This window comes from Polypterus senegalus, chromosome 3 (genome assembly GCF_016835505.1).
Source record: "Polypterus senegalus isolate Bchr_013 chromosome 3, ASM1683550v1, whole genome shotgun sequence".
NCBI lineage: Eukaryota > Metazoa > Chordata > Cladistia > Polypteriformes > Polypteridae > Polypterus > Polypterus senegalus.
Window position 1 is genome coordinate 89122116 of NC_053156.1, and position 288358 is coordinate 89410473.

The following is a 288358-nucleotide window of genomic DNA, read 5'->3' on the forward strand; positions in this document are numbered from 1 at the left end:
GTTGATTGTATTGAAAACAGATCTAAAGTCCACAAACAAGATTATCACATACTGTATGCCCCATGGCTTATCAATGTGTTGGTAAATAGATAGATAAAGCTCAGACCTAAATTCACTGCATCATCCACAGACTGGTTGGCTCTGTATGTAAACTGAAATGGGTCCAAGAAGTCTTTTGTAGAATGTAGCATTCCTGAGGTAATTCAGTAGTACTAGGGTGTTGTACCGTGTTAGCTATTATGAATGTAGAGAAAAGCCAAGCAAAATGACACCTTTTATTGGCTAACTAAAAAGATTAAAATATGCAAGCTTTCGAGGCAACTCATTACATCTTGCCTGAAGAAGGGGCCTGAGTTGCCACGAAAGCTTGCATATTGCAATCTTTTTAGTTAGCCAATAAAAGGTGTCATTTTGCTTGGCTTTTCTCTTGAAGTAATTCAGAATAAGGTGTTCAAAGGTCTTCATTATCAGAGAGGTTAAAGCTGCTGATTTGTAGTCATTTCAGCCAGTGGCCTTTGATTGTTTTGTTACTGGAATAATGGTGGAGGGCTGGGTTGAAAATGTCTGCAAATACAGTGGACAGCTGGTCAGCACAGTGCCTGACTTTGGAAGGGGAAATAACGTCACGGCCTACAGGTTTTTGAATATTTTCAAGCTACAGATGTCTGTCTGTAGTGAGACCATCAGGTAAGAACATCAGGTTCTGGAAAACCAAACAGGCATTCACTTCTTAATGAATGCCAGAAGATCTGCTAGAATAACACGACTGAGCAAACAGTCATGGATATTGTTGAGTAAAACGATTCTCGTGAAACTAAATTTGCACTGAAACTTGGGGTTTTGAAATAAATGGTATTTTGTAACCAGTGAAATTTATGCCACTACCAAATGTGTTTTCATCTCATCTGAAACCTTTTGCTTATGGTGCAATAGCAAGGCACATTTTATTCTGGTGCAAAGTGTGGAACAGGGGGTGCAGATAAAGAGCACATACCTGCAATAAGAGACACTTCTACAGTCTCTGGAAGTAGCTGGACTTTGATCGGATAACAGAGTTGGGAAAAGGGAGCACAAATGATGTTAATTAACTCTGACCTGAGTGGGGCAAGACAGAAGCAATAGTGTGAATGTGCCGACAGGCAGTGCATGAGGCCGATGCGAGCATGTGGAGCCACGTGGAAGACTAACGAGGTGGCAGCAGCATTACCTTGCATATGGAGAAGAGGACAGCAGATTCAGCCATAGAGTGCCCCTTAGGCAGCACTATTTTTTGCATTTCACCCCCAAACAACTTTAAAACATGACTTAGTGCTTTTCGAATTTTGCAATTGCAATACAGCTTGTAAAGCGAATTTTACAGGCAAATTTGCAAATCATATGCGAAACAAAACTCTGCTGTTTTGCTTATCACTAGTCATGGGACCTCATTACACTCTCTGTGAAGATGTGTTTCCTTGGTTTCTGTTTTAGTCATAGTTCCACCATATGCATTCACATTCTTAAGTAATTTTGCCAAATTAAACTTCTACAAATTAATCCTTTCATCCATTTTTCCAGGTCTACAAATATCATTACAGGATTGCAGAGGTGGAACACTCTTGTGTTAAAGGCAGTAGCCAACTTCAGATGAGACATTACAAGACACATACATGCAGAGCCATTTTAGTCACATTCTGGCCACTAACCACGGTGCTGCTTAATATACATTAACAGTAATAATTTTTTAAGTTGTAAAAAATGGACGGAGGATCTGTACAGATATTTTTTCAAAACATGGCAGGATCTAATCAGTAATATTTTAAAATAAGCTCTTAAAGCACAGAGGAAGCAATTATTTCTGTATTTCTTTTTCTTCTCCATTCATCTCTATTGGCTTATCAAACTTATTAATTTAGGTATGTTTACAAGCCTTAAATTTTACTCCGTTGGCCTTGCTCTCTCTCTCTCAGGGGTGGGGGTCGACTTGTTCTCAGTTCTACTTTTTGTAAAAATTGATTAATTTGTATGGAATGATTGCAATAAAATCAATAAAATTAAAAAAAAAAAAGTTGTAAAAAATAAGTATAGTATATTTCACTGGCATTTGAAATAAGGAAGAGTTTATTGTTGTTTTCATGTTTATTTTAATTGCAACCATTAATTATATAAGTATAATGGCATGAAGGTTAATTACATAAAAATTATTCCACTTTAATAATTCTGCAACACTGAATAGACTGTCTTCATTAATTTCACATTTGAATTTCATATAAATTGCAAGTGATTTTAAGAGTCATTATAATATGACCTTTTATTGATATTCAAATATTTTGGTTTTGAAATGCATAACTTACTGCTACTATAAAAGGAGTTATGAAATTATATTCAAAGTATTAAAGATTTCCTTTTTTGCTTGGTACATTATAAAAAGAAAAAAAAAAACAAAATAAATGCTGAACACCGAAAAAGCAAAACTGATGTGCATCAGGAGATTTCAAATAATAAATTATGTCACATTAGTTAACAAAATTCTTCATTTTAAGACATCTACATCGAAAATATTAAAATCTGCAATTCTACATAAAATTAGCACAATATTCATTAAGTTAAAAATGACAGTATATCCTTGAGAATGCTGGAAATTGTAAATTAATTTACTTAAGTGCTGCATTGTTATCCACTTATCCACTGTAGGTAGGCAATAAGAATATGTATATACAGTATATTATTGATTTAAACTTCCAGAAATGTAATCTCTAGTGATTGTCTGAAATGATACAATTGAGAAAAATCCTCAAAACTACAAGCCTTTGTAACAGCTGGGCTGTTGCAAAGAACCTGAAATTGCAGGCCATTATGACAGTTGGTGTATTGCTGCTACAGTTCTTCAGGTCAAACAAGTCACTGTCCCCAGAAAACTGGTGACTTATGGTCCCCCTTTCAAGGCACACAGAAGTATGTGTAAAACTAAGGTTATTGGACTAGTATTTGATGTTCATCTTTTGCAACGCAACCTTTATCAGATGATTTGCCATCAATTAAATTTAGTGTTGAAAAATGCACCAAACGTTTGCCACAGGCATCAGCTGTCAGTGGATATGAACTCTTTAGACATGAAAGGTAAAACTGTTTGAATTTCAGACATTAAAAGAATAAAAACTGAGCTCAGCTTGGAAACTTTTGTAGATTGTATGTCTCTCTATTATAAAAAGAAATCCTGGAGAGAAACAGTAGGTCAACGAGACGTGATCTTCACGTTAAGATCACGGAAGACACCTAAAAGACCCGCGAGACTAGACAGATTGGCCACAGAGCATCTCACGGAGACCTTAAACATGAGACTTTGTGCCAAGAGATTGACCCAGGACCGTCTTGCGATGACGTAGAACATGAGATTCTTGCAAGACGCCCTACTTACAAATCAATAAGAGCAAGGGCAGCCAGCAAACACACTCAGTCGTGTTTTGGCTCTCAGCGCATATAAAGCGTACTGTATAAGGACAATATGTTATAAATGAAACTAAGACGACTAAGCGAAGAAGAAAGAAGCGTGGAGAAAAGAGACTCAAAAGCGTTGGAGAGACAAAAAAGAATAATCTAGGCGCAAATTCAGAAAATAAAGAAAGTAATTATCAGCCCGGAACAAGTGGAATTGAAAAAAAAGCACGTTCAATCCGGACATTGGCGCTATGCACATGCAGAGCAGGTTAGAGATTATGAAAGCAGTGGAATTCGAAAGGCTCAAAAAAAAATTATAAGAATATGAAAGTAGGAAAATTAGAAAGAATAAAAAAAAGAAAGTAAAGATCGCAAACAAATGGAAATTATTCCTCAAAAAAGGAAAATAATCAACATGGACCAGGTGTCATAAAAAAAGCAGGATAAAGTGAGGTCAGAAATAAAAGACAGAGTAGAAAACAACATAAAACATCATAAAAAGGTTAAAAAACAAGGGAGCCAAACACATGCAGAGCAGGTTAGAGATAATGAAAACTGGAATTCAAAAGGCTCAAAAAAAACGTAGGCGCGAAACACATGTAGAACAAGATACAGAATATGAAAGCAGAAAAAGACGAAAGTGTCAAAACAAAGACAGTAAACATTGCATTAGCGCAAAGAAAGAGAAATTATTACTCAGAGAAATAACGAAAAGGAGAGTAGAGATCGAATATATGGAAATAGGTAATATGTCAGAAGTATGTAAATATTGTAAGGCTTTGAAGTTTTAAGTCAAGAGAATATCAAAAAAAGGAGTTTACCTCACATGCATTTATTGGTTACTTTGCAAAAAAATATTAGCTGCTGATGATGTAGACCTTTTTGTCTGTGCTGAAATTCCAAACAGAGAAAGCTATACTGAATTATGGTACAAAGTCATTAAACACATCTCACGGAGCTCATTTAAAAGATGCAGAACGTTGGGGCTCGATAGATTTCAAATATTGTTTTTACAGAAGTTCTGAAACAAAAGTGAAATGAAATAGCAATAATTCAAAGAAAAAAAAGTCTTAAAAGTGTGTATCCGGAAAAACAAAAATGGGGGTTGGCGAGCAAAGCTAGCAGGTGGCGAAGCTAGTTAGTTGAAACACCAAGGCGGCCCTGTTGCATTGCAATCAAAATATTTTTCATAATTTTAATTCAGTCTGTGACCAAAGTAGACTGAACTAGTCACAGTGCCAAAGATAATGTTTATTAAGATTTATTATGTAATATGTTTCTAATAAAATTTCAATTCCTCAAACTGCATGAATATAACAATGCACTGAAGGAGACAGATATCCAACAACTCAAAAAATTACTTTCAGGTGAATTAATTTTTTACTGCTTAATTTGATTAGTTTTTCTTATTTCTTATATTAGACAGTCTTTAGCATTATCAGATTTTTCTTATTGCTGATACAGTGTAATATAAACATTTCATCCACATGCATTACATCTTCTAAAATCACAGCAAGGTTCAAACCTACAGGAAAACAAAGTTAACTTTATTTAGTTCTTTATTCTCGATTGATGTGTTCTTCTCCTGAATTTACTACCTGTAAATTTTAACATCCACCTCCAGTTTTATAAAATAATTAATTTATAAAGCATCTGCTTTATTGGCAGAAGATCAATCAACATAAACTGGCAATGAAAATGAAACAAGGTCAAAAAGCCTGTCTAACAGAAAACACAACAAACGGTAATACGAAAATTATTAGTCAAAAACAAAAGCAAAAGGTTGCAACCGTAACTAGAATTCCTTTTTGTGAATGATGCATAGCATTTGTTTTAGATGCAAGAGTATTTATTGTCATTTCATCCATATATAGTAGTACAGTATACAGTGAAACGAAACAATGTTCCTCCAGGACCATGGTGCTACATTGAACACGGAACAATGAAGAATCCATGACACCTAACATTAAGACACATAATATATAACAAGGTGCCTGTGAGTCAAATGTGCAAACATTTGTGACTAGAGCTGCTGATTAACTGTACAGACTGCATCTCTGTTATTAGTCATTAACACTAAAACATAATTAACATGATAGTTATAATTTGTTACTAACCCTCACTTATTCTGTTTCTCTTCTCGATACTCATTTGTGGCATTCGGTGCCACGGCCCACCTGCCAAGTTATTTTGCCTGCCTAAGGTAAAGTCGTCCCTGATGGAGGATCGCAGGAATCATGGGGTAGAGGGGTCCATTCATCAGATTGACTGGCCTCTAAACCCTCTAAACAAATCCAAATCATATTATGTGATATCATCTACTGTTAAATTCTGGTCCATACTTGTAAAATTTTTATTTTTATACTGTATTGAAGATTTGTTCTGATCTGTGTATTGTATTATATTGACCCTCTTCTTTTTGACACCCACTGCACGCCCAACCTACCTGGAAAGGGGTTTCTTTTTGAACTAACTTTCCCAAAGTTTCTTCCATTTTTTCCTTACATTTTTTTGGGAGTTTTTCCTTGTCTTCTTAGTCAAGGCTGGGGGGCTGTCCCATTGCCCATTGCGGCACTTCTTGTTTGATTTTTGGCTATACAAAAATAAATTGTATTGTATTGTATGTGCAACCATGTGTAACATTGCAGAGCAGAACACATATATCAGATACAGTATATGATACGTTATGATATTATGCACAGCACTGACATCAAATAACAAACTGGCAACAGATGTCATAGTCAGCAAAAATGTGGCTCTGGGCATGACAAAAGAATGATAATAAAATGTTAAACAAAGTGCAAAAATGTACTATAATTAAAATAAAAGTAAAAAAATGATAAAAATTAGATCTATTATTAAGGTAACAAACAATACAAAGAAAAATCTGTAACAATAAGTTCCCAACAGTGCTAGGCTCCAGCTAAATGCATTACTAAACTGAATTACCTTGGTCCAAAATATTTATATGGTGCATCTCTTATAGTAGCAGGCAGACGATTCCACGGTTTAGGGGCCCTGTAACTAAAAGCTCGACCTCCCACTGTTATTTTATTAATCCTTGGAATCATAAGCAGACCGGCATCTTGAGATCTTAATGTGCGCTCTGGTTTGTAAGTCATGATAAGTTCAGACAAGTAATCCCGACCTTGGCCATTTAATGCTTTATATATTATATTATTCCATCCTTGCAAAATTGATATCTTTTTACGAATTCACTGTTGTCTAGAGTTTCCAAGAGCAATACTAGAACGTGCCTTACGGGTGTGGATTCAGCTAAAACTCACTCACTTCCGTTTGCCTTAGAGTAAACAAGGACTTATGCAAGTGACACTGACATCACTTCCACCGGATAGAACGTTCATCCCGCCTCCTCCCCCTCCATAAAAATCACCTGACCACCCAAGTCCTTGTCAGTCATGACCAGGAGCTCGGCAAAGATGGAAGTCTACAGAATTCAAGCAACCTGAAACTCATCACATGTGACATGAAACTTTCTGCATTCTTTTTCTCTTTTCAGTTATTGTAATAACCTGGATATTAATTGGGCAACACCATGTGGTACCCCAACTCTTCTATTGGTCTTGGCATTGCCTAATGTACACTAGAAGCAGAAAAGAACAAAAAAGCAAATGATCCTTGTTTTACTTCAAACACATGAGTAAATCAACATCAGTGATATAAACCAAAGAAACTTCACATTATACCATGGCCAAGTTGTGACCTACCGAAACATGTTGAACTCATAGACAATACCAAACATTAAACCTTAAATAGCACTGCAGAGTGGTGCCTTTTTAGAGATTATTGGAGAATGCCTGGAGTAACCTCAGATAAAGGTTCTGTTCAAATGGGCTCTCACAAGCACACTGCCCTCATCCTGCTCTCATCCCCAATATCATGCAGCGTTGAAGAGAAAGAGCAGACTGTTTCTGGACCTGCCTAGGTTGGGATGGATGCATGGCTTATTTGATAACCCACTTTAACTTCTCTCAGTAAATAAAGTAAAGGTTTTTAAACACCTTTACTCTTCACATGACTTTACAATGTTTTTCTTAACCTTCATTTTTCTTCCTTCAGTCATGTGAACAGATAGACATGGCAGAATAAAACATACTGTACAGCAAAGCAGCATTGAAAACAGTTTGATATATATTAATAAAAAAAGATTCAAAACACATTTTCCACAATTACTCCCTTCTTTTTTTGAAATCATGTCAATGAATGACACTCATTTATGGCATAATGTTCTAAACAAGAACATTCAATGTGGATCACTATCTGTAATATAAGGAATATAAGTTAAGAAAACTACTTACAAAAAATGATTAATCAAATAAATTACCTCTCAAAACTTCAAAAACCTTTTATATTTATCCTAGTTAGAACAAAGCTATAAAACTCCATAAAACTTTTACCAGGGCCACCCAGTTTATGAAAACACAAATCCACCCTAATAGAATGACAAGTGTTTGTGTCTAAATGGGGGTATGTTGCTGTTATATGCCATTTAGCCTGAGATACATAAAAGCAGTATTTGTGATGAGCCATCTGTTGGAATGAAAAATGCAATGCATTTTACTGCTGCAAATGTTTGTGGTGCACCATCTGGCAGAATGAAAAATTAAGTGCATTTTATAACTACATGCACTGTAAAATACCTTCCAGTAAACAAAGAATTGCAAATGTTAATGATGAAATTGCTGAGGTCTGCATTGATTAGTTAGATTTCAACCCATCTTTGACAGGTAGCACAGCTAGTAAATTATTATAATTACATTTCAGCCATCACGTTTGTTTGATGCTGAATGTAAAAATTATAACTATTTGAAGCCAAAAAAATTAAGAAATAATATTTTCCTGTATAATAATATGATTTAATATCAAAGTCTTACAGCTGTTGACATTTTCCTTTTTGCTTATTTTCATTTGCATAAATTTCATTTGTTATGGCATGTTAACTTAAGGAAAAACTGCCAAATTATAGGTCTCTAAAACTGATATTTCTTAATTTAAAGGAAGCTGTAAGAAAATAAGTGAGAAAAATGGAGTAACAAAGTGCTGTTTCATAAAAGTAACAGTCCAGTGTAAAAGCCCCTTGTTACATTGGCTGCAGTTGCTGAAGCAGGTTCAAACTGCTGGATTATCTGCCCCTAGTGACTATTACCTGTTCCTGTACTTAAAAAATCACTTGCCTGCAACAAAGTTTTTGAGCAATGATGAAGTGTCATTTAGTGTAGAAAAATAATTAGACAGCCAAGTGATTTCTTGGAAGAAATCAAAATGCTGCATTATCATATAAGCAAGTATGTTTTTCTTGAGGGCAACTATATTGAACATTTTTAAAAATGGTTTTAGATTATTTGTTTCTGCTTCAAGATTAGGGCTTAATGACTGACCTTTGTACTATACATGCTTCCTAAAAATAGAATATAAACAATATAGCAGTTCTGGATAATCAGGAGCTATATGCTATCCAGGCAGCATCAGACACAAGGTAGAAAAATGCTCTTTCGAAGTGCCCACTCACACACACCCACACTGACAGACAGGGTAAGTTTAAATTGTCAAATCAACCTAACCTTATCAACTTTGCGAATGTAAGAAAATTTGAGTACCAAGATACAAATCCTTAGGGAAAATATGCAGGCATCACACATACAACCAGCGGGTGAGGGATTAGATCCCCGAGGACACTAAATTAGTACTAATGACAGACAACTCCAGAATCATGAACTTACTGTAAATCTTGGCCAGGGAAGTCTGCATATTCCACTTGTGTCCTCATGCGTTTTCCATGGTTCTCTGATTTTTATAAAATTTAAAATACTGGATGAGGAATCTTTATTTCATTACAAAAATCTGAAGACAAATATAGAGAGATCTGTGCAAATTATGATAATTTAACTTCAGAGTGAGAAGTCAAGTAAAAAGACACCTTTTATTAGCTAACTAAAGAGTACAATATTCAAGCTTTCGAGGCAACTGAGGCAAAGATGTAATACAGAAACGGAAGTTCCCTATGTTTATATACACACTAGGGCAGATACAACATTGGAAAACCTTTAAGTGAGACATCTTAAATGTAAAAAATTAATAGTCCTCTTCAGGCTAAGATTCATTAAGCAAGAAAGGAGAACAATGTATAGTCAAGATCTTTGGATAAGATAACTGTCTAACAAAGTCTTTTGAAGTTTCTGATGAGTTTTTCAATACAATGTGGGTCTGTAGACAGGTTCTCTGTGTCAGTCCGAGATGCAAACAGTCCTCATATCTGCCCATAAAACTCTTGTCATATTCAAACCATGTTGTAATGTGTTAAATTTTAGCATTCTTGTCTCTCTTGCTGTGCTCTGAAGTTGCCCATAAGAACTCTGACTTTAAAGCCCCTCTCACAGTGTCCATGGCTGTTGTAGTGGGCTGCTACAGGAACATCTGTGCGGCCATGCTTGATGTGGAACCTGTGTAAATTCATTCTTTGGCAGAGTGTTTGTCCAGTTTGTCCCACATAGAGTGCAGTGTCAGGACATTACATACAGAGAATGAGGTAGACAAAATTAAATTATTTGCAGGAAAATGATCCCTTTATGCGATGTTCTAGTTGGCAGTGTGGTATAATTACACGGTCTGTATTATATATGTGAGTACACGTTTTACATCTTTTCTGTGGGCAGATAGTTGTGCCATATAGGCAGAGTGGTGGCTCTGAGGCTAGCGATCTGCACTGGCAATCTGAAGGTTGTCGGTTTGAATCCCATAAATGGCAAAAGGGACTGTTGGGCCCTTGAGCAAGGCCCTTAACCTACAATTGCTGAGCGCTTTTAAGTAGTGAGAAAAAGCGCTATATAAATGCAAAGAATTATTATTATTATTTTCTGTTGGTTCACTTAGGAAGCTTCGGACAATTAGTTGCTGCAGGTTTGGTAGTTGTCTGTATACCAGGAGGGAAGGTTCTGGAATGACATATTTCAATGTTTCATCATTGTTTAGCATTGGCTGAAGTTCTTTTATAATTTTTCGAAGTGCTTCAAGATGTGGGTTATAAGTGACAACAAGGGGAATGCGGTTCTTGTTGTTTTTGTTTTTATATTCCAGAAGGTTGTCTCTGGGTATGGCAGTAGCTCTTTTTTTTGAAATGTCTGTTGTTTTGTGGGTATAACCTTGTCTGATGAAATCTTGTCTAAGCTAAATATGATAAAGTCTACATTAAATAAAGTTTACTTTCTCTGTTGTGGTTTGGATGTGGTGACATATTTTTTAACAATTCAAACATGCTTGCTGCAATAAACCAGAAAGTACAATTTATTCATAACAAAGTTAATGGAAGAGGGATATATGCAAATATATATAGATTTATACAGTCATGCTCATAAGTTTAAATTCCCTGGCAGAATTTATGGATTATTGGTCATTGTTAGAAATACATAAGTAATCATGCAGAAAGCTTTCCTTTTAATTATGGAGTGTGTGCAGGCAAGGCAATGCCACAAAACATCCCAATTACAATATGCCAAACAGCATCTAGACAAGCCTCAAAACATCAGGAACAAAGTCCTTTGGAGGGATGAGACCAAAATTGAACTTTATGGTCACAACCATAAATGCTATGTTTGGAGGGGATGCAACAAGGTCCATGACAAAAAGTACACCATCCCCACTGTGAAGCAAAGAGGTGGATCTAGGATTTTGTGATAGTTGTGTGAGCTACATCGGCACAGGTAACTTAGTGAAAATTGATGGCAAGATGAATGCAGTATGTTACCAGAAAATATTGGAGGACAACTTGTATTCATCAGTCTTTAAGCTGCGCATGGGACGCATTTGGCACTTCCAACATGACAGTGATCCTAAACACAAGGCCATGTTGACCGGTGTCTACAGCAGAAAAAAGTGAAGATGCTGGAATGGTCATCACAGTCTCAATTTCATTTAGCCACTTTGGGGAGATCTCAAAACCTGCAGTTCATGCAGGATAACCCAAGAATTTACGGGACAGGACTACCATCTGAGAAAATCAAGGGCCTAATCCACAACAATCACAAAAGACTGCATGCCGTCATTGATGCTAAATGGGCAAAAAACACTGTTAACCCTTAAACTGCCGAAACCGGCTTTAGCTGGTTCCCAATGCAATTTGCCAGCATGCCAGAGCCGAGGATTATTCGGCAACGTACATTCATTGAACGCCGCAACGGACTATAGTCGCTTCCCAGTGCAATTTGCCAACACATCAGAGCAGATCAGTCAGTGCTGTACATTCATTGAGAAGCCAGCTCATTTCCGCTGCCGCACCCTGCAGTACTGCAGCCTCACTGTCCCTGGGATTTAGCCGCTATACTAGACTAGCCTGCAAGCATCAGCGCTTACCTCTGTGTGCTTGCTAGCAGCCAGTTCAAGTGCAGTTAGCTTGATGATTTACTGAATTTCACCAATGGCGTCAGTTGCACCTTGTACATATTGTTCCAGTAGTTTTTTTTAATAGTTTTTACAGCAGTGTGTAAAATGATCACTGTTGCAGTAATTGTGATGCTCTTTGCATGAAAAAAATGTGTTCCATTAAAGTTTCACTTTTTCTTTGTGAATTGTGACGTTTACTTAAAAAGTGCAGCAAAAAAGTATTTGGCGTCCAGGGTGCATTAACCCCCAAGTATGTGGCAGTTTAAGGGTTTAAGGGTATGCAAAATTTTGAACAGGGATCATCTCATTATTTTCCTTATTGCAATGTTTTGTTTAATGCTTGTGCTGTTCTGTGATGCCTTATTGTTTAACTTGGATTCCATTAAAAGTAAATGATGATCAGTCATCTTTTCTTTAAAATATGTTATACATCTTTCAAATTCTGCCAAGGTGTGTACACTTATGAGCAACACTGTATGTATATCGATATATAGACGAGGGACAATAACAAAGTATAGATTTTGCTAGCTAAGTTGAAGTTCTTCTCTCCTATAAAACAAAGCCATATAACTTATGAATTCTAACATTTTAATTCATGTGGTCAAGATGGGTACGTTATTTAGCTAGTTATTAAGTTTCTAGTGTGTACAATGTGGCATTCATTTGCTCACAATTTGTCTACACTGGTTTATCTCCTATATATAGCTTGTTCTATGTATGTGTGTGTATTATGAGAACCTGCTCTAAACTCTCCTACTGGATTTAGTTAAAAACATATCCTTCACAAAAGTTATTACTTTTCAGTTGCCAATACCAATACGACATCACATTAGCTGACTTTATCCTAACTATTAAGTTACAATTAATGGTTCTCAGAATCAAAGTAAGTGTACTTATGCATTGTTTCTTCTGGATTGGCTTTGTGCGGCACACATGAGTGAAGGTTAAGCATGCTATTCTTTCTTTGTTCTGAACCTCTTCTTCTTCTTTGCCTTGGTCACACCTTCTTGTTGCAGACGGTACTGCGGCTTTCTTGTTGATGTTTTACACATAGTGTCCTTTCCTGGTAGTATAAAGTTTACATTTGCAGGGCAGTCGGTGATAAGTCAACTCATTTCCTTGGCAATATGAACATGTGGCTTTTACAAGCAGTTGCCCTCATGCTCATGCACTTTGGTTTACTTCAGCAAGGTCTGAACCTGTGGCACCTTTATCTAACTTAAATACATGCCAGTTTTCTGCACTTCCACTCCAGTACAGAGTTATCTTTTGGAGTAAAAGGGATTGCTGCAGCCTTTCTTATAGCCACACTCTGGCAATGGGGTCCCTACTATGAAGCAGAAGTTATTGAGTATGTAAAAAGAGCATAGATATAGAGCTTGCAATGGTTTTTCAAGGAAGGAATTGACATTTTACCATTAGGGTCTTTTGGTTGACAATTGGTGCAGAGTTTTGTTCATCAGTATTATCCATCGTTGAGTTATGGCTCTTTGTTCACTGATAAGTGTATAGATTGTGCATTGAGGAGACATCACTGGGATGTCACTTTGTGATCATTGTATTAGATAAGACCCATAGGCTGCATTCCAAAGAGGCCCTATAAGAAGAACTGACATTTGAGTTGCAATTAAGAGGGTCTGGCAGTTTGCTTTGTAGTAAACTCTTGTGAGCCAAAGCATAGCAAAACGGGTAATACCAGTCTCTAATGCAACATACACTACAACACAGTGACAATATTTACTTCACATTACCATATTAACCTTTTTTTATATCCTGGTATCCTCATCTAGTTGTTGTCCATGTCTGTGAGATTCTTTTCCAGGTACTTCGAATTTGCACCCATATGACAAAGAGCTTACGTTAATTAAAAAAATCATTAATTAACCTTAATAAATTAATGAACTAATAATAATAATAATTAATTAATAATAAATTAATCTTACATTAAAAAAAATCCCATGTGAGCTTGATCATTTGCAATAGTGTCCCCTGTGAAGGAAAATCCTGAAATGGATTAAGCTGATCTGAGAATATTATACTTATTGATGAATAATCTCTGCAGTCTGATTTCTGTGTTAATATTACACAAAACCAAGCCAAGACAGATTTCTTTGCTTGTTTTGACTTTGACATACCAAGTAAAAAAAAAAAAGTTACTGCTCTGAAATCCTGCTGTTGCATCTCACTAGATACTAGGTTTTCTTATTTTATATTTGAGTAATTAAAGTCAACCCATGACTGTGATAGCCCACTGGCTCAGTTTTCCTATGAAGCCTTCGTTAAATTTAAAGCCTATCTTTTATCTGTCATCCCTTCATTTCTTCATTCTCCTCTGCCTTTTCTAAATAAAGATCACCCTTTGGTGTTACACAGGAGACTCATTTCTTGGGATCTGTTATATTTCTATAATTTTCATAATGTCTTACTTGGGTGTCACCGTATAAAACTGTGGTTCTGGTATTTATTAAAGAATTTTAACATTAAAACGCACAATTATTTGGAAATTGTGTCACTTTGGACTTTTCCCCTTTTGACTAGTTACTTCAAGATTATTGTATTATTTTATCTTTGTCATTAGGTCTCTCTTTTCTCCATATTTAATAATTTAACAACCATGATAATTATATCAAATGTTATACCTGTTTATTAATTCATTCATTTATCAACTTGTTAATGTCTAATTTAATATTTTTCTTCTTATTTGCACATTTTCTGTATCATCTTGTAAAACACTTTAAGGTACATTTTTTGTATGAAAATGTGCTATAGAAATAACTGTTGTTGTCTTTGTTGTTGCACCTCACATCTCCTAAACCCTTTTCCCCACAAGTCCCTAGTTTAAAATTTAGTAAACTATCCTGAGTATATGCCTTCCCATCAGTTCTCCTCTTGTGCAAATGCAGGATCATGTGTTCAAAAATCCCATAAACCAGTGAAATAATGATGCCGATTTCTCCTACCCTACTTTTTAAAAAATAACTGAAGACATTTTTCAGCTTTTCTCTTATACTGTTCTGGCAGATCAGAATTAATGAGAATTAACGAGATAAAACAGCAAATGAGTACATAAAAAGCAAACAAAAATTAGTTAAAAGCTAGAGGAAAGTAAAAAAAAGTGAATCCCCATCATCCCTATGCTGCGAGTTCTGGTTTTATTACCTATTTATGGCAACAAGACCAACTTTTGGGTTTAATGCCGATGTAGTCTGCCTCTGTGTTGAGCTCCAGCAGTAAATGAACACTAAGTGCAGTTGCATTGTGTTTCTTGATGACCGAGAAGAGAAACAAAGTTGTTTACCACCTCATGAGCAGTTTTAACAGACTTAGTATGGTGGTAATGTTACAGAATGAATTGTGCACATATCAGACAAATTGTTGTGGACATGAAAAAGCACAAATATGCCATAAAATATGGATACCACATTTATATTTGGAACGAATTATAGCATGATACCACCTCGAATATATTAAAAGTGTCACAGGAGAAGACAAGCAATGCTTAGAAATATAAAAGAAACAGAAAAACATCAACATCCATTTAAAGATGCTAAGATTTGCATAAGGTGTGACGAGGATGGACAGGATTAGAAATGAGTACATTAGAGGGTCAGCTCAAGTTGGACGGTTGGGCGACAAAGTCAGAGAGGCGAGATTGCGTTGGATTGGACATGTGCAGAGGAGAGATGCTGGGAATATTGAGAAAAGGATGTGAAGGATAGAGCTGCCAAGCAAGAGGAAGGCTTAAGAGAAGATTTATGGATGTGGTGAGAGAGGGCATGCAGGTGATGGGTGTAACAGAACAAGATGCAGAAGACAGTAGGAGATGTAGACAGGAGCAGCCAAAACAAGAAGAAGATATCAACATACATTTAACCATTAGTCTTCAGTAAAGAGACACAATACATTTTATATTGAATCTGTGCTCTAAGTTTGTGCAGTGATGAGACATTCTTTATTAATATTGACCCATCTCTTACTAGGTGTTTTATATGCTTTGGTGACTGTTGGATTAATCTGGTTATTAGGAAAAGCTGGGTGCATATTGAATAACAAGTATCAGCTCTTTTGTATTATCTACATAATTGACAAATGAGTTACAACAAGACTATATTAAGACCCCCACAGGCCTCAGGGTTCACATATTTACAATTCATGAACATCACATGTAAAAATAAATTGAGCCAGTGGGATGGTATCTCTCAGATATTTAAGCAAGCAGTCCCATCATGCACTAGATCAAGAGGTGGTGATATAATGTACAAGTGGAACAAGATCAATACCAAATTTGACTAATCCACAGCTAGTCTTTTTTTTGTTTTGTGTTTCTCCATGGTTTGCTCAGCTGGACTTCTGATTGTCCATTAATGGCAGTGCTCCGGCAATTAACATCTATGATTAATGTACAAGTCACTGCTCACTTAAATGTCCAAGGGAAATCATAGGCTCGTTATTTTTTATATGTGATGTTCTTAGAGTCTAAATATATGAGTGTGACACCCTGGGTCCTGTGGGGGTCTTAATCTGGTCTTACTACAACTCATTTCCCAGTATCATAGTGTCACACAAGTGCAAATTACGATGTACTTCTGGGCTCACCTAAGGTATGTGGCACCACCCCAGGATGAGAGGGAGCTCTGTGACTACCCATCGTGTCTCCCTTTTCCCTCACAGCTTTGAGAAACTGTCCCTTGAGGGAAATGGAGCCAAAGAAGCCTCGCCTTTTCCAGTCTGACTGGTATAAAGGAAAGTTGCTTCTAGGAGGCAGCATCTCAAACTGGGCCTGATACGCCACAAGGAAAGACTTACAGACTCCTGGAACTTCACACACAATAGCAACTTGCCGATCTTTCCATCACCACCGAGTGCATATTTTGTGAAAGATTTACCATATATTTTGTAGCAGCAAATTAAATGTAATTTTGCCCAATTGGCACCCCAAATATTTTTGCTCTCACCTTGTGTCATTCCTCTCATTACTACAGTAGATAATACAAAAGAGTTGATACTTGTCATTCATTATGCACCTAGTTTTTCCTATTAACCAAATCAATCCAAAAGTCACAAAAGCATATAAAATACTTGGCAGAGGTTGGTCAATATTTGTAAAGAATGTCTCGCAGCACAAGTTCTAAATAATACATACTCCCATAAAGGTATCTCTACAACACTCTGAAGGAATTCAGCATATTAGAAGAACCTGGCAGCAACTGGCGGCAAAGCGATTTCTTAATTATGGACACCAACTCTGTGTCTTTTTACTGAAGACTAATCATTAAATGTATTTTGATGTTTTTTTTTATTTCTTATATTGTGTAGTATATACAGTACATTTCCATGCATTGTTTGTCTTCTCCTGCGGAATTCGCTTAAATATATTTGATTCAGTATCAGCTATACCTTCATCCAAATATAAATAATAAATAGAGTTTTCATATTTTTGTCATATTTGTGCTTTTCCTGGCCATAACAGTCTGCATTCTACATGCAGAATTAATTTTGTAACATTACCATTGTGTGATGTCAATCAAACCTGCTCATGAGGTGATCAAAGTTAGTACACAACTTTGTTCCTCTTCTGTGACATCAAGTAGTACACTGCAACTGCACTTAGTCTTAGTCTTGTTCTGCTGCAAGTCCACAGATCCTGGGCACACTGCAATGGCACTATCAACTGAAGCCCTGTGTATCAGAGGCAAAACACTGTTCTCTGTGCAACCTTGAACACTTCAGTACAGAGAAGTGTTTCTGATCTTATTGTTGATATTGTCAAAATCAGAAATAAACATGTTGCTCTAACTCTTGTTAATGTTTATTCAGGTCTATACTCAAGTGGAGTAGCATGATGCTGAGATATGTACCCAAACTGTCCATAAGGAGCTTAATGACCAAGATGATGGAGTAAGAGAGACAACATCAGATTATTGGAATTCTGTATAATTTTGAAAGTAGAAATATGCTCAGCTTTCTGGAGAAATAATTGCCTGTTTGGTTTCCAACTAACTCAACTTAATGCATGGAATTATGCAGGTTCACAGATTATATACAGGGGATAGTGACAGCACACGTTTGCATCCAGTTATCATCAAGCTGCTTTGCTATTTTGACCTAGTTACTATCCTAAAAGAGGCATGCAGAAATCCAAATGTAACTTATGATTTTTTGTTGATTTCTCATTCCATGCTACATAAGCACATAAGGCCATGTCTCTGGTGATCAGAAAGGCTGGACAAATTTGTCTTATCTCTTTTACTGATTTATCCAGCCAAGATTCAGATTTCCTTCCCAGGAGAGCAGCAGCTGTTTAGTGACCCTCAACAAGTGCACAACACCCTTAAATGCTTTTTGTCTACCAGTACTTGGCTGCATTGTTGCCAACTATTTTCAATGGATTGTTGCTAACGCTTGCTCAAAAACCGCCACGAGTCGCTAAAAAATATCATTACCTCACTTGGATATCCATTCTAAATAACATAAGAAATGAAAAAGCATACATAAAACACATAACCTACGATTCTGTGTAGCCTTGTGTTATAATACCATCATGTGCCTGTTTATTTATTTTTGCTCTTTGTTGCTGCCAGCGTTAAACAGGGTAGCCTGGTTGGTACTACAACTTATTTTAGGACTCATTTCAATATTGTCACTCAGACCACAGTGCACAGATACACACACACGCACACGTGTTAGCATATACACACACATAAATAAAAAGTAGCGTTTACAAATTAATGTTTAGTAATATGATTAAGCAGTACTGGAGTTGCATGCATAAAACAGTCATAGTGGACAAGCAGTGTTGCCAACTCGACGACTTTGTCACTATATCTAGCAACTTTTCAGACCCCTTTGGTGACTATTATTTTTAAAGAGAGCCTAGTGACATTTTTAGTTAACATAAGTCGCATACAACAGTTCATGTAACAACTAATTGCTACACCGTTCGAAACCAAGCTGGGACATATTATATTCATGATTAAGTCATGTGTGTTTTATTCATTTATTTTTTGCTCTATTTTCTTTTGTGTAGCTCTGTGGCATTGTGTTCTGGGTGCCACAGTGGAGCATCTTCTTCCATATCTTTCTGTCCTCTGTATCTTGTTCTGTTACACCCATCACCTGCAAGTCCTCTCTCACCACATCCATAAACCTTTGCTTAGGCCTTCCTCTTTTCCTCTTCCCTGACAGCTCTATCCTTAGCATCCTTCTCCCAATATACCCAGCATCTCTCCTCTGCACATGTCCAAACCAACACAATCTCGCCTCTCTCTTTGTCTCCCAACTGTTCAACTTGAGCCGACCCTCTAATGTACTCATTTCTAATCCTGTCCATCCTCGTCACACCTTTTGCATATCTAAGCATCTTTAAATGTATGTTGATGTTTTTCTGTTTTTTCTTTATATTTCTAAGCATTGCTTGCCATTTCTAATCCTATCCTATTTAAAATAAAATTTTAAAAAATGATTTAAAAAAATTATTGGTACTGACGTTTGTTGGTGGCTGTTAGATGACATTATGAATTAAGAAAAACTTTTTCATGGAATGAAGAATGCTTCTCTAGGCCCTATGAGGATTGTTACTAACATAGCACTTCAATGTTAATAAAGTCGAAGCGCAGTCAGTTTTTCTAAGGATTATGTATCATTATTGAAATTATAGTTGTTACTAAATTGTCAAAACATCAGCACTCAGTTTCTCTTTATGCACTTGATTGCTAAATACAAGAGGTGAACGAATGACTGGTATCAATGTTGATATCAATGTCAAATTACTGTCAAATCATGTTCATTAAAACAAGGACTATATCAGCCCCTCAATAGCATTCAAAATTTATGAAAACCACAAGCATTAATTAGACATAATATACTTTATAAAAAGTCACACATACCACAGGACTGTCAGTGATATAATAATAATAAATTTTATTTATATTGCGCTTTATATTTAACAATCTCAAAGTGCTACAAAATAAGAATAAATTAACAAACAAGATAATCTATAGAAATAATTTAACAAAATGCCTTTCTAAAAAGATAAGTTTTTAGGTTTCATTTAAAAGCATCAGTCGACTGTGGGGCTCTCGGGTAATCAGGGAGAGAATTCCACAGCCTCGGCGCCACCGAAGAAAAGGCCCTATCACCCATATTGCTAAGCTTACTTCTGGGAACTTGAAGAGTGTTAATATGTACAGAGCGGAGGGTGTGTGAGGAAGTATGAGGGATAAGGAGTTCCTGTAAATACAGGGGAGCAGATCCATAGATGCACTGATGGGTAAGGAGGGAAACCTTTTACTCCATTCTAAGTGGTACAGGGAGCCAGTGAAGGGTTTTCAAGATAGGAGTGATATCATATTACTGACGTATGTGTGGTTGATAGTGTTTCTTAAGATGTAAAGTCTGAATAGGCATAAGCTGACCTAATTTGGGGTATTCATAAGAAACAGGAAACCCCCATGTGATAGAAGTACATAATAAACAAGAATAGTTGAGTCAAATATTTTTAAATATTAAAATATGTGCTTCAATGTAAACATCTCAACAAGTCTAAATCTTCTCAATTGCCTCTAAATGTATTATCTATCCATCCATCCATTTTCCAACTCACTGAATCCGAACACAGGGTCACGGGAGCCAATCCCAGGGCACAAGGCAGGAACCAATCCTGGGCAGGGTGCCAACCCACCGCAGGACACACACAAACAGGCCAATTTAGAATCGCCAATCCACCTAACCTGCATGTCTTTGGACAGTGGGAGGAAACCCACGCAGACACAGGGAGAACATGCAAACTCCACACAGGGAGGACCCGGGAAGCGAACCCAAGTCTCCTAACTGCGAGGCAGCAGCGCTACCCACTGCGCCACCATGCCACCCTGTATTATCAATGTATAAAGTATTCTATGTGAAGTCATGTCATCAATTCATATTATCTGTTTGAAAAAAGTTAAAAAAAAATAAACAGAGCAATTTTGTTTGTAATAAGAAAGCTGTAAATATTTGAAAAATCATGTGTAGGATATATTTTGGTAATGCTTTACAATTATGTCAGAGACTAAAGCCAAATGGTAGAGGCACTGGAGTTAAAGCTCCAATCGTACTGTACATGTTGAAATCTAATTATGAATTTTTTCTTTTAATTGAGCCAGTCATTTAACTTTCCTGGGCTCTTATTATTAAACAATTTACTCCTGTGACCCTATGGCAGAAACAGCAGGAAAGCACACTGTGAGTCCAACCATTACATGATTACTATGAAATTTTAATGTAATGTCAAGTCAAATACTTGGCAAAAATTATTATTCCTGAGTAAGAAATTTAATGAGTCATGTTTGCTACAATTAAATAACCACAGTATAGAAAAAGAGAATTTACATTAAAATAAAACAAACTGGTCACTTATGTTTATACACACTGTTCTTGGAATCAGTTTAAGCTGTTGTTTAGCTACCCTTATTCTAAGTCTAAGTGCTGAAGATACATATAATGTCATACTGCAATGCTGTCTTTCAGCTTTGGATTATTTTCCCCCATTTCTAACATTGGGGAACAATGTCCTTCCAATACAAAAATGATACACTGGTAAAATGAAGTTGGAGAGTCCATACTGGCTGCATTTGTGTCTCTACATTGTAACATTGTAACTTATAAAGGCAGAGCTGTACCTGACCTGTCACCCTAACCAGTAGCTTCTTGTGATGATGATAGCAAAATCATAATCATATCAAGACACCCCCAGAAAGAATAATCATATACAGAATACTGAAACATACATTGAAATGTAAAGAATGAATCAAACATTGAATAACAGTCTGCCCCTACAACATTTATGTATTTATTTAACAATGAAAATTATAACTCTATACTTTGCAAAGCCTAACAGCTCTATCTGCACTTTTCCACTGTTACAGGAAATGGGAAAAGCCTCATAAAACAGCAACTAGGTACTGTGCACTAGACGCAGCTACTCTTACACTTTTCCCCATCATGTAACAGAGTTAGTATTTCCAATCATCTTCCCACTGATGCACACTCTCTCTGTTGGTTATCTGTGTGCTTTAGAATTGACTACTAATAATACTAATGGTATCTATAATGCTATAAATAAATTTGCTTTCTCTTGAAGAGTGCCTGTTCCCTATTTTCAAAGTTAGATCTTCTAATGGTCTGCGGTGGGTTGGCACCCTGATTGGTTCCTTGCACCTGGGATTGGTTCCTGCCTTGTGCCCTGTGTTGGCTGGGATTGGCTCCAGCAGACCCTGTGACCCTGTTTTCGGATTCAGCAGGTTGGAAAATGGATGGATGGATCTTCTAATGGTGGTCTTCTTATTTTTCCAACAGATAAGTAGTGGTGAGACAGCCTTCTCCTGTTATACACCAAAAATCTGGAATACCGTGCCAATAAGGATACGTCAGTCTAACACAATGGATCATTAAAATAAGGTATTTTCTGCCCCTGTTGAACGGAATTTGTCTATGATTTTTAATAAATGTTTCTGAAATAAACTGGCTAACCCAATATACCCACAAAATTCAATGCAGTTGTAATATAATAACTACCATGACGCTTGCACAGAACACAATATCACCATTAGCATAATGCACAATGTTACAGAGTTTGTCGACCGAAGCCAGGAGCAAACATCGGATTTCATGAGCAACAGAGGATGAGGTTTGCAAGCTTTAATGTAAGCCCATTTAGGAGACTTTTATATTTTTATTTTGAATTTTAGCATGAACTTTGAGTCTTTAGCAATGCATTAATAATGCATTTAAATCCTAGTACAGTATTACCATCATGCTGCCATGTTGATCATTTAGTTTTATTTGGCCATGTCTGTGTCTCTTATGCTACTCCATTTGTAGGATTGTTATATTTTGTTTTTGTTATTGCTGTTGTTGCTGTTTTTGTTTTATGAAAAATGCAGCACTACAAATAAAAGTTTTAAACAAATATTACACATTGATATTCCATAATTCTAATTTCATATAAATCCATCCATCACGCTATATCCTAACTACAGGGTCATGGGAGTCTGCTGGAGCCAATCCCGGGGCGAAAAGCAGGAAACAAACCCTGGGCAGGGTGCCAGCCCACCAACACCAGGGAGAATTTAGAATTGCCAATGCACCCAACCTGCATGTCGTTGGACTGTGGAAGGAAACCGGAGCACTTGCAGGAAACCCATGCAGACACAGGGAGAACATGCAAACTCCACACAGGGAAGACAACCTGGGTCACCTAACTGTGAGACAGTAGCGTTACCCACTGCGCCACCATGCTGCCCATTTCATATAAATCAAAAATGAAAACAAAAACTTTAAAGCAGGTGCCTTTTAATGTTGTATATCATTTTTTGCCCTCCCAATGTGTATGACAAGTTAGAAAATATGCAGGATATTATCACCTCTTAAATAGCAGAAACTCAATTTAAAGTACAAAGATTAAGCAAGATAATTTATGTTTATGTTTTGTTATTGTGGTTATGTTTAAGTTTATGAAGTTTTTTTTCTAGGAAAGCATCTTTATATAGCTGTTCCATACACTTTGCATTTCCAAAACCACAGATCAAGCCAAGGTATTTGTCAAAAAATGCATAGAACATTTGGTAATATAAGGTCATTAGCAATTTTAAGCCATTCAGTTCACTTAAGAAAAAAGTTTTTGATTACTTATGTGTTACCAATCCTAGCCCATGGCTTTCCACCTAACCGTTATACATGATGTGATCATAGTAAGAGAATATTTTACCACCTACAGAGCCAATTTAAGAATGAAGGGGTGTATTAGGTGAACAGGTTAAGGAGGATCAGCATCATAGTGGTTCAGCCATTCATAATCTGAACTACTGGATGAACACATTCCAGTCCTTAACAGATTTACTTGATGTTATTTTGACATGTAATGCAGAGAGTTCCAAGAATAACAAGTTATAAAAGGAGGTTTGCCAATTATCCCCTGTAACAAGCTCTGAGGTCAAGCCAGCATGTACTGTATCTAGGATGAATTTCGCTGTAAGAGAGCCAAGACATTGAGGCCTATGTTTGTGTAAGTTAAATAATAATGCAGATGGATCTAAAAGAAAAATAGTCTGGGCTGACAGTGGAATATCTACAGAAATAAAGAGTCATGGATTAACAAACATAAGTTCAGAAGTAAATGACAGGAGGACAGAACCTGAACATATGGAGAAAAATCGGGAGTGGTCTCCCCTAGACTTTCTCGTATACTCAAATATGGGGATCGATATTTGAGGAGTAAACCGCAGGACAATTATATTTTTATATTATGTACATTAAAGAACCATCAACAACAAATCAAATTAATAAAATATTGAACAATTATTTTAAAAGTAAAGTTGAATAAATCGGACTCTGCAGCTGCATAAGTCAAAGGTAAAGTACAAGTTCCAGTTAAAGAAAATAGCCCAAAAGTTGATAGAAATCCACGTTTTGTACCTAATACTCGTATGCAAAATTTGGTTAACCTAACTGAAAGCGTACACATGTTATCATGTTTAATTACACACACACACACAAAGACATAATTCCAAAAAATGTATTTTCAGACTCAGGCAGGTCTAAAACATTGAGATTCATCAAAAGCTCAAAATGGAATTTTTGGTGGATTCCAATACTTTCCCTATACTTTGAATATGAGAAAGTCAGGGAGGTCAAAAACGTTGAGATTCATCAAAATCTCGACATTGAATCTTTGGATGATTACAATACTTTCCCCATGTATACGAGAAAGTAAAAATGCTGGATATCAATTTGTGAAGTTAGAATCAGAAAATGGATCAAAGGGATTTGACAGAGACAAAGTCAAATAACAGGAAAGGATCAGAGGCTCAAAAAGAAAGCAAGAATCACATGAAAAAAAATCAGAAACAGTAACCAGAAACCGTTGAATGCAAAGCAGGTGGTCCTAACACTAAAATCTTCTTGGAAGCATCCTTTAAATTCCACTAACTCTAATAGAAAAAGGTGAAGGTTTAAACACATTTGCATATCTGTGCCAATATCTTATGTAGGAATTACATGATGACATCGCATGTCATTGCTTTGAACTTGCCAGACAATTGTGCACAGTTACCATGAAGAACTTGGCTATGGCGAAAACTAAATGCAATTTAGATAGCATCCCAGGCAATCCAAATTATTTAAGCTGGGAGGTCTCTAAATCTTACATAGAAGAAATTATAAGGTAGAGATATAGTTTTAGATAATGAGGAAAAACAGGGAATGGAGTCAAGAGGATGGATAGGTCAGGCAGAAGAAAGAAAAAGTTTACATGTGTTCTATTTCCCGCCACAACAAATCTTGAAAATGGATGTGGGCCTCAAAAACAAATTCAGAAAGCACGGCATACCCTTTATACAGGTTGGGGCTCATTGAAAAGACCACTCCCTAGGTAGCCTACTCCTAAACTCAAATGGAAGGCCTCCAGCCTACATGTGCCCAAAAAATGGGGTTAAGGCATTTTAAAGGATTCCTTCCCTAGCTGGGAGTTCAAAGTCTTGTGTTATGTTCTCTTTGTTTTTTATTGACTCATTTATTTATGTTAATGTCACTTTTGTTAATAATTTGCTGTATCTTCTCCACCCATGTTATATTTCATGTATTTTGTGAGTGGTCCCCAAAGAGTTGGAGCCACCTGACAATCACCACTAGGGTCTTCCACAGTTCCTGGTGTTTCATTGTTAATATGCTCTGGAGTTATGAGTTTTTGTCCCTTTTGCTGTACTGTTTTGTGAATTTTCTGGTTTTTGACCATTTTGGTCCATTTGTTTACTTTGCCTCTAAATATCTGTATTGAGATTATTTTAGATTGCCTTTGTGTTACATGCAATTGCATTTTGCCTTTAGTGCTGAACAGAGCTTTCTTTTATGCCTCCAGGCAGTTTGTGGAAAGAATTACTTTTATTATTATATTACAAGGCTTGTTTTGCAGTCTAGGTAGGGTTTTTGATGAGATTTCTCCTTCTGGTATATATTTAGAAGTGCTTTTATGATAAGAATGGCGCTTGGCTAATTAAAGTAGGGGATGAATAAATAACATGCTGAAGCCAATAAATGGGTAAATGAGAGCAGATAAAGTCAGTTTTACTGATTAATTTATGTCTGTCTTTCTCTAACTGATGGGCAAGGACCATTGTCGTCATTTTAGCACAGGAACTATGACATATAGTAGAGTACTTTACTTGATTTAAGAGCACCATAGTGACCCCCATATTTAATTCCTAGAATTACTGTGTTAAGACTCTGCAAATACTATTGGATTATATCCACCATAACTGCAGCATTTACATTTTAGCTGATTAGGATAACAATAATACGAATCATTATATTCCCCAAACCTGTTAAGAAATAACAGAAGCAATTACAAGTGTGTCATCTTTAGAATTATACCTGTATGCAGAGTGCACTGAGCCAAGGTTTAGCCTCAGCATGAGAGAATGGATCATGAAGTCTATTGTCTTTTGCTTGCTTCACTTCTGGGCCCACTGCTGTTAAAGTTGTCTTTTGCGAAAAAAAGCTAAAGTAAAGGAAGTTTCAAATTAACAGATCCTTGTGAGTGCTGAGCTTCTTTCAAAATATGTTGTGTAATCATCAAAAGGAATGCGAGAAATCCACATGTAACAATGCCAACCAGGCCTCCCCATTTAATAAAAGAATAAAAGGAGATGAACCGCATACAGGCACAACAGAAAACAGGTCAGTTCCAACTCCAACACAAATTCAAACAGTTTGTGTCAGGCAGGAGATCTGTCCTCTACCTGGCTTAAATCTAAATTGAGATGCCTCTTTTCGGGCACATCCATGTTCTGGAGCCTTCCCTAGGGCACCATAAGAAGGGTCAAATGCCCTTGCTGGGTGTTTCCTTCAAGCCGCAGTAGAAAGAGAAAGGACAGTTAGTGACAGCGCCTCCTTTCAGTCCAGGGTGGTGTTGCTTAGCTCTGTCAAGCCCGGAAGTGATCCCCAAGTGAACATGCGTGACAGTTGATAGTCCATAAACATTCAAAATTTAAAGATGAGTGGACAAAATCCAGTGTAATTGATGAAATCAGTGAACATTATATATGTCCACATACTTTCTGAGGCAGATTTTGCCATTTCTATATCCAAGTAGCTTAACAAGAAATTAGTATGGTTCACCACCTTTTGCATCTTCTTTGAGTACAAAATTTCTCAGGTTGTTCTCACTTGGACAACAAGCTTTGCCTTAAGAGTGGCAAAATCACAGCAGAGATCCTGTGAATAGAAGTTACGCTGGGGAGCTGAGAGCAAATTGCTTTGCCATTTTTACTTGTTCATTTTTTTATACCTGTAAGATTAGCTCTTAAATCAGAAAACATATTTTGCATAGCTGCGTTCAGAGTGTTAGCATCTTCTGTCTAAATGTTCTGCTGGGTGTTCCAGTATGAGTCAAAGACAGCCAAGAGATATCTATATACAAAACATAACAGAGCTATTTCAGAAATTTAGACAGAATATTGTAAAGAAAACAGTTAAAGTATGTGAAGGGTCTAATTATCAAAAAGATTACTATTTTTGTTGTGGAATGACAGAGCACAAAGTTCTGAGCGGCCATAATAGTGAAGTTTCCACTCTACAATTCTTTGCTGATATTTCTATCGAGATTCCAGAATGGTTGTAGAATGTAGTTTGCTCCTGTATTTCTCTATATTTTCTTCAAACAGGTCTACTGTCTTTTTCTTTTTAAATCTATGACAGTTTTTGTTTTCTTTGTGTTAAGTTGTCACACACTATTTCCACTATGCCGCATACTTTTTAATAAGATATCATGTCTCATTTTCAAGATAATACTGGAGTGGTCTACATCATCATTGAATAAAAAAAAACATAAAAAATGTACCCCATTTATTTAATGGATACATTTGTACTCTTACTTAGTAAGCCATCCTCTTTGACATTTGTAGGGGAATGTGAATTAATTACTGTAAAATATGTTATATTTGTGTTAAGAAGGATTATAGGTGATGTGTTTATGGTAAAAATGCTTAAACTTTTTTGTGAACCTTTTCTTTAGTTGACCTTTTGATCTCTGTTAAAGCATCAAATCTCAAACACAGGACTAAGATGTGTTAGTAGAGACAAAAGACATTCTCCCAGAGAGGACATTTTTCTGCAGTTAGAAGAGCAGACAGACACCATTTGAAGACAAGTAGGATTTAGAGAGCGGTCAAATATTTAAACAACAAAATAATGTTTTAAGAAAGCCCAAGTTCTAATAGTCATTTTTCTGGACTTTCCACTTGTGTAAAAGGGAAACCCTTAAACCATTTGTGCACACACACCTCACGAACGTGTGTTAACATGGTCTTTCAAAATTACACTGGACAGAGAATGGCTAAGTTAAAGAATGTTAAACAGCTGTGTTAAGAATGTTAAAGACTATTATGTCTGAAAATGGGTTATTGCTTGTTCCCCTTGTATGCCTTGTTGCTCTATTTTGCATCAGGGTAAAGCCGATCCATAGTGCCACTGGCAAGAGTATTGCGTCTTTGGACTGTGTCTTGTTCTAGGCCATGTGAGTGCAAGGATATGAGAACAAGAGTTGGTTTGGAGGACATATATCTTGGTCTACCTAACAAAGAATCTGGGCAAGGGAGTACAAAAATGTATGTTTTAGTACAGGGTCGCCGTAGAACCCTTCCATAATCAAAAAAAAAAATCCATCTTAATCCCCATGAGGGGGTCAAACTCTCAGAGACCTGCGCTTGCATTCCTACAGTCTTTTCTACAACTGTCATCAGTGGGAAATTTCTCCCAATAGAGCACTATCACATATTTTTCAAATCTACATACCATTAGTGTTACCATGTTGTTCTTATGTTCATCATTAGTTCTTTTATAAAACAATACTAATTTCACTATTCCTGTCTGGTCCATCTTAATTTTTAGCACATGGAAGTCATTTCAATGTCTGTTCAAATTTCAGAAAAAACTGATAATAAAACATGCTCTATGTGTGTGGAAAAAGCTCATTTTTATTTTCAAGAGTGATGATTTTTCAGCCTAAAAAAGTGGAAGAAAGAACTCAAAACCTCTATCAGTAAACTGATCATGTTCATTTGGGACTTTTATTTATTTATTTTTTTACTCTGCTTGGAATTTAAACTACTCATGTATATTTGTGTGAATACAAAAAACTAAGACAATAATACACTGAATACAAAGATACTATAGATTCTTGTTTTTTCAACCACAGATTGTCTGATTTTTATTACAAATAAGTGGAAGCTATGAAGGTTAGCACTGGACTAGGGGCAGGAAACAACCATGTAAGGAACCTCAGTAAATCATATGGAGTACTGTAGTTATATTTCTTCTGCCATTTACAGTCGTGGCCAAAAGTTTTAAAAATGATACAAATATTAATTTTCACAAAGTTTGCTGCCTCAGTTTTTATGATTGCAATTTTAATTTACTCCAGAATTGTTATGAAGAGTGATAAGATGAATTGCAGTTAATTGCAAACTCCCTCTTAGCCATGAAAATGAACTTAATCACACAAACCCATTTCCAATGCTCTTGTGAAGAAGGCTTCAGGATGCCCAAGAAAGTCCGGCAAGCGCCAATCGAAAAGTTGATTCAGCAGTGGGATCAGGGCACCACCAGTGCAGAACTTGCTCAGGAATGGCAGCAGGCAGGTGTGAGTGCATCTGCACGCACGCAAAAATTTTTGGAGGATGGCCTGGTGTCAAGAAGAGCAGCAAAGAAGCCACTTCCCTCCAAGAAAAACATCAGGGACAGACTGATATTCTGCAAAAGGTACAGGAGATTGCACTGCTGAGGACAGGGGTAAAGTCATTTTCTCTGATGAATCCACTTTCTGATTGTTTGGGGCATCCGGAAAAAAGATTGTCCTTAGAAGAAAAGATGAGCGGGACCATCAGTTCTGTGCCATGCCAACAGTAAAGCATCCTGAGATCATTCATGTGTGGAGTTGCCTCTCAGCCAAGGGAGTGGGCTCATTCACAATTGTGCCTAAGAATAATAAAGAATGATACCAAAACATCCTATTAAAGTAACTTCTCCCAACCATCCAAGATCAGTTTAGTGACAAACAATGCCTTTTCCAGCATGATGGAGCACCATGCCATAAGGCAAAAGTGATAACTAAGTGGCTCAGGGAACAAAATATCGAAATTTTGGGACCATGGCCATGAAACTCCCCAGACCTTAATTCCAATTAGAACTTGTGCTCAATCCTCAAGAGGCAGGTGTACAAACAAAAACCCACAAATTCTGACAAAATCCAAGCATCCAAGATTTGGCCCAGAAGTTGATTGACAGCATGATTGACAGATTGACAGTGTCCACCAATTCCTGCTGGCCCCCATTTTGCCACACTAGTATGCAGAATTCTGTTATAATCACTATTCTTTGTGTATTTTCTTACTCTGCCTATTTTTCTTGCTAGAAAATATGGAAGAATAATTTTAGGATAACATATCATTCACCTAATAGAAATAACATAAAGGGTTAATGAATATCAGAAACCTTTTCAGGCATATCAGGAAACCAGATAAAGGTCAAGTGAACAACAAAATATACTAAAAGATAACTAAGAGATGACTAAGAAGTCAGTAGATATCCTATAAACAACCAGATGGGACAGTCGTTATATGCACAGATATTGTGGTGGTGGCTCAACCCAAAGGTATAAGAAGAGGCAGAATATAATGTCACAGACTTTAATTTTATAGAAGTCATTTGGGTGTAAACCAACGAACCAGAGATTGACACTCAATCAATAGTGTATAAAATGAGCCTCTATTCTTTGTTTCTTTGACCATTCTGACCAAGCTGTAACAGACTGCTTTTGAAGAATGCTCCCTTTAAGACATTTTGCTGAGGAGTAATTAAAAGATACAGAACATCTTTTCTCCTGTCTGATTACTGATTTGCCCTGTTACATGATAAGTTGCTTACTTTAATTAAGATGTTGATTTATACCACAAAAATTGTTGGGAGAGAATATACCTTAATGCAGTAGATGATGTATACTGTGTACAAGAAGTAGCTTCCACCATGGAAGATAACTCATTTGTTAACATCTGGAGAAAAAACCTTAATAGTAAACTCCAAAATTCAACTTCTTCAGTGAACTGCAACAGACACATCCAGCGTAAGCATACTGGGGTCTTAAAAGTTAAATAGGACAGGTAGCTCAAAAGAAATACTGCCTCTCCAGTTATTCAAAATCAGTTCATTTCTTGAGTAACTCTTGACCATGTAAGTAACAATAGAGGAGAATATAAATTATGGACCCTAACCAGAAATAGAATAAATTAATGAGATCAGTGAAGAAAAGAAGATTTCAGATCTTAGCAGAAGCTGATGTGACGTAAAGAGAAACAGTTCAGATGGACAGAGGCTCATGACAAAGCAAGTGAACTAAAAGTTAGAAATTGGCAGCAATGGGCAGGATTTGATGTTTGTTGCAATTGCTTGTGTTTCTTTTTTTCCCTTTATAGGTTTTTCACTGTCAGTGCATATGTAAGCTGCCCACTCTCACTGTTTTAAATCTAATAATATATCATAAGAGTTATTCTGGGTTCTGAAGAATACAGTGCAGTGCTCCTGTCAAAATATAGTTTTCATTTTCAAAAAATGATGACAACTGGTGCAATGGAAAGTCACAAAGCAGTCATTTATTTCAGTTAAGTAAAACACATGCCCTTGTTTAATGCACCATTCACACATTTACACTGTACAGATTGGTACTTGACATACTTTCATAAGAAGTGCAAGATGAAATATGTATATTCTTAATATTCTGTTGCTCCAAAGGTCATTTATATACTGTACATCTCTAAAGAATGCAAGTTATTTTCAGCAACCTGAAGTACGGATGGTCATTAGGATCTGCTGGTGTTTCAAACAGATAAATTGGCACCATGCAGGGCAATGCATCTCCTTCATATTGTAAGTGGTTCATTTGGTATCTGCTAGCAACATCTTAACTTACAGAGACATGTGAAAAAAAATAATCTGAAAGGAGTTGCATTTGCTATTAGGGTTCTGCTGCAGGTGGTACATTTTTTTACTTTCAAACAAAAATAAAGCTTTCACATGAGCTCAGACTCTTGTTTACTAAATTAAACCACATTGGCTGATGATTTTGTATTGATTTTGTTTCCATCCATACTCTAAACTGCTTTTACAGTCTAGTGTGGAGACTCAGTGCCTATCTTGTCAGCAATGGTCTGAAGAGTGCAATCAGTACTAATCGACACACCAGTCTATTAGAAAGAACAAGCCCGCACATACAAAGGCTCACATATATTTCTGTAAAAGTCCACAATTAATGTAAATTTCATCTCTGTGGAATATGAAACAAAAACCCACATAGAACCTATGAAATACATGCAAGCTGTTTTCAGGCAGTGCCAAGTCCAGGATACAACCCAACGAGCTCAGACAAGACATTGTTAACCACTGTGCCTTTGTACTATTACTGTATATCCTTTTCCATTTACTGTATATCTTTTTTTCCAACCTGGCCTATTCTAATATAAGGTTGTAGGGGAAGGAATATACTGTAACCCCAGTAATGATGTAAGCAGGACAGCAGTGCAAAGTGGCAATATATATTTACATTTTATGCCAGCAATTGTTAAATGGAATTGTGTGTGTCAGCTACCTATTTTACATATGCCATGTTTTGTTTGTTACAATTTGCTAGGTTAGCTATCAGAATGACAAAAAAGTATACCAGAACATCATACCATTAAAACTGTTTTAGACTAATATGTTGGGGATAATTATTACCTGCTGATATATTCAGTGTTTCCTGCTTTACGCAGTTCATTTTGTTATTTGCTGATGTTCATACACAGTCTAGTTATTTTACTAAATGAACAGAAATATAATCATTATGTTCAGAGCAATGTTCAAAACAAAACCAATTTTATTTGTTACATGCAATTATATACACAGTACAATATGTAGTGAAATGCATAACTGCTAAACTTTGAGACTGTGCATTAAGTAGAATATAAACAAACATAACAATAAATGTTAATTCATAACTTTATAAATATCAATAAAATGAATTATGTTAAATGGCAACAATAATATTCATTATATTAAAATCATTAAAATTTGTAATAATTAAGTAAATAATAAATAAATATTTTAGGTTTAAATAACTTAACAGAATTAACATCATGCAGTTCAAGACCCTGTCCTGATGTATAATATGGATGGAAAGAAGCTCATCCTCAGTCCGTCTGAACTGGTCTTTAAGCAGCAGTAGTGTTTCCCTAATCACAGCACAGAGACGAGGGCGCTGTCGGGATGGCTGGTATCTTTGATTATTTTCTTTTTCTTGGTTCAACATCGCTTTGTATAGATGTCCTGGAAGTTGGACAGTGGACACCCAGTGATGTGTTCAGCTGACCACACCACTATCTGCAGAGCCTTATGGTCCTGCTGCATACTGTGTCCAAAGCAGGTAGCAATATTTCTTGTCAGGATACTTTCTGGATATGTAGAAATTCTTTAGTAATTACAAGGGCAGCCTAAAATCCCTGAGATATCTAGGGGCGTAAAGGCATTGCTGTGCCTTCTACACTAAGGTGTCGATGTGTTTAGACCAGATCAAATGTGATGTGGACACTGAGGTATCTAAAACTGCCCACTTTCTCCTGCTGAATGCTGTAATTCTGAGGGAGCTGCTGTATTTCCATTTGCTGAAAGTTGTTCTGTCTGTTCAAGTTAATATTGGAGTAAAATCCATCCATCCATCCATTTTCCAACCCGCTGAATCCGAATACAGGGTCACGGGGGTCTGCTGGAGCCAATCCCAGCCAACACAGGGCACAAGGCAGGAACCAATCCTGGGCAGGGCGCCAACCCACCGCAGGACACACACAAACACACCCACACACCAGGGCCAATTTAGAATCGCCAATCCACCTAACCTGCATGTCTTTGGATTGTGGGAGGAAACCGGAGTGCCCGAAGGAAACCCACAATGACACGGGGAGAACATGCAAACTCCACGCAGGGAGGACCCGGGAAGCGAACCCGGGTCTCCTAACTGCGAGGCAGCAGCGCTATCACTGCGCCACCGTGCCGCCCTTGGAGTAAAATGATTCCCTTATTTTCTCTCTACATAGACCGCACACACATTCGCACACATATGTAGCCACCTAAACCTCATAAGCCATATACCTACAAATTTTATACATCCTTCTACCTACAGTACATACCAGTAGGAACTGTTATGTATAAATTAGATAGATAGATACTTTATTAATCCCAAGGGGAAATTCACATAATCCAGCAGCAGTTTACTGATACCAAAAATAACAATATTAAATTAAATAGTAATAATAATGAAAAAAATAAAAAAAGCAGACAATAACTTTAAATAATGTTAGCATTTACTCCCCCGGGTGGAATTGAAGAGTTGCATAGTGTGGGGGAGGAACGATCTCCTCAGTCTGTCAGTGGAGCAGGACAGTGACAAAAGTCTGTCACTGAAGCTACTCCTCTGCCTGGAGATGACACTGTTAAGTAGATGCAGTGGAATCTTCATGATTGACAGGAGTTTGCTTAGTGCCCGTTGCTCTGCCACAGATGTTAAACTGTCTAACTTTATTCCTACAATAGAGCCTGCCTTCTTAACAAGTTTGTCCAGTCGTGAGGCATCTTTCATCTTTATGCAACCTCCCCAGCACACCACCGCGTAGAAGAGGGCACTCGCCACAACCGTCTGGTAGAACATCTGCAGCATCTTATTGCAGATGTTGAAGGATGCCAACCTTCTCAAATTAACAAAGTATACCAAAAATATATTCTTCCTTGATCACCTTAATTAAGATTGAGAAGAATAAAGTGCTGGTCTCCTTTGTATAAACCAAGCTGTAACTATCTTTGACTGAGGGGTCCTGTCCTATGCATCCTAGCCAGTGTTCTAACTGACAATGTCAAAGCAGAATCAACCCAACTTAGTGTTGATAAGTCAGTAGATTTCCCCCCTCTATAATGTGGTACATGGCAGGCATCAACCTTGTACTTAGGCACCCAAAATCAAGTTACACTGTATTTAGAGTCACCAATTAATATAAACTGTATAGCCTTGTGAGACAGAAGAAAATCAAGGAAAAAGGAAGTGAACACAAGGGAAATGTGTATTCACATAGACAGTGGTCAAGATGGATTAGCTTGCATGACTAGGTGACAATGAACTGTTAAAGTAAACGTGTAACTAATATCATTGTCAAGAATGATATCATTCTTTGGGGTTGTGGGGTGCAATTGAAGTGAACATGGAAAAAGGGCATTGACAGGAGTGGAAGTGACATATCTGTCTGTGTTCCTTTTTGTCAGTAGACAAAGAACTCGGAAGAGGGCTACTTGTTATCACAACCAAAGCAGGTATAAAAGGTGTTCATCAGGGATAGAAGCTATATATACAGTAGCTGGTATTCTCAGCCTGTAGTTTGCTCTTCTACCGACATCTAGTGACTCTCACTGCTTTTCAGAGCTCATTTCTGAAATTCTGTTTTGCAAATCATTGCTGCATGCGTTTAGTAAATTACCGATGTCACCAATGATTAACTATTGTATAATATGTACAAATGACAATAAGCTTACATTTGAAGGGGAACTAGAACTTTAAGCTGTCTCCCTCTTTCAAACAAATTGTAAACTGTGATAGCTACTAGTAATTAGCTCAAGAAAGAAAAGTAGGTACTATATGTTATAAATAATACAAATAGCTCAGTCTCTCTGTGTTTTTTAAAGTCTTTATTAATCAAGAGCAGCATTTCATGGTGGCAAGTGGGGCTACCGCCCCAGGCCCTGTGCCCTGCTTTTGAGGTCCACATTGTCCCGTTCAAGCAGATTTGTCAAGTTATATTCTACAGTATATATATATATATATTTATATATTTGAGATGCTTCTAAGAGGAATCCTTCTAAAATCCCTCTTCAAGGTCAAATTCCGTACATGTACGTCTTTGAAAACATTCCATAGTCCGAATATTAATGCACAAAAACATGTATAAAGATAACCGGCTGACATGACATCAACGTGAGTTATGACTATGTGACATCCTGCATATTGAGAACCAGAGTATACTTGCAATTTGGGTACTTTTTAGAAGAGGCCCTGCTAGCTTCCACATGACACCGCATTGCATTTCACACTGTCGTGGTATTGTCATGAATTATGAACTACACTTTTTTAATATTGTTATATTTTGATAAAGTCTGTGTGTTATCTTGCAAAAATTTTGCTGAATACTTCAATGAGAAAATCCTGTGTATGTTAACATTTTTGTTAAATATGCACGCAAGTTTATACAATCCGCACATACTGGTAACAGCATTTGACGTAACCAGCCCTAGGCCTAGGCCCCACACACTCCTAAGGCAACCACTGGTATTAATCCGTAGAAAATTGTCAGACTATATTTAGGAGGTAATAGGAATAGATACATCAACATACAGTACATACATACCAATGCACATACCATAGGAGATGCTGGGCAAATCAGCCTTCATTAAAGAAATAAATACTGTATGTGTCAGCAGTAGTTTAACTTGTTATTTTTCAAATTGACATCTGAAATTTAAGTTGTAAGCTTTCAAATAAAGGAACTCAAAATATCAATCTCATTTAAACTGTATGAAACACAGGTGTTTAATTTGTAAATCCAAAGCAAATTCCTCTGTTATAGCTGATTGTAAGACGCCACCCTAGAAAGGACTGGACCGTGAATTTTATGTTACAATTGACTGTTTTAACCGACAGAAGTGCCAGGTTCCTGGATGCTTATCTGATGTTATATTTATGTTCAGCTATCTGATAGTGGATACTACAGATGGTTTGTCCAATATAAAGCGAAGGGCAGAAATATATTAGTAAATAAGTGATGCCTTTTGTGCTGCAAATAGTAGATCTATATTTTAGGGTAAGAATTCTAAATGAAGTGTTGCTATAGTATTTGTTAAGAACATTATTTGCAGCAGGAACAATTGTTGGCAAAGATAGTGGCCAGATTTTAAATTAAAAGGCTGTTTCACAGAATACACTGTAGTATGTAAATTACTCATTGTAAAATCCTTAATATTTCTGCCATTTGAAAATGTAAACAGAGTTGTTAGCTTAAAAGGAAGTAAATTAAGAAGATCAAGTACATCAGCATAAATGATTTTCAGAATGTGAATATGTAAAAGTGCAAACAATACTCTAATTAGGGGTTGTTTGTCCTGATTACTGTATGTGGTGTGAATAATGTTTCTCTATTGGTGTAAACAACATGTTTAAAGCCGTGCAAACAACTAACCCAAGTCGTGAAAAGGTGATAAATTAATAAATATATTCATTTGGAAAAAAATGTACCTTAAATAGGAAAATTGTAAGGAAGCTTGAGATATATAGTGTTTCTATCTGTAGGTTTTCTGAACAACATAAGATAGAACATAGCTTGTTCAATACATCCAGTAATATCAAAAAAGAAACTATAATGAAGTGTGAATCTCAAATTACACTATCAGGTGATCGCAATGTTGTGACACAAACATCTTCTATGAATCTATACCATTTCAAGATGTACTAAATAAATACATACTGTATGCCTAAGTTAGATACATATACAGTGGTGTGAAAAACTATTTGCCCCCTTCCTGATTTCTTATTCTTTTGCATGTTTGTCACACAAAATGCTTCTGATCATCAAACACATTTAACCATTAGTCAAATATAACACAAGTAAACACAAAATGCAGTTTTAAATGATGGTTTTAATTAATTAGGGAGAAAAAAAATCCAAACCTACATGGCCCTGTGTGAAAAAGTAATTGCCCCCTTGTTAAAAAATAACCTAACTGTGGTGTATCACACCTGAGTTCAATTTCGTAGCCACCCCCAGGCCTGATTACTGCCACACCTGTTTCAATCAAGAAATCACTTAAATAGGAGCTGCCTGACACAGAGAAGTAGACCAAAAGCACCTCAAAAGCTAGACATCATGCTAAGATCCAAAGAAATTCAGGAACAAATGAGAACAGAAGTAATTGAGATCTATCAGTCTGGTAAAGGTTATAAAGCCATTTCTAAAGCTTTGGGACTCCAGCGAACCACAGTGAGAGCCATTATCCACAAATGGCAAAAACATGGAACAGTGGTGAACCTTCCCAGGAGTGGCCGGCCGACCAAAATTACCCCAAGAGCGCAGAGACGACTCATCCGAGAGGTCACAAAAGACCCCAGGACAACGTCTAAAGAACTGCAGGCCTCACTTGCCTCAATTAAGGTCAGTGTTCACGACTCCACCATAAGAAAGAGACTGGGCAAAAACAGCCTGCATGGCAGATTTCCAAGACGCAAAACCACTGTTAAGCAAAAGAACATTAGGGCTCGTCTCAATTTTGCTAAGAAACATCTCAATGATTGCCAAGACTTTTGGGAAAATACCTTGTGGACTGATGAGACAAAAGTTGAACTTTTTGGAAGGCAAATGTCCCGTTACATCTGGCGTAAAAGGAACACAGCATTTCAGAAAAAGAAAATCATACCAACAGTAAAATATGGTGGTGGTAGTGTGATGGTCTGGGGTTGTTTTGCTGCTTCAGGACCTGGAAGGCTTGCTGTGATAGATGGAACCATGAATTCTACTGTCTACCAAAAAATCCTGAAGGAGAATGTCCGGCCCTCTGTTCGTCAACTCAAGCTGAAGCGATCTTGGGTGCTGCAACAGGACAATGACCCAAAACACACCAGCAAATCCACCTCTGAATGGCTGAAGAAAACCAAAATGAAGACTTTGGAGTGGCCTAGTCAAAGTCCTGACCTGAATCCAATTGAGATGATATGGCATGACCTTAAAAAGGCGGGTCATGCTAGAAAACCCTCAAATAAAGCTGAATTACAACAATTCTGCAAAGATGAGTGGGCCAAAATTCCTCCAGAGCGCTGTAAAAGACTCATTGCAAGTTATCACAAACGCTTGATTGCAGTTATTGCTGCTAAGGGTGGCCCAACCAGTTATTAGGTTCAGGGGGCAATTACATTTTCACACAGGGCCATGTAGGTTTGGATTTTTTCTCCCTAAATAATAAAAACCATCATTTAAAAACTGCATTTTGTGTTTACTTGTGTTATATTTGACTAATGGTTAAATGTGTTTGATGATCAGAAACATTTTGTGTGACAAACATGCAAAAGAATAAGAAATCAGGAAGGGGGCAAATAGTTTTTCACACCACTGTAAGTTGGTTATACTGGTACTGAATGCAGCCTCCATCACTACTGGTTTGTATTGTCAGTGGAAACAGTTATTAAAAGCAAAATAACTCCATTGAAGAGCAATACTAGAAAAATGAGTTAAAAAACACAATAAAATCTAATTGATAAGCACAAGGTTGCAATAAAGTATTGAGAACAGTGGTGACTGCTTCATTCTGTTGATTCTTAGTATTGTACCTGTATATAAAGATTCAATATCAAACATTACTAAAAGAAAGGAGGGTTATATATCAGAAATTGTATATCACAGATGAAATCCCCCAAATTTCTAATATAACATTAGGAAAGACCAGCACAACTCAAAATGTAATAATCAATGAAGTGAGTGACTGATTTTAATCAGGAACCATTGACAGAAACCATAGGTCTTCCTAAAGGGTTTTGAAGATTTATGTGTATTCTAGGAAAGAGAAAAAAAATTGATGTATGCAAAAATGTTTTGATTATAAAAACAGTGTATTATTGATAATGCTTTTCTAATATGTGTCATGTACAACCATTTTAATTACATTAGTAATATGTGGGGTAGACTCTTTTATTAGAAGGTTATAACAATGAGTTGTCTTAAATCTTAATCTTTGTTTTACAAGTATACATTACAACATTGCCACCCACTTTAACAACTGGTCTAATAGTAATAGATTCATTGCTTCATAATATACGTGTATGTAATGCTTTATATTTAATAGTGGTAATATTGTAAAATTGTTTTCTCTGCTAATTGTGTTCAGTAATCTCAATTTCACTTCTTATCAAATGGCAAAATATATCATTTGCTGAATCAAAGACACACTGATTTGTTTGTAATTCAATGCACTCATTTACCGTGCTGCACACATTTTTCCAGGGTGCATTTGTCACTACATTTTTTATCAATGCTGTAATGAATGTCTTGAAAAAGGTCACACCTAAATAAAGGTATTTTTACATGCATTCATAAATGTACTACTATTGATTTCTCCTTCTGTTAGAGTGACTGAATATTTTGGACTTGCCCATAGTGAATTGGTGTGAGTATTTACATGACTATATAATACAGTACAAATGGACTGGAACACCATTCACAGCTGTTTATTGCTTCTGGCTTTTTTTGACTGCAACCAGGAAAATGTGGGAACAGAAAATTCAAAGGGATGGACTGGTGGGTAGGTGGATGAAATATCTCACAAGGGTGATAGTGTTGAATATCACAATACTGTGGAATGCTGATAAACAGACAGAGGTTTATGAATGCACACGATTTAAAACTGTGATCTCTAACTTTATTCTCACGGCAATGTCTGACATAACTGCTGTTGCTCTAGGGAGTGCTCTGTACACAGCCTTTATTGATCTCAACCAAGAATCAGCTTGAGAGTATGCAGTAGGCTGTACTTTGCAATTGCCTCTGGTTGAGAGGTGTAATTAATTTTATTTTGAATTTGAAATATCCAGATATCAATCAGGAAAGAAGATTTATTATGGGAAAATGTACATTGCTTTCACATTTTTATATGTGTCAGAATTAAATGATAATATTCAGCATTTTGGAATCAAGCCAATATTTTAAAGGAATGGCTAAGTAAATAAATGCAAGTTGTAATGCATGTGGCAAACAGCTGAAAGCAGGGCTATTCAATTACAAATTCAGTTGGGCCAGGTTTTCAAACCAAGAAATTTAGCTGGGCCAGATATTTTCAGCGGCTGGTAAACAGCAGGTAATGACAAACTGCATGAGTAAATGTTTAAGAGCAAGGCACCATCTATGGCGCGAAAGTGGATTGGTACATTTATTTTAATGATTTGCCTTGCGTGTCAAGTAATGAATTTTTGAATTATAATTATTACTATTATTATTTTTTTTACTAAATCTTATTTTACATGTTTCTTTGTTGATGAGCTCTCATTGAAGAATTTATTGGTAACAGAAAATATTGTGCATATGACAAAACAACTAAAGTAACAACTAACAAAGTGTCATTTTTGATACCATTTTAACAAAGTTTACTGTCAGCTGTCAATCACAGAGCACCCAGAAAAAAATGACTGTAATACACCTTCAACCTTAAAACCCAGACTTAACACATAACTGTGAGTGACAAAACAGCGGGCAGGGACTGCTCGTACAAGTTTACTGACGGACAGTCCGGAATTTTGCACGAGAAACGGTATGTAAAGAAGTGCTAACACAAGGAAAACTCTGACAATCATACCTTACCATGCCACGCCAAATCAAAAGGGACAACTGAATTCCACAGGGCATGGGGATGATGGACAGATGAATTTCAAATGTTTTGCATGCCTACCTTTTGTTTTGATAACTGGTTGCATCATATTTAACCCTTCGTTCATTATTCTGGCACATTAGTAACCATTTAAACATTGAAATTCATCATGTGGAATAAACAGGCGTCCCAACTGCAGCGCGTGCGGAATATAAACTAGCCTTTATGCAGCTCAGGGATATGCAATAGGAAGCCCGTACCAACACATATGTTAACGGCACATCTGCTTAACAATAAAAAAAATGGCCTTTTATATCTGTTACAAGGTGAGGTCATAGTAATTCTCTGCAGAAACAGGAGATGACACTGTACTGTATGCTAGTGGCATCTCTTCTTCAGACAGCAACATTGACACCTTTCCAACCCTTATGTCATTTCCAGGGTCTGTCCATCTGGACCCACCTCTTCCTCCCAGAATGCCTGAAATCTTGGACAGTCTACCTGAGATGGAGTTCAGGATGACTCGCTTTTTTGCTTTATACATGCATTTTCCTTCAATTAAAATCATTCCATTTATACAGGGTTTGCTACAAGGTGCCCCAAATCTTTGACAGATATGATGAATCAGCCCCAAGATGTGACAGCGATTATCCAGGTAATGGCTTCAGAGATTCAGGCATTGCAGGTCCAGGTGGGGGAGCAATGGATGCAGCTTGCTGAAGCGGAGGTACATAGCCAATCTCATGTAGATGGAACCATCCCAGGTATTATTGCTACTACATATTTCCATTACAATTGCTGCCACATGTCATCACTCGGAACATGTGGAATAGGCGCATATACTTCTGCTGTTCTTAAATGAATCAGCACAGCTGGCCTATTACAGCCTTGATGAGCAGGCAGCCAGTGATTATGATTAACTGAAGAGAGAGGTGCTGCTGCAGTATGGAATTAAACCGGACCAGCAGCTCTCAACCCAGAGTGGCTGACCAGTTCTCAATCATATGACTTATGCTTCAAGCACCCCAGAACCTCTTTTAAAGCCGAGCATGCAGAACGTTATGCTGATCGCATAAGACCTATCCTGGACGTGTTACCAATCCAAGCCCACCCAACATGATATGGAACCAGTGGTACACCCAAAAGAGAAGCACACAACTCCTCTGCTATTACAAGTGCGGGTATGGGTCATAACATCCCCAAATGCTCCGCTTTGGCAATCTCATGAACTGTGTTTGGGTGTAGGAGAGAGGTACTGTTTGTTCACTAATCCCCTGTCTCTTCCTCACAATAAGAAATCAACAGGCATAAGCTTTCTGCACTCATTGATTCCGGCAGCAACTCTTGTTGCACGCCAGTATGTCCTTCCATGACAAAGAGAAACCGGAACAACCAGTCTAACCTGTATTCATGGGGAAACTCAATGGTATAATACAATGCAATACAATACAATTTATTTTTGTATAGCCCAAAATCACACAAGGAGTGCCGCAATGGGTTTTAACTGGCCCTGCCCCTTGACATCCCTTCAGCCTTGACTCTCTAAGAAGACAAGGAAAACTCCCAAAAAAAAAAACCCAGTAGGGAAAAAATGGAAGAAACCTTGGGAAAGGCAGTTCAAAGAAAGAGGAATCCTTCTAACAAAGTTTACTGTCAGCTGTCAATCAAAAAGCACCCAGAAAAAAATGACTGTAATACACCTTCAACCTTAAAACCCAGACTTAACACATAACTGTGAGTGACGAAACAGCGGGCAGGGACTGCTTGTACAAGTTTACTGACGGACAGGCCGGGATTTTGCACGAGAAACGGTATGTAAAGAAGTGCTAACACAAGGAAAACTGTGACAATCACACCTTACCATGCCACGCCAAAATCAAAAGGGACAACTGAATTCCACAGGGCACGGGGATGATGGACAGATGAATTTCAAATGTTTTGCATGCCAACTTTTGTTTTGATAACTGGTTGCATCATATTTAACCCTTCGTTCATTATTCTGGCACATTCGTAACCATTTAGACATTGAAATTCATCATGGGGAATAAACGGGCGTCCCAACTGCAGCGCGTGCGGAATATAAACCAGCCTTTATGCAGCTCAGGGATATGCAATAGGAAGCCCGTACCAACACATATGTTAATGGCACATCCGCTTAACAATAAAAAAAATGGCCTTTTATATCTGTTACAAGGTGAGGTCATAGTAATTCTCTGCACGCCAGTATGTCCTTCCATGACAAAGGGAAACCGGAACAACCAGTCTAACCTGTATTCATGGGGAAACTCAATGGTATAATACAATGCAATACAATACAATTTATTTTTGTATAGCCCAAAATCACACAAGGAGTGCCGCAATGGGCTTTAACAGGCCCTGCCCCTTGACATCCCCCCAGCCTTGACTCTCTAAGAAGACAAGGAAAACTCCCAAAAAAAAAACCCAGTAGGGAAAAAATGGAAGAAACCTCGGGAAAGGCAGTTCAAAGAAAGAGGAATCCTTCTAACAAAGTTTACTGTCAGCTCTAGTCAGGATACACTAAACTGAAGCAGTGAGTCTTCAGCCGGGATTTAAAAGCTGAGACCAAAGGGGCATCTCTTATTGTAGCAGGCAGACTATTCCACAGTTTAGGAGCCCTGTAACTAAAAGCTCGACCTCCCACTGTTATTTTATTAGTCCTTGGAATCATAAGCAGACCGGCATCTTGAGATCTTAATGTGCGATCTGGTTGATAAGTCATGATAAGTTCAGACAAGTAAGCTGGACCTTGGCCATTTAATGCTTTATATGTTAAAAGGAGGATTTTGAAATCTGCCCTAAACTTAACTGGGAGCCAGTGTAAAGATATAAGAACTGGAGTTATATGTTCATACTTTCTTGTTCTTGTGATAATTCTTGCAGTAGCATTTTGGATTAACTGGAGGCTGTATAGAGAACAGTTTGAACATCCAGTGAACACCGCATTGCACTAGTCAATCCTACTAGAGATAAATGCATGAATTAATTTCTCAGAATCCTGTTTATTTAGAAAGCACCTTAATTTCCTAACATTTTTAAGATGAAAGAAACATGATATGGACAACTTTGTAATATGTGCTTTAAATGACATGCTAGAGTCAAGGAGAACTCCAAGATTTCGGGCTGATTCAGTAAAATTAATGGTGATTCCAACTGAGTTAAATGATGACAGAATATTATTGTGATCAACGTCATTTCCTCCAACAATTAACATCTCTGTTTTATCTGTGCTTAAAGACAAGTAGTTCTCATCTATCCAGTCCTTTAATTCACTATCACAACTAATTAAAGACAACATTGGAGAAACTTCATTTGATCTAAATGAAAGGTATAACTGGGTGTCATCTGCATACAAGTGAAAATTAACATTATGTTTCCTAATGATAGATCCCAGTGGAAGCATGTAAAGTGAAAACAGTAAAGGCCTGCGGGACACCATATTGAACTTCTGTGTATAATGATGGGAGTCCAGTCAGCACATTTCTGTACATATTGGAATCGATTTGATGAATAAGAACTAAACCAAGCACGGTGCCTTTCAAATTTGAAATAGGCCTATAATTTTCAAGTATGTGTGGGTCTAGGTCTGACTTTTTAAGTAGTGGTTTAATGACTGACACTTTTAGTGTTTCAAGTACTGTGCCATGCAATAATGAACTATTGATAATGTTTAAAATAGGCGCTGCAAGAACATCCATGGCACTTTTTACTAGTTTTGTTGGCACTGGATCTAGGGAACAAGTAGTGGGCTTCATTTTAGAAATTAAAGTTAAAACCTCCTGCTCAGTTATAGGATTAAAATGACTAAAGTGCTGAATGCAATGTGCGGCAGGGTCTGCAAGCTAGTATTTGGTTTGTACTGTGGTGCTGAGATCTGGGATCTTATATTTTTAATTTTCTTATTGAAGAAGTTCATAAAGTCTGTACTGCTAATGTCTGCTGGTATTTTGCACTGCAGATCTGAATTGCCATTTGTTAATTTAGCCACTGTTCTAAACAGTACCCAAGGATTTTTATTATTGCTATCTATTATTGTAGAATAGTATTCTGAGCGAGCTTTAAATAATTGTGTTATAATAACACTCTCTGTCCATGCAATTTGACAGACATGTAGTTTTGTTGTTCTCCATCTGCGTTCCAGTTTGACACTCTAATTTAAGAGCGCAAGTGTTTTCATTAAACCAGGGAGAGTTTCTATGTGCTTTGATCACTTTGTTTTAAGGGGAGCCACTGTGTCCAGAACATCTCTCAAGGTCACATTATAATGTGATGTTAGCTGATCTAAATTGTTTTCCACGCTTACATTTGATGTTAACTGATCTAAATGGTTTTCCACAATTACACTTGACTTACTCAAAGTATCTACAAATTTTGAAGCAGAATTACAGTCTAGATGTCCCACTGTGTTTGTTTTAATCTGTGAGTGCGTTGGTAAGGTCAGAACAAAAATCAAATGTAATTAAGTAGTGATCGGAAATAACTTAATTTCATGGAGAAATATTTAAATTTTGAATTTCAACTTTATAAGTTACTAGCAGAATACCCGCGCTTCGCAGCGGAGAAGTAGTGTGTTAAAGAAGGTACGAAAAAGAAAAGGAAAAATTTTAAAAATAGCGTAACATGATTGTTAATGTAATTGTTTTGTCATTGATATGAGTGTTGTTCTCATATCTATCTATCTATCTATCTATATATATATATATATCTATCTATCTCTATATATATATATGTTGTTCTCATATCTATCTATATATATATATCTCTATCTATCTATATATATATCTATACTAATAAAAGGCAAAGCCCTCACTCACTCACTCACTCACTGACTCACTCACTGACTCATCACTAATTCTCCAACTTCCCGTGTAGGTAGAAGGCTGAAATTTGGCAGGCTTATTCCTTACAGCTTACTTACAAAAGTTGGGCAGGTTTCATTTCGAAATTCTACGCATAAGGGTCATAACTGGAAGCTATTTTTTCCCATATAATGTAATGGAGTCTTGAGTTGGAGATGGCCGCGGGGGGCGGAGTTTCGTGTGACATCATCACGCCTCCTACGTAAGTACGTACAGAACAAGGAAGAACTCCAGCGATGAGCACAAAACGCCATTTCACAATTGAGAAGGCAGAAAAACATTATGAAGCAAATGATGCATATGCGGAAACAAAGCACGGCGTGAACCGTAAGTTTATATTAAATTAAGTTCATAGACAGGCTGCCACTAGCGTTTGTAATTTAGTGCCTGCCCATATAAGGCCGTCCATCAGCGGCAATCCAATACAAACACTGCCGCTAAATATTCACGTGTGAAGGACTGTGCTTATGCAGAGGAAGATGAGATGGTCAGGGTGGTGTTTGGCACAAACTCATTGAAACTGCGAGAGAAAGTTTTAAGTGCCGGGTCTTAGCTGACATTACACGAGATGGCACCAGTACAGCTGGGAACCTTCGATGCAAGAACACCAAGCGGCTCACGTGAACTGATGCAGTGCACAGACAAAAAGCAACAGTTCCAAAGAGTGCTGAACAAAAACCGAATTACACAATTGAGAAGGCAGCAAAAAATATGAAGCGCCTTATACATAGAATCATATTCATAAGTGCAGCTACTGCGGAAACAAAGCACACGGTGGAAAAAGTGAATGTCCTGCTAAAGGAAGACAGTGTAAAAAAAAACCCGTGCATGCAGTTTGTCACATCACAGATAAAAAGGAAGACGAGCTGTTTATTGATGCAGTAAGGAACTAATCGATGAATGAAACCTCTTATCTTTACAACGATTGACAAACACGGAATGTAACTTGAACACATCCTACAAATACGAGCCTGATTGAAAGAAATAATGATAATCAAATCCTTGATGACAGCAACATTCAATAACACTCACAAAACAATTACTGTATATTGACAATCATGTTACGCTATTTTTAAAATGTTCCCTTTTCTTTTCATAACTTCTACTTCTCCACTGCGATACACGGGTATATATATATAAATGTATATATATACCCGATCTACAATACATACTTTAGCATAGACAAGCCACACGCTATGGCAATTGTAGAGTCTTAAGCCTCTAACGCCGACATTCGAGGTTCGATTCGAGAGGGATGTACTGACTATGTATGCAGCTACCGATTCATTTTACCTTCGATCTCCTTGGTTTGGGACGTATGAAAAATATTAGGTTAACGAGAATCATGTTACGCTATTTTTAAAATTTTCCCTTTCTTAGCACAAGCACAGCTGAGAAGCTTCGATGCATGTACTCCATAACGCGTTAAAAATAACGCATTTAATCACACTTTCAATTCCAAGCAAGCGGGAACTTTTGTCAATGCATGATTTCCTGGTACATCCATTACACTGATGCACACATCACAGCTACAAAAATGTTAGAGTCGGAATAAAGCGCGCTCCTACGACTGATCATTTCGACTACCCAGAAGCCTTGATAAAAGCATGGTTTTGTGCACACTGAAAAGCAAGCAAAATTAGATGCATTACAGAAAGTGGACTTTGTGGCTCTTACTGGGGATCATTGGACTTCCGTGACCGTTAGTAATTCTAAATACATCTAATTACAAAATGTTCAATGATCACACTGTTTTAGCCTAATGTACAAAATAATTTTGGCTAATGTTACTCAGAGTTTAAAGAGTAAGCTGGTCAAATTACCTTTTATGTTTCTGACTTATTTTTTAAGAAGAAAAACTGCACTTTATGGTGAAATTTTGGTTATTATTATTTAAAGACAATACTATTCTGAAAATGTACTTAAAGTACTTAAACTACCACTTTATTTTTAAGTCTGCCCAATTTTAACCAGGGATGATATTTTTGTTTCTGTTTTGAATTCAAATGCAGTTTAAAAGCTTTTTTTCAGAAATTAAAACAGCTTCAGTTTACAATATTCATGTCCATGTCTATTATTTGATTCTGTAAGCCCACTAAAACCGTTTTAAATAAAAAAAAAACATTTGCGATTTGGGGCAAATTTACGTAGCGATTACATACGATTAATCAAGATTAATTCTTACACAGCCTCTAATTAATTGGATTAATTTTTTAATCGAGTCCCACCTAATATATATATATATATGTAGATATATATGTAGATTTGTATATATATGTGTATATACAGTATATATGTAGATATGTATATGTTGTATATACAGTATGTATATATGTGTATAGATGTGTATATATATATATATATGTTTATATGTATATATATGTTTATATATGTGTCTGTGTGTGTGTATATATATATATATATATATATATATATATATATGCCAGCAACACTCATGACAATTACAAAACAATTACATTGTTAATCATGTTACGTTATTATTAAAATGTTTCCTTTTCTTTTTACTTCTCCGCTGCCAATCGCAGGTATTTTGCTCTCTCTCTCTCTCTCTCTCTATATATATATATATATATATATATATAAATAGATAGATATGACAACAACACTCATATCAATGACAAAACAATTACATTAACAATCATCTTACGTTATATTTAAAATGTTTGCTTTTCTTTTTCATAACTTCTTTAACACACTACTTCTCCGCTGCGAAGCGCGGGTATTTTGCTATATATATATATATATATGACAGCAACACTCATCACTCACAACAGTGACAAAACAATTACATTGACAATCATGTTACGTTATTTTCAAAATGTTTCCTTTTCTTTTTCATTGCTTCTTCAACACACTACTTCTCCGCTGAAGCTGGTATTTTGCTAGTATATATATATACCCGCGCTTGGCAGCGGAGAAGTAGTGTGTTAAAGAAGTTATGAAAAAGAAAAGGAAACATTTTAAAATAATGTAACATGATTGTCAAAGTAATTGTTTTGTGTATTTGGCGCAGCGTCACAAAGTTTTTTCGTCTAGCTGCATCAGAAAATGTACCACAACGTCTGACACGCCTCCTTTTTACTGTTTTCTCACAGCTTGGATTGCTGCTGTCATATATATATACACACACACACACACACACACACACACACACACATACATACATACATACATACATACATACATATATATATACTGTATATATATATACACATACATATCTACATATCTATATACATATCTACATATACACATATATATATATACTAGCAGAATACCCGCGCTTCGCAGCGGAGAAGTGTGTTAAAGAAGGTACGAAAAAGAAAAGGAAAAATTTTAAAAATAATGTAACATGATTGTTAATGTAATTGTTTTGTCATTGATATGAGTGTTGTTCTCATATCTATCTATATATATATATATATATATCTACAGTATCTATATATATATATGTTGTTCTCATATCTATCTATATATATATATATCTCTATCTATCTATATATATATATATACTCGCGCTTGGCAGCGGAGAAGTAGTGTGTTAAAGAAGGAAAGAGAAAGAAAAGGAAACATTTTGAAAATAACGTAACATGATTGTCAATGTAATTGTTTTGTCACTGTTATGAGTGTCGCTGTGATATATATATATATAGCAAAATACCCGCGCTTCGCAGTGATGTCATGTGTTTGAGAAGTTATGAAAAAGAAAAGGAAACATTTTAAAAATAATGTAACATGATTGTCAAAGCAATTGTTTTGTGTATTTGGCGGCAGCGCCACAAAGTTGTTTTCGGTAGCTGCATCAGAAAATGTACCACGACGCCTGACACGCCTCCTTTTACTGTTTTCTCAAAGATTGGATTGCTGCTGTCATATATATATACACACACACACACACACACACACACATACATACATATATATATATATACACATATATATACACATACATATCTTCATATCTACATATCTATATATACATATCTACATATACACATATATATATACATACCTATCTACATCATATATACACACATACATACATACACACACACAAATTATATATATGTGTGTATGTATGTATGTATGTATGTATGTATGTGTGTGTGTGTGTGTATATATATATATATATATATATATATACATATACATATATATAATGTAGATAGGGGTGTGTGTGTGTATATATATATATATACACATACATACATATATATACACATATATATACTTGTGTGTATGTTTGTATGTGTCTATTTGTGTGTGTATAGCTTTGGTCACTGAGTGCAAGGGAGAAATAATAAAATATAGTCTATAAGTTATTAAACAGTAAAACATTAACGTTTTAAGAAGTACAGGTACATTGAGCACTACTGGAGTGGTTATGGTAAACTACATTTTAAAGACTGTGTAACACAACAGGTAAGTAACTAACAGCAGCTAAAATGTATATGGATCATCTCTCGGTAGTAGATCCCTTTTGAAAGGCACTACACGACGGCTGTGGTATAGAAATTACATTTTCTATGTGAACGCTCAAATTTGTGCCTCTGGTAATGTGCCTTACCGCATTTAAAGAAAATTAGTTTTGTGTCCTCTGCAGTGTTAAGCGAGAAAGGCTTTGGTTTGGGATAAAAGGAAAAAAGGTGTAAAGAAAGGAAAGTTGCCTTTTTCTTTTATATAGTATAGAGAGATGTGTTCGCTGACGCTATGATCGCCTTTTGGGGACAGTCACGGTGGGTCTTGTGTAGACTGGTGAGACGCCCCGCCATTAATCGGCTGTGATGGCACTGTCAGTCCTCCACTGTGCGTGTCTTCATAATCCGAGCTGAGGACCTCATAATCGTATCGTGCAAAAGAAAGTGTGAATCGCCTTTATATTATTTTGCCGTGGTGTAGAAAAGGGGTCCCGTGTTTGCACTTGTCTGGGCTATAGCGCAGGGGGAGGATGAAAAAAATTAAAAGTGCTCACTTTGACTTAAGGCAGAAGCGCAGTCAGCGCCTCAAAGGCCGGCACAGCTATGCACACGTGCTGGCTGCTCGACTTTGCAGGGCAGGAGACCACAGTTTTGCAGACACGCTCATGATATCAAAAGTCTCAGCTCTTTGGAGGTCATTCATATATTATATATATATATATATATATATCAAAATACCCGCTACCGCAGCGAGAAGTAGTGTGTTAAAGAAGTAATGAAAAGAAAAGGAAACATTTTAATAATAACGTAACATGATTGACATTGTCATGAGTGTTGCTGTCATATATATGCCTGCCTAAATAAGTCACCCTCGCTTCGCTCTTACTTTTTTACCGTTCATTTAATCATGGCTAAGCGGAAAAATTATAAAATGGAAGGAGGATGGCTTTACCAAAACAATTATTGATGGCTTAATCGATTATTCATAAAGCTTGAATTGGTGATCTGTTTTTCTGTGTTAACCTCATATTTTTCATACTTCTTCTCAAACTAAGGTGGTGCGAGGGTAAAATGAATCGGGATGCGCTTGATCAATGTAATCGTGTACCAGGAAATCATGCATTGACAAAAGCTCCCTTTGCTTGTAATGCAAAGTGTGATTAAATGCATTATTTTTAACGCGTTATGGAGCACATGCATCGAAGCTTCTCAGCTGTGCTTGTGCTAAGAAAAGGAAAGATTTTAAAAATAACGTAACATGATTGTCAATGTAACCTTTTGTAAGTAGTGCCTGGAGGATTCAGTGTGGAGAAACTCTATAGAGACAGCGTGTGTATTAACTTGTGGATTTTTCTGTGAGTATTTGGTGGCAGTCTGACGGTTGCTTCGAAGACGGCGTAGCGCTGAGCTCAGCTCAGAGTGAAATGAGATGAATGGGAGGGAGATGATGACGTGACTCCCCACCCGCCTTTAACTGTCAATCCCCACAAACACAGTCTCGGAATTTGCATAAGCACACCCCTTCACCTACAATTTTAACTTAGTTACAAAGTGATCAAAACTCTTGTTTATATCCTGCGCCCTCTCATTAAACTTGTATCCCGCATTACCTGTGGGCATGTGAAACGCCAGCGTAGCCTGTCTATGAACTTAATTTAAAGTTTAGGTTTACACCTTGCTTTCTTTCCGAGGTAGCAGCACTCATGAATATGGTAGTATATGTCACTCGCTCGCTTCTTATTGTTTCGCTGCCTTCTCAATTATATAATGCATGTTTTCTTAAGCGCTTTTTGGAGGTCTTCCTGGTTTTCTACGCACTGCGTTGACAGTCACTTCACGTGATTACGTGGGAGGCGTGATGATGTCACACGAAACTCCGCCCCCCCACGTCATTCCAGCTCAACTCCATTACAGTTAATGGAGAAAAATACCTTCCAGTTATGACCATTAGGCGTAGAATTTCGAAATGAAACCTGCCCAACTTTTGTAAGTAAGCTGTAAGGAATGAGCCTGCCAAATTTCAGCCTTCTACCTACACGGGAAGTTGGAGAATTAGTGATGAGTCAGTGAGTGAGTGAGTGAGTGAGTGAGGGCTTTGCCTTTTATTAGTATAGATAATTAAATCTAATGTGTGGTTATGATTATGAGCTGGACCTTTGACAATCTGACAAAATCCTACAGAATTTAACAAATAACATTTGCTAAAAGTGTCAGTTTCCACATCAATGTGTATATTAAAACCCCCCATTAGTACTACATGATCATAATTTATAGCCAAATCAGATAGAAAGTTGCTGGTGGTCTGTAGACTAACAGTATAATTGTGTTGAAATCTGTTTTAACATTTAAAATGAATGTCTCAAAGGATGTAAAGTTGCCTAGATTTGTAGACCTGATTTGCATTTTGTTACAATGAATTATTCCAAGGCCTCCTCCTCGACCAGAATCTCTAGACTTATGAAGGAACGGGTATCCATCTGGTGATGCCTCAGCTAGGGGGACAGTGTCACATTTACTAAGCCAGGTTTCAGTAAGAAGACACAGATCAGATTTTGTACTTAATATAATATAATTTACCAAAACAGCTTTATTGCAAAGACAGCGAATGTTCAATAAGCAGCATTTAAAAATGCATGATTCTGAACGGGTGATATATTTTTTGTTTTAATTTCAAGTAAATTTCTATTACAGATGCCCCGGGTGGAGGGTCTGGTTTTATCCCTTGGTCTAATTATACACCTTATTTTTTGGTTATCAATTAATTTAAGGTTTGTATCAGGACTAAATTTGCTGGATGCCCCACAACAGGGATTTTGGGTAACAGCTTTGGTATAGTAACAGATGGGATAAACAACAGCCTGTGATTTAAGATCACATGACTGTGGTCTGGATGGTGCTCTGATCAGTCAACCAGGCAGTTTTGCTGCCATATTTTGGGATAATACATAAGATCCCCTCCAGGTAGGATGAAGACCATCTCTTTTGAAAAATCCAGGGCTTTCCCAAAACTTATCCCAATTGTTCACAAACGCTATGTTTTTATTTGCACACCAGCAGTGAAGGGAATGCAATCTGCTATAAATCACATCCCCTCTATATAATCTTGGTAAGGGACCAGATACAAAAAAAAACAAAATTTTCTTTTAGCTTTGGTGCATAGAGAGATGAAGTTCCTCTTCAATATCTTAGATTGCTGTAAATAAATATCATTAATGCCGACATGCAGCAATAAGGTACAGGTTTGCCCATCTGTATCATTACTTTTAAGGTAGACACAAAAAAGATAAAGGTGACTGTTATGTGCAGCACCCTCTTTTTACTGATTCTTGGGCAGGACTGGTTGAAAAAAAAACTGAAATTACATCTGCCATCTCTTTTAAAACACTGGGCCTGGTAATTGATGTTGAGAACTTATCACAAGCTGTTTCCATTCCACATTGCAACTCACTAGGTTGAAAGTAACATTCCAGCATTATGCTCTGACGTATCTATGAAAATGGAAGGAGAGGTGTCATGGAGCGCTACTCCACCCCCTGAGATAACTACTGATCCCATCTCCGCAATACAATTCCAATTTAGGCAAACTCCGGCTCCATTTAAAAGTGAGCAATAGAATGACAACTCCCTGAAATCTACTATTAATAGTAGTTCTGATTGATGGACACCACTTTTTGTTGAAAAATGATTCACTTTATCAAGTGGCAAAGCATGAAAGTGTGGTGAAGTCATTGTTGTTACTTCTGCAAACTTTCCACGCACCCATTTCTTATGTGCCCACTTACGTGCCAAGAAAACTTTGGACAGAATTAAACTCTGATTCTATTGGCCAGGGATTAATGAGGAGGTCCTTTTGTGTTTTGTGTCCCAAATGCCAATTGAGACAGATTCTTCAAAAGGACTGTTCTCCTCTCATTCCTGTCCCACTCATAGACATTCCTTTTGAGTGATTGGAGGTTAATATTGTAGGACCCCTTGAACCCTCTTCTAGAATTCTTAAATATATTTTAGTCATAGTGGATTATGCTACCTATTATCCTAAAGTCATCCCATTGCAAGTGGCTAACTCCAAAAGCATTGCAAAAGAATTAGTAGAGAAACTCTGCACATGTCAGCATTCCGAAAGAAGTCCTAATAGATCAAGGGACGCTATTTACCTCAGAGACATTCATGGAGATTGCCAAATTACTCCAAATAAGTATTTAAAAACATCAATATATTACGCTTAAACAATGGTTTAGTGGAGCGATTTAACCAGACACTCAAATAAATGCTACACAAGGAGGCCAACGAAGATGAGAAAAACCAGGCTTCTCAATGTTTCAACGATTATATGGAAGACATCCCCGAGGCATATTGGATATTTTAAAAGAAGGTTGAGAAGAAGAGGCAGTTCTTTCCACTAATATTCTGGAATATGTTGTGGCACGACGCTCCGCAAGTTCTGCTCCAGGGACTGTGTCATGGTAATCATTCCCACTTCTTATTCCAAACTACTGCACCATTGGCAAGACCCATATGAAATTAAGGAAAGGAAGGGTTTGGTCACATATTAGTGGGTATACCACATAAACTTGTTGAAGCCCTGGAAAGAAAGATATCCAGATCCCCACTTGGCACAGCCTTACTTCTTCTTCTTTCAAAGTAACCTTAATTTCGGAACAAATGAGACATCCAAACAGTGACGAGAGCTAGAGGCAGCCAGTCCTGGATGTGGTAAATGAACAACTCAGAATAACTACACTGATTGCACACAACATTCTTGTGGAAGTGGGGGCTGTGGTCGGAAATCACCAAAATCACAATAAGCTGGATCTTGATATGATTGAAAAACATTTTAGTCCCTGGTCCATTCCCATTCTTTTGCACTTTTGCAATGCTAACATGCTAGTGACCTCTCTTCTTTCCCTTCTGTAGAAAGGAGGATTCACACCGTTCCATCCCTGATGTCACTTCCTTGGTCCATCCATCTAGACCCCCCATTTCTCCCAAAATTCCTGAAATCCAGAGGAGCTGCCATCTTGGGCAGTCTACCTGAGATGGAAATTGGGACGACTTGCTTTTTTGTGTTAAACATGCGTTTTCGTTAAAAAAAAATAGTACGGTAGACTTCTTCTGGATATTATTTGGAAACTTTAAGTATATTTTTGAAGCTTAACCCCTTTTTAGAACTGTGTTGGCTAAAGCAGGCTAATAGAGCTGTGGTTTGGCCCATTGTGGCCCATTCCAAGTATTCATGGAGACCTGACCTGGCTTGTGCAGCTTTTTGTAGGTGTCACACACTGTTTCATAATACAGTTGTCTACAGTTTATTAAAGACCTGCAATTCAATTCAATTCAGTTCAGCTCAGTTTATTCTTGCTAGGAGGGCAAGTCAAAATAACATCCAGAGATATATCAAAATGTAATTTAAAATATCTTAAAATTAGTTTTAGATATCTGAAAATATGCCTGTTTCAAGATATCTTAAATGCATTTTCAAATATCACAAATGTGCTTCGAAGTATCTTAAAATGACAATCTGGCTACTCTCAGATATCTGAAATGTACTTTAAGATATCTGATATACATTTTTATATTTATTAAAATAAGTGCCCATGCCATTGACATACCAAGATATTTCAAACTACTGTAACATGGTGTGCATTTTCAGATGTCTGAAATACAATTAAAATGATCTTTCGTTGACTTTGTGTGAAAATTCCTATATTTTCAATGGGACTTCCTGTTATTTTAAGAAGTCTTAAAATTTATTTTAAATATCTTGAATTGCTACTGGAAGTAATTGTAAGATAACTTGAAATCCAAATGAATTATCTCAGAATGCATAGGATGCTGCTTAAGATATCTGGAAATGCATTTCAGACGTGGTCTGGATTTTATTTTAATGTATCTTGAAATATGAATAAGATATCTTAAAACACATTTCAGATTTATTCATCCATCCATCCATTATCCAACCCACTATATCCTAACTACAGGGTCATGGGGGTCTGCTGGAGCAAATCCCAGCCAACACAGGGTGCAAGGCAGGAAACAAACCCTGGGCAGGGTGCCAGCCCACCGCAGTCATATTTATTCAGATTATCTGAAATTCATTTCTTGATGTACTGTAGAAAATTAGGGCATTTAAAAGAAGGAAATTTCATCAGAAATAAACTGCTGTTTTACTCCAGTAAAAAAAACAACTGATGAAATGAACAGTGTTATGTCTTCATAGACAAATACACAATTTTATGATAAATCTTTAGGGGTTAATTTCAGAAAGATATTCTTCTGTTATATCTGGTTTCCAAAAATTGTGCTGCTTCTGCTTTCTCATGGGATTCAGGCAATGAGTGTGACTCATTGACACATATGCATGCAAATAATTCCACAGTTCAAGTGTCTTCATTTTAAAAGTTTTAGTGAAAATTCAAAGAAAAACAGAGAAAAACTGATACTTCAAAATAAAAGTTCTTATATAAAATGTTTCTGTTAAAGGCTTATATATCTTATGTTTCTTTTAGTTTCTCTTATAAGTTCTCTATACAATACACAGTCAAACATGCAGACATGAAACACGAAAGGTCAGAAAACTGTATGCCGTTGTTTGACCTCTTTGAAAACAAGGCAAATCAAACAATTACATTTCTAGCTAACTAAACATTGACTAAACTTCTATTACTGAAGTTCAAATGAAGCTGAGCAATAAACAAGTTCCAATACAAGTTAGCTTGATGGTTAAACAGGATCATTCATGATTAGTGTAGCTATGAGAAAGTCACATTCTAAACAAAGAAACACTTTTGTGCATTTTAACATTAACATTAAACACTCTTGGATTGGCTCTTACAATCAGTATAAATATGCAAAGTAATAAAGCACACCCCAGTTATGCGCTGTCAGGGGTATGTAGTAAGTCATGCTATAGCGATGGTTTCTTCCTCAAGTGTGCATGTGATTGTGTAACTATTTAAAAATTTTCTTTTGGGTTTAAAGAGTTTAGGCAAGGATGTTTACGTTGAGCGTTGGAAGGTGGTATCATGAGAACTTCGGTAGAGAGAAATGGCAAAGCAGCTGCACGGGTGAGCACGGCAATGTGCTGCTCCCCTAGGATTTGAGAAGGCAAAGAGAGAAAAGTTCTTAAGAGAGACAGAAATTGATTACTTACCAGAGAGTAATTGACAGTTGGAGTGACTATGGTGGAGCAGACCCACACAAGTGTAGGATGCAAATTTGAAGGCTTTCTGCTAGGTTATTACACTTAAAACAGACTACAAAGGGGCACACTTTGTAATTAGAGGAAGTTAGGTGAAGTGTGTTTCACCACATTTATCCTCTAGAGCATAGTGAAGCCGAGATAAATGTGGTGAGCTGGTCTTTTGTTTATTAATTAGAGTTTTGCTTATTAATACAGCAGTGACCAACAGCCCAATGGCGGCAACATCACAAATGATACTTAAAGAAACCCAGTGCTGGTGGCTGGACTTGTAGTTTTATTTGTGTTTTGTTTATTTTGTTGGAAGTCCTTTTTTCTCCTTTATCAGCTTAAGAGGACGAGGAAAAGAGAAAATGGCTTGGGTTTTTGTTGAGTCTTGGTGGTCCTTTTGAACAATCTGAACAAAGAGGAAGGAAACAGGACTAGAGTGATATGTTTTTATGTTTTTGACTTGAAAGATTCTTGGTGTGCCCTTCCAGTGGTCTGGATAAAGGAGGATGGAACAGGACTAGAGTAATAGAGATTTTGTTTGTTTCTTGAATGTTTTTCTTTTTTTCTATCAATATACTCACATACGTAAATGCCATTATTTGATAGACTTACCAGTGTGTTTTTTCACTTCAACTTTTAATAGAAACTGATGTGTTTATCACCTTGCATTAATAAAAAAAACTTAATTTTTTTGTGTCTTCTTGTCTGTTCCTCTCTTACTCACCCTTTTTTGAATTCAACTGCTTAATGTCCATTAGTTGAACCATTGACGTATATTTGTGGGACATTACCAGGTAAAGCTGTGGATTGTATAACAGGCAAATTGTAAGTCTGTTTTTCTTTCTTTTTGTATTTCTCAGCAGCAAATTGAGCGGGTGCTACCACCTTTGAATAATTTGTGGCAAGTTTGGATACCTGACTTATTTTGGGTTGGCATTTTGTATAAAAAGGCAAGATTCAATGTTTCCAGAATGCACGTCTATGTATTTCTAACATTCTTTATTTTATAATTGTATTCTGTTCTGTTACTGTATCTAATTTTGAGTTTGCTGTTAGTAGAATTTCAAGTATTATACTGATAATATTTCAGCTGTCATTGTAATTAATGCTTTTCCGCAGACACACACTGGAACTCAGCCTTGAGGTTCACAGTCTAAATATTTATATTTGGTGAGTATTCCTTAATTGTTTGGTTTGAAATTACTTATAACACTTGTTAGGCTGTCTAGCTTCTAAGACACACTTAGAAATGTGACATAGAGTCTAAGGTTGCATATAAAATATTATTTATGATATGATAAGATGATGATAAGAAAACTATTTAGCCACTGAGGTTTTATTACAAAGCATATACTAGTTAAATAGTGCTTAACCTTTGAGGTTACACATAAAAAAATTACTATTAGCCATAGGCATATTGCTTCCTAGGGGTACATACAGTAAACTAAAGCTTTGCAAATGATAGTAAGACAAGCTAGCTCAAATATTAATTCATCTCATAAAAACAAAATTGGTCTTTTAAACTAAAAGTAATCATTTGAAGTCAGACTAATAGTCCAGACTCCTATTCCTTTGTTGGTTAGGAGATGTAAGGCTATAGTGAAGCTGGAGGAGTTGAAACGTAACCTCTGTCTAAACTCATAACTGGGTAAAATGTCTAAACTGATATCTTGAAATAGTGTTCTGTCCCATTTGGATATTTGAAACTGTAGCTTTCAAAAGACCACAAGTTGTTGGTTCAAAACATGAATATTATTTCAAATATCTTAAATGTGTTTCCATATATCTCAAAATAGCTTCTTTTCAGAGATATTGTAGCAGTCGAAAACACTATCATTCACCAAGTTTTCAACAATGTGTTAGATATGGATTGCATGTCAAACCCCAAACTGCCTTTGGACCCCTTCCTGTGGCGCAGACAGATTATATCCATGGTAAAATTAATTTATACAAAAAAATGAGCCAGAGAAACGGAGTAGAGAATCAAAATATAATAGAACATTAGAACACTCTAGACAAGAACAGGCCATTCAGCCCAACAAAGCTCGCCAGTCCTATCCACTTATTTCTTCCAAAAAAACATCAAGTCGAGTTTTGAAAGTCCCTAACATCTTACTGTCTCCCACACTTCTTGGTAGCTTATTCCAAGTGTCTATCGTTCTTTGTGTAAAGAAAAACTTCCTAATGTTTGTGCAAAATTTACCTTAAACAAGTTTCCAACTGTGTCCCTGTGTTCTTGATGAACTCATTTTAAAATAACAGTCTCGATCCACTGTACTAATTCCCTTCATAATTTTAAACACTTCAATCATGTCACCTCTTAATCTTCTTTTGTTTAAACTGTATAGGCTCAGCTCTTTTAATCTTTCCTCATAATTCATCCCTTATGCCCTGGAATCAGCCTAGTCGCTCTTCTCTGGACCTTTTCTAGCGCTGCTATGTCCTTTTTGTAGCCTAGAGACCAACACTGCACACTTGTATTCCACACATCGTGTTATATAACCTAACATTCTGTTACCCTTCTTAATGGCTTCTGAACACTGTTGGGAAGTTGAGAGCTTAGAGTCCACTATGACTCCTTGTTATAATCAGTTTGTTATAATATTAAGTGTAATGCCACTGTCTCTATGCACACTGTTATGGATTCATTCATACAGGCAGACCAAGTATGGTACACAGGGACTAGGCTGCATTTAGAAACCATTAGCCTAGCAGTTTGGAGAATGGGACAAACTGCAGTGTTAGCATTGTACTATTCCTGAGATGAAACTGAATCCTTTACTTTCATTGTTTGGAGACCAGAGAGGGGCCCTGCACGTGGAGAAGACAGTATAAGTACATGGAACAAGCAGTCAAACCCTTTGAAGCTGTCGGGTGGAAGATTATGTCATCCGTCCAGAAAATCCTTTCAGCGTGGTGACGAAAGATGGCAGACTGCATAGATCAAGACTCCCACACCTTGATAGAGTCTGTCATAAGCTTCCCATCTGTAACCGCGTAAAACTGTGAGTAAAGTAAGCTAAAGTATATCTTTTTCTCTCATTTGATATTTGTACCAGCATAATCACAATGGAAGGGATATCGCCTTTTCTGTCATATTTCTATATTTTTCAGTTACTTAACATGCCACAATTTCAAAAGAACACATTTACAGAGAGCTAATGCCTCATAAGGAAACACTCCTAAATCCTTCTCATAAGGTGTACTCTCAATTTTCAGACGGCCCATTGTGTATTCAAACCTAATATTATTTCTTCCTATGTGTAATACTTTACATTTACTGACATTAAATTTCATCTGCCACAAATCTGCCCAAGCCTGTGTGCTATCCAAGTCCTTCTGTAATGATATAACAGATTCCAAATTATCTGCTAATCCACCTATCTTGGTATCATCTGCAAACTTAACCAGCTTGTTACTTATATTCCTATCTAAATCATTTACATATATTAAAAATAGCAGCAGCCCTAGCCCTGTACCCCTGTGGAACACCACTCTTAACATCGGCCAGTTCTGATGAGGTTCCTCGCACCATCACCCTGTGCTTCCTATGTCTGAGCCAATTCTGCACCCATCTAAAAACATCAACCTAAACTCCCACTTCTTTTAATTTGATGCCCAACCTCTCATGTATCACCTTATCAGATGCTTTCTGAAAGTCACAATAAATAATATCATATGCTCCACTTTGATCATATCCTTTTGTTGCCTCCTCATAGAATTCCAGCATGCTAGTAAAACACGACCTCCCTCTTCTGAACCCATGCTGACTGTTCAGAATAACTCCTGTCCTTGCCATGTGTTGCTCAATCTCATCCTTAACTAGCAAAATACCCGCGCTTCGCAGCGGAGAAGTAGTGTGTTAAAGAAGTAATGAAAAATGAAAAAGAAAAGGGAACATTTTAAAAATAACATAACATGATTGTGAATGTAATTGTTTTGTCACTGTTATGAGTGTTGCTGTCATCAAGGATTTGATTATCATTATTTCTTTCAATCAGGTTCGTATTTGGAGGATGTGTTGTGTTCAAGTTACATTCCATGTTTGTCAGCCTTTGTAAAGATGACAGGTTTCATTCATCGATTCGTTTCTTACTGCATCAATAAACAGCTCGTCTTTTTCTTTATCTGAGACCCGACACACTGCATGCACGGGTTTTTTTTACACTGTCTTCCTTTAGCGGGACATTGACTTTTTCCACCGTGTGCTTTGTTTCCACAGTAGCTGCACTTATGAATATGCTTGTATGTATCACACGCTTCATATTTTTTTGCTGCCTTTTCAATTGTGTAATTCGTTTTTTGTTCAGCGCTCTTTGGAACTGTTGCTTTTTGTCTGTGCACTGCGTCAGTTCACGTGAGCCGCTCGGTGTACATGCATCGAAGTTTCCCAGCTGTGGTGGTGCCATGTCGTGCTATGTCCATGGCTGTATCTAATGTTACCGAAGTCCCGGCACTTAAAACTTTCTCTCGCAGTTTCGCTGAGTTTGTGTCAAACACCACACTGACCATCTCATCTTCCTCTGCATAAGCACAGTCCTTCACCCGTGAATATTTACCCGTGACAGTTTGCTATTGGATTGCCGCTGACGGACGGCCTTATATGGGTAGGCACTAAATTACAAACGCCAGCGGCAGCCTGTCTATGAACTTAATTTAAAGTTTAGGTTTACATCGTGCTTTGTTTCCGAAGTAGCAGAACTCATGAATATGGTTGTATATGTCACTCGCTCGCTTCTTATTGTTTCGCTGCCTTCTCAATTATATAATGCATGTTTTCTTCAGCGCTTTTTGGGCCTCTTCCTGGTTTTCTATGTACTGTGTGATTACGTGGAAGATGTGATGATGTCACACGAAACTCCGCCCCCACGGGTTTCAAGCTCATCTCCATTACAGTAAATGGAGAAAAACAGCTTCCAGTTATGACCATTACGCGTAGAATTTCGATATGACTTTTGTAAGGAAGCTGTAAGGAATAACCCTACCAAATTTCAGCCTTCTACCTACACGGGAAGTTGGAGAATTAGTGATGAGTCAGTCAGTGAGTGAGTGAGTGAGTGAGTGAGTGAGTGAGTGAGTGAGTCAGTGAGGGCTTTGCCGTTTATTAGTATAGATTCCTTCCATTAATTTCCCTGTGATGCATGGTTAAGTTTAACTGGCCTATAGTGGATCTGCCCTGTCACCCTTTTTATATAATGGGATGATATTGCCATTTTCCAGTCCTTTGGAATCTCTCCAGTGCACAGTGACTTCCTAAAAATATGTGTCAAGGGTTTATATATGTACTCACTAGCCTCCTTAAGAACACGAGGATAAATATTATCTGGTCCTGGTGATTTGTTTGATTTCATGTTATTTAATCTGAACAGCACTTCTCCCTCTACAATTTCCAAATCCCTCAGTACCTCCTTAGTAGTCGCGTTTACCTCTGAGAGGTTGTCAACTTGCTCAAACACCTCAGAAAAATGTAAGTTTAGGGCATCCGCTATTTCATTGTCTGTATCTTTTAATTCCCCTTAACTATTTCTGATGCATTTCACCTCCTCCTTGACTTTTACTACTAAAATACTAAAAGAATATCTTAGGGTCTTCTTTCGCCTTATCTGCTATATTCCTCTCCAACTGTCTTTTAGCCTCCGTGATATCCTTCTTAATGGTTGCCCTCATGTTCTCATACGCTCTACAATTCACTTTGCAGTCATTAGTCTTATATGCCTTATAAAGCAGTTTTTTCTTTGCAACTTCTTTTTTAAATTTTTATTACTCCACCGTAGAGTTTTTTTTAAATTTCCTATTAATTCCAAATTTAGGTATGTATCTGTCCTGCATTACATGTAAAACATTTTTAAACCTGTTCCACTGCTCCTCGACTGTCACCACACTTAAAAGCTTATCCCAGTGTATCCTACTTAGACATTGTCGCATCTGCTCAAAATTAGCCCTACCAAAGTTCAACTTAACAATTTTAGTCTTTGCATCTGCACTTACAAAATACTGAGAATTGTATTACATTACGGTTACTTGACCCTAGTGGTTCAATCACTTCTACACCAACAATTCTATTTTGATTATTACAAAATACTAAATCTAGACAGGCTTCACCCTGTGTTGGTGCTTTAACATGCTGTGTTAAAAAATAGTCACTGATTACTTCTAAAAACTCTTGCGCTCCTCCACCTGCAGTGTTATCCCAGTTAACATTTGGATAATTAAAGTCCCTCATGACTATAATATCTCCCTGTAAACTTGCCTTTTTGATATTACTAAAAAGATTTGTGTTGAAATTACTGTCTGAATTGGGTGGTCTATAACACATTCCTAAAATAAGACCTCCTTCCCTAATAAAAATGCAGGTATAACAGACAATAACTTTGTATAATGTTAACATTTACCCCCCCGGGTGGAATTGAAGAGTCGCATAGTGTGGGGGAGGAATGATCTCCTCAGTCTGTCAGTGGAGCAGGACAGTGACAGCAGTCTGTCGCTGAAGCAGCTCCTCTGTCTGGAGAAGATACTGTTTAGTGGATGCAGTGAATTCTCCATGATTGACAGGAGCCTGCTCAGTATGCTGCTGCTGAAGTATGTGAATTTTCCCTTGGGATTAATGAAGTATCTATCTATCTATCTATCTATCTATCTATCTATCTATCTATCTATCTATCTATCTATCTATCTATCTATCTATCTATTTTCAAGGCAAAGCCACATGTCCTCAATAAGATGGGGCTTATCATCCAACTGAAGAGGACTTACATTTAAATTCTGTTTGGCATAAACAGCAACCTCACCTCTTTTTCTGTTCTGTCTATCCTTCCTAAAAAATGTGCTATCCCTCCATGTTACACTCATCCCCTTCTTTGTTATTTAGCCAGGTTTTCATTATTGCTATATAAATCAACTATATACCAATCACACAAACTCAGCAACAATATTCTGATTCCAAAATCACACACCCCTTTGGCAACATATACAGTATACAAATAACATGAACAAACATAAACCCAAAATATCTCACAATGTTCACCCAGTTTTGTCTCTTCTTAAAATAAAAAATCCCACAATGTTTCCAATTCTTCAGACGTGCTACCCCAGAATAAAAGTTTATTAATTGCTTAGTCGGTTTTGATCCTCTTAAACGTCCAGTCCATTTCTTTCAGTATACCGGGAGCTCTTCAAGATGGCCACCTCCAGACTGTGTAGGGTTTTGGCACTCCGTTTGGCAATCTATTTTTGGCTTTGAATAGCTCACATTTATAACCTATATCAGTGTTTCTCAACCTTTAGTATTTGCGACCCAAGTTTTCATAACAGTTTTAATCGCGCCCCTCTAAGGTTTTTTTGAAAGGAGCCCACTAATACTAATTTGTTCTTTTTTAATTAATGATACAGTATATCATAGATGCATATTTTATTATACCTATTATACCTGAGGCCCGTCCCACAGTTTGAGAACCACTGACCTACATGATAAAGCTTGGGTTCTGTTTTCCTCTTCCTTTCCTAACTTTTCATGCTCTTTTTACTTTGCGATCTACCCCACCATAACCTATTGTCTATTGGGGAGGAGTGAAAGCTTTAGACTCATCAAAAATTTTTATCTCCGTTTTTTGACTGATCTCGACATTTTAGGGTCCTTTAATACTAAAAACTTCAATATATTGATGACTAGCATAATACCCGCGTTTCGCAGCAGATAAGTAGTGTGTTAAAGAAGTTATAAAAAAGGAAAGGAAACATTTTAAAAATAATGTAACATGATTGTCAATGTAATTGATTTGTGACTGTTATGAGTGTTGCTGTCATCAAGGATTTGATTATCATTATTTCTTTCAATCAGGTTCGTATTTGGAGGATGTGCTGTGTTCAAGTTACATTCCGTGTTTGTCAACCATTGTAAAGATAACAGGTTTCATTCATCGAAGTGTTCACTACCCAAATCGGTACTCGTGAATCTAAGATGTTTAACAGGCATTCCCAGTATTAAGTTGTGGATTTGCCTGCGAATATTTAGCGGCAGTGTGTATATGAACTTAAGTTAAACTTAAGCTTTACACCTTGCTTTCCTATTGCTATGTCTACAAAGGCTTGTTCAGCTTCAGAGGGCTGTTCCTTTTTACTGCATCAATAAACAGCTCGTCTTCCTCTTTATCTGAGACATCACACACTGTATGCATGGGTTTACCTTTCCAAGTTCTGCAAACTTTAGTGAAGTGGTTCAATTTACCACATTTTTTACACTGTCTTCCTTTAGCTGGACATTGAGTTTTTCCACCGTGTGCTTTGTCTCCACAGTAGCGGCACTTATGAATATGCTTGTATGCGTCACTCGCTTCATATTCTTTTGCTGCCTTCTCAATTGTGTAATGCGTTTTTTGTTCAGCGCTCTTTGGAGCTCTTGCTTTTTGTCTGCGTACTGCGTTCACAGTCAGTTCACCTGAGCCGCTCGAAGTACATGCATTGAAGGTTCTCAGCTGTGCCTGTGCTATCTTGTACGATCTTGCGATGTCCACGGCTTTATTTAATGTTAGCTCAGACCCGGCACTTAAAAGTTTCTCTCGCACTTTTGTTGAGTTTGTGCCAAACACTATTCTATCCCTGACCATCTCATCTTCATTTGCATAAGCACAGTCCTTCACCAGTAATTTTAACTCCGTTTCAAAGTGATCGAAAGTCTTGTTTATACCTTGCGTCTTCTCACTAAACTTGTATCTTGCGAATATCGTATTTGTCTTAGGCATGACAAACGACTCGTAGCGGCAGTGTGTCTATTGGATTGCTGCTGATGGATGGCCTTATATGGGCAGGCACTCAATTACGTGGGAGGCGTGGGTATGGGGGACGCAATATAGGCAGGCAGCCAACTACGTGGGTGGCATGGTGATTGGGAACGCAACTCCGCCTCACACAGCGACCGAGCTGCAGGCTATGGCAGTATATATGTACGTAAATAAGATTCAGTTATGACCGTTACGCATAGAATTTTTAAGTGAAACCTGATTAACTTTTGTAAGTAAGCTATAAGGAATGAGCCTGCCAAATTTCAGCCTTCTACCTACATGGGAAGTTGGAGAATTAGTGATGAGTCAGTCAGTCAGTCAGTGAGGGCTTTGCCTTTTATTTGTATAGATGGGTGTGTGTCTGTGTGTCACTGTATCTTGAGGACAGCCTACAGCTAAAATGGCTGGATAGAAAAATACCACACATGAAACTTAAGCCTATTATGAGATGACGATGTGCTGTTTAATTTTTGAGACAAATTGTGCAAGAGAAAGAGGCACTCTAGAAAAAAACTCAAATACTATAATTCTGCATTTACTTATGAATTCCTCTCATCAATTGCTATCGTAATGAACTATTTTATAATCAGAAAGATCAGCATCAGAGTGGTAAATGATTACTGAAATGTTATAGAATAGTTTGGGTAACTTGGTTCCTAGGGCACAAAGCCTACTGATGCTTACGTCCGAATTTTTTTTTAACAGCACATCTGCCTCCATTTCCATGGCATCCTCACGGAAATTGCTGTAACAGACTCATACCTCACAAAGGTCCTTCCTATTGATGTACTGGTGTACCCAATATGCCCATCTTAGTCCTTACACTGTTTTCTATATGAGCTCAGCCAGAGACAGAGTTCTCATTGGTAATAACACAAAAGAAAAAAAAAAAAAAATTCTCTGGCAGTGCTTCAATACTAAATACATTTTAAGACATTTCAAAATTCTTTCCTGTACATTTTGAGATATCTCAAATGCATTTAGAAAGTAGTAGTCCCATTGAATAAAGGAAATTAAAAGAATTTGAAATATCTTTGAAAAGAATTTCAGATATCTTACAGTGCATACAAGTTTTTTAAGATGTCCAGAAATGCACATGAGATGTGCCAAAATATATTTTGTTTTAAAGTTTAAAGGACCTTATTTTGAAAAGAGGTTCATATATCTGAAAAGGTGAGCTGCATTTTAAGATATTTGAAATTGATTTTATGGTATCTCTAAATGTAAACTTAGCCTGCACAGTGTGCTATACAAAAATGGCATTCTGTACACATGCAAAATAATTTATACCATGAAATTTAGAATCATCAATTAACCTAACACAAATCATGATACTAAACATGTTGAGTGCATTGTGACAGAAGCTGCATGAGTTTACTTACAGTGTCTATGGAATGTCAGGTTCTAAACACATTTACAACACTGTGCTATGGTTCTGATTTTGTAAGTAACCAAAGATTTGCTCTGCTGTGGTAAAATATGTTACAGAATCAGGTCAACATAAATGTCAAAAACTGCAAAATCAAGTATCATACTAGGATTGACTTTCTAATAGATAAGAACACTATGACCCTGCATGGTTATTCCAACCTACTGAACATATACAAAGACCACTTCCCTTCATAAGCCACAGTTTTGAAACAGACTGCAGAATTACATTATGTCATAGAAGAGCATCTCTCCAGAAATCACCTAAATTTGGGCAGGCTTTCAACAACAGGCTTTTTGACAACAGTAAAATATTTTGCCACTATGGATGCAATCACAATGGAGAACTTAAGAGTGACTGTGATGGAAGAAACTGCAAGAATTGGGCATGGATCCGTTGAATTAATTTTAAATTAACAATTAAACATTTGTTGCAAGTCTGCCAGACACTGGATCAAGGTTGAAGCACTCTGGGTTTCAAGATATGTTGAACTCTGAAATGGTGCATAATGCATCCAATGTGGAAAGAAGAATCTTGAGCTGATGAACTTGGACTGGAAGAAATTTACAGAGGGAGTCAAACATAGCAAATGTGGATACATCATAATGAACTAGAATCCAAATAACAATCAAGACAAGAGATGCATGGGATTTCTCCAACATCAAAGAAATTCAAGATTGAAGTCTTTGTCAAAAAGATTACACAGTATGTGCAATTGCTTATGATGTCAAAGATGCAGTCCATATTGATTACAAGCTTTAAAATCTGCAAAAAAAAAAAAAAAAGTCTGTATAATTTTCTGCCATTTGTAGCAGATGGTCAGTAAGACAGAAAGGAAAACTGTCAATGATCACCTACTGCTTCTTAAAAATGCTCATGCTTATGCTACATGGGTTGCAAAGCTGCTATGGGAAATTGCAGAATCAAATAGATTCCATTCCCACATCCACCGTATTCTGTGTCTGAGTACTCCCTGTTATCTCTGTACTCTAACTCTAAAGGGAGATTTCCATGAGATACGCAGTATATATACAGTATATATATATATATATATACTGTATATATATATATATATGTATATATATATATATATATATATATATATATGTATATGTATATACTTACTTACTCTCTCTATATATATGTATAAAATATATATACACACATATACTATATATGAGAGATACTTGACAACTTAAAATAGAAAGAGCAGAATCTACACAAGTTTATTTATTTATCTTTTTAAGAAAAAAAGAGCTGGACTGGTTCATTTTGGGTTGCCTTTTTTAGAATTTGGAAAATCCTCTCTATTTGAAACCGAGGTTAAAAGATTTGTAATGCAGCAGCTACATGTCACCATGATACCCTTCACTCATGACAGATTGCTTAACATGAAATTGTAAAATCTTAATATGGAAAATTATAATCCAAACAAAAAAGTTTTTGTCCTTTATTCAACACCTGTATTAACAGATATAATAAATTTACTGATTTACAGTGATATAATTCACAACGCACAATATGATTAAGGCTAAAAATACTTAAAAAGCAAGAAAAATCAAGTATATTTACTTATACAAAACAATAGGATCAATTAGGTCAATTAATCCAATGACAAATACAAACAATGTTTTTAAGTCTTTTATAATGAATAGCAGGGTGTTTGCTAATATCATTCTGATCCCAATTTGTAATATAAAATGTCTCAAAGATAACCAATCACTCCAGTCGTTTTGAGCAAATACAAAAGAATACAGTCTAAATCTCTGTTAAAGAGAATGGCATTGATGCACCGACCTTGGCAAGTCATCGCTTGCACCAGATACTAGCATGTTAGCTTATTTTAACGGTGGCAGCTCTGAATCGGTTACCATCTCAGGCGGTAAAACGCCGACAGTCTTTTTTTCAGTCTCCGCTCTATTATTTATTGACAACTATTTGGGTCACAAAGGACTGAGAGCAAGCGACAAGACGCAGCAGCGGGCAAATGTAAAACCCGATGTCAGACGGTCCGGGTGATTCACTCGGGTCAGTCTCGAGCTTGCGGGCGGCTTCTCGCTGCGAGGCAGCGCTACAGCAGAAACGGCAGGCGAGTGGCATCCGTCGGACGAATACTTCCCTCACTTTCGGTAGAGTTACGGCTATAGTGTGACGGGCTGCAGGACAGTACGGAGAAAATAAAACTGCGGATCTAAACAGTCTTCGATTTCTTCATCGGTAAGTTTGTTTATGATCTGTTGTCTTTAAAGAGAACTGCGTTAATTCGGGTATAAACGTTGACCACGACAATGTAAGCAATATTCCAGAAACGGTAATAGGGATGTATGTGAATTGGATATATATATCACATACATATATCATATACATATATATATGTGTGTGTGTGTGTGTGTGTGTGTGTGTGTGTGTGTACAGTTCATCTCTAATTATATCTGGAGGAGAACTAAAACGAAGAGCGAAAGATCACGCTCCAGACAGGTGATTAATGATATTGTCAGGATTAGAGAGAATAGGGCAGAAAAATGTATATACATAGATAGCTCGAAAAAGGCAACACAAAACATAAATTAGATATATAGATTGAAAAAGACAATACAGAAAATAGATAGATAGATAGATAGATAGATAGATAGATAGATAGATAGATAGATAGATAGATAGATAGATAGAATGCAAGTCTTATTCATAACAGCATTCTGATTTCACTTAATCCTTAAAATTACTCAGTGCAAAGGACAGAATGCAAAACAAGCTGACTGACAGAAGAAACTCAGGGCTGTGATTACTTATTACTTTTCTTCCATGCCTGTTGAATGAAAAATAAGTACAATTTGAACTTAGCTTGAATCATCAGTATATCTCCTATGGAAATGGAATGGGAAGCTTTACTGCTTATGCCAATGGTGCTGTGTATATTTCAAAGCCTTTCTGTTGTTAAGGAAACAAGTCTTGGTTTCATATGTGCTTCTTTTGAACCTTTGTCTGGTTTGTATAATCAGAACCCAATTTTAAATTTATTCTTTTCCAAAAATTGGTTAACTGGAATCACAGCAGCTATACTAATGTGACTACAGAGAAGATAGTTCTATAAATTAATTTCAGATAAGTGTTTTAGTAAAAGACATCACACAAACAGAAGCACCAACTAGTACTTTATTATTTTACAGTCACTTTCAAGAGATTAAAAGAAGAAAAGGGACTTCTTTAAAATGAATGGCATTCAGTCTCTACATTGGAACATTACACAAGAGTCTTTTAATATCTCCTGGAATTCAGATGATGATTTTTATGAACTTGACATTATGGTTGAGACTGTGATCCTTCCTTCTCTTATTGGAGTCATCTGCTCAACTGGATTTGTTGGAAATATCTTCATTTTGCTGACTGTCTTAAGGTATGGTCAAAATATTTGTAAATATTTTTACAGATTTCTACATTTCTTACAAGATGCACTAGGAATACCTTAATTATAAAAATATATTATCCAGCCTAAGCAGTGTAATATAAGGAATACAACATTTTTATTACACTGTAATTTTAATACTCCTACTGTTCAGATCTGGCTGTAAAGGTGTTACATGTGGCATCATAATGAGGATTGTAGCTAATCATGCATAATGAAAATGGAAATGAAACACTGTTGCCTTTGAACAACTAATGATGGCTGGATTTAAAATGTAGCTTGCATTTTCTTTTGTGAATTTGATTCTACTATTGAAAAAAACTGGTACGGATAAACTGATATTGTAAGATAAGAATACTGTATATGGAATTGAACAGCAATTCATTTCTTTACATTAATAATAAATATTAATAGTTAAGCATTGCATAGGTAATGTTCAGTTTTGTACTTTTCCCCAAAAGAGGAAGTGTTTAAAACTGTCAATGTATTTAAGTGTTACAGTATATGCAATTAAATAAATGCTATCTATACCGTGAATTACATAAAATAGTATAGTTATACTTTCAATTGATCATTTTAAAGTTTATCATTGAAAAGCAAAATTTCAAGCCCTCAGATCAGTTAGTGTCAGGCATTGGTCAGGACTGGATACTCCTGCCACTTTTGTCTAAACCATTTTGGCATTTTTAGGCTTACCATAATTAAATTCTTTGATCATGCTGCATTTAATCATCTGTGTTATTCTGAGGTAATAAATATTTCATTAAGCTCAGGCTCTTGAAATATCAACATATACTATGTTTTATACTACATTTTAAGTAGAGGCTACTAGCAATAATTGACTTGAAAGTATTGTATTTAGTGAGCATTATGCACAGTGGTTACCTCAGCTACCTCATAATTTGAGAGTTCTGGGCTAACATCCTAACCCGTCCACTGCCTGTGTTCAAGTGTGTGTTGTTCCCATGTCTGCATTATTTGTTTTCTGGTTGTCCTCCCTTATCTCAAAGATTTGCATATCAGGTGGATTTCCCAAATTGGTTGCATAACAGTAAGTGTGGGTCTGAGTCCTGAGTCAGTGTAGGTGTGTATCCAGTGCTACCAATATAAACACTGGCTCCCTATACCCTGAATTGGATGAGTGAGCTACAAAAGAGCTATCTATAGGAATGGTGTGTTAGATAAAGAAAATTAAATGTTAAATATTGATAAAAAAAAAAGAAAAAGAAAAAAGTGTAAATAGGGTCCAGATACTTGATGAACAATTAATGGAAAAGCATCTTGCTTTTCATTGTAAACAGAGTAAATTGAGGTTTGCTAATAAATATTGAACTTGAACTAAAGAAAGAATAAACAAAGATCATCTAAACACATTCGACAAATGAGAATCTCAATAAAATAGTCGTTCTATTCTTTAAAATTTGTTTTTGGATTTCATACCTGTGATCAATCCAAAGAGTGCTGCTGGTATACAAGATACAAGCCATTGCAGATCTTTACCAACCTATAACACAAAAAGTAAAATGTCTACTTCATTTTTCAAAAGTGCAGTGAGAGTGATAGGCTTGGCCAACATATAAGAGACACTGTTATCTCCATCAAGGGTTCAATGTTCATATTCTTGCCCACTTTGTAGTCTGGATCTAGGTACAATTTTGACTTAATAACTCAGTCTGTATATAAAACAATACATTTAGATGAGATCTTTTAACCAGAAAGGATGGATAGTGTTATATTTACTGCACTCTTTAATGATCATTCTTTGAAAAGTTTAAAATGTGCTTGTTGCATTAGCCTGTTTGTTAACTGTTTGTCCTGTAACTGTAGATATAATCAACTAATAATCAGGAGTGTAGATATTGTTTGAATGTGATGCATCACAATAGCTTAATTCAAATTTGATTTAATATAACTGAAAAGTATCAGGATTGGGCATTCTTTAGCTGCTAAAATCTTGCCTGTTCGTCGTCTGTAATGAAAAATAAATATCTTAAAAATGAAGTATTTCAGATGAATACCCAAAGCAAAACTCACACAGTCATGGTGAAAGCCATAATGGAAAGTGAACCCCATTCCCTGAGAAAGTAGCACTTACTATACCACTACATCATTTTTATTTTTTTTAATTTATCATAAATTATCTTAGTTTTAAGACCAGTAACATTAAAGTTTTCTTGTTTTTTTTTCTTTTATGTATACTGGCAAAAACGGTGAGATTCTCTACCACAACAGTTCTTATTATAATGTGTTATGGTAATTTTTCTTTATACTAACATTGCTTTTTTGTGACTTATGAAAATTTAGTGGCAGTTAAGAGCACAAAGTTAGATAGACTACAAGAGGTTTAGTCTGGTGACAGCCTTGCAAATGTATACGGTACCCTGAAGTTGGATTGCGTTAGAGAAAGATGTAGGACAGACTAACATTATCCATTTTGCTATTGGTGGAACATAAGTTCTTGGCTTAAAAAGCCCCTTCAGACACTTTTATTGTCAGCTTAAGAGCCTCAATTCTCCTAATAGGGTCTCTCCTCGGACTGCCACTACTATGCCTTATCTTATAAAAATGTCAATTAACAGTCAAGTGACATCCCAGAGATGGCTCTTTAAGGTCCCATCTAAATACCAAAACTCAAAAAAAGAGCCATAACTCAACGACTGACAGCCTTGATGGTCAAAACTTTGCTCTAACAGTCAACCAATAGAATGGACCTATGTGTACCCAAGATACCAATGGCAAGGCATCTATTCCTTCCTTTAAAACCCTTTGCACACCCCAAATCTATGTTTATGTGACAGTATGGGTTGGCTCCAGCATCCTTATCACACTTGAACCTGGCACCGTTGATAGTCATGACCGGAACGAGCCAATGCAATGAGGACACTTAAAAAGCAAGACTTTGTGGTTTTTTTTTACATCGATTCACAGTTCAAACAGTGAAGTGCTTCTTCAAATATAAATATATAAATAATGCACAATAAAAACAAAGGGAGTAAAATCAACAACAAATAGATTCTTTAAAACCAAATATAACCGACCATGCAGACATTGCATTCTCTTAACTTCCATCAACCCAGTGTGTCTTTCTCCTTCCATCTTTCCTAGCTCACCCTATCGGGCCTTGCAGCCAGCTGGAGATGCTGATAGCGGCGGTCCCACTATCTGCCTCCCATTCCAACTTACTCCTTCTGCATTTTCTGGCATGCCCAAGGCCCTACTCCCTCATTCCTGCTGCCTCTGTTGGCATCTTAAAACATAAGTAACATGATAGTTAGAATTGAATACTAACCCTCACCTATTCTGTTTCTGTTCTCGGCACCCAAATGTGGCAATTGGTGCCACGGCCCACCTGCCAAGTTGTTTGCCTGCCTATGGTAAAGTCATCCCTGATGGAGGATCACAGGAATCATGGGAAAGAGGGGTCCTTTCATCGGAGCAATGTTTCAGCCGTGGAATGGCCAAATGGGGAGGCAGCTTGATGGATGAGGTCTCCAGAACTCTAAAAATATCCAAATCTTATTATGTGATATCATCTACTGTTAAATTCTGCTCCGTACTTCTAAAATTTTTATTATTATGCTGTATTAAGGATTTGTTCTGTTCTGTGTATTGTGTTGTATTGACCCCCTTCTTTTGACACCCACTGCACGCCCAACCTACCTGGAAAGGGGTCTCTCTTTGAACTGCCTTTCCCAAGGTTTCTCCCATTTTTCCCTACAAGGTTTTTTTGGGAGTTTTTCCTTGTCTTCTCAGAGAGTCAAGGCTGGGGGGCTGTCAAGAAGCAGGGCCTGTTAAAGCCCATTGCGGCACTTCCTGTGTGATTTTGGGCTATACAAAAATAAACTGTATTGTATTGTATTGTATTGTATTGTATTGTATTGTATTGTATTGTATTGTATTGTATTGTATCTTCCTCTCACACTCCTCCTTGGTGTATCTGGGATCCCTAGGAGGCTAATCAATCATCCTCAATCCTCACGGCTATTCAGAGGGTAAACAATCCACCCAAGACCACCATTCCATTCACTCTCTCATGGACCACTGACCTTTTTGCCTCCACACCATTTTGCCAGCTCACTCCCTATTCAGTCATTCTTTTCCTTTGTAATCTGACTGCTCTGCCCACTACTCCACTGGATCATCCTAGTCATGTTATCATCAGTTCCAGGTTGAAGGACATTGTAGTAGCTGGAGCAAACATCAGACCATCATGGTTTCCTTCAGCAGTTCATTGCCTTCAACCTGGCCATAACTTTTTTCTCTATGGCAGAGACCCCAGTGCCTATAAGGTGTGACTGTAACAAAGGCTAAAGCAATCCCTTTTACTCCAAAGAATCAGCAGTGGACTGGGAAAATGGAAAACACTCCATACGAGAAGTTGGATGAGGGGTTCCATTAGTTCAAAACTAGCTAAGATAGCAAGAGCACAAACAGAGGCAGACTGTACATAGAGCCACACATTTGTCTTACTGAAAATGGTAGACATGATTCTGCTTGCCACAGGTGGACCAACATGGTGAGTTTAAATCTCAGAGAAAAAGGGTGCAGTACCACTCACAACTAGAAGGTGTGGCTAAAGCAAAGGAGACAGACTTCCTAAAACAAGGAAAGAAAAGCACAATGAAAATCCTTCCAAGTGTCTGGAGAAAGCTGACCAGGAAAGGAACAAAGCATTGTTTACACCGAAACATCAGAACACCTACTTTGATTCTGAGAACTAATTATAACTTAGTAGTTAGGACAGATTCAGCTAATGTATTATAGTACTGTATTTCAGTAACCTGTTGTCCTGCTGGAGGAACTACCAGAATTAGTAATCCCTAATTTATGGGGCTTCCATTTGATCCGAAGTGCTTTCGATGGGCTATGGCATATCACTGGAAGTACTTCCTGGTCCTGAATAAAATAGCTGCTTGTCTTTATCCAGGCGAGTTGGAGTTGGTTTGGGGGGATAGAGGGAGAAGAAGAAAAGAAAGTGAGAGAGAGAGAAAGATAGAAAGGAAAGAATATCTGTGTTTATGCCACTTTTGGAGCCTTTTTGTAAGTTATTAGTGCAAATAAACCTTTTTTTATACTGGGACCTAGTCTGGGGTGTTGTAATGCCCCCTAGTGGTCACAATATATATAAATTTATTAGTCAAAAATCTATAAACGGGCTCAGAAGTGAGTTTTTCTTGCAAACAAGAACAATGGCAAGGAGCGATAAAAAAAGCAACCCATCACAAAAGAGAACTTATGGAGGAGCTGGCAAAAAAATAAAGAAGTGTTGTTTTCCAAGGTTCATGGAAGCCCCAACACTGGAGTTAGCAAGTATTCGCAAAGCGGGCATTCACTGTCACCTAGCAAGAAATCACCAGCAAACACACCACCCCCTGCCATCTGACACACTTCACAGCTGGGACAGCTGTAAGCATCATGTGCACTCTCAGGCTGCTTGGCAACAAGATCTGCAAAACATCCCTGATTGTGGGTTGCATATCGCTTGGACATTTAACGCTGGGATTCAAGGGGATGGGAAAGTGAATTTGAGATGAGCACTCCTTCCACTGCACCTGTAATGTCAGGTATGGCTGCAACTGCATGAAAACCAATCTTAGTGTCATGTAAGACATTGTAGTATTGTTATTATTAACTATTTATTTATTTTTTTAAATTACTAATTTGGCTGACACCTATATACAAGGTGACTTGGCAACATTTTGGATACATTTGGTTAAGTTTATTTCCTTTTTTCAGTTGGAGCATAGGTAGGTGAGGTGAGTTACATATGTTAATACATTGTCAGTAGCAGGATTTGAGTCCACAACCTCAGAGTTTGTTACGTGCATGGCAAAATAGTAATCTGTTCATTACATGCACAGATTTGGACATAGCAACCTTGCACAGTCAGGAGAAATTTACCAGTGGCACAGCAACAGAGAACCATCAGCAGTGGGAACTCAGACAAATTCTGGTGTGTTCCTCTTTCAGATTTATCCTGCACCAGACCAAGGAGGTTTATTATTTCACCCTTGTATTTGCTGTGTTTCTCTATCAATTGTTAATTACGAAAATGATTCAAGGGGTTCATGTCCACATGTAGATCTACGATTTAGATTCTTGGGCGGTGCTGTTTCAAATGGCATATCCAGGTGAGTTGTCCACTTCTCTGGACACATGCCATTGTCATTGCTGGTACTAAGGGGCGATTCAATTTCCCACTAAAAAGGATGTGACTGATTACATAACAAGTTTGATTAGTTAAATTATCAAAGCTATAAAGAGCTCATTTTGCACTAATTTATAACCTACATTATCATTTTATATTTATATTGCAACATTAATTTAATAATAATAATAATATTACATTGTACAAGAGTGTCAGTGTGTTTTTTGTGATCTACTTAGGGCAACCTCCCTCTCTGTGGAAGAATCACAGGCAAAAGCCAAATAAAGAATTATGTAAAAAATAACAAGTGGCTTGGTCACTCGTTTATTTATAAGTGAGATTAAGTACTACTTTAGTTTTGAAGGGTTTCAGGAAACACCCAATAATTACTGAACAATCTTAACTACGGGATAATGAAGTACTTAGTGTTATGAATCTTTTAGGTAGTGCACCCCAGATTTCTTCATTTTTTGATGTCCCAGCTGGAAAGTAAAACAGAGATCCCTTCTTTTTGTACATTAAATTGATTTACCTGGTTGAACATCTTGTTGATTGTTTTAATTTGTTACCAGTATTAGCAAAAGCTAAAGTGATAATTCATTGAGTGGCCATACAGTAGTTAATTACAAAACTGTAAACACATAAAGAAGAGCAGGTAGAAAGCTTAAACAACCTCAGGGTGCTTTGTGAAGCTGTGTGTCTTCATGAGAACAGTGATAATGATGATTTTGAAATTAATTCTCAATAAGACCATAATTCACCACTTTATAAAATGTAAATGGTACATTAAATAGTGTACTTGTCACTGCAAGGTGGATATAAAGGTGTTTTGAAACTTATTTTTTCCTATGTACAGTATACTAATGAAATAAAGGAAGTGTAATCTGTTTCCCAGTTAACTTTCCTTGTACATAATAAAATTAATACAAACATTTGTTATACTGTGCAAATATTCATCCGTCCATTTTAAACCTACCGCTTTCCTCTATAAAGTTATAGGAGCCATATTCAGTATCAGTTACCTCTACATTCATCATAAATGTAGAAGACTACTTTAATATGAGAATGCTGAAATAAATAAGAAATGGTTATAAACATTGTACTCTATAAATACATCAATTTTTTAATGCATCAAATTGTTGAAATGTATAATTCACAAAAATAATTTATTATAAATCCAAAACTTTAAACCACTTTCAGAGATCACCCTAAATCAATTTTTGCATTACTCATTAGCCTGTAAAAAATGCATTTTAATGGAGGCTATGCACACTACAGTATGTTAAATTGGCTGGCAACTAGGACATCATGATCCTATACATATGCTTATTTAATTGTTGATACTTTGTTTTCTTCTGTGTCTCTGGGATGAATTTTAATATTTAATAAAAGTTTGGGACTGTAAGTTTATTATAGTAAGTATGATATTTTTAATAAACACCATTACACCATTTCTGTTCATCGTGGGAGCTGATTCAAAGTCTTTGTATTCTGTAGTGTCAGATTCAATGTCGACAGAATCTTATGGTAATTCAGCTTGGTAAGAAAATTCATTTTCAAATCTGGAATACTTTTCATAAATGCAACATGACTGGAAAATAATGGACTTGTTTTGTATAATATAAATTGTCTAAGTTTAATTTGAAGGGCAAGTATGGCAGCCAGCTGTGGTTATTATTTTACATGTTTAGTCATTTTTTTATTTTTCTGTGCATGTTGTGAATAATGTTATAACATTAATAATTATTAACTTTTAGTGACTTTTAATTGCCATATTGGAACGTAATACTAAACTGTTTTAAAGTATAACATAACAAAAGCTCAATATGTTGACTGGGTGGTGACTTTGGCTAAAGGATCTGGGCTGGTAACTTAAAGGTTGCAGTTTCGAATCCTGAGAGTGACAGAAAGAACGCTACTCTGTTGGGCCTTTGAGCAAGGCCCTTTACCTGCAATTGCTTTAGGAGCTTTTTACAAATAGCTGACTCTGCTTCTGACACCTAAAACTCTGAGTGCATCTATGGAGAAAAAGTTGAGGTAAGCAAAAAATGACAAAATCCTAATACAAGAAATTGTAAATGGTGAATAAAGGATTAAAACCCACTAAAAATAAATGAATAAAAATGATTTGTTAGTCTCTAAATTCTGCTCCATTGTAATTTAGGCAGAGGTCGCAATCTTGTTAGAACTGCTGCTCAGGTTGCTCATAATACTTTCTTCTAAAGTAACATAACATTATCAAGTCTAGTTCAGGATCATATGCATCTGGGTTCCATCCCAGCATTATAGCATGTATGTATAACATGTGCTGGTTAAAGTATACTATGATATAATGATGGATCTTTAGCCTTGATTTAAAAGATAAGACCAATGGGGCTTCTTTAATATTAGAGTTAGAATCAACCCAAAAGACAACTGGAAACAAATGCAGTGATTTAAGAACTGGACCTACTGTATGTGGTTCTATGTCTTTTTTCTTCTTGCCAATTTGTTAACTGTACACAAATTAGTGAACAATTGGAATAAAATATTAGAATTTCTTTGGAGAGTGTGAGAATTGCAGGAAGTCAATTAAGGATAGTTTTGTAGTTCAGGGTTTGTTTCACATTTACCGTTTTCACAAATGATATTTGATAAAATGTTTGCCATCCCCTGCCTGTTTTTGCTGATTCTGCCAAGTGTGTTAAATGTAGCTTCTTCTACTCACTGTAAGTAATAAATATCATGTTAGCTTGCTTTTATATAATGGATAGATCTGATATTACACCAACTAATAGTGAAATTAGTGAAACGAGTGATGAAGTCTGAATTCACTTGCCAACATTAGATGTCACATAACTGGACATATGTGGCAAACAGTTTCATAAGGACCAATTTAATTTGGTACAAAATTCTTAGTCAGCACCTGCATAAATTCTCTTTGAATAACCAGACTCATTGGCCTACTCCGTATTTGGATTGCCTGCAACAATTCTAATCTGTGAATGTCTTATTCTGGAAGTCTTTTTTAACATCTTTTAATTATCAACATACTGTAACTTACATTTCTGTCTCATTTGGTGAACAGTACAACTTACTTCTTGTATCACGACAGGCATTGTGGTTAAAGATAAAATGGTAGGTAGAAGAAATACTGATAAAACTTCATTCAGTCATGATTCTTATATATTCTGTCCAGAGCAAATTATGTTCACGTAAAACCAGGTACATAGAAAATGACATATTGCTTTTTTATTGGTTATTCTTCTGAATCTGACTGACAGATTAGCATTTGTGTGCCTTATGAAATAGTGTTATTGGTGCAAAAGCTGACTACAAATAAATTAGCAGTAAGCATTACTCAACATTACTCTTTCTTCAAATGATTATTATAGGCAGGAGATAGGAGAATCTCTCATCTCTTTCACCCCTGCCAGATTAATAATCAGCTCCTTGCTGATATTATGGTAGCACTGGGATTTAAGCCTGTCATGGGCACACCTATCCAAATCCAAAACTACTGTGTTTTCGGGAATTCCCTTAAAAATACTTTGCTAAGCAATTAATTATTCAAAATTTGACTGGTTTATTTAACACTAAAAGAACATTTAAAGCTAACTATCAAGATAGAGACAATACCTAAGCAACAAAAATTACCCAAGCAGTGCAAGATAAAATTTACTGTAAAAAAATAAGACCAAAACCAAATCAAGAATGTACATCTGGCTCAAGAAGAAAAGGGTAACAGAAAACCTCCAAGAAGTAGTCAAAACTACAAGGAAGTGAACATTAAAAAACAAGCAAACTGAAATGTTGTGTAGCAAAACCTAATTTTTAATTCAAATCCATAAATCAAACTTGAAAGGCAATAAACACACTACTACCAGGAAATTCCATACTTAACAATATTCCGAAGCTATAGGACTTGCCTTGAAGAAGGCCATCACATTGAATAGGAGTCTCACAGGAAAGATGAATTAGCATAATGCCCCAGTAAAAAGGCACAACAAGACCTTTAAGTGCAGAATCTCAGCAGCACACCTAAGTAATTGATGATTAATAGAGCTAAAGTGATGGTTGGGGGTGGGGGGGCGTGATTAACATATGAAACAAATATTAACGGAAGGAAATGAGAACAAATAGAGACAGACAAAAAGAACATGACAGCTAAGAGACACAAGGTATATTGTAACAAACATATATCACATATTAAAGGTGCATTTTATAATGTGTGGAAGATACTGTATTTAAATATCATTTGTGTTGAATAAAAATAAAGTTTAAGCACAATTCAAAAAATCTGTTGAAAATAAATTAATTAAAAAAGCACACGCATGAGGCATATTATAGACCTTTTCTGGATCCCCAAAGTGGCCTTTGACTTATTAAATACTACCTACCATGCCCTCCCTTTCAAAGATCCAAGACGACAATGGGAAAAGGATCTCTCACTCAATATCTCAGAAAAGGAGTGGAAGGTAGCAATGCAGAGAATCTACTCGAGCTCCATATGTGCAAAGCATACAATTATTCAACTTAAAATGATATAGCGACAACATCTGTTTCGCTTAAAATTGTCCATAATGTTTCTAGGGCAAGATCCAACCTGCGAATGTTGCAATCAAGTTCCAGCCTCACTAGGCCACATGTTCTGGACCTGCTCCAAATGAGCATCATTCTGTACCAAAATCTTTTAATGCCTATCAGACTGCCTTGGTGTCACAATCCCTCCTAACCCACTAACAGCTGTATTTAGTGTACTCCCAGATGGGCTTAAAGTGGAGAAGGACAGACAAACTGTGATTACCTTTAGTGGAGGCATAAGGAGAGAGAGAGAGAGAAGACAAAGAGAGAAGAGCCAAAGTGCTGTTTTATTGATTGTGGTTGTATTTTATATTGTGCTGTGTAGGTGGGAGACTTGGGAAATGTTTCATATATTTAAAGTAAATGTGTGTTGTGCTGAACTTGTGCCTTGTGTTTGTTGTGTTGGGTGCTTGGGGAGCTGGTGCACCCCCGGTGGCCACAGGTCGTAACCTGCAAAAGTAGTGCTGATATTACTTGGTATATGTAATATTACCTGAATTCCCAGTAATATAAAAATCACGACCCAAAGACAAAACATTTTTTAAAATCTTATAGAACAAATAATACTTCTTAAAAAGTATGAGGATGAGTAGTATAGGAAGAAATGAAAATGAAATCAATTAATTTTGTAAACTTTTGTAAGCTCCTGTAATTCTGGGAAATTGGTAAATGAGGGTGATGTGTATCATCAGCGTAGCTATGAAAAGAGATGTTATAATTATAAGTGATATCTCCCAATGGGAGCATACAGATAGAAAAAAGCTTAGGTCCTAGAATAGAGCCATGAGGCATTCCATAGCAGATAACAGCAGAAGAGGTGGGAAATTTGACAATATAAATTGGAAAAGTTCAATGCTTAAAATATGAAGAGAACCAACTTGAAATCAACATTTCATACAATCAAGTTGAACTTATACAACAAATGACTAAATAAAGCTGGGAAAACGAAAATGAAAAGATATATACAAGTATATCAAAAAGATTATGTGCTTTGAAGTGCTCTAACACTAAACTAAAATTTTTTAAGTATGTAATTTTTGCCAATTAAAGTCAATAGTTGATAAAAAATTACCCTTTCTAGGATTTAAGACAGAAAGTACCAGTTATAAATGGAGCAATAATTATCTAAATAATTAATATTAATGCCTTGCTTTTTAAGCAAAGACTAAACAACAACATAAAACATGCTTGGACAGTACCAGAAAGTAAGCAAAAGTTTATAATAGACTGAAAACTAAGATCAATAATATCAAATGTATGTTTTAAAGGGTAAGTAAGAATAACATAAAAAGGAGATGATGTAAGCTTCATGCTAATTACAAGTTGTATTAATATAAGACAGAACAGGATCAAAAAGAGAGGGTGACCTGTGACATCTAATATTATCCACCTTTTATATAAATAAATTCAATTTACAATTTTGTTAGGTTTTTAAAGTGTAACAGAGTCCAGAACAGCTGACCAGGAGAAACAAGAAAGGCTAATGAGCTCTTGGGTACTCAACTAAGGAGATCCACTCTCAAGAAAATAAATCAGCATAAGCCTTTGCAAAATGCCTGGCAGTAAAAGAATTCATAGACCTTTAAAGAAAAGACCTGGTGCACTAGAAGTAGGGCATTTAAAGGGCAAAGTTATATTAAAACCAATTGGCTTATAATCAGAAGAAGAGGCATCTTCAATGCCAGCATGTGTCCCAAATGATATACATTAACTTCTCTTGGCTGTCGCGGCAACAGAATTTAGTTAAGATTCCCTCGGAGGCTTCTGGGCACTGTAGTATTTGAAGAAGTCTCTGTGGAAATAGCAGTGACCCTGAAGTGCTTACAGGAAGGCTGGGGTGGTGTCAGGAGTAATTGCAGTTCTGGATTATGTCAGAAAGCTTAAAGTCAGGAGAGAAGTTGGGACAAGGGCTTGTCTGGCAAGGAGGAAAACAACAGCAGGTTATTGTTGAAGAGAAAAAGTGCGAGGTAGGAAATAAATATGTATTTTGCATCAGAGAGACGTGAAAAGTATAGTATGGGCCTTCTGTTCTCAAAAAAAAATTCTGCTGTGCAAAATCATTAATGTTTTTAGTATTTATGCTGTCCCTTGAAAAATGGAGAAACTGGCCTGAAGGTTCAGAGTATTACTATATTTCTGATAGAAATAAAGATGGACAAATGTAGCTAAGGCTAAAGCAAAAGAATGGTTGTTAAGTATGCTGCGGGTCTTATAAGAGACACACAAAATACTATTCACCAAATCCAAAACATAATCAATTGTTCTCAAGAAGTAAGGTCTTTTCCTAGTCTAAATTAACATGCTGTCCTTTTTTTGAATTTTAATACTTTTTTTTTAGATTTTTTGATCTAAACCATAGATGCTTCAGAAAGTATTTCACCATTTTAAACAGCTACTATGCAGTAGTGTCACATACAGCTCCACTGACAGCCACATGGTAGCAGTTGGGATTTGTGTCAATGTCAATGATAACATGGCTGCAGCAATGAGACAAGATGTTTAAATCAGATGAAATAATCACATTCCAAGGGACAAGGATTTTTATTGTAGGTCAGGAAATTAAGGTACAGAAAGGGGCTAAACAATGAATAGTCAGGAAAACAGGTCAACATGCCCTGTGCCAGGGTGGCAGTTTCCTTGCCCTATCAACCTTGTGTTAGCCAGGAAAACAAGGCACACTTCCACACATTTATTTTAACACAAGTTTAAAAATCCTGTTTGAAATGACCTATCCTCTCAGCAATGCAGTGAAATATATAATGAAGTAACAGTTTCTGTTCCATCTATTACTATAAATTGCTGTGCTAACACTTAAATGTTAATTGTAATTAACCCTAAGACACTTTTAATTCTTTCAGCTACTGTAGATTTAGCTGCAAAGCTGACAATAAGCATACCCTGAAGGCTGTCAGTCTGTTTATACTTTAACTAGCAAAATACCCGCACTTCGCAGCGGAGAAGTAGTGTGTTAAAGAAGCAATGAAAAAGAAAAGGAAACATTTTGAAAATAACGTAACATGATTGTCAATGTAATTGTTTTGTCACTGTTGTGAGTGATGAGTGTTGTTGTCATATATATATATATATATATATACATATATATATACATATAAATATATATATATATATTTACACACACACATAAACATATATATATATATAACACACATACATACATACACACACATATATACACACAAATACATATATATATATATATATACATACACACACATATATAAACATATATATACATATACATACATATCTACATTTATACACACACAGCTATTTCGTATCAGTGCAATACGCTGCTTGTTAAAACGGATAACTCCCGCTCTTACGTGCAAGTCTGCATGGATATTATGAACTATCGTATTTGTTCAAGTTCTATTTAAATTTTAAATAGATGGAATTTTTATTTAGTCGACAGAAATATCTTTGGTAGGAATGGTAAAAACAGACAGGAATATTATTCGTGAATAAATCAACTCAAACCTTAAACAATTTATAATATTTTGCTCTCCATAAAAATATATTCTGTCTAAATTATACAAGTTAGAAATAAAGTAAACGTTAAAAGAACAAACATTCAAATTTCTTTACTCTTATGTAATTTTATATAGAAAATAAACTTAGATTTTAAATATCCCAAAAGATTTTGCTTTCCATAAAAATATATCCTGTCAAAATTATACAAATTCAAATATGAACATGCTGCATAACAAAACCTGGAAATATAACTAAAATGTGTTCCTTTCAGCAATAACAAATCAAATCATTCAGTTGTCTTTGCTCATATGTCATTTTAGAGCTGGACGCCTGGCATCTTTTTTTGGCAACAAGTTCGTTTATGTTTGGTGTGAGGTTCTGTGTTGTGAAGATTCTCAGGATGGATTGCAGGTGCTCATCAGTGAGGCGACTCCTGTGTGCTGTTTTGTTATTCTTTATCACTAAGAAGAGCTTCTCACACAGATATGTGCTACCAAACATGCACAAGGTTCGAGCCGCATGTAGACGGACTTTTTTTGTTCTTCAAAGTCACCAAAGCGCCGTGCAAACTCAGTGCACAGTGCGCTCAGTTTATCAGCAAAGTGCGTATTTGGGAACACCGTAGTGACGACTTGGTTTAACATTACTTGGCAACAGGGAAAGTGGGGCAAGGTGCACTGATGCATTTGTGTCTCCCATAAAAGCAGCTTCACTTGAAATCACTTTGTGATTGTGCACGGGTAAAAACGTCCGCTGAAGTGTCAGATTCTTATTTAATTATTCTGCTTTCTGTATCTTCTGCATTGCATTCAGGTTACCCTGATGTTTTGTCTCATAGTGCCGTCTTAGATTAAATTCTGTAATTACAGCCACATTAGCTCCACAAATGAGACACACGGGTTCAGTAAACATATACTCAGCCTCCCATCGGTTTTTAAAGGCTCTATTTTCAGAATCAACTTTTCTCTTCAGCATCGTGTGGGCTAGCTTCGCAATAACTTGCAGCATCATAAGCTAGACTTGATTAACGCGGTAAGTGTTCGGCAAGGCAGCTGAAGCGTTGAATTGCATTATGGGATCTGTAGTTTATTGTGTTACCAGCACTTCATATACCCGGGCCATTAATAACAATAATACAGTATATAAAATGATCTCGCGGGCCAGATATAATTACACGCTGGGCGGATGTGGCCATGCCCTTGAGTTTGACACATATGGACTAAATAGAACTTGAAAAGATATATTTTTCAAATGTGATCGCGCAATTCAGATAGAGTTGCGCACTACAGCCTGCATGCCTCAATAAGTCATCCTCCTCGCTCTTACTTTTTTACCGTTCATCTAATGAATACACTGAGTATGGCTTTACCAAAACAATCATTGATGGCGAATAAAGTATGCATTATTCGAGTATGTAGATCGGGATATATATATACACTAGCAAAATACCCGCGCTTCGCAGCGGAGAAGTAGTGTGTTAAAGAAGCAATGAAAAGAAAAGGAAACATTTTGAAAATAACGTAACCTGATTGTCAATGTAATTGTTTTGTCACTGTTGTGAGTGATGAGTGTTGTTGTCATATATATATATATATATATATATATATATATATATATTTACACACACACACAAACATATATATATACATATCTATACATATACACATATATACATACATATATATCTACATATATACACACACATATATACACACATATACATACATACACACACATATATACACACACAAATACATATATATATATATATACATACATACACACACACATATAAACATATACATACATATCTACATATATACACACACAGCTATTTCGTATCAGTGCAATACGCTGTTTGTTAAAACGGTTGACTCCCGCTCTTACGTGCAATATAAAATCAAATCATTCAGTTGTCTTTGCTCATATGTCATTTTAGAGCTGGACGCCTGGCATCTTTTTTTGGCCACAAGTTCGTTTCTGTTTGCTGTGAGGTTCTGTGTTTTGGAGATTCTCAGGATGGATTGCAGGTGCTCATCAGTGAGGCGACTCCTGTGTGCTGTTTTGTTAGTCTTTATCACTGAGAAGAGCTTCTCACACAGATATGTGCTACCAAACATGCACAAGGTTCGAGCCGCATGTAGACGGACTTTTTTTGTTCTTCAAAGTCACCAAAGCGCCGTGCAAACTCAGTGCGCAATAACTCTAGTAAGCGGTAAGTGTTCGGCAAGGCAGCTGAAGCGCTGCATTATGGGATCTGTAGTTTATTGTGTTACCAGCACTTCATATACCCGGGCCATTAATAACAATAATACAGTATATAAAATGATCTCGGGCGGATATAATTACGCCGGGCGGATGTGGCCCGCCCTTGAGTTTGACACATATGGACTAAATAGAACTTGAAAAGATATATTTTTCAAATGTGATCACGCAATTCAGATAGAGTTGACGCGCACTACAGCCTGCATGCCTCAATGAGTCATCCTTCCCTCGCTCTTACTTTTTTACCGTTCATCTAATGAATACACTGAGTATGGCTTTACCAAAACAATCATTGATGGCGAATAAAGTATCCATTATTCGAGTATGTAGATCGGTATATATATATATACATATATATATACCCGCGTATCATGGAGAAGTAGTGTGTTAAAAAGGTAGAAAAGAAAAGGGAACATTTTAAAAATAACGTAACATGACTGTCAATATACAGTATTTGTTTTGTGAGTGTTACTGAGTGTTGCTGTCATCAAGGATTTCATTATCATTATTTCTTTCAATCAGGTTCGTATTTGTAGGATGTGTTGTGTTCAAGTTACATTCCGTGTTTGTCAATCGTTGTAAAGATGACAGGTTTCTTTCATCGATTCGTTTCTTACTGCATCAATAAACAGCTCGTCTTCTTCTTTATCTGAGACCTGACACACTGCATGCACGGGTTTTTACACTGTCTTCCTTTAGCGGGACATTGACTTTTCCACCGTGTGCTTTGTTTCCACAGTAGCTGCATTTATGAATATGCTTATCAGGCGCTTCATATTTTTGCTGCCTTTTCAATTGTGTAATTCGGTTTTTGTTCAGTGCTCTTTGGAACTGTTGCTTTTATCTGTGCACTGCGTCAGTTCACGTGAGCCGCTCGGTGTACATGCATCGAAGCTGTGCTGGTGCCATCTCCTGCTATGTCCATGGCTGTATTTAATGTTACCTTAGTCCTGGCACTTAAAACTTTCTCTCGCAGTTTCGCTGAGTTTGTGTCAAACACCACCCTGACCATCTCATCTTCCTCTCCATAAGCGCAGTCCTTCACCCGTGAATATTTACCAGTGGAAGTTTGCTATTGGATTGCCGCTGACGGACGGCCTTATATGTGCAGGCACTAAATTACAAACGCCAGCGGCAGCCGGTCTATGAACTTAATTTAAAGTGTAGGTTTACATCGTGCTTTGTTTCCGAAGTAGCAGAACTCATGAATATGGTTGTATATGTCACTCGCTCGCTTCTTATTGTTTCGCTGCCTTCTCAATTATATAATGCATGTTTTCTTGAGCGCTTTTTGAGGTCTTCCTGGTTTTCTATGTACTGCGTGATTACGTAGGAGGCGTGATGATGTCACACGAAACTCCGCCCCACGGCGTTGAAGCTCATCTCCATTACAGTAAATGGAGAAAAACTGCTTCCAGTTATGACCATTACGCGTAGAATTTCGATATAAAACCTGCCCAACTTTTGTACGGAAGCTGTAAGGAATAACCCTACCAAATTTCAGCCTTCTACCTACACGGGAAGTTGGAGAATTAGTGATGAGTCAGTGAATGAGTGAGTGAGTGAGTGAGTGAGTGAGTGAGTGAGTGAGTCAGTGAGGGCTTTGCCGTTTATTAGTATAGATTCCTTCCATTAATTTCCCTGTGATGCATGGTTAAGTTTAACTGGCCTTTGTAAGGAATGAACCTGCCAAATTTCAGCCTTCCACCCACACGGGAAGTTGGAGAATTAGTGATGAGTCAGTGAGTGAGTGAGTGAGTGAGTGAGTGAGGGCTTTGCCTTTTATTAGTATAGATTAAATGAGGAAACAGTGGATCTACTTTTTATTTCAAAAATATTACATGGTTTACTGTTTTGTCTTGTAATTCCAAACTCCATTCCAATCACTGTCTTTATATAGTTTACATCACAAAGCTGCACATTTCTCTGCTGAAAGGCAATTCTTAAAGTATCCTGCATAAGATAATATGGGTGTGTGTATGAATTTACTGAAGTGTTTGCAGGAAACAGGCTGTATTTGCCAGTGACCTTGTTCCTTGTTCACCCAAATATTTTCCTGGAAATTCACCTTCTGAGTGCCCTCAGTGCACTCTGAAGCTTTGCCAAGCCAGCATAATATGACAGAACTTTGCCAAGCTGCTTTGGCCTTGCACGATGTTCCAACTTGATCAATATTCCAGCCATTTACCCAGTATGCATTAACTTCCTGTGTTTGATCGACATGGGCATGCTGACAAAGTATATGTGCAATACTACTTTAGTATGCGAATGACTTTAGCTGCAGATGGAAGCTTCTGTCACACTTTACCCAAATGTTGTTACGCTTCTGCCTTTGCCAAGAAACGGCTCCATAAGCTTTATGACCTTAGTCTTGGAAAGTCTTTCTCCTGTGGGATGACTGGGATATTTTCTTGAATAAGGAGTGGCATTGCATATCACAAAACATAATCACATGATACCTTGGGGAGCTCTCTAAGCCCAGCTGTTTCGTTGAAGGACATGCGTGTGGCAGATTCACTGGCAGGACGACACCCAACCTCCTGCTATATACAAACAGTGCCATCTTTCATCTTTACGCCTGGTGCAGCTGTGCTGCTCTTATGTGTGAGTGGACATTTCTTGTGGGGAGGTCTTCTCTTTCTCCGATGTAGAACCCTCATCCTCATTTGAATTAACGTCTGTTATAGCATGTCTTTATTTGAAAACTAACAGTGTCAGATTGTGGGAGCATTAGCTGACCATGAATAAAATATTATGGATAATGCCACCGGATATATAACATTGATCCCTCTGCAGTGGCAGAGTAGTGCTGCATAGCTAATTTGCATGCATAATTGACCATGTGCCGCAGCTACAATCTAGCCTTAAATGAGCTCTCCCTGAGAAAGTAAACATATGTGACCTTGTGAAATAATAATAATTACAAAAAATGTATTAATGTTTACAAGGCATTTCTATCTTCTAAATAGATGAAAAAAGTGCAAAGCATCTTCACAGTGATCAGAAGCAAAACAAATATTCCAACTGCACCTGGTGCCACTGCTTCAGACAATGCAACCGGCTAGTCTCATGCTGTAGACCACAACAATGTACATTTTTTTACTTATAGTTTGCTTGTAGCCAGTTGTTGTATTCTGTTTGTTTTTATCCTTCTGTCTTCATCTTTTGTTGTTTGAGCCTCCTTGGCACAGTGGTTAGCACTGCTACCTCATAGCTTAGATCACATCTTTGGCCACAATAATCAGTTGTCGGCAGAGGTTAACCTGGCTCGTAGGGAAATTAAAACACCATCACACTTTTTTAAGACACTCAGAACTAGTTCAGCTCCTCAGTCTTATTGAGTTCATTACATTTTATGAAATTCTGCAAAGTTCCTGAAAATTTCCATGAATTTGCCGAACTTACGGTGAAGCTAATTCCTTAGGGTTCATTCATGACTAGTCGTGTCTCCATACTGGATGAAGCTGGATGGGAAAAGAGATAATCAAATCATTAACATTTCTGCACTGTGAAGAATTAAGGTGCTTTTTTTCCAGCGAAGTGTCTCAATATGTAGGTCTGGAAGCATTCTAACATTTTGTTATACCTTCAGTGCCAACCATTCCAAAACACTTCACAATGACGAAACAATTTTAAAGAAATGCATATTTAAAATTTTTAGCACAGCTTGGAAAAGTGATAATATAAGTTACACTGCAGTGACTGTTTGATTAAGCTTCTAGCTATGACGCTCTAGATAATAAATAAAAAGTAAATTACCTTTATCTGCACACAGACAAACCTCTACTTATAACTATATGCAAATATTACCTAATGCTGGATGTGTTAATTTCATTTATTTGTCTTGAGATTTCAATTTGGAGAAAAATATTAATTGATTTGTATCTGGTAATATTGCAGGTCTGCAAAGAAGACCATCCCAGATGTATATATTTGTAACTTGGCGGTTGCTGACCTAGTTCATGTTATTGGAATGCCATTCTTGATTCACCAATGGGCACGAAGAGGAGAGTGGGTTTTTGGAAGCCCCCTTTGTACCATCATTACATCACTAGACACATGCAACCAGTTTGCATGTAGTGCAATCATGACCGCCATGAGCTTGGACAGGTGAGTTATATAGCAACAAAATAGGTCATAAAATAATCTTAAAATGTTAATAAGGATAAATGGAAGAATGTTAAATATATGCTTTTTCTAGTGTCTTGCTGATCATTTAATTAAACTAATAAATGAAGCCACCACATGGTGTTATACCTGAGAAGGTATTAAAACTGTGAAGTAATGCTAAAATAAATGCTGATATATAAGGACAAAAGGAAGTAAGATCACCAGCAAGATTCAGAGCATCAGCATGATTAGATATCCCAAATATGGTGATCGTATAAAAATACAGGCACAATGGAAGTCCACTTGAAATTTTGTAGCTGTATTCTGTTTATAATAATGCCAAAAAATCTTAAGACTTTACACATTTAGAGGATGCAACAGGACATGTATTAAATAAATAAATAAATAATAGAAGTGGTGCCCAGTTATTTTTCACAACAAAACTTACTGAATTATTGAATTGAGACCAAATTCTATCCACGCATCAGAAATAGTGTTTTCCTTTTTCCTTATTCTCTGTTTATCCACTAGACTTTATTATGCTTCTGTCTATACTATATTATATAAAATGCTAATGATATACTATACTATATGTGTGTGTGTGCTTTGAAGAGGCAAAGGAGTGGCTCATGAAAGGGGATTGTCCTTGCAAGATCTGTACTTCAAAGGAAGAACCCAAACTGGTGAATGAAAATTGCCTTTTCGAGTAAATAGGGATAGGTATGGCATGCCCTAATTGCTCTAATGATGCATTATAAGTAGTCATACTGAGGGCACCCATGTAAATAGGGGGAAATAGGGGAACTGGCAGATCAAGAAGAAAACTCCCTGACACCGCTAGGTGTAAATTTCTGACCATGGAAGTAGCTCCAGGAATAGCTCTGAAAGTAGTATAGATATTTGGATGATACACTCTTCAAAATAATGGTTCTGTATTGGCACTTTCCTGTGTTGTGTGGTTCCTCTTAGAACTATAGCTTGAGAAAGAACCACTTAACTCTGGGAAGGATTCTTTGCATATGAAATTGGTCGTTTGGGTTTTGAAATAGGTCCTAATATGTAGCTGATACATATTTGGCTATCTGGCAGGATGCTATCAGATCAAGATCATGTGTGGTTAAATGCAGCAAACGTTCTTATAAAATCATGAACATATTGGTATTTCTTAAATCTATCATTGTCTATTCATGGCTATTAATGAAAGCTGTAATGTATCTAAAAAAATTCTTTCTGAAATCTTCCCAAGGATGGTTCTTTTAGGAACCAAAATTTGATCCCCTAATGCATCGCTCTGAATAAAACCACTTTGAAAAATGTATTTTCATGAGTAGTAAGCTAGTAAGTCATCCACTTAATATTTCTTGAGGATTGTGTTCAGTTATCTTTTATTCGATATTGTGTTGTCTCTCTTTCGTCAAATCTATTTTGAGAGCTTTGCTAAAATAAATACATAATTTTTATTTAAATAAATAATATTTTTGCACTTTAGTTTTATGACACTACTTTTCTCACATTTAGGAAGAGGTTACCTTTTTTCCAAGATAGAGAAAAGCTCTCAAATTCTCTTTTGATGCCAGTGACTGTGACATTAATCTCCGTTGATGATAGTCTTATTTTCTTAGAAACTGTTTAGAGAAGGGTCTGTTTTTAAGTTTAATTTGGCTGAAAATTTCATTTCAAAGTCTTCACTATGACATTGAGCACATAAATGCTTCAAATAACTGCAAATCATTTTTTAAAAATGTATCGTCTCGGTTTACATTGTAATATAATAATAGTTTTATATAATGAACTATATTCTTTTACAATCACATAGCCATAACGTTGAATGAAATCTCACAGTTTGGCCAAACATACTTTGAACCTGCAAAAATCATCCTTTGACATTAAATACATAACATGACTTGACTCGGGGAAGTTATATTATTTATAATTGGGATGGAATTTACTCCTTTTGTTTTTGTGTGTTCTACTTCTAAGAGTGCACTTTATGAAAATAAATATGAAACTATAATTAGCTACATTTAAAGAGATAAATGGATTAATTAACATCTTAAGCAGTCATTGACTTGTTGGAAAGATTCCTCTAAAACATTTAGATTCATAGCATTTATAGTAGTCTTTTCTGAAGTGTCAAGGGAACTGTGGAATTGTTTTATTTAATTTTTTTTTTATTAAACTTGCTTATGACAGACAACAGATAAGATTAGATGTGAACAATCAAAACATAAAAATGTATAAAAATGTGAACGTATAAAAACGTGTCACAGCACTTAAATTTTCTTCATTAATACCAAGCATACATTTACAGTAAATTAATCATCATTCAATATAAATGGTATACTGCATGTAAAGTAAGAAAGTGACGTCACTCCAAAATGCCCCACTATGTTAAAAACACTTATACTGGTTTTATACTCAGAGATCATTATGTAACATACTTTTAGATTTTATTTCTTAAAAGGTTATTGGCCACTTTTCTTATAAGTTGATCACATGAGTCCAGCTGGCCATGACTGGTTTTGGGAGTAAGTCATCTAAGCATCGGAATCTTCAGTTCATTCAGATTAATTAATTGATTAATTAGATTAATTTGAGCCTCTATAAAGTTAATAATGTAAATGTGTCCAGTTAATATTAATGTAACTGAAATAATGCAAGTGTCTTCTGCATTTTGATCAACATCTGGCCAGGAAAATATTTGGGTGAACAAATATCTAGCTAGATGCTCCTATCTCATTTTCAAACCTCCTAGTCTCAAAAATGATTTCCCATTATGATGTCCTAATCTGGCATTACAGTTGTATAAATCATTAACAATTTTGAGCATTGAAAAGGTGTTTCTTTGTCTTCCGTAGCTATTTCCATTTTTATATATGGTCATTTTTATTTCTTTTCCAATATCAATTTTGGCATCATTTTAATTGCCGGGTGCCTATCCTGACTCCAACCCTCACCATTTAACGGGGCTTGGGACCAACTCCAGAGTGAATGCTCGTCTAGAAAAGGTGCTATATAAATAAAAATTATTATTAATTACTATTTTGATTATGTACATTTGAACAGTACATTTTGCATATCACTTTCTGTTCTCCCAACAGTGTTGCATGTTGTTTTTCCATACACTGAATATCTCTATAAAGTATTAATTATTTAAAGAATTTTCTCAAAAAAATGCTCTAATTAGCTGTACAAAAGGTAGAAACTGCTGGAGAGCCTGCTACATGCTGCTTATGAATGTCTGTCTTTTTTATTAAAGTTCCTATAAAATGTGTGTGATGTTATTAGCCATAGAAATCTAGGGCCGATAGGTTATTAAATTTAAGTGGATCTAAATATGCTTTTTACAGCTCAGGGTATGTACCATTAGAACTGGTGCCTTCATCTTTAGAACATTCCTGTTGGTATTAAAATAAAGTCTGTCAATCAGTCTTCAGTTATATCTTTGTCTACAAAAAAAAAACTGCTGCTTTAATTAATTATACCTGGAAATAACTTTGAAATACTCACCACATTAGGCAGTACTAAACTTTTCAGTTGTATCTTTTTTGCTGAAATGCAAAACCACAGGAGTCAAATTTTGCAATTTTTTTATAGTAAACATAGTTATATGTTATTTCTGACATTCATGATAATAGCCTAAATGATTTTAAATACATAGTAAAATACAAAAAAAATCTGTCATTTCGATTTCTCAATGGACATTTCTCAAAGACAAGACAACAGATTAAGTTCATTACTATAGGACCTCTAGAGTGCATGTGTATATATTGGACTACGTGTACCCGTTGATTCCAAAAAGTGCAACTGTCTTGTTTTGCTTTTTGACATACCTTGGTATAAACCTTGATTTCAACAGATTACTTTAAACAAGAATTTTAAGTCAACAAAAACAACAACATGTGTTTATATAGCACATTTTCATAGAAATGATGTAGCTCAAAATACTTTACAAGATGAAGAAAGAAAACTTTTATAAAAAATAGAAATATAAAAGTAAGATTAGGCAATACTAAATAACAAAGAATAAAGTAAGGACAAAAAAAAAAAAAAAGATGGCTGGAGAAAAAAAAACAAAATCTGCAGGGGTTCTGAGGCCACGAGAACATCCAGCCCTCACTGGGCATTCTACCTAACATAAATGATCAAAATCAGTCCTCATGGTTTTCAGGCGTCACATGCAAGAATTATACGGTGATGGTCATGTGGACATCTGGCCTTCAATTCGTCAATGTAGGGACTACATGGTGCTTTAAACAGGTTGTGCCAAAAAACAGATAAAGAACAGCAGATAAAGTAGGGGTTAGTACAGATTGCAGCGCCTTGATAAAAATGATAATTCAATGTGTTTTATCTTGGTAGAGTAATATATTTTGCTCTACTTTCCCCTATTGTATTATTAATATGTAGCCTTAGAATGCCTAATCTCACAGACTTACCACTGTTTATAAGGTACTAGCAAAATACCCGAGCTTTGCAGCGGAGAATTAGTGTGTTAAAGAAGTAATGAAAAAGAAAAGGAAACATTTTGAAAATAACGTAACATGATTGTCAATGTAATTGTTTTGTCACTGTTGTGAGTGATGAGTGTTGCTGTCATATATATATATATATATATATATATATATATACACACACACACACATATAAACATATATATATATACATATCCATACGTATATACATATACACATATATATATATATACACACACACACACATATATACATTGTCGTGGATGCCAGGGGCGATGACCCGGCCGGGATGCCTTGGAAGACCGGAAGTGGGCGTGCGCCCTTCTGGGACCACGTGGGGGCTGCCTTCCTGGTTGCTTTGGGGGCCACGGGTACAGGGCATGGAAGCTCCACGCTGTAGGGGCCCGTGGTCACCGCCCAGGAGACGCCCCAATGCCTTGGGGACCTGTTGCCCCAGCACTTCCGCCACACCAGCAAGTGCTAGGGGGAAGACTTTGGGAGACACCCAGGAAGCTGCCGGGAGGACAGCCGGCACTTCCGCCACGCTGGAGCGTGGCCAAGGGAGGATTGCCGGGAACACCTGGTGCTCATCCGGGAACCATATAAAAGGGGCCGTCTCCATTCATTCAGGGCTGGAGTCAAGAGGAGGCAGGACGAAGCACAGAGGAGGTGTGGAGGCGGCCCGAAGAGAGGCATTGTGGCCAGGACTGAGTATTTTGGGGGGGTTTTGTGCACTACTGGGTCTTAGTGACCATTATTTGGGTCTGTGTGACCATTGAACTTATTTGTAAATATTGTAAATAAATGTGTGGTGGTTGAGTAACAACATGTCCGCCTGTCTGTGTCCGGGTTGGCTCCACATCTGGCGTAGTCGGCAGGATGCTCCGCCTGTTACAAGGCGGGGACCTGTACAACAAAATTCTGTTGTGGACGGCCCGGTGCAGCAGGGGACCCCACCCACGTGCCGCGGGTGCTGCATGCACACAGCCCCGCGGGGTAAAGGAACCCCACGGACCGCCAGGGGTCCTCAGGAGAGCCGTCTTCCCCTGTCGCGGGCTGGCGGCATGCATGGCATGAGTGCAGCGGTTTCCAACGAGCGGGGGCCGGGTGTGTTTTTTCTTTTATAGGTAGGGACTTCCCGGATCCGCGTCAGTGCCCTCCGACAATAGCTACGGCGCAACGAGCTGTGCACGCGGCGAGGGGGGAGTCCGTGAGGACGCTGCCTGGACACGGGCTGCTGAGTGCCCCGGGTCCTAGCGCTTTCCGCCCCGAGTCGGCCGCGGTCTCGCGTCGCACTATAGGGAGACAGACGGGAAAGAGGCTCTTTCTAATTTATAAGGAATCTCAAACCGTCATGGCGTCCCAGTGTGGAAGGGGGAATGAGAGGCTGTGTGCCGATTCCTCCGACAGGAAGGGACGTGGTGCTGGGTGCACCCGTCAGAAGGCCTTCAAGTCAGCGGGGATCAACGGACTGGAGGCGGTCCCGTCGTTGGATTCTCCAGGAGGGACACGGAACCCACGGAGAGGGTGCCAAACAGGCAAGTGCCGGGATGTCGGATGGAGGGGAGAACGCTGCCAGTGCGTGGCACGTGGTGACGCTGGGAGAGGGTGTCTATGCAGCGGTTCTACCCTTTGTTTCCTATATTTTGTAGGACCAGACCCCGGACTGGCAGTAGGGCTCACTTTGTCGGGAACCTGCCCTCAGGAGACGGGCCGCCTGCAGGAAAGACTCTCCGCTGGCGAGGGGGTGCCGCCATGGTTCTTGGAGGCCACGGAGGTGCGAGTGGCTCCTACTAAAGGGGTGCAGAATCCTCGGAGGGGGTGCCGAACGAGTGGGCGCTGGGGTGCCAGTAAGAGAGGGGAGCGCAACCTGTGCGAGGCACAGGGGGACACCAATTGGTGGTGTGCAGGTGGCGTCTCCGTCCCTACCCCTGTTGGGAGAACAGGGCCGGACCTTGGTGACCTTATCTATCTCCAGTTGTCCTTGACAAGAAATTTCCTTTTTGGGGATTAGATCTATCCCAGCTGTGGCATAAAGATAGGAGCCAAACCCTTTAGAGTTCCCACTCATGTACTCACCCACGTGGACCATGTAACTTAGGATGCACATCTTTGGAATATGGGAGTAAAATAAGAGTACTTGGAGAAAAATACATGTACACAAAGGCATTTCACACAAACAGCATCCAGGTATGGGATTCAAATACATAATTTTGGATCCATGGAGTGCCTCAGTCCTACCTAAATGTAAGACAGCTTTGCCTTATTTTTGAGAAAACAATAAAAAATAAAACATCCCAAAAAACCCACAGTGGCACCCTGGGCAAGTCAGTGACAAAGGCATAATGGAAATAATTAGTTGAGCAAAGGCACTTTTTTAATTATCATCTTACAAATGCAACAAATTTAAATGGCCTTTTCAGTTTTGTATATTATATGCTACCAGCTAAGACTGCATTCTGTCCTTTACAGCAGGTAAGCCACTTTCTTATGCTACAAATGTTAACTATGTTTTTTAACAAAATCAGTTACTATATTCTCTCTATATTACTACTTATTCTCCTAATATAATAATGGAATAAAGTAATACATCCCTCCCAAACCTGCACTATATTTTTCATTTTTATGAGTTAGAAGTGAAGTAAAAACCCAAACATTATTGCTCTGCACAAAATCTTTAGATGCCGGTACATAAGAGACTTTACTACACTAATCAATGTTTCATATAAAAGTTTTAACTAAAAACTGTATAAACAAAGCAGTTGTCATACTGGAGACGATAATAATAATATATTTGATGTACATTGAAAGTGACAAGATTGCAAGGTATGCAAGTGCAGAATGCAGAAAACAACAACAATTTGTTCCATACTAATTAAATTTGACTCCAAAAACACAGATTATTATTTCTACCAAATAGTACTACTAAATGTGTAAAGTTTATTTTGACAAAGTACTAATTTTTCACATAAAAAGAGAATAATGATGTCTGTATAAAAATGGTCAATTACATAATTTACAAGATAAACTTATTGAGAGCATTAATATGGAAATACACTGCTCAAAACATCAAGGGAACACTTAATTATCGCAGTCTAACACCAAAAGTCAATTAAGCTTCAGGGATTTCAATTTGTCCAAATCTCTCAATTTGTTAGGAAGCATAAGCAATTGTGAATCAGCGTCACCTATTTTGGTGCAAAGGAAAGTGGCAACAGGTGCACTGGAGAGGCAACTGCAAGACAACTCCCAAAAAGAGAATGGTCTTGCAGGTGGTGACCACACACAATTGCTCTCTCCTTATCCTTCCTGATTGATTCTTTTTCATTTTGCTAGTGTCTTTGTCACTATTGGTAGCATGAGGCTGTACCAGCAGCCGATTCAGTTTGCACAGGTAGTCTAACCCCTCCACGATGGCACATTCATATGTGCCATTGCAAGAAGGTTTGCTATGTCTCCATGAGGTGGGCTATTACACAGGTAGAGCTAGACTGTAGAATTTCATCAACCCAGCAGGGAAGGACTGGTATCTGTTCCTTTGTGTGAGGAGGAACAGGAGTAGCACTGCCCCATCCCTGCAAAATGACCTCCAGCTGGCTACTACTGTGCATGTTTCTGACCAAACTTTTAGAAAACAGACTCTATGAGGGTGGCATGAGGGTCCGGCATTCTCTAGTTGGACCTGTGGTCACAGCTCATCATTATGCAGCTCGATTAGCATTTGCCAGAGAATACTACAACTGACAGCCCTGCCATTGGTGCCCTGCTCTCTTCAAAGATGACAGCAGGTTCACACTGAGCACATCTGACAGACATGAAAGAATTCAGAGAAACTGTGGTGAAGGTTATGCAGCCTGCAATATCATCCAGATTGACCAGTATGGCGGTGGGTCAGTGATTGTCTAGGGAGGTATATCCTTGCAGTGTCCACATGGTAGGCAACAGTACCCTGACTACTGTTAGGTACTGGGATGAAGTCCTCAGAGCCATTGTAGTTAGAGAATGCCTGGCCTCATGTTGTCAGAGTGTGTATTCAGTTCCTGGATGATGAAAGCATTGATGCCACTAACTGGCCTGCAGGTTCCCCAGACCTGAATCCAATTGAGAACCTCGGGGATGTTATGTATTGGTGCCAAGTAGCACCACAGACCTTCCAGGACCTCACTGATGCCCTGATCCACGTTTGGGAGGAGATACCCCAGGACACCATCTGCCCTCTCACCAGGAACATGCCCAGACGTTTTCGGGAGTGCATACAAACACATACAAACAGCCATACACGCCAAAGAGTCCACATTATGAGTGTTTTTTCAACATTTGACTTTAATTTTCAGTGTGATGTTGATTCCAGCCATCAATGAGCGATTTTGGTTTCCTTTGACCATTGTTACAGCATTTTGTTCTCAATTACACAGTATTACCCAGAAAAGATTTTCATTCATCAAGATGCAATATGTAATTTAAATATTCCTCAAAAATATTTTTTTGAGCAGTGTATATTTTCTGGTAATAAACCGATAAGAAATGCCAATCCATTTCACTATATACTGTAAGTTATGACAGACATTGAGTTTCTTTTGATTTTATTTGAAGATCTTGACTCAAAGATCAATGTACAGTAATGAAAATTTCATGACAATGCATTAAAAGGCTTAGGTGAATAAGGCGTTGTGGCAAAATATTAAAGACAAAGAAGTTGAGATGTACAGTAGATGAGCTATAGATGTCTGCAAATGCCTTTTCAGCTTATATACACGAGATCACTTTAATTATGGTTTATTAACAATAAATATTATAATATTAAAGGTCATAGCCTCACAACATCTTCAAATGCTGATTCAGTGCTGTGCCTTTTGGGTGCTTTTTGACCCAATTTTTATACCCCTTTTTATGAGCTTTGAGTGTTTAAAATATGTGCAAAAAAGGAGATATTTTTTTTTTTTTTTTTGTAAAATCAGGATGATTTACTAAAAGCCTTCACAATTCTGAAATGACACTGAGGATGTTTTTATGGGCTGTGAACAAAAAAAAATTATGGGATGTTTGTTTTTTTTTTACTGTTCATTAATTTGGGGAAAGTGATAAGGTTTCATTGTGAACAGATGACATTTATGGGGCTTTTACTAATTTCAAACACAAAATGGGCCACATCTGACCCCAGTGACTTTGTAAAGGTTAAAGCATAAACCAAGGCCGGAATGGGATTAAATTCAAGCTGGGAATCTCATACAAACTCAGGCCACACTATAGACACCTGCCATATAAAAGATGGTTTTATCCTAGCCTATAAAATTAGTTCACTGTATGTCTGCAACCTTGTCAATTATATTGTCAAAGTAAAGTCCAACAAGAATCTCTCTCTCTACTGACATTAGTCCTAAGGTGCTCCTTTGTAACAGAGGCCCCCAGCTTGTTCTTCAGAACTTTCACTTTGGTGAAGCTTTGTTCACAGGCTACTTGTGACACAGACAAGGCCAGTAAGAACTTGTAACTGAAGCCAATGACATGGTAGGCATCAGTCAACAGAATGTAACGAGACAGGAAGACATGGAAGCATTTTTGCAAGCTGAACAACTTTTGCCCTTTCAATTCCAGGGTAATTTCATCAGAATCCCAAAGATTATCATCTGATCCTGAGAGCTTCTTCACTCTCCTTACACAATACAAGTATTTCTAAGCTTAAAAATGGGTAGTCTTTTTAGAACCCATTTGGTCAGACCAATAGCCCTATTTGAGCTATAATGATAATAATAATAATAATTTTATTTATATAGTACATTTCAATGCGATCAGTGCTTTCCTGATTACTACTGATCGCAAGATAATAATATCAGACATCCATATAATCCCACACAAGTCACCCAATTATGTGCCATGAATGAAAAAACTGAGCATGAATTTTAAAGGAATATACCTACAATTAATTATACAAAGTGCAGATATATAGCAAGAATGTACTATAAGCATTTTTGTAAGTCACAGCACACATGAACTTTCTTTTAATAACTTTTTAAACAAATGATCTGGAGATCAGTTTGATTATGGTTAAGTGATAATACCCAGGGAATAATACACAACTCTGGCAAACCTATCTGCTATGCCCACAGGAGGTAGCTTAAATTACTTTGAAACATTTTTAATAACTTATTTATTGCATGCTCCAGGCATCAGTTATGTTTATGGCAGGTTCTGGTTTGCCAAAGGGTACATACATTTAGAGATTTCAACTGTGCTATAAGATTGACAGCTAACATATATAGATCGCTAGTACATTTTAATGCTCAAAGCGTGATTGCTAAGTCTGATTAACATATACAGTATTAGCAGGGATTAAAGTTATTAACCAAATGGTTACAGATGATAAAAAATAGAAATTTGCAGGTAACCTTGAATAGATATGACAGAATATTCAGTTTATTATTCCCCTTGTAGAAGTGACAAGATTAAAATTCAAGAAAAAAAACAAGATGAGTTATTATAAATTTATTTTCATACTTATAATACCTCTTAATTAGTTGTGAAGGAACCCCAGGTGTCAGCAAGCCCAAACCCCGATAGGAACACACAAGCACAGTCCCGGGTTCAAATAAATGTTGATTTATTAACCAACTCCTGTCACAATAATCACAAAAACACAGGTTTTTCTCTTCATTATAATTTTCTCATCTCTGCACTGCCCTCCTCCAATCAAGTGTTGCCTCTCTACCTCCCTGCTCCGACTCACCTGGATAAGGGAGTGCGGTTCTTTTTATTACAGACCCGGGAGTATTTCCGGTGCCAGGGGGATTGCCTGATCTAAGTACTTCTGAGTCACACAGAAGTCCATCACAGTAGGAAGCTTATCTCCCTGCAGTGCCCTCTTTTGGTACCATGTGACCCCAGCAGGGCTGCCCTGCCGGACTACATTTCCCTGCATGCCCTGCTGACTTTGCACTGGGCATCGATAACCAGGGCTGCTGTCCATCTAGCATGCTGGGAGGATAAAAGAAAACCCCAGCGATATTTTTTCTCTTTAATGGGCTATCTGTTCACCCTTTCAGGTCTGCTCCCTCTCCTGGCCAGGATGCCCATCCAGCCCACGTGGCATTTATATAGTATAATTTTTGCCATTCTGCATCAAATTTGATACACTGGACATGCTGAGTTATTTCTAATTTGTTTGAAATACACCACATGATGTCAAATGTACATTATGTATTAAATCTGAGAAACAAAGTGTCCCTAGAGCAGTTTTGATGATTTATATGAAATATAAGGGTGTCAAGGGATGCTACTCCATTCTTAATTATTAAAGCAGAGCCACTAGCTAACTGTGTTACCATATAATTTTGAATGGTTTTAGGGACTGCGGAAGGCTGGCACCCTGCCCGGGGTTTGTTTCCTGCCTTGCGCCCTGTGTTGGCTGGGATAGGCTCCAGCAGACCACCATGACCCTGTAATTAGGATATAGCGGATTGGATAATGGAAGGATGGATGGAATGTTTTTAGGGAATAGACTTGTATAGGTTCCTGGCACATATTTGTTCCATTCAGCATTTTTAACAATATACTTAGTTTAGTTTGAATATTAAGATTTTTTATGGTTTGGTCTGATTTATTGCTATGCATGTATATAAACTTTCCAGACTCATCAATGCACTAACCCACAATTGTGTAGACAGGAAGAAAATATTCCACCCTCCTGTCACATAGTTGCATTGTAATAGATGTCAAAAGCAACAGCTTTAAAAGAGCTGGACCTTGAAACATTTTTGCATGTAAGGGGAGGCTTAGGGCAGACCCTATCCCCAAATGTGACCAAATAGAGGGAAGGGAGCAAAATGCTAAGCCTGATGCAGATGCCTTTGCTCAATGTTTAGGTAGCAGTTTCAGCTTAGATTGCTGATACTTTATTTGTGAAGCCAAGAGACATTGACTCTCCCCCAAAAAATAAAAAAATAAAAAAGTTGTTGGGTGCAAAACAAAACAAAGCCCTCTTTTCTTTTGTTTTCTTGTTTATTGGTTAAATGACCTGCAGAATATGGTCTGAGTAGGAGCTACAATAAAGTAGCATTATTTTTTGTTTTTTGTTTGTTCTATCCTGTCATGGAGAAGTCCATATGAGTCCCACTGAGTCACAAGTGCCTTTTTTTGTTAAGCTAGCCATGCCCTGATGTTTTTTATTATTGAGCTGAGTGTCAGCTGTATTTTCCTGAGATGTCAGACATGCTTCACTAAGTGGTGGCTGCTCTTTCAGTATTAAACCTGCCATCTAGCAAAGCTGCCTGTGCTGTTCCTGTTTGGTCTGTAAACCAGCAAGACAATTAATCTTCCTTTGTTATTTTTGTCCTGCCAGACAACCAACAGTTGTACAGTTGGCCCACCATCACACTTACTGCTGTTTGCCTTGCATGATTTTCATCTGTACCACAAGCTATCCACATACTTGATCACTGAATTCTCTTTTCTGCCTTTTTCAGCTAACTGTCTAACAGTCTCACAGTGCTGGGGAATTTTCTTTTTAATAATGGCTAAGATCATTCTAGCAATGGTTCCAAGGAACATCCTTTATTCAACAGATCCGAGAGAACATAGTCATATGAACAGCCTGGGTTCATTATGGCAAATGCTAAAAAATATGGGTTGATGAAGACTGGGATAACTTTTATAACATAGCTTTATAATCACATTACATAATCTTACACCAATTAAAGTAAGAATAATATAGTCCATCTCAAAACCTATACCTTGAATGGATAGAAATTATATTGTGTGGATAATACCGTAAATGAAAGAGTTAACAAGTAATCATTTAATCTCTTTGTCGTCACCTAGGATGTGGTGGACAAGAAATTCTTTGTTGCATAGAAAAGTATGTAATAAAAATAAATGGGCAAACAGAAAACACAGAAAATTTCTCTAACAGCGGGTAGCCCCAATCAAATTCTTGTCTAAGCAATCATATGCATCTGCATCATCAGCAAGATGGCAGTATTTGTTTGACTGTAGCATGTCCTCTGAATAAAACTCTAGTTACTCTCCTTGTTTAAAGAAGTTCTGAGAATTAGTGGAAATTGGTAACTTTTGACTTTGAGATACAAGCCCTGATTTCTTGGTTTGCTTTACACACAGTTTCCTCTGTAATCTAGATACTTAACCTCTGCCACTAAAAGTAACAATTAATCTAACAGAAAAAGAAGATTAATTAATAGGTTTATTTTAGATTGTTTATGTTGTTGGATTGTGGCAGTCAAATATAGTATATACATTTAATCTGCATTAATTGTTTTGAGGTTTCAGTAACTATTACCCTCCCCGCATTTTATTAATGTTATACTGCTTTAATTAACCTATAAAAGTCTTTCAGATAAAATTTTATTTTGTTATTAGAGTAACAGAGAGTCTGAATCAGAAATATTAAACAAATTCATAATCAAAATACAACTTGGAGTCATTACTAAAATAATTTTGTTAACTGTCTCAAACACCATCACCAGAAATGCACGATCTGCAATAGTTCATGCTGATGCAAACTATAAAGCAGTATGTAAGTGGAGGGGTCGCCAGCCACATTTAAAAACCCACATTCAGTTTTATACTTCCAATTTAGTGGCACTAGATCACTGCACTTGCATATCTTTGGCATATGGCAAGAAAACTAGACTTTCTCATAGTAGCTATACAAAATTAAGTTATATGAAAGAATGGAGAAGATAATTGTTGTGCCCATTGTTGTATCCATCACTAGTGTCATGCCACATACACTGCACAAAACCTATTAGATATAAACCAATACACATTGTCACAAATGTTTGATTAGGAGGGAGCTGAGTGGACCAAATGTAGGTAATTACTCGCAAAGTCAGCGGGTGGCAGGGTGCGCTAAACCTACTTCTGTTATCTCTGCAGGCCAGATACGGGAAAACCGACCTGATTTTTCATCAACAACATCACTTCCAGTTCCAGCACCAAAAATGACTTCACCTCCGTTTCTGGTACAAAAGAATGATGTCACCACGAAAGACATCACTTCTGTTTTTTTCTTTTAAAGCCGCCATCATATCACAAAATCATCAGTTCAGTTTGGAACTCAGTGAGAGCACATCTCAGCTTACTTCGATACCCTTTTGTAGCCAGGGACAATATATGGGTGGCTGCCCCAAACCTTTTTTTGTGTGTTGAGACTGATTTTTTCACAACATAAACAAAATTACAGATAGCATCCAAATTAAATACATATCACAGAGAGAGAATATTCCTTAATGCAAAAACAATCCCTTAAAACTTTGTGGAGGCTGGCCTTTACACAGACAGTCAGACACATTCATGTCACCCACAACACGTTTATTTTGGTGCTCCATATTTACAAATAGTGCTCACAAACCCCACAAGTCCCTAAAATCCTGGCCATAAAACCAATGCCTTGCTTCTTCAGGCTGCCTCCTTCCTCCACCAAGACCTCGTCTTTCTACTCCCGACTCCAGCCAGCATATTAAGGGAGGCAGCCCCTTTTATACGCACCTGGATGTGCTCCAGGTGTCCTCCAGTGATCTTCTGCCGACACTCCCCTGTGTGGCGGAAGCACCGGCTGTGTACCCGGAAGCACTCTGTGTGTCCCCGATCCTCTTCCCCCCAGCACTTCCGGGTGTGGCAGAAGTGCTGAGGTACAGGGCTCTCTAGGCACAGGGGTGCCCCCTGGCGGTGACCACGGGCCTCTACAGGGTACCAGGGCGGTCGCCCCCACATGGTCTGGGGAAGGCGCAAGCCCTCCTCCAGTCCTCCTGGGTGTCCCGGCCAGGTCACCACCCCAGCCATCTCTGACAACATATACAGGCATGCACACCACATAAAACTGCCCTGTGTCTTGGCCTAGACCCAATGTAAGCGGTAGCAATGGGACTATCCCAGAAAATAATTTATTAATAATAATAATAATAACTAATAATAATAATATGGAAAAATAGGAAATGCGGAGATTATACACATTCAGTTTTGTGTTGTTTTTTATCATGCACAAGGTCATGTAGAGATTTGTTTAAGTGATTAATTTAGACTACTGAATAATGAAAAGGAAAAGATAAAAATCACAAATAGAGGTTCACTTTTAGGAAAAAAATAACTTTGAAAACTGAAACTAACTGTAACCACTTTATATTTCAGCTAATAAACATTTTAAAGATCATTTACTTGATTATAAGAACATGTGATATTAGACATGGTTGTTAATGCAGTTGCCTACCTGACAGTTTGAATGCTGCTCCTGCTTCTTGTCCGTCTGGAGTTTGCATATTTTCTCTGTGACTGTGTTGGTTTTCCTCCAGGTTCCCTGGTTCCCCCCAAATATCTGAAGACATGCATCCTAGGTTAACCGACAACTCTAAATATGTGAATGTGTGTGCACGTGGGTGTCTGTGATGTTAGATGGCCCTGTGATGGCCCGATGCCTAATCAAGGTTGTGTCCTCCCTTGTTCCCAATGCTGCTGGGTTAGACATTGGTCTCTGGAACCCTAAATCAAATTAAGTGTCTTTAAATGTGTTATGTTATGTTATATTATATTAAGTGACTGCTGTGTGATATAAAAAAAATAGAAATGTTCCTGAAAACATTACTTACAAGTTCCAGCTATTCAAAACAGAATTACAGAAACATTTATGTGATGTGTTTATCTTTTTGCCTACATAGCAAGTCAGAAGCATACTCTTGCCCTTTGTTCTTATTTCTTGTATTTGTTAACTGAAAATGTAAAACCACTTTCAAAATTATAAGCATCTGAACCAAAATCTAATTTTATCAGATTGTCCATAAACTAATAATTGTGTGGCTTTTCAAGGCCTACATATGGTTTAAACCAAACAAAAAGCATATTTGCATAATAATATTTCAACCTTCATATGCTATAAATATTAGACTTCTCTTCCAGCAGATGCTTGTAAAATACAGATAAATTTAAAAGAATATTTAAAGTTCAATGTTATTTGCTCATTTGAATAAGACTCAAGCTAACAATGGCCCACATGCAGGCTGTAACTACCTCCAAAGAAAAGAGCTGCAATAACATTTTTTCTTTCTTTCAGCTTCTGGTTTTAGTGCTTCTTATTCCAACTGATTAAATTTAATAAGAGACCTGCACTATTAGGTTTTTTGTTTCTGTAATTCTTATTTCTTAATAAAATAAATATTAGTTTTCATTGTCAGGTTTAGGCTTTAAGTTTCTCCTCAGAATATTATATTTTGTTCTGTTGATATTTAGCTTCTGGAAATTTTCCATGTTGAATCTTGTAGTTAATGTTGAAAATAAAGTAATTAGGTGAGTAGAAAAAAATTAACATAAGAATAGCTCTCCCTATTGGCTGCACCCACCCCATTCTCAACCTTTTCGGCATTCTATACTCTCCTAAAGAGATAAAATCTCAGCAATGCAGTGCACCTCTTTTTAGATATGTCCAACACTTACCTGCCAGAAGCAGCACAAAACTCTTCCACAATATAAACATGAAGTATTCCATAAAATACAAGTGGAGTAGTACTTTAGATGTTTTGCTTGCTTTTAAAGTTCTAGGTCAAAGTCCAGATTACTTTTTACATTACAGTCTTTAAATATGACACTTGATTTATTGACCTCTATGTAAAACCAGAACTTTTGGCAATTCAGTCTGGTACATTCAAGCTGAACATGGTAACAACATGTTTAGGGAAACATCTTCAGTAATAACAGTAATACCTGCTCTTCGGCCTATGAGTCTATGGGAGATCATTCACAGTGCAAGAACATAAATCTGAAAAATGAGAGAACAGCACTGAGTCCATCAAGCTCATTTGTATAGTTAATAACTAAGCTGTCCCAACATCTCATTCAGATACTTCTTAAAGGTTGTCAAGGTTTCTACTTCAACTACATGTCTCAGTAGTTTGTTCCAATTTTTCCACAACTCTCTGCATGAAGAAGGGCTTCTGGCTTCACACCTAAGTGGAACAAGTCCTTCATTCTGCTTTATGCAGGAGTATTAACAAATGGAGAACATTCAAGATAATTGCTAGTCTTTATTGAACTTTGCACCCCAGAAAAATCACCCAAAAATCAGATCAAATTAAAAATTGCACAACATCTACATTAAGGGAATACCTGGAGCAAGTCACTTAAACTACCTGCACTCCAAACTTAATAATATACATGTAGAATAGTAAAAATCTTTAAAATGGTGTGTTCCCTATTGAAATGCACCTTCAGGACATTTTAGTTGTGATTCCGGGCTACCCATTTCAGCTTTTCTAAACTTTAAGGAGACTACAGTATTGTGTTACATGTTCTTTTCCACTGTCTGGCTTTGGAAATTACTATACTACCGGCTGAGTCTTCTGTACCCCTATTTATTTTAGTATTTAAGTCATGTCCAGGCATTTAGACCTCACTCAGGTTCACATGTTTAGGACATCCCAGGCTCTTGCTTTTACCTGCTAAGCTCCTAGACAAATTCTTCTTAACCCATATAAGTGCAGCTCAACAGGTATGGAATCATCTTTGCTTGTGTTATTTTATTTATAGTAACATTTAATATTGTATCAATGTGAATGTGATCTGGTTACATTATGTGGATTGAGAATAACAGCATAACAGGTGTATTATCTTTAAAGACCTGCTATCTGTATGACTGAAACTTTTGTTGTACTTTTTTATTCTATCTTCTATTATGTCTTTTTGAAAAAGAATAACTAACTATAGACTAAAACTGCATATTTTTCATGAATCAGGATTGAAGGTACTGTATATTATTTCCTACCACAGGCTGCTAAAAATCATTTAAACATTTCATGAAGGTGACTTCTCTGCTAACTAAATGTTCCATATTTATTAAACAACCTTTGAAAGTAATGTTACAGAATATTTTCATTTTTGAAGTTTAAAGCAAAAAGAAGAATGACTAACATGACAGACTGCAACAATAGACCCATAGACAGATTGACTTTTGTATAGTTGCAGAATATTTGAGGTCACTGGAAAAATTAAGTAGATTCCAGCAATGAATGAATAAAATGTTACAAAGCTTGTGTACGAGTTATTCTATTTATTAATATATACTTGATGGCAGCTGGCAAACAGACAACTTTTTTTTAATAATTTCTGTTTGATTGTTGCTCTATTTTAAATTGACAAAACGATACAACGTTGCCACTTGCTGACAAGAATCTGATGTCACTGATTAGCAAAGGAGATCAGGTGTAAGTAACTGTTTTTCAGAATCTCAATAAAAATAGACATTGTTCGAAATGAAAACAATACCAAAGCCACATGGCTACAGATGTTTTTCAGTATTCAGCTGTGTTATTAAAGCAGTATTTTATTCTATAAATACTGTACAGAAATCTCTCTAAATCCAATCCTGGTTACGTGTAGCTAGGTTCTGTCCTGCAGCATTGGGCACAAACTCTGGACAGGGTTCCATTTCATCACAGGCCCCTCTGTCACAGGGCTGACTGAGAATCACCAATTAGCCTAGCATGCACATCTTTAGAGATGTCTTCATCGCAAAGCCAAACCACCACTTACTCATTCCAGGTTGAGTCTGAAATTACCTCAGATGCATGTGCTTCTGTGGCAAGCCCGAGGACACAGTGGGACATTCCAGACAGACAGAGAATGAGTAGGGTGCTGAGTCTAGGTACAAAAAGTTATGTGGCAGCATTATTAATTGTAATACCACAGATGTAGCCACTACTAGTTAATGCACCTGTATTTGTGTGGTTTCCAAATCTTCCTGAGCTTCTGCTTTCTAATGGGGTTCAGGGAATCATTATGACTCATTTACAAGTATGCAAATAATTCCACAGTTCAAGTGTCTGCATTTTAAAAGATTTATTAAAAATTAAGCAGATCGGTTTACACAAAAATAAAGAGAAATACAGTATTGATAATACAAAAGGAAAGTTCTTGTATAAGGTGTTTCTGTTCAAGGCTTGTACATCTTGTCCTTTGAGTTTCTCTTATAAGTTCTTTACATAATGTACAGCCTTCTGTTCATACCTTAAACCTGCAGATGTGATACGTGATACATGAACGTTCAGAAAACTGTATATCGTCGTTATGAAGCCAAGTCAAACTGTTACGTTTCTAGCTAAATAAAGACTGACTAAAACTCTATTACTAGAGTTCAGATAAACTTTAGCACTAAGGAAGTTGGCTTTAGGGGCTTAACAGAATCGTCCATTACCTATGTACAGTCAGGTCCATAAGTATTTGGACAGTGACACAATTTTCCTAATATTGCCTCTGTATGCCACAACAACAGATTTGAAATAAAGCAATCATTATATGATTGACATCTAGACTTTTCGCTAAACTTTAGGGTTTTTACCAACAATATTGTGTGAGCCGTTTAGGAATGACAGCAATTTTTTTGTATAGGCCCCCCATCATTTCCAGGAGCTCAAAAGTACCGTATATGGACATTTGACTGACAAGTTCTTCCATAGCCAGGTGGGAAAAGGTCCCTCATTATTTCATTATTAAGCAGGTAAAAGGTCTGTAATTGATTCCAAGTGTGGAATTTGCATTTGGAAGGTGTCACTGTGAACTTTCAATACGAGGTCCAAAGAGCAGTCAATGCAAGTAAAAACAAGCTATCATTATGAAGAGAAAATTAAACAAACTCTCATAAAGAGATAGCAGAAATGCAAGGAGTCGTCAAATCAACCATTTGGTATATTCTTAAAAAGAAGGAACACACTGGTGAACTCAGCAACACCAGAAGGTCTGGAAAACCACAGATGACAGCTGTTCTAGATGATTGCAGAAATCTGTCCTTGGTAAAGAAGAACCCCTTCACAACATTTAGGCAACCCAATAACACTCTCCAGGAGGCAGACCTATCATTATTAAAGTCTACAATCAAGAGAAGATTTCATAAAAGCAAAGACAGATGGTTTACCACAAGGTGCAAATCACAGGTAAAACTCAAGCATAGTAATGACAGATTATACTTTACCAGAAAACATTTTTTAAAATCCTGTCCAGTTCTAGAACCATTTTCTTTGAGCAAAGGAAACAAAGATCAATATGTACCAGAATGTTGGAAAGAGAAGAGTATGCTCCAATGAATACCACATCATCTATGAAACCTGGTGGAGGCAGTTTTATGGCTGTGAATGGAAGCCAGTCATAGTGTTTGTTGATGATATGACTACTGGCAGAAGTATAAGGATGAATTCTGCAGCGCACAAGGCAATACTATCTGCTCAGATTCAGCCAAATGCTGCAAAACTGATCAGACGATGTTTCACAGTGCAGATGAGCCTAAACATACTGCAAAAGCAAACCAAGTGTTTTTCAACGCAAAGTTTTGTAATATTCTTCAATGACCAAGTCAATCAGATGATCTCAACCCAATTGGACATGCATTTCACTTGCTGAAGACAAAACTGATGCCAGAAAGGCCAACGATCAAGCAGCAATTGAAGACAGCTACAGTAAAGGCCTAGCAAAGTATCACTAGAAACCCAGCACTTGGAGTTAGCCTTGAGTTACAGACTTCAGGTAGTCATTCACAGTAAAGAATTTTCAACCAAATTTTGAAATGATCATTATATTTAATGATTATGTTTCTTTGTCCAAATACTTTTGAGCCCCTGAAAAGAGGGGGACCATGTATAAAAATGTCTGTCTTTTCTAAACAGTTAATACAATATTTTTGGTAAACCCCTTGAATTAAAGCTGAAAGTCTATACTTTAATCAGATCTTGAAAGCTTTGTTTCAAATCCATTGTGGTGGTGTACAGAGCCAAAATTATCAAAATTGTGTCACTCTCCAAATTTGTATGGACATAATAAACAGAAGGTGTTTTAGAAAGGAACAGAATTAGGGGCCAGGTACTGTGTAACATTAGGGCTACCAATAATTCCACTCAATAAATGTATAAAACGATACCCTAGCTGTACAGGGGAATAGACTTACTGCAGGAAAATGTGTTATTAATGTGTGCTAGTTATTGATACAGATTGTAAAGTAGTACTTTTACTAGAGGTTGTGCTGGTCTAATCAGTCGTCTGTTTTCGTAAATCCAATCCATTTTGTGAGTAGTTTTATTATTAAATATCATATAGCTTTAGAAGCCTATCCAGACTTTTAGCTTTTCACTTTTCTAACCTGAAAGATTTACACTAAAAACAAGACATTTGTTTTCTGTTTGTTTCCATTAAATGAATTTAGCTGTGAGACAATGTTACAAAGCATTATTTTTGGGGTTTTCAGGAGTCTGTTCTTTGAGCCACTAACATCTATGTGATGACAGAAAAATGTAATTTGTGGCTATTGATTGGCTATTGATTGTTACCCTGGAGCAAATATTTTCAATAGGCTTTGTGTAACGTTTAAAATGTTTTTATTAAATTATAGTACATGGTGTACATTAAGATAACTTCTTAAATGAAGCTGCCATGATCTGCCAACTTTTTAATATACTGTATGTACATATCTCTAATTAAATCTGGGGTGAATGAAGCTTGGCTTGGGTATTTGAAACTGTCAGCAGAGCTTTGCACCCAGCTTCCTCCCACAGACCCAAAAATATTATTTGTAAGCAAGTTTAGACTATTGTGGTATTTGTCCAAAAAAAATAAGGCTTTTGTTTTCATGTTAGACCCCAGTATCCTTTACCACCATTTTAAAGCATAAGAGCAGGGTAGAAATCTTTTAAAATGCATTATAATTCCTTCACTTTATAGGACACAGTTTCATGTGGCAAATTAATACATACCATAATTATGAAGAAAAAAATTGACCTGAAAAATACCAAACTTATCCTTTAAAATTAAATAAGTTATAAGAAGCTTCAAAGGAATTCTTGAGAGGCTACCACAGTTTAACAAGTTGAGTTGAAACTGTTATGTTGAATGTTAATAAGCAAAGATGTTATTTACTGTTGCACAATCATGAATAATCTCACTCTATATCATTTTATATGATTAATATCACTCTTATTTTCTAGTGTTTTTTACCTCTTATTGTAGCAAAAGAGTGCTCCTGCTTCATAGGATTTAAACATTCTTAATTTATGCTTATTTAATAGCACTTTTTATACATAAACAACAATCAACTTTCATTTAAATTTGATATGAGTGAATCTGACATAAGTAGATAAGGACATTTATGACTAAGAATCTGCAAAAAGGCACCTCAAGCCTTTCATTTGAGAAAACTTAAAAGTTTTATGGAGAGGAAGCTACTATTGAAGACAAAGTGGAGCAGCAATGCTTAATGAAGAGTCCACTTCACCCGTCTAACTCTATGTAGTGCCTGCAGAAGTATACTACAAGGAGCAGGTCTGTCTCCTTTTTTCTCCACTCTGTACACCTTTAGACTATAAATATAACACCGGATCATGTCACAATATGGCTCTGCACCAATGAGGTGTATCAATAAGGGAGATAAGACAGAGTAGAGGAGTCAGGTGGAGAACTTTGTTTTTTGCTGCAGAAAGAAATGTCTATAATTTAACATCAATTATATGATTATTGTCTTTCTCTGCACCAAACAGCCTCTATGTCTGGTCACTATTCAAGGAGTGGATGTAGAGGTACATTGCTGCAAGTAATTGGGGATTCATATAAATGACAGGCTGAAGTGGTCTTATAACACAGTGGAACTACTGTATATAGGAAAGGGCAAAGCAGACTCTTTTTTTTCTTAGGAAAATGCGTTCAAATAATGTGAGTACTGACGTCCTTCACATCTTCTACAACTCTGTGCTCTTTGATGGCCAGTTTGATTTTCTATGCAGTGGTGTGCTGGGCTGGTAGCATCACTTGAAGAGAGGCCCAACAATTCAACAGACTAATTAAAAGGGCAGGCTTAGTTATTGGATACAATTTGAACCCCCTGAAGGTAGAAATGAAGGAGATAATGGAGACAAAACAAGGTGCAATTATGAACAATTCTGCACATCCTCTCTCTGACACACTAATTAATCATTTATAGTAAACGTTCATATTGATATATTTCATTTAAATAAAATTATTTGAATGCTCGCAATTATATACTTGTTGGCATCTTTGAAGTAAATAACTTAATAACTAAATAAATATTATTAACTTATCTATAATCTTCCATGAGTCTGAAGTTATTTTGTTATTTATTAAGTTACTGAAAATTGTCATTTCCAGATGATGAGGGGGCATACTGAATCATCTGAACTCATTTTAATGTCACAATTAAGACTCTAAAGTGTCATTACACATGACTCATACTTTTACTATCTGTTTTCTCTTCGATGTCCAGTGTATAAAGTCACCAGTTGGTTAAAATAAAAACTAATCTTTATTTATTCACCTCAGCAGATGGACCTGATTTCAAAATTAGATTTTGAAAGATGACTATCCAAAACAGCATGGAATATAATTAAACATGCAATATATTCAAAGATGAATGACGCATTGGAGCAATAGTTAGCAACCTGGACACTGGTTCAGGACACTGGGTTCAAGTCCAGGCCAAGTCAATGCCTCTGTAAAATTTGCATATTCTCCTCAAAGCTTTCTGAGATTTTCCGGGATACTTAATTTCCTTTTTTTATGATTTTTTTTTAATTGCAAGTTTTAAAATGGCCAGGTACAAGTGAGTGTTGGTTTGTGTGTGAGTATGCCCTGCAATATACTGTATCAAAGCCATACCTCTGAAGATGGTTCCTACCTTTACCCAGTGGTGTTAAAATAGGTTCTAGCCTTTTTGATATTGACTTGAAAAAATGGCTGGAATGATGCTTTAAAACAGGGGTCTCCAACATGTCACTCGTGTGTAACCGAGCACGTCTAAAGGTTCTGTAAAGTGGTAAAAGAACATCTGAAAACAGTTCACTCAACACCCCTTTTTTAATCCAATCAATTTCAGAAAGGTCCTTCCCACTTCTCAGTATATAATGACTACTGGGAAATCATCTGTCAATGACTGTCATGTGTAGGTACACTAACGTATCCTGATAAAACAAGAGGAAGAAGTCTCAAATTAAACCAACAGTGTCATAATGGAAGAAAACAAACAGAAAGAAATGAAAGAAAATATATTATTGTTATGAGGAGTGGGAAAACGATTTTTTTTTCACAAATGTGAACAATAAGTGTATGTGCCTCATCTGCAGTGTGACCATTTCAGAGAGCAGAAAATGCCGCATTGAGCACCACTTCACGAAAGTCCACAGCAAATTTGCTCAAGACTTTGCATCAGGTAGCAGACAATGAACTGAGAAAGTCAAACAGCTGAAAATGATGTCAGTGAACTCTATTCATGAAAGCATGATAAAGTAGCAACAAAGGCTTCACTGAAAGTAGCCCACATTCTTACAGAGCGCAAGAAGCCGTTCACCGATGGCGGAATAGTAAAAGAGGCAATGATTGCAGTGTCAGACAGTGACCATAAAAATATAAGAGAGAAATTATGTCTGCCATTGATGATGTTCAACTTGGTGCTAACACAGTCACAAGGAGAGTATTTGCACTTTCTGCAGATGCAATGGGACAGTTACAATGGGACATGGCTAGGTGCAAATGGCTTGCAATTCAGTGGGACGAGTCAGTGGACTCCACCAATACCACCCATTTGGCTGTGCTCATTCAGATGGTGTTTGAGGACTTTTCTACCAAAGAAGAGTTTTTGATATTGCTTCTGCTAAAAATTACAACAAAAGGAGCTGATATCTATCTGCCTGATATCTGTAAAGAAATAGTTTTGAATAGGATTTGGACCCATAACGGCACCTGCGGTTAAGATCATTAATTCCATCTGAGCAAAAGCCAAACAACACACATGCTTCAAAGTTTTTCTTGAGGAATGTTCAACTGAGTATGGTGATCTTCTCCTCCACACAGACGTCAGGTGGCTGAGCAGGGGCAAAATATTGCAGAACCTTTTTTCATTACTAAAGGAAATCAAGGCTTTCATAGAATCAAGGGGAAGGGACACTACTCTCTTGTCTGATGTTGAGTCGCTGCTTGACTTTGCATTCCTGACAGATGTAAGAGACAAACTAAATGACCTGAACAGTTGCAAGGTAAGGTCAAAAATGTATGTGATATGATCAGTGTTGTGAAGCATTTGAAGCAAAATTGCTATTTTTCATTCAGTAACTAAAAAAGAAAAGACTGCAATACTTCCCCTCTGTTGGAGGTGTATCGGACAACTATGCAGTTGCACCTAATGCTTTTGATGTGCAGAAATATTGTCAGATTCTGTCAATGTTGGGGCAGAAGTTTGTGCACCGGTTCAGTAACTTTGAGAAACTTGAGCCCTGTTTGTCAACTCTTCAATGGAGGCAGAAACAGTTGACATTTCAGAGCAAATGGCTGAACTGTGTAATGTCAGTTTTGTGGAGATGGAGATAGACATCCATCTAAAAGCAAAACTAGCATTCACCACATTTTTGGAGCTTGGTAGAGCAAGAAAAGTATAAGAATCTTCACTAAGCAGCCCTGAAACCTTCTGCTTTATTTAACCCTACATACATCTGTGAAGCTTCCTTTTCCATTATGAATATCATGAAATCTAAATTCAGAATTAGGCTGAGAGATGATCATTTAAATGACTCTATAACAGTGAGCCCAAGTGCATACAACCCAGCATACTGCCCTGTTGCAGACTCAATGCAGTGTCATCATTACACTAGCTCTAGTGTTTTTTGTTATTGCTGTTTTTAATGTATTGATTTGTAACACTATTTGGGCTTAACTGAAGATTTAAACATGGATATATTTTTTGTTGGGTGGCGCAGTGGGTAACACTGCTGCCTCACAGTTATGAGACCCGGGTTCGCTTCTTGGGTTTTGCCTGTGTTGAGTTTGCATGTTCTCCCCATGTCTGCGTGGCTTTCCACCAGGTACTCTGGTTTCCTCCTACAGTCCAAAGACATGCAGGTTAGGTGCATTGGTGATCCTACATTGTCCCTAGTGTGTGCTTGGTGTGTGTGTGTGCACCCTGCGGTGGGCCTGCACCCTGCCCGGGGTTTGTTTCCTGCCTTGAGCCCTGTGTTGGCTGGGATTGGCTCCAGCAGACCCCTGTGACCCTATAGTTAGGATATAGCAGATTGGATAATGGATGGATGGATGTTTTTGTTTCAAGTTGTATTGATGTTTGTGGCATGTTTCTACAAAAAAGCGTAATTCACCCTGATTAGACATGTTTTATATGGTTGATCAGAGAGGGTGCTCCAATTTGTGTTTTGGCATTTTTGTGATTTTTAATGTTTTCAACAGGTTGTAAAAATATTCACTTTATATTCACTTTATATGTTTGTACAATAAAGTGGTTTCTTTTAACTGATCTGGATACGATATGATTTTTTTTCTAATATGTGAGAGATTTAATAAATAAATTAATAAATATACTGTAAAATGTAGATAGTGCACAAACATTTTAATTTCTTTCAAAGTTGCACTTGAATATAAAAATGTTGGAGACTTCTGCTTTAAAATAATTCATTTGTAATATTGATTATTGTAATAATTAATTATGATATTACTAACAGCTCAAATAAAAAAGCAAAATTACACCTGTGTATCATATCAATTCACAATTGTTGATTTTATAATAATAAAGGGTTTTCTGCATCTCATCATTCCTAAAATTGTATTATGCCAATTACTTCAATTTATATGCATTCAGTATCTTTTACACAAAAGTCATTAAGACATAGTTACTGTATTAGGATAACTGGTGGAAATTCCTTACATTTGAATATTTATCATGTTTATTGAGTTTTACAATATAAGCTGATTACACTTCCATAAAGTGGCAGGTTCAGTCCTACCAATAATTCACTTACTGCCTCTTAATAAAATGCTTTCATCAGTCTGTACTACATTTTTTAAACCATTTTTCACTAAGGCTTTGCCAGTATATAGCTGGGGGAAGTATCAGGTGCAAATCCATCCTTGGATGGGTTGCCAGTTCATTCCAATATATAGTCATTTACATACAATACATTATGTTTATTTGCTTTTAATGTTATAATGGCTCTGTAAAAAATAATAGGTTATGATCAATGTGCACATATTCTTAGTCCAATTAGAGTCACCAGTCATCCTAACATTCTCATCTTTGAATTGTCGGATGAAACTGGAGATACCCACAGACAATCCACATGGATACCAAGAGCTGGGTGTCACTAGGCTACTGAAGCTTGCCATAGCTTGAATCTATTCAAATCTCCATTAAATAAAAATAATTAAACACACTAATTCTTTAAACAATAGTTAAAATCATAAAATATATTTAGATTGACAAAATATTTTATAGCATATTATTGTGTAATTATCTTTCTGTTATTGCAAAGCTGAGAAAGATTTATTTTTCAGTTAATCTAGTTGGAATGTATCACAAATAACACCAACAATAACATCATTTATTTATATACTGCCTTCTAAAAAAGAGCATCATTTAAGGTGCTTCACAAATAGTAGTGGCAAGTAAAAAAAAAGGGAAAAGTGGAAAAAAAAAAAAAAACAATAATCCAATGAATACTTTGTGATGGACGGCCAGCAGCTCAACCTGGCCAGGACGCCCAAAGAATGAAAGGATGGGGTAAAGCAAGTACTTTAGGACACTGCCTCCCCCAGGATGTTAGATGGCGATGTTCATGCAGCATAGCAGTGCCCCGGATTTCTGCAGGGCACCATGGGATCTGGAGTCCGGCTTCACAGCCCTGCTGCGTACCATGGGTGCCGCCAGGTGACAATGCAGAGAGACTGGGGGATTTTTACTTTCCGTATAACCCGGAACTACTCCCAAGTCACAGGGATGGAAGCCCTAAAGTACTTCTGGTCTGAAGAAAACTCAAGCCCCCCATCTGACCCGGAAGTGCTAGCAAGTCACGTGGGAGATAGAACAGAAGCACTTCCGTGACAAGAACTATATAAAGGACTGTTGGGAACCCAGAGAGCGAGCTGAAGTTGGGAGGTAGATGACAGAGCTTGCTGGGAGGTATGGAGGAGAGAATTGCGTATTATTATTGTAGTTATTATTATTACTTGCCTGTATATGGTTTTATTATCTCAAGAGGCTTCAATTACAGTATATGTAAGTATATATAAGCATGACTGGCAGAAGAAAGGCTCAGAAAGAAAGGAAAAAGACAACTAAAGCTTCATCAAGCCTAAACAGGCCTCATGTTCAAGTTCAAGGGATGTCCTTTTCAGAGACTGACCTGGAACAGATATGTGAAAGCACAGATCTCCCTGGACCTGATGCCGCAGCATCACCTCCAGCCAAGAGAGAAAATGGGAGCAAAAGTACAAGTAAGTTGTGCCAGGAGAACTCTTTGATTCTAGATAGTTCATTAAAACTAAAAAGAGCCTTACTTTCTGCACTCTCAACAATCCACTGTGAGTCAGCAGCACCGGCTCCAACTGGGCCAGCTACTCCATCCATGGAGCACAAAGAAGACCAAAACGAACAGTCCAAGTTGAAGGTAACGATCGCTGTAATTACCAGCACAATAATCACTGCACTAAGTGGGGGATATAACTAAGATAAAGAGTAATATAAAGAAAATTACAAAGGATATAAGGAAAGTTATAAAGGACATAAACATGACAAATGAGAAGCAACTTGAGGGTATTAAAGATTTGGAGAAACGTTTAAGTAATCACTTTGAGGTAACCTTTAAACTTATGCTAGAAATAAATGAAGAAAATATATAGGAAAATGAGAGTAAGTTTGAAAATAAATTTAGAGCACTTGGTGCTCAGTTTAAAGACATTAAGCAAATGTTCAAGATTTGTATTGACATAGTTGAACAATTGGCTTACACCACTGATGAAAAAGCAATGTCAACAAAACCCGAATGCAAAGTGTTTGGAGACAGACTAGCTGCACTGGAAGATAAATATAGAAGAAATATCAGAATTGAAGGTCTTCCCAAAAACTATTAAAGCCCAAGCCCAGTGAAATTCATCTCTGAACTATTCTCTCATATAATTGAACACCGGGATATCAGCAGCTTACTGCATAAGTGGATCAAATGCCTCAAAACCTAGACGCCTCATTGCAATTACAATCTAATCTAAATCTGATGTCGCTTCTTAGACTGAAACAAGAGAATATATTTTAAAATGACAGCGATTTCCCTGATTTTTCACCTTCAACAATTGCTAAACATGATACATTCCATTTCCGACGCCACAGCAAATGGCAGCCATTGCAGCAGCTCCATGTATGACTTTATCTTTTTACCTTCTTTTCTCTATTTTTCTCTATTTCACTGATCACTTCTACCACTTTCTTTTATGTGGAATCGCTCCCTGGACACTTTTTATTATTTTTACTGCTTGACATGGATTTTTACACTCTTAGACTCGCCTGTTCAAGTAGTCAACTTAAAGCACTGAGAAGAAATGCCCACGCTGGTGTGGCTCCCTATTTACCTGACGAGGTATGAAGACGATATCGGGGCAGCCAAGGCGACGCAAATATAAAAGATAAGATAAAAGCCAAGCAGCTTGCGAGAAAATGGCGTTAAAAACCGTCGGTGCCTTCTGTGATCCTTGGAAATGTCAATTAAGATTGACGAACTGGCTGTGCTGGTGAAAAATGTCAGAACCTACAGAGAATGCAGCTTGCTGTGTTTTAGTGAAACGTGGCTAACAACTACTATCCCAGATGCTAATGTGGAGCTACCTGGGTTTAGCACAGTTAGAGCGGACAGAGACACAAATACCAGCAGTAAGAAGAAGGGGGGGGGGGAGGTCGCTCTCTATGTCAATACAAAATGGTGCAACTCTGGACATGTAAACATTAAAATCTCCAATTGCTGCAGGGACATCAAACTGTTGGCCGTAAGTCTGCGTTCCTATTATTTGCCCAGAGAGTTTGGACACGTGATTGTTGTTATTGTTTACATCCCCCCTCGAGCGAACACGGAGATAGCGAGTGACATCATCCATTCTGCAGTTGCTAAGTTACAAACGCAGCACCCTGAGGCGCTTGTGCTAATCACTGGAGACTTTAACCATGTGACGCTGGACAAAACATTACCTGCCTTCTCCCAGTATGTGGACTGTAACACCCGGAGAAATAGGACTATTGACCTACTGTATGCAAACGTTAAAGACGTATACAGCGACACCCCGCTGCCTGCGCTTAGGAAAGCAGATCATAACCTGGTTCTGCTTCAGCCTCACTACAAACCAAGAGGGAGGGCACTACCTACAACCACACACTCATTCAGGAAGTGGTCCCCTGAGACAGAGCAGGCTCTGAGAGACTGCTTTGGAACTACAGACTGGGATATACTGCTGGGGTCACATAGTGAGAACATTGAAGAGGCTGTTGACTGCACAACTGATTACATCAACTTCTGTATGGACATTGTAGTTCCAGTAAGAACAGTATGCTGCTATGCTAACAAGCCATGGATTACAAGTGAAATCAAGGGCCTTTTGAACCAGAAGAAAAGGGCTTTTAAAGGCAGTGATCAGTATGAGCTCAAGCGCGTGCCGAAGGAACTCCGAGTCCAGCTCAGGGCGGCAATAGAGAAGTACAGGAGAAAGCTGGAGCAGAAGTTGCAGAATAACAGCATGAAGGAAGTGTGAGATGGGACGAAGATCTCTGGCTGCAGCATGAAGCGAGGTGCCACCATCGAGAGAGACGTGGAGAGAGCAAACCAAATGAACAACTTCTTTAACAGGTTTGACCACCCTAACTCACTCTCACCTCGGAGTACTGCATCCTCCAACCATCTTTCTGCTGATACCAGCATAGGTGAGACATCCCCACCCATAATTACAGCAGCACAGGTGAGCAGAGAGCTGAGGAGACTTTGTGCCAGCAAAGCAACGGGTCCAAATGGAGTATCGCCACAACTGCTGAAGGCCTGTGCGTTGGAACTGGGGAGTCCTCTACAGCGCATCTTCAACCTGAGCCTGGAACAGGGGAGAGTCCCGAGGCTTTGGAAAACATCTTGTATCACCCCAGTCCCAAAGGTATCATGTCCTAGTGAGCTGAATGACTTCCGGCCTGTTGCTCTGACGTCACATGTGATGAAGACCATGGAGTGGCTGCTGCTTCACCACCTGAGGCCACAGGTCCGCCATGCCCTCGAACCTCTGCAGTTCGCATACCAGGAGAAGGTAGGAGCGGAGGATGCCATCATCTATATGCTACACTGATCCCTCTCCCACATGGACAGAGGCAATGATGCTGTAAGAATTATGTTTTTGGACTTCTCTAGCGCCTTCAACACCATCCAACCTCTGCTCCTTAGGAACAAGCTGACTGAGATGGGAGTAGACTCACACCTGGTGGCATGGATCGTGGACTATCTTACAGACAGACCTCAGTATGTGCGTCTTGGGAACTGCAGGTCTGACATTGTGGTCAGCAACACAGGAGCGCCACAGGGGACTGTACTTTCTCCGGTCCTGTTCAGCCTATATACATCAGACTTCCAATACGAGTCCTACCACGTGCAAAAGTTCGCTGATGACCCTGCTATTGTGGGCTGCATCAGGAGTGGACAGGAGGAGGAGTACAGGAAACTAATCAAAGACTTTGTTAAATGGTGTGACTCAAACCACTTACACCTGACTACCAGCAAGACCAAGGAACTTATGGTGGATTTTAGGAGTCCCAGGCCCCTCATGGACCCCGTGATCATCAAAGGAGACTGTGTGCAGAGGGTACACAATTTTTATTACTCTTTAATTTTTTTTTTTTGTATCAGTATACTGCTGCTGGATTATGTGAATTTCCTCTTGGAATTAATAAAGTATCTATCTATCTATCTATCTATCTATCTATCTATCTATCTATCTACATTTTACAGCATTAAACACAACTTACGGAAAGCTGAAATCAGATATAGCCTCTTGTATAAGTTGAAAATGAATACTCAAGGCATGTTCTACATTTTTAGTTCTCTGGATGAATCAGAAAAAAGGCCAAAAAATTGATCCCGACACTTTTTGAAATACGATCACTAGTCACATCATGTTCTGCTATTTGATCTATCTGCAATGAGACTTTTGCCATAATTTTACATTCTCTCTCCTTCCCTACTACATACGTATACAGGTATATTTATGTAGGTATGTATGTATATGTACTTTTTTTTTCTCTTTCAAACGGGCTGTTTAAAATGATACCCTTGATTTATTGTATTAGGATTGTAGTATCAAATGTTATCTTTTTCTCCATGTACTGTTTAACATACATACCCTGGGTTTATTTTTTCAGGCCTGTTCAAGGTTATATTCTAGGTTTATAGCACTTAGATAGTTTGGCCAATAGATATTGCTACTTTATTTTTTCTACACCACTGCCTAGGGGCTTGTTTTGTTCTGGACGTGCTCTGTCTCTAGGCATGTCGGGGAACTGGGGCATTGTGAAGTGTGGTCTAGTCTCAGTTGAGGAGCCAAAAGGAGGGCTGGGGGTCTGATGGAGGACAGAAAAAGAGCAAACTTTTTCTGATCTGTACTTTTTATCCCCACAATTGTAAGTGCTAACACAACAATAGGCTTCATAGCCATTTCTCCTAGTAATATTGGAAATTAAAGTCAAAGCTATCATATGTAATAATGTACAACCTTAATTTAAGACTATAAAATGACAACAAACATTCAGAAGCAATCTCTCAATGACCAAATAATGAACTTTGTGACCTGGAATGTCAAAAGTCTTAATCACAAATTAAAGAGGAAGAAAGTATTCTCTCAACTACAGGTCAAAGCACCAAGATAGTATTTTTACAGGACACTCACTTAATTTGCAAGGATCAGTTTCGGTTGCAAAGAGATTGGACTGGCCAAATATTCTACTCCAGCTATACAAAGAAAACTAGTGGTGTGGGAATCTTAATTCATAGAACAAATACATTTGCAATATCAGGTGTAGTATCTGATCCTGAAGGGTGATATGTGAAGGTGATGGGTAATCTATTCAATTGTAAAGTGATTTTCATAAATATCTACACACCCAATGTGGATGATAGAGACTCTTCACTTGAACACTCATGAAATTATGAAGGCTGGAGGCTTTAATTGTGTTTTAAATTCAGATATGGATACATCTTCAACTACAGGGAAGATAACGTCTAATACTGCAAAAACAATCACACAGTTTGTAATTGATCATACCTTATTAGACCCATGGTGATTTCTAAATCCATACTTAAAAGCATATTCTTTTTTCTCACCAGTACGTCATTGCTATTCAAGAATTGATTATTTCTTTATAGATAACAATTTCTTGCCCACGATCAAATCCTGCAAGAACAATGCTATTGTTATGTCCGACTATGCCCCTGTGATCATGGATGCATTTTTAAGAGGACAGATTAGCTCATATCTCTCCCACAAAAATAAATTGGCCTCAGAGATAATCAGTGAAATTACCATAATAGATCAAGAACATGTCAGGTCTCCAAATGAGGCACTTTTTAGGAAAAGATAGCCTTTGCAATCAGAACTCAACCTCTTGACAACAAAAGAAAAATAACTATTTTTTTAAATCCAGACATCATTACTATGAACATGGAGAGAAGGCTAATCTAAGATCTTAGCTCAACAAATCCACAAGCAGGAAGTTCGTAATGCAATATCAGTAATCACCAACACATTTAGAGACCACTAAGTTCTTATATTCTACTCAGTTTAAAGAATGCAGGATACAATCTAATGTGTTTTTTGATCCATTACAGATACCACAGCTAGATACTCTCAGTGCAGAGGAATTGGATATCATAATTACTAGACACTATAAACTAATTTGAGACTGGGAAAGCACCAGGGGCCTCATGCATAATGCTGTGCGAAGAATTCACACTATAACATGGCATACAGACAAAAGCGGAAATGTACGTATGCACAAAAAAATCTAGATGCATAAATCTGTGCGAATGCCAACTTCCACGTTCTTCCGCTACATAAATCCTGGTCAGCGTGAAAAGTAACGCATGTGCACACACCAGCTGTTCCACCCTGTCTCCTCCCAGAATTACGTCTCTTTGAATATGCAAATCAATATAAATATCCCTTAAGCTCAGCGTTCTGTGAAAAGGCAATGGCAAAAGCATGGGGGAAATAGAATAATTTCAGCAAATACGAAGTGGAGGCAAGGAAAAACATACTATTTGTTGGTTTAAACGGTGGTATAAACCAGCATTTCTCAACCTTTAAGTATTTGCGACCTGAGTTTTCATAACAGTTTTAATCGCTCCCCCCTAATGTTTTTTTAAATGGAGCCCACTAATACAAATTTGTTATTTTTTTAATTAATGATATATCATAGATGCATATTTTATTATACCTACTTAACTTTTATCGACATTTATCTAACTCTATAATTATTTTTCTAGAATCAGAATGTACTTTAAGTTAATTTGTTTTTGTTTCAATAGATGTATTTTTCATATTTTTGATTCTTGTTTTCTTTTTTTCACATCTTCATGCCCCCCCTTTATGTTACTTCACTCCCCCCTAGGGGGGCCTGCCCCACAGTTTGAGAACCACTGATATAAACAACAAAAGGAACTTGATCGAGTGACATAGAGTGTCGGAGAAACTGGAAAGCTCAAGTTCACAAAGTTGTACAGTGCCCGAAATAAAAAAGTTGTCAGATATCTAAGTCGCCATGAAAAGGCGAGTCGTAGCCCAACATCTAAGCGTCGTATGAAAGCTTATTAGGGTACAGAGAAAAAAAATAGGCACACAGTGGGGAAAAAAGCACAAAATGTCAACTTTAATCTGTAAATTTCCACTTTAATCACGTAGTTTAGTTTTGTCATTAAAGTAGAACATCATAAACATCTTAAAAATGTTTAATTTACTATTTTCTCAAATGCTTTGTTTTGTATTTGATCTTCTATGTGCTCTATGTGTGTGAATCACTACCTGCTTCTTAAACGGGCTTTCTCTTCCTCTGACAGGACACAGAATCCATTACATTTGTGATATTACAGGTCTCTGTATAATTAAAATACAGAGATGTATACTTGATATCATTTTCATGATGATAGGAGTTAAAGCATGTTATTAGACATGGGAACACGGTTTTTGCAGTGATTGTTCATGCCTCACGCAAGATGCTTGCTGCTCCGTGCGCGACCTCCAATGAAATAATTTATTGCTGCAGTACTGTCTCTTTCAAACATACTAACCTCTAATTCCTGTCCTTCCTTTTCTTTCTCTAAGTAACCAATCGCCACAGAATCAGCTCTGTAATAGACATTAAGCCATTTGTAAGCTTAGAACGCCAATTCTTCAAAACTTTTAAGGAACACTGAAATATCTTCGTAGTATATATTTAATTATTCCATCCATCTATCCTTCCCTTGTTGCGCCAGCCCCAGCAAGAATACAGCGCAAGGCAGGAACAATCTGTGAACAGAGCGCCAGCTCCTCGCTAGTGCTGCGGCACCGTGTCCTCACATATTTAATTATTGACAATAAGGATTATTTAAATGACGGACAATATAGATTATTTAAATGACATTAATAAACATATTTTGCTGCATTTCATCTTAAAAATTATATTGTCATCATATGTAAATACGCACTTTATAAAGTGGCTCAGGTTGTGCAATATTATAACTGTATCGCAAGTTTACAGTGAGGTAATTGTACTTATAAGTACAAAGCATTCTACAAGGAGCACTTGATGGACTGATTGAGTGCGTTTATAGTTCTTGAGATGACACTGTTTCTGAACCATGAGGAAAGGCCCTGAAGCGTTTGCCGTATGAGAGCTGTTCAATAGACAGCATGGCTGAGGCAGAGTGTACTTGATGCTGTATACCGATAATTCTCTTTACATTCAGCTGTTGTAGAGCTGTGATTCACTCATATACAGTGATATAAATACTTCGAGTGGTGCAGTGACAGTAACATGGAAAAAGATGATCTGCTGTGGCAACCCCTAACAGGAGCAGCTGAAAGAAGTAGAAGAAAAAGGTTCAGTGAGAGTAACAACGCTAAAGCAGCTATGGTATTTAGAATAGTTTGACCATTCTGTGGACCATTATATTGTTACGGTTAATTACAATCAGAAGCATTAAACTAATTAACAGTATGCGGAGTCACACACGTGCGAGTAGGAGGCAGCTAAAGGGCCTGAGTAATTGTAATAAAACATCCGACCAGGGGGCGGCAGAGTGCGCTGACTGTCTTTCTCAGTTCCCTACAGACCTTTCCCGGGAAATCCTGCAAGGTTCTGGCACATCAGAAGACGTCACTTCCGAAGCCGGCCCCTTTGATGATGTCACTTCCGAACCCGGCCCCTTTGATGATGTCACTTCCGAAGCCGGCCCCGTTGATGACATCACTTCCAAAGCCGGCCCCTTTGCTGACATCAGTTCCTCTCCAGACCTTTAAAGCCTCCATCTTGGGCTACTATAGCCAGTTCTGTTTTGGACTCTGTGAGATGCACATCGTGTTTTTGATTCAAAAAACCCTTTTGCAGCTGGGAAAAACAATATATGGGTGGCTGCCCCAAACCTTTATAATTCTTGGACTCGTAATTATGACAGCGGTTAGTTTCAGTGTATTTATAAAGCCATGTCAGGGATGTGAATCTAAAAAAGAAAGGGAAGCCACACTGGAACAGTAGCACTGCTTTGATCCTGGGTGCCGCCAGTTTGCAAAACCGAGTGGAGAACTTGCATACGCCAGGGTTGGAACTACTGTGAAAATGTGCGTGGCTTTACGCCAAGTTTACGTTTTATACATCGCAATTTCAACGTGGAAACATTCATATGCAACATTTTTGTGCGTACGCACCGTTTATGCATGAGGCCCCAGGCCCTGATGCCTACCCTGCTGAATTTTATTAAACAAATTTCAATTACATTAACTCTCCTTTCATTAGCAACATTTTTAGAAGTCAGAGACAATAAAATTCTACCTCACACTTTTTGCCAATTATTAATTACTATTTTTCTTATGAAAAATAAGGATGTATTACAATGTGCATCATACAGACCAATCTCCCTTCTGTATAATGATGTTAAGATACTCTCCAAAGTTCTACCTAGAAGGATTGAGAAAATGCTCCCGTCAGTAATATCACAAGACCAAACCAGATTTTTTAAAGGTAGACACTTGGCTTGCAAGCTTCAATGCCTATTTAATGTAATATATTTACACATAAAGTCTAACACTCCGGAGATCTTATTATCTTTTGGATGCAGAAAAAGCACTTGATATGGTTGAATGGGACTACTATTCACCACATTGCATAAATTTGGGTTTAGCCTGAACATATGTGCATGGATCAAACTACTGTATACCAGTCAAAAAGCTTCAGTTTGTATTAACAACATTATTTCAGACTACTTCAAACAAGAGCATGGTACCAGACAAGGATGCCCCTTGTCACCAATGTTATTTGCAATCGCCATTGAGCCATTGGCTGTTCACTTCTGAATTGCATCAGAGATAAAGGAGATTTTCAGAGAAGAACTTGAACAAAAAATATCACATGCAAATGATATGATACTGTACAGGTTGTGGACTATGCCCGGCTGTTTATCCCGGTCAAGATCCCCAAGCCACTAGATGGAGCCCTCCCTGCAATGTGGAGTTGCCCCGAATTCCAGCAGGGCATCATGGACTTTGGAGTTGTAGTGCACAGCCCTGCTGGATAACGTCGGGGCCGCCAGGGATCGTGGAAAAACTTAAACACAGTGTGCATAGATGGTCTACCCTCCATCTTACTTTAGTAGGGAGAATTAACACTATCAAGATGAAAATCCTCCCTAAGCTTCTGTTTCAAAATATACCCATATAAATTAACAAATAGTTTAAGAAATTAGATTCAATTATAACTTCATTTATTTGGAATTCAAAATATCCACACATCCAAAGGGTTACCCTACAACAACCGAAATCATAAGGTGGCATGGCTCCACCTGATTTTCAGTTTTGTTTCTGGGCATCAAACATACAAGGTATAAAAACCTGGACATTGACACAAATAGATGAACACACACTAACTTGGTCCACAATAGAAATGAAATCCTACAGTACTTCTTTATATTCCTTGCTTTGTACACCAGTAAATACAAGGTATTGTTAATATACTAACAATCCAATTCTCCTTCATTCACTCAGGATATGGAATCAATATAGGAAGCACTTCAAGGTAGAGAATATATTTTATCTGTGGCACATTTACATGATAACCACCTTTTTCCAGCCTCTCAAACTTACACAGTTTTAATGTTTAGAAACCGTATTGGATTAAATCATTTAGAGATTTGTATATAATTCATTTATTTGCTTGCTATGAACAATTACACTCCAACTTTAGTTTCCCATCAACACATTTTTCCACTATCTCCAAATTAGAAACTTTGCTAAACGAAATTTGCCCAATTTTCCTCACCTCCCATCTATTTCTATTCCAGAAGAAATACTGATCAGTCTTTAAGACTCAGACAGCAATTTTAAAGTCCCTTTTAAATATCCCAGAGTACAGTGGGAAAAGGATCTCTCACTCAACATTTCAGGAAAGGAGTGGAAGGCAGCCATGCACTGTAGCTCTATATGTGCAAAGCATTCAATTATTCAACTTAAAATCTTTTAGCGAGCACATCTATCTTCTTTAAAATTGTCCAAAATGTTTCCAAGGCAAGATCCAGCCTGTGAACGTTGCAATCAAGCTCCAGCCTCACTAGGCCACATATTTTGCCGTGTATTAATTAACATCATTCTTGACAAATATTTTTTAATGCCTATCAGACAGCCTTGGTGTCACAGTCCCTTCTAATCCATTTATAGCTGTGTTTGGTGTACTCCCAGATGGGCCTAAAGTGGAGAAGGACAAACAAACTGTAATTGCCTTTACTTCACTATTAGCTTGTAGACTTATCTTGCTCAACTGGAAGAATCCTAGCCCACCTCTTTTAAGTCAGTTGGTAACTGAAGTTATATGCTATTTGAAATTGGAAAAAATAAAATTCTCACATAGAAGATCTCTTCTGTTCAAAACATTTCATTTTAGAAATTGGCAGAATCTAATCAATAACATTTTTGAATAAACATTGTGAAAGTATTTGACAAACACAGGAAAAGAATTGGGGGCAGCCACCCATGTCCTTGAAATAGGCTGCTAACAATGGAAGTCTGGTTCAAACAAAACAGGTCAACACTTCAGACCAACAATAGAACGAACAGACAGGCAAACATGGTCATTTTAAAGTCGGCCAGGGGAAGTGATGTCATTGGGGCCAACTCTGGAAGTGATGTCATCAGGGCTGGAAACAGAAATTATGTCATCGAGTCCTGCCGAAATTTCCCATGGTTGGTGAAAAAGAGGAAGGATTGGTACACTCTGCCATCCCCTGGTCTGACATGGAAGTATACCTTTTTGAGCCCTTCATAGGTGCTGATGTAATGGCCTGTTTCAGGTCACAAAATGCAGCTTCTGAGTTATCATCGCATACCACACTGTTCGGAACCCACTTCTTTGTGAGATTACTCAAGGGCGCCGCTCTCTCAGAAAACCAGGGTACAAACTGATGGTAGTACCCTGCTAAGCCAAGAAAGGCTTGGTCCTGCCTCTTGGTTTTTAAACGGGGCTAATTCACAATGCCGTCTATTTTGGTACACCTTATCCTCACAGTACCTCGGCCCACCAGGTAGCCTAAATATTTGGCTTTGTTCATCCCAAAGAAACATTTGTTTGGATTAATTCAAAGACAGGCTTCCCCTAACGTCCGCAATACCACTTTGACTTGTTGTAGGTGCTCCTTCCATGTACTGGAACAGATGAACATGTCATTTACATAGGCAGCACTATAAGAGTTATGAGGACAGAGCACTTTGTCCACCAGACGATGGAAGGTTGCATGTGCCCCATGTTATCCAAATGGAAGGACATGATACTGCCAGTGACAGTTAGGGGTGTTAAATGCAGTCTTAGCCTTCACAGAGTCCATTAAAGGAACCTGCCCGTTCCTTCCATGTCAAGAGTGGGCAGAAATTCAGCCTGTCCCAGCCACTCAAGGAGGTCATGCACTCACGGCATTGGGTATCTGTCGAATTGGGAAACTTGATTAAGCCACAAGAAGTCATTGCAAAACCTCAACTTCCATCAGGCTTAGAGACCAATACAATAGGACTGGACCAGAGACTATGACTTTCCACTATCACACCTGGCTCCAACATGCGCTTGATCTCCAGTTCTACTTCTGCTCTTTTTGCTTCGGGGAGTTAATACAGGTGTTGTCAAATGACCACCCTGGGTTTAGTTACAATGTCATGCACAATCAGGGAGGTCTGTCCAGGTTTCTCACTCACCACCTTGGGGTCAGACAGGATAACTGTTTCCAGCTCCTGTCACTGTTTGGCTGTCAAATTGGGTCTGAAGTTAAGTTCTGATTTGTGAGAAAAGAGGGAACGAGAATGGCCAGAGTAGGGGTCAGGCTCTCTGTTCTTCTAACGCTTCAGCAAGTTCACATGATATACCCGTTCACTCAGTCGACGATTTGGTCGTTTCACCAAGTAGTCGATGAGTCCTTTCCTCTCCTTCATAAGGGCCTTGCGAGTGGTCAGATAGCTTAGAGTGGGAGGCAGGAACGAGGACCATGACATGGTCTCAGGGGCAGAACTCCCACAGAGATGTGCCACAGTCATACTGATGGACCTGTGCTGCTTGCACCTTTTCCATGTGTGCTTTTAGAATAGACTGAATTTTTGCGATTCTGTGATTTCATCCAGTTCTGTCACAGCGCTGGATGATGACGTCCCATCATGAGACAGCCTGGGAACCGCCATGTCACTGAGGAGCTGCTTCTCTGCTCTCAACCGACACTTTCTATGGTGTGGAGGCAGTTTGGGCCAAATTTTCTCATCCATTACTAGGTCTAATCTTTGTTTAGGAGTGGTTTGTGTTAAATCACTTTTATTATCAGACCAATCTCGCCCGAGTATCACTGGAAAGGGTGGATTCTGGAGGACTGCTACCATTAATTTTTTTAGCGATTCTTCATAGCCAATGAAGCAGGAGGTGGACCGGTGTGGACGGGTATCTCCATGAATACAGATCAGATTGATCTTAACTTTTGTCGTGGCTACATGAAATGGCGAGCAGCAATGGAAATGCTAACTCTGGAATCCATCAAGGCTGGTACCTTATACCCATTTACTATTACCACTCCTGTGTAAGGGTTTGATAAGGAATTAGCCAGAGAACATCACCCCTCTCACTGTCCAGCTCCGCAGAACCCTTTGGCATTGAGCAAAAATAATGCGGTTATGCAATCGGTGGCTTTGGTGATCACTCCAACTGGTGATGACAGGACTAAGGGTTAGGGACACACACTATTTTGGTTTCATACTGAGACTGCCTGGTTCTCTCAGAATGCGTAGCCGGCCAATGTTTCTCAGTGGCTTCTATGAGGTCCATCATATTTTGAAATGATCGTCCTCAGGCTGGCTGGGCAAGATATTTGGGTAAGGCATTGAGCAAAAAGAAACAGGCAAGTTGTTCTACCACCTGTCGGGCGTTGTTTCTATTTGGCCGTAGCCAGCACCCAATTTATCCCCATAAGAGTGAGTTGGCTGTTCTGGGTCAAACACCCATGTCAATAGTTTCCTCACTTGCTGGCCCGGGGCTCCCCCACCTATTGCAAAGGTCTTTGTCTTTGTGGAGTTCGAATGGGCAGTCTCTTCCTCCGAGAGACTGTGACTTCTCCCTTTAAGCATGGCTCTAGTTTGTTAGCCCCTTTCACACTCTTCCTGTGGAGTGTATTAAATACTAACCCCTGGGAAGGAGCTTGCACTTGGTCCTCCCGACCCTCAACCCACATCCCTACAGTACTCTCCCATCTAGACCCAGAAGGGCTGGAGTTCAGTTTATAGGTCCTGCTCCATGTTCTTCCTGGAGACAACCAACCTGCTGACTACACCACTGTGAAAGGATCTGACAAACACAGGAAAAGTTTTGGGGGCTGCCACCTATATACTTGAAATAGGCTGCCAACGATGGAAGTTTGGTTCAAATGAAACAGATCTCAGCAGATGACATTTCCTGTGGTTTGTCTGCTGATGAAAAAAGAAGAATCAGTGCACTCTGCTATCCCCTGGTCTGGCATGGAATTATCTCTTTTTGAGCCCTTCAGTTGCCTCCCATGCGCATGTGTGACAACATATATGTTGGGGAGAAGAACTTCTTTCCCCCTTTATTATTCTCAAAATTTTAATGGGGGGCGAGTGAACTTGATTTAGTCTTGTTAAGTTTGACATGATTGTATGGAATGTTAAATTAAAAAAAAAATCAATAAAAGACAAAAAAGGGGAAGAAAAGTAACATACAAAAAAACAAATAAAAGAGTGAGTCAGCCAGTAGAGATCAAGGACAAGACCTCAGAATTCTTTCTTCCTCCAGTCTCAGGTAATTGCACATGACCATGGCACAGGACCACCTCCATATACAGAAGAGAAAAGAAAAGACAAACAATGTGATTAGTCATGAACTGAACAAAAAACCCAATTAAAGGTGTAAGTTTTAAGGTGAGATTTAAATAGCTCTGCTCTTCTGGCCTGACATGATTCTCAAGATAGATTATTCCATATTTATGCTGCATAACATCTAATAGCTTTACCACTACTTCTTTTATTTTTTACTCTTCAAATATGCAGCAAAGCAAAATTTGAGGATCTTAAGTTACAATCGGGATTGTAAGGGGACAAACATTCCAAAATATATGAAGTTACAAGATTATTTAGTTACAAGATTATTATTAGCCTTATAAACAATTAGCCATGTTTTAATATTAATTCTGAAAGACACAAGCAGGGACTTTAAAGATGCTAATAAGGGACATTTACATTGAATAGATTCAGATTGCATTAGTAAAAAGTGTGTTAACAGTCAAACTTGAAAACTGTGGTGAATTCTGATGCTTCAAGATTTAAGCATCCTGGCTTTGATTCCAGCGCCTAGTCAGCATCTTTCTGTAGTCTGCATAATGTCTCTCTGGCTGTGTCACCTGGATTAAGTTGATATGAGACTGTTATGTTATATACATAATTGCAAATATAAAGTACCTCAGTATACATCTTTGTTGTAAGGATTGTGCAATCAGTAAAGAACATGATGATAAAACTAACTTCATTGGAGGCTGAGACCATGGAGGCAGTTTGTCATGTCAGGAGTTGTCAGTGATAGCAGCTACATTTTGTTATCCACCAGGTCTTGATAATGCCTTTGAACTGATGGATGATCATATACTTCAGCTCAGCATAGTGAGATATCCAGCCAGAAACAGCAACAGTTTCATAATACGCTCTTAGAAATTCTAGGTACTTTAATATTCAGTTGAGGAAGATTTGCGTTTTGTTCTGCTCATTTGTGTTTTTAGAATGGGAAAGCATGTTTATTTGAAACTGTTAGTGAAGCTGCAAATCATTATTTATGTATTGAGTCATGAAAAGGATTGACTTACTTTAACTGGCAGGAAAGTTAAAAACTTGTTAGTTTACTGGCCTCTTCCAAACAAAAGAGGACAACAGAAAATTTCTCAAGGCTTGAGTATTGCTCAGTGTGGTCACGGAAAGAATAAATTATCATGCAATAAAGATAACTAATTAGGTTTGATCCCATGAATTTAAAGATGCATATGAAAACATCCATTAAATGGGATTTATAAAGTAATGAATACAGAGAATAGAGCGGAGATTAGTAATAAGGTGATGAATACGGACAGCTTCCTCTAATGGTAGATAAGTAAAAATAGATATGTGCGTTGCACATTGTTTGAGAACAGAATGTGATTCTAACTTGAAGTCATTTTTACATTTCACATCTATCAGGGCATCGCTGTTGTTAAAAACTGAATCAGACTTTACAGATATCAAATATCCTTCAAGGTATTTGTAAGGATGAAATTATGGAGCAATCTTTAAAACAACTAAAACTGATCATTTAAATGACAGGGTAACAATTATTCCCTTAAATTGAATATGTTAATATTTTTTATTGTAGGCTATATTTCTGTTTATGTTATACTAATTATGCATAACAAGTCAATGTTGGTGGCCCAAAAGTATAGCTGGCATTTATCCATCCATCCATTTTCCAACCCACTATTATCTTAACTACAGGGTCACGTGGGTCTGCTGGAGCCAATCCCAGCCAACACAGAGCGCAAGGCAGGAAACAAACCCACGGCCAGGGCATAGCTGGCATTTATTTGTTTTTAATTGTTTGTGGGCGAAAGGCATTCAAACTGACAGGTAAACCTTAAACTCTATAACTCAATGGCCTATCTTTTTTTTATCTTTTTTGGAAGTTGTGGTGGAACTCACCATCATCAAAATGATCAAAGAGGAGCTCCTTCAAATCTCACGATATAGTTACATGAAATTTCTGAGAGATACTGAATGTAGAAGTTTGGTAAAAAGCACATAAATTGTTTTACCCAAATTGAAAACTTATTGTCTTATATTGCATGAAGACATTACACTTATCAACATCTGAGAAATACTGGTATTGCTTTTGTTCAGCCATTCACTAAAAGGTGAGTGAAATGAGAAGACAGTTTAGAATAGTTTCTTAACAAGTTACAGTGTGTTGCATCACATTAACACAGAGAACAAAAAAATCAAAACATTCAGTACAGTAATGGAGTTGGCAAAATGCTGCAGTTTCATTAAGGCATATCTCCTGACTTGGACAAAGTGATTGAAAAAGCTGTCACTGAACATGTCAGCTCAGGTACACTATCTGCCAGAGAAGCTTCTATGAAAACCTGTTTGTATAAAAACAGTCAACATTCATTGACCAGAAACCTCCATTTCCTATAATTTAATATGACAAGGACAACGACAACGAATGTGAAGGGCATCATAGATGTATTTGTGACAAGCTATAATGACAAAAGGAGCCTTCTGGCATAATATGTTCAATGACTTTTATTCAATATAAATTTTTGATGAATTCTTCCTTGATTTCCCTATTAACGTCTGTGTTCTTAAGTAAAGAAAAAATCTTTATTTTTTAAGTGGTTTTGAGGTAAAATTTTAAATATGTTTGCTAAGGTTTTGCTTAAATGGCTATTTTCACAGTTTAGAGCAGTGGTTCTTAAACTGTGGGGTGGGCCCCCCTAGGGGGCCACAAAGGAACAAAAAGGGGGTTGCGAAGATGTGAAAAAAAGAAAACAAGAATCGAAAATATGAAAAATACATCTATTGAAACCAAAACAAATTAACTTAAACTACATTCTAATACTAGAAAAATAAATATAGAGTTAGATAAATGTCAATAAAAGTTAAGTAGGTATAATAAAATATGCATCTATGATATATCATTAATTAAAAAAGAACAAATTGTTATTAGTTGGCTCCTTTCAAAAAAACGTTAGAGGGGCGCGATTAAAACTGTTATGAAAACTCGGGTTGCAAATACTTAAAGGTTGAGAAATGCTGGTTTAGAGTAAACAGTTTATTTGACCTCCGTGTGTTTATGGATGCTGGAGGAAAACTTACAAGAAGCCTCAGACATGGAGTCAATATAAATGTGCCTCACAGATAACTTGGCACTGCTTACAGTTCATGAAGGCTGCAGCTGTAAACACTAACCATGCCACCTTGCAGATTAATATCATAGTAGAAAACACACCAAAGTTTAAAAAAAAAAAAGTTCAAACTCAAGTCCGCAATGGTGCTAGGAATCCATTTCTGGTCCCTGCACATGTAACACTAATCACACTTTATTCTGTATATATCTTCATCCTATAGGAGCTATTTTCAGGAAATCTAATATTTATTTTCACTGTTATGCAGATGATACACCGATTTATATTCTTGTTTGTAACTCTGCAACTAATCAGCTGCACAATTGTCTTCTTGAACTACGATCCTGGATGGCTGACAATGATCTCAATCTAAATAAAACGGAAGTGCTGATAGCTGGTCTCTCTGCCAAAGCTCGAACTGGTTTCAACCTTCTCAGCTCTTTCGCTGAATTCTCCAAACCTGCAGTCCACAATCTTGGTATCATTTTTGACAGCAACCTCGCTTTTGAGAAACAGATTAACGTCTTTTAGCTAAGGTCAAACCTTTTTATCTCCTAGGGATCTTGAGAAAGCTACTCATGCTTTTATCTTTTCTCATTACTGCAACTCATTGTATTCTGGGATCAGCAAATCCCTGAGACGTAGGTTGCAGTTTTTTTGGTTGGGGCAAGAACGTTTGATTCTGTTTCTTCAATATTAGCTTCTTTACTCTGGCTGCCTGTTAGTTTCAGAATTGACTTTAAAATTTTGTTGCTAGTTTTTAAATCCTCACATGGGTATGCTCCTGCTTGGTTATCTGAATTGTATGTTTTACACCAGCCATCCAGAGAGCTTAGATCTACCGGTCATTTGTCTTTTATGGTCCCTCGCACTAAGTGTAGGGGCAAAGCTTTTTCAGCTGCTGCACCTCGCCTGTGAAACTCTTTGCCTTATTACATTAAGGAGTCACCTTCAATTGAAATGTTTAAAATGAGATTGAAGACCCATTTCTATTCTCTAGCGTTCAGTGACCTTCACTGATACTGATGGTTTTCCTACTCTTACTCATATTCTTTCTTTTTCTTTAACTCACTGCTGACTGTATTTTGTTTTAATGTACTTTATTTCTGTTTATTTTATTTATGCTTATGGTATATTTTAATGTAAAGCACTTTGGCTACAGCATTACCGATGCTGTTTTAAACATGCTTAAAAAAATAAATTGACATTGACATTGATACTGTGCCCCCTTATGTTTGCTCTCAAGTTGTTCAAAACAGTATTTTTTTTAGAAGAAAATGGTGCTAAAGCATGGTACTCGCCACATACCTTTAGTTTAGATACTATGATTATTCAAGTATTTGCTGTCATTACCTAGCTCTCTTTTTCCTAATGTTCGTGTGCTTCAGTCAGCTGCTTTCTCATGTAGATCACAAAGAATTCACTGTGGCCCTGACTGCATGATTGTACACAAAAATATGTCGTGGGTGGCTGAGAGACCTTCTGCTGCGCTGCATATTATGGAACAAACAAGTTTCACTCTTTTAATTTTGCAGTTCATTTCATAAAAAGATAAAAGGGCTTGCCAAAAATTATACAAGAATAAAAGATTAACTTCTGATCTATTTTTTTAGTTATAGCATACAGTAAAGATACAAATTAAATCTTGATATATAATTTCATAATTTACAGATCATGTCCAGTTGGTAGCAGTCTGTACCAGACATGGCCAGTGACAGTAACAGTTCATAATCCTCATATAGTCATTGTTTTCTAGTCTGTACATGGCAGGGTTAAAAGTGCAGCTGCTGAGCTGTACGCAGCAGGTGGATTTGGGATACTTGACACAAACATATGCTATGCAAATAATCCTCCATCATCTCTGCTACTTCCAGCAATGATCACCTAGTGTTATGAGATATGGCTTGCAAAATTAAGGTATGCCTCAATTTTCAAAATGCAGGGCAGTAATCACACACAGGTCTGAAAACACAAAGTAGGCCTCACAATTTAAAGTATGCTTGGCGCTAAAACTCAAGTTCAGGCATTGTGGCTTGAAAAAAAACAAAAAGGGGCCAAAGCCTTTAAATCCCAAAAACAGTAGAGGGAAACAGTGAATGAACAAGAACAAAACACATTTTCTTAATAGTAAAAATAGTAATAGGATTGTTTATTCGGTATAGAAAAAAAGAAGGCAACATTAGAATCAATTTCAAAAATTAAAATAAACCACCAATAAAGCTACCTAAAAGCAAACAAAATCCAAAACTTAAAAATCAACAAAGGCACATTTGAACACCTAGAGTTTTCTGATGTCTCCACTGGGAAAGCTGCAGAATAGAAAACACAGTGCAACAGTAGATAGATCTGCAGAGGGCTTACTTATATTAAGTTGGCTACTGTTTAGTTTATAAAAGCCATTTTTTAAGGCAAAGATACTAAAATGGCCACTAGAGTGTTTGACTTTAGACAACACTATTTAAAAGTGGGACATTAATTGTTGCAATCACAAACATAAGGCCAGATCTCTCAGAACTGCAACCCAACAATTATTCAGTTCAGCTGTACTACTGTTTCTGAAAAATAAACCACCTCATCAATAGCAAACAAGAGGAACTGGCAATTACACAGAATGAGTAGGTATAATTTCTTTGAAAACAGGCATGCTATGCACTGATTAAAAAATTATGAAGCCATATTTGCTAATTTGCACGTGAAATTAGGAATACATTGATGTATCTTGCTGTTTCACTGTTCAGTTTTGCAGATTAATAATTATTCAGTTTTGCCTACCACTATTATTGAAAAACTAGCCAAGCAAATCATCAGTGTTAATTACAAATTATAAATTAGTACTGTAGTAGGAATTGTACCAAAGCTGTGATGTGTCTGCATTAAAAATGATTACTGTAACCAGCTAAACTAAAGAAATATCTTTTTTTGCCAAGTGCATGGGTACTAATGCTTTTGATTTTATCTTGAGCGAGGTATCATATTATTACATTCCACTCCTAATTCAGCACCATCATTCAGTGGGTCAAACTATGCCAGGGCTTTGGCAGTTATTACTGTATCCAACTTGAAAATCCAATAGCAGGATGTGACCTGAGTATGTGAATGGAAGGCAAGCAGCTTAACCGATGAGCTAACATCATCACATTTACATTAGTTTTAAAAGTGCAGCCTGATTACGGTAGCTCAGGTATTTTGGATTGTGGAAATGAAACATTTAATATATAAGGCAGGGAAGCAGATGATTATTTTCTGCAATGATTACTTGTCATCTTTTACACAGTTCTTTATGATTTTATTTGTGTATTTAGAAATGGTGTATTTATGTTATGTTACTTCTTCTGTTAAGTGATACTTGTGTTGCAGTGGTAGGAACTGTTTCTTAACAACTTCAGATTAGTAAGTGGGTTTCATTTCTTGCCATGCCACTGTCTGTATTGAGTTTGCATTCTCTACTTGTATCTGTGTGGGTTTTCTGTTACAATTGCAGTTTCTTCTTACCTTTTAATTATGAATTAAGTGCCATTAAATGTGAGTTCTGCAAAAATGTGTTACAAAAAGTATTGCCATATTATCTAGGGTTTGTTTCTGCTTTGCACTCAGATTTTGCTATGGTAGATTTTGGCTTGTCACAACCCTAGAACAGAGAAAGAAGGTCTTGTAAATCTAATCAATACTCATATTTAATAATACTGTTAAATATTGAAGTATTTCAGAATAGATTATTTCTAATTGTTTTGATATTGTTTATGCACTAGTATACTAAGCATCCATGTTATGTGAAAAGCTATTTAAGTAAATTTAATCCAAATGTAATTTATAACATCTGCTATGTGCCACAAGGTAAAGCAACAAACCATATTGCTTTGTACCTTAGTAAGTGTGGAGTCATTCGATACTAAGATTTACTAGAAAGGAATGTTTAAAAAGGTAATTAAGTTTCTGTTGATATATAGTTCTGAACCTTTGATTCAAGACACTAGTCACAAGCTTTCCACTCAAAGAAGTAATTGTAAGTTCAGGACCGGCCTCAAATTAGAACTTCTTTCGAAATAAAAGTTGTAACACTGCATGAAAAGAGGTGTACCTGTACTAGGAAACTCCTGTATACACCACTGATTTTCGGAAGTATCTACAAGTACCACTGAGTGTATACATCAAATTCCACCAACCTAGGATACTTCCGGATTGATACCAATTCGGATGTATCTTGCTGAGGGATTCTTCCATGGTACAGCCATTTGTTGCCATGGCAAATAATCCACTCAAGGCTCTTTCAAGGAGACATTCACACCTCAAGAAACATTTGCATTTTACACCTCTGCACAACTCTGCTGTTCTGCATTGGTCTTTTATCTCAACATTGATTGGTTGATTTAAAAAAAACAAAACACTTCCATTGGTCACACTTTTTATTTAGCCCAACCCAAGCCCTCATAGCTTAGTGACTTGATTGGTTATTGGGCAGGTATGTAGACGGACCATATACACTCCCCACCCCCACCCCCCCACTGTACTATACATCCCCCACACCATTTAAAAAATGAGAATAAAATTGATTCAGAAATGTTTTTATTAAAATAAAACCAAACACTAATAAATATATGACGTAAGAATAAGAAAAAACTGAAAATATGGAGAAAAAAATGTGCAAATATGACGGTGCAAGTAAATTAAAAGCAATGAAACAAACTGAAACAAACACATGCACCAGTGCTTATTAAAGTTCCAAAAATGAATCTTCTTCTGGCCCGATTCCATCAGCTCTTACACGCTGACGGTGTGTAAGAGCATAGCTCATATCCACCTCCAATCTGGACTGAAGCTGCTGGCAAAGCTCAGACAATTGTGGGTTCCTGTGAGGTGGAGACCTCACAACCCACACCCATCTTCCATCAACAATGGCATCCTCTTCATCGGACATCAGGTCCAGAATTGCAGTCTGCCATAGTTCTCTCTCTGCATCTGTTTGGATGACTCTAGACCTGAACTCCAGCAACTGCAAAACACACCATATGTTAACCCCTAAAAATACCCAGAGATGTACAAAACTTAATATATATAAATATATATTGTTTTACTCAAATTGAAAACTTATTGTCTTATATTGCATGAAGACATTACACTTATCAACATCTGAGAAATACTGGTATTGCTTTTACTCAGCCATTCACTAAAAGGTGAGTGAAATGAGAAGACAGTTTAGAATAGTTTCTTAACAAGTTACAGTGTGTTGCATCACATTAACACAGAGAACAAAAAAATCAAAACATTCAGTACAGTAATGGAGTTGGCAAAATGCTGCAGTTTCATTAAGGCATATCTCTGACTTGGACAAAGTGATTGAAAAAGCTGTCACTGAACATGTCAGCTCAGGTACACTATCTGCCAGAGAAGCTTCAATGAAAACCTAATTGCATAAAAACAGTTAACATTCATTGACCAGAAACCCCCATTTCCTATAAGTTAATATGACAAGGACAAAGACAACGAAAGTGAAGGGCATCATAGATGTATTCGTGTGTGGCAGAAAAGTAATGAGACTGGCAACACTGCAAGCGATCTGGCAACACTGCGCTGTTGTCCTTGATAGAGCACGTGTATCAGTACCCTCCCATAGCTCAGTGCGAGTTTCAACTCCTTCCGTTAACTACGTGATTTTTGTGACTGCTATTAGCGAAGTTGTGTTTTTGGTTGTGCGTCACGCAAAATGGAACAGCGGAATTTGGAGCAATGTTGTGCCATTAAACGGCAAGTGTGACATTTGAAAAGTTAAAACAGGCCTATGGGGAACATTCTTTATCCCAAGCTCAAGTTTTTCAGGGAGGCCTTCAACTTCGAAAACCAATGAAAACATCGAACGTGTGAACACTCTTGTGAGATCAGACCGTTGTTTAACATTAAGAATGTTGAGTGAACAATTAAATTTGAACAGATTTACCGTTAATCAAATTTTGACTGAACATTTGCACATGCGAAAGGTCTGTGCCAAAATGGTGCCGAAAAACCTCACAATTGAGCAGAAGGACAATCGAAAAAACGCATTCCTGTGGTTCCCCAGCCCCCTTATTCACCTGACCTCAGTCCGTGTGACTTTTTCCTAAACTGAAAAATGTCCTCAAACGACGTCATTTCGGGACTTTAGAAAACATCCAAAAGAGTGTAACGGACATGCTGAAGACCATACCGGTTGAAGACTTCCAGCGCTGCTACCAACAGTGGGAACGTCTCCATCGGTGTGTAGCTGCCCAAGCGAACTACTTTGAAGGGGATAACATTGATGTTTGAAAAAAATTAAAACTTTGGTAAATAAAAAATCATTCTCATTACTTTTCTGTCACACCTCGTGTATATATATATATATTGTGAACGCTGGCCCGGACACAGACAGACGGACAACATAGTTCCACCCAACACACGTTTATTGTACAATATTTACAGGTCAGTGCACTTCCCAGTGCCTTCTGCACCGTTCCCCCAAAGTCCAGGCCCCACAGTACTTTGTGCCTTTCTCTCCTGGCCGCCTCCAGTCCTCACTCCAGCTCCGTCTTCTTCCACCCGACTTCTGCCACTAATAACTGGAGGGAGGTGGCCCCTTTTATAGGAACCCGGATGGGCTCCAGCTGCTTCCTGGAAATCTCCCGCGGACACACCCCCGTGTGGCGGAAGTGCCGGCTGCGCACCCGGAAGCCGTCCGGGTGTCCCCTGTCGTCTTCCCCCCAGCACTTCCTGGTGTGGCGGAAGTGCTGGGCTCCCGGGATAATCAGGCACTGGGGCGCCGCCTGGCAGTGGCCACGGGTCCCTGCAGGGTTGGGCTTCCAAGCCTTGTACCCGAGGCCCCCAACATAACCAGGACGGACGCCCCCTTGCGGTCTGGAGGAGGCACAAGCCCTCCTCTCGTCCTCCCGGCCGGGGACCACAATATATATATTGTCACGCATGCGCGAGTAGCAGGCCGCGGACAGATCTTAAACCGCTTCAAAATACGTTTGCCGGCGGGGAGTGGCGGGGTACTAACCTTTCTCCTTTGTCTTCCAGAAAAAGATACACTCCGCCATCATAGCCTGCCCGCAGTACATCCAATTCCGCCCTTCCTCCGCCATCTTTCCTGACGTCAGCAGTCCCGTCCTCCTTTACGGTTCCTTCCCAGCATTCCTCCACTTCCGGCCCCTCCTCTACAAAATGGCCGCCGACGCCTCTGAAAGGTGTTGCGCATATGAACTGTTTTGTTTATATTTTGACCTGTTCTTTTTTTGAAAATTTGTGGAATTGTCTGCAATATACGGGGCCGGAAAACCCCAACCCTTTATACTGTCTATTGCTCTTTTTTACAATATATATATATATATAAATATATATATATATATATATATACTGTGTATATATATATATATATATATACTGTATATATATATATACTGTATATATATATGTAAATTTGTACACTTACTCGTCTTTTCCTTTGTCGGTTTTTAGCCCTATCTTAATGGAGTCTCTTAGCTGGGACTTTCCTGGCTGAGACAGAGTATTTATTTCCTCCGCAATGTCTCATAGTAAGTCCTACAGCATGCTGAATAAAAAAATAATTCATATAAGTGACAAAACCAATTCAAATTATTAGAGGGACAACAATAAAGGGGACATGAACATAATTATAATAACAATTCCCCTTTATATACAAATATTAAGTATATAAATTACCCTTTTATACACTCAGGGTCTGCATCTGCAAAAGTCATCTTCAATTCCTCCAGCAGATATTCATTACTGCCTGGTTATGAGGTGAACTTATTCTGTGTGGAAAGAGAGTAGTGTCATTAATTACATTTAAAATGATTACATAAAACCCCATACATAGCATATTAAAAAAAAACACTGCTTACCCAGTTTGTGGATCATATTTATGCGGGCTGTTTTCCAAATTATGGAGGCGCCTTACAGCTTCCTGTAACATTGAATTAAAAACGCTTTAGTAGATACACGCATACATGCATAGGAAACAAAGAATTTTCAAACAACATCGTATAATTCGGACGTGACAAACTGTTAAATAAGCTAGACGCATAGCGAACAAAGTAGATGTGTAGCCAAGCGCTAACTTAGGCTAACCTGGCGAGGTATAATTTTCTACTATATTGTCGGCTAACATAAAGCTCAACTTACCGCAATGCCCACGTTATGCGCGTGGCTTGACTCTTCCTGTGGACTTTGCTCGCCGAAATTGCGCTTAAGCGCATCAAGACGCTGGATAGCCTCTTCGGGAAGAGCAATATGCAGCCTGCTGCTAATCCCCCCACCCGGCTATGATAACAAAGACAACACCTCTACTTGATAGTCATTAACATATGAAAGGCTCTTACACCTCACAGCCATCACACCTCATTGCTAGCTGTGAGGATTCCTTGAAACTTCCACCGATTCCTGTATACATCCACATATGTAAGGTATGTGGTTGTTTCACAAAATTTCCTTTTGCATGCTACCTTTCCAAGCACTCTACCTCATACATCTGGCAAATGTAGAGTTTAGCGGAGATTTCCCATACCATATTTGTCCGGATACAGCTCTTTTCATGCAGTGTAAGTAAGTAATGTAGGAACTAAAGAGCAAAATACTAAATTATTTTGAGTAACTTTGCTCAGTTATTCAAGCTGTCATAATTCTATGTTGCAATAAAGCTTTTACAGAAACTTACCATATGATATTTACAGCCAGTCTAACAGAAATAAAACAAGCCATTATAGATTCTGAAATGAAGAGGATTAGGAAATTGACAACAGTGCCAAGGTTTTGTGGGACAGAACAGGTCAATAGTATCATGTTTACTTTTGTACATAACACAGTGTTTTAAAACCACTTGATTCTGTACATGGAAAGTGGGAAGCCACAGCCTACCCTGGTAGCACTCAGTACTAGCCTGAGACAAGGCACTAGTTCATCACAAGGCTCAGTTTGAAATCACAAGTTAATCTAACCTTGTGATGCCTTGGGTGCCCACAGTCTTGGGCTCCTTTCATTTGCCCTTGACATAGTCATAACCGAGATGGACCAGGACAATGAGGACACAAGCAACAAGTTATGGTGCAGAGTGCATAGTGCTTTTTATTACAAACAAACAAAGTGTCTAAATAAATACAGCAAATTGTCTAAAACTACAAATAAAACCACAGTCAGAATAAATGTCCTTCAATATGTTTCCAGTGACCCACTCCCTTGTCCACCTTGCTCACTCACACAGGTCTACTCAGCAGTCAACCTTCCAACTCGCATCTCAGCCACCTCAGCTGATAAGCCACTGAGACCGTGTGAGTCCAGTTCCCTCATCCTGCTTTCTACATAGGACTACCAGGACCTCTGTGATCACTCCTGTTTACGGCTGCTTAGCAAGATTGATCTGCCCGAGGCACTATTCCACTCACACCCTGTGGTGTGCCCTCTTCTGCTTTACCTCCTGCCCATGGCACTGGTGCGACCACCTGATCCTGCTTTTCCATACTTACCGCTCTTCTAGCCTTCTAGTTTCTTTTAGTTTTTACGTTATTTTCTGTTCTGGCCTACTCATAAATTTGTTTATACCCTGTGAGTGTATCTGAATGATCTATGGATCTTTTACAAATAATGAGCAGTTTGCTAATTCCCTCATTACATTCTCTGTGGCAACACAGCTTTTCTCCCACACACCTACATTCACAAGGTCTGAGCTGCACTGTTTTACTAATATCCATGCACCTGATTTGACACACCACAGACCACATTAGTGCTGGTTCACTGCTCGTATATTACCTGTTATTATAATATTTCTGACCTATGTCACTGATTGCAGCTATTAAATGATCAGAGATATAAACACAATCAATCCCATGGACATATTCCTTATTGAGTTCACATGGTCATGGATGTATTCTTAGGTAGTATGATTTTTTAGATGATAATTATAACATTGCAGTAACTTCAGGGAGAATGTGCGATAATTTTTCTTAAAACCTTTCTGACCACTACAGAATTTGTTGAGGTCTGTGATGTCTAATAGCACCATTATGCATATATAGAAAAGAAGATATGGGTAGCTAAGTACAAACAGGTAGTTAACTAGACTGTAGACTAACTTTGTACATGCATTATCTAGCATACTGAGATTATTTGGCTTGCATTTGTGCTACTAGTAATAGTGACATCATCAGTCTGTGGCAATAAAATGAACACAATTTACACAATGACAGAATGTTCAGTACCTCTGTGTTTAGTTTGCCTCTCCTATTCTCCCTTTTTCCTTTTTGCATTATTAAATGCCTGATGACTTTTGCCTTTTCATTTTGAAATATTCCTTGATGAGTCCTTGTCCTCATGTTGCCACTTCACTTCCAATGTTTTTTTGGTGGGGGTGGTGGGTCACACCAAACTAACTAAACAAAGACATTGACACCTTTTCCATCCCCTACATTACATGGAAATTCTCTGCTGGCACCACAGAAGGCCATCGTTTTTACAAGGGATGTTCAATAATTTATCTACCTGAGTATGAAAAAAGTAGCTGGGCATGTCTCAAGTTTACTCATGCACAGTTGTGGCTCAGTGCGAGTCCAAATTCCAAGAGATAGGATGTCAGGAGAGTCCTCGTGTGAATCAAGTAAGCTTCTTCATGACATTGTGCCGGTTCACATCTGATGTCAACCACAGACTGCTATCCAAGAATGTGGGTTCCAGCAGCTGAACCATCCACCCTACAGTCCTGACCTGGCTCCCTCAGATTATTTCCTGTTCTGATTTTTGAAAAAAAATCTCTCTGTGGACACCGTTTTTAAGTGATGAAGACATCAAGGCAGCTGTGACTTTCTGGTTTGAAAGTCAAACAGAAGATTTTTTTTCAAAGGGGTTAAAGTCATTGCAGGAAAACTGGATGAAGTATATAGAGCTATCAGGGGACTATATTTAAAAATAAAACAAACATTTTTTGAAAACTCTTTTTTTCTCCTACTGAGGTAGATAAATTATTGAATGCCCCTCGTAAGGCTATGAAGCGCACAGGCGTATACCATCTCAATTAAAGTGAAATTGGCTTGCCAAATTAGCACAGCCCAGAAAATGGCACTGTCTTTAGAGATGTGAAAGAAGTAGCCAGATTAGAACCCATGCCAGTTCCATACATACAAAATGTACAGTAGGTGCACGATTTGAGCCCAGGATGCTGAATTTAAGACGCAGCAAAACTGCCTGCTGCACCAACAACACATGTTTTGTTTTATTCAGTTCATTAATATTATTCATTTGCTTATAACTCAGGCTTTATATTTGTACAGCTGGAGTCCTGGAAAGGAGACAACCAGCTGAAATGTCATACAGTGAGTTAGTGAGTGATGAACTGGCAACTTTTTAATTTTTAGTGTGGTTCCTTACACTGCTTGCTGCAAGTAAATCTCATTGAATAAGCTAGGTCAGCTCCTTTGGAGTACAAGTTAGTGCTGAAGCCATTGGGAACGTATAGATTATATTACCTCTATATTCCTAGTACCTAAGGGGTTGGGGTTGGGTGGTCAGCTCTAATTACTAAACGCTAATTACTCATTGCAGTTTTAAACAAAGATATTCAAGACAATTAGCATGTCAGTCCTGTTTTATATCCAAAGTTAATTTGTGCACCTTTAATTTTCTTTGTAACTGTAACAATTTTATTTATTCTTTGCTCAATACTAATCACTAAAGTGCTGTATCTATAGTGTATAACAAATGTGTAATATAAATATCCTTATTGCAGTCTTTGTAGACTACTGTAAAGGACTTCAATGTCTTGTACTTCAGAATTTCTAAATGTAATATTTTAATACCTCCACTGTAATTACAGCATATAGAGATGACACCACATTTCCTCTTTTACGGTATGACTTAGGAAGATGATCTGCACCTTGCTAAAACCACATTCAGTATTTTCTGTGTTAGCATCTATACAGCTTTACATTATATGAAGTGAACCATCCACATTTGATGCTGACATTTGCCACTTGCGAAAAACATTACTGGTGCTCAGATGTGTCATTTTCTTTGTCCGTTGCTGAACAGAAGTGACAAATTTTATTTTCACCTAAGAGCTGCTTGATTTATAGCATTACTGTGAGAGATTTTCAAAAAGATGAAAGTGTCACTGTTCTCCTGCCTGTTGCTGGCCTTGCTTTTTTCCTTCAAATATAAAAAACATGAATACCTATAAGTATGTAGTATATGCTTTGGTGTCTCATTGATCTGCCATTCATTTTTTTTTTAAATATTCATGGACTTCAGAGCTTTAAACTAATTTCCATAATGCCCAGACAAGTATGCCTATATAGCATTTAGCATATTAACCTTGCTGTTGGCTGTTATTCTCAGATTAAGCAATTTTACTCTCATAAACATTATTATCATCATGGAACAGTACAATTTTTTCACTAAAAATAGAACACAAAGTAAAAAAAGAATAATATACTTCATTATTTTTTCATTTTGAAAAAAGCAGTTACTTTTTGAGTAATATTTTGCTCCTTAAAAAAGCACTTTATTTATTAATTTCACTTTTAAAACTCTTTTCTTAGTGAAGGTCACATTGACAGTGCTCTGAGTTGGTCATCCCAGGCCATTCCACTTTTTTGAAATTCTTCTTAGAAATTCCCGGATGGTCCAAGGCCAGTCAACAGATACAATCCATCTGGTCATCTTCCTTTTTAAAAATGTACTAAAAATGTAATCTCAGTGATTTTGACCATGGTGTGGTTGTTAGTGCCAGATGGGCTGGCTTAAGTTTTTCAGTAATTTCTGATCTCCTGGGATTTTCAAGCATGACAGTCTCTAGAGTTTACTCTGAATGGTGTGAAAAAAACCACCAGTAAATGACAGTTCTGTTGGTTCTGTTGGTGAAAATGTCCTTTTGAGAGTGAGGAGAGTTGATGGGCAGGCTGGTTCAAGGTGACAGAAAGGCTACAGTTTCTGTGCCACTGCTACGTGCCATTAGATTTGCTGTATACAGTCAATTCCGCTTAATCGGGACACATCTGGATGGAGACGTTTTGCCCCAATTAAGCAAAGTTTGCAAAAAAGGTAAAATTTTGTAATAGAAAGACATTACATACGTTTGAATATATGTTGCACACCATAAATTGCTGTTTATTCTTTTAAAAAACGACTTGACAAATTTGTCATCCAAATATTATAATATTCCCTTCTATCCAAATAACAAGAGAAAGGTAGTAAATCGATTCATACATGTAGTTACTGATTGTTAAACCTGTTTATTAAGAAAGCCGTCAATTTTGCTTTGTCTTGTTCTCTTTATGGACTGCCATTGCACAAAATCAGCGCATGCATCTAATGCAGATAAAGGACTGCCCTCGTTGCTTGTCTGCATGAAATAATTATCGCAATCCAGCGATAAATTTCCTGGCATCCCGATGAGTCACTTGCTTAATTTCTTCATGCGCATCAGCTTAGTCAGTTTCTTGGTTATCTGTTGTCTCTTCGCATTTCACAGCAATTTCCTTGACGATCGCGTCGTCACAATCTTTATTTTCGTTGTAACACTCGATGTTGTCATCAATTGCACCTGCAAAGTTGTTTCATCAACATAGTTGCTATCAGTTCGTGTCTCAGACTCCTCAGAGTTCTTCCAACCGCAATGGGCAAAACAGTTTTGGACACTGCTCTGGCTTATTTCTCGCCAACTGTCAGCAACAAATTGCATTGCCTGCAATATGTTATTCTTCCCACTAACATCCATAGCTGTTGAACTTTCTTGCAGCAGATTTTCTTCGATTGCTTCCAGAATGTAGCTCACCAATTTGCCTTGATACAAAGTTTTCAAATTTTTTATGATTGCCATATCCATTGGTTGTAGGATGGATATGGTGTTAGGAGGCAGAAATTCCAATTGAATGTTTTTCAAAGAATCTAAGTGAGGGCGAGCCACGCAATTATCAAGAAGCAACAGAATTTTTTTTGACTTGCACTGCAATTCCACATCCCATTCTGACAACCACTTCGAAAAAATTTCAGAAGTCATCCATGCATTTTTGTTTGCATGGTACAGAACTGGCAATCCGTCCATTCTAAGCCCCTTAAAGCATCGAGGCTTAGAGCTTTTACCTATAACAATTTCCTATTATCACTTCCTGACATGTTAAAACAGCATAACACAGTTATGCGATCCATTGCTTTCTTGGAACCCACTAGCGTTTTCGTGTTTGTAGCACAGCGAACCGTCAGGTGTTGCACGATAATACAGGCCAGTTTCATCAGCATTGTAAATGTCATCTGTACAAAACTGCTGAAGCAACTCGGGTAATTTACTGGACTTCCACTTTTCAGCACCGTCAGCATCAACACTGCCTTTTTCGCCATGTGCTTTCTTTAACTTAATTTCATGCCTAGATTTCCAACTTTTTAGCTAAATCCTCCGCCTTCACTTTCAGGATAGGCCCATTGATACTCACGCCTCGTACAGCTATGTCGCGTGTAGTCACTTTAGGGAACCACAACTTCCGGTTCCTTGCCTTCACGCTTCCGTTTACGGGAGGTTCCCTGTGCATTTTCTTGCAATGCCCATTCACCTCTCAATTTCTGCTCATTCTTTAGAACATGCAAAATTGTTGATTTCGGAACGCCTGTTATCTTCTCCAGCATATGGGTGCTTGTGTTAGGCGCTTGGTTTTTGATTTTATCAAGCAAGTCAATTTTATCGGAGAGCGTTAGGTCTTTCTGTGGCATCCTAACAGCGGCACCCTATCATGAATGAAATTAAGAAAAGAATTCTATCAACCGTCATGGAATTCGTAATTTTTCTGGTGATTTGCATGACTCAATTTAAAACAAGTGGTAAAAAAATTGCTGCTTATTACTGTATCACTTACCATAAATGCCATGTCGAAGTTCAGCGTACAAAATGTCTTCAACACCACTTCACGTTTCAAACACGACTTTCGGAGTTCCCGAAGCAAATGACCAAGAAGCTCCTAAAGATAACACTGGCTCAACCCTTCTCTTGCTCCTCGCAGGCATCCCCGAGTGGCTCGCTTAATGGGACTCCTTATCTTATCTTTCATTTGTGCTATTCTTGGAAAATTTACTTGGAACTGAGCTATTTCATTTTCAGCCAGTGACTCCTGTCCCGAATAAGCGGAATGGTGGCCCAAATAACCGAACGGAAAACATGTACGATTACACTGTCCGGATTTGTTTTTTACAATTTGGCCCAAATAAACGGCTGCCCCAATTAACTGGTGTCCCGATTAAGCGGAATCGACTGTATTTGGATAGAGAGCAATGTTTACATACTGGGTGTTGAATGAAGACCATTCAATGTGCGTATTTCACTCCACCAAGAGTGAATCTTCTGTCCAGCCCTGTTCATGATTTATATTGCACCCGAGGCGTGCATGTTATCTAGTTTGGAAAACTAAGCTCTGCTGTTAGCAAGTGATGCTCTCCTCTTGGTTTCATCAGACTGTGATCTTTGGTTCACATTGGAATTGTTAGCAGTTGCATTTACACAGCTGGGATGAGAATCAGTATGTAACAATTCTAAGGAAAAGGTACTCTGAAGGAAAAGAATGGAATCTACTGTACTTGTGCCATACTTTTCCCTTCTCATTTTTTGAAGAAAGCTGTTGGAATATACACTCTTCCTTTTTCCTCTTTTAATCCCCTCCATCTTCATTGACTGAATTTCCACTGTCTTTGGTGGATATACATCCTTCTGTTTATATCACAATTAACCAAAAATGTAAATAAAAACATTAAAAAAGATGTTCATACAGAGAAGACATGCTTTATTGTTCAAAAAGAACAAAAAATTACTTATACCACCCAACCTAACAATTTCTGTATTACAATTCAGTAAGTTGTAGCAGTCCTGCATTTGTCACACTTTGGTCAGCCTTTATGATGATACAGTAAGTTTAATTTTTTGTTAGCTGCGACCTATAAAATCACATACAGAAGTTTACTTTATGATTTAATTAATGTTCCTTGAGAAGGTAATATTGGATGCCAATATTTTCACATTAGGTCATGAAGAAGTGTCCTTTTTATAGTTTGAGGACCTAATCTCAAAAAGACTTCTGTATAACCTTGATTGGAGTCATTCTCAACAGCAAGATGATCTTTGACTCTGACCTCTCCAACCGTCTCTGTATCATCCCCAAAACGTACTGTATTAATTTTCTCTCCTGGATCAAACTGCCTGAAACCAGTATTTCTTTATTCATTACAAAACACATTTTTCAGTTTTCACCTTCTTTCACTACTATTATACCTACAGGAGCTGCATTTTTTCTACTTTTGGTTTCAAAGTGAATCACTGTAATAAAAGAGGAAAATAATTCTTAACTGCAGTCCAGTGATTTTGGAAACAAAGACCACAATACTACTGAAAGTGACATGATGTTAAGGCAAGTATAAGCCTTGAAAAATGAAAGTGTCAGAATGGTACACTGAAGATCTTTTATTTGCAAAAAGCCCTGTAGCCCAGCAAGCACAGGGCACAAAAGAGGAACAATCCCTTGGACAGGGCACCAGTTCATTGCAGGAGAACACACTCTCACTCCACACACCCACTAGGGCCAATTCAGTGTTGCTAATCCACCTGATCTCCATGTCTTTGGACTGTAGGAGGAAAACAGAGCACTTGGAGGAAAGCCAGGCAGACTTGTGGATAACATCCAAACTCAACACAAACCCTGGACTCCTTATTGTGAGGCAGCAGCACTACCACTGTGTCACCATGCTACCCCCAAAACAACAATAATAATAATAAACAGTAAAATCTAGCTATCAAATCAGTGTAAACTGATAGAATAAAAAGTATTCCTGAATTTCATGTTTGTGTCAATCAGAGCTCAAAATAGCTGCAAATGTTTATTCATACCACTGGTGAAAAAAAACTGCCTGATTTCTCAAAGATATTCTTTGCATACTGGTGGTATCATCGCAGTAACAGATTAAACAGATATGCAGCATGAATGTTCCCGGTTCCAAACTGAAAATGGTAAGGGGGTGTCTAAAAAAAGGTAAGGAAGAGCATGATAAAGTCCTCAAAATCCAACAAGTAACACTGTGGTTGGGAAGGACTGGACATGATATTTCAGGGGGCTTAGCCCAGCCATATGGTCTCTTGGAACTGGGTCTGAGAACGCAATTAGTGCTATCAACCAAGCTGAAGTTACACATATACATTTACTTTTAATCAGGTTTTATCGCGGGCAGCGCTGTGTTGCAGAAGGAATTTCTGTCACACAATGCCACAAGTTCAGGTTTGATTGCTAGACTGGTCAGGGTCTGTATGGAGTTTTCATGTTCTTCCTATGTGTACATAGACTGAGTGTGCATGTTGTTTTGTGGCTGGATATTAGAATTGTAAAATTATGCACTCTCAATTGCCAAAAGAGGTTTATTTTTACATGTGTTGTTAAATCACATCCTCCAAGTTTAGGCTCACAGGAAGTTCCTCAGGATTCACACGTTGCTTATTAAGTGAAAGATCTTAGTTGTTGTTATAACTGATGTTCAGTATTTGATGCAAATAATATACTTGTAGAAATGCACTTTATACATTGAAAAACTTATAACTCTGTTTTTGTTATGACTGCAGCTAACTGAGTGCAATGAATATATTGAAGAAGAGCATTTAAAAATATAGCAGTGTTTCATAAAAATACACTTTCAAAGTTTGGAAATGGGTAGATGACATATAGACATAACCAGCAAATTGCAATAATAATGCGTCTATGTATGCAATGATCTTATTGCTAGAGGTTGGGAGCATGTGCAGCTTGTTGCTGCACCCACCACACAACAAGCCACCCGGATTACTGCCAGCAAAGTAAATAATGCAAAGTAAAATAAAAGTGTTTTACAAATAAATTGCAATTTGCTTAAACTTATTGCAGGAGGAAGTAACAAATGACATCACATCATACTACCTCTTGATTATTGTATTTTTAAAATTATATTGGAAGCCTTGAACTGTTAGATTATCATGAGAAAAGGAAGTTCTGTTACAGATAGTAAAATTGTAGGCATTATGTTGACAGGTACAACAAGAATTATATACAATTTAACAACATTAAAGAAATATTACGTTTTCAGACTTACAAAACTGTGTAAGTGTGGATATTTTTGGTATGTAAACTGTGGCAAAACCTAAAAGTTCATTGCTGAGAAATTAAAACTAAATAAAAATTAAAACCAGAAAAATATTGGACTGTACTTGCTGCTCTCATCACCAGAATATGTCAGACTACACAACTAAAAAATTGTGGGTATGTCAAATTAGATGACTGTATGACAACTTCCCAGCACAGTGTCATAATCTGGGGAGTCCCAAAAACACTTTTTCAAAGTTGCCCACTATAGGGGGTCAAAAAAACCTGACTAGAAATCAAAAAAGGGCAGAGAGAGATCTTTATAAAATAAAAGGATATTTTCCAAAGGCTATGCAGGCACAAGATCCTAAGAGCAAAAAAGAATTGCCTGAAAGGCAAGGTAAAACACAGTAAACAAAGTTCCAATACAGAATCCAAAAATCATAGACTAAATACAGAGCAGAGGTTCAAAAATCTAAATTTCATCAATATGAACTTCAAAAAAATTGTCAAAAAACAGAGCACAGGGTCGAAAATCAATAAACAATAGCACAAAGAAAAGAAAACACAGTAAACCACACTTCCCTAGCACATTTGAAATTAACCCCCAGGGACTATGGTAGGCTGTCCCTTAAATAGGATGGAGGGCTGCTCCTGGCAGTGATTGGCAGGTGGCTCCACCCCTTGGGGAGCCACCCACAAAACACAAGGGTTATAGACCAGTGGTTCCCAAACTCGATCCTGGGGACCCACAGTGCCTGCAGGCTTTTGTTCCAACCAACTTCCGTTTTTCATTGGACTCTTAGCCTAATTAAGTGAGTCATTATTTCCCTGTTTCTGTGTTTTGGAGTCAATGTAGAAATTACAAACTAAGTTTGGTAAATTTTTATTAAAATGTAATAAGCAGTTATATGGGGAATATAACTTTTTTTTTAAATCGTTAACAGTATTTTCAACCTAATTTTCATTCTGCTTTTCCAGGTGTTCTGCTTATATCATTGATTATTTACTAATTAGCAGGTCTGACATTGAAGTCGTTGCAGCTTCCATCCTCCTGGGTGTCTACTATGCTGGTTGGTAACTGTCACTATTAGGGTTAAATGAAAGGAGCAAACTACACAGGAAAAAGGGAAAATAATAGGAAAACAACCAAAGAGAGATAAGCATTTACTGCTTTAGAAAAAATGTAAATATTTCTAAATGTCTTATAAATGTAAAAAACATACTGTTTATTTTTATGTATGCAGAATAAGAGAAGAGTAAAAAAAAGACCAGCTAGTTAAATGAGAAAAGTTGTTATCGATTAAGGTCACTGATTGCGAATCTGGTTGGAACAAAAACCTGCAGCCACATTGGGTCTCCAGGACCTAGTTTGAGAACCATTGACCTAGGGTATGCCCCTTTTCCTACACACACATACACAAATCTACATTATAAATAAAATAAACCTTAATACAAATAAATGGCATAAAAGTAAACAAAACATCAAGAAGCACAGCTTAGAACACCAAGCAGGGTAAAATGCTGGCTAAAACATGATACACAGTTTCATATTTCCCAAGTATCACCAGCTCACCCCTTTTTTAGGCCTAAAACACTCATGTTTCTTATTCCAGGTTGCTGCATTATATGAATTGTACTTCTGGGACAGCACTCATTAGCTGACCCTACATTGGAACACAATCCTGCCCTTACAATTTAAAACAAAATAAGACCTCACACACTTAGTTGAGCTGAAATGCTAGCTATGCCAGACTACACAAATGGTGGTCATGGGAGTGTGTTCTGACAAACTAAGATTATGTGAATGAGGTCTGTGGTGGAAAATCATTAGAAAAGTCATTTAATGTGATATGGCCCTAAGAAGCAATTATAAAAGGGTGAATGCAGCCTTTTAATAAGCAATTAATGGCTGGGAATCTTGACATGAAGCACAAAAATGTGGCTTGAACAATAATTGCTTCTGCACCAATAATTGGCTCTAATTATAAAAACTCTGTTGTAACAAAAACGTGTACCCACCTTGATCCTGCAGAACCAAACTTGAGAAGATCTAGTTGTAAGCATTCACGTAAGCAAGAGTGTTAAGTTAATTAGCAGCTCTAAATTTGCCAGGCTAAAACTACTGTATGTGTAGAGGTAGAACCTTTGGGGACAACTGAAAAAGGTAGAATGGGGCCAACCAGGGCTGGTTAGAGACTAAAAGGCCTGCATTGTGATAGATAATAACATTTGAAATGTGAAAATCTTAAATATGAAAATCAAAGCCATGTTGTTCTGTTATCTGTACCTACCTTTAATATAGTCATACATTTTGTAGGTGGTATAGCACAGTAAGTGCCTGCTAAATACACTTGTCAATAGCCATGTTGCATCATTTTGCTGCAGGGTGTTCATATTGCATTCATTCATGTTTGTCCTACTTCAATAAATTATTTTTTCTTTCAGATCAAAACAACATTTTTTTAGGTTGTAGACTCAATTAATTTTTCATAAGGATGAAATATTTTGATAAGAATAAAATGAAAAGATAATGACAAGCATCACAAAGCAAAGCAGTACAACTGAGAGACAGACATTGGACAAGTGCTATAATGTTATCATAAACCATTTGCATAATGTTACATAGTGCATCTGGTTTAGATGGTATACTTCCTTATCTTACCTAATTTAGGAGTAGAAAGTGAGCAATGTAGTTTGAGTTATAATTCAAATGTAATAGTGACCAAAATGTTCAGCAATAGAACTTCACTGCCATCTCTTGGAATACTTGAGCATTTACAGGTCTGATAAACGTTCTTTTTCTACATTGTCTAAAACTAATAAAACACTCACAGAAAGCAAATATATCTTTTTTTTATTTCTTTAATTTTACTAGTTAGATGCCCCAGTTTATTCATTATTATTTTTTCTTCACTAATCCTGATGACGGAGGTAACATCACGAGCTGGGTTGACCATGCCACCTTGTCTCCAGCGAAGTTTCTCCAAAACTTTCTGAAGAATTTCCAAATGCATCCAGGCTAGCTGATAGTTATAATCTATCCACTATGTCTTCAACCTTCCACTGTGTCTTTTTCCAGTGGAAAATGCCAAATATACCTCCTGTTAGATGCCTTCTAACTACACCATGGGAAGTAAACTTAAACTTTCCCACTTATGTAAAGAAGAATTTACTAACTCTAAAGAGAAGGAATTATGGCTAGAGAATACTACAAATATTCTTCTCAAAGACTTTTATAATTTAAAGGATATACCTGCTAATCATTCCCGTTCTACTCAATTACCCTCAAAACACATTCCCAAAAGAATCGTAATGAAACCTATATAAAAGAGATCGGTCACATCTTGCAACTGAACTACATGATAGAATCATACGGAAGAGATGTGAAATCTCCAAAGAACATATATATGAGCACTTTAATGGGATATGGGGAACTTTAAGTGACACTGCAACAACCCCTATTTTCATCCCAGCTCACTGAGTGGACAATTCTGTATTTCTCACGCCAATTTCCAGTATCGAAGTTGTAGCCACAATTAAGAACATCAAAGCTGACTCTGCGGCAGGCCCTGATGAGATTAAGAAGGAAGATATTCTTTCTGTCAAAAATGGGAACAAAACTTTGACTACCCTATTCAATTTGTGGATACTATCAGGGTCTTAACCCAACTCTTTAAAAATGCCAAAACTGTTTTGCTTCCTAAATCACTCAATAGCCCAAAACTTTTGAATATAAATAACTGGAGACCCATCACCATTGGCTCCCTTATAACAAGACTCTTCTCCAAAATGATATATCTAAGACTCAAAGATGGCATCAAATCCTAGCATATACTCAAATCACCTCAGCTGGCTCCTTTCAATCTGAGGTCCTCCCATATTGCTGAGTTCTTCACCTTATCAGAGGATGAAGCCACTTCATTTGGTCACTTCCAAGAGTTTATGACTTAGGTGAGATTGGGGATGTAGAAAGATCAGTAAATGTAAAGCTTTTTCTGTGGGACCTTGCCTTTGCTTCTTAATCACAGTCTTGTGCAATGTCGAAAAATTGTACCCATGGATTCATTGGTCAATCTCACGTTCACCTCTTCTTTCATGCTTGAACATGACCATGAGGTACTTGAACTCCTCACCATGAAGCAGCTACTCATGCCCCACCTGAAGAGAACAAGAAACTGGACCATAACCTCAGATTTGGAGGCACTGATTTCCAATCCAATCACAATCTGATGAAACCAAGGGGTCAATCTCAACTACAAACAATGTGGAATCCTTAAGTCTCCAAACTGGATTCTCTACAATCCTGGGCTGCACCGTGATATCCTAACAGGAGAGGTGAAGAGGTGAGCCTTTGCTTGAACCCAACACCCCCATTAAAATGGACCTGCCTTAATGGAAAGTACGCAAACACAACACAATGCAAATACAGGGACCGAATGACATGCATTAGTAATTCAAGAACCTCAAACTCTTGAAACACTTTTCATAGGATATTATGGGGTTCACAAACATTAGCTTTTTTTTGGTTTAACCAATTTCTTGAACTATCAAATATCTGTGCAAAGAGTTTGTCCACTGTTCTACAGCGAAGATGAAATCCATATTACTCCTTCTGTATCTCCGTTTTAGTATCCCTGCATAGGCTTCCATAATGAGGCAGAGCAGTCTAATCCCTTGGTGATTGCAATGCACCTTTTGTCTCTCTTTTCAAAAATATGCTATTTGCCACTCTTATAGCAGTGACCCTCCTTCCTGCATCATTAAAGAGGCATGTTATGCTAAACACTCCCCCAATATCAGTTTTTTTCTATATTTTCAGTCAAATCTCATTCAACTTTCACCTACTCCGTTACTTTGCGACTATGGAATTTTTTCTTCACCAGAGAAAAACCTCAGCCACAGAGATGGATCCAACCTGCACCAATGTTTCTGACACTGCCATTACTGTTGGAATGTAACCAACAGTTTATAGTGTTCTTTGATATCCCCAGTGTTTTCCAACTTTTAATGAGAACACCCTGGAAGTTAGGCTTATAAAGCGTAACCTCCTGGAGTTATTAAATGGTTTACAAGAAACTCTTCAAGGCCTCCCAAAAGTCATTATCCATGGCTTATTCAAGGTCTACTCACACACCATATTAGCCTGTTGGCATCTCTCAAATAAATCTGGAGATTCTCCTGCTACTATTACACCAAAGGTTTCCTTCTTGAACTTGACAGCGTTCCTTACTTCTGTTGTCCACAAGTGGGCTCTATGGTTGCTGCCAACAGCTGTCTGGCTTTGCCTCCTTTGCTGCTGTCTCCATTATTTAGGTCTTGAACACACTTTATTCCTGTTCTATCCCAAAATGATGGAATAACTGTTCCAAAGATGAAAGATAAACTGAGTGGAATTTGCCATTCACGTCTCATCTGAGTTTTTCAGATCTGCTTGGCTCAGTAGACAGACAAGCACTTTTTATTTACTCAGTTTCCAGAAAACAGTGTGTATCAGGAATGCTCAGACATGTGCTTTAGTTTGTGTATTTGTGAGATATAAATTGTTTATTATTCCAGGTATACAGACATGTCAGAAAACAAACTGCCATCAACAATAATACCTTTCTTCAATTCTCTGTTGCCTTTGTTCAACATTAAAACTTTCACAATTCACAAAAAATTTGACTTTTTTCTGAACTTTTATTTTTGCAAAACTCAGTATCTGTTTTATTTTCATTTTCCACTTAATATTTTTAAAATCATTTCCTTTACAAATGACATAACACTCAATATGTTTTTTATACAATTTCTCATCTCTTTGACTCTTTACTTTTTTCTAGCTTCTTTACTCTTTTCAATTATCTCTTCTAGACTATTTAATGTTTCACATATTCATTTAGCTTTCTTTCATGCTTGTTAATCTTACTGTCAAAAAAGAAACTTTCAAGTTCATTTTGTTTCATTCCTTTTTCTTGATTTTCTTTGTCTCCCTGTATTGGTAAAGGAGGCATTCCACTCCAGAAGGTAACATTTCTTACTTACGTTGATAAGAGCTGATCTCATGCCTGTATTTGTACTTTTTTGTAAAACAAAAGTGTATTTTCTAGTCAATCCCTGAATCTAACAGTTCATGTATTTGAGCCAACTTGGGTAACCCCTGATGTGGATGCCTTTTTTGTATTCTTGTGAGGATGTTGGAAGCACTACTGAGCATTATGGGCATAATGTAGGACAGAAACACAATAGCAGCACCTTATGATATACATTGCTTTACCCACTTTTCTATAGGCAGGTATACTATATAAACTAAATAATTAAAAATGGTGGAAAATAATTTTAATTCTCTAAAGGCTACCCAAAAAATATCATCACAGCAAATATGCAATGATATACCTCCAAAAATGTTGCAAATGAATTGAGTCTATTAAAAAGCCACTAATGTTACATTATCCACTTGAGAACACTGCTCAAAAGCTTGGTTTGCCAGGTGTTGAAATGCATTACTTCTGTTATCCAAAACAGAACAGAAATAGTCTTTCCACAAGCATAAAATCTGTAAAAACATAATAACTTGAGGAGATAAAATTAGGCATGCATTTTGTCAGAGCTTGTCATCATCCTATTCAACAAGTAATTGAAAAGAGCATGACTGCATAATTAGGGTTTCTTATAAAAATGCTTATGTAATTTTGTGCTGCCGACTTACTGCCTTTCACAATTTGTTTTTATTTTCCAGCATTTTATTTGCTTTCATATTTCTTCACTAAATGGCATGTGTTGTGACACAAATCTTAGGCATGCCACTTTGTGCTTGTTTTTACTTTTCATTCCCACATGTCATACATTTTTATGTAACATCACTGCAGAGAAACAGTGAATATTATTCTAAGGAATAATCATTAGGAAACCTAGAAATGAACTCAGTTAAAGACACCCTTTATACTTAACATGTCTGTATTTTGGATTTGTCTACTCTTTACTGTTGTATTTTCTGGTCCGTTTCTTTCTCATTTCATTTAAAAATGATAATGTAATATAACATAATCAAATGCACTGAATCTGGTTCATGTTCATGGAGTGCCAGAGCCTGTCCTAACAGCCTTGGACATATGGCAGCAATCGATACTGGGGTCCAGTCTATTGAAGGGTCCACTCATGCACACACTCACCCTGCCAAACGAGAGTCAAGTTTTAAACTTACACTCAAGTCTTTGTCATAAAGACTTTAGTGTCAAGCAAATTCCACACGAAAAATAACAAGGCACTAACATGGCACTAACTGCCATACCACCATAAATGGTAACAATTTTAAATTAACATAATGCTGCTGCCACAAGTTGGAAAGCACTGAACGCTTTTGAGAATAACTATTAAGAACCAGTTAGTCAAACCCTAAAATGGATGTACATAAACAAAATGAATCATTCGAACAATTTCTGGACATGTTGAAAAATCTTAAATAATTACAGACAGACAGACAGATAGATAGATAGATAGATAGATGGATAGATAATTGTTTGGAAAAACTGTCATTGCAATCTTGTATACTGTATATGACAATTCCTTTATTATAATTAAGCCATTTTTGCCCATTAATCTATACTCAATAACTCATAATGACAAAGTGAAAACATGTTTTCAGAAATGTTTGCAAATTTACTGAAATTATATATTTTATAAGTACTTGTTGCGTTACTGGCTTTGGCCATGAAATTTTCTAAGTATTGGTATAAAAGGGATTGGATAGGAACTGTCTATTGAAGTGGTATTAAGTAATGTTAGAAAGGTGATATAAAGTCGATTCATTCAAAACTAAAAACTGCTAAAAATCTCAACTCTCCATTAACATCAAAGCCTAATATTAGTACTGCCTCAGTATATAGTTGGTAAGAATAAATGTCTACCAACAAAAAAAAAAAACAAAAGTTACTAATTACTTTTTACTCACTCGACAGCACCATCCAGTTCAGTTCTTACAACAGTCTGAAAAATGGGATCTCCATAAGCTATAGTAAAAATAGCATTTCATTCTACGTGTACTCACTTTTGGCTCCTTCGGTTAATTTGCATATTTTGTTTTTTTTTTATTTCCTCGTTTTTTTTTTACTTCAAAAAGTGCTTAACGCTGATCATTGATTAGTATTGCGATCTTAATTATAAAATACATGCTGACAGAATTGTTTGCTTTTTCAGAAATGCAAGGCTATGCACCAATTAAAAAAAAAATGTAGTGATTAATGGCTGATGGGAATTGTAGTCACTACTTTGGCATTTGCACAAAGTTCCATATTAGGTGACGAGGAGCCATGATAATATATACTGTAATAAATACCTTTCTTATTGGATCAGTTGTACAAAACTGACTACGCTTACAACCACAACACCTGGCAAATCACTTGTTGAACATGTCTTCTTTGAGGTTCACTATGTGCTTCTTAAACTAGCACCATCTATCACCAACCTTAGCAAAACATTAAATTCATGGTATGTCAATGTTCCAGAATGTTAAAATGTGCATTTTACTAAATTATATTAGTCATTTAATAAAATGCAGTAGTGCATCATTTAAAGGAAGTATTGGTAATAAAATGTTATTTCAATACACATAATTACTATACAAAAGCTGTATATGGTTTAAAAAAAACAGTGATTGATAACAATGGCAGCATGGTAAAGAATTCTTGTCTTAAAGACAAAGACGCTGTTCAAGATGCGTTGTCTATCCATGTAGAGGAACAATGTGAGTCAATGCTGCAGTTTTGGAGAACCTCAGTTACCAGTTGTTCAGCTCAGTAAGGAAGCAATAATAATTTTTTTGTCATTTTATTGAAATCATAAAACATTCCATACAAATAGATAAATTTTTACAAAAGTAGAATCGAAATAATAATTCAACAGTACCAGTTGCTGAGAGAAAAATGTTAGCACTTCATGAGCTAGTGGAGGTGGACTTTTCTAGTCATACCGAAAGAAATTACCCTTTAACCCCTGATGATCAGCTCCTAGCAGCCCTGTGATATTATGCTTTCTGCAGACACTCTGAGAGGCACATGGGCTCAGAAATGCAGTTGTATCTAATTGTGTGCATAAAGTCACACTACTATTCCGCCATTGCAGGCAAGCACATTAAATTTCAACCTTCCCAAGAAACTGAGTGAAATTAACATTACGTTTCATGCAGTCATAACATCCCACCTGTTATAGGAGCAGTGGATGAAACCTTGATATTCACTTATACTTCCAGCCTTTTAGAACCTACTTGCACCTGTGAAAAAGGGTTCTTGCTGCTGAATGTACAAGTTACTTGCAATCACAAAGGCCTTTTCACAAATATTGTGTCAAAGTGGCAGCACCCATGATGCCTTTATCTGGGCTAACTCTGCAGTGTGCCAGAAGGCAACAAACTATGAGTTTGGTTGTGGATGACTGCTGGGTGATAGTAGGTATCCCTAGCCTCCATACCTGTTTCTAATTATAAATAACACAGACGGAGGCCAAACAACAATATAATGCAGTACACCACTGAACTTTCTTTGTGGAGGAACACAATATAGGTACAGTATATGGAAAGTGCACTTCTGTTGTCTTTCATAAGTCATCAGGTGACATCATATTATCATCTCAGTGGTGCTGTGAGGTGATATTGTATGTATATTGTTGCTATTAATGTACATGTACAACTGCCCAATGCAGACAAGCAAGAAGGAAATGTGGACATTCTTGACCTACGAGCACTTAACAGATAATATATTCCCTAGTACCACTAGGAGAAAAGCAGCAATCCAACTCAAGGCTTGTAACAATCTGTATAACTGGGATTTGAACCTTTTGTACTGTACCTATAGAGAAAGAAAGGATCCAATCCTAATCAACGATTTACTTCTGGAGCCAGTATTTACACTGAAGTTGAACTATATCCACACATTACAATAACTCCAGCGGCAACCCCAAAAATGGAAAGTCATTCCAAGTTATAGGAGTATCCAATACTAAAGTCTATTACATTCATATGAAGAATCTATATTCAGGTAAACTGGGTAAGGCATATGTGACATTCCAATAGTTTTAGCTTTAGCCAATAACTTATAGCTCACTCTTTGTCAACCCCTCCCTTAGGACTTTATAATGTTTCAGTATTTCCTGGTATCGCTAGATGTTGCCACCAAAGGTGGTGTATGTGAGTCAGATAGCAGGTCAACCTCAAAACACCTTCAGACCTCTTGCTGAGATACTAATATGATAAATAATATAACTTACACAATCTAAGCAAAATAAATGTGAGAAACAGACAAGGTGAAAATAACTATTAAATGGGTCATATAAAAAAACCTATACAAACATAAATGGCAACTACCAAATTTGTTAACGCACCTCCCTCCCCCACATCCCCACAAATACAGTATGTAAATAACAGATAAAAAAAGCCCTTTGCCCCAGACAAACCCCAATGTTAGGCACTTATGATAACATTAGTCCATTTTCCTTGTTCTCTTTTCCCCAGACTCTCCAAATGTGCTACTCCGGATGAACAAGGATTGCTTTTAGCTCACCCACTTTAATTCTTCCTGACTGTCCCATCCATTTCTTCTTTAGAGTGAGTCGGTTGGCAAAGTCTTTGAGGTGGCCAACTCCGTAAGCAGGCAAGGCAATCCTTTCTCTGGCCATGGATAGTCAACATTTGCTGGGGGTTTTTTTGTCCTGTTTATAAGTACATGTTGAAAACCTTTTCTCTTTTGTTTTTTCCTCCACTTCTTGCCTTTTGCTGCCTTTTTTAAATGTATCCTGGCATCCTTTCTCCATGACAACCCTTGGAAACCACAGCAACAGACTACACTACGCCCCCGTCTTCTTTACAACAGTCTGCCTGATTTCCCTCCAAACCCCAACCATATTAAGGGTGCATAGGCAGGAACAGGGTTGACTTTGAGAACGTCTAAGAGACAAAAGCAAATCAGATAACATTTTTGTGGCAGTGCTATATTCAACCTTACAATAGCTCCAGCTGCAACCCCAAAAATGGAAATTCATTCCAAGCTATAGGAGTATCCAATACCAAAGTCTATTGTATTCAAATGTAGCTTCTATATTCAAGTAAATTTGGTAAATTTGGTACATTTCAATAGTTTTAGGTTTAGCCATTGACTTTTAGATCACTCTTGGTCAACCCCTTTCTTCAGACTTTGGGAGCAAAAAGCTTTAAACAACAGACAGTAGTTAAACTTCCAAAGTCTTGAACACAGAACGCTATGAGCTACATGAAGAAGTACTCACCATAGTGCATTGTTGTTTGTGGTGACAGTTTTAATGGCACAAAAAAAGAATAGTCCAACAGGCAGGGATCAATAACCAAAACGAGAAGTAGGTATTCAAAAACAAATAGTGAAAGCAAACTCATAGTTGAAAAAACCCATTTCAATCTGGAATCCTTTACAGATCTACATTTAATGCTTGCTCATAAAAGTAGTTATTTTGCAGGGCATCTTTCGTTCATATTTGCTCAAACAAAATGTCGGGGAGCCAACTGGGCCACCCAATTCACTCGAAAAAGGACTGGACCAAAAATAACAGGTGCTTGATGGCGCTAAGACTAACAAAAGCTATAAGTATCTGTTGGCTAAGTCAAGGTCTGGGTGAAAAATGGTCAAGTTGTAGGGTTGGTGCTCCGTTCTGTGGGTTGCTCATCTCCCAATTGAGATGCTTCCTTCTGTGAGTGCCCTGTGGACCAGAAGGGCCAGGGTCAGTTGCTCTCTTTGGGTGTTTTCCCCAAAGCTGCTGGTGGAAAAAGAGAGAAGGTGGTTAGCAATTGCACCCCTAGTGTCCCAGGGTGGTAATGCTTACATTTGAAGAGCCTGCAAGGTGACCCTCTGAAGTCCCTTTTTGCAAGAGTCTTAACTGGAACAAAAAACATCTGTATTCTGTATACTGCACTTCATTAAATGACTTCTGTCTTTCTCTTTGTTTACAGCTTGTTTATTTTTGGTCTTCTTAAATATGTTTTGCACTTTATACAATGTTCCTGTTTAAATTTAAAATGTTTACATTGTATTTCAATGTCATAATTTAAACTATTTTAAAAGTAAAATTTGATTCTTAATCTAGCCATCTTCACAAAAGTCTGAATAGAAGCTGCTGTTCAAAAATGACACAATAATGACTCTTTGATCTGTTTTTCAGGTATCTTGCACTTGTGCATCCTTTTCGTCTGACAAGCCTCAGAACGAGGTCAAAGACCATAAGAGTTAATCTGTGTCTTTGGGCCTTCTCTTTCATCTTAGTTCTACCTGTGTGGGTCTACTCTAAAGTCATTAAATTTAAAGATGGCTTTGAAAGTTGTGCATTTGATTTAGCTTCACCTTATGAGGTTCTTTGGTAAGTTGTACAGACAATAATTTAATAGCTGAAGAGCAATACATTGTTAACCTACTATCCTTTGTTTCTTAAAAATACATTTTCACTATTCCTAAGCCTATATTCAGGTGTTGATGTAACAAATTAATTGCTTGGTTTTTTTTCTGCACAGTAACTCATCCTCTTTAATAAAACCCCTGTGTGCGTCCAGGTGTCCGTTTGTGTGTGTCTTCTGGTGAAGTGCGCATGCGCGGGGCCTAACGGCACTTGTTGAGTCTCTTCCTGTGCATTCCCTGTGCGTGCAGAGAGAGAGAGAGACACACACAGGTGCATGTGCGAGAGAGACAGACACACACACACAGGCGCTCGCGAGACGGACACACACACAGGCGCCCGCGAGACAGACAGACACACACAGGCGAGAGAGTGACAGACACACAAACACACACACAGGCGAGAGAGACACACACAGACACAGAGGCGCATGCTTAAGAGAGACACACACGCGAGAGACAGATGCACACACACGCAGGCCCGCGAGAGAGAGAGACACACACACACACATAGGCGCGAGCGTGCATTGTTGCAATGTTACTTTTCTTGGTGGTTTATTAAATTACAGATTTTTCAAATGTTCATTTTTTTTCCCTGTGCTAAAAACTCATTTAAAAAAAGTGTTTTTAGCAAGCGGGTCGTAAGGCTATAGTGCAAACTCTTGCAGTTTTAGTTTTCTCTGTTGTTCAAGGTTTTCTTCTTGTTATTCAATGTTTTTACATTTAGTTTACTATTACGCTGTGCATTCAATGATATGATTAACTATATTTGTGCTTAAAAACTTTAAAAAATATATATTGACATACAGTTCATACGGTCTGGAACGGATTAATTGTATTTACATACAATCCTATGGGGTAAATTACTTCGGTTCACGACCAAATCGGGTTACAACCAGAGTTTTGGAACGAATTATGGTCATGAACCAAGGTTCCACTGTATTACTGTCAGACAAAATTACAGGCATTTTACGGAAATACAAACCAGTATTACTGAGAGAGAAAATTAAAGGCACACAATACAGGGACGCATATTACAGCCACATACAAGGTCCCTTGCCATTTAATATAGACTGTTCCTACTAATGTTTATGCACTACTGTTCTAGCGCCCGTTACTGTAACAGGCTTCATGTCTAATTGATTATATTTGATGTGGAGAATGAGTCTGTTGATGCTGTTAATAGATTCACTGGTTGTGCAACTAGCAACACTTGACAGGATGCCAGCCGATGACAGAGCCCACTGATACACACACAGGGCCAGTTTAGGAATGCCAACTAAATTAACAGGAACCCTTTTAGGGATGTAGAAGGACAACCATATGAACACAAAGAAGAAATGCAAGCCCCAAAGAAAAGTAAATGTACGTAGAAATAAAATCCAGGAGCCATGAAGCAGCAGTGTTAACCAATATCCCACCTTGATACCCAATGAAAATGTAGCTGTAGGAAAATAAAATGATGTGTGTTCTTATATTTATTAAACTGTGTAAAATTATTTTCTCTGTATCTGTACAAGATATAACAGTTATAGTACGGCCGCATTTATATTTATCTGCAAGGGAAAAATCCAGCCTAGGGGAAATAGATCACATCTGTGTCTCATAGTTCTATTTTATAAATAGGAAAAACAACACTAGAACTGATTTGATACATGCAGACATGAAAGTAATGTCCAAAAAGTGCAGAAGACCAAAGATGGATAGAGCATTACTAAGTACATTTCTTCAATTTCTCAAAAAAAAAAATTTGTGAACTTCAAGAATTCATTAAATGCTGTAGATACTTAGAAATACAAGGAGGGAGACGGAAAAAGAGAGTGGAAAGACAGCACAGGGACAGCCAGTGAATTTAGGATAATAAATCATGGAGATCCTTCAGATTTGTTGTTTTATTCATGTTTCTTGTGGTCCCTAACAGCAGGTGCAGGGGAAATCAAAGCAGAAGCAGATGGATGTGTCCTTCACTCTGGGACTTTCTGTCATAAATATGTTCACAACTGCTTTCAGCTGAACTTTTTTTCCTAAAAATTTAAATTGCAATATCACAGAGATGTGAAAAATTACAGCAGACTAAAAACTGAAACATCTTGAATGAAATTGGTTGACCATTCAATTTATGACAAGGTTTATTGGAAAGTGTAGATTTTAGGGTCATATCTTGTTAAAAAGTAAATAAAATGGAAGTTGCTTTGAACCAATCATCATGACCGACAGACACAGGCAAATATTACGCTGGACTTGGTCAAACTATGTTGTGGAATACCTAAAAGTAACTTTGAAAACTGAAAGTGAATGTTTCAGCCCAAATAGAACAGCTGCTCCTTCGCTACTTAAGGAGAAAGCAAAAATTGTTCAATAATAACATAACAATACAATACAATTTATTTTTGTATAACCCAAAATCACAGTGCCACAATGGGCTTTAACAGGCCCCAGCCTTGACTCTCTAAGAAGACAAGGAAAAACTTCCAAAAAAAACCCTAGTAGGGAAAAAAAATTTAAGAAACCTTGGGAAAGGCAGTTCAAAGAGAGACCCCTTTCCAGGTAGGTTGGACGTGCAGTCGGGTGTCAAAGAGAACGGGGTCAATACAATACAATAGAAAGAGCAAAACACAAGCAATCCTCAAAACAGTATAACAGTAAAATAAAAATATTACAAGTACACAGCAGAATTTAACAGTAGATGATATTACATAATATGATTTGATAATATGGACATCCTGAAAAGTAAATAGAAATTTTACAAAGCAGTTTTTCTTCTTCTGAGTCTTCACTAGGTTGCAGAGTTATAAATGTGGGTTGGCAATTAGAAAGAGGTAGGAATCTAAGAAACATTGCCAACAAACACAAGCAGCCTTGTTCATAGAGCACCATTCTAAAGTAAACACCATCCCAAACTGCTTCACAAGCACAAGCAGTAGTACAATTGTATTTTTTAGAACCGGGTCACACGCAGGGTTAGTGACTCTGATAAAATCACATAGTGAACCAGAAATGACGATATACCAGGCTTTAAGCCAAAATGTCTGCCAACCAATATAAAGATGAACATATAAGAAAGTGTCGATGAGAAAGATGACCATCTGTGAAAAGCACAAGCTATCCTTGAGAATGAGTTTAGCCTTATCATTTATTGCATATGCTTCTTTTAACTCTGGTGAAAATATGCAGTCATACAAACCATTTGGCTATGTTTAGGATGTTAAATGTGTCACAGTGGCTTGGAGACACCTTTGATTGTAACATTACGCTTCCTGAAATGCTTTCAGCATCTTATGCCTTTTTCATTGTCACCATCACATTGTGTCATTGTGCAACAGTGTTTTAACTGATTTTCTTGTAAATGTTTATATCCAGTTTTTGAACTTTCTCTTTTCAATTCAAAGAAGCAGGGATTCCTGATAGTACTGAGTGCAAGGTAGGAACAGGGATTAGAGAGACTATTAGACCATTGCAAGACACAAAACACACTCATTGGCCAATCAACCTATCATACACCAGTCTTTCTCCAGAAGGCCTCTGATTTAAAAGTGGATACAAATATAAGAATTTCAAGCAAGAGGAAAACACATCCATCTTCTGTCACTAATTCTCAGCCTTATGTTAGAGCCTACCAAAAAAAAAACATTTTTATAACATAAATTAATCATGTGTCATACCCATACAGTAGACAGTGCTACTTTAGTAGCTAGTTATTTGTGTGACAGGTATCCTCATGAGTTACTTGATCGACAGATACCCTCACAAGTGGGCCATGAACTGTGCCAGGGAATCACTAGGTCCAGTCTTGCATACAAAGAACCAATCTGATATTGCCAATTATCATGTACATTTTAGATGTGAGAGGTTAAAACCAGAGTAACCAAAGAGAAGCCCACCTGGACTATGGGAAAACGTGCAGATTTCACACAATACTAAGATCTTAATCCAGGACTCTTGAGTTTTGAGGCAATAGCACTATATACTAAACAGTAACATGTGAAACACATTTCCAAAATAGTAAATTTATACTTCTTTTTACAATAAACAAGTAATTAAGAGCAAAACTGCTTTATTTTATTTGCTGCAGCCCAAAACTCAGAACAGAGTTAAACATTTCCAAGGATAGATAAACAAATTAATCTCTCTGTATATAAACCAAAAAGACATCCATCTGTCCAGCATCTGTGCCTTGCCAAGGTGTAATGTTGGCTGGTGTCCGCAAGAGGGCAGGAAAGTCCGATGAACAAGGCCAAATAGCCTGCCTAAGATAATGAACTGTGTAGAGTATGTCAGTGCGTCCAGCCATCATGTCATCCAGAGTAAACCTAGAATGTCCGATGAAGAAAGGCAACAAGATGTGCAAAGAAAGAGGGATCTAAGGGATATCCGATGAAGAGGTTCATAAATGCACAATGCAATCAAAACCCATTAAGATTTCACTGTGCTAGTAGTTTATATATAAATGCAAACTTAATTCTTGTTAAGTTACTGTTTGCTGTAAGAAAAGACTTTCGAGCATGGAATCTATAAACCTTTAGAACATACTTTAGAGCATATAGTCTGTAACATCTAGCTCCTATTTATTACGTAGCCACTTGCTTTTTGACATATGTCCACCCCAAATTAATTTTCATCAGTCAATTAGTGGCATTCATATTTAGGTTCAATGGGATCTAAGAAGAAGACTGCATTCAGTCAAAAGTATGACAACAACATGCTAGGATGGTCACTTTCCTTCCACTCTTCAGGATAGAACTCAAAAATAAACATAACAATAATAATTCTTTACATTTATATAGCACTTTTCTTACTACTCAAATATAAAATTATTACAGACATAAAGGTTCAAGCAAGACCATGGAGAACTTCATCCAGAACTGGATGACTGGTACTTGCCCTTGGACTAAATCTACACTATGGTGTTCAGTGAGTAAGGATGTTGGATCAATGAGTCAACAGGGTCACCATGGCTCTGTTTTTTTTTTGTGAAGCTGGGAAATGCTTATGTCTATATGCAAGTTGCTGCTTAATTCTTTATGTTGAAATCAAAACCATTTGAAGGAATGTAATCTTCTAATGTTAATTTAACTTGTTTTTGTTTTTGCAGGTATACATTGTACTTGACCATTACTTCTTTCTTTTTTCCACTTCCTCTTATTCTGCTCTGTTACATCTCCATACTTTGCTACACCTGGAAGATTTATAAACAGAACAAGAAAGCTCAAAGGTGAGTAAGCTACAATATCCCCTTTACGTAAAATACAATAACTATCAATTAGCAGAGGTTATAAATACTTATTTTACATATTACTGTATACTGTACAACAATATTGAATCTTGAAATGTTTAAGATAAGTTAATGGCATTCAATGTAAATCATTCTTGAATTCCCTTAAAAATCTCCTAAAAGTTGCTATGAGCTTCTTACTTATAAGTAGATAATAAATATAAGACAGCTAGCTACTTTACAAGCACTTGCTCCCTGCAATTCTTAACTTGCTAATAATGTAGCGAGTAGCTCACCATCCTCACTAGGATGACTTGCTTTAGCCACACTAAAGTAATTGAGTGACTATTACAGGTTCACCCTTTTTTTAGGCTCCCCTGCAGCTGGTACTAAGTATGAAATGCTAATTCATACTGCTGCTGACTCAGCACTGATGTCATCATCGGCTGTTGCAAGTGTCAGCTTTGCCATAATATAAATGAATGAATAAGATAATTGTATAATTGTTAGCCATTATTAAGGCAGCATCTGATAGTGCTACCTGTGACAGAAGATTTAGCAATATGGAAGTTCCTTAATGAGGACTAAATAACCATTGAGGTGCTCTGTGGATAAGAAAAAGGTATGACTTTTCAACCTCTGCAAGTTTTATAGAATTAGACAAACGTTCTAATGTAGCTTATAAACTTTGTAGGCTCTATACATGTCCAGTCCAGTCTGGTGCTACTGTGGCTGTAGGTTTTCATTCTTACCCTTTTACTAATTAGTGACCAGTTTTTGCTGCTAATTAATTCTTTTGCCTTAATTTTAATTGACTTGCTGTTTAAGACTCAGACCCCTTAATTATTTATTTTTTCCTTAATTAGCAGCCGAACAATAATGAGATACAAAATAAGCCAATACATGACCAGCAACCTGTGTCCATCGCTCTAAGGCAGGGGTCCTCAATCACGATCCTGGAGGGCCGCAGTGGCTGCAGTTTTTTGCTCCAACCCAGTTGCTTAATATGAATCACTTAGTGCTCAAGTAACACTTCTGCTTCACTTTAGTTGTCTCGCTCGTTAAGATTTTGAACCCTTATTGCTTATTTTAGTCTTAAACAACTTTATTCTTGGTTTTTAATTGCTCCCAATTAGCCATAACATGTAAATGACAAAAGAGACCAGCATTTCTCTATTTAGCTTGTTACCATTTACACCTGTGTGTATTTATCATGCACTATTGAGTTTAATTAAATACTTGGAAGGTAAGTAAAGAGAAAAAAGTGAAGGACTGAGAATTACTTATCCATTTTAGCCTTAAAATCATTTGGATGATATCCTTAGAAAGGGGAAGAAAATCTAGGATATGAGAATTACCTGAAATAGCAGAGTTAAAGCACTAACAAGCCATGAAATTAAATTATTGGCAAGAATTACTTTCTAATTAAGCAACTAGGTTAGAACAAAAATCTGCCGCCACTGCGGCTCTCCAGGACTGTAATTGAGGACCCCTGCTCTAAAGGTGAAGGTCTCAGTAATGACGATCTGCACAGGTTTACCAAACATTTTGATGATGTTCTTAGACAAAACCAGATCAACAGTCATTCTGCTGTGAAATTGGTTTGAGTTTGAAGCCCCAACTTAGCTGGTCATCTGAAGGCTCACTTCACATCTCATTTCTGTTTAGGTGTCAATGAAGGGAAAAAAGGAAGCAATTCAGAGGACTGCATTTTATAAAATGAATGAATTAAAATCAAGGGAAAAGATAATAATTACCAGCAAAAACTGGTTATTAATTAAGACAAGGGTTAGAATGAAAACATGGAGCCATAGTAGCACTCCAGAACCGGAGTTAGATACCCCTGCACTAGATCATCATGCTGCAAAATTCATGCTTACTATGCTCTGCCAAAATTATAAAATATTATTATTATTATTGTTATTCAGCACATCATCCAGAAGTATTATGCATGAATTAACTAATTTCTGTTGTGTTTCAGGTACAGTACAACCATTCCACGTGAAAGAGTAATGCGTTTGACTAAAATGGTCCTGATACTGGTGGGCGTTTTTCTTTTGAGCATAGCACCCTATCATGTGATTCAGCTGGTAAACCTGCAGATGATAAAGCCAACACTTACATACCATGTGTGTTATTACATTTCCATCTGCCTCAGCTATGCCAGCAGCAGTATCAATCCTTTCCTTTACATATTTTTGAGTGGAAATTTCCGCAAAAGACTTACAAATTGCACCAATATACGGAAGAAGAAGAATGAGAGGGAACCTAATAATATTGAAAGTACCCTAAAGTCAAGTTTTTAGTAATTTGATGAACAGTAAATCAAGATCTTCAATATGTAATCAAAGGCTAAATACAAAAATAATAAACTACTTCTAAAAAGATCTCTACAGATATTATATTTGGCAAGAAGTATTAAAGGAAATGTCGTAAAATGTTCCTTTGTGAAAGATGTTTAAAGGGGTGGTACAAGTAGGAACCTGGGGTTCAGTGCTCAACCCTGGCACTACTGGATGTCTGCATATTCTCTCTGTTTCCACTGGGTATTCATTTTATCTCTCACATTTCAAACACTTGGCAACTCTGTCAACTCTAAATTGAGGTGGTACGAATCACTTGTAGGGTAATGTGCATACCTATCTGTGCTTTATGAATGACTGTTGTCTAATCCATGATTTTCTCCTACCTTAAACTAAGACTTTTTGGTGAGACTGTGGTACACTATGGTCCTGTAATGGACTAAACAGGTTGAAATGGAAAACATTTTAAAAGCAAAACATTTACTCATACTCTTGAGAAGACTTTATAGTTTAATTAATGTGTTAACATTAAATTAATTTTGTCCATATATGTGCCATATTTCCCCGGGGGACAAATAAGAATTTGTTTTTGCACTTTTCACAACACACCCCCAAAATGCAACTTAATGTATACCATAACATCATCAACTATTAAGTTCAAACTGGAAAAAATGGAAACCACAAAAACACTGTATATCTAAAGGCATGCATGCCGCCAAGTATAATTCACATTAGAACCCTTAGCAAAGTGCAAGAATAAAACATCAGCTTGTATGTGTCTATTTTCAAATGTTTATTTACTCAAATCCTAATAAAATATCTTTAAAATCTGTGAGTCATTGTTCATGTATGTAATACAAAAGAGAACACAATAGCTATAGAACAATCCTCTATTCTGATTTTATGTATTGCCCTATTGCCTTTACATCAAGTGTCACACTTAAAAATTGTCGGTTAGTAGGAATACAGACAGCCTCTTGCCCATGTACACCCAGCTGGGCACCCAAGGAAAATTAAAAATAAAGATCATTCCCTTGCCCAGGATTTCATCTTTATGGCATGCAGCTATGCAGCAATGGATGCCAATAAAAACTAGGAGCCAAAACAAATAATTGACTACAGCATAAATATTAATAATTCAATTTGGCTTCATTCACTAGCTTATCATTGCTGAAACTTCCCACCAGGGTGTTACACTTCCCAGTTTCAGGCCTCACTCTGATCTTTTCCTGTTATAAGCTCATGGTGCTCATGTCAGCTGCTGCACTGATACATCGGTTGTTTTTTTTACTGATAATATGCGAGTTGCAATAAAACATCCCCAGTATAAGAAATGTCAATAAACCAGTTCAGAGAAATAATATACAAATTAGTACCTGTAGAATATGTGTGCCAGTGAGCTCACCCAGTATGTTCTTACATCCTGGCATACAGTCATGAGAGTCTGGATGTACCCGTGTCTCTCTCTCTCATTCCATTCTTTAATAAACTACTGATATTTAAAGTCATGTTTTCATATGTATTAACATTAACTACTTCAGCTTCAAAAATACGGTGTACAGTAATTACTTTTTTCATAATTTGTTTTTGTCACTACATTACACTTTAGAGTTAGAATTTTGAGTACATTTTTATATCAACAATTTACAGACAATGTGTATGGCATAGTGTATAAAGTGAAATGGACAAAAGCACAATGTAAATGGAACGCAATACCATAAATGTAAACTAATATTGTATTGTACCTTGTACACTGTAATTAGTACATATGCAAAAACTGGATGTAGATGTGTGTATATTTTTATTTGTCAATTTGTTTTGAGCTTTATTTAAATTGAAAGGCTGTTTAGGTGTTCTTCTGTGTTTATTAAAAATCAATACATGTTTGGGGAAAATGTAGATATTTAAAAATTCTATCGTTAATGTTAATGATTATCCCCTAATAGAAATTAAAAGATTAAACAATATTAAAAATAGTATATATTTTTATGAGTTAGAATATGGTGCTTATTTTTCTTATAACTATTAATGTGTATAATATATACTATATACTGTACATACAGGGTGACCAACTAAAATGTATACATTTTGTAAATAAAAAAAATCATTTTTAGTTTCCAGATAGCATCATACAATACATACTGTACATTATTAACTTTTAGATTTTATCATCAAAGAACATTTTAAGCAAGCCTGTTATTATGAAAATGTAATTTTTTTTTCAGTTTTAACTTTAAATTAAATATTATTTAAAAAGATGAAGGTCAGACAAAATTGTTTTATATGTTTGTTGATTATAACATGAATTATGAGATGATAATAAAAATGAATGATTTACTATATTTTTTGGTAAAAAAAAAAAATCTGTCATTTAAATTATATACAAAAATGCTGTTAATTCAATATTTGTTGATTTCATTTTGTGTATTGCTGTTTGTGTCATTTCTTTTTCTTGCCAAGTGATATGTTGGGCAGTATATTCTGATAACATTTGGACTGAATGCTTCACTATACATCAATTCTAGGCTCGCTAATGCACTTTTATTTCTGTATACAATTAAATACAGCAATTGCATTGTAACATTTATCAGTAAAAAGTTTCAGATGTTACATAAAAATATATTAATTGCCCTGTTTGATGAAATGTATATTTAGTTTTGTAAAATTGGAATGTGAAATAATCAAGTTCATGAAGAAGAGGATGTACTTTTTATTAATGTGCATATGTTATTATGTGCCAAATATTTCAGGCTTTGACAATGATTACTGTGGTATAAATTGTAACACTGGCATGATATTTAATAATAAATGTGCCCAAGACACTTATAGCAGTTTGTGATTACTGCCAATAGAAGCACTGATTTGAGATAAGAGGAAAGCAGCAAATACTTGAGGAGGCAAAGGCATAGAGCAAATGTTTTCCTAGAAAATAATTAGAACAAAATGAGGCTGTTTCTGTTATGACACAAAGGAAAGCAATCAGCATCCAAGTTTAAATTGCTCCATAATGGATTGGATGTTTCTGAGACATGGTTTACACTGTCTTTAAGCAGAATATGTGGCAATGCTAAATTAAAAAAAAACTTGATTTTCTAAAAAGATGGGTCCATTGGCTTTCTTTCCTTGCGGTTTCTTGCTTAAGCTGTTCTACATACCAAGTAAATTAACTGTCAAGTGTTTACTGTGTTGTTTTCCAACTCAAACATGTTTTTTTCCCAGAAACCTTAAATTGGGTTCTGAAGCTTTGACAGTCTTATGCTATAAGTACCATATGTCATGCAGTGTTATGATCCAATTTCCATGTTGTGTTTTTCCTATGCTCATCACACAGGGGCACAGTTTCTCAACTTTCTCATCAGTCAGCAAGGTAAATCAAAACAAATATATTTATATCAAAATGGGCAGCATGACTGAGCATAGGTGGTTAATGCTACTACTGAACCACTCCGAGAACATTCCTGTCAATATGTATTTGGCCAGCATCAGTGGGAAATTTGCATTCTCTATTCCAGTCTGTCTGACTTTTTCCATTACTCCATGTACTGTATATCCAAAAGATGTGAAAGATAAGTTACTCTACGACTGTAGTGTAGACTATTTTGGTATGACGAGAGTGAGATGAATGCTTGAGTGTACCCTGTGAGATCTGGTGGAGATCATCTAGGGCTGATTCTTGTCTTGCACTCAAAGCTACAAAAAAAGGCTTCCAATGACCTATGACCTATAAATGGAAAAAACAGTGATTAAAATGGATGTATTTGCACATTTACTAAAATAAATCTATTTCATGATAATATATTTTGAATTTATTTTATACTAGCCACCCCCCACGTAGTAGTGAAACACGACAAACTTTAAAAAAATAGGTATCGCTAGCTAAGCATAGGCAAGGTCCGCTCCAAAACGTGGCCAGAGGTAGAGCGATTAGAATGGAGGCTGGCACGTGAGTGAGGAGGGCCCCGCCTGGATCACCACTCCTGACATCACACATCCCCCTTCCCTCGGCCCTCAGCCTCTGTCTCGGATTAGCACAAAAAAAATCGCTCCTGCAAGCGAGCTGTGATACCTAGCGCAATGAGAGAAGTCGCAGAATCAACCGGAATGTTTAAGCAAATTATAGAAAAAAACCCGATCTCTCTCATGAAAAGCGGACAGACAGACAGACAGACTGACAGTTGTTGGATTTTATATATAGAAAGATGTTTGACATTATTAGGTTATCTTTAATGAATCATCAGAAAATCTATTCCTTTGTAATATCGTGTTTTATGATTGCTTTAAAATGGGTAAGAATTTAACCTTAAGATTTCTTAAAATGCTAACAAATCCTGAAACTGAAAGCTTTTTAAGAGGTAAATTTTTCTCCACCCATCTGTTTTGTGGCGACTTGGTGAAAGGACCATGACCTGTTGGGACAACTAGGAGAGAAATACAACTACTGGCAGGGACAACTGGGATAGAAGACCATCTCCCAGAGGTGAGATGATCTTCTTAGTTGTGTTTTCATCAAGACATGCCTGTTTGGAAGTTGTCTTCTCACCCAGTAACTCCAATGAGATGTTTCATGTTTTGCATTTTCTTTTTCATTCTGGAAGCTAAGCTTTAAAGAGGAGATTATGCCAAGGTGTTGCCCTTGTCACAACTGTTTTATTGCCAAGCTTTTAATCCTGTCCATGGTGAAGACACCAGAAATACTTTGGAGCCTTCAAATCCAAGAATGAAACAGTTTTATTAGGTTGCCCAGCACAGATGTATATATTAATTTCTAATTTCGAATATATGAACGCTCAGTAGAGTTGAGCTGTCACTTGGCACAGGTCTTCAAAACTGTGACTGTGTCTGGCTTTGTCTTTTGACTTTACATCATAAACTTTCATGGACCAAAGGAGGTTATTTTTCACCAGGGATGATTGGAGTTTTTATTCTATTCTTCTCCTTTCTCAACTATCCATACCCAAAGGTAACATTAATATTTATACCCTTTCACATTGATTAGTTTGAAATTACTTTGTTTTACATTGCATTTAACCTAATATTTATTTTGTGAATAAACATTATGTATTTTGTAAAATTTGTATTTTACCTGCAAACTTGTTACAGCTCTCTAAGTCTGTAGTCAGTGAAGAGCACTAAACAGAAATGAATTGAACTAAAATAGAATTAAGAAGAGCAATGCTGTTGGCTTTAGACAATGAGAATGGCCTTGGTCAAAGCAAGTTGTTTACAATGCAATACATTTTGTCAGTTATACTGCAGATTTTGGTAGCAGTGAAATATATTCAGATAACATCTATAAAGACCACTGTGAAAAGAAGAGAGAGCTGGGCATGGCTCAGCTTACCTGGTGTTTAGAACTGATGGGTCCAAACACCATTTTGTTCATTGTGAGGTTGTGCTTACTTGGCATTTCTCTTATTGCATGGAGAACAGTGCAAATGGTAAGATTATTTTCTCATTGTTCACACTTCACCTAGAGTCATTTGAGATTCCTTGATACTGATATTTTATTTTGGCAGTATTATGATGTAGTGGTTAGCACTGCTTTCACACTGCCCAAGGAAATTCAGTTTAAATCCCTGCCTGGTCACTGCTTGTGTGGGGTTTGCATTGTCTTCCTGTGTAGGTGGATTGTAGGTTATTATGTCTTGAGAGAATCTGTGTCATGGGTTGGTTCTTGTTTTGTGCTCAGTCTTAACAGCCATAACAGGTTCTCCAAATAACTTTTAGCAGGTATGACTGGGGGTAGTACAGTAGTAGTGCTGCTGCCTTGCAGTAAGGACATCAAGGTTCATGTCCCAAATCTTCCCTTTGTGGAGTTTACATGTTGACTGCATGGATTTCCATTGGGTGCTCTGGCTTCCTCCCACAGGCTGTACTAGTGTGTGGTTGGGGTGTGGGTGTGAGTGTTTTCTCCCTGTAATGGACTGATAAATTTTCCATGATTTGTTCCTGCCTTGCACCCTATGCTAGCTGGGATAGGCTCCAGCATCCCCAGGACCTTGTTCAGGACTAAGTGAGTTAGAAAATGACCGACTGGTTTAATTGGGTTCAGAAAATTGATGGATAAATTTTCTTGCCTTCGAGAAATATTGCAAATGTATTTTGTCCTTATCTCTGATAAATAAGCTGAGGCAAAATGGTTGGAGTGCTGATTTAACTATAATATACAATATGTTGTATTGATTATAATATTTTTTCTAAATAAATGTATCTAAATCTATAGTTTTTGCTTAGTATATGTTTTCATTCCTCCTTTAGTATTTTAAAAGACTCACAGTTTAAAATGACTTTCTTTATCTTTTAGGATACCATAATACACATATTCATATGTATTACGCTACCTACCTCTGTTACAGAAAGCAACTGAGCGATGTATTTGAAAAATTCCAGATTGAATTGCAGATGTCTTAATGCAGGAGAGCACTTATTGAAGTTTTTCTGAATGGTACAGCATTTTACAATATCTCAGAAGCATTTTAAGTTTTTTGTTAGCCATATACAGTAATCATGCTTCTTGTGTTATATTATTTTTTGAAATTATTTGAAGACTTCTATTTAATAAGAGATATTGTCAGGGTTGATCTAAAATAAACTGCCAGGTAAATATATTCAGTTCAGAAACCACAAGGTGGAGACAGTGTTAAAGGAAGCTCAGAAATTAAAACTGTTATGAGTGTACAATGTTGTATTTATAACAATTATTTATACTTTTCTTTTTGTGCCTCCATGCTGCATTTCAAAATACCATGGATTTAGTTTATCGATTGAATTAGAACACTATTGTATGTTTTATGTAATAACTAGCAGGAAACCCGGCATTGCCCGGGAATCTATAACTGGTGAATTTCCCAAATGAAAGAAACAGAATGTAGAAATAGAACAAACAGTTTTCTGATTGACATTTTATTATAAGTTCCTCCACTCTGGATTCTGTCTGCTGTGACATTTCAGACACTCTTGAAAAAGAGTTTGTTGTGGCATCTGAAGTGGACCTTCCAATTCTACGTCTAAGCAAAAAGCAGGACAATTATAATGTGTTACATGATATTACGTACAGAATAAGTACCACAGTGAGATGAATTTACGTTGTTTACAATACGTCGGAAAGAAAACAAATAGCACCAGTCAGTCAGAAAGAGTAACACTGAAATCGTACTGCGAGTTTGACTGGTGCTGCGTTTGGGGAAAATGATGGGGGAAGAATGCTGTCTTTTTAATGTGATTCGCTGTTCAAACGTGCTTGCATATAACGGACGTTGGCGAATGAAATACAGCACTATCAGTGTGTGTGGGAGTGTGACCTGCGGAAACACGGGTGTGTCAGCCGGTCACGTGCACTGGGTCATTGACGTTTTACATCTATACAGCAGTTCCCCTTCACCGGATCAAAGCAGTTGGCCTTCTCATACTTGGACACTTCCGCCATCTCTTGGAAATTTAAAGAAACATGAGTAAAGAGCGACGCACAGAGACCAAAGCTGCCGCTAGACACCTCTGCGGTGAACGTCTGTTGCAACGTGTGGCCATCTTGTCGATGATAAGTACAGTAACGTGTGCTGAACGTTGTGTCGGTGAAAAGGTGCCCTGTGGTTCACCACGAATATTTTTATCGACCAAACATACCCCATGACCTTCTCCTGGTCACAAAGGAACCCCATCCCAAGTTTGGCGCCAATCGGACACCTGGTGCAGATTTGTATGGCGGACAAACAAACATACATACATACATTAACTCTGCTTTATATATTAGATAGCAAGTTCCCAAAACAACATAAGTCATGGTGTATTGTTTGTTTCTGAATTACTCACATATGCACTGTAGGTACAAAATAAAACTTAACAGTAGTGGTGTCACTGGATTAAGGGCAATTGGGGCACTGCTTCACCATCTTTAGGCAGATATTGTTCTTAAAATTAAAATTAAATAAATAGTAAACACGCTTCAGGAATTTAATATATTGTTAAAATGTTTATTGAAAACTCAACTCAGTTGTCATAATCAATTTTTTCCAGTTTTCCGTGGTATGTTCAAAGAATTTCTTATATATAAATTGTTCTTTTGGAGTATATCACTTTATCTTTTAGCCTGTTTCTGAGTTGCTTCACCAGGCCCATTGACCTTGAAGTGTTCTCGCCATACATTTGCTGAGGTGTGCACATGTGCAGCCTGAACTTTTCAGTTTTCCTTTGGGGAAAAATATTTTAAGACAATCTAATGACTCATCCATTTTTATTAGCACATTTGACAGCTTTACGGGTAGCAATTTCTACATTGATAGAGAACAAGTATAATATCTGGGGAAATTTACAAGATAGGTGCCACATGACTATGTCAGATGCTGCTAATAGAAGTAAGGAAGATACTTGCTATGGAAATCGAGCTTGTTAATGCATACTGTATATAGACAAGAACCTCTGAAATGGCAACAAATTATGTCAGCTTAATACACCTTGATTGAATGTAAAAATAATTTCTTGGCACACAACTAATATTCTTTGCATATATTTTCATTTTAGTGTATGTTTTCAATTAAGAAAAAAAAAACTTCTCGGTGTGCACTGCTGAAAACTGCTTCATTATTTATTAGTGAAAAGCAGAACAAAATACTCCAATCAACATAAAATGATAGATGAAGTAAAAACAAATATTTTTCTGTATAAATATATTTTAAAAATACAAAGTACACTCAAGTCATCAGTTTAACGGGGGTGTGGCTCCCAGGGGGCACATCCACACCCCAAAATCTGACATAGACAGGCACTAAGCACAAGTCTTTGCAGCACACATGTTTATTTAAGTGGGGGGTTAAATGCTTCCCAATTCATTTCCCCCTGCACACAGTATAAAGCACAAGAGTACATCTCTTTCTTCTCTTTTCTCTTCTTCTTCTTTTCTCTCCTTTCTGCCTCCACTCCTCTTCTGGCAAACTTCGTCCTCTTCCTACCAATTCTGTTCCCAGAATGAAGGCAGATGGCTCCTTTTATGCTACACTTGGAAGTACTCCAGGTGGCTCATTCTCAACATCTGGAAGCATCCCCAGGTGTGGCGAAAGCCCCCCCAAAGTAGGAACCCAACAAAGTAGCAACCTCCCATAGAACCCAACAGGCCTGTGCCAGACCCTAACTCCCATGTAGCCCTGTGGGGATCCGAGATGCCACTGCAACCCAGAGGGGCTGCCATCTGTGTACATCTGCTCACCCAGTCCTTCTTTTATTACAGCCTCACAAACTGAAAGGGCCCTGGCCATCCATCACAATGGGGAAAGCAAAATCAAGCTGTATTGCACTGCAGGAAGATAAAAAAAAAAACTTTTATGTAAGGACCAAGACAAACAAGGTCAGAAATAAAGTCAATCCTGTCTTTCAAACAGACTGGAAATGTTTTCAAAAAATCAGAAGTCAGAACTAAGAGCAAGAGATCAGAAATCAGGAAGATAAAAAAGTTTCATTCAGCAAAACCACACCATGATCAAAAAATGAAAGTCAAGGATTTGTTAACTAAGAAATATCAAAAGCAACAGTCTTTAACACAGTGATTTAAGGCTTATGCGCAAACTCAGATAAAAGATGGCCATTCAAACCAACCTTTAAACCCCATGACCTAATGAGGTCAGGGTTACACCTTCTGAAAATACGCCCCCAGCAAACAGTTCCATCACGGTAGTGGATCCACATAACGATAGTACAGTAAAGTATTAAGTTAATTTTAAATTTGGTTAAGATCCAAAAAACACAAAAACTAACCTTAGACTTGTACAATATGTGTGTCAAATCCCTATAATCAGCATATAATTAGCCACCAACTGTAAGAAGTTGCACAATAGGTTTTTGAAAATCACAGATCATAACACAAGCAGTGTGGCAAACATTGGACAGAGAAAGCTGCAAGTGAAGTGGTTTGCTTTTAGAGTTTTCACAGACATTGCAGAGTTGACAAAGTATGCAAATACAAAAATTCACAGTGGTCATTTTTTCTGAACATGGACAGACTGAAGTAACAAGGTACTTGGTAGTGAACGAGGTGCCTTTTAGAACAAAAATATGACTTGAGTGTCTCTATATTGAAATACGAGTCCCATTCCCATACTCGCATATATAACAAGCTGCTTCAAAAATGTTAATTGCAGTCTCACTTTCTCAAGGCATACAATAACCACATAAAAAAAATTATGTATAATCACTCACTTTTTTATTATATGCCATATAAAAGATCATACACTAGTCTGAAAACTATCTATGATCTAGTTATTTCAGTTAGCTAAAAAAAGTATATAACCTCACTTTAACTTGCATTGCAATGTTTTCACAGAATTTGGAATGCAAAGTACACAGCCAGCATCAATTTGAGAGAGAGCAGGAGAACATACATGGTGGCATCTTTGGGAGGGAGTGAGCTACACGTAAAGAGGATAATGCCCGACGGAGGATCACTCACAATATTTCCAGAGACTCGGCAGACCCTACAATGTGTGCAAAAATCAAAATAAACAGTAGTCTTTCTTTCTGAACATGGTAAGACAGATTGAATGTGGTGCTAGGCCACGACTGAAGTGCCAAATAGAGTTTCAGTAGAGCTATATTGAAATGCTGTTGCACATACTGAATCAAATACACATACAGTATGTGCTAACAAGAAAGCTTACTGTTTATTCTTGCTTTGGTATACATTGTTGAGTAGGCAGTGTTTGTGTATTGTAATTTTTTCACACAACTTGGAATACATCACATCTATTACCTTTTTTTACCAGTAACGACACACTGCATGATAACGTGCAGTGAATACACTTTACTTGAGCATTCATAGTTTTCATACTTTGATGCATTTGCTACTTCCTGAGCAGCTCTTCTTTTCTGCACCCTAGCAGCCCTCTTCTTCTCTTTTCACGTTAAAACTGATTAAGTCAGTGTTTGTGTCGGAGGGGGACATTTTTGTACACTGAGTCATTCCATTTCTCTCTTAGGAAAAGAAACATGTAAACATTACATTTAAAACCCAGAAGATGAACAGGCAATAGGCACCCATTGTTTGGACTGAGGCGAGAAGTTAAAAGGGAAATTTCCTGGCTTATCCTGTTACTGATTATTATGATGGCTGTCTACAGGATATCGGTATTTGCTATCTTGCAAAAGAATCACCGCTTTGAAGTTTTAACTGTTTAAACATACAAACAATATAACATTGTGATAAAAGAATTGCTCCTTCTTTGGAAAATGTTTGTATTTACCTGACTTGCAAATTAACATGTCTGAGAATATTAGTTTCTAATCAGCTGTGTACTCATTGATAGTTGGTAACAATACATTTTGTTAACTTGTGTTTTCGTTATTTGTTAAACCCAGGAAATTTAGATGTGCCATTGTTTAATCCAATTGTCCAGAACTGATAATGGCAGGGACTGAAGAAGATTTAAACTTCTGGGCAGGAGAAGGCAAAGAGTGGGACAGTCCACTGAGAACGCTGTCAAGACACTCAGACAGAGCACAGGGGCTCGCAGGCAGACAAGGGTACGTGGCTGGCATGATGTGAGGCACAAGGACGGCAACACTTACTTCCAGGGAAGAAGAGACAGCTCCACAAGGAGACACCAGTTGTGGGTCCAGCAAAAGAGGGAAGCCGCATGAAAGGACCGAGCAAAGCTGGCAGACGAGAAATGAGGTGTGCCTAGATCACAGCAACACAAAGAGCCCAGAGTGGAAAAAAAGGAATGACAAAGAGATGCTGACAGAGATTCCATGATTTTGATAAAACTTCTGTTGGGAAATGAGTGTCCGGTGAACAGAGTGCATTAGTGGACAGTTGGAAGATTAGTTGTTGTAGTAACAGTGCGCAAACTGGACTCTGCACCACTAAAGGTTGTATCCTCCAATCCTTGTTTTTAATAGACTTTTAGAGTGTGCACTGTGTGCTTTCCTTTCTAAAAAAGGAATTTTGTTCCTGATATTGTTAGATTTTGTTTATGTTCATTTATCTTTTAAATGTACTTATTATTGTCTTCTGTAATAGACGTTACTGTTGCTTTTCCTGAAATTACTGTTGTGTCTTTCATTGTGTGTTTAATCACCGCCCAATTTAAAGAACCCTGTGTGCCATTTTCTGTAAATCTCAAGAGTTCCCAGTCTCTTAATAAAACTGGGTGTCGTAGTCAGATATGTTAACGGTGTTTAAGTTAGATTACTTGCAAGTGTGACCAGACACCTGTCACATTTGTGTTGCAATTACTTACTCTGCTTTCCTTAACTTTTCACTTAAGCTGGCACTTAAATTCTTCAAACTGAATGATTTTAGACATGAAGAGGTAGGTAAAGTGACAGCGAAGGAGGTAGGGATAAGAACGGCGCCTGTACTCATGCGCCGCATGGCCACCCTCCTGGCAAGAGTTGATTCTACAATAAAATAAAATAACAATAAAAAGAGGAATAACATTGGAGGTCAATCATCACTCTGAAAGCGGATAGTAGACGCCACATAGTATATGTGTACCAAATTTCAGGTCAATAGGTCAAACGGTTTGCAAGCTGCAGGTAATTTAAAATCCTGGACAGACAAATGGACAGCCACGGTAGCGTATTATATAAGAAGATTATATGTACTAAAAAAATAAGTGTAATTATTGTATAGTGTCTCTAGGAGAGTGAGAGAGGGAGACAGCAATTCACATAGGGTATCTTTCATGTAAAAAAACAAAACAAAAATATCATTAAACACATTTTTTGAATAGAATTTCAGAGTTACAACAACATGGACAATTGCAGTGCAAGAAATTAGGAGAAGTTAAGAATGGACAGGAGCATGGTACGCATATTGAGAAAATAATTAAAGATTTAAAAATGAGGGCCAACTGGTGTGGCTCGTGGTGCTTCTAAGGTTAGCAGCCTGCTTACAAATACATTAGTGAGAGGATATCCATCCCTTTACCAGCCATGTCACAATAATCTCTTTATAAAAAATAAAAAAAAACTGCCACACAACAGCCGTCTACACTGTTCCTTCACAGTCCCTTCCAGTGACAACCATATCTGTGACAGTGACAAGGATTACCAAGGATGCATTGTATTTCAAAGAACAAAAGATCACAACCAGATGGCAAAGTCTATAGCGGACAGATTCACACCCCCAGAACTGGACATCAGTATCATCTATCACAGTTCTAAAGCACAGATCAGACTACCACATGTGCAGAATGAGTACCCATGACTTAGGGTGTGTAGCTGATGGGATCAATGATGTATTACAGCACAGCTTTGAAATCTTTACAGTTTTACTTAACCGTCTTAAAAAAGGAGATCATGTTTCAGAGACAGTGGCAATCTTTTCAACAGTTGATCAAGAAATAATAAAATTAACACCTAATAGAAACCCATTTGCTATATAGAGAGGCTGTTTGGCAATATATGGCAGAAACCATATCATTCGTTATAAGTCTGCAGGGTGCTACTATCAGGTGCATAACAAGAAATAAGGCAGGACTACAGGACACACTTTTTTACAGCAGTGTGCGCAGTCTGCCTCCCATCTTTATCCATGCCATGTACATATTTCTGTTACATGTTTACATCGACTGTGGATAAGGAGCACTCTATTCCACTGATGCACAGAGATGCGCTGATCTTCCATTTCAAGTTTATTTTCTTTGACGTGTAAGCAACGCACAGAATAATATTGTGCTTAATATGGTATAGTATATCTAATATATGTTCTTTTAAAAAACATTGAAGTATGTCATTTAATGCACTTTGAGCATAGGAAAGGCAGTATATAAATAAAAGAATTTATATTCTGTGCGTTTATATGTGCACGTGAAATCATCTGTTATGTTTTTCTATCCTGTCTCAATGTGTACGTTATTTACAGACATCTTGACATACCATAGTTAGACCTCACTGAAAAAGACTGAAATTATTTCATCTTTGTAAAGTAAATAGAGAAATATGATTTTATTTTACAAGCAATGGAGTGTGATTGCCACTGCATACAGTCTTAATGGGGACTGTCTTTTTACGCTATTCAAACAATGACATGAAGACATGAATTTAAAGTTTTATTGGCAATAACTATACTGAAAAAATACAACCAGATAAAATGTACTTAAAAATCACATAACCTTAAGTAGATTAAGTGTTTATCTATTAGTCTAGTCTTATACTATTTGAAGTATATGTGCTACAAATGTAACAACTGTATTTTTTAGTGAATTTATTAAAAGCAAGCAACATTCCATACAAACTTTCAAACTTAACAAAACTAAATTCAATTCAACCCTCTCTTTAACAAGAAATCGATGGACGCAATCTGAGATTTTGCTTTATGAAGTGAAGGTAATTACCTACCAGGCCGGGGGTGGCGTGGTGCACTAAACCAATTTCTGTTATCTCTGCAGGCCAAATACAGGAAAACCTGCCTGATTCAACATCACTTCCGTTTCCGGTGCCCAGGCCAACGTCACTTCCAGTTCCAGCACCCAGAATGACGTCACTTCCAGTTCCGTCGCCCAGACTGACGTCACTTCCATTTCCAGTGTCCAGACTGACAGCACACCCGGTTTCTGGTGCCCACACTGACGTCACTTCCAGTTCCAGCACCCAGAATGACGTCACTTCCAGTTCCGTCGCCCAGACTGACGTCACTTCTGGTTCCGGTCAAATTACATCACTTCCGCTTTTCAGCTTATAAAGCCACCATCTTTTCTTAACCTCACCAGTTCAATCTGAAATTCAATCCATGCACATCAGGGCCTATCTTACAACCCTTTTTGCAGTCAGAGACAATATATGGGTGGCTGCCCCAAACCTTTCCTGTGTGTTGAAATTCATTCTTTTACAACAATTATATTTAAAAAGAAGTATACACATTAATTAACATTTTAACATACAATTTTAAATAGAAAGTGTGAATAAGCTGTCCAACTTTACCTGTAATGTAATACAGCAAGTTTATTTTATATAATTATGGAATGGTTTTCACAAAAAAATACCAAGCATTTATTTTTATATTGCTATGCAAAAGTTTTAGTCACCCTATATTTTTATATAAATTTTGTCTTCATTTTTTTTGTTTTGTTTTGGTCCTACATTACTGTGTCAGTAGGAAATAATAGCTTTTAGTCTTCTAAACATACATTTTGCAAAAAAAGAAAGGTTACAGAGATTTTTCTTTTTTGTTCCATGAAAAGAAAGTAACATTTGAAGCAATGGACCACTTTTTAAGCACTCAGCCATTTAGATCAAAGTTGAAGTGTGTGAATGACACAGAGTATGGAATTGGCTGCAGTGCTCTGACAGGTGTACAGGGCCAGCATGGAGTAAAAGACTTACACACTTGAGACCCCTTAGGTCATCACTTGGAATATCTTTCTGATCTTATTAAAATTACTCCATGAACAGCTCTATTTGTTTATCCTTTTTAAAATAACTTATTTTAACACAGTAACAACAAAAAATATATATCCATGAGGTTATAAGAAATATGATTTCTTTCTCTTTCTCTTTCTCTTTCTTTTGCTAAACGGGGGGCAAGATTTTGTCCAAACTTTGCTTCAAGGTCCACACTTAGCGGATGCAAAGTCAAACCAGAGTCGGCATGTGGTTAGGTATGCGAGAACACACACACACACCTTGACCCTTTGCATGGTATCTCAGGATGGCTCTGCCCCTCCTGACGTCTCCTCCCGGGTACACCTGGCTCCACCAGAATTTTCATGACTAAAACACCACTGCTAAACTGAATTGTCAATGCATACAGTATCTAGATAATTGAAACTTAGCCTTGAACAAAATCTGCCTTTTTCCAAGGAATTTTATAACAGTGATCACTTAATAGCAGATATTGTATTATATAAAGAAAAGATGTATGTGCTGAACAATATGTGTTGTGGCAAATGAGAAAGGATCATTCAAATGCTGCACTTTAGTGTTACACGAACACAAATGAGTGGTGTTATCAATTGGAAATGAATGTCACCTTCAGAAAAAATCCATTTATATCCAATACTATTATGGAAGTATCAAGAATAAATACAAATAAGAATCCATTCAACAAAAGTATAACAAATGTCTTTTCTACAGCTGTTACAATGAAACAACTATACATTCAGTTACTGAATTTATGTTTGCTTATGAACAGACACCTTTTATTTATCCTTGGGCTGCCAATTTTACTATTTTATCTTGTTAAATTAGGTTAACACAATAATATTTTTCAAAGAATTAGGGTTTCTTCAAATAAATCCATTTTCAATAATGGATGCCATTTATGATTTGAACTGTGTCAGTAGACAAAAGCACATTTTAGATTTCCAAACATACATTTTGCAAAAAAAGAAATGTTACAGAGGGGCTATGGACAGAGCTAATGCCCTGAACCAATTTTTAATAGAGTTTCTCTCTGACTGCCACCTTCTTCCAATGACCATTCTTCTCACAGCATCCCTACTACATCAACAACTCCTATGTCTCACGTCAACTGGGATGACCAATGACAAATGCACCTCTGACCATCAGTGTGGACTATCCATAATTGAAGACCGAGTAAGGAGACAAATGAGGAAGCTACATACAGGGAAAGCTGCGGGACCAGATGGAGCCAGTCCTCGAGTTCTTAAGGCCCGTGCTGATCAACTTTGTGGTATCCTCTGTCACCTCTGTCATTGTTCCTTGTTCAAATAATGCAGGCACCTCTTCACCTAATGATTACAAACCAGTAGCACTTTTGCCTTCCATCATGAAGATCTTTGAGAAGCTGGTCCTGGACCATATAAGTGTGGTAGACACCCAGGAGCCACTGCAGTTTGCCTTTCTAACAAAACTGTAGTGGAGGATGCAATTACTGTATCTATTTTCTCCTTAAGGTTTATTCTCACATGAACAAAGCTGGAAGCACTATGAGGATTATATCATTTTTTTATTTCTTAATGCCTTCAATACTATCCAGCTGTCAGGGTTAAGGGGTGAACTTAGAGATATGTAGGTGGATGAGCCTATGGTGTCCCGGATAATGGACTGCCTGGCAAACCGCAAGTGTGTGAGTCTCAAGCAATGTGTTTTCGTTAGCAACACTGGAACAGTACAAGGAACAACCCTGTCTCCTATTCTCTTCGCATATAAAATGTATAAAGGACAATACGTTAAAAACGAAAAGATCCTCTATGTCCAGTCACTATTCAAGGAATGGATGTAGAGGTGGTCTCTTATAAATACTTGAGATTCCATATTAGTGACAGATTGGACTGGTCTTGGAACAGAGAGAAATGATATAAGAAACGGCAGAGCAGGCTCTTTTCCATAGGAGACTGCATTCCTTTAATGTGGAAAGTGACAATCTTCACATCTTCTATAACTCTTTGGTGGCCAGTGCAACTTTCTACATTGTGGTGTGCTGGGCAGGTAACATTGCTTCAAGAGAGGGCCACTGAATGAGCAAGCTAATTAAAAGGGCAAGCTCATTTATAGGAAGCAGTCTGGAGCCCTTGGAGACAATAGCAAAGTAGAACACCAAAAAAATAAAACAAAATGGAATGCCATTATGAACAATGCTACACATCCTCTTTCTGACACACTAGCACAGAGGACTTTAAGCCAACAAATTATTCAGCAGAGGTGTGTCAAGAAATGCTTCTGGGGCTCCTTTATACCAACAGAAGTACACCTGCAGAAGTATTTTTCTTTTTAATTTTCTTGTTTTCTCGGCATTCTTTTTTGACCAAAGTGTATGAGTGTATTTATTTATTTACTTACTTATCTACCTATTTATATATTTATTTATTTAAAGAGGTTCTTTAAAATGCCAAATAAAGTTCTATCTATCTATCTATCTATCTATCTATCTATCTATCTATCTATCTATCTATCTATCTATCTATCTATCTATCTATCTGTTTTACAGCTGGATAGCCAATAACCCTACACATCATTTTTTATCTTATTGTATGTAATGCAAGGGTGAGATATTTTTAGCCTTTCTTTTCAGAGTAGAGTCCACCTATTTAAATCTCAGAGACTGGGGCCTCAGCAGTGACTCAAAAGAAGTCAAATATTTATGCTTATGAAATGTTTCAAGAAAATCCTGACATGTGTATTGGATGTTTTCTCAATATATTTAATGATTATGGTTATATTATCTCCTTATGGAAAATCACAGGCATGGCTAACTTCTGCTTGTGCTGCAGACATGTTGACTGTATTTCTAGTTCAATTTCCTTTAACTTTTGAAGTACTCATCAGGAAGATGGACACTTCTCAGTGATGAGCTAAGCAAATCACAGTAAAACATACAGTCTTGTGTCACAAAATTATTTTTAAACCAAATTGTGTTTCACTAAAAGAAGTATTTGCACATTAGCACATATATTGTCATCTAATCTGAAACCTTCATCTTTGCGTGCAAAAGTAGGGCACCATTTATAATGCTGAAGAGCATGGAAAGTGAGAAAGTGGCTAGTGAGCAATTACCTAACAACACTTCTGTTGACCTTTGTACATGACCGCCAGAGAGCCTGCAGAAAGATCCTGGCTTGGATCGCCCAATGAAATTGGGTAAAGTGAGCACAGATGGAGTTGTTTCTATCATCGAACAAACACAAGAGGATCAGTAAGTTGATACAGTCCTTATTGGGCAACACAAAACACATTGAGAGTGCCGAAAATTAAATGTGTACTCTGATGAAAGAATTTCTCACAAGACAATAAGCAATAGTAGCAAAAGTTTGAGGAAAGGGTGCAATACTTTATAATGTACATGACAGAAGTCTATTCTAACCTTCAATACAAGTAAACATAATTACAATTTAAAAAAATGGTAAACCACTCTGGAAAATAAGTACAAACTGACCTTGCAGATGGTCAGAAAGTGTAAACCATTAGGAATTTTTAAAATGAGAATTATATCAGAATACAATGCTTTTAATGCTTCTCTCTTGACATTACTGTTAGTGTGTCTAGTTACTTTTATTCTGAAGCATATACTTTATAAGATACATAAAAAATACATTATTCTGCACCACGGACAACAAATGAGCAGTGCAACCAACATTTTTAATGTAAAGGCAGGAAATGCATAAGGCAGATAAAAGCGCATGGATGGAACCATTATAGATCAGACAGCATTGGAGGGTGACAAAGGGTGGTTTTAGCTGCAGAATAACCCTCAAGGAGTAATATTCTTTTTTTCACTCCATTAAAGTTAAAATCCCTAAAAAACAAATTTTACTATGTTTCATGTTTGGTATTTGAGAAATATGCTGCAAAACAAAATTTAGGGCCATTTTCACAAAATATACACAAAATGATACTTGACTTCTCACTGACTTCTTTACTTATGTCAGATTGGTAAGCAGTGCTTTAATTGACAAAACCCTATTGGGGGGAACTCTCCTTCAACGTAACCATGTTGATATACATTAATGCACAAAAGGCTTGAATTAAAATGAAAAACCACCTTGCCTAAATGATCAAATCAATGCTAATCCTGTATATACAGGATAGTACAATGAGCTTTTCCCTGAACAGTCATGTCAGTGATGCCAGTGACAAGGCTGACACATTTGATATACCTGTAAATTTTGGAGTGTGCTGGAAAAGATAAATTGGGATGAGGAAGTCATAATTATGAAGTTAAAAATATTATTGACTCTCTACTGAGTTAACATTAAAGGGCATTACTTATACAATGCATCACAACTTGAACATTGATTTTTTTCATAATAAAAACATGTTTATTCATTGTATGCAGTTGGTATTCAATAAGCAGCCATATCAGTTTTAGATTAGTTTGACATTTATTTAGTGAAGGTTGGTAAATGTTCGACTCAAACACCGAATGTATATCTTTCTCTTGCAAAAATCAGAGTCACGAATGTGAGGTTTTAGATGCCATAATTCTGTTTTTTTTTCCTCTCTGGATTTATTTTTGTTCATTCTGACATGGGTTCATTTTGCATTTCTGGCTTTATATTAACTCCCAACCTCCTCCGCCTCCTTTGGTGACATTATTATGGCCCTACTTTGAATACACACTAGCTTGATTATAGAAATTAGGCCCTTTGCCATTCACATGATCGTAGGAATATCGTCCCTTGGCGGCCAGTATTTAAAATGGCACCATGCTGTTTCAGACATGCTAGTTTTGGGATTTTCATCATAAAATATAAATCTTTGCACAGCCATTTTGCTACAAATGCATTTATTCCTAGTTAGTGAACACCCAGATTTCTTTTTTTGACCAAGAATTTTTACTAACATTTTACTCATTTAGATGCTTGCTTTCCTGGACCTCAGCCTGTTTCTTACTTTGATTTTCTACCCTTTTCCTTGAGCATTTTTCATCTCCTGGTCAATTCATGCATTTTGTCATCTCTTATTTTTGACTTAGAAAGAAATACTACTCTGGATGACACAGGAAGAAACTCTGCAAAAGTGAGAGATACCAGGATACCAGAGTAGTCATAAAAGACTTACCATTGCATGATAGATAGACTTGAAGTAACAGTGCAGAAATAAAGTTATCTCATTTTCTTGCTTAGTTTACTTTGCTCCATTTGTGTAAATGAAAGTCAAAGTTGCCTGGAAATAGCAAAGCTTTAATTATTAAGAAAACCTTGCTAATGTATACAAAAACATACATTATTTTTCTATTTTCCCAAAAAAAAAGACGAAAACATGCTATCAACACTTCAATTTTTACATTAACTAGGGGGCTCTGCCCCCTGCTCGCTTCACTCGCCCACCCCGGTGTTTGGTTTACCAGATATACAATACTATACAGTTTATTTTTGTTTAGTCCAAAATCACAAGTGCTGCAATGGGCTTTAACAGGCCCTGCCTCCAGACAGCCCCCCAGCCTTGACCCTCTAAGAAGACCAGAAAAAACTCTCTAAAAAAACTCTTGTAGGAAAAAAATCGAACAAACCTTGGGAAAGGCAGTTCAAAGAGAGACCCCTTTCCAGGTAGGTCGGGCGTGCAGTGGGTGTCAAAAAGAAGGGTGTCGATACAATACAGTACAATACATAGAACAGAATAAATCCTTAATACAGTATAAAAATAAAAATTCTAGAAGTACGGAGTAGAATTTCACATTAGATGATATCATATACAGTAATATGATTTGGATTTGTTTAGAGTCTGGAGACCTCATTCATCAAGCTGCCTCCCCCATTTGGCCATTCCACATCTGAAATAGCGCTAATCTGATGAAAGTGCCCCTCTTTCCCACGATTCCTGCAATCCTCCATCAGGGATGACTTTACCTTAGGCAGGCAATATACAATTTATGGTTACATCTCTTTCTCGTCAGACGTATAATGCGGCTCGCACGCGTTGTGAAGCGGGGGAGGGGCTCACGCTAAGGATATGCCGTCACATCATCTGCTTTCTTCCTGCACATTTTGCTTGTCTCTTGTCATTGTTTTAAGAGCTGGGAGCACATGATGCTTGTCTGCCAAAAGCAATCCAACAATTGCTAGGTTAGATGTCTGTGGACTTGTTTTAAATGATGGCTCACTGCCTGTAAAAACAATACTTGTCCTTTATTTACGTCCCCGGGCGTGGTTAAATTCTTTCTTGCAGGACGTATAGCACTGCTTGCATTGTTGGGACGGTGGGGGGGGAGGGGGCGGCTGTTATTGCGCTGCCCTTCGATCTTTTTAAAACCTTTACAGCCGCTGTCCTTTTTCCTACATTGTGCCTCTGCTGCTCGCGTTGTGATCGCTTCTCTGTTCATCATAAATATACACCTGACCAAATTGTGTTTTCTTTGAAATTAAATTTATAATTGCTTTAACTGTTGCGGGTCCACAGATTCTCATAGCGTATGTTCCATTATTGTGTAAATCTACATTTTGTGCATTGAATGATGCGAATGTGAAAAGACTTTGTTTTCTGCTCTTTTCCTTTTATTTCTGACCTCGCTTTGTCCTGCTGTTTTTTCAATTACACCTGGTCCTGATGATTCATTTCCTTTTTTTTTGCACTAATGCAATCTTTTATTTGTCGACGTTTCATTTCTAATGCATTGTCCTTTATACACTTTATATGCACTGAGACACCTGTATCTGTGTGTGCTGCTTCCCTTTACACTAGTGTTTGTTTTTTTTTTTGCCCATTCTCTTTCGTCTCATGGTTCTTTTATTTGTCTTTCATGATCTTAACGTGAAGATCACGTATCTTCTCCTAGTCATTCATTCCACAGGATTTTTTTATAATAGAGAGACATTTCATTTCATGGTCCATTCTGCTCTCAATCTACCTGAAAAGTTTCCTTTTTTGGCAGAACACTGGATGAGTGTTGTTTTTAATAATCTTGCCAGGTTGCTTCTACACCCAAGATATACTGTACATTATTTATGTCTGGAACACATCAATAACAACAATAATTTATTTCTTGTATACCCCAAAATCACACAAAGAATGCCACAATGGGCTTTTAACATGCCCTGTTTTTTGACAGCCCCCCAGCTTTGACTCTCTAAAAAGACAAAAAAAAAGAAAGAAATTTAGGCAGTTTCAAGAGAGAACCTCTTCCAGGTATGTTGGGCATGCAATGGATGTGAAAAACTTGGGAAATGAAACACATAAAACAGAACACAAGCAATCCTTTTCACAGAGCTTTCACTGCCACCTCAGAAATATAATAGTAGAAACTACAAGGTGAAATGCAAGAATAGATTATACCATTCACTGAGCACAGAGCTTTCACATATAGGGATACAGATTTGTTCAAATACATAAAAACTAGAAATTAATTAACATGAATGAAAAACAACAATATCTGTCCATCATGTTAATTGTAGAACCACAGCCAGACTGTAGAACTGGAGTCAGTCAAGCCAGACACAGTCAGTCCTGGAGACCTCAGCCAACTAGCTGCCTCCCCGTACTGGCCAGCTGATGAAAGGACCCTTCTAGTCCAGTGCTCCTTTTCATAGGTAAGCAACTTGCCAGTAGAAAAGTGGCACCAAGTGCCAAATGATGATACTGAGAAAAGAAAAAGAATAGGCAAATGTTAGTAACAGATTATAAATTACAGTACTTATATTTTATTACTAATGACTAATAACATACATACATCATGCATAGTTACTCAGCAGCTCTAGTCAGAGTATTCTAAACTGTACTGTAGTAGTGAGTTTAAGCCAGGATTTAAAGGTTGAGACTGAAGGGACACCTCTTATAGTAGCAGGCAGACCATTCCTCAATTTTGGGACCCTTTAACTAAAAGCTTGACATCCCATCGTTACAATGTTAATCCTTGGAAGCAGACCGGCATCTTGAGATCTTAATTTGTGCTCTGCTTTGTAAGTAATGATAAGTTCAAATAAGTAAGCAGTACCTTGGCAATTTAAGAGGATTTTGAAATTTGCCCTAAACTTAACTGGGAACCAGTTTAAGGACTTAAGAACTGGATTTACATGTTTGTGTTTTCTTGTTCTTGTAATAATTCTTGCGGCAGTATTTTTAATTAACTGAAAGCAGTATACAGAATGATTTGAACCACCAGTGAACACTGCATTGTAGTAGTCAATCATACTAGAAAGAAGTGCGTGAATTAATTCTCAGTATCCTGTATATTTAAAAAATGCCATAATTTAAGGTTAAGGTGAAAAAACATGTTTTGGATAGTTTTGTAATGTGCACTTTAAATGACATGCTAATATCAAAGATAGCACCTAGATTGCAGGCTGATTCAGCAAAACTAATGGTGATTCCAACTGAGTTAAATGATGACAAAATATTGTTGTGAACATCATCATCCCCTGCAATAATTAACATTTCTATTTTAACTCTTTTCAAAAACAAGTAGTTTTTGTACATCCACTCCTTTAACTCTATAACACATCTACTTTGTAATTAAGGACAACATCAGAAGAACATCCTTTGGTCTAAAAGAAAGGTATAACTGGGTGTCATCTGTGTTCAAGTGAAAATTAACATTATGTTTTCTGATGATAGTTCCCAATGGAAACATGTAAAGTAAAAACAGTAAAGCTCCCAGTAGTGAGCTTTGCGCGATAGCATATCTCATTTCTGTATATAATAATGGAGTACTGTCAGCACATTTCTGTGCATACTGGAATGGATTTGATAAATAAGAACTAAAACAGGCAAGGACATTGCCTGTGAGCCCAATGTCAGTTTCCAGCCTGTGTAGTAAAACAGAATGGTCAAATACTGCGCTTAAATCTAACAGCATAATTACAGTGAAATTACAGTGTTAGTACCATTTCTGTAAAATGACTGGTGCTGAAGCCAGACTGGAATTTCTGAAATAAATTATGATGCGTAAAGTGAGACTGAAGCTGATTGGCAACTACTTTTCATGTATTTTATATAGAATGGGTAAATGTGAAATGGGTCTATAATTATTAATTGCATGTGGGTCTAGGTCTGACGTTTTAAGCCGTTATAAGCAGTTATATTTTGATAACTGAAACTTTTAGTGCATCAGGAACTGTGCCTTTCAATAATAAACTATTGAGAATGCTAAGAATAGGTGATGTAAGAACATCCACAGAGGTTTTTGCTAGTATTGATCTACACTAGACATAGGGAACAAGAAGTAGCTTTCAGTTTATAAATTAAAGTTAGGACTTCCTGCTTTGTTACAAGATTAAAATTTCTAACATGGTATATGGAAGGCGAGACAGGGTTTGCCAAGCTAGTATTCGATTTGCAATGTGATGCTGACATCTGGGGTCTTATATTTTCAAATTTTCATTAAAGAAGTTCATAAAATCTGTACTGCTAATGTCTATTCGTATTTTGCACTGTAGTTCTGAATTCCCAATTGTTAGATTAGCCACTGTTCTATACAGTACACAAGGATTATTACTGTTGTTTTCTGTTATTTTAGAATAGTAGTACAAGCAGGCTTTAAAGAGAGTTTTTTTTTTAATTTGTTAACTCTTTCTGTCCATGCAATTTGAAAGATCTGCAGCATTGCTTTCCTTCTATGCTCCTGTTATTTGCATTCTAAGTTAAGAGTTGTGAGCTCTATTAAAACCAGGGCGAGTTTCTATGTGCTTTAATCATTTTTGTTTTAAAGGGAACTACTGTATCCAAAGCCTCTGTCAAGGTCATATTATAATTTGATATTAGGCGATCTAATGTGTTTTTCACAGTTACACTTCACATACTCAAAATATCTACACCTTTTGAAGCTGAGTTAAAATCTAGATGTTGCACTATCTTGGTTATAGAGTTATAGAGTTTAGGTAGCTTGGCTGCAAACTCAAAAGGCAGGCTCACATCCTGCACAAGCACATACATGGGGAATAGGCTTTTAACAAGCAAAATACCCACAAAGTGTTATCAATTGTTTCTCCTTAGCTACTGCTGGGAACAGCTCCCTAGCTTAAATATTAGGTGCCCTACATTCTGTATCAGCACAAAGATGGGATAGGGCATAAAACAAATACTACTAATACATTCAATACTGACATAATGCAACATGGCAAAATAATTAATATGCAACACAGTATTCAATACATAAAGTGTAGGAACAGTGAAAACAAAATCATATTCATCCATCTATTATCCAACCTGCTATATCCTAACTACAGGGACACGGGGGTCTGCTGGAGCTACTCCCAGCCAACACAGGGTGCAAGGCAGGAAACAAACCCCAGGTAGGGTGCCAGCCCACCACAGGGCACGCACACACACGCACACATATACCAAGCACACACTAGGGACATTATAGAATCACCAATGCACCTAACCTGCATGTCTTTGGAATGTGGAAGGAAACCAGAGCACCCGGAAAAAACCCACGCAGGCACAGGGAGAACATGCAAACTCCACACAGGGAGGACCCAGGTCTCCTAACTGCGAGGCAGGAGCGCTATCCACTGTGCTGCACAAAATCATACTCAAAGAATCAAAATACAAAATAATACCTAAAAAAACATTAAAAGAATAAACAAAAAGAAAACTCTCCACTCCAGCCAGGGATCAAAAACCATGACAAATATCATCACAAAAAAAATGACCAGTCTTTCAAGACAAGAACCACTCAGTATGCTAAGAGCTTCTTCCCTTTGTCATTTCCTCTGGTCAATAACCCTTTTGATTTTGACTCTTTATTCCCAGATCTCCAAACAACTCCATCCAACCTAAATTATGTTTACTTTTAAATGTTTAGATTGTGTAATAGAAGGCCTGACTTCATTAAACATATAATTTTTCACATTGTTTTATGAAATTTTGTGTCATATTATTTTATGTATTTTTGTGCTGGTATTGTTTGCTGATGAACGGAATGTTTTATTGAAATCTAAAGTGTACAGATCCCTGCCCTACCACCCATTAATGCCAAAAATATGACAAAATAAATGTTATTATTCAAATGGATTTTTCTATAATCAGTATATGCCTATTTTAAATACTCTATGAATTCTGAACTGAGAATAATTGATACATGAGACTACTGTGCCACAGCATGTTTATGGTGAAGAATCTTCTACTAATCCAATAGTTTCAGCTAAAACAACAATTAAGCTTTACTGTTTCATTCACAGCAGATGGCACTATTGTACCATATTTGAATAAAAGTGCCATCAATATTTATATTTCAACAGTTTTAATTTTGAATCAAATGACATTGTCTAACAATCTTTGATATGCTTTCACACATTTTTATTTTCCTTACATATAATATTGTCATATCCAAAACCTGTAACTGTTTTTATTAAAAAAGACAAGCAGACCTATATTAAATGACACAAGTTGTTAATTTTTTGCTAAGTGAGAAGGAAATTGTAAGGTAATAGTAATGAAAAATAATATATATATATATAAGGGACAGCAGAAGCAAAGAAACAATTGGGGTGCCATTTTGGTTACCCCGTTTACTGCCAGTGTCCAAAACAGAGAACAAAAATAAGTGTGTGATGGTGTAAAGGAAAACAGACACAATATTTGCCTCTTAAGCCATAGCAGCTTCTCTAAATTATTGTCTCTCTTGAGCAGGTCTGGGTCTGGGAGCTCTGTTATGCAGAATGTAGTTCTTCTGACAGAGACACCGTTGGATTTGTATGGTCCCAAATGGAAGAGGCATGGCTTAGTTGTGTGGGGGTGTGGCTAAGGTGAACTCCTTGGGTGGCTTCTCAGAGGTATGAAGGAGAAAAGAGATTTTATTGTTAGTAATAGATCTTCTCTCATCCTGGCATGTTACTGAATATCTTATGTGAGCTTGGAAGGTGATTCTCATGTGTCCATGCCTGACAATGCATATTGGTTAAATACTATATATTCAAACAATTCAGTGGTAAGAATCACAGATTATTCAATAGGATCCTTATGCTTACATTTCACTCAGTGTTTTTGTTTTTTTAATAATAGGTTTCGTAGAAGTTAAAGACGGTCTCAAAGCTGCTTAAAACAGTTTTTGTGTTTTTGTTTTTTTTTACACATGTAGATTGAATGAAAAGGAAGAAATACTGTATGTGATTTTTCACAAAGTGCTGGGCATTCTTCACAAATTACAATCCAAAAATGTGTCATATTGATACAGTTACTTTTTTTACCTTAAGATGCAGGTTAGAAGACAAATCTGTAAGATATTCTTACTCTGAAAGTGAAAGGTTATAATTTTCATTGGGGCCCATTATTACCATAATGAGAGGTGGGGTATATATATAGAAAAGTAACAATGGCCATATGATAAAAAATAATAAACAAGTTTTTTTTGTTTCGATTAAAATATATTTCTCATTTCTTCTTTTTTCATACCCTTTTCCCATTAAATGGGGTTGCTACTTTTTTGACTAGAGGTTGATTTTTACAGCTAGATGCCTTTCTTGATGCCAAACCTCTGTATTTATCCAGGATTGGGACCGGCTCCAAAATGGAGGCTGGGTTAATCATATTTCTCACATGATTATTACTAAAAGAGAAAACTGCAAAGCAAACATATTGTTAATAAAATAATAATCATTTAAAAAAGTAAATAGATTCCTGAGGTATAAAGCTGAGAAAAATAGGTTCTTTAAAGCAGGTGTGGCTTGAGGATGTGTTGATTTTTGAAAGGATAGTATGAATGGCCACTTAACTTAGTCACTTGACTCTTTATACTGGATAAGGAATAAAGTGGTAAAAATAATTAATTGATGCCATTTAGTTACTTTCTCTAAAATAACCTTTTTTTATATAATGTTTTTTAAAGGAGCTCCACTATTACTACTACATTGTTTCTAAATGAGTTTGCAAATAGTTCAACATCCTGATAGTTTTAATTTAACATTTCAGCAAACTACATAAAAAGTTGAGTCATGCAGCTAAATTGAGATTTACTGAGCCCCTTTGAAACAGTACTATAAAAAGTACAGTAAACTTCGTGCAAAACTTCTTTGCACCTTTGTTAGAAATAAATGCTGTAAAAGTGAATGTGCAATGAGGCACCAACCAGTTTATCATTGCCATTTCAGTTTTTCAGTTTAGCATATACCTATGCCACCAAGACCAGATGTCTGCATGGGCTAACATAGCCTGCAGAACCTCTGAAATTAACGTAGATGCATGAAAACATTTTGTTCTTTGTTTTTCAAAAAAATATCCCTGCTGCTAGACTGGCTGACTGAGTGCCTTTTAACTCTTTTTCCATTATCCCTGTGTTGGCCTCTCCACCATCATTGCTGAGTTTATGCATCTCAAATGAACTGCATGAAGTGATGGAGGGCGGCTGTTGGACAGCATTTGCAGCAGCAGAAGAGCTGAATGCAGGCTGTAAAGTAAATAGGAAACAGAATCCTCTCTGTGTTTTGCACCAAAGAAGTAAAATTCTGAGTATTGTAACAAAACACTCAAAAACAAAGTCAAAGGGTTGGGGACCGTCCCCATGCAATGAAGCAATGAATAGGTCTTTATGGACTTGAGTCCAGAATAGAACTGATTAATACAAAAATGGGTGACACATATATAATGAAATAGCAGGAAGTGATGTAACAAGAAAGTGGCAATCTAGGATTGGAGTGACATCATCTGGAGATGGGACCTTAAGGGGTGGAACCGGAAGTGACATCATAATGTGTTCTTTAGCAGGAAGTGATTATTGGACTGGTTCTTCAGTTCTAAAAGAGGAGAAAGAGTTAGAGTACAGTGCAAGCCCCTGGTCTGTAAGGAACATACAATTATTTGGGCCCGTAAAACTGTCTCCCCATTTCACATGTGTGGCAGTATCAATAATCAAAGTTTAATGTGTTATCAGGGTGGCTTTTTGAGGTGCCATTACAAGGCTAAATAATCAACATTAGGCAGTTTAAGTCACATACATGCTCTCTGAGTTAAGATATATTATTGATGTGTACTCTGATGGAATTGTACTTTCTTTTAAACAAACATATAAGTAAAAACTTTGTGTAAGAAAAAATTCCCACATGTATAAGAAAGACATTATAGAGAGGGGAAAGAAGTGAGAGAAATCCCAACCATCCATCCATCCATATTCCAACCCGCTATATCCTAACTACAGGGTCAAGGGGGTCTGCTGGAGCCAATCCCAGCCAACACAGGGCACAAGGCAGGAAACAAACCCCCCCCGGGCAGGGTGCCAGCCCACCGCAGGAGAGAAAACCATGCATCCTTAAATTCAGCTTAATTCAGTTTAGTTTATTTCTGTATAATACTCTAGATATAAATTAATTTAAAAACACAGTAACAAAGCAATTCTGAACTCATTAACATAAAGTGATACTAACAATACAGTACATTAAAATAATTTATGGTTGAGCTATCCAGCTGATAGTGGAGGAGAGGAAAACAAAAACTCCAGTCGATGGCATTCCTGGAGAAAATAAGTTTCTAAGGGGTCTATGGTCAGTTAGTTGTAACTGAGTCATATATAGTCATATACAGATATACTCACAGTCCTGGAGACCTTGGCCAACGGACTGTCCACCCTCTACTGGCCATTCTACAGTATACATCTGTGCTGGGCTGTCCATTATGATTGCACAATCATTCAATCCATTGATTCCAAGACTGCTAGTATCTCAGATGTCTTTCCCAATGGCAGGAATACAGTTTGGAAGTAGAGCAATGATGCCAAGTGCCATAGCAGAATGCTGAGGATAAAAACAGAATAGAGTAGGGTTAGTAACATCTCTTACCTATTTTGATTTATCTATGCAAATCTCTACCAAAAGAAGTAATATGCAGTTAATCAGCAACCCTAATCAGAGTATGCTAGATTAAAATAGTGAGTTTTTAGCTTAGATAGCTCAGACCAAAAGGGCCTCTCTTATATAAACAGATAAATTGTTCCAAAGCTTTCGGGTACTGTAGCTGAAAGCTAAACTGTCTGCTATTATTTTGTTAATGCTTTAAGTAGGCTTACATCTTGCGACCTCATTGTGCATTCTGGTTAGAAAATAGTAATAATTTCAGGTAGATAGTAATGGCATTGGCCATTTAAAGCTGAATATGTTAAAAGAGATATTTTAAAATCAGCCCTAAGCTTAACTGGCAGCCAGTGTAATGACTTGAAAACTGAGGTTATGTGGTTGTACTTTATAGTTCTTGTAAGGATTCTTGTAGCAGCATTTTGAATTAAATGAAAGCTCCATATACAATGATTTGAGCAGTGTATAAATAATGCATTACAGTAATCAGTTGTGCTGGAAATAAATGAAAGAATTATTTTTTTCTGCATCCTCGATATTTAGAAACCATGTGTGGCGACTGGCCTGGACACAGACAGGCGGACACCATAGGTACAAAACCCAACACACGTTTACTATACATTATTTACAATTAGTGCTCACACACAACCCCAGTACTCCCACAAAGTCCAGGCCTCTATCAAATGCCTCTCCTCAGGTCCGCCTCCAATCCTCTCCTCCAAGACTTTGTCTACTCCGATCCCGACTCCAGCCATTGAATGGAGGGAGGTGGCCCCTTTTAAATTTACCCAGACTTACTCCAGGTGCCTTCTGATGAGCTTCCACCGGCCCTTCCTGGTGTGGCGGAAGTACTGGCTGTGCACCCGGAAGCACTCCAGGTGTCCCTGGTCTTCTTCCCCCCAGTACTTCTGGGTGTGGCATAAGTGCTGAGGTGACCACGGGCCCCTATAGGGTTGACCTTCCAAGCTCTGTTCCTGTGGTCCCCATACCCACCAGGGCGGCTGCCCTCTCGTGGTCTGGAGGAGGCATAGTCCCTTTTCCGTTCCTTCTGGGCATCCCAGCTGGGTACCACCCCCCAGCCACTTGCCACACATGTTAATGTTCCAATATTTATGCTGGAAAATGCTTTCCTTAAATAGTATTGTAATGTGTATTTTAAAAAGACATACTGATGTCAATGACAGCACCTAAATTGTTTGCCAGTTCAGTAAAAGTCATATTTAACAATATGGGCTTAAAAAGTGAAAAGATTTTGTTGTGAACTGCATTATTCCTCCAGTAAATAATACTTCTGTTCTTTTTCTGTTTTCAAAGGCAAGTAGCTATCATCCATCCACTCTTTTAATTCACTGACACTATTGGAGAAATATCATTTGACCAAAAATTAAGATACTCTTTAGCTTGGTTCCACCTGCATACAAGTGAAAATTAATGTTTTGTTTTCTACTAATAGTTCCCAAAGGAAGCACATAAAGTAAAAACAGTAAATAACTGTGTACTTAGCCCTATGGGACATCATATTTAAGCCCTGAATGTAATAATGAAACACTAATAACACTTCTATGTACATAATAAAATCAATTTGATAAATATGAGCTTAACCATGCCTAAGAGCAAAATGTAATAGAATACAGTGGTCAGTGGTGTCAAAAGCTATACTTAAGTCTAACAGGCTAAGATGTCATTGCCACCACAGGTTAGTGCCATTACTTTACTATAAGTTGAGTGAAAACCAGACTGTAATTTCTCAAATAAAGAAATATAAAGGTAAACTGAAGCTGCCTGTTGACTACTTTTTCAAGTATCTTAGAAAAAAGGAACATTTGAAATAGTTTCATAATTGTTAGGTATATTTTGGTCTAGCTCTGATTTTTTGGTCAGCCATTTGACACTTCCATCCATCCATCCATCCATCCATCCATCCATTTTCCAACCCGCTGAATCCAAACACAGGGTCACGGGGGTCTGCTGGGGCCAATCCCAGCCAACACAGGGCACAAGGCAGGAACCAATCCCGGGCAGGGTGCCAACCCAACGCAGCATTTGACACTTTTAGTGCATTAGGCATGGCTATATTAGTTTCAGTTTCTGCTTATAGGCAGAAAGCAAAACTATAGATGATTGGCCAGATTTACTGAAGTGTAAAAAAGGGGATGGATTTGTATGCTTTGTGGTATTTAAAGATGACTTTCTTTGAGTTACATTAATTAAAGCCCCTCCACTATAATGGGTATTGTTTCCATGTGCTGACTCTCTATTTTACAAATAGCAATGGCCAGCACCAAACCCATAGCTTCATATTGGGGAGTACTCCTTTGGCAAGTAGAATGGTCAACATTTGATCATCAGGTACCCCAACACTAGTAAACAGGACTGTGGAACTGTTTCCACATTAGTTCACCAGGAGATGTTGATAAATCAACAAATATTATCCCCTTTTTCCTTACCAGTGGTCACCATGCTGCAGTCCAAGTGGTAAACTAAAAATCCTTGAGATTGAATAGCTCTGTCTGGAATATTTGCAACCAGAGAGTTTTTTGTATAAAACACAACATGCTGTGCCGGTTCCTGTAAGAGCCTATGTGACATTAGAGTTGGTTGAACTTATTTTCCATTGACTGGAGGTTAGCCTGCAGAATACTGGGAATGGGAGGCTGAGTTGGAAAACACTGTAGCCTGACCAAGATGCCACTTTGCCTTATTGTCTTCTTCCTCCGAGTCTGCCAATGACCACTGTTGTTTGATCTTATCAGTGTGCACCTATGAAGTGTTGTTTGTTTTACTTTTCCCCTACAAGTTATTCAATTTTGTGGTAAAAAGAGAATGTTTTAAAGCAATGTTACTTAACTGGGGCCTCATGTATAAACGGTGAGTACGCACAAAAATGTTGTGTACGCCCGTTTCCACTTTCAAATCGCAATGTATAAAGCCTAAACTTGGCGTAAAACCACGCATATTTTCACGCTAGTTAAAACCCTGGACTACGCAGGTTCTCCGCCCGGTTTTGCAAACTGGCGGCACCTAGCGTCAAAGCCATGCTACTGTTCCAGTGTGGTTTCCCTTTCTTTTTTAGATCCACATCCCTGAAACGACTTTATAAATACACTGAAATTAACCGCATATTGTTTATTAGTTTAAGGCATCTGGTTAAACTTAACCTGTAATAATATGATGGTCCACGGAATGGCCAAACTATTCCAAATACCATAGATGCTTTAGCGTTGTTACTCTCGCTGCACCTTCTTCTTCTTTCAGCTGCTCCCTTTAGGGGTTGCCACAGCGGATTGTCTTTCTCCATATTACTCTCACTGCACCACTTGGAGTATTTACATAACTGTATCAGAGTGTGGAATCACAGCTCTACAGCAGCTGATTTGAAAGAGAATTATCGGTATACAGCATCTAGTACATGCTGCCTCAACCATGCTGTCTATTGAACTGCTTTCATATGGCAAACGCTTCAGAGCCTTTCCTGTAGGCACATGACAGTTCAGAAACATTTTCATCCCAAGAACTATAAAAGCACTCAATCAGTCCATCAAGTGCTCCTTGTAGAACTGTTTGTACTTATTAGTATAATCACCTCACTGTAAACTTGCAATACAGTTATAATATTGCACAACCTGAGCCACTTTATAAAGCGCACATTTACATATGTTGACGATATCATTTTTAAGATGAAATGCAGAAAAATATGTTTATTATATTATACAGATAAAACTTTATATTCATTTAAATAATCTTTATTGTTAATAATTAAACATGTGAGGACATAGTGTTGCAGCGATAGCAAGGAGCTGGCGCTCCATTTATGGATTGTTCCTGCCTCGAGCTGTATTTTTGCTGGGGCTGGCGTGACACTGGAAGGATAGAATAATTAAACATGTACTACGAAGATATTTCAACGTTCCTTAAAAGTTTTGAAGAATCTGCGTTCTAAGCTAAAATGTGCTATATAAATAAATGTTGTTGTTGTTGTTGTTGTAAGCTTACAGATGGCTTAACATCTATTACAGAGCTGATTGTGTGGCAATTGGGTATTTGGAGAAAGAAAAGTAAGGACAGGAATTGGGTTTAGTACGTTTGAAAGAGACAATACTGCTGCAATAAATTATTTCCACGAAGGTCGCACATGGCACAGCAAGCATCTTGCGTGAGGCATGAACAATCACTGCGCCACCGTGTTCCCATGTTTAATAACGTGCTTTAACTCCTATCATCATGAAAATGATATCAAGTATACACCTCAGTATTTTAATTATTCAGAGAGCTGTAATATTACGAATGTATGAATGGATTCTGTGTCTTGTCGGAGGAAGAGAAAGCCCAATTAAGAAGCATGTAGTGATTCACACACATAAAGAACATAGAAGATCAAATACAAAACAAAGCATTTAACGTGCTACTTTAGTTACGATGGGATTTGAGAAACTAGTAAGTTAAACGATTTTAAGATGAAGTTTATGATGTTCTACTTTAATGACAAACTAAACTATGTGATTAAAGTGGAAATTTCAAGATTAAAGTTGACATTTCCTGCTTTTTCCCCACTGTGTGCCTATTTTTTTCGTCTGTACCCTAATAAGCTTTCATATGACACTCAGACAGTGGGCTACGACTCACCTTTTCCCTGCAACTTTGATATCTGACAACTTCTTTTTTATTTCAGGCACTGTGCGACTTTGTGAACTTGAGCTTTCGAGTTTCTCCGACACTCTATGTCACTTAATCAACTTCCTTTTGTTTTTTATACCGCTGTTCAATCCAACAAATAGTACGTTTTTCCTTGCCTCCACTTGGTATTCGCTAAAATTCTTCTATTTCTCCCCCGTGCTTTTGCCATTGCCTTTTCACAGAACGCTGAGCTTAAGGGCTATTTATATTGATTTGCATATTCAAAGAGGCGTAATTCTGGGAGGAGTTGGGGTGGGGCAGCACATTATTCGGGTGAACATTTAACGCAGAAGTTTTAATACACCTTATGATAGGCCTGAGAGAAGTGTTTGAATTATGAAAATTATAAAACAAGTGTCAAGGGTGTGTTTTTAGAATTAGCAACAACAGAAAACTTTTACAACATTCAACAATTTCTCTAACACGGGAAAAAATACATATGTAAATACATTAGTTTGCAAATATAACTACAAGAATTAAAAGAGCACTGATTGACCATTGAAGTATGTTTCATGCAGTAGTTACTGATCCTATTCAATTTTTTGTCATCCTCCAACTTGTTTTTGAGACCCATAGAAGTCAGCATGAGACAAAAATCTACCCCAGCAACATCTCACAAAAAGTGGGGTTGAATTTGATTGTGGTCCATATTCACTCACAAACACTAACACAGATGTTTACTCACATTGGTACTTTCATAGAAACCTTCATTTAACTCCATACAGTTAGGTCCATAAATATTTGGACAGAGAAAACTTTTTTCTAATTTTGGTTCTGTACATTACCACAATGAATTTTAAATGAAACAACTCAGATGCAGTTGAAGTGCAGACTTTCAGCTTTAATTCAGTGGGTTGAACAAAAACGATTGCATAAAAATGTGAGGCAGCTAAAGCATTATTTTAACACAATCCCTTCATTTCAAGGGCTCAAAAGTAATTGGACAAATTAAATAACTGGAAATAAATTTCATTTCTAATACTTGGTTGAAAACCCTTTGCTGGCAATGACAGTCTGAAGTCTTGAACTCATGGACATCACCAGATGCTGGGTTTCCTCCATTTCAATGCTCTGCCAGACCTTTACTGCAGTGGCTTTCAGTTGATGTTTGTTTGTGGGCCTTTCTGTCCGAAGTTTAGTCTTCTAAAAGTGAAATGCATGCTCAATTGGGTTAAGATCAGGTGACTGACTTGGTCATTCAAGAATTTTCCACTTCTTGCTTTAATAAAGTCCTGGGTTGCTTTGGCTATATGTTTTGGGTCATTGTCCATCTGTATCATGAAACGCCACCCAATCAATTTGACTGCATTTAGCTGGATTTGAGCAGACAGTATGTCTCTGAACACCTCAGAATTCATTTGGCTGCTTCTGTCCTGTGTCACGTCATCAATAAACACTAGTGTCCCAGTGCCATTGGCAGCCATGCACGCCCAAGCCATCACACTGCCTCCACCATGTTTTACAGATGATATGGTATGCTTTGGATAATGAGCTGTTCCAAGCCTTCTCCATACTTTTTTCTTGCAATCATTCGGGTAGAGGTTGATCTTAGTTTCATCTGTCCAAAGAATGTTTTTCCAGAACTGTGCTAACTTTTTTAGATGTTCTTTAACAAAGTCCAATCTAGCCTTTTTATTCTTGAGGCTTATGAGTGTCTTGCACCTTGCAGTGCACCCTCTGTATTTACTTTCATGCAGTCTTCTCTATATGGTAGACTTTGATATCAATATGCCTACCCCCAGGAGAATGTTGTTCATTTGGTTGGCTGTTGTGAAGGGGTTTCTAGTCACCATGGAAATGATTCTGCGATCAACCACCACTGTTGTCTTCAGTGGACGTCCAGGGGCCTCATGTATAAACGGTGCGTACGCACAGAAATGTTGTGTAAGAACTTTTCCATGTTCAAATTGCGATGTATAAAACCTACACTTGGCGTAAAGCCACGCACTTTTCCACGGTACCTCATGCCTTGTCGTACGCAAGTTCTCCGCTCGGTTTTGCAAACTGGCGGCACCCAGTGTCAAAGCAATGTTACTGTTCTTGTGTGATTACTCATTATTTTCATGACGCGGCTTTATAAATACACAGAAACTAACCGCATATTGTTTATTAGTGTAATGCATCTGATTGTAATTAACTCGTAACAATATAATGGTCCAGGGAACAGCCATAGTATTCCAAATACCATAACTGCTTTAGCGTTGTTACTCTCACTTCTATTTCTTCTTCTTCTTTCAGCTCCTCCCGTTAGGAGTTGCCACAGCGGATCATCTTTTTCCATATTTCTCTCACTGCACGACTCGGAGTATTTATATCACTGTATCTGAGTGTGAATCACAGCAGCAGCTGATCGGAAAGAGAATTATCGGTACACAGCATTAAGCACACGCTGTCTCTGCCACTGCAAAATGTTTTAAAGCCTTTCCTGTACGGACCTCGCGGTTCAGAAACAGTTTAATCCCAAGAACTTTAAATGCACTCAATCAATTGCTCCTTGTAGAACTGTTTGTACTTATAAGTACAATCACCCCACTGTAAACTTGCACTACAGTTATAATATCTCACAACCTGAGCCACTTTATAAAGCGCGTATTTACATATGATGACGATATCATTTTAAGGTGAAATGCAGCAAAATATGTTTGTTAAATTATACACATAAAACTTTAACTTCATTTAAATAATCTATATTCTTCACTGGGTGTGTCGTGAAGGATAGAATAATTAAACATGTACTACGAAGATATTTCAATGTTCTTTAAACGTTTTGAAGAATCGGCGCTAAGCTTACAGATGGCTTAACGTCTATTACAGAGCTGATTGTATGGCGATCGGTTACTTGGGGAAAGAAAAGCAAGGACTCTTGGGTCGCCATGCCAATATATATTGAATATAAAACAGAAAGAGAAAATAACAACACAGCTAAAAACGCAGCGACAAATTTCGACAAAAGATAATGCTTGTCATGAGCACGAGGCTCATGAAACACATGTTTTTTAATGTGCTTTAGCTCCTATCATCATGAAAATGACATCACGTATACATCTCAGTATTTTAGTTATTCAGAGAGCTGTAATATCACAAATGTAATGGACTCTGTGTCCAGTTGGAGGAAGAGAGCCAGTTTAAGAAGCAAGTAGTGATTCACACACATAGATCACATACGAGTAGAAGATCAAATACAAAACAAAGCATTTAACGTGCTACTTTAATTACGATGTATTTTGAGAAACTGGTTAATTAAACGATTTTAAGATGAAGTTTATAATGTTCTACTAAATGACAAAATAAACTACGTGATTAAAGTGGAAAATTCGAGATTAAAGTTGACATTTCGTGCTTTTTCCCCACCGTGTGCCTTTTTTCTCTGTACCCTAATAAACTTTCATATGACACTCAGACAGTGGGCTACAACTCTTCTTTTCACGGCAACTTTGATATGTGACTTCTTTTTTATTTCTGGCACTGTGCGATTTTGTGAATGTGAGCTTTCAAGTTTCTCCAACACGCTATGTCACTCGATCAACTTCATTTTGTTGATTATACCACGGTTTATTTGAACAAATAGTATGTTTTTTCCTTTGCCTCCACTTGGTATTTGCTGAAATTCTTATATTTTCCCCGTGCTTTTCCTATTGTCTTTTCACAGAAGGCTGCGCTTAAGGGCGATTTATATTGATTTGCATATTCAAATAGGCGTAATTCTGGGAGGATTTGGGGCGTTACATAATGCGCGTGCACGAGCGTTAGTTTTTACGCTGATCGGGATTTATGTAACGGAAGGACGTGGAAGTTGGAGTACGCACAGATTCCTGCATCTGGATTTTTCTGTGCGTAAGCACATTTCGGCTTTTGTGCTTATGCCATGTTATAGTGCGAGTTTTACGCACGGCGTTATACATGAGGCCCCAGGTCTTTTTGCATTGCTGAGTTCACCAGTGCTTGCTTTCTTTATCAGGATGTACCAAACTGTAGATTTTGCCACTTGCAGTATTGTAGCAATTTCTCTGATGGGTTTTTCCTGTTTTCACAGGTTAAGGATGGCTTCTTTCACCTGCATGGAGAGCTCCTTTGACCGCATGTTGTCTGTTCTCACCAAAAATCTTCCACATGCAAGCACCACACCTCAAATCAACTCCAGGCCTTTTATCTGCTTAAGTGATAATGACAGAACGACGGACTTGCCCACACCTGCCCATGAAATAGCCTTTGAGTCAATTGTCCAATTACTTTTGAGCCCCTGAAATGAAGGGATTGTGTTAAAAAATTGTCTCAGATTTTTATGCAATCTTTTTGTTCAACCCACTGAATTAAAGTTGAAAGTCTGCACTTCAACTGCATCTTAGTTGTTTCATTTAAAATTCATTGTGGTAATGTACAGAACCAAAATTAGAAAAAGGTTGTCTCTGTCCAAATATTTATGGACCTAACTGTACATATTAAAAAGAGGAAACCTCCATTCTAACTGATTCTTAGCTATCTGAATAACTGGAGCAAAGTAACTATAGAATACACAAGAGAAAAGGAGATTGTATAAAATGCCTCAACGGTAGTGTTGAGGCTGAGAAATTGACCCATATGATTACACTGGTCAACAAGCATTTTGCTACTGGGATTCTTTCACCTGTACTTTAACAAATTTCACTTGCTGACTCCAAATCTGAAAACCGTTTTTGTCCAGCACGTCCCATTTTTTAGTTATGATGTTCCAGGTCTTGGACAACTAGGGTGACTGGATAGTAAAGGCGGTGCGTTTCAGCATTTAAGAAATAAGTTTGGTCTCGAGAAAAGTGAAGTCAAAATTAAGGAAGGTGTTTTTGTTGGCCCTGAAATCCGTGAACTGATGCTTGATGATGAGTTCAACAAGAAACTGAAGCCAACTGAATCAGCACCCTCATTTGTGAAGGTTGTCCAGAATTTTCTTAACAGTCACAGAGCAGAGAATTATACTGAGCTTGTGGAGAGTATGCTGAAAGTATATTAGCATACGGGAGACAGAATGTCACTGAAGATGCATTTTTTACATTCTCATCTCAACTTTTTTCCACAAAATCTAAACAATATCAGTGATGAGTATTGGGAAAGATTTCATCAAGATACAAAGATGATGGAAAACCGATATCAGGAAAAGTTTACTCCGAGCATGATGGGTGACTACTGTTGGTTCATAAAAAGAGAGACAGATGTGCAGTACAAGCGCAAAAGTAATTGCCTCAGACAATTTTGAGCACACTGACCTCGCTTTTATATTGAGGTAAATTGACATAAACTTCTGTTTTGTTTTCAGAATAAACACATTCAAACAATTTTGGTGGGACAGAGTTCAAACTCTAGATATTGTGTTGATATATTACCTGGCTTTGTTCTCCGGACATCCGAGTTGTTCTGCGACTTCGCTTAACCTGTGAACCGGTCGGATATTTATTTGGTTCATGTTTGTTTGGTCCCTCCTGTTGCTCACTATCCAACCAGCGATGGGCCTGCTTCAGTACTTAGCTGCTGAGCTACCCTGACTCCGCTTTCACCTGTCCGAGCCTCCGCTGACTGGTCTATATCTCCACCCAGACATCGTATTCCTCTCCCGTCGGAGATACATCCACCGCGGGTCCCACCGGAGTATCCAAGCTGACAGTTCAAAAATAATAAACTCCATCTGGTCCAGTTCTTGATGTCCTCCACATAATTTAGGCAGAGTCGCTGACCACAGTGTGTTAGCCTGCCTAGCCCAGTCAGCTAACACCATTGCTAAATGTGATAATGCCGTTGTTAACTTCGGTCTGCTGAACATCTGCTCATTCACGAGCAGGGGGCCTCTCATCCATGATCTCCTCACTGATTGTAAGTTTGACTTTTTCTGTCTAACTGAGACATAGCAACAACCCCATGACTTTTCCCAGCTTAACGAATCCACTCCCCTGGGGTTTGTTTACATCTCTCAACCCCGTGGCTCTGGCCGAGGTGGAGGTCTCACATTAATGTATCGTGAGAAATGGAAAGTCTTGCCATTGTCTGTTCCTGCCTTTAGTTCTTTTGAATCTCTTGTATGTCAATTAAATGGACCTATTCCTACTATTATTGTAACTCTTTACCAGACCCCTAAACCAAATAATGACTTTCTGAACAACTTTGCTGTTTTTCTTATACACTTATCTACTGTTTCATTAAACATAATACTTCTTGGGGATTTCAATATACTGTACATATGGATAATATCAATGTCTCTATTGCTAGAGACTTTACATCCTGCCTTGAGAGTTTTGGATTCCAGCAGCATACTGATGTTCTCACTCATTCCAAAGGACATATCTTGGACTTGATTTGCTGTTCTGGAGTTACCCCGCTTGATTGTACTGCGGATGAACTCCCAACTGATCACTTTTTTATTTCATTCAATGTTAAACTTGCACTTTCCAACACTAAGCTTTCCCGTCTCATGTCTTTCAGTAATATTAAGAATATTAACTTAGACTCTCTTTCCTCTAGTATTGATTCCCTTATGGACACTGATAATTTATCCACTCCTGAAGAACTGGTCTCACACTATAACACAGGACTTAATGGCATTCTTAACTCCATTAAAAACTAGATCTGTTTCTTTCTCCTTTTCTGCTCCCTGGTTCATGCCTGAACTTTGACTTTTGAAAGCCAAAGACCGGCAACTTGAACGGTTATATAAAAAAACTGTTCACAAAGAGATGTACAAAAACCATATACTTTATTACAAGGACTGTATTGCCCAAACTAAATCTAACTATTATACTCACATTATTTCTTCCAATGAAAGAAACACCAAGTCATTGTTTTCACTACTTAACAATATCACACAACCTCCGGATTCTTCACCTTCTCACCTTTATTCAACTTAATTTTGCAATTCCCTTATGTCCTTTTTTAATGAAAAAATCCAGAACTTAATTTGAATTTCACCCACCAACTCACTCATTTTCCTCTTTTCAGTTTCCTACTTTCTCAGAAATCTCAGATCTTGTCTGTAAGTCTAAGCCATCCACCTGTCAACTGGACCCCCTCCCTACAGTTCTAGTCAAAGCCTGACTCCCCTCTCTGATCCCCCTTATCTCTGCTATAATCCACTCTTCTCTCACTACTGGTACTGTTCCTTCATCTTTTAAAACTGCTGCAATAACCCCAATACTGAAAAAAACAACTAATTTCACTAATTTTCTTCCTATTTCTAATCTACCCTTCATTTCCAAAATTCTTGAAAAAATAGTGGCTATTCAACTTCATTCTCATTTATCTCAAAATAATCTGTAAACAGTTCCAGTCTGGTTTTCGTCCCCCTTCATGGTACAGAAACGGCACTTATAAAAATTACTAATGACCAACTTATGGCAGCTGATTCTGGTTTAATTACTATTCTCATCCTCCTTGATCTGAATGCAGCCTTTGACACTATTTGTCACACTACTCTTCTCAATGGATTATCTTCGATTGGCAGTACATACATACCACTAGACTGGTTTAGATCCTTCCTCTCAGGCCACACTCAGTTTGTTCAGCTTAAAACTTTCTGTCCTGGGACCGCTCCTTTTCATTATTTACCTCCTTCGCCTTGGCAATATCTTTCATAAATATTCATTAGCTTCCACTGTTATACTGATGACATCCAGCTCTATCTCACTAGCATACCTACTGCTTCCTTTCCTTTCCCTCCTCACTTGCTGATCGCATAGTAGAAGTCAAATCTTGGTTATCTTCAAATTTTCTTAAATTAAATAGTGAAAAAACTGAGGTTCTCCTCATTGGTACAAAATCAACATTATCCAAAACTGATCATTTTCATTTGTTATTAATAATTCTTCTGTCTCCCCTTCCCCACAGGTTAAGAGTCTGGGTGTCATCCTTGACAGTACTTTATCCTTTCAGTCCCACATCAATAATATCTCCCGGTCTGCATAATTCCACTTGCGTAACATTAATCGTACTCGCCCTTCCCTCACTCCCCACACCACCGCTATCTTTGTTCATAGACTTGTCACTGTCATTGTAATTCCCTTTTCTTTGTTCTTTCTTGCAGATCTCTTTATAAGCTTCAACTGGTCCAGAATTCAGTTGCCCGCATCATTACTAGAACCCCCTCTATTCACCATATTACAATTGCTCTGTCTGATTTTAACTTTTGTTTATAATCTGTGTTTTGTCTATTGTTTGGTGTCCTTGAGTGTTTAGAAAGGCACCTACAAATAAATAAAATGTATTATTATTATTATTATTATTAGATTGATATTCAAAAGTGTCAAAACGGCAATGACATGTATCTCAAAAATCTCATGTGCTAGTTTAATTCTGATTTCATATATGAAATCACTGTAAAAAACTTAATAGAGAGCTGGTCTGAAATTCCCAGTAGCAAACAAAAATATTTTTTTTTAGACCAGTGTTATGTGTAATATAAAACACACCACATTTCCAAATAAAAAAAAGGTCAAATTAAGTCAACTTGCACAAACTTACATTCGCAATGCAATTCTTGGTTTGAACAAGCTCTTAGTTCTGTAAAGTGTAGGTTATTTCCAGATCAGGCAGACAAGCAGGACTTTTATGAAGTCTTGCAATGACCTTATCCCTTCACTTCAAAGTCTTAGAACACATCCCAAATACAGTCAGAAGCAGGTTTGGAGAGTAAATTCTGTGTGATGTAAACTATACACATGGAAGTATTTCAGGAGCAGTGGGTAAGTGCAAAGTGTCCAGCAACCCTTTCTGAATGCTTTTGGTTATCCTTTCATTCACTTTCCTTGCAAGTGTCTATCCTTCTTAAGAACATCTGAAAGAGCCAATTTTCCACCTTACACTGTTGCCTGTAGAAATTGTGAACCAGTTGGCACACACACATTGTTTTGTTAAACAAGTATTAAAACAGTAGAAAGCATAGCTTTCTCTTAAACCAAGTCAGAGATGTAGGGGAAGAGCCTCTCCTGGAAGTATTAGTTACAAAGCAGGAGCCAGTCTTGGACAAGGAGCCAGTCAATGGCAAAGAAACAGCAGAATATAAGCTTTGAAACATTCAAGTTAACATTTGAATTCAATACACTGTACACCCAAAAACAAAAGAGGTGCAGGACGTACAGCTGTATGTTTACTAAAAGAGTTTGCAATGCACATACAGTTATGTCCTTATGTTTACTCTAGCTGACAGGTCTAAAGTTGCAGAATAGGACATCGGCAGCTAAATGCAGTGAATCAACACCTGTGCAGTTCAGTTGACACTTTAGAGGAATTGCTAGTATTATACAAAGACCTGTTGGTTTAAATAGCTTAAACAAATTAATTGCCAACTGTGTTTTTCTCCAGCATACAGTAAACAATTTGTTTGATTATCACTCTAACATTTACTTTACATTTCCATGTAAAAGAGGCAAATTTATATGTATCTGTTTTTGTGTTTTTCATCTACATCCATGCTGCTAAAACACTTTTATGAAAAAAATAAGGAATGTTTCTATTGCTCATGTACAGGTAGTTTAAATGATTTCTCTAAATTACATGTATGCTAGTTCCCTTTTTGTCAGATTGTGACAGATATACTGTAGAGTATGTTATTCTGTATATGAGTTAAAATGCATACTGTAGCTGAATTATTCACTCTATGCTGAGAAAGCACTGTACCAATTTACTGCAAATGGAAATAGAACTTATTAAATCAATCAATATTTAAGTAACAGATGTTTAGTATAATTCAAGTATAGTGCAATTACAGCAAAAAGGGCTGAAGTTGTTATGCAAGCATATACTCGTTTAGCAGGTGCTCAGATAAGTATGAAATAGCATAAACTAGTTAATTAAAACAACTGTATTGTATTTTCATGATATTTGCTGTTGATCAGGCAATAACTTGCATTTTAAACCAGATGAAATTAGTTTACAATTTTTTCAAGAGTATAATAGAAAAATATCAGTCAAGGTACAATGCAGTATTTATAAATGAAGAAGCTGTTACTTTGAAATTAGTTTGTTATATTTAACTTTTAATTCCAAAAATCTCATAAAACTTTGCTTTCAGGACATATAGTTAAGCATGAAATCACGTCACTTGGGATAAAGATATTTGGTAAATGAGTAATGATTAAACGTTTTCCAAAGTAATCATCCAATTAATCTTGCAGACTACAATAGCAATTCCTTAGGAATTCTCCCTTTTAAGTATCAAACATTTGTGTATTGCTGCTGGTAAACTAAGAGTGATAAAAAAACTAAAGCAAATAGAGCAGTTACAAATCAAAGTACTGTAGTTGAAACACAATAAACACTTCACTGAGGTTTCACTGTGGGAGCAATGGTTCTAAAATGACAGCACTATTGTGATCGCTATCGTACACAGATAAGGGTATGAAGAAAACGTAATCATAACTAGCAAGCAACACACATACCTATGAGGGAAGAAAGCCGATTAATGTTCAGTAGATCAGGAGAAAAACAACTGTACACTATGAATGAAGACACACTGTATGTGTTTGGCTTTTTTTTTTACAAAAGATCAAATAAAGTCAGTGGCACAGTGGCACAGTGGTAGTGATGCTGCCTCGCAGTTAGGAGACCTGGGTTCACTTCCCGCGTCCTACCTGTGTGGAGTTTGCATGTTCTCCCTGTGTCTGTGTGGGATCCTCTGGGTGCTCCAGTTTCCTCCCACAGTCCAGAGACATGCAGGTTAGGTGCATTGGTGACTCTAAATTGTCCCTAGTGTGTGCTTGGTGTGTGTGTGCCCTGCAGTGGGCTGGTGCCCTGCCCGGGGTTTGTTTCCTGTCTTGTGCCCTGGGATTGGCTCCAGCAGACCCCCGTAACCCTGTAATTAGGATATAGTGGCTTGGGTAATGGATGGATGGATCAAATAAAGTAAATTATGTGCAAAAAGTTGCAGAAATGACAAACACAATTAGCCCCCCCCCCATGTCATGTGATATTAATTATATACTTAATGCTTATTACTGTAAGATTTGTCTTGAAATGGGTTTCATTTGCATGTGAGAGATATGCAAATACCCATATGATTACACTTATACAATACATTGTCATGTACAGTTTTTTTCCGCTGGATAAATTAAATGAGATGAAATTTTATTCATTAAATACAGTTATGTAAAGGATTTATGTAATGAATTACTTAGCTGCTAAACTCCAAGACTGTGTATTAGAAAGATGATAATAAACAATACTGTAAATACAAAACTATATACATTTCAATATATACAATAGTAGCAGTAGTATGCATTATATTAATATTGTAAATATATTCAGATATATCAATAATTATAAGCATATGTACACATGAGATATGAGAATCCAAGAAAGTAAACATATTTGAAGTGAAAAAGTGTGGAAGAAAAATTGTCTATTTCTGCTAATTGTCTCATATTGTTTGCAAATGTATTCTCTACTTAAAACTGGAAGAAATGAAATGTAAGTTAAGATATATGATTTAGGTTGCATTATAAATATCTGAGGAGGTGCATTCACATTTTTGTGACTTTTACATTTTGAAATAAAAGGCAATATGCAGTGCTATAGTCTCTGGGCACTGAGCAACTGAGTACAACTGATCTTAATACTTGGCTATTTATGTACTCTTAAGAGATGTAACAAATTTCTTGTGATGTTCGGTATTATCAAAGAACTGCACGTTAGAGTCAGTGCTTCAGACTTACAAACCACGATCAAAGCAATTTCCTTTTATATGGAAATGTATTTGTCACCTTGAGCGGTGCTCTGTACCAGCCTTTCAAGTCAGAATGTTCTCATATACATGTCTGCATGTGTGTACTGTATGGAAATATAGGCTGAATATACTGTACATGCATGTGTGTGTGTGTGTATATATATATATATATATATATATATATATATATATATGTGTACGTATGGATAGATATATAAATGAAAAAATATATATATACATACACAGTATATATATATACTGTATATATAGATTTATGTATGTGTAGTACTTCACATCTAATTTACATTATCTTTAAATAATCCATGATATTACTTTTCCATATTTAAACCTGTACCATTCTTAGAATGCGCTAAGCAAATAAGAAATAACTGGTTTTCATTTTTATACTTTGCTTTTAAGAAACAAAAAAAGTTTTAAAAAATCAAAATGTTTAAAACATTACTTTTCTATTCAAGAAATAGAAGTATTCATTATTATTTTGTGTGTGTGAAGGAGCATGCAAGTAAGCATTTCATTATACAACTTTGAACAGAACCTAAAAGCATCTCCCACTCATGCACATCTACACAGATGTACAGTATGTGTGTACAAGGAAACATAAAAACTGAAAAATGTTGATAATCTGTGTGCAATAAATTATAACTCAATGAATTTAACATATAATCACTTTTTATATTAGTTTGGCTTAAAGTAATGCATAGATTGTCTGAGGCAAAGAAGGACAGAAATAAACATACAAAGCAAAATATTAAACTTTCACAATATAACACAATGATTCTGTGGTATGTTTCAATTGTATAACTGCGGTGTCACAATTTTATCAGCTCTTCTGCTATAAAATTAAAATATACAATTAAATGTAATATTTTCAAATCCATTTAATCTAACTCTGGGTATCTAGGAGTGTGAGACACAGTCTCTGCTGGAAGCAATTAGGAAAATTACAGGAAAAAGGCCTATCTATGGTGGTCAATTGCATAACCCCCTATGAAGTGTATGCATTTGTGTAAAAAAAAAAAATGCAAAAATGAACATAAAAAATAAGAAGCATATAGAAATACATATGATTTCTGAAAACAGGCACTAGAAAATTCATATTCTAAAAGGAGACAGAACATTTGAGTCATCTCCTCTCCCCAGTAATATTGCCAAGTGAGCAACAACATCAAAAAGGGTTGGTGTTTATAACACAAAATAAAATAAAAAAAGGATCAAAAGAAGCACTAAATACCAAACAACAGAGGAACAACAAAACCCCATGGCTTTCCTAAGGTGGTCTTCATTGGTATTTGATTATCACTCAGTCCATTCGTATGGCTCCCCCACTAGCCCCTTTTTAAGCACAACAAAGAGCTCTTTCTTACCTGCCCTTTCTGTCTCCCCTTTCTCTTTCATTATCACTCTCTCTATCCTGCTCTCTTCCTCCTGCCATTGAATCTTCTTCCCATTTCTCCTTCTAAACTCAGTTGGACATCATGAGCTTTTCACTGGGTCATTACTGCCCAAGACCCACAATCATTTTGGAGGCCAGGTAGCAAACCTTCTTTGGCTCCTGGGATATACAAGTTGTAACAATTTATTGTAAAAATTTGGTTGCTCATGTTCCTGAATCCCCAAGCTTTCAATAACCTTAACAAGTCTACATCTCAAAGTAAAATCTTCTGCATCCTCTCCACTAGAAAGATTAATTTTGTCCCCCTTGTCCCAGTTTAGTATTGTTGTGCCAGTTACAAGAATGTGAAATGGCCCATAAGATCTACTGCTCAGACCTCCACCACCCATTCTTTTTCCCAAATCAACCCGCCTGAGTAGAACACTGGCACTGTTTGTTGCTCATATCAGGAAGATGGTCCCTAGCATTCAGGGAAGATCCCCTCGCGACCTAATTCTGTCTGCCGGCAAGGGCTTTTAAAATAGCAATATGACACAGTTAAAATTTTAAGAAAAATAAGGACAACATTCTCCAGCAAATAATAACCAATCAAAAAGTAAGGCTCAGAAATTATAACATAAAAATATAAAATTGTCATAACTAAAAAAAAAAATTTCTAAATAGACAAAATTGGTTTCCAAATTCTTAACAGGTGCTCTGTGCTGTCTCTTGTGAGGCACCTCCATGGCTTCACACTGTCATCAGGTAGAAGGTAAGACACCTTTCTTGTCAGCTGGGTCACTTTTTGCATATCTCTATTTTTGCCATCCTTCTTTCTGGACGTACTTCTCTCGGCTGCTGAACTTTTCAGGTATCCAGCAAGCTTATAGACCTTAATGCCCCCCAAGAGCAATTCTTCCTACAATGGTGTGCAGATTGGCAGTTTAAAATAATTTAAAACATAACAAGGTTAATAATAAAATAGTCTGATATCAAAAGGTTAAATAAATGAAATATATAAAAAGCCAATAGTTTAATGTTAATAAGGCAATCTTCATGTTCAAGAAGCGTGTTCTTTGACAGCAGGCTCTCAGCCAGTCCACAACTGGTTCTGCTGGGACAAGCTCCAGAAAGTGTATTGGAAAAATGTGCAATAAGAAAGTGGACAGGTCTTGATAATTTTGTGTCTTTAGTATTAACTCATTCCATCTGTATCTGAAGCCAACTGACAGTAATATACAGTGTATGAATATTCACCTTCAATATTAAAACACTTTTGTGTTATGTTATTAATTCTATAGATCCTTTTCAAATTGCTAGTGTATGTCAAAGTATGTTAATTTTACAGTAACTCTAATTTTGCAAGCAGACCGCAAAGAATTTTTTAAACCAAATCTGTGATCACTTGGCATAATACAACATGTCATAAACTTGTGTCATTCAAATATGTGCAGTACCAGAGTAAGGGTGCAGGGTAAGACTGGTCAAGAAATTATTCAATTCTTTGTGAAATGAACAGGTTTTTGCCTTTGAGGCAGTGCTGAGCTGAAGTCTTCTGCAGCCTGTTGTTTGTCAAGCAGCTATAATCAGGAGTGAAAGTATTTAAAAAAGGTAAAAAACACTGAGCTGTCAAAATAATTTGTATTGTATCTTGCTCAATATTTTCCATCCATCCATTATCCAACCTGTTATATCCTAACTATAGGATCACGGGGATCTGCTGGAGCCAATCCCAGCAAACACAGGGTGCAAGGCAGGAAACAAACCCCGGGCAGGGTGCCAGCCCACCGCAGGGCACGCACACTCCCTCACCCACCCACATACCAAGCACACACTAGGGACAATTTAGGATCACCAATGCACCTAACCTCCATGTCTTTGGACTGTGGGAGGAAACCGGAATACCCGGAGGAAACCCACGCAGACATAGGGAGAACATGCAAACTCCACGCAGGAAAGCAAACCCGGGTCTCCTAACTGCAAGGCAGCAGTGCTACCCACTGCGCCACCGTGCCGCCCTGCTCAATATTTTGCAAATCTAAATGAACATTTATTAATTAGTACATTTTAAAAAATCCTCAGGTAGAGGAAATAATAAATAAATACTGTACAGAGTAACATTAAAGTGTTCATTAAGAAGTGTACATTTTTTACATGAAGTAATACAGAACCCATTTTTATATTTGATAAATTTAGAATACATTTTACACAAAACAATAAAAACTAAATAGATCCTGAAGGAGGAATTATTGAGATTGGGTTTAAACAGTTCACCAATTAAAAACAAACCCTACAGTGCAGATTTCACAATGCTGAACAAGTACCAGGAAGAAGAAAAGGTTTAAAGGAAATATGAAGTAAAATATTGTGCCTTAGATAATACAAAATACTAAGTTTATCTTGAATGAAAAGTGTAAAAAGCATGAAAGGAAGAACTAAAATAATAAATGTTTGTACTATAGACCTTTGTAACAAATTATTTTAATTTTATAAAATACATCATATCTTTTGCTTGTGCTAATTAAAAGGGTATGCCGCTCCAGATGGACGAACACATGCTATGACAGAAATATACTAAAGTATGCATTTGCATATGACCCTAATCTCTCATCTTCATAGCAGATGTGCTATCAGTGTAATCCTTTGGAGGAAAGTGCTATGAATTAGGCACATTTGTAACACTGACATGAGTACAATATCCAGTATACAGTAAGTATGGTTAGGATAGATGAGCATTGTGACTGAGAGCAACATTCTGAAACACATTTTTGTAGGGAACAAATAAGTTCACATGGTAATAGATCTAAAACTTTATAGTTGAGGACATAAAATTAAACATTTAAGTCATAAATTATAGTTTTTATGTATCTAAAATATGTAAACACAGGAAAACCTTGATTATCTATCACTCAATTATCCGTCAGTCCCTGTTAATTGTCAGGGCCAAAAAATACTGATACAGTATGCTGTGAGCTGTGCAAAATTGGAACAACTCTCTCTTCTGCTAGCAATGTACTGTTTTCCCCCAGCACCATGCTTTGAAATTTACAGTGAAAGTTACATACCTTCAGTTTTATTAGTGTTTTGTAGCTTTTCTACTTTATTATAATTAATCTACTATGCATTGCCATGGCTAATATACGTAAGCATGTGGTGTTAACATTTTCACAAAAAACTGAAATTATTAAACGTTTACAAAATGGCCAAAATGCTTCAAAGTATTGCTTCAATTTATGGAGTAGGAAGAACATCGGTGAATGATATAAAGTGTGATGCTGACAAAATTGAAAAACATGTTGAAAATGGAAACCACTGACAGTAATATTAATGTTTTAATATTAAAGTTTTGAGTAGAGAGTCAAGAGACAATAAGCAGGAGTGTTTGCAGTATAGAGAAAAAAGGAAAGTGAGTGGCAAGAGATAAACAAATTTGTAGGGAAAGCTTTAATTTAGTGTTTTGGAGATGTGCTCTGTAACCCAGATAACGGAGTGTTAGGCAGGGCACCATTTCTTTCAGAATGAAGACTCCAAGTAAAACCTAGAAAACTCCAGTACCACTGAGTTGTGTTTCCTTATAATGCTGGTCGTTACGATATGATATGAATTAATTAATTTTGTTAATACTATATTATATTATGTTTTGTAAATAAATACAACTATTTGGTAATCTACAGTATATAATTTTAAAGCCGCACACTAGGGCTAATTTAGAATCGCCAATCCACCTAACCTGCATGTCTTTGGACGGAAACCGGAGCAAACTCACGTAGACACAGGGAGAACATGCAAACTCCATGCAGGGAGGACCCGGAAAGCGAACCCAGGTCTCCTAACTGCGAGGCAGCAGCGCTACCACTGCGTCACCATGCCGCCCACTGTATGTACTGTATATGCAGTATATATATATATATATATATATATTGTCACAATAACGAGTGTCACAATAACGAGACATATTCAAGATAAAGATTTGGGGCAGCCACCCGTATAATCTGGTATCCCGGCTGCAAAGTCATTCTTTTTATGAGAATATACAGGACTGAAGTGCATACAAACGAGTCCAAAACAAGACTGAGGGAAAAGGGAAAAAGGGCAGGCTTTTAAAGGGAAGACAGGAAGTGAGGTCATAAGGATCGGGCACGTGTTCATCACTCATTGGATCAGGCCCGGAGGTGACATCAGTGCCTCCGGAAAGTATTCACAGTGCATCACTTTTTCCACATTTTGTTATGTTACAGCCTTATTCCAAAATTGATTAAATTCATTTTTTCCTCAGAATTCTACACACAACGCCCCATAATGACAATGTGAAAAAAGTTTACTCGAGGTTTTTTCAAATTTATTAAAAATAAAAAAATTGAGAAAGCACACGTACATAAGTATTCACAGTCTTTGTCATGAAGCTAAAAATTGAGCTCAGATGCATCCTGTTTCCCCTGATCATCCTTGAGATGTTTCTGCAGCAGCTGCAGTCCACCTGTGGTAAATTCAGTTGATTGGACGTGATTTGGAAAGGCACACACCTGTCTATATAAGGTCCCATAGTTGACAGTTCATGTCAGAGCACAAACCAAGCATAAAGACAAAGGAATTGTCTGTAGACCTCCAAGACAGGATTGTGTCGAGGCACAAATCTGGGGAAGGTTACAGAAAAATTTCTGCTGCTTTGAAGGTCCCAATGAGCACAGTGGCCTCCATCATCCGTAAGTGGAAGAAGTTCGAAACCACCAGGACTCTTCCTAGAGCTGGCCGGCCATCTAAACTGAGCGATCAAGGGAGAAGGGCCTTAGTCAGGGAGGTGACCAAGAACCCGATGGTCACTCTGTCAGAGCTCCAGAGGTCCTCTGTGGAGAGAGGAGAACCTTCCAGAAGGAAAACCATCTCTGCAGCAATCCACTAATCAGGCCTGTATGGTTGAGTGGCCAGACGGAAGCCACTCCTTAGTAAAAGGCACATGGCAGCCCGCCTGGAGTTTGCCAAAAGGCACCTGAAGGACTCTCAGACCATGAGAAACAAAATTCTCTGGTCTGATGAGACAAAGATTGAACTCTTTGGTGTGAATGCCAGGCGTCACATTTGGAGGAAACCAGGCACCGCTCATCACCAGGCCAATACCATCTCTACCATGAAGCATGGTGGTGGCAGCATCATGCTGTTGGAATGTTTTTCAGCGGCAGGAACCGGGAGACTAGTCAGGATAAAGGGAATGATGACTGCAGCAATGTACAGAGACATCCTGGATGAAAATCTGCTCTAGAGTGCTCTTGACCTCAGACTGGGGCGATGGTTCATCTTTCAGCAGGACAACGACCCTAAGCACACAGCCAAGATATCAAAGGAGTGGCTTCAGGACAACTCTGTGAATGTCGCTGAGTGGCCTAGCCAGAGCCCAGACTTGAATCCGATTGAACATCTCTGGAGAGATCTTAAAATGGCTGTGCACTGACGCTTCCAACCTGATGGAGCTTGAGAAGTGCTGCAAAGAGGAATGGGCGAAACTGGCCAAGGATAGGTGTGCCAAGCTTGTAGCATCATATTCAAAAAGACTTGAGGCTGTACTTGCTGCCAAAGGTGCGTCGACAAAGTATTGAGCAAAGGCTGTGAATACTTATGTACGTGTGATTTCTCAGTTTTTTACTTTTAATAAATTTGCAAAAACCTCAAGTAAACGTTTTTCACGTTGTCATCATAGGGTGTTGTGTGTAGAATTCTGAGGCAAAAAATGAATTTAATCCCATTTTGGAATAAGGCTGTAATATAACAAAATGTGGAAAAAGCGATGCGCTGTGAATACTTTCCGGATGCACTGTATATATATATATATATATATTGTAAGAAATGGCCGTCCATTCATCCCAGCCAATACCCCCAAGCCGCCAGGTGGAGCCCTTCTTGCAGCATGGAGGTCCCCAGAAGACCAGCAGGGCATCATGGACAATGTGGTTTTTATGCCAAGCCCTGGATGCCATGGGGGCCACAGGAGGGAGCTGCAGGGAGGACCGAGGGCTTCTTCGTGCCCTGTGACCCGGAGGTTCGTCATAGGAAGAGCGACGGACTTCCGGGTTGAAGAAAAGAACTTTTACCTGACCTGGAAGTGATTGAGAATCACATGGACTGGAGATAGGGAACACTTCCGGGTCAGGGAATATAAAAGGACTGTGGGAGCTCCCAGACGGGGAGCTGAGTTGGGAGGCAGGGTGGCGTCTGGGAGTTAGGAGGATTGTTATTGGTTTATTTGTGATTGTTTATTGAGTATTGTGGAGAGGAGTGTGCTTTGTGCACATTATTATTATAATAAATATCATTATTGGACTTTTACCTGGTGTCTGATGTGGTGTCTGAGGGTGCAAGGGTGCGAGCATACCCTTAATCTGTCACAATATATATATATATATATGTATATATATATGTATATATATATATATATATATATGTATATATACCGTATATATATATATACTAGTAAAATACCCATGCTTCGCAGCAGTGAAGTACAGCCTTAAAATATTTATTAAGAAGAAAATTAAACCCTTTTAAACAGAGGGAAAATATACCAATAATTATTTGTTAAGGATCTCTTTGTATACCACGTTGTCAGTTTGGCCCTCCAGTTGTAATATGACCAAGCTGTGCGCTGATCTTATTCTTGAGCATGCAACGTACAGTTGGCCATGTGAAAAGTAATCTTGTCTCAAATCTCACAGCTTGGATTGCTGCTGTCATATATATATATTGTGGAGGCTAGCCCAGACACAGACAGGCAGACACGTTCATTTCACCCACAAACATGTTTATTTACAGTAATAAGTCACAAAGTGCACCACAAAACCCCCAAAGTCCTGGCCACACAATGCCTTACTTCCTTCAGGCCGCCTCTTTGCCTCCTTACATCCAGCTCAGTCCTCTCCGCTCCCGACTCTCACTCTGAATGAAGGGATGTGAATGTTTATTACAACCCGGATGTGCTCCAGGTGGGTTCTGGCAATCTTCCACGGACACACCCCCCCTGGCGGAAGTGCCGGCTGCAACCCCTGAAGCACTCCGGGTGTCCCTGCTCCTCTTCCCCCCAGCACTTCCTGGTGTGGCAGAAATGCTGAGGTCCAGGGCTCCAAAGGCATGGGGGAGCCCCCTGGCGGCGACAACGGGCCCCAACAGGGTGGAACGTCTAAGCTCTGTACCCGTGGCCCCCAAAGGAACCAGGGCAGTCACCCCCAGATGGTCTGGGGAAGGCACAAGCCCTCTTCTGGTCCTCTGGCCACCCCAGCCACCTCTGACAATATATAAAACCATAAGCAAACACAGGGAGATCATGCTGACTCCATGAAGACAATGCTTGGGCTACGATATGAAGCCAGGAATCAGAAGCTACTATTTCATTCCAAACCAAATTTGAAAGTTGATTCTGAGGAGTTTGATTATGAAATTTCTTTACAGATGCTTATGAGCAAATATGCTTTCAGTGATAGTTCTGATATTCATTAGTAACCTCAAAAATACAGAAATATAGAAATTACAGTAAATTAAATAAAATTTACACAGTTTATAATTGCACAATCATTTGTTTTTCTTAAAAAAAAACCCATAATATACACTCCAAGTCAATAAGTTATAAATGAGGTAATTTTCTCTGTTCTTTTTGTGATAGACTATTGTATGAAGGTAAGTTTCAGAATTAACAATCGAGCTCTACTCCTATAAAGGACTTGATGTCTGCAGCTCATCATTGCTGGTTTAACCACAAATGTGACTGTGCTTTTCAAAAACTGTTCAGGTGTGAACGTTCATTGTCTTTAAGAAAAAAAAAATGTGTGGGAAGAGAAAAGAGCTTCTAAAGTATCTAGTCCAATCCCTCCTACTGTTTAAAATATTGTAATAAACTTAATTAATGACCACTATACCCGTTCTTATTCTGGACATTGTGAATATATCCTAATTGAATAATTGTATGTATTCACTATTGTCCTAAGATAATTAGGATCAAGAACACCTACCGATTTTCTGTGAAAAGGGTGCTGTATGAGAAAAAAAAGCACTACAGATTAAATTAAGCAAGCAGACAAGAAGATAAAAGAATTGACCATGATGGTATTGAACATAAGACTTTACAACGCTGATTTTTTTATATATTTCTTTTCTCTAATAAATAGCAAAAAGGCATTTACAAACATAGCAACTAATTGCTGAGTTGTACAATTATATACTGAATAATATGTGATTTTTATAGGTTTGCAAATAACTATTATACAATATTTGTATATAAAGACTGAAGATTTCATATGATGGCTCTGTCTACATTTAAAACATTTTGTAAAATACAATTTTAAGCAACTTTGTACGTTGTTCATTGTACTCAACATACCCCAGTATATTTTACAAATATTGCCATCATGTTTGCTTGCCTGCCTTTCTCTCTGTAAGATTTATATATTAAGAAAAATGTAAAAAAATAATCTGGCATAAGAATTCACCTGGTCCAAAAACGCAACCATCTACTGCCTCTGATGGAGTTTTCAGTTTATTAAGATCTTAGAGACTTCTTTGGACATATCCAACAGTCAGAGGGACATCATTGATTTAACAAATGGGATGACCAGCTAGTTAAAAGGGTGCGGTATCCAATGACTCCAGTGAAGACTTACCCACCACATGCATTGCTCCATTAAAAAAATTATAACAACAACAACAACATTTATTTACATAGCACATGTTCATACAAATAATGTAGCTCAAAGTGCTTTACATGATGAAAAAAGAGAAAAGACAAAGTAAGAATTAAAATCAGAGAACAGTAATTAACATAGAATAAAAGTAAGGTCCGATGGCCAGGGAGGACAGAAAAAAAAAAAAAAACTCCAGACGGCTGGAGAAAAAAAATAAAATCTGCAGGGGTTCCAGGCCATGAGACCGCCCAGCTCCCTCTAGGCATTCTACCTAACATAAATGATCAGTCCTCAGTGTATTCAGGGTTCTCATGGAAGAACATGATTATGACGGTCATGTGGACTTCAATACAGGGACATCACGGTGCTTTGATTATGTGGTGGTGGCACAAGTCGCCACCACAGAAAACTGGAAAAAGAACAGAAGAGAGAGTAGTGGTTAGTATGGATTTTGGAGCCACCATGAATAGTAATGATAATTGATTAAATATGCAGAGCATCAGGATTAAATTAAAATGAAGTTATGAGAAAGCCATGTTAAAGTAATGTGTTTTTAGCATTTAGGGTGGCTTCTACTGATTAACAGGTGTACCTTCCCTGGTCCTCCTGGAGGAAAATGTCATATTGCACCTATACATTCCATACTTTTTTTACAGTATTTATGAGGGAATTTTCAAAACGCTTTTTTTACACTTTTTTTCCAGAAAGAAGCTCACAAGTAGTTTGCAAAACTTTAAGTCCTATTTTTGTGGAATTGCCACATGCCTAATATATCATACTGAAGAAGAACAGAGGAGATATTTGTGGGAAGATGTTTAAGCGCACATTACCTTGCCAAAATGTGTATAAGTGAATTGAGATCTTTAAAGATGGTCAGATAAGTAGAATGGATGAAGAGCTTTCAAAAACATACAAATTCTAGGGCCATGTTTCTCACTGAGAGAGGAGTATCAATACATCAGACAAGATGATACCTATAACTCAGCCAAGTTCAGTCCCATGTGCAAGTGTATTACATTCTTCAGTGCATGAGGAGAGTTGCATAACTGGTTCTGTCCTCAACCAAAAGTTTTTTTTTTCTAATGGTGATTCAGAAGCTTGTAGCCCACTTCTATAAATGTGGAGTAGTAGGGATTAAGGAGACTATGGATTCATGCATTCAAAATGTTTCTAGCTACAATAAAAAAGTAAATAAATAAACTTCAATCACAACCATCTATTTTGGTAGATAGTATTTCAAATTCTCTATTCCTGGTTGAGAAGAACATGGTAGAAGAGGCTCTAACAGAAGGGTGTCACCTAGGCAACAATAAAACTCAGAATAAATACCACTGGAGTTCAGACAATAAAAACAGGCTTTATTCTGTATCAAATCACAAGAAATAAATGAATAAAATTTAACACAAGGAGCTAAAGAAATAATTAATAGAAATGAAAACGAGTACATGATGCCCACTAAGTCTATTTGTGCTGAATTTAGACCCAGTTTATTATGAGGTGTGACTAATTTGTTCACCCACTTGCCAAGTCCTACACTATGTACCTCTTTGTTTCTTCACCCTCGTTTCTCTTCTTTCAAAATTCATGGCTTCTATTTCACCTTTGGCAGAGAATGTTTGCCTAATTTATCTCCTGGCATTAAATTAATCTAAACAGCCTTTAAATCTTTATTCTGGTTTTATCCCCACTCCAAAGCTTTCAATTCTTTCTAGTATTGGTGTCATTTTTTCAAGTGGCAGAGGTACTGAAGTGAATGGTACACATAGAAAGTGAGAACATAGAGCCATGGCTTAAAAAAGATCTCAAATGACCTATCCATAGATAAAAAGATACATTCTGGTAGAAATAGACTTTATTGAATGGTAGAGATTAGGCAACAAAATGCTAAAATTAATTGGGATTATTAAACAAGATGAATTCGTGAACTGGAAAAAAATCTGAGGTCAAAAATAGTTACCACTTAAGTCAACAGTGAGGTGCATAGCAACAAATGCAACTACCCAAAAAGTAAATAATATCACATTAATATCATGGTAAAAATTAAACCATAAAGTAAAGAACCAACAAGAAAGTCTGAAAACTCAGCAAGCACAAATTAGCATGTACAAAAAATATACCAGAATTATGCTGACAGAATTCACACAGGAATATTTTTTCTTTCCATAGATACCTTAAAACCAATTATAAACTCATTAGTGTCAAAGTTACCATTGATTTTTAAAAAGAAATAAGGCAGCTCATGAAAAATGAATCCACAAGCTGAGGAGATCACATGATCAATGGTGATGGATGGATGTGTGTTTGGTAGCTGTCTTGGGACAATCACCTTTCCCTCTTTTTTTCTAATTACAGTACACTCTTATCTAAATAATATTATTAGTTTAAATCCCCCACTTACCACTTGGAGCCTCAAGTTGCTGTGTTTGTTGTGGGAGTCACATTCTGAAATCTCTAGCCCTTTGCAAAAGTATCTTCACATGGAATTAGCCATTCCTGATCACACTGGTGCTTCAAACATTAATGCACTCTTTGAAAATTTTCAGCTTGGTATTCTCTAAAATAGTTAAAGCTAAGGAGAGAATCGCATTAGAACTAAAATACTGATGGAATTATCTTAAACATAATAATTCATTTTGATAGACACATTCAATTGCTTGAGGGTCAGGTGATGCCATCGAGTACCAAGCTTACATAGCCTGAAACAGCAGAAATAATGTTCATTACCTGGGTATAAAATAAAACAGTGAGGATGGAAATACCGTTGAATTTCTGAACATACTGTGGCTGGTCATGTCAGCTTTCTTCCGTGACTTTACTCCAATAGGAAAGGTGTGCCAGAGTATCTATATGGTGTGCCACAATTTATCCTTAACAAGCCCATTATATTAAAGTGTCTCAGCTACAGCGACCTTCAAACTCTTGATTTATTCTGTAATAGCTAATAAATCATTTTCTTTCCTTATTTCAGTTTGGTAATTACTCTAGGAAGTGGCCAAATTAACTTCTGATGTGGGTTTGCAATCATTTATTCTATATCCAGCATGTCTGAAAATACCACAATTAGATAACCTGAATCAAGTTATGGAAGCCATTGATAACTTTCCAAGCTATATTTCAAGACAAGTTGATATTTTATTTGCTATTTGTGTATTTTTGGTCCCATAAAGCATCCCTTCCTTTCTGTATTTCTGAAAAATTGAGTTTGAAACAAGTACCAACCACAACCTACTGTTTATTGAAATAATTGTAATAGTTAGGTTGGTGATTTATTTCTTGATATTCTTTGGACTCTTCGGTTTTGGGGAGTTGTACCACTATTGCTTTCTTGACCGAAGGATCTACTGTCCAGATAAAGATATTGTAGAGCTGTCGCAGGGACTGCTAACAATGCACAATAAAAATCGGGAGTGGTCTCTCCTAGACTTTCTCATATACTCAGATATGAGGATGGATATTTGTGGAGTAAACCACAAGAAAATGATTATATTTTTATATTATGTACATTAAAGAACCATCAACAACAAATCAAATCAAATTAGTAATATATTGAACAATTATTATATAAGTAAAGTTGAATAAATTGGACTCTGCAGCGGCATGAATGAAAAATGTTCCATTTCCGGTTAATGAAAATAGCTCAAAAGTTGCTAGATATTTACATTTTGTAAGTAATATGTATATGCAAAATCATTTTACCACCTCTGGATGAGAGCACTGGACTGTGTAGTGTAGCAATTGGTCTCTGTCTGGTAGGGCAGATTAACAGGGGCACAATTAGAAGGTTGCACTTAACCGAGTTACGTCAAAGGTGGACAAAACAAGGGACAACCTATTTAGATGGGGCCGCACAACAAGCGCTGAATGTACCTGTGGTGAACCCACCCAAACAATGGACCACATTCCCCATAAATGTTTCAGAGGCCCTACATGTACCGATGAAGATCTTAACGATATTAATGACGCCACTCTTACCTGGATATGGCAGTGGTGTGATAAGATATGATGATATGCAAAATTTGGTTGACCCAAGTGAAAGAGTACTCAAGTTATCATGCTTACATAGACACGCACACACAGACAGACAGACACGCAGACATAATTCTAAAAATGGTATCTTCAGAGGTCTAAAATGTTGAGATTCATCAAAATCTCGAAATCAAATTTTTGGACGATTCCAATATTTTCCCTATACTTTGTACATGAGAAAGCAAAAAGTAACATATAAAAATAAATAAATATACAAGCTGTTATAACAGGAATCAGTTACTAAAGGAGAAACACACAGATTTTCAGAACCAATGCAGTCACTAATTGGTTGGGAGCTGGCCAGGTATAAAGAAAAAGACAAGAAAGCATAATCTACAAAGGCAAACTGCACAGGAACAAAAAATGTAACCTTTCTTGCTTTTCTACAGTTACTTTGATTCAGGTGTACCCAGAGTGAATATGATAAAACAGATAAATAATGTAATAAACTTAAAAGATATTGCATAAACAGAAGATGTCATCAATTGACCACAGAGGAGAGGAAAACACTTTAGAAAATACTAAGTCTGTCAACCATTCTACTTTGTCTTAGAGGACTTTTTGAAGTTTAAGACTATCATTGAATAATATGAATATTGGGCATGGCTGCTAAGAGTGACTGCCACACATTGATGTAAGAAAAATAAAAACAAGATATTTTTCTCAGTTTGAACAGCTGTATCAGCATGTAAAATAGAGGAACACTATACCAAAGAAAAGAGCTTTTAGGTTAGATTTAAGTGCTGAGACAGATACAGTGGGTCATTGCTTACATTAGCAGACAGATTATTTCTGGTTAAGATAGCAACATTAGAGGTGTGCAGCAAATGTTTAATTTAATTAATTATTTTATTTATGATACCAGTAGCTTACTGAACGCATGAAATCAAGACTTAAAAGAACTTAGAAATACCAAAAAAATGCTGAAGAAAATTATTACTAATAAAGCAAAAATCAACCATTTAAGGTTGTTTCATCATTTTACCAATAAGAAAACAGTCAAGGATGAGAGGAAATGAACTAAGAACAGCACATTACAAATATTGAAAGATTTCTTATTATAGGTTGGTAGAGTTCAGATGCTTCTTATTTGTCTAAATTAATTTTATTGCTCAAAAATACACTACAAATAAGCAGAGTCTCCAATCTGGTGTGTATGCCTATGTTAGGAAAACATAATGAGGACTAGATGACAAAGAAGAAGTTGGAAGAAAACAAAACCAGCAAAATCCCTGCAAGAACACTGAGCAAACCAAGTTTTACTAATAAGAGAAGAGCAAATAGTTTTACTCCTTATTAATTTTGACCAATCAAGAAGTCCACAACAGGGAAGTAACAAAACACAGCATTCAAGTCATTTGACGTGACAGAAAGGAATTTGCTACAGTGACAAAGGCATTTCTGCATTAAGGGCAAATGGGGCACTGCCCTCATGTCCCAGCAGATAACACTATTGTGCAAAAATTAAATAAATGGTAAACTCATATCAATAATTTAATGTTTAAAGTATGAAACATTTATAAAAAAACTCAACTAAGTCATAATAGTCTTTTTTTCAAATTTCTATGGTATGCTCAGTGTAATTTCTTATCTAGAAACCAATTTATTTTTGAAATATGTAAAATTTTCTTTGTGTCTGGTGCCGCTAGCCTGATTTTGGGGTGCTTTGGCAGAACCTTCGACTCTGCATTGTTCTTGGCATACTTTTTGCTCAGGCATGTGGATGTGGAAGCCTGAACTTTTCAGCTCCACCTTAGGGCTTGAACACTAGAGCCCATTAATGTAACCCATTATTTGATTTTGTGTGAGGCAATTTAAAGTACTTTGTCACTACTTTGAGAAGGCATCATCATTATCGTGAATCATTTCAATTACTTTTTATACAATGCGATTTAGCACTTTGCCCATCAAACAAAAAATTGGAAATTTATGGACATTTGTTTGCTTTTCTGAGGTTGATATTGAGTATTTAATGTTGATATTGATTTGAGGTTAATATTGTCCTTTGGTGGTTGGACTGGACTCCTTTGGTACTGTGTCTCTCTGGAAAATCCTTGGGTACCGTTGGTTTGACTTTGTGTCGAATGAGCGGTTGATCATGGAATCCCAAATGAGGCACATTACCTGCATTGTGAGGGAGCGTCAGTTATGGCACTACGGCAATGTGGCCTTTTTCCCCCGAGGGTGATCCAGATCGTAAGATTCTCATAGTTGGGGACCTGAGTGGCTGGACCAGGCCAAAGCGTCACCCATGTAACACCTGCCTGCTGCAGATAGAGGGTCATTTCTGGAGGGTGGGACTGGACCGCATGTCTGCCTGGGGGGTTGCCAACCAAGAACCCGAGTTGTTTCGTCATGTATCTTTTGTTTAATCAATAAACTCAAACTTTGTCCTTCATCAAAGATTGTCACTGTTTCTTGATATTATGCAATGGCCGTAGTCAAAAACATAGTTGCTGAGATCATTTGCATTGAAAAATGATGTCAGAGTGGTTATTTTCAATTATACAAATACCTAAGGGCATTGATATGGAAGAGCTGGATGTATGTAAACATATCTTTCCCTGCTGGTAACAAGAATGATCTAGTTTGTTAGGAATATGTTATTCAAATCAGTACAGAAGATGAGGGTTTTCACCTTTATTTGGATCGTCTAATTATTATTCTGATGTCACATGACATAAACTTGGCCAAGAAAAGAATATGTGGCTGAGTATCATGGAGCTCTGTCTCTTTCAGTTTGCTCTTTACACTGTTGCTGGATTTCATACATTTTAACATGGATGCATTTAATAGCTTCATTGTTAAAGGTTTTTTCATTAATTCCCTTCTAGAATTTGTGATTTAAGCACACAATGCTTCTGCTCTTCTTTTAGAACATCAAACGGTTACAAAATACAAAACCCATTAAATTAGCATGCATATTGAATTTTTCCAGCTAGCAATCCTGCTAATGAATCGAAATAGTTCAGAAATAAAAAGCCAATATAACAGTAAAATACACTTTCAAAAAACTTCCATATTTATTCCCTGAGGCAAGGGGTGGGTGTGCAAAGCAAATGCATTGTGTAGTGCTCTTTAGTGTCCATTAATAGCCACGGCTGCTTTTATCTCGCTATTTATGAAAGGTGGCTTCTTTCTCTGCTTCACTTGTGGCATGTAAATGTCTCTTGTATTTTATCTCTTTACCTGCTTAAGGCCTCATGGAAATGTGTTATCTATGGCCAGCTCTGATTGCAAACTGTAATATTCAGAAGAGAAATTAGCACTCCTTAAAGCCACTGTTACTCATTTGGAAATCGTTTAATAAGCAAAGAGAGATTTGAATGTTGAACTCCGGGTTATGATTATACATTTTTTTTCCATTACTCTTATTTGAAGTTGTGTTTGTTTATATTTATTTATAATTTGAAAACAGCAAATGATCTATGACTGGTGAAAGAAAAAAAACATTTAACTTCTAATAATAAAGCAGCTTTCCAAGTTCACAGTCAAGATTGTGATAGGCAAATTATAAAATACCAGTGAAACATTTAAGAGAATACAGTGTGTCTTGTTGGTTAAATCAATCACATAAATTTAATCATGCACAAATGGCAAAAGACCATTTTAGAGTCATGTTTTATGAAAGAGCCCAGAACAACTGAATTAGTCATATAGGATTTAAAGTCATTTTTGTGAAAGAGTTCTGAAAAGCTGGAAAAATCATATATGATTTAAGGTCATATTTGATGCTGTAATTACCATCAGGATGCAGTTTACAACAAGGATATTGTGAGAAGGCCTGCTTACTTGACAACCTGTGCCTCTCCCCATAAAAATTATTAATCCTGTTGTTTTCAGCCCTCCAGATGACTTTACCTCCTGGACTGTCATAACAACTTCACAAAATTCTTCTATAAGCAATAGACTTGGAGAAAACTGAAGAATGTTCATAGATGTGTCCTAATATTCAGAGTTGATTTACAGCAAACACAAGCCCTTAACCACATCCAAATTCATAGTCAAAAATTATCTATAACTGTAAATGGTGTTCCGCTATGGTCAAAAAGTAGGTGAAGCTGAAATTAGCTACTTATTCACAGCTCCTTGCTGCATTTGTTTGGCTACCTGTCACAGCCATTTATTTTGGTCCAGCCAGCTACTGATTCATATAACTTGTGCAAACCAGTTGCTTATAAAACATTAACAACAAGACAGATGTCTTTGATAAATTACAGTTTTGCCCAGCCTCATGTAGTTCCATGGGTCGAAAAGTCAGGCAAAGCTAACATACTTCCATATCTAATGAATGGGACTATGATTATTTAAGGGGTGGCGCAGTGGTAGCGCTGCTGCCTCACAGTTAGGAGACCCGGGTTCGCTTCCTGGGTCCTCCCTGTGTGGAGTTTGCATGTTCTCCCTGTGTCTGTGTGGGTTTCCTCCGGGCACTCCGGTTTCCTCCCACAGTCCAAAGACATGCAGGTTAGGTGGACTGGCAATTCTAAATTGGTCCTAGTGTGTGCTTGGTGTGTGGGTGTGTTTGTGTGTGTCCTGCAGTGGGTTGGCACCCTGCCCAGGATTGGTTCCTGCCTTGTGCCCTGTGCTGGCTGGGATTGGCTCCAGGTGACCCTGTGTTTGGATTCAGTGGGTTGGAAAATGGATGGATGGATGATATTTAAGGGGCATTACGCAGGGTTAAATAGTGTTAGGTCACCAAAACATTCACAGTTTTAAGGAGAGACAGATACCTTTGTTAAATGCAGTTGAGTTTTCCCCGGCCTAATATGGATACCTGGGTAAAATGGACTGACAAAGTTGGCATATTCCATATATAATTAATAGGATTTAGAATGATGTTTAAAGGGCAGTTTGAAGGGTTAAATGGTATTGGGCCACCCTATTGTTCACAGTTTTGAGAAAAGGCAGATGGCTTTGTTAAGTTATAGGGAGCCAGACATAAACAGCTGCGAATAAGTAGCTAACTTCAGCCTCATAAAAAGTGGCATGCCAAAATTTCCAATAAAGTACAGGACCTGGACATTGAAAAAGCAAGCAGAGGTCAAAAAGCCAATACTGAAGACAGTAGACAAGATTAGAATCTGTGTCAGTGCTACTGAATTATTGTAAAAACCAATCTTTTTCCTGGTTACTTATATTTTACTGTATTATAGAGATTACAGTGCCTATAAAATGATTCCTTTTTGAAAGTTTTTAAAATTTTGTTTTTGTACAAAATCAGTACTTACTGTATGCAATCAGTTCTTTTGTGTTTAGTATTTGTAATTAAATTTAGACCACATTGCAAATGCCGGTCTTCTCTTTGACATTAAAGTGTCTTTTTCAGTTGCTAAATGTCAAAAAAAGCCAAATTAAATCCACTGTGATTTAATGTTGTATAACAGTAAAATCTGAAAACTTCCCATAGGCTGAAAACTTTACTCTCATTTATTCTGTTGTTATACTCTTTTTTGTTGTGGTTTAATAAAAAAGACAAAACCATTTAATATGAATTTGACTGGGATTCTGTTTCTGATCCCAGAGGTTCAAAGTGGGGGGAGGAGGGCATGTCACAATAGATGATTTAATTGATAGGATGAAGCATGTTAATGGATGTGAGCTACAGGACACCAGGGGCTTTAGGCTTAGAACAGGTAATTAAACCTGTTAAAGTCACATCACCAGGGGCCTCATACATAAAGCCATGCGTAGAATTCACACTCTAACATGTTGTAAGCACAAAAGCGGAAATGTGCTTACGCACAAAAAAATCCAGATGCATAAATCTGTGGAAACGCCAGCTTCTACGTTGTTCCACTGCATAAATCCCGGTCAGCGTGAAAATTAACGCACATGCAGACGCGTGCTGTCCCGCCCCGTCTCCTCCCAGAATTACACCTCTTTGAATATGCAAATCAATATAAATAGCCCTTAAACTCAGCGTTCTGTGAAAAGGCAATGACAAAAGCACGGGGGAAAATAGAAGAATTTCAGCGAATACCAAGTGGAGGCAAGGAAAAAATACTATTTGTTGGTTTAAACAGTGGTATAAACAACAAAAGGAAGTTGAATGAGTGATGTAGAGTGTCAGAGAAACTCGAAAGCTCAAGTTCACAAAGTCGCACAGTGCCCGAAATAAAAAAGAAGTTGTCAGATATTAAAGTCGCTGTGAAAAAGCGAGTCATAGCCCACTGTCTGAGTGTCATATGAAAGCTTATTAAGGTACTGATAAAAGTTAAAAAGGCACACATTGAAAAAAGCACAAAATGTCAACTTTAATCTCAAAATTTCCACTTTAATCATGTAGTTTATTTTGTCATTAAAGTAGAACATCATATATTTCATCTTAAAATCGTTTAATTTACTAGTTTCTCAAATCCCATCGTAACTAAAGCAGCAAGTTAAATGCTTTGTTTTGTATTTGATCTTCTATGTGCGATATGTGTGTGAATAGCTATGTGCTTCTTAAATGGGCATTCGCTTCCTTCAACAGCACACAGAATCCATTGCATTCATGATATTACAGCTCTCTGAATAATTAAAATACAGAGATGTATACTTGATATAATTTTCACGATAATAGGAGTTAAAGCATGTTATTAAACATGGGAACACAGTGGCGCAGTGATTGGTCATGCCTCACGCAAGATGCTTGTTGCGCCGTGCGCAACCTTCGATGAAATAATTTATTGCAGCAGTACTTTCTCTTTCAAACGTACTTAACTCCAATTCCTGTCCTTCCTTTTCTTTCTCCAAGTAACCAATTGCCACACAATCAGCTCTGTAATAGACATTAAGCCATCTGTAAGCTTAGAACACAGATTCTTCAAAACTTTTAAGGAACATTGAAATATCTTCGTAGTACATGTTAAATTATTCTATCCATCTATCCATCCAGTGTCGCGCCAGTCCCAGCAAGAATACAACGCGAGGCAGGAACAATTCGTAAATGGAGCACCAGCTCCTTACTAGCGCTGAGACACCATGTCCTCACATGTTTATTTATTAACAATATAGATTATTTAAATTAAGTTAACGTTTTATTTTGCTGCATTTCATCTTAAAAATGATATCGTCATCATATGTAAATACGCGCTTTATAAAGTGGCTCAGGTTGTGCAATATTATGATTGTATCGCAAGTTTACAGTGAGGTAATTGTACTTATAAGTACAAAGCGTTCTACAAGGAACACTTGGTAGACTGATTGTATTTATAGTTCTTGGGATGAGACTGTTTCTGAATCACGAGGAAAGGCTCTGAAGCGTTTGCCGTATGAGAGCAGTTCAATAGACAGCATGGCTGAAGCAGCGTGTGCTTGATGCTGTATACCGATAATTCTCTTTCCGATCAGCTGCTGTACAGCTGTGATTCCTCCTCAGATAAAGTGATAGAAATACTCTGAATGGTGCAGTGAGAGTAATATGAAAAAAGATGATCCGCTGTGGCAACCTCTAACGGGAGCAGCAGAAAGAAGAAGAAGAAGGTGCAGTGAGAGTAACAACACTAAAGCAGCTATGGTATTTAGAATAGTTTGACCATTCTGTGGACCATTATATTGTTACAGGTTAATTCCAATCAGATGCATTAAACTAATAAACAATATGTGGTTAATTTCAGTGTATTTATAAAGCTGCATCAAGAATGTGGATCTAAAACAGAAAAGGAAACCACACTGGAACACTGCTTTGATGCTGGGTGCCGCCAGTCTGCAAAACCGATTGCAAAACTTGCGTATGCAGGGGTATGGAAATGTGCGTGGCTTTACACCAAGTTTAGGTTTTATACATCACGATTCGAGTGTGGAAACATTCGTACGTAAAGTTTTTGTGCGTACACACCATTTATACATGAGGCCCCAGGTGTTCAGACTACAGGTTTGGAACTGCAGGATGAATCTTAAGGACCCCAAAATCATTATTGACTCTAGATTTCTCAATCCTTATCCTGCAAAAGCCTTAAGTATTATCTGGGTATCCTGAAGACCTGGGTCTAGGTAGTAGCAGTTTATTTTTTGACTCAAATGGCACAAGGATTCTGTTTAAATGGAATATTTAAAATCTTTATCATCATTTACACATATGCAGTCATAACAGAAAATCAAGCTATACACATTTTACAGTAAGTACCAGCACAGGTTGACTTATGAATCACATAAAATTAAAATATACTAGGAAACATCACAAGATACTATATATAGGAGGAAAAGTCTAAAAAGTAAACTTATATTGAGGTAGACTTTGTAGGTTTACTAGAATTAAAAAATAACATTGGGAGGTTGAACTTTTAGTTGTAGGGCCACAAAGCTGTGGAGTGATCTGCCTGTTAATATATGAGACTTGCCCCATCAGTCTCAGCTTTTAAATCCAGGCTGAAGACTCACTATTTTGGAATAGCATAACCTGACTAGAGCTGCTAATTACCTGTGCATACTGCATCTAATTTATATAAAAATATGAACCATCAATAATCCTTTTATATTCTGTTTGTCTTTTTAATGTCCAATTGTGGTTCTTGGTGCCAGTGATCTACTGTACTTCCAAACTGTTTTCCTGCACATGGGAAATACAACACAGATACTAAGAGCCTTGGAATCAATGGTTGGAAATATTCTGTTGTCAGATTAGAAGGCCCAGCATAAACTCTATTGCAGAATGGATGTCCAGGAGGGAGTGTGTGGAGTCAGCCAATGTCGACAGGTCTGTAACTGTGCCTGACTTTGTCATTTTTTGACTTTGACTGTTATAGCCCATTTAAGAGATGCTTATTCTTTCAATTAAATCCATGCTCAGCAGTGCATTCAAGTTCAAAATCGTCCTATGTTGTCCTCATTTTTTTTTATTGCCTTCTTTTCAACTTGCCTTTTAGAAATGCATTTAAATTCTGGTTGTACTTGTTCAAGTAGTATCATGTTAAAAGCTCAGGGTTAAGGTCATTGTTTAAATTTACAGTATGCCATTGCCATTTGTGAAACTTTTTTTCACAGTTTGTTCAGAAATCATCTAACATACCAGTAGCTATATCCAAGCAGAATGTCCATCTGTTACATTTTAAAACTGAAATTCTTTGATTCTTTTAATCTTTGACCTTTCTATTATGCTGCCATGTTGACTCTACTTTTCCCTATTTTCTAATTCAAGGATCAGTAAGTGTTCCATGTTTTTGATTCATTTGTTCCTTTCATGTCATAAATTGTTTTGTTAAGTGTTTTGAAAGTGCTTACTATAAAGACCACTAAATAAAACTGAAAATTACTGCTCAACAGAGTTAGCTCATGTACTTAAGTTCTCTTGAACGTAAATGTCATACACATAAAAGAATCTGTATGCATACAGGCAAGTCATTTTTTAAATAGATATTAATTATGCATTTACTGTATAATCCATTTTTTTCCTGTGGTAGGATAGGTTTTCACAAATAATTTAATTAATAAATTAATGCTAAACTGGATGATTCTTGTACAATACAAAGTCTTGTGAAAATCACAGATTAGTTTAAACAAGCAATGCTTAAAGTTAATAGAAAATATGCAATTGAGAATTACCACTAAATTACTGGAAAATATATTCATTCTTTAATTATGTTGATAAGTTTAATTTTTTTTTTAATTTTTCACTCTTTTGCCTTCATGTTAATCTCAATTCATACTATTTAACTATCTTCGTTTGCTTTCTACTTTTAAGGCTTGCCACCCACTCATACAGTCTGTGACCATCTCTTGACCTTTTCTAAAATACGATAATATTATACTACAGTATATTAAGAAGAAATTGCAGTTAAAACTACCTGATTTTGAAATGAAATTATATTTCAAAGAAATGAAACAGCTCCCTGTAAATTTACTGTTCTCTATATTCAAGTGCAAGATGATTATATCTGTGATTGCTTGGGCTCAGTATACTTGCAGCCTTATCCACAGCTCTGTTGAGATTAATCATTGTCCTTTGTTGGTTAGTACAATAGCTCAGAGGGTTTGCAGTATATATGTAACAGCTACACACAATACCTGTAAACAGCCGGTCTAATTGAAGCACAGACCAAACCTACCAGACTTTTGTAATGAAGAAAGATATGAATAGAAGAATACAAATGTTATCAATGGCTGGATGTGTATTGTTACTTTGAAGCTGCTCTAAGCTACTACCATCATCTTTTCTGAGTGCAGGCTGACACCCACTACTTGAGATGATTATTGATTTTTTTCTTTTCATTAATTCTTATTAATTCAATAAGAACCACCACACTTAAGGCTTTAATTATTTTTGTAATGCTGCACCAAAAAATGTTTAAGTCTATGTTTTTATTTATCTTCTGTACACACTGTAGGTTTATAGCTTTCCCTAAAGAGGATGCAAGAGAAGTGTGTGCCCAAACTAGAAACAAGGGAATTCTTGACTTATAACCATTTCTCTATTAAAATTGTGTCCAGAAGAAACATTTGTAGAGGATGCTCTTACACCCAGGACCATGACCTGAATATGCTAGCCAAGTTGCTTTGCAAATAAATATACCAATCAATAGTAAGAATAATAATAATAGTAAAATACATTTTTAAAGGTCAGCTTTACAATGTACAGTTTAATCATTTAAAAAATCATATTCAAAATATCACTCCATTTTTGCACTCAATGTATGAGTATATAAAGATTTAAGCTTTCGATGGGAAGTTTATTCTGGTGAGCCGGCAGTATGCTAGATCCTGTGGGCAAATCCCTTTATGAGTACTAACTATATGGAGTTTGCACATTGTATCCCAAACCAGGTAGCTTCTTCTAGGTATTTCTGCTTTTCTTCCATCTTCCATGTTACATTCGTTGGCACCTCCGGATGTAACCAAGTATGAGTGAGTGTGGGTTTGTGTGTAACTCGTTGAACTCCTATGATGGAATTGCCTGCTGGTCAGGTATGATTGTCCAATTACACTTCATTTTCATTCTGTATTGTAATGGGTGATTTTAAAAAATGAATGAATATATGTATGAATGGTTGTGTTGCAGATACAGAAAGTGTTGTTCCCTGTTTTACTTATAGCAGTAGAGTGTTGTACCGTGTTAGCAATAGATTGATACAGGAGAAAGTAGGGTGAAATAACACATTTTATTGGCTAACTAAATAGATAGATTTACTTATTGTCATAGTGAATGTGGATACAACTTGTTGATTCTAGTCACAGATAGTCAAGAATCCCAGCACCATTATACTTTGATTCTGCTTTGCTTTGTTGGCTTCCCAAGATTATGAAAGGTACAACCTTCAGATTTAAAAATGTATTTCCCTGGTAGGGGTTTCAGACCATTTATAATTTAAATTAGGGGCCTTGCTGACTTTTAGTATAGATTTAAGATTTAGGTAAAGTAGGCTGTTGAATGTTCTACTGTATGTAATTCTTTCATGGAGCTATAGCTTTCCTCACCACATGCTGTTTACTGCTTTTTGACATCTTGCTTTTGTGAAGAAGTAATGCAACTCAGCAACATGTGTCTGACATATTTTACTTATTTATTTATTTATTTATGTATTTTTATGTATGCCTACTTTTTGTGACAGCAGCTCTAGTAGACTATATTTGAATACTGGCCTGGTCACCACTTGTGTGAGTTTTACATTATCTCCCTACATCTGTGCAGGCTATCTAACAAGATTCTTGTTTTTTTTTCTACTTTTCTTCCATCCCACAAAGTGTGAAACAATACAGCAAGTAAGTAAGAGAGAGACAGAGATTCTGACACAATATGAGTGGACCACAGTACATCATTGATGCATCTCCCTTATGATATGATCCGACTAACTCAACCACCATCCTAACCTAATCACTTTACCAAAGCAAAAAATTGGAAAGCACAAAAACAAATGAGAGAGAGAGAGAGAGAAGGGGAAAATCCATCAAAAAAACAGAATTCAGCAGAGCATAAAGCTAAGGAAAAAACAAATGAGATTACTCCAACAAGGGGCAGCAGTATGTAAAATAATAAACAATTTATAAGCAGAAACAGCAGCAGGCCCAGAGTGTATAAGTGGTCAGCCTGCTCACTGTGACTACTGTGAATTCAGGTCACCACAACATGTTTGTGCTTAGGAGCACTTACAAAAATTCTTTGATTAGTAATACACTTTTCTGCCATTGTTGAAAAACTGCAAAACATACTAAGAAAACGTAGAATGTTATCACAATGTTAAGACTTGTTAACACAGCAGAAGCCACAAGAATAAAGTCATTGAAATGAGTCACCAAAACAGGCCCTTTGGGCAAAAATGAGGGGGAGGGGGGCTTTCCAAACATATTGGATGAGTGGGAAAGGCATGGGGAGTGGGACGGGATGGTCAAGTCAGTCATCCACTCTTGATTTATGAGGCTATGTAATACTCTTTCCGCAGTTCCTCAAGATCAGATGTCTTCTCAGAGCACTATCAGAGGCTACATGTGACCAAGGACCTCACTAGACCTTACAATCGGTGGTAGCAATGGTCGACATGTACAAAGTGTATGGACGTAATCAATGAAAGCTTATGACCCAGGAAATTGCAGGAAATTACTCACACAATTGCAAGCTTTGGTCCCCGTCACAAATGGCGATGAATAGCTTACTCACACATTCATTGTAGCACGCATTCAGGCTTGGACATCACATACCTGTTACTGCTCAATCTCATGTGTCACTGCTGTGCAATAGGTCTTTCATGATATTTTTTTCTACTGTGCATGGCCATAAGTAGGCATGAGTAGACTGCTGGTAAGTGTTTCCACATGAACAGAATCCACAAATAGCATGAATTTACTCTTTATATTTATACTGTATACATATATATGATACAGTATCTGTCAAATAATACAAAGAGTACACAACACATGTTTCACCCTTATTGGGGCTCATCAGATGTACGCACTTTTGCTTTCATTTATGGGGATTAAACCTTGAACATTAGTGCCTGAGGCAAAGGCAAAGCTTCTGATACTACCCCCTGCCACCTGGTTCACTTATTTCGGGGGGTTGAAGATCAGAGTATTATTATTAGGTGGTTACCTACTAGGATGTGGCAGACGGACATGGCTGATGTTTTCCGACTGGCCGACCAACCACAAGTGTTACCTGGTAGGTAACCACATAATAATCATATTGCGATTCAGACTTAAAAATAATATATATATAAAATACGTCTGTCTGTCTGCATCTCTATCTGTTTTTCATGAGAGAACTACTTAACGGATTTAGATCAGGTTTTTTTCTATAATTTGCTTGAACATTCCAGTTGAATTTGCAACTTCTGCCATTGCACTTAGTATTTCATTTATAGAAGCGATTTATTCATGCTAATCCGAGACAGAGGCTCCAGGCCAAGGGGAGGGAAAAGCATGATGTCAGAAGTGGGGAGCCAGGTGCGGCCCCCCCCACTCATGTGCCAGCATCTGTTCAAATCGCTTACCTCTGGCCATATTTTGAAGCGTACCTTGCCTACGCGATGCCTACTTGTTTATTGATTTTTAAAGTTTGCTCCATTTCACTACTACACAGCAGCTAGTGTGTATATATATATATATATAGGAAACATTTTAAAAATAATATAACCTGATTGTCAATGTAATTGTTTTGTCACTGTTATGAGTGTTGCTGTCATCAAGGATTTGATTATCATTATTTCTTTCAATCAGGTTCGTATTTGGAGGTTGTGTTGTTTTGTAGTTATATTACGTGTTTGTCAACCGTTGTAAAGATTAACAGGTTTCATTCATCGATGTGTTCACTACGCAAATCACTACTCGTGAATGTAAGATGTTTAACAGGCATTCCCGGTATTAACTTGTGCTAAACGTACCATGGTGTGACGTAAGGGGAGCTGACTGTAAAAAGGCAAGGAGGCACGTATTTTGAACGAAAAGCGAGAAGACAGTGAAAGAGCAAAAAAGTGAGAAGGAAAACTGTTTAAATAAAGAGTTAGGAAGGTTAATTGTATAGAAGCAGCCAGCGGTAAAGCAAGGAAGACTTCGTAATAAGGACGGTTGGGTGCACGTAGAAGGTGCAACAATAAGATTGTTAAGCCTTATGATAATGTTCCCGCACGGAGAATTTAGAGAAATGCATTGGTAGAAGTATAATCTGAACCTCTCTACAGTTTTGTTTATTTTCGGGTTGTAATGTTCATCAAATTTACGTATCATCTGGTCCAGTGGCAGACCATGCTTCTCACACCTAGGCCTTTAGTAGTGCTCTGTCTGAATCAACCCACCCCTCAAAAACTAATTTATGGTTATAAAAACCATCTTAATATGCAGAAATACAGTATTAAGAGCCGTTGCATCGCAGATAGATAACTCCTGTAGCCACAATAAATGCCTTTATTGAATAGACAAACCGGGGTGAACAAGTTCCTTTCTACTGCAGCTACAGCCGCGACACACATAAAAAACATCAATAATAACTCATAAACTTGCAATATTGTTTAGGAAAATCGCAACATTTTACTCATCAAAAATTCGGATTATTTGTAAACAACATCCATCTTCCTCTCTTTCCTCAAAAGCAGTTCAATTACTCTGTCGTACAGATTATCCATGCACTTCGGTTCCATCAAAAAGTCCCTTTCTTTTGCCATCAAAGCTAATGCTGAAAGTCGAACCTGCCCTGTCGTATTTCTGGCATAAGTTTTAATTCGCTTTAGGGCTGAAAATGTCCGCTCAACAGAAGCAGTGTGCACGGGAATGCTTACCGCCAAATATACCAATGTGAACACCTGCCCCATGCTCTCATTCAGATTTTTCTGATGAAGGAAGTCAAGGAGATCAGTGGGAGATTTTCCTGCAAAATCATCCATGTCATACATTACAGTCAGTTCTGTTTTTAGCCAAGACAGATCAAAAAGTGCTCCATGGCTCTGCGTTAAACTGGAGAAGGCTGAATGTGGGAAATTTTTCTTGTATTCCCAAAACTTCTGGGAGTTGAGGAGCGTGACAAACATCAGTTTTTCGTGGTCTTGAAATCTGGTCTGTGTCTGGAAAATAATATTGTCCAGAATCCTGCCATGGAGTTGGCGGTAGTGCGCGCAAGGATCTTGCACTTGGAGTGCCTGCGGTGCGTTCAGTGGCCTCGTAGAGTTCCTCATATCGGCTTCTGTCCAATCAATGGGTCTGAATACGGTGACGTTGCCGTACGCCTGCTAGAGGGCCCTACTGACACCAACTCAAAATCTGGTTGAAGCAACAGTTTAATCAACATTTATTCTGTGTTAGAGGGCCTGCAGAACGGATTGTGAAGGCCTCTCTGCCTGGCAACAAATGATGGCTGAAATGTGATTTGTTAAATGCTTTAATACGAAAATGTCTGGAAGCAGCACAACCATCGGAAAAGCTATGAAAGGAAGAGGACAGACTATTTGGAATTATTTAATAAGTATTCATGGACAAAATATAATTAACATCAGTTTGTGATTCAGATATTTTTTTAGGCCAGCAGAGAAGGCCTTGCAGGTCCTGACGGCCCACCACTCAAGCTCATGGTTAACTCATCAGGTCTTACATCACCTGTCAGCGCCTGACACAATTCTCTGTCGCTCTCTCCAATACGATAACGGAATAATTTGACCTTAGTGTTTTCCTCTGCCTCTGGCATTGCAAGTTCTGTGTATAATGTGAACTTGACCTTGCATGTTCTCCATGACTTCGCCAAGTCTTTAGCATCGAGGCTTTATACCCTGCGTCTTCTCATTAAACTTGTATCTCGCAAATATCTTGTGCGATCTTGCGATGTCCACGACTTTATTTAATTTTAGCTCAGACCCAGCACTTAAAAGTTTCTCTCGCACTTTCGCTGAGGGAGGGTTTCCGCAGTAGCTGCACTTATGAATATGCTAAGCACAGTCCTTCACCCGCAAATATTTACCTTATACGGGTAGGCACTCAATTACATGGGAGGCGTGATAATGTGAGACGCAACTCCGCCTCACACGGCAACCGAGCTTAGGCTATGGCCGTATACAGTATATGGACAAAAGTAGGTTCCAGTTATGAATTTCGAAATGAAACCTGCCTAACTTTTGTAAGTAAGCTGTAAGGAATGAGCCTGCCAAATTTCAGCCTTCTACCGACACGGGAAGTTGGAGAATTAGTGATGAGTGAGTGAGTGAGTGAGTGAGTGAGTGAGTGAGTGAGTGAGTCAGTGAGGGCTTTGCCTTTTATTAGTATAGATTGTGACAGATAGGGGGCACTGTCGTCCCCTTGAACCCTCAGACTCCATACAACAGGTAAAAGTCCAATAGTTGACTTTATTATAATTATACAGTGCACAAAGCACCCTTCTCTCCACAATACTCATATAATAAATCACAATTCTCAATAACAAACAATCCCCCACTCCCAGACGCGTTGCCACCCTGCCACCCATCTCAGCTCAACGTCTGGGATCTGCCACAGTCCTTTTATAGTCCGTGACCCGGAAGTGCTTCTGAACCAGCAGGGCTGTGGATAAAAACTCAATTGTCCATAATTCCCTGCTGGCATTCAGGGCACCTCCATGCTGCAGGGAGGGCTTTACCTGGCAGCCTGGGGGATTGGCCGGGATGACTGGCCGGCCATATTCCACAATATATATATATATATATATATATATATATATATATATATATATATATATATAATAATAAAGGCAAAGCCCTCACTCACTCACTCACTCACTCACTCACTGACTCACTCACTCACTGACTCATCACTAATTCTCCAACTTCCCGTGTGGGTGGAAGGCTGAAATTTGGCAGGTTCATTCCTTACAGCTTCCTTACAAAAGTTGGGCAGGTTTTATTCGAAATTCTACGCGTAATGGTCATAACTGGAAGCTGTTTTCTCCATTTACTGTAATGGAGATGAGCTTGAACGCCATGGGGCGGAGTTTCGTGTGACATCATCACGCCTCCCACGTAATCACGCAGTACATAGAAAACCAGGAAGACCTCAAAAGCGCTGAAGAAAACATGCATTATATAATTGAGAAGGCAGCGAAACAATAAGAAGCGGCGAGTGACATATACAACCATATTCATGAGTTCTGCTACTTCGGAAACAAAGCACGATGTAAACCTACACTTTAAATTAAGTTCATAGACAGGCTGCGCTGGCGTTTGTAATTTAGTGCCTGCCCATATAAGGCCGTCCGTCAGCGGCAATCCAATAGCAAACTCCACTAAATATTCACGGGTGAAGGACTGTGCTTATGGAGAGGAAGATGAGATGGTCAGGGTGGTGTTTGACACAAACTCAGCGAAACTGCGAGAGAAAGTTTTAAGTGCCAGGACTAAGGTAACATTAAATACAGCCATGGACATAGCGAGATGGCACCAGCACAGCTGGGAACCTTCGATGCATGTACACCGGCGGCTCACGTGAACTGGCGCAGTGCACAGATAAAAGCAACAGTTCCAAAAGCTGAACAAAACCGAATTACACAATTGAAAAGGCAGCAAAAATATGAAGCGTCTGATACATACAAGCATATTCATAAATCCAGCTACTGTGGAAACAAAGCACGGTGGAAAAAGTCAATGTCCGCTAAAGGAAGACAGTGTAAAAAACCCGTGCATGCAGTGTGTCAGGTCTCAGATAAAGAAGAAGACGAGCTGTTTATTGATGCAGTAAGAAACGAATCGATGAATGAAACCTGTCATCTTTACAACGATTGACAAACACGGAATGTAACTTGAACACAACACATCCTACAAATACGAACCTGATTGAAAGAAATAATGATAATCAAATCCTTGATGACAGCAACACTCAGTAACACTCACAAAACAAATACTGTATATTGACAGTCATGTTACGTTATTTTTAAAATGTTCCCTTTTCTTTTCTAGCTTATACTTCTCCGCTATATATATATATATATATATATATATATATATATATATATCCCGATCTACATACTCGAATAATGGATACTTTATTACCATCAATGATTGTTTTGGTAAAGCCATACTCAGTGTATTCATTAGATGAGCGGTAAAAAGTAAGAGCGAGGGAGGATGACTTATTGAGGCATGCAGGCTGTAGTCTTGGCGTCAACTCTATCTGAATTGCGATCACATTTGAAAAAATATATCTTTTCAAGTTCTATTTAGTCCATATGTGTCAAACTCAAGGGCCGGGCCACATCCGCCCGGCGTGTAATTATATCCGCCCGAGATCATTTTATATACTGTATTATTGTTATTAAAGCCGGGTATATGAAGCGCTGGTAACACAATAAACTACAGATCCCATAATGCAGCGCTTCAGCTGCCTTGCCGAACACTTACGCGTTAATCAAGTCTAGCTTATGATGCTGCAAGTTATTGCGAAGCTAGCTCACACGATGCTGAAGAGAAAAGTTGATTCTGAAAATAGAGCCTTTAAAACCGATGGGAGGCTGAGTATATGTTTACTGAACCCGTGTGTCTCATTTGTGGAGCTAATGTGGCTGTAATTACAGAATTTAATCTAAGACGGCACTATGAGACAAAACATCAGGGTAACCTGAATGCAATGCAGAAGATACAGAAAGCAGAAGAATTAAATAAGAATCTGACACTTCAGCGGACGTTTTACCCGTGCACAATCACAAAGTGATTTCAAGTGAAGCTGCTTTTATGGGAGACACAAATGCACCAGTGCAATTTGCCCCACTTTCCCTGTTGCCAAGTAATGTTAAACCAAGTCGTCACTACGGTGTTCCCAAACACGCACTTTGCTGATAAACTGCGCACTGAGTTTGCACGGCGCTTTGGTGACTTTGAAGAACAAAAAGTCCGTCTACATGCGGCTCGAACCTTGTGCATGTTTGGTAGCACATATCTGTGTGAGAAGCTCTTCTCAGTGATAAAGACTAACAAAACAGCACACAGGAGTCGCCTCACTGATGAGCACCTGCAATCCATCCTGAGAATCTCCACAACACAGAACCTCACACCAAACATAAACAACTTGTTGCCAAAAAGATGCCAGGCGTCCAGCTCTAAAATGACATATGAGCAAAGACAACTGAATGATTTGATTTGTTATTGCTGAAAGGAACACATTTTATTTATATTTCTAGGTTTTGTTATGCAGCATGTTCATATTTGAATTTGTATAATTTTGACAGGATATATTTTTATGGAGAGCAAAATCTTTTGGGATATTTAAAATCTAAGTTTATTTTTTATATAAAATTACATAAGAGTAAAGAAATTTGAATGTTTGTTCTTTTAACGTTTGCTTTATTTCTAACTTGTATAATTTAGACAGGATATATTTTTATGGAGAGCAAAATATTATAAGTTGTTTAAGGTTTGAGTTGATTTATTCACGAATAATATTCCTGTCTGTTTTACCATTCCTACCAAAGATATTTCTGTCGACTAAATAAAAATTCCTTCTATTTAAAATTTAAATAGAACTTGAACAAATACGATAGTTCATAATATCCACGCAGACTTGCACGTAAGAGCGGGAGTTATCCGTTTTAACAAGCAGCGTATTGCACTGATACGAAATAGCTGTGTGTGTATATATGTAGATATGTATGTATATGTATATATGTTTATATGTGTGTGTGTGTATGTATATATATATATATGTATTTGTGTGTATATATGTGTGTGTATGTATGTATGTATATGTATGTGTATATATGTAGATATATATATGTATGTATATATGTGTGTGTGTATATATATATGTGTATATGTATAGATATGTATATATATATGTTTATGTGTGTGTGTGCAAATATATATATATATATATAAATATATATATATATATATATATGACAACAACACTCATCACTCACAGCAGTGACAAAACTATTACATTGACAATCATATTACGTTATTTTCAAAATGTTTCCTTTTCTTTTTCATTACTTCTTTAACACACTACTTCTCCGCTGCGAAGCGCGGGTATTTTGCTATATATATATATAAAGCTGGTATAAACAGTATACAGGGTGGGCCATTTATATGGAAAAACCTTAATAAAATGGGAATGGTTGGTGATATTAACTTCCTGTTTGTGGCACATTAGTATATGTGAGGGGGAAAACTTTTCAAGATGGGTGGTGACCATGGTGGCCATTTTGAAGTCGGCCATTTTGGATCCAACTTTTGTTTTTTCAATAGGAAGAGGGTCATGTGACACATCAAACTTATTGGGAATTTCACAAGAAAAACAATGGTGTGCTTGGTTTTATCCATTTTCCAACCCGCTATATCCTACCTACAGGGTCATGGTAGTCTGATAGAGCCAATCCCAGCCAACACAGGGCGCAAGGCAGGAAACAAACCCCGGGCAGGGCACCAGCTCACCGCAGATGTGTATATATATATATATATACTGTATATACAGTGGGATGCAAAAGTTTGGGCAACCTTGTTAATAGTCATTATTTTGAACAATTTTTGCACATTTTCTGTAAATCCAATAAACTTCATTTCACTTCTCAAATATCACTGTCTCCTATATGATATATTTAACTGACATTTTTTATCGTAACAACCAATGATTTATACAGGAAAATAATGACTATTAACAAGGTTGCCCAAACTTTTGCATCCCACTATATATATATATATCCCACTATATACGCCCCTTCAACACTGGATCCAGGGAAGAAGCCATGGAATGCACTCTATGTCCCCCGGAACTTGTGGTGGCAGCTCTCCTGGGTTACATCTGGGCCACAGGTGTGGGACTTCAGGATTCAGACCTGTTGGGCCTTGTAGCCACCACCCGGAGGAGCTGCACGGCTTAACAAGCCTCTGTGGGCTGGAATGAAGCCACACCCAGAAGTGCAGCCTAATTAGGCCAATTACCACCTGGACACTTCTGGGAGGGCTACAAAAAGAGCCTGCAGCCACTACTCAAGGGCCAGAGTTGGGTGGAGGAGGACAAGGTTGCTTGGGAAGAGTGGTGGTAGTGCCGCCAAGGAGAGAAAAGTGCTTGTTGAACTGGTGTGATTAGTGCTGGGACTGTGTTTTACCTGTGTGCCCACAGGGGAAGAAAATAAATAAATAAATAGTTTATTTTATTGCATATTTATATACAGCTAGTATACATGTATATATTGATATATATATGCAGTATATGTATTTATATATGTGTGTATATATATATATATATATTTTTTTTTTTTTTCATGCATGTGCATGGGGAGCAGTTTAAGGACCCAACATGCAACGCGACAACCGCAGCGTACTAACCCGTCTCTTCTTGAGATCTGAGAAAGAACGAGGCTCCACTGCCATAATAATGCCCGGACAATCCAAAGAGCCGCAGCACTTCCAGGTTCCTTTCTTCCCTCTGGTCCCCGCGTGATGACGTCAGCCACCCATCCAGCACCACGATTTTCCTAGCATCCCACTGTTTAATTTCCGGTTCGACCCCATAAATTGTCCATCTACCTATCCTTCTATGTCTTTGAGGTATTTGGAGCTATTGACCCATTTTTTGTTGCAGAATATGTGGCTAAAAACCCTAAATCTTTATGCGCTTGTGTTCTCTTTATTACTATATACAGTATATATATATATTTATATATTATATATATATATATATTATCTAATATATAAAGCAGAGTCAATGTATGTGTGTATGTTTGTTTGTCCGCCCCACACATGGGGCTCCTTTGTGACCAGGAGGAGGTCATGGGGTATGTTTGCTTAGAAAAAATGTTCATGGTGAAGTGCAGGACACCTTTTCATCAACACAACATTTGGCACACGTCCCCGTACAGACATTCACGGCGGCACCATCTAGCCGCACCTTTGGTCCCTGTGCATCGCTCTTTACCCATGTTTCTTTAAATTGCCAAGAGATGGCAGTAGTGTCCAAGTATAAGAAGATAGACTGCTTTGATCGGGTGAAGGGGAACTGCCGTATGCATGTAAAACGTGAACAACCCAGTGTGCGTGACCAGCTAACATGCCCGAGTTTGCACAGGTCATACCCCCACATGCACTGATAGTTCTGTATTTCATTCACCAACATTCGTTGTATGGCAGCACGTTTGAACAGAGACTTGCCTTAAAAAGACAGCATCCTTTCCCCACCATTTTCCCCACACACAGCAGCGGTTGTATGTCACTTCTGACTGAGGCTATTTGTTCGCTTTCCAACGTATTGTAAATAAGGTAAATTTATCTCACTGTGGTGCTTATTCCGTACGCAATAGCACATAACACATTAACATTATATATATTGTGGAAAGCATACCCCCAGACACAGACAGACAGACACCAGAATGTCCAAAACGCACTTCTTTATTTTTCCTTTACAGCACCACAATGCCTTCATCCACCAACTCTCTTCCTTTCTCTCTTTCTCTTTCTTCTCTTCTTTCTCTTCTTCTTTCTCTCTTGACCTCCTCTCCCCTCCTCACAAGCTTCGTCTCCTTCCTCCCAATTCTGGCTCGTCTACTGAAGGGAGGCGGACCCTTTTATCATGACCCGGATGAGCCCCAGGTGCTCCATGTGACGCCACTTCCTGGTGTGGCGGAAGTGTCAGGAGAGAACCTGGAATCACTCCGGGTGCCCCTGGGATTGCTTCCGGCAGTATTTCCAGATGTGGCAGAAGTGCTGCCATCCAGGATTCCCTAACTCTCCGGGCGCCCCCTGGCAGAGGCCACGTCCTCCAGTAGGGGTGAGCGTCCCAGCTCCATTCCTGTGGCCCCCAAGCAGACCCGGGCGGCTGCCCTCTCGTGGCCCAGGGGAGGTATCGTTCATCTCGGGGACCGTCCAGGCGTCCCGGCTGGGTAGGGTCCCCAGTTATCTGGGGCAATATACTGTATATATATACAGTATATATATCTCTATTATAAAAGAAAATCCTGAGACGAGACAAGACTATTTTTAAGAGATTTATTTCAAGTCCCGTGAGAAGAGACTTTTGCCATGAGATTTTTTCATGTCCCGTCCTGTCCCGTCCCGTCAACCATATATTCAACCACGCACCTGGTCCTCTCACCTCTCATTCGTGTGAATGCCTTTGACAGGCACAGTTCCTGCTCTCTCAGCTATTATAGTTTTTTACATTTTTCTCACTTTAACATATTAAATAAATAAGACATGTCCAAATCTTATTGAAGAATTTCACCGCGATGGGTTATCAATCGAAGAAATGAGTACATGGGCAATCCTAGCAATGGGAAACAATGAAGTCAAACAAATTAACGCGCAAATTGTCAATCGGTTACACGGCAAATTGGTTAAATGTGTATCGATAGACTATGCTGAAACAGTGGGTGGTGATCGTGCAGAAGATGAAAACAGAATATCTGCAACCGTTAACATTGTCGAGCATCAGAAATGCAAAGTGGCTAGCTTGTAGTGAGCAAAGCGAGCAGGGGACAAAGCCTCCTAGTGTGTATATATATATATATATATATATATATATATATATATATATATATATATATACAGTACATAATATTGTATATATATATATTGTGATGTTTTTTTTCTTAAATAAGAAATAATTCAAATAAGAGAAAGACAAAGAGATGCAAAAATAGACTTTCTGGGGATAATAAGCTATCGTAAAACCATAACCAATGTAATTGACCATCATGGTACAGTAAAATGGTGTTTTTATGCAGTAACAAAACAAAATGGAGACAGGAGAAGGTGAGTTGGCAGGAGATGTCATCAAAGTTGTGGGATGGAAGTCTTCGAGGAGGGACCGGAAGTGATGTGGTATAGATAGTGATGTCATCAGGAGGGGCCGAAAACTACATCATTGGAGTTGGACGGAAATGACGTCTTCGCGACCATCTTTGAAGTCCTCTCAGATGGGTTTATTTTTCCTCCTTTTTCCTGACAAGAAGAAAGAGAGAGAGGCACCGTTACCACATATTAACCCTTCATCTCACGTTATTTTATTCACCTTTGAGCTTGCCAACTGTCTCCTAAGCGCTCTTGTGTGACAATATGTATAGGTGTGGTTTGCCGGATACCACAGAGAAAGACATAAAGAAGTTTCTTTACCTATTCAAACACATACAGTAGGTTGTTTGAGTCAGAAGTGAGGAAGTACAAAAGCTCAGAAACGTAGTTTGGGGGGAGAAAGAGACACCAGAGTATACAAGAAGATTGACAGAGAGAGAGAAATGATAGATAAATGAATGAATGATTCAGTCTGGTCCTTTTATAAGATTTAAGTAAACAAGCCACTTACCCAGACAGACAGGTGTTCATCTGGGAAGGACTAGACGGGCAATAGTGTTTGTGTTCCTTTTCTCTCTCTTTGTATTTTGGTCTCTTTCTTGTGCCATAAACTTTATTCAATAAAGACACTCTTTTTGATATACCTTTTTCTTGGTATAAGGGCATCAGAAATGCTGTCTCTTCATTGTTAAATATTTACATATAGTTGAAGGAGTGAATGGTCTAATGACCCAGCCAGGGTGGTTGCTGGTATCTTTACTGGATTGGAGGCCACAATAATGGAAAGGGCATGGGCGCCTGTCTGCTAGTTTAAGATGTTTCCTTAGTATACAGGATGGCAACAAACTTGGGCATTAGCCCAAGTGGGATTCCTGCAGGACTGCCATCTCATCTATGACACATGGCTTACCAACCTCAGTGGCCATGCCCCTAGCAACGATGGAAGCAGACCTACTAATGGAAAAAACACTGATGGCCTTTGAATTCCCAAAATCATATCAAAAGGAAGGTGTGTTGGTGGGATTTAGGAAGTCCTCAATGTACTCCTTTTTTCACCACCCAACTATATTCCCAGACAAGGTCAGCAGCACTCCATCCCTGCTACAAACTGCTGCCAGAGTCGCCTGAGAGTTTGTCAGAATCCCTTTGAGGCTGGCCAACAGTCACTTTCCATGGTCTTGCAAAACTCCTCCCAAACCAACATTTTTGCTTCTGAAACTGCCATTGCTGTGCTCTTCTGGGCCCATCGGTCAATTGCCACTAGCATCCCACAGGCTAGTAAAGCTTAAAAGGCCTCCTTCTTCAGTCGGATGGCTCCCTTTATTTCTGCCAAAAGCCTGGTTCGGGGTTTACCACAGCAAGAGGCACCAACAACCCTATGGCTACAGCCTTACTCTCCCTTTCCTCAAAACATTGGTTAAGAGTCTTGTTTTTAATTGAAAACTGTAGTCCCATTTAAAAGGAATTCTGGGTTATGGCCTACTTTTATTTTACAGGAGGAATTGATTAAGCAATTTTTAATGAAATGCATGCATTTTGCATGTTTTGAGTATACAACTGGATGAGGACATGTAGATTATGCAACACAAGTAAAGTCAGATTTTTTTTACGGATGTTTTGATATACTGCCCTCTTCTATTAAAGCACTCATTTTGTTAGCACTGTTTCTTTGAAAACATCAGATAAAATGTTTATCTCACCTATCAGTATAAACCACCTGGTGTAAGTAACATTTAAAAAATATTTTGGGGTGGAGTATTCCTTTAATTTAAATTTTTATTTGTGTTTACATATAGTGTTCATTGTTTACATAAAGTTCTGCAGGTACAATAAAGCTTACAGTCTACATTTAGGAATTATGAACTGTTGAAATATAATTTTCTGTGATTAATTCTGACTCCTGTATCTAAAATGGGCTATGAGCTCAGAGCCAATTTTTTTTTCACGTACTCCACAACCCTAGCGTTTTTCACCTTCTCACAATAGTTTTGTTCCTCAGTAGTGGAAGACATCTGTTCTTTTTAGCCACGTGACACATCACTCCACCAATGGTCCTGGTTTTTCTGGGTCGCCCCAAACTGACAAAGACCTGTGGTGACACCAGGCTTTGCTGACTGTTAAGATGATGTAATTCACAGTGGACCTCTTTAGATTACAGCTGGCGGCTATTAAAAAGGAAAGCAGCTCTTGTTGAACATTGCCGCTTTACATTTGAAAAGCGATCAGCTGATTTTCTTTGACTTCCTCCCAACCAAACTAGGGGCTGGTGTGATGGCTAAACTTTAATGTACTAGTAAGCTGACCCTTTGTGTAATATGAATGCTCTCTCTGATGTTCAATGCGTAATTACAGCTGAAAGCGGGGATCTCTAGCATCGGCTAAAATAAGAACACTTCCCACAGTGACACTGTGCAGGGAGAAAGGCAAACAAATCAGATTTCCTTTGCTCATGTGCAAGTGCTTGGCACGTCTAATGACATGACTTATTACCAGCAGTGGCAGAGTTGCCATGAATTGAAGATTCACAATAAACTACACTACCAGAAAAGGGCTGCAGAGGGACACAATAGGATTCAAAATAATTATTATAAAAATAGCAGCATTGACATTGTACATGACTAGACTTTAGAATAATATATGTTCTTCGCTATCACTTTTCAGTTTTATTAGCAGTATTGTTATAAAGAATTCTGCATAACCTTTAGTTGAAAACAGCATTGACTCCCTGCTTGCTGCTTCTCAGTGTGCACAAAAATAAATATGTTATAACAAACCAGAAACCAGTTTCTTTCCTCATGATTGCACACAGTCTTCTGGCACCCTGTCAGAAGGGAATGTGCTGTTTATTCACACAAGTTAATGAAGCTACATTTCAGCAAAGAAATCAGAATGATAAAATTAAAATAAATTAGATTACAGAACAAAAGTGCTTTGTTCTCTACGTATCATAAGAATCTAAAATATGAAAAAGCAACATACCTCTACTAGTGACTGATATATTAATATTATATTCTCAAAGCCGCTGCATACAATTGAGGGTTACTGGGGGCCGAAGTCTATGCTGGCAGCACCAGTCCATCCAGAGGCTGCTCACGCATGTGTCTACACTGACATATTTGAATTGCCAATGAATCTAACCTGCACATCTTTGAGAATGTGGGAAGAAAAGCTCCTGAGTACCGAAATGAAAACCCATGCAGACAAGAAGAAAATGTGCAAATTCTAAAAATGAACATTCATGCGTAATGTAGAAAATATGGAAATATGCAGCCTTTCTTTCTTTTTTTTGGCTGCCCTCTACTGATATTGACTTTCTATGAATGAATATATAAGTGTTTTTAGCATGGGAAATGTGCAATATAAATAAAATAAAATGAATGATGATGATTATTATTATTGTATAAAAGTGTACACAGTGATAAAAGGTTATGTCAAGGTCCTACTTTGAAATTGCTTGCAGTATTTATTGCCCTTCTACATTACCAGCTTGTTGCTGTTTGTGTTTCATATTGCTGTCATTCAGTGTACAGTACTTTATATTCATTGCACATTTCCTTTAAAAATGATTACATTATTGATTGTTTTTAAAGTTAAAGTTGTTTTTAAAGTTTACACTTACTTTTGGGGGTATCATATCATTGCTTTTTTATGCAAAATGCCTGAAGTTTATGTTCAATTTAGCCTATGGGGTTTTATGATAGACAGATTTCTTTTATGCCTCATCAGTTATTCCATATCTTCATTTTGTTTTTCTGTTTTCAACAAGCCAAAGCATCACTGGAGAGTGTGTGCAATTCGTTATACTTCCTAACAGTCCATTTTATGAGTCAAGTGACTGCTGTGTCTGTTTTACATAGTATAGCATAAACCCGAATTAGGACTGGTGTCATATTCAATTATATCCCCAAGGATTAGCCACTATTAGTGTTCCTTTTTGTGGGTTCATCACCCAATACTAATTGGAACCTTTCCTGAGGACTATAATTGACTATGACATTTATGCTGGCTTGGATTGTCACACTCACAACCTAAAAATAATTTACTGACCAGTAAATTTGACAATTATGCTCAATTAGATGTGTCAACTAATGTGTCAGCTACTGTATATCTTACATTAATTTGTAACACTTTACCCTAATGTTTATTCATTGGTTTATTCTGAGATTCACTGAGGCAGGAACTTTGCATACAGGAAAAAAATACATTGACACCCGGAGCTGTATATTATTTTGTTTTTATTCCATGGTATAAAAATTATACATCTTCCTACTATTGTGAAGTTTTAATAAAACCATTTAATTTTTGCAAATGAATTTCTAACAAAAATGAGGAAATAGCTTATAATGCAAACAATCATGCGTCTTCATTATCCTTTAGTTAGTTAGTTAGTCTTTATTTTTTAACGTAATTAATGATTTTAAAAAGACAATTCTGTCAATATTTTCTTAAGAACAATTTTAAGATTCCTAAAACTGAACAATGTATTCCATATAAATAAAGTTATTCAAGATTATTAAACCTATTCATTCAGAGACATAACCATAGTTTTGACACATGCAAGTATCTTTCTAGGTAATAAGCATCAGTTTAATAAGCAGTCTATGCACGGCAACTGCATCAAATTAGAAGTCCACCATGGCAGAATTTCTCACTGACTGGTTTTGATTATTAGCTTAAAGCTGTAGTTGGTTCTGACAAAAAATAAACCTTTCAACCAATTAATGGCAGTTTTTTCTTGCCTAAAGGCACAAGACCACAGGTTCAAGTATATTATTACTACATTGTAGTCTGATGTCCTCCAGATTAAGGGTCACTTATCTGGAATACTACAAGAGCTCTGCATTATACTGTGACCATTAGCAGAGCTAAACAGCCATAGCATACATTGAAAGGACAAGTTTTAAAAATAGGCAAGTGGGCCGAGTCTCTTAATTAGCCGCTACTCCTGTTTTTTTGAAAAAAAAAAACTCCAACATTTGAAAAGTAAAAATAGACAACAGCACTGAAAATAAACATGTATATTGATGTTTGATTATCTTAGCCAAGCCTCCACAATCAGGTAGGTACAAGATCTCAAATACAGTAAAGAACATCCTCAAAAGAAAAAATTATAGTAACGCTTTATAATAAGTGTTATCAATAAGTTCTTAACAAGTATTAATATATTATTAGTTTATATACTAAATATTCAAATACTATAGTTATGAATGTCATTAAATTATTATTCATAGATTATAATAACTTTCATTAATAAATTAATAAACATTGCATAATGCTTCTTTACAAATCATTTCTGCATTAGTTGATGTTTTTGTATTACAAAATCTAGTTGCAACTGTTCATCCATTGCAAAGGTTAGTGAAGGTTTATTTATGAAAAAATGAAGTTGTATAAAGTGTACCACTTTGTTTAATTATATGGTTAGATGATCATTTAGCACCCTCACAGCAAAAGAAGCAGGTCCTCCTCTTGTTTGCTTTACAAATCAGCAGAGTGTAAACTGTTACCCAATAAAAATGGATAACGCTTTTCAAATGATTCCTAGATTGCAGAAACAAATGTTGAGCACCTTGAAACTATTTATTATTAAAATTGACCTGTGCTTCATACTGTTCATTTTACTCATGCCATCTGTCTAACTGTCTACTGTAGAAGAAAGGGCTGCTGTCAACATCTCTCCAAAGCCAGAATGAAAGGGAATGAGGCCCAAGTGTATAAAAGAAGTGTTTTATTATAAAAATGAAGAACACAATGAATGGATTACACTGCAAAAAACACATATGCAAAAATTTTAAAAATAATTAAAATTTAATTGGGAGTTGTTTGCTTTTATTTACGAAAAAACAAATTAGCCTGTGGGATAAGCAAAATTTACTTGACAGGATTAAACGAAATAATCACAAATACAAATTTTTTTTATATTGCAATAAGTAAAACAGGATTTAATGTTATGATATAAAAATTTTTCACTTGCTTAGATTTCTTTCTTGTGGTGTAAGAAAAGTACAAAAAGACAGAAAATAATAATATTAAAGCCTTTCTGGGTCTTTCTATATACTTGGTCCACCATCCACTAATAAAGTAACATACAATCCTCTCTTGAATCTCCATTATATATTTTTTTAAAAAACAAAAAACCCACTAACATCAGTAATGGTTTGGCCAGGAGATTTTATGCCCCCCACCAGAAAATACATCTGGGTTAGGAAAGGACTTTAGAGCTCCTGGGACTATCCTCCAAGAAATCTGTCTATCAGTCCAAGGGGCATCTCTGCTGCCACCTACTAACTATCAGAGCCAGTGTGCACATCACCCTATGTTGTGGTGTACCTTCATGTCCTGGGAATAATTATGTCAGATACACATTTTTTAAGCTCTACCATCCTCCAGCATCAACAGCTGAAACCTCCTTGTACATCTACACACCTCTCCCATGTCACAGTTTGTTGTAAACTTATGCTTGTAAGATCCCTATCTATCTATCTATCTATCTATCTATCTATCTATCTATCTATCTATCTATCTATCTATCTATCTATCTATCTATCTATCTATCTATCTATCTATCTATCTATCTATCTGTATGTCTGTCTGTCTGTCTGTCTGTCATTATTCATCCTTCATCTGTCTAGGGGGTTTACTAGATAAGGGCTCACTAAAGAGAGAGAGGTGGTCAGGGAGTTGCTACAACATGCTCTGGTGACATACCTTTTCATACATTTAGAAAATAATCTAAACAATACACTCAGAATCACGGAAGTTAGTGAAGGAGAGATAATCCTGTGATCTTTTGGTTATTGAATCAGTAGGTCTTGATGCCATGTAGAAAAGCTGCATTATGAATTACCGTGTTTACTGCTACCTTTTAATAACTTGATCACCAGGGTTGGTGGCTGGGTGGTTAGTATTTAATACTGGCGCAACATTTTTTATTACTTGTGTTTAATAAAAAAGACACAATAGAACTCTGATAGCACAAACATAATAAATGCAAGATGTCATAAGTAATTTAGTATGAGATTTGAGTATTTATAGGGCTTTTTAAATCTCTTTCTAAAGTGTGCCCCATCTAGTACTTAAAACATAAATATCAAGTACTTGTGTCTTCTTTTCAAATTATTAAAGTATTCATCCATCACTTTTTTAATCCATGTTTTCCTTTACAGGATTTCTGGAAGTTGGTACCAGTCCCAGCAGCACTAGATGCAAGGCAGTTAGCTGCTCCATAGATCATATTTATGCCTCAATTCTCTTGTATCAGGCCATTTTAAAGTAGCAAGTAAGCCTATAAAAAGATAGATTTCTGAGAAATTCAGGAAGGTTGTGAAATTCAATACAGACAAAATACAGAAGTCAAACCAAGGCCCGTGGGTCAATAGGGTGTGAATCTGGCCCGGACACAGACAGGCGGACATGTTGTTTAAAACACCACACGTTTATTTACACTAATTATTTACAATAAAGGTCACTAAGACCCCAGCCAATGGTCACTCAGACCTCAGTCACACGGACAATACCCCAAAACAATCACAGTCCTGGCCACAAATGCCTGTCTTTGGGCCGCCTCCACAGCTCCTCTTGCCTCGTCCTCCTTCCACCCGACTCTAGCCTCGAATGAATGGCGCCGGCCCCTTTATATGGTACCCGGATGAGCACCAGGTGTTCCCGGCATTCCTCCTCTGGCCACACCCCAGCGTGGCGGAAGTGCCGGCTGTCCTCCCGGCTGCTCTCCGGGCGTCATAATCTTCCCCAGCACTTCCTGGTGTGGCGGAAGTGCTGGGGTAACAGGTCCCCAAGGCATTGGGGCGCCTCCTGGCGGTGACCACGGGCCCCTACAGGGTAGGGCTTCCATGCCCTGTACCCATGGCCCCCAAAGCAACCCGGAAGGCAACCCCCACGTGATCCAGGGTGGGTGCAGACCCACATCCGGTCCTTCCCGCCATCCCGGCCGGGTCATGGCCCCTGGCATCCCTGACAAGGGATAATCACTGTGGTATCATGCTGCTCATCCAGGGTGTGATACGTGACTCAATTTACCTTTAATAGTGGAAGTACTTGCCACTTAGGTTGATTGACCACTTTAAATAACAAGTTTTCACACTGGGATTCAAAAGCCTCGTTTTTACAGTTGGTTTCTGGCTTGTGCCAATGCCGTGAAGTGCCTGTGACCCTATAATAAAAAATAGTACTGTATTTAGAAGTTTGATTAATAAATAGATGAATGATGCCACACAGAAAATGTGTTCCTGTCAAAGAAAACAAATAAACAAAACTCAACTACAATAACATTATATATTTAAAATGAGTCCTGAGATGAATTGACACCTGTCTAAGGTTGTTTCCTTCCTTGTTCCTAAGGCTGGCAGGATAGGCTCAATTCCCTCTTATTCTGCAAAATCTCATAGGATTAAGTGAGCTTCACAATTACTGACTGACGACCGACATCTAAGTTAATGATATAGTCCTATCATAGGGACTGATGGTAATCACAAGCAAGTCAATTAAATATAAGTGAACTGCTGTTATAAAGACAAAATATTGAATTATTATTAAATGTCACAGTTCAGTTAGACCTAAGCCACTGCCAAGGAAAAACACCAATACATTGAGTTTAGCAAGATATAAACTTACAACCGCAATGAGAAAACAAACCCTCCAAATGTGTAGCATATGGAACTATCAAAATGACAAGGACTATGCAATATGTTTACTCAGGGTGGCATCCTGACTAGGCACTGTTTGTGTGGCATTTACTGCATGTGTGCAAATTGTTTTTTGTTTATTTTGGATTTACTTCTACTATCCAAAGATGTATTATATGCTAGATGAACTGACACCCTGGTAGTCATTGTGTATAAGTGTGATCTTTAATGTGCTGGCACTAAATTCATTGACAGGTTTGCCTTTAGGAACCTGCACTAGGATTAACCAAGATGTGAAAATGTAAGGATGAATATTATATAAGAGTTCTCATTATGTGTCATCCATTTCCTGGACTTGATCCATCAAACATGTGATTCCCAGCCCTCCTGAGGAACAATAAATTGAATTACTTACAGGGTTGGCTTACCAAGAGAAATTAATCTTAACTACTGTATGTTGTAATATGTATGGTGCATTTCATACAACACAGTCTTATTTCACAGGTACAGTTTTTGTAGTATCATGTTGAATGTATGGACAATTTGTTTTCAGTTTGTATTGGACACTTTTTATGTTTTATTGTAAGATGGTCAAGACTTTACCAAATTGTTGGCAGTTCCAAGGAGGGCAATCTTCTGCAGCTGTAAGACATTTGCTTTACCTAGCAGTTCATCACAATATTTTTGGAGACCTTGTAGAGCAGTTCCAAGTGTTTGATCACAACCAGAATCACATGATTTTTTTTGTCTTCCACCTGTGTGAAATCTCAGTCCTTGACCTCTTTGATGTTTCTGCATCATCTGGACATCATCTTTTGCTTCTGTCATGAAGAATGTTATACAATCAGTTGGCCCCAATGGTATGAGTGTTTACAAGTATATCATACAATACATAGTGGTGGTGTTCTTTGTCTTGATGGCCTTTTCAGACTGGTGATCACAACAGTGGTCAGACACTGGGAGACCAGGCTCATGGAGAATTGACCACTGCTGAGAGCCAGCTATCCAATAGTGTGTTCTTTTGGTGCTAGTGCAGACCAATCAGCAACAATACTGACGTGCTGTTCTTGTTTCTGGTATATTCTGCAATTGCTATCAACAATTGTATCTTGAGATTATTCTTCTAATCATAGTGTGTGTTAAGTGCCTCATCCTGCGCTGCCATGAAGAGACTCTCTGTCATCTTCTTCTTATTGCAGGCGTCATTGTGGCTTAGTGGTTTGTGCTGATGCACAAACATCTAGCCTGCTTGAATTTCATTTCTGGCCATTGTTGGTGTGGAGTTTGCACATTCTTTTCGTGCCAGCTTCGTTTTTTTTCCCATATCCAGAGGTGAACAGAGTGCTGAACATTTCCGCTCATCTAGAAGTATTATTATTTAGTCAAAAATTCAATTAAGTGAAAGTATATGATGTAGAAACATCACGTTAAAGTACAAATGGTTGCACTGAAACAATTATTCAAGTAAAATTGCAATTTAGTTAGTTTAGAAAAAAAATAAATTAGTAAATAACCCCAAATAGCCATGCTGTGCATTGGAAGGCATAAGTTGAAAATACATTGCAATAAAAAGATTTTATTTATAAAAAAAATATATATTAATGATACACACAAGCATATACACAGACATAGAAACAGTTTACTGTATATGCAAATATAATTACTATTTATAATTATTATATATAGTCCTGGAAAATGCATGTTAAGCAAGTAATCAGAATCAAGACAAGAATGTAGTCTGTAATTATCAATTATAAACTATCATTTGAGACAACAAAGACTTCAGTGGAAATAAAAAAAGGTTACAGTTTTTCAAATAAAGTGCAATGGTACTGACACTGAAGTGGCAAAAGATTAATGCTGAAATTAGACAAGTACAGCACCAGATATGAGTATATTTTAGAAACTCAAATTCTTTTAATTGTGCCACACTCCATCAAGTACATGTAAGTGTTGAAAATATGTATGTAGTTGGAGCCGGAATTTTTTCAAATAAAGGGGTTTTTGATCCTTGTTGATCTGAAGTACTCGCAGTGTTCAGGTCCTGGATATTTTCTCAGTTGTTATTTGAAATATGTGCTTAGAAAACTACAGCTCTGTGTCAGTTGCTGGTTATTCATAAAGTCGCTACTAAGAGAAGGCAGCTGTGGCCAGCAACCCAGCGTGTTGCCAGTTCTTAGGAGTCACACAAGGTTGGCAGACAGGCAGTGTGCCCTCACCATCACAATTCTCAGCTGGAGAAACAAATCTACTGCTCAAAACTTGAGGCCCAAAACTTTGCAAGTGGCCATATTCTTATACAGAAAATTAATGCTAAATATGCCAAGGTTAATAAAATGTGTGCACATTTAGGAAATTATTTGTCTACTATATGCTCTTCACTTCGGCATTATACACTGAAGGGGATCTTTTAAAAAAATATATTAATGCCATCTGTTTTTGCAGCTTATACTTTGAACAGTTGATTCAGTAACAAAAATATATTTCAATACCATCAACATTGACGTTAACCATTTAAACTTTATTAATTTAAATGCCCTGCTAGTTTTAGCAAGCAGAGTTTACACCATATAATAGAGCTGTTTTGTTTTATATCCGTGAGACAGAATGGCTCTACTAAGTTTGGCCACATCATATTTTATTAAGAGTGCTGCTGCTGCTGCTGCCTCTATACCGAGGAGCTTAGGCATCTCAGAAATATAAACTCACTGAACATGAAATTTAAGGAGGAAGGGGGGATTTTACAGCACACACTCAGTTCTTGTCTCCAATTACATTGAATTATTGTTTGTGTTTTTGGTTTTATTAGAATGCAAACTGAAGCTGAAGTGTTGTACAGTATACTTTATTTTAGATTCTCCATCTTGCCTTCCACATAGTCATGTCTTTAATTAGTTAATCCATCTATGGCAGACTTCATGTGGTCAATGATTTTAGGAATCAATGATGTCCTGTATTTAGAAAATACAGTATATAATTCTACCTAAGAGAAGACTCTTAATTAAGCATTTTGTTTTGACCAACAAACTTTACGCTGGTTTTAAATGTTAAGGGTGGCACCGTGATTAGTCCAAAGACCAGTTCTCAATATCTGACCTCTATGGAGGTTGTGTTCTCTCTCTTTGACTGCACTGGTGTTCCTCTTTCACTGCAAAGATGCACATCATGAAGGTACATGAATGATGATGGCACCATGCGATTGGTTTTGGCTCATCCACTGGCTCCTGCCTTGTACTTAGTGATTTTGACCCTCAGATGAATATGTAAGTTACAAAATATACAAAAAATATTTGAGTGATTTGTTAAGTAAATATATTTAATTACATTTCTGCATTGAGCATTCTGCATTAGTTGTTATATGGATTGGTTAAGAGAAAAAAAAAACTTAAAATCAATTAACTCAATTATTTAATCATGAAAAAGACATATCATATTAACTTGCTTTACAATCAATGGGACACCAGCAGCATCTTGGTGGGAAGTGAAATGTGGCAAGTTGTGGTTTAGAATTCATTAACCGTCTGCAAGTCCAACTGTGAAAATTATCATTTAAGAAGCATTTCTTTTGCTGAGCTGATATTTTAAATCAACATGTATATCTTTGAAGATTGTAGTAAATAGGTAAATGTTTATTAACAATAGGCATTCTTTTAAATTTAAACCATTACTAGCAGAAGCATTGCCAAACCAAAACTATTAATAAATAAAATAAATCAGAAAATTGATCATTTTTATTATTTTGAGTATTTTTTATGTGTTTGGAAACACTTGCATCACATCCAAACAACAGTATTATGTGTTTAACAAAAAAAGCAAATAAACAAAAAGTATTCACTATCAATTGAAGGAATCTGTGTTAATATTATTAGCAATAAAAGTAGAACAACTGTTATTTTTAAGATTAATATACCGTTTGATGTTTACAGAAATATATTTATGAAATTAATATGTATAAGTTTAATTTTATAATAACATATTTCTTGTAAAATGAAAACAATGACTTATTCTTATTTTATTTCTTCATTGTTATGCATCATTCTGTGTCTGATAAGAAATCAGTCTCTTTAATGTCTTCATTTAATTCAGTTTGTTCAACATAAGTAATTAAAAATCTACTTTAAATACCATTCATTATAAATACATGCAGATGCAGCGGTAGAATAGGATATACAATGCACATTTGCTTATGATTCATGCATTCTTATCAAACAATTATAATGTAATTAAAAACATTTACTAAAATATAAATAAGCTTTACTGTATAATAAAGAATATTTTTAATTTCCTACAATGTCTTTTTAAAACATATGTGTGTGTGCGGTGCACAGATGTGTGCATTTTTGCTTTATTTTCTTTTTAAGTTTTAAAAGGAAAATTGATAAGCATTGTTAATCTGACACGATAAAAATTATTACAAGCTGAAGAGTGTTAATAAAATCCATGCCATAAAAGAGCTGTAATTTAAGTAATCTTCTTTGTCAAATATGAATGGTAATACTGTAAATCTTCAAATGTTTTTAATTTAAAATAAAAAATAATTACATTGAGCATGTAATTTATGCTCGCTCCATCTAAATATATATAAAACAAAAGTCACTTCACTGAATCAATTACATAAACATAACATAAAGATAAATACATTAAAAATAAATAAATATTATTCATATATATAGATATTTAAAGTAATATCTATTATGCATTTAAGTTGAATTTAATTGGTTGATTATTAACATTTGTAATTAATGAATTGATAATTTATATATTTGTATGCAAAATATATTTTTAAATGTATATATATTTTCAATTTCATTATTTATATTAGAAACTGGACTAATTCTGTATTATTTACTTTTTGTCTTCATAATTTATGGAAATTATTTTAATTTCATTTTTTATTTGATCTGGTGACTATTAGAACTACCGGAATATGATTATTAAGTCCAAATGAAATAACATTAAAATATGCCCTTGTATCTAATTTGTCTAAATTGTGGAAACGTAAGTTAACACAATAAATGAAATAAAGGCATGTAACGTACCTTTCTCCTCATCAGAAAGATGAGGTCAGTCATTTAGCTGTCAAGACAATCAGTAGAAACTGTGAGGCTCGGCTATTTGTGTTAGTGCTGCTGATTCCAGGACTAAGTACGCAGTACATAATGAAATTGGCCGTACACTTGAAATCTTCAGCATACTGATCAATTTACAACAAGGAAAAGTTGAGTAGTGCCTATTTTATGTAAGTGGAACTGAAAACCTGTCAAGAAAATGTTAAATGTATTTGAAAATTGCAGAAATTATTTGTGGATATTTGCATTTCTCCCACTACATGCATAACATTCTACAGTAATGCTATTGGAGATGTATTCATTTACTGTGCTGACAATCATCTACATATACTAAGTAATAGGTGAGTACAGACATTAAAATTCATTGCCAAATTATTTAAATGACAGTCTGAGAACACAAGCCCATCCTGCCACACATTACCTTACTTCATTAGTTTGGTGTTCTCCTGTTATGAAACAAACTACAAAAATGCTGCCATAATTAATTATTGAGTCTTCACTGTCAGTTAGTCAAATCAACTAAAAGGCCAATTATTCTGATAATATACAGGTTGTAAAGCTGGTTAAAGTAGATTTTAATGTTCCTGTTAGCCATTGCTGTGAGACTTACGAATTCATAACGCTGCGTGCAAAGCCAATTATTCTAACAAGACCATTGTTGCATACAGACATAAAAATAACACAGAAAATCTTGGCTTTTTACTTATTCTGCTTGATTAGTTACTACTGCTTTCCAGCCAAAGACCAAATTGCACCAGGAGCCATGAGCTACACTTTTAATTTAATGGGAATAATTCTGCTAGGCCCTGCCTTGAAAAAATAGATAACTAAGGCTAAATATGCTCTGTGTCTATAGGCTATAATCTACAAGGATTTGCTTAAAGCTGTGACTAGGCTGAGGCATGTCCATGAATTGTATCTGACAGGCAGGGAACAAGAAACATCTCCACATGGTTTTAACCTCATTACAGCTATAAAATAAGAAAAACAGACTCTTAAAATAATCCCCAAAATGTAGCGTGCTTATTATTTATTGGGAAGCATGTTATGTTAATGGTAAATTCTATGCTTAATCAATGTTGCTGGTTTGCAGTTTGGCTTTTTAAAAATATAATAAACAAAACTATACATTTGTTTAATATACAGTTATCTCACAAAAGTGAGTACACCACTCACATTTTTGTAAATATTTTATTATATCTTTTCATGGGACAACGCTGAAGATATGACACTTTGAAACAATGTAATGTAGTCAGTGTACAGCTTGTATAACAGTGTAAATTTGCTGTCCCCTCAAAATAACTCAATACACAGCCACTAATGTCTAAACCGCTTGCAACAAAAGTGAGTACACCCCTAAGTGAAACATGTCCAAATTGTGCCCAATTAGCCATTTTCCCTCCCTGGTGTCATGTGACTCATTAGTGTTACAAGGTCTCAGGTGTGAATGTGTGTTAAATTTGGTGTTACCGCTCTCACACTTTCAAATAATGGTCACTGGAAGTTCAACATGGCACCTCATGGCAACAAACTCTCTGAGGATCTGAAAAAAAGAATTGTTGCTCTACATAAAGATGGCCTAGGCTATAAGAAGATTGCCAACACCCTGAAACTGAGCTACAGCACAGTGGCCAAGACCATACAGCAGTTTAACAGGACAGGTTCCACTCAGAACAGGCCTCACCATGGTCGACCAAAGAAGTTGGGTGCACATGCTCATCGTCATATCCAGAGGTTGTCTTTTGAAAATAGATGTAGAGGTTGAAGGGGTGGGGGGGTCAGCCTGTCAGTGCTCAGACCATATGCCGCACACTGCATCAAATTGGTCTGTATGGCAGTCGGCCCAGAAGAAAGCCTCTTCTAAAGATGATGCACAAGAAAGCCCGCAAACAGTTTGCTGAAGTCAAGCAGACTAAGGACATAGATTACTGGAACCATGTCCTGTGGTCTAATGAGACCAGACTTATTTGGTTCAGATGGTGTCAAGCGAGTGTGGAGGCAACCAGGTGAGGACTACAAAGACAAGTGTGTCTTGCCTACAGTCAAGCATGGTGGTAGGAGTGTCATGGTTTGGGGCTACATGAGTGCTGCCAGCACTGGGGAGCTACAGTTTATTGAGGGAACCATGAATGCCAACATGTACTGTGACATACTGAAGCAGAGCATGATCCCCTCCCTTCAGAAACTGGGCTGCAGGGCAGTATCCCAACATGATAACGACCCCAAACACACCTCCAAGACGACCACTGCCTTGCTAAAGAAACTGAGGGTAAAGATGCTGGACTGGCCAAGCATGTCTCCAGACCTAAACCCTATTGAGCATCTGTGGGGCATCCTCAAATGGAAAGTGGAGGAGCGCATGGTCTCTAACATCCACCAGCTCTGTGATGTCGCCATGGAGGAGTGGAAAAGGATTCCAGTGGTAACCTGTGAAGTTCTAGTGAACTCCATGCCCAAGAGAGTTAAGTCAGTGCTAGAAAATAATGGTGGCCACACAAAATATTGACACTTTGGGCACAATTTTGACAAATTTCACTTAGGGGTGCACTCACTTCTGTTGCCAGTGGTTTAGTCATTAATGGCTGTGTATTGAGTTATTTTGAGGGGACAGCAAATTTACACTGTTATAAAAGCTGTACACTGACTATTTTACATTGTATCAAAGTGTCATATCTTCAGTGTTGTCCCATGAAAAGATCCAATAAAATATTTACAAAAATGTGAGTGGTGTACTCACTTTTGTGAGATACTGTATTTTTGGCAAATATTAAATTGTACTAAAAACAGCCTACTGTAGATCACCCAACCATATTTTAGTCTAACATCAGCTCTCAATTCACATTCAAATTGGGATTTGTATAAAATATTTTTCACCTGCCATAAAAAAATCTGATTCCATATGTATAACACTTCACATGCACCTTGTCCTCCTTATAGGAATAACTGAAAAAATAAGCCAACTGTAAAAGCAGTGTGCAGGTTTAGGCCCCAAATATATTAGACCGATTCCTTACAGAATATTTAAATAATTGTATAAACTCCAGATAAACTCTATGGCTAGATTTTGTTACAGTGTTCCCATGCTCATCTGAGGATGAAATGTGTTTGTTTAATTATCTGATATCACATTAATCAATTTACAGTGAAATGGCATTCAGTTCATTGCTCATGGGTGGAATTGCTCCAACAGGTTATTTTTTAATTTATCCTTAAAATAACAGCACAATATAAAATTGTAAGGATATATATTGCTGGCTTGCTATATGGTTGCTATCCAGTGACCTGAGACGAAGACTGGACTCCTTTGGTACTGTGTCTCTCCGGAAAATCCTTGGGTACCGTTGGTTTGACTTTGTGACGAATGAGCGGTTGCTCATGGAGTCCTGAATGAGGCACATTACCTGCATTGTGAGGAAGTGTCAGTTACTGCACTACAGGCATGTGGCACATTTCCCCAAGGGTGATCCAGCTCGTAGGATCCTCATTGTTCGGGACCCGAGTGCCTGGACCAGGCCAACAGGTCACCCACATAACACCTGGCTGCGGCAGATAGAGGATCATTTCCGGAGGCTGGGACTGGACAGCGTGTCTGCCTGGGGGGTTGCCAATCGGGATCCCGAGCTGTTTTGTTGTGTGGTGGGTACGGCAATACACTGTACCAGTGCGTGCTTCCCAAGCCAGGTCAGGTGACAGCATGCAGAATACCTACCTACCAAAAAGAAATTTCTTAGGATATTCTCCCTAAGCAGCTTTGTGGAATAACATAGGGGCAAGTATATGGTGAAGGCCTTTCCTTTTTCTTTGTTGTCATCTTTTTTTCTCCTTTTCAAAAATACTTTGTGTTTTTTCAGTTTCATCCTTCAACATAAAATTTTGCACTTAGATTTCAACTGCCTGTTACCAAAAAGATGTTCTTGGGGTCACAGCTTTCAGAGGACTTAGAATATATTTTGTGACTAAAGCTCGATTCTAATAACATCTCCATAGTAGAAGGCTGAGCAAAAAAGGAAGTGATGGTGTTTTCTTCTTTAGTATTTACCTTGTTTTATTGCACTAATTTGGTGTTCAACTCCATTGATTCAAACTGATTACATTTACACACCAGCATGAAGATTCCAATGCAAGAAACTTATGTTAGCTCAGAAATTCATTGACATTTGTGCAGTAATAGTATATCTGGATATCATTAGTGCCTGGTACCACATCTTATATTTGCAGAGATTAATACATTCAACTCTTCATACTAAAGGTATGTACAGTCTTTGTGTGTATATACGTGTATATATAAATTGTAACAACAAGCATTAAAAGGTTGTGGTGTCTTCCTCTGCTTGCTGTAAAAGATGTGCCGTTCTTATTCTACTGTGCCATAGCTTACAAATTAAGGAGTTGGAGTCAGGTGGCAATGATGTGGGTTGATTTTGTTATTTAAAGGCCAAGCTGGGAGGTCATAATTTACTCTTTGCTTCTGCCTATAGCTATACCTCCTTCTTCCCCAACCTCACCAGCCATCTTTTAAATTCTTTGACTGTGAACTTCTGGTAGGCATTGATACGAACATAGCACTAAATCCATTGTTAGACAGATCCTCTCTACCTTTGGCAAGCACATGCCTCGTTCTACATATTCTTCATGTAAATATTACAGCTGATCTTAATTTATTAGATTTGTTTTGCTTCATCCTTCAGTAAGAGAATCCTCTTTTTCTCTTCTCATCATAATTTGCAATCTCGTATTGATTATATTTTCATATCACATAACCTTACTTTGTTGGTTTCAGATGCGTCATTGGTCTCATCCGCTATATCAGATCACAGATACTATCATTTGCAGTTGAACATTGAACCTGAGGTGCAAAAATCAACACACCTCTTCTGAAAAACAAATCATTTTGCAAACAACTTGCTGTCAAACTACAGTTTTTAATGTTTAATATTGGCTTTGTAGATAATGCAGGTGCCATCTGGGAAGCGGTTAAAGGTTATTTGGGACTTTACTCTCTCCTTTTCCTCACATTTGGCACATACTAAATTCCAAAGAATAAAGGATCCTGAGTCTGAACTTGCATCTGTAGAAAGAGCATATCCCTTTATGTTAATAAAGATCATGAACTTCTGATTGCTAACACAAAGAACTGAACTTAATAGCTTCTTAATCCAAAGAGACAAATTCATAATCCATCATACCAGGCCAAGCAGACTTCTTGCTGCTAGAATCAAGAAAACTTCCTCCCTTGCCTCTGTACCTTCTATCAACACAAAATCTGGCTTGATTTCGAATGATCCCTATATAATAACAATTCTTAGATTATCACTCTAAACTATTTACTGAAAACTAAGTTACCACTCCCTTGAATAACAAATCATTCCTTAACACTCTTCCATTCCTCTGTTTCACTAAGGAAGAGGCTTCTCCTCTAGATGCTTCCATCTCATTGGCTGAACTTATAGAGGTTCTAGACTCAATGAGCACAGGGATAGCCCCAGGGATGGATGGGTTCCCCCCTGCATTCTGGAAACATGTATCTCTTTCCCTCTTCAAGATAATTATTGAGGCCACCTCCTCTGGCCTTTTAAACCCTAGTATTAATATTGCAGTTATTACTCCACTCTTGAAGCAAGGTAAAGATCCTACTGTGTCAGACTTACAGACTTCTCTCATTTCATTAACTCGCTGACATGGAAGCTTCCATTAACAACTGTTCCAAACTTTCTCTTTCTTTTGAATATCATTTGGCCATTATCAAAACAAATACTGTACCCTGTTTCAGCTTCATTAATTTTATACTTACACTTCCCCGTCCTACTAAATATTGGTCTGACATCAGGTCACCAAACCTTAAACATTCAACCTTGGTTAGAGACAGATTGAGTGCGGGTGTATCTCTGCCTGACCTAGAACTATACCATTGGGCTTTTATTCTCCACCCTCTTTGGTCTTAGCTGTATCCTGCTCCACATCCTCCTTTGTGGCTCCTTATAGAATCCTCCCTTCCTTTCCCACTTCCTCTTCAGGGTATACTGTTTACCTCCTTAAAGTTTAAAGCGTCCAAACTTTCCTTGGGACCTATCTTGTTTTATGCCATCAACATCTGGCACCATGTGAAAAGTTACTTGCACCTTCTGGAAAATGGCACTCTCTCATTCCTATATTTCACATCCCTGCTCCCAATAGGTGACCGACCCTATGTATTTCCCTTTTAATCAGTATTGTTTAATAGTTCAAGACTTACGATGTTCCAGTCTTTACAATCAAATTTTAATTTTCCTTGATCTAGTTACTTTTTCTACCTGCAACTCTAATCAGTGCTTAGAATTTGTGGGGTTTCTTTGACTGACACCTATCAAATCACTCATTGTGCTATCTATTTTGTTCTTTCTCTCCCAAGAAAAAAATGTATCTACCCTCTACTTTTACTTTGCAAAATTCTTATATAACATTGTCCTTGATTTCTCTTTTCTCCAGAGGCCTTTCCCCTCTTTCTTCACTGCTCTCATGGGACACTGTTTTCTCCAATGTAAGGTTTTGTTCTTGTCACACATGTGCAACTGGGAGATATCTGAAAGGCCTTAAGAATAGTACTACCACACCAGACAGGGGATGGTGAGCTGCAGTAACTCTCTTTCTCAATCTTCTGTTGACCATCCATGGGAAACCTTACCAGGTCCTGGCACCATGGATGACATCACTTCCAGTCCTGACGCCAGTGATGATGTCACTTCTGGTTTTTTTTTGGTGCTATGGACGATGTCACTTTCTGGCACAAAAGACATCACTTCCATCACTTCTGGCTCAGAAGATGTCACATCCGGTTCAATTCCCAATGACGTCACATTCAGTCCAGCTTTAAAGCTGCCATTTTTTCCTATTACATTCAGTTCTGTTTTGGACTCAAACCTATGATCACCTCAATCAATTTATACCTATTTGCAGCCAAGGCACAATTTACGGGTGGCTGCACCAAACATTTTTTTTGTTTGTGGTCTGCTTTTGTGACATCTATAAACCCAAACCATCAGCACTTCCAGTGCAGAATTCTAAACAGACTTTATCCTACTCCCTGTAAGTAGCATCTGATGGGTCTCACTGCTGATCCTCTATGTCAATTATGTGGTCTTGGTTTACATGGCACTTTTGTCCACATGCTCTGGCACTGTCTTCCTGTCTTTTCATTTAAGACATACATTTGTCACCTACTGTCTCTATTTCTTTCTTGCAGTATTCCTTTGTTGCCTCAAATCTTTCTTCTTTTAGACATTTGTATGCTTCTACTTATACCCCCAGAACATAAGTTATTTTGTTTGGGTACCCTGGTATCCAAATTAATTATTGCCTAGTGCTGAAAGACACCTGAATGTGTTACTGTTGACAAATGGCGGCCCTCCGTCTATAACTTAGAAGTTGTAGTTGTGTGCAACACAGATTAATAGGGCTTCCAGTAATGTAATTGAAACCTGGTGTGCTGCTGCTCAGTTGTGTAAATCTTGGTTTGTAACTCCTTGACTTTGTTTTTCTGTCATTTATTGCCTTTTTTTTACCCCTTGGCTCAGGCTAGGTGGGAGAGGGAGGTAGAGACGGGTTTGGGTTCTTTTGTATTGTATGTTTGTGTATTGTTTACATCCTATCACTTTGTCTTTATTTAAAAAAAAAAAGATGATCACAAAAAACTTTCTTTAAAGTTGTTTTTAATTTAGCTTTTTAAAAGTGTGACCAAAGAACTGGAAATCATTTTAATAATTTTGTTGAGTTTATTTCAATCCACTAGTTTAAAATTAGAACAACTAAGTAAACAGTCTGTGACAAGTAAAGAACTCAATGGAAACAAGTTTGGTCAGTTGTAAGTTAGAAACAGATACTTTGAAAAAAACCCAAAAACCTTTGGACTGTTGATTATCAGAATAATGAAAAACTATTATTCACTCATTTTCAAAACCCATAAATTCTAAAAAAATGGGATTGCAGAGAGTGGGAGCCTACTATATCTCTGAAGTATCAAGTTTATACCAAGCAAAGGCACCAGTTAGATTTTAATTTGCAAACCAACTTAATCTACATTTCATCAGGGAGAGATTTTAAAGTAATTGTTTTACAGTACTTACCCAAAACGCAAGGCATGTGATGACCAAAAAAAATACCTAAAGTATAAATGTAAAAGAAAGCATTTAGCCTCTCTACTGTGATGTCCCTGTCTAAGTGGTGGGACGGTTTCACAGTTGTTTACTTGAAAGCCACTGTGTTCAGGACCAACCGCAAAACAGTTGTCCCCCTTACTTCTTATCCTGTATTATTCTCATTCTTTAACCTCAAATACTCTCACCCATAAGTGTTCTTTCTCTAACTCACATTCTTGACTCTGGGAGTACCCTTTAAGCCCCATCAAAAAATGACTTCCTGACATTCCCTAGAGTTGCTGGTCTGGAGCACTAGAAAATCCTGACACTACTTAAAAAGTTCCCTCTGGTGGGTCTGTATCATTATTCCCCTCTTTGTTCCTTTTCATTATGGAGGTTGTGGTCCACCATAACACATAAAGCTGAGTTCAAGATATGACCAGCTTGCTGCACTGTTTCAACTTGAGGACATTAGGTAGTGCTTACATCACTGTTGTTCACAAAGAGACAGTAAGTAGGCCAGTCCACTATGAGTTCTGGCAATTTAGTGCTTGCTTGATAGATCAAAAGTGGCTGCTTTGGTGTTCACCTCTTTGCCTTGTATATGGTATAAGCAGTTCTTGACTCTTCCAGAATGAATGCTGCTTGTGTGAATTTTCTTATGCACCACAGTTTAACTGTCATCCTATTTTCCATCATATCAACCTACCAAGCATCTGAGATATTCTGCTGTCAGCTTCCTCACTATTCTAAAAAGTTGTTATGCACAATCTAATCAACAATTATTTTTCTTCAAATCATTTGAAAATTACTTGTTAGGCCTATGTTAGCAATGACATTTTAAATTCACTGATTTTATTTTTATTAAGCTGTTCATGTAAATTTATCAGGCAGCCGAGTGGCACTGTGGGCAACACTACTACCTCAGGGCTCTAGCATATGAGTTCAAATCCTGTGCCCATATTTAGCCTGTGTTGTCTGAATGAAGTAGAGTCTGAACATTCTCTCTGTTTCTGTGTGACTTTTCTCCAAGATACTCTTTTCTACCACTTCCCAAAATATCCCTCAGGTTAGATTAACTGGAGATTCGAAACTAGTATGTATGACTGTGTGAAGGACATGCAACCTGCTCAGTACTGTTTGCTGGCCGGTGCTCAATTCCACTGCAATTAGCTGTTGCCCTGTAACCCTGAAGTGGATTAAGAGGGTTTGAGAAAGTTATGTTTTATGGTTTAAAGGTCTTTAATGATCTTATTGTATTGATCCCGATTGCACCATAAGGCTAATTATATTGTCAGTCTACCTCCATGTTTGCTATTATGCACATTTTTCAAAATCTTGCTATGTAATATTAGACTATCAGCTGTGAAATGTTAAATGGTTTAGTTGTTTTACCTTTAAGGTTGTGTTTCTTCCTGTTGGTATTCTGCAACTGGTTTACTAAAAATGATCACAAGAAATTAAGCAAACCTCCATTCAGAACTGAATTAATTATATATATATAAAGAATTTTATACATTATTAGAATAAACTACAATTGTTACATATTGTAACTGTATTGTTAGAAACAGTATAATCTGCAAAATGACAGCTCAAGATAACATTTAAGTTCAAGTTTATTTGTTATATATACATTACGGTAGTCAAAAAACAAAAACTAACAGATTCAAGTTCTCCACAAGGCTAGTTTTATTATTTGTCATATTTTTAAGAAACACGCAAAATTTAATGAAGATAAACAATATTTAGAAGGCACTCAATGTGCCATCTGAAATGAACAGCAGACAGATCTACCACACTTGAAGGTATATAACATTTAGCACTGTCTTTGATGAAGCTGGAAAATTCTTGCAAATGTTTGCAACCAGTCATAGAATGAACTGTTCCTCGGCCTTTGTCAGCATGTCATTATATTTTGCATTGAGACATATTCCTTTTTCAGCTGTGTAGTTCAGAAAGTCCATTGAGAATTGGATCGTCTTTCCGCTGTTCTGGTGGTTTCTTGAAACCTTTATTTGCCTTTTTCCATTAGGACATCAGAGAAAAATGTTGCTGTTATTATTACCAGATCCTTCAACTTCAGTTGTTCAGATTTATTTGTCATCTTAAAATATTGAAGAATTTCCAGTAACAGTGGCCGTTGTGGGCTTTGCTCTATCTTTTCTTTTACTTCTGCTTAGACTCTGTAATCAAAAAGTCCAAAGCCTGTAAGATGTTCAAGCAAAATCTAGAGGTGCCTTGAAAATACTGTATCTGACTTACCAACAACAACATGATTTGGGTAAGCATTAAGAACTGATAAAAATTTGATGTCATTGAGATAACTTTGGACTACAAATGGTACTTAATTCCAGCGTGTGACTGTATTGGTGCAGGTGAGCTCCACATTACTGGGTCCTTCCAGGAGCCTCTTGAACCTGCTACCTTTGATACCGTACCTGAGTGATGAGCCAGACAAATGAGGACACTCAAGCAGCAGCAAGGGGTAGGTGCATAAAGTGAATTGTAGTTCAAAAAGTACAGTGTGTAACAAAGTCTACAATAAATAAATAATCCATAAAAACAAGTGATGGTGTTAAAATCCAGTGAATAAATTAAATAAAAACAAGGTCAATATATGGCATGATTCTTCTCTTTAAAAAGCTCAGTCCTCACTGCTTCCCTTTAAAACAGACATCTCTCTAGCTTATCCTATTCGGACCTCACAGCACAGAGAGACATCAACCAACAGGGACCCTCAAACATCGGAAATGTGCTCTTCTTCCAGGGCTCACGTTCCTGTCTGCCTGCTTCTGTTCGTCTCACACTGGCTCTCTCAGTCCTGCCCTTCTTTCTCTATCTGTTAACCTCTGGTCTCTTTTGTTCCTTTATCTCTCATCCCCCTTCTGTCCCATGCAGGCTCCTTTTATCTCTGCTCCCTAACTGGGTGCAGGTGCAAGGAGCCATTGTGGTGCCTGACCGATCTACCCTCCAATACATGTGTATACAGCTCATTCGGCCTGCACCTCAATTAACTGCGGATTGAAATGCACTCATGCATATCCACACCTGATTGGAGTTCTGCACCATTACGGGGACGTGATTATTTATTTAAAAATTCACCCTGCGCCTGTGACGATGCGGGTTCGCTGAAGCTCCCATCATCCTCACGAGAGCCCAGAACCCGAAACCGTCGGTAATGTCACCGATGAGCTTGACAGTGAGGCATAACAAATAGAGTAAGGGGATGGTGCAAAAAGGTGCCAAGTGCTTTTATTAAAAACAACCAACAAAACAAAGTCCAAATTAAATAAGTGCAATGCTTTTCAAATCATTAAATAAACAATCCATAAAAACAGAGGTGAAACTGTGGCAGTTAAAAAATTCAATAAATAGAAAAACAACCCTTTAAAATGTGGTTAAAACAATGCTGGAAGCAGACTCCTTTAAAAACACAGCCGGTGTCTTCTTTACCTGGTGGCGCCCCTGCTTCTCCCATACAGGCTTCTCAAAAGGAGAGCCGCCTACCTGCAAGAACAGCTGCCTTTCACTGGCTATGTTGGGCTCCAAACTGGACCGAGACTTGGGTTTTTTCCCCAGTGGCCAGGGTGCTAATGCTGGGGCTAAACCAGCCCAAAGCCTCTTCGACTGCCGCTGCCTTTTGGTGGCCAGTCGTCGTCGTCACCGGTCACTCCAGTTCTTTGATCACTCAGCTGGAGCGACCGCTTCCTTCAGTCCCACCAAGTGTCGGCCAAGCACTCTTCTTGGGGGCTCACCTCCCAAATGCCTGCCTTCACTCAGATTGAGCCTGCTGTCTCTCACTCGCTCTCCTTCCCTCTCGCTCATACCGGCTCTCTCTCCTCGCTGCTTCTTGCCTCCTTCTTCCATGCAACCTCCATTTCTTTCTCTTTCCTTTTTTTGTTCTTCCTTCTTTCTTTCTCCCCCAAACTGCCTCGCACTTCTATTTATCAAGAGGATGTGGCAGCTATAGCAATCACCAGCTCCTGGGAACAATTACGGATGTGGACGGTTTCTCACCTGTGCACTTTGGTGAGAAACGCCCACACCACGAATCCCCCTGGAACTGCTTCAGCCACTCAACCACCATGCCCCCTCGCTAAGCTGTAAGCGCAGTGATTATTTATTTAAAACTGGCCTCTTGATGTGAGCTGTGGACCTGCTATACCACAGTGCCATGGACCATTCATCACACTGACATAAAAAAGACTGACAAACAGAACAAAATCTGTAATATGCAGTTATTCTGAACTGAGCCTTAAAAAACAATATTTGTAATGTTTAAATGCTGTTTCCCATCCACCTGGCCTGATGTGTTGGACCCAGAACTCAAAATGACTCACTTACAAGACTGCATTTCACGTAACATTTTGCACATTACTGAGTCCTCAAAAAGGCCATCAGTAGCTGCAACATGTGTGTCTTGATTTATTGATGGACATTCGTTGTGAAATCTTTTAAACAGTGCAGTTGAGGGGCTTTCTATTTGGCCGAATAAATATGAGAAGACATTCGACAGCACTGCTGCCACGATGCGATGACGACATGCAATTCAGAACATTTTAGTTCCTATATTTTGCTAAATTCTAATGCATGTTGCATGTGTAAAAACTTATCAGTTGTGAAGTTTTTGATAATTTATTTAGGCAATAGTCCTTACCAGACACTTCTAAACAGTGTAGACTGTGAATAAACTATAAATAAAATTAAAACTATTAGAATGTTCAAAAAATTTTCACTTACTACTAGAATATTCTGGGAACTCCACCTTAGTACTAGAATGTCCTCTGTTTCATTTTTTTTATTGTCTACTATTCACTAAGCCAGTTAAGAAACCCATGCAAGAGGACATACATACAGTAATAGCAATATAAATAAAATATTCAGAATGGATCAATATCTAAATGTTTTGCAATCAGCCGAAATTTCAAAGGCAAGCAAACAATCCCAAATGGACAAAAATACCTCCTGCTTACAGAAATCTATGACTATCTCTGTGGTTTTGCTGACATTTTTATTGTCATAACACCACTTTGTCCAAAAACAAATCTTTAAGTTGTGTCATAATTATTGTTAAACAGAATTACGGTGGTGGTGTCATCAGCCAATTGTTGTCAATGATGATGGATCAGGCGTCTTTGCTACATACATTCTAATGTCTTAGCCACAAGGATCCACTGGTTGGATTCCACTAGTGACCAATATATTTCTGACATTATCAGTAGTGAAAATATCAGAAAAATAGAACATTACTGCTTCTTGGTATGGTGTTGTTTCCATGTCGCACACAAGACAAGAGCGCTGATGCTTTACATCTGAAGGGATCAAGAACTGATTCTCAGCTTAACTAGTGTATGTGTAAAGTTTTCAATGCATTCTGAATGCTTGGGTTTCTTCCATCTCATAATATGCAACAAGGTTAAATGATAACTGTAAATTGGTCAAATATCAGTGAATTTATATGTGTGTGCGTCTTGTCCTGGGTTGGTTTCTAGGATTAACTCTGATGCTGCCCAACCCACCCACGATGCTATATTAGACTTACAAATTCTACTATGCAGCAGGAATCTGTGCATGTGTAATAAAGTTTTACCGAATTGCAACTTAAATTTACATGATGGAAACCTAAAATTAGTGTGTGCCCAAAGTACAGGTGTATCACCTGCTTGCATATTTCAAATCCTACATTGGAAATAACAAAGATACCTGAAGGGATGTGATCTGCAAAAACTTCATGATAATCTACATTTTCCCATAATAAACACCACATTCAAACAGACTTGATTAACTGGTACTAGGCAGCCAGAAGGTTACAATTGTAGTAATGCCTGAAGACCATGGTTGACTTTTCTGCCACTTTAAAAAGGGTCTAGAAACCTATTTGATGACTCTAGAACTGTATGTAGAGTATCATCTGAGTAACTCTCAACAGAAAGAGAGGTTAGGAGCACACACTGATACAGCACATTGCCACACCTACCTCATGACAAACAAACTCAATGGGTGACACTTCAGCACCACACTAGTTCAGATGGAGTGGAACAGTGTAAGGTTTTTTTATGGTGGCTGGAGTGCCAATTCTGCCACCAACCTCCAGGTTTTTCCCTGCAGGTTGGAGGGCCTACATGAAGGGCTGAATGCAGATTAATGTCATACCCAGGATAGAGCAATTGCAGGTTAAGGGCCTTGTTCAAGGGTCCAACAAAGTAGAGTCACTTTTGGTGTTTACAAGATTCGAACCGGCAGCCTTCCAATTGCCAGTACAAATCCCTAGCCTCAGAGCCACCACTCCGCCCAGAAAGGAAGGTAGAAAATATTGAACTTGAATAGACATTTCATTGAATTATATAAGTGGCTCTGAGCAACTTTAAAACTCTGTGAAATTGGCATCTACAAAAGGTTTAGTATTTCATTTGGCAAAACAGATATTGTTGGTG

General features: G+C 37.4%; 1 protein-coding gene across 2 annotated transcripts; it reads left to right on the top strand.

The window, feature by feature from the left end:
• The first annotated feature begins 69834 nt into the window (after positions 1–69834).
• On the top strand, positions 69835–178318 carry mchr2a (melanin concentrating hormone receptor 2a). Of its 2 annotated transcripts, none has more exons than XM_039747588.1 (6): positions 69835–70238; positions 71189–71415; positions 91793–92002; positions 168194–168388; positions 173513–173632; positions 175614–178318. In XM_039747588.1, the coding sequence occupies exons 2-6, from the start codon at positions 71231–71233 to the stop codon at positions 175936–175938; spliced, it is 1035 nt and encodes a 344-aa protein (XP_039603522.1). In that variant the 5' UTR covers positions 69835–70238; positions 71189–71230; the 3' UTR covers positions 175939–178318. The 2 variants fall into 2 exon arrangements, with proteins under 2 accessions (XP_039603522.1, XP_039603523.1); XM_039747589.1 differs by lacking the exon at positions 69835–70238 and adding an exon at positions 70453–70499.
• The last annotated feature ends 110040 nt before the right edge of the window (positions 178319–288358 follow it).

Excerpts from the sequence above, each read along its gene's own strand:
- mchr2a (XM_039747588.1), top strand. The coding sequence starts at position 71,231 with ATGAATGGCATTCAGTCTCTACATTGGAACATTACACAAGAGTCTTTT. Across the intron at positions 71,416-91,792 it reads ATTTTGCTGACTGTCTTAAG|GTCTGCAAAGAAGACCATCC; the intron begins GTATGGTCAAAA and ends GTAATATTGCAG. Across the intron at positions 168,389-173,512 it reads TCACCTTATGAGGTTCTTTG|GTATACATTGTACTTGACCA; the intron begins GTAAGTTGTACA and ends TTGTTTTTGCAG.